Genomic DNA, 288358 nt, shown 5'->3' with positions numbered 1-288358 from the left:
AATGTAAGAGCAGGATGCCATTTGTAAAGGTTTTTTGATGTTACGAGGTTGAGAGAACTTGTACAGGCATGAAGGAGAAATAAAGAAAAGATAAGAGACATTACGATGCCATGGGTAAAGCCTTAAGTGTATAACCGAAGGATGGGTATGAAAAGTGTTACGATGTCTCGAGTAATGAAGACAGCATAGTAGCGTAAAGAAGTTTTTTAAGGTCTCTGGTGATACGTGTGTCTGTGAGCGTAAAGGGTAAAGAGAAAGTTGTAACAAAGGCTTTACACTCATACGAGGAAGGTTTGAAGCATAGGAATGAAGCTATCAGTTGAGAAGGCTTGAGATTCTATGGTGTAAGGGGTTGCATAAGAGTGTAAAAGAATTTTCAACACAGTGCCAAAGAAACCCTAACACTTTTATGCTTGGGATGTTTTGAAGCATCGCCAGATGAACATAAAGGCTTACCAAGTGTGTTTTTGGGGTTATGAAGATTGAAATATTTTGACTCAGTGTAAAAGTAGAGGACTAGAATTTGAAAAGAAAGCGGCTAAGGTGTCATGCCAATTCAGAAAAAAGGACAAATTCACCATGGCCAAGTAAAATAAAACACTACAAAGGACATCATGATTGAATTTTGTGGTTGATATTCCTTGCTGTCAGCCTATGAGGGTGGTATTAAAAGCTTGTGCATGTAGAATTTATTAAAAAAGTTGGTAGACTGTATGATTAAAACATAAATATTTGATTGAACGTTCAAAATATTACCATTCTGAAGAATTTGTGATCCTGCTCTAAAAATTTCTCCAAGTATCCATAGCATTGTAATTTTTTTGTTACTATGCAAGAGTTTAAAGTGTAATTGCAGAGAAGATGGTTGATAAGGAGGTCGAGGAGGTTCCTACAGAAGAGGTAGAGGTTGAAGACGAGGACGACGATGCTGTAGAGGTCACACCTGAAGGAAAGAGGAAGAAGGGTGCTATCAAAACTTAAAAAAAGTCAAGGGTTAGAAAACCAAATAAGCACGCAAAAGATTGGTTAAAAATTCTTCTAGGGTCATCAAACGCAATTTCGACAAATGACCACATCTTCAAATACCCTTACTTCCTAGTCAGGGATGCAAAATGACCTAGAATTGATGGTTTTAATCTATTCTTATATTTTTACCAAAATAGAACTGAAAATGTGCCAGTTTGCAACCCATGGAATAGGAATATGGCAAAGTTGATATTTCCAAAAGTGTTTTTTGATGTGGACCTGCTAAAGGTAGTGATAAATTCTTAAAATCTAGTCACCAAGACATTCCAAAGGCATAATGGGAGCTTTTTGTGTACACTAGATATAACTTCTTTCATAGAAGCTTTTGGATTAGAAGGGCAAATGGATGTGCCTATTGACATTGAAGACTTTCAAAGTAAATTTGGGAGCAATAAGACCTATTTTGTGAACAATGTCATGCTGCACCACATTCCTTATAATGTCAAAAAGGCAGGGCTGATTCCAAAGAAGGTGGGGGATATTTGCCCTTGAGCAGATTCAAGAATTATCTCAAAAATATAGTATATTGGCTACATAAAGTTGTGGGAAGTGATGGTGCAAAGGATTGTGTCTATGGTTCCTTATTCCTAATGGCATGTGACATACATGACCCCTTCCACAACAAAGAGTATGACTATGTGGCATTGATCATGGACAACATGCACAATCAAATTGTCAATGCAAAGAAGGGAGAAATTAAGGATTTCAAGTTCCACCATTATTCATTGTTGATGTACCTAATCTTATATTACAACATTGGTTACATCAGCCAGGACTTCATTGATCGGACTTCTAATGAATTTGGTGAGTTACCTATGCAACTTTGGACTTGCATTTGGGATAAGAATTTTCATTATTCAAATGCACTTGTATTCTTTAATTTTTTTAGTCTTGTTATTATGAGGAAATTGAACCATACCTTCTTTAGGGCACCAAATGTTTTGAAGACCTTGCTTAGACCTTCATTTTTAGATGAGAAAACAAAATTAGATCATAACTAGGGGGACATCTTTTTGTTTAAGGAGTGCACATTGACGAGAATATATGCATGCTAACAGCCTCCTCACATTCTATCCAAATATCTACCCCCTAGATTGGCCATTATTGAATTCTTTTGGCAGTTTTTACTGATGAATAAAGAAATTATCCCTCTTCTCTACATAAGCCCACCTTTGTTTGTAGAACATTTAAGGTAGGGGATTTTGAAATAGGAAAAAATGCATATGAGGATTTGAGTGAGTAGCTAGGCCAATACAAATTTGTTATTGGGCCTTATAGGATGAATGACCTTGAAAACTATATTAAAAATGATGTAAAGGCCATTAGGGGATACATCCTACCTCCAAGCAAGCCAATCCCTGTGGAGGATTTAATTACTAACATAGTGGAAATAGGGGAGGTTGATGCACTATTAGGAAAATATGCTGAAATAAGGAAGGTGGAGGAGGCCATGAAAAGAACAAACCTTGATTTTAAAGGTTTCTATACAGAGATTCCCTACCCTAGTAACTTGAGGAAGATGGTAGAGAATGTTGAATACATCATGTCTCAGATGCCACATGAGCCAGAGGGAGAGGAAGCCACTATAAATAGAGAATCCCCTGAGCCAGATGTATAGTTGGAGGTTGAGTTAGAGGAGGAGCAACCATCATCTTCAACATGGGTGCCAAAGGGCAATAAAAGGCATAAAATAATGCACATCCCAGAGAGGGTTGTGAGTAGAGCATTACAAGTGCTACCAGGGAATGATGAGAATTTTGCTAATATTAGGCAAAATTATTTACATCAAAGGGCGATAGAGGCAAGAAAAGCCTCTAGTGATCTCCAAATTGCAACATCAAGATTGGATGACAGGCTCATCCAATTTGAAAATTTTATAGAAGATGATGATTTCATCAAATCATCAGAATTTCAAAGTTTTCTTTAAAAAATAATATAGAATGAGCTCACATTGAGCCTCATGCCAGGAGAGGATCCTGAGAAAAATAAAGAATTAGTGTATAAAGTGGTTTCTTATGACCCGAATAGTGAAACAATGACCCTTGCAAAGGCGAGGGAGTTGGTACACAGTAGTGGTATGATTTTAATACCAAATTGGTATATTGAGAGGGCCTTTGTTCTTGATCAAATGAGAAGACAAGAAAAAGCCATCAGCTATGAGGCCAGTGGCAGTGAGGGACTGAAGAGGGGGTCAGGGTTCAATGTAGATACAAAAACCCTAGCAGTTTGGAGTGTTGCCCCTGACACAAAGAAGCCTAAGATGATGGATATACATGAAACTGCATAAGGTAATATGATTGTATGAACACTAGATAATACTACTAGAAAATAAATTTCTAGCCTGGTCAAACACTCTGCACTCATGAATGAGGCAAAAGAAGATCAAATTGAGGATAGGTTAGCTGAAATCTACAATGAGTGTCTAGATGTCAGGAAATTGTATGAAGAGGAGCTCAAGACGAGCTATGTGTAGAAAGAGAGAATAGAAGAGTTGGAGGGGAAATTTTAGAACTTATAAGTAGAAGTGGCATCCCTCAAAGAGAAACTCAAGGTTGTAATAGAGGCAGAACATACACCAAGGCAAGTGGAAGAAGAAAGGCACACTATAGAAGCAGAGGCCCAAATAGAAGAGATACCTCTAGGGGTAACAGTGCTAGTGCTTATAGTCAATGTTGAAATAGAAGCTCCTCAGTCTGACAGTGCAATGAATAAAATTGTTATGATGAATGTACTAAGCCATAGAATAAGCACTTTGAAGAGACTATCTCAAGATGCCTATAGTGCATTCATCAATCTACAATTTGCAGAAGAGGTATGCAAAGATTCAATAGGATAGCTTGATCCAATCTTCCAACAATGAGCATCATATATGTAATTCTTTGATAGATTGATACCATTGTTAGCAAAAAAGCCAGATCTCCCAAATAAATTTATTGTTGTAAAAGAGGGCATGGACAAAGTGAAAGATCTATTGCAATTTTTCATAGGGAAATTAGTAGCAATATAGAGTAAAATGAAAGTGTTGACAAGTGGTTTCCATTCTTTAATTCTTTCTATCCTTGACTCTGATAATAAAGTAAAGGATTTCAATGAATGGTCTAGTTCTTTTGACCATATTGTAGACTTGCCACAAGTGGCATCCATTTTCCAAGGTGATATTGATGAATGTGTTTTTAATGAGCTTCTTGATACCCTATTTAAGATTGAAATTGAAATGAATAGGTTTACCATAGAAGGGAAAGTGATCGCTGATGCCAGGTGGTAGAAATCTGTTGGTGAACTAGCAACAACCAAGACATGTGAATGGCCCACCAAGAGAGAAGTCATTCTATGAGAAGCAATTGCAAAAATAAAAGCTTTACCAAAAGGGAGCAGTTAGAGAAAAAGACAAAGTTAAAGATTTTATGCTCCAGCTGTCATCTACAACTTTTTTTTTTTTATTTCTTTTTGAATTAAGGAGTCCTAGATATTTTGAAAAAGGTTTTTGTACTTATTGTTCTAAAAGGACACCTGTCAATCACAATTTCCCTTTGCTTGTTGCAACTCATGTTATATAAATGAGTTTTTCAAGGCATTGTGATGGTCCAAAAAAATTTGTATGTTTTCAATTTTCAACAAAGTACAGTCGATCCAGTTATGTGTAGTTGTTTTTGAATTTACTTCCAGTCATGTACTTTTTTGATGACAAATAGAAATGATAGAATCAGTATGAATTCGTGGGTGTTTTATTGAGTTTCTATTGGTCATTGTATTAGTCAGCAAAAGGGATGATATGAAAGGGTATTTACACTAAATTTGTGTCATCGTTTTCTTTCTCCATTTCATGAGTTTATTAATTTTGAGATCATTTGAATAAGGTTCAATTGATTGAATGGAGTCCGAATGGGTTGTTTATTGGTTATATTATTGCTTTTAATTCAATGAATTATGTAAATGCTTCAGTAAATTAGTAAAATTCATGAGTTTATGAAAAGAATATTTCATAAGAATGGAAATAGGTGGTTACAATTGATAAATTCAATTACAAGTTAATTGAACAAGGTGTCCTGAGTTTATTAATTTTGAGATCATTTGAATAAGGTTCAATTGATTGAATGTAGTTCGGATGGGTTGTTTATTGGTTATATTGTTGCTTTTAATTCAATGAATTATGTAAATGCTTCAGTAAATTAGTAAAATTCATGAGTTTATGAAAAGGATATTTCATAAGAATGGAAACAGGTGGTTACAGTTGATAAATTCAATTACAAGTTAATTGAACAAGGTCTCCTGCTAATAGTTGACTCTTTACTCCCAATGGATAAGGTACTGGTCATACAAGTCAAAAATGGCTGAGAGTAAATTTTGCTTCTACATATCAAAACAAATATAAATTCAAAGTCATTTTCATTTCATTTTGTCCAAGGTTATAACACTGGTCACCACTCATTTACATTTAGTTTCTAAGTTTTAGGTAGCTGCTATTTCCAGAAATATTTGTAAACTTTAGGAGAATTATGACTAGATCTGCTTATGAGGGATGCATATAAAATTGAAAGCATTAAAAAAATTGGTAAACTGTGTATGTGCCCAAGGATAGAAGATGAGAATTAGAATGAAACTAAGATAATTTTCATACAACATTTTGCATTAGAATCATTTGTAGGTATACCCCCCTTGGTTTTGCAGAGCCTAATGAGTAGGAAACCATCCTTGGGTTTGTTGAAGTTGGGTCCAAATGGTTTACTTATGTAATTGTTGATAGGAACTAGCTAATCCTTAGGTTATATGAGTGTTATCATTTTGGTATTGAGCATTTTGTTGTTCAGTAGTTTCAGACACCAACACCTTTCACATAACATGGTTCATCATTGCCAAATCTAATACTTCCACTGTCATAGTGTACCAAGTTCTTAAATTTAGATTTGTCACCAGGCATATGGTGAGAACAACCACTATCAATAATGCATATATCATTCTTACTTATATTTGAGATAAGTGTCAGTGTCATCTTATCATTCTCATCATTTGATTCATCCTCAATAGCAATGTAAACCATTTCATGATCTTCTTCACTACTATCAGAATCTTTAGCAATGTAGGAAGATTTCTTACCTTTTTCTTTGTAGTCCTTGTAGCTTTTGAAGTCCTTCTTGCCCTTATACTTTCATTCTTCTTTTCTTCTTTTCCTTCTCTATTTGGACATGTTGCAGCAATGTGACCAACTTCTTCACAAGAAAAGAAAATCAAAGGAATTTTTCCTTTGTACTTCCCTTTGCCCTTGGGAAATTTTCTTGTAAGAAATGCTTTAATGACTTCAAGATCTTCATCAAAACCATCTTCATCTTCACTGTCAGATTGCCTTTTAGATTTTGCAGCTTTCTTCTTGAGTGATAGCTTGGCTTGAAATGTAGACTCAAGGTTGTTAGAGTTAGGAACATAATTATCATTGTTATCTAACTCAAATGTTGTCAACCTTCCCACTAGTGCATCCAATGATATATCATTCTTGGGATTGCATATCATCTCTTGAATTTATGAAACTCTAATTGCATATATAGGAAGAAGTTTTCTAAGAACCTTTCTTACCACGATTTCATCATCTATCTTTCCTCTTGAGGCTCTGATTGCACACACATTGGCTTTTATCCTTTCACTATATTTTAAAATATTCTCATCTTCTCTCATTCTCATTTGATCAAATTGACCTCTAAGACTTTATGCTTGAGCTCTCCTCACATTTTCATCTCCTCCATAGATAGCTTTCCTCTTGATCAGCATCTCATAAGCAATATCATAGTCTTTGACTTCATCAAATTTAGAATAGTTGAGAGTCAAAGCAATATCAATCATCATAATGTTATGATTCTTCGTTTCTATAATTTCTTCAACAGTCATAGTTCTAGTAGGTGCCACATGCTTGGTGTCTAGGTACTTTAGACCTAAGTCTCCAATAGTTTCCAAATGCAATCTCATGAGTTCCTTCCATGCCTTGAAGTTATCTATGTTCAGCTTAGGGATCTCCCTTCTATAAGACATCTTGATCTTTAGTTTAGGTCCTTGAAACCTTCTTTGCAAGCACCCAAATCTTTGATACCAATTGTTGGAAATATAAGAGGAGTAACTAAGAGGGGAGGGGTGAATTAGCTACCACAAAAATAAATCCTAGATCTCTTAGATGTCAATACAAATCAAAACCAAACTTTGTTGAAATTGAAATACTGTTGTAACTCGATTAGCACTTAATCACTCTACAAACACTAAGAATTACTATTACTCAACAATCACTAAAATAAATATTTTTTAAGATGTTTCATTTGATTAACCTTAATTAACTTAGTTGTAGAATCATAAAGAAAATAGCATAAACACATATGACACTAGGATTTAACGTGGAAACCCAATTTGGGAAAAACCACCAAGTGCAACCAGTTACTAATTTTTACTCTGCTAAAGTAAGACCTGTTAGGAGCCAACCATGTTAAAGGTTACAAAACACACTATTAGGTGTGACCCTATTAAAGAATTTAAATCACCCTATTAGGAGAGGACTTGTTAGAGATATTTAGACACTTCAATCTAGAAATGCCACCTTGTTAGAGGATTTGGCAAATAGTTGTTAAGCTAACTCTGTTAAGAGATTTGATACACTACTATAATTATTAGAGAGTAACAATGATACAACACAATTGTTGATGCAACTAAATTACTGATTTCAAATCTCTTTTCTGGCTTGAATAATTGATCCTCTTGATCCAATAAAACTTTGTAGCTCGTTCAACTCAGGATACTCTGATATCCTTCCAATTCGCTTCCTTGATTTATCTTTTCAATCCCGTGCCTCTCTCTTTCAATCCCACAACTTGACCTTATACTTATATCATTTACCTTGTCAAGTTAGCTTGGATATACTTTCAAATATTCAATATTCATCCCTTAAGTCAACTAGAGTTAACAAAAAAATTCATCAAACTAAATATGACAACTCAAGAAAATCCTTCGTTAGCTAACACAGCTTGGTCAACATTAACTCAGAAAGACTTTCTTCAAACTTCCTTTGTTAACTATGTGAACTTGGTTAACACTACTAACTAAAATAAATTCCCTTTATTAACCAAGTGAACTTGGTTAACACTTGTTCCTTAACAACTTCTCTTTGGTGTCTGAGTGAACTTAGCAGACACTGTCTTCCTACAAACTTCCTTTGGTGCCTGCGTGAACTTGATAGACATTGTCTCTAAACTTGATTGTCTCTAGAACTCTCGACAGATATTGGAAACTATCTTCATCACCTCAATGAGCTTGATAAACACTGACTGGTAAAGACTTGAGATTTTATGTAATATCAAAGATAATATGCAATTGAACAATTCTTTTCAACATCCACATGATGATTTCCAACCAAGGAAACATCTTTTCTTTATACCAACTCTTAATAACTAGTTGAGTCAGCCTTGAGGCTTTACAAATGTACATTGAATAATATAAAACCATCATAAGATATTACATTTAAGTTCCACATGCTACAATACAAGTTACACATAAAATATAACACAATTGACCTCTAAGTAATACCTACACATTATCCTTCACAAGTCTCCACAAAATGCAAACCAAATTCTACCATCTTGAACATAACATCTCAAACACATCTGACTAAAATCCAAGTCCACTAAACAAGATTTAACTCCATCAAAAAGATACAATACAAACAACAACATACAATTTCATGTACACTAGCCTACAACTAGCCCTCAACAAAACTTTTATAACTTATGCAAAACTCTATAACTCTGTTTGTGAACCTAGACATAGCATCTATAAAAATCCATGTACATGGTGATAACTCTATTTAATATAACTTTGCAACCATAAACCTCACTGAATAAAATTGTCTCTATAACTTTGTCTGGACTATTGAGAAAACTAATATGTTGACATCAATGACAAACCAAGTCATGCATGCAACACATAAGTACTCAATCATCTCTTAAGATATACTAATAATCTCCATTAGGCATTCATGCCAACAATCTCCCCGTTTGCATTGATGACAACATATGATGAAAAATATCAAACTTCCAAAAATACCAAAATATATTTCTTCCTCATCTACTTAATTCAACAAACAAAAAGATACTCTCCCTCATTCATGATACTCTCATAAGAATGCATATCACCTAACAACAATAACTAAATACAAAATTTGTCTTTCATATATTACTCCCCCCCATTGACATCAATGATAAATGTGACATTATACCAATTCTTAGAGTTTAATCATCTCCAATACAATAAAAAACTCTCACCAAGTGTCAAAAGACACTATTAAAATATCTCTAAGAGTTCTTGATAACTCTATCCAAAAGTGACCACTCCCCAAAGGAAGCATCACCAACACACTATCCTGATATAAGAATAAGCTTTGAGTATACTAAATTGATGTTATCTTGCATCAACTACTATAAAGAAGGTTGGGACATAACCCCAAGCATACCTCACAAGTACTCATACATGTTTGTAGCCAATGGTTTTGTGAAAATTGTGGTCGTCTATTTTTTTAAACTAACATACTCCAATCTGATCTCTTGCTCTACTACCTTCTCTCAAGAAATGATACTATATTGCATTGTACATAGTTTAAAAATGTAGCACTGGATTCTTTAACATATTATATGTGCTTGTATTATCATAGTGAATGATAATAGATTCTAAAAATTCAATATCAGTGTCTCGTAACATCTGCTTCATCCAAATAATCTAATTACAATTGTTTATTTTTTTCTACATACTCTGACTCTGTCATATATTGTGATATGCAATTTTATTTCCTACTTAGTCATAAAACCAATCTTCCTCCCAAAATGAATGCTCCACCACTGGTGTTTTTCCTATGATCAACATTTCCTTCCCAATCTTCATGTGTATATGAATATAAGGTAAAATCATGTGATTTGCCATACCATAAGCCATAATTATGTGTACACTTCAAATATCTGAAAAATCCTCTTTACTATTTCCAAATGTATCACTTTAGGATCTTCTTGGAATCTTGCCACAATTCCAACCTCATTAGATATATCTAGTTCTGTATGAATCAAATACTACAATCCTCCTATTATAGATATGTATCTTGTTTTTTCTGCACTAGAAGATTCATCCTTACTTGATAATCTAGATCCTATAACCATAGGTGTTCCAACAGATTTACAATTCTCCAAACCAAACTTTGTCAACAAGTCCTTAAGATATTTAGCTTATGATATAAAAATGTCATCCTCTTTCTAAGTTATTTTCAATTCCAAGAAATAATCCATTTCACCAATAATACTCATCTCAAATTCATTCTTCATTTTCTCTAAAAGAATTCTTGCTAGCTTGATCATTTCCTCAAGAAATAATTTCATCAACAAATACAACAATAATCAGTAAACCATCTTCACTCTTTTTCAAGTACATGTTATTGTCTGCATTATCTTGCTTAAATTCCAAATTATGTAAATGCTTATCCAATCTTACACCAAGGTCTAGATTCTTGCTTCAATCTATACAATACATTCTTCGATCTTCAAACCATTTCTTTGTCTTGTCAGGGGAAATTCATTAGGTCGTTCAATATAAACTTCTTCCTCAAGCTCACCATTATGAAAAGTTGACTTAACATCCATCTAATAAACCTCTAGATTCTTGTTAGTCACATATACAAAAAAAAAAATCTTATTTCTTCAAATCTAGCAATAGGGGCAAATGATTCCTCAAAGTTAGTTCCTTCTTGTTGTGAATAACCTTTGCATACTAACCTCCCTTTGTTTCTTACCATTTCTCCTTGCTCATTCATTTTATTTATGAATACCCACTTACTGCCAATAACATTCTTATCTTTAGGTCTAGGAACCAACTCCCGAGTCTTGTTTTTTTTAATCTGCTTAAGTTTGTTTTTCATAGCCTTAATCCAATATTCATCTTTATAAGCTTAATTTTTAGTGTTAGGTTCAAATTAAGACATTAAACATAACTCTTCACTCACCTTGTTTCTTTACATCACTCCTTTGTTTTTACAAGCTTTATTTGCAATCTTAGCTTCAAATTGAGACATCAAACATAATTCTTTACTCACCTTGTTTCTTGTCATCACTTCTTTGTTTGTGCTTTCAATGATCTAATTCATAGGGTGGTTATTTACAACATATCTATTAGGTGTTCCCTACTCAATTCTAATTTTGATCTAGGTTATTCTCTTTGTATTTCAATCTACAAATCAATGTTAGTTTCATAAAATAATTCCTACTCAATATTTTGATCGTTAGTCCTCTAATTAGTATTTTTATCAAAACTATAATCAAGTTTTCTTTCTTGAAGTATGAACTTCTCATAAATTTTCACATTAGCACTTTCAACATTAGTTTCCAATCTCTAATTAAAATATCTATATGCATTTCTATTCAATGAATATCAAAGGATCATTCCTTTATCACTTCTAGAGTCAAATTTCTCAGTATCATCATCTCTCTTATTATAACACTTACTTTCAACGATTTTATAGTAGGTGTATGTCAAAATCATAGTTCATAGGGTGTTGTACCAGTGTCTTTCCATATTCACACTTTGTTCATTGTGTATACTATGGATCTCACTAATTCTCTCCAAAATATGTGCAAAATATTATTCTCAAACATCATTGCTCTAGCTACTTCTCTAACTTATTTGTTCCTCCTTTCTAGCATCCCATTTTGTTGTGGTTTCTTAGGGGCCAAAATTTGTCTCTTAGTTCTATTATCCTTTGAAAAGATGTTAAACTCATTTGAAATGAATTCTCCTCCTCTATATGATCTCAAACATTTGATCTTCAACCCAAATTCATTCTCTACTCTAGATTCTTAAAAAACTTGAACTTCTCAAAAGCTTCTCACTTTTCTCTAAGAAATGCTACCTTCATCATCTTGTAAAATAATTAATAAAAAAAAAAGAGTACCTTTTTGTTGGTATCACTAACCATTATTGTCTATTAGTGTTGTAATCACCTAAAAATGGTCATCTAGACTATTAGCCCCCTTCTCAGCATTTTGGCTAAATTAATTTAATCATTTACCTAGGCCAAATTGCTAATAATCAATTTATTTGATTATAACCTATAGTTTAACTATGCTATCCTAAGTTCATTATTTGATTAAAAGAACATGTACCCTTTTAATTAAATAAAAGACCCCATTCTTCTAACCCACTTAAAGTGCACACATAAAGTCCTTTTTCTATTTTGCAATTAAAAGAAAAGGCTTTGTGACTTTTGTCTTATATGACAAGTCAACTTATATTCTATTGGTTGACTTGTGTGTGCACATGGATCACTCCTCTTTTTGAATTCCACCGTTGATCATCCACCATCTTCATCTTGATCTCTACCGTCCATACATCTTTAAAAGGGAGAGAGCTTTCCCCCTCAATCCAATCCATCATTTGAATGTTGTTATGCTACAGGTTTTCTAACAGGTTTCTTTGGAGCTTTGTGGAAAACTTCTCTTTCTTGTCGACATTCTCTCATCCATGGCATTCTAGCTTAGCTTAGCTTTCATCTTTACATGTAGCTTAATCTCACATAGCTTAATAATGGTATTGTAACACTCTCATCCATGCTTAGAATAGCTTCAATTTTCATATTCATTCTAGTTTAATCTTTAGTTGCATTGCATTCTTGAGGAACTCCTTGGGACATTTGCATTCTTGCATCTTGTCTTTGGAACCTCCCATTGCATGGTTTACTAGCAAGAAGCGTATCTCTAAGGCTCATCTGAGAGCCTTCTTATTCTTGAAATATACTCTCTTGCACTCCATGGATAGGGAGCTCTAAGTCGGCATCCAAGCATTCCCAACTCATGGAATCATTTGGATAGAAGGGTTTAGAGTGGGACACTTTCGAGTGTACATTTTTTGGCGCCCACCGTGGGGCTTGAATCAAGTTTCTAGCTCCATTTGCTTTTATTTTTCATCTTTAGTTTTTTACAGCAGCATATTGGATCTAATCAAATGCTTTTATAGAATTATCACTTTGATTTTAAGGCCAACCCATAAGTAGATTGGTTTGAAGGCCAAAAACTTAGTTGGTTTAACGATTTGATCATATCTTTTAAACCGCTTGGAGTTTGGTTCTGAAAAAAAAATTTCAAGTTGGTTATGTGTTCAAAATGTCTTAGTCTAATTGTTAGAGCATTTTGACGTGATTTTCGAGAGTTATGATTTTTTCTTTTTTTTTCATAAAAAGCCGTTTCTAATCGCAAATCAATGAATTTTTCAAAAAAACTTACATTTTCAGAAAGGGTTTTCAATTCTAATGGGGGTTCTTTCTTTGTGTTTTGAATTTTGAGGTCGTATTAAGGATCAAAAACTCGATTTGATAAATTTGACCTGTTTTGACAAAATTGATCTCTAAAGCACAAATGAAGAGATTTTTTAAAATTTCTTGCATTTTTGGAAAGCTCTCTGATTTTTAACAGGGGTCTTTTCTTTTCATTTTTATTTTTGGATACAAAATCATAGCAAACAAGTCCAATCTTGTTGACTAGGTCAAAATCAAAGAGTAAAAATGAGAGCATTTGTGATTAACTTGCACTTTCTTTGCATGCACTTGGTTGGAAGATAAATTGGATTTTTGAGGCAACTCACCACTTTTTATTGCATATTTTTATGTTATTTTACACTAACTTTTGGTGCTAACAAGTTGTGATTACAGGTTTCCATCCTTGTGAAAAAAAATTGAAACATTGCATAAAAAGAACACATGTCAAAGCTTCAAATGCGCAAGGGCTACTAACATTGTTTGCAGGGCTGCCCAAAGAATAAAAACTCAAAATTTCTTGCTTTTTTGTTTTCATGTGTGGCATTGACTAATTGTTCATTTTTCATAGGCACATAAAACTTGTGATTGGAGTCTTTTGGTAATAGGAGAGTATGCTCTTCACCCTTGTGGTGAATCAGAAATCTTGACTTGCCATTTGATTTCAAAAGCAAGGGGTAACTAAATCTTCTTGGCGTGTTTGGGAGAAAATGATTGGAATAAGAGAGTATGCTCTTCATCCTTGTGGTGAACCAGAAATTTTGACTTCCAAAAGTTGATCCACTTTGTGTAGTTACAATCCTTTAGAGGGCCTACTCTCGAAAAACCTAAGAGGAACGACCCAAGTGGGGATAAGCAGATTACCCAGCTCTTCCAACCCACTATAAACTCAAGGCTATCAAGGACACAAAACCTTGGTAGATGTAGTGTTTATCTTTGCCTAGTGTGATCACTTATGGGATTTCGACCATAGGGAGATCACTAGGCAAGAATGCTTAAGGTACTCTTGTGATCGTGAGATCGATTACTCATCGCAAGGTGAGGTGTCCCGTAATTGGGAGCAAGAGGAACACTATGAACGGAAGCCCTATCTAAACACCCTAAGTTAGTAACTACTTTTTTTTAGCCGCTCAACTTCTTGGTGCAAGGATTGATCCTAGTGGACTACCCGGATCACCCCAAGATTTTACACTCACCATCTGTGTTCTCTTGGTTATGCTTATGGCATTTCTATGAAAAAGCCAATATCTCTTGTGGGAAACCACTTGGTGTGAGGCAAAGGAGCATCAAGCATGGGCCAAGTTGTTGAGTAATGAACCATGTCCTTTAGGTAGATATTGCTTGATGTGTTTTCAAATGTTGTATACCAGTGAAAATCTTTAGAACATACACATGATGATAGTTATACAATTTTTTTTTAAGACCTCACATATGCTTGTATCATGCAAGGTTGCTTTGTCCCTTGCTTGATTGTTTAAAGACTACTCCATGTGTCACTATCTTGCTTGGAAAGAAATTATTTTTGAACATCAAACTTGCTATGCTATCAACTATTGTCAAACTTTGTCAACCAAGTCAAAACATCAAATGCAAACATTTTCTTGTGTTTCTTGCTAAGGGCAGTCTCATCATTTGATTTTTATTTTTTATGTCTCTAGTTCTTGAACATGCTTAAAGTAACTCTTTGGTCTTGGTACTCTTGGTCTTTCTATCTTCATGGTCTATGTCCACTTGCTAGTTATATTTTTGCTGAAATGGTTGCCTTGATTTCTTGACTACACTCTTGAGTTGGAGAGTTGTTCACTTGTCACCCCGCTTGCTCTATTTATTTGGCTATTTGGGCATCTTGCCTAGCTATTGACTTGAGTCATTCATGTCGTAAGTTTCTTGGACATATTGTTTGACAAGTCACTTTCATCTCTATCTTTACTATCTTGGCAAGTGAACACTCTACCTCCTATAGTTTCAACATCAAGTTATCTTCTAGGCTCTTTTATGCTTGGCTTTGCATCTAAAACTATGGGATCTAAACCTTACACTACCAAACTTCAACTGAATCTAGATGATCATGATATCCTCCATGTCACTAAAGAGTTTCAAGATCTATATGTGCAATACAAAGAAATAGAAGAGACAAATGATCTTTCTTACCTTCATTTATCTAAGTGCATGACAAAAATGAAGTCTAAACTTGAAAAAAGGTTAGAGGAGAAGATTGCATCATTACATGAATCTTCCTTAAGGTCTTTACATGCATGTGAGTCACCTTCTTTGAGGTCATCCTCTTCTTCTAGGTCTACATGCTCTACTTCAAGACATCAAATGTCTTCATCTTCTAGATCTAAAGACCTCTTTAGAGGACAAGCAAGTGATACCTACTTTGAGCCTATTCCAAAATTTCATGATGGACCTATCTTTGATGAAGATAATGATGAAGACATGAATGCATTCTGTTCACTTGAGAAACAACCAAAGGACTCTAGACATACTTTTGAGAGAAATTTTACTCCCTTGGGGAATTCTTATGATTACATTTTGAGAACACTTCTTGGCACCAAGCTCATCATGTTGCCTAAGTCTAGCTCCTGTGGAAATCCATTCTTGGATACCTATTGTGCCTATCATCGATCTAATGACCATGCTACTTCAGATTGCATTGAGTTAAAACATAAAATCCAAGATCTTATTGATAATGGAATTATTGATACCTCTAATGATTCATGCGATGAGGATACTTTTCATGAGCAAGATTACATTAATGAACCTATGTCTAGTAGCAGCTCTATTACATCTTCCACTTCTTCCAACACTCATGCATCTCCCAACACTTCAAATCTTTCCAGCATGCCTCCATCAAATAAAGAACCTAATGCTTTCCACATAGACTACGTGTATCCTCAAGGGCTACCTCTAAAAGAAACTCAAGCTAACCTTCACTTGGCTGCAAACCTATTCCATGCTACTAATCCTAAACATCTTCAACCTTCATGCACTACTATGCCTAATCCAAGCACTACTCCATTCACTCTTCATTCTCCCTTGTCCTTAGAAGTGGCTCCATGTCAAGAGGACTCTCAAAAAGAAAAAGCTATAAATGTCAAGAAAGATCAAGATCAAGGGCCTGTTCATCTCTTTCAAGATTTTTCCCCTCCATATCATATATCTTGTCCACCTCCTAAGTATGATGAAGATAACACTTCCATTATCTCCCTTGAGCTTACTGAAAATTATGAGAAAAATTCTCTTCATATGCTATCCAAGGCTACTTTTCAAGATCAAAGCATCGCCTCATGTTCTACTTCTCCATATCCACTTCAAAATTTTACTCAAGCTTCAAGTGCTCCTATTAAAAATGTTGCTCCTGTCAAAGCTACTCATGAGTCTATTGATGGCTTTGACCATGTTGCTCACTCTAAAGATGTTGATATCCCTTCCCACTATCCCTTTGCATCTTCTAAATCTATCCTTGGTTCTTATCCATCTAAGCTAAAGCATTAAAACCTTCCATCCATATTGGGGCCTTATGTTCCTCCATCTCCTATGATCACTCGTAGCTTATTCCCTAGCTCTCCTATAATACCTCAAGATCAACAAAGACACTCATCCTTGATGAATTATCACCCATCTATCCATCTAAACCAGTCATATCATCCTTATTCATCCACGAATCCTAAGTCCTTTGGAAGTGAGAATAAACATAAGAATCCATTGAAAAAGAAAGATCACTATGTCCCATCTAATCGACATGTGAATGCTAAGAAGGATAATGCACAAAAGAGACCGCAAAGGTCCACTACTCAAAGAGCTAAATCAAAGAAAATGTGGGTTCCTAAATCCATCATTGAAGAAATGCACTCTCAAGCACCCAAAGAACGAGAAAAATCTAAAGCTATGTGGATTCCCAAGTCTCTTTTAAAAGACTTGAATATTGAAAATACTTCAAAGTTGGCATTCAAGCTTCCAAAGGCTTCCATTCCATCTTCTTCCAAAAATCTTCCTAAAAATATTCCAAAGCCTAACACTCCACTTTTTTCCAAATCTTTTCTACCTTCTCATAGATCTAAATCTCAAGCTATTTCATCCATGATTCCTCCATCATTCCAATACCCTTCAAAGTGTGTGTCAATGTTGATCTTGTACAATATTTCAACTACCCTCATGAAATCCTCTAAAGCTTACACTAACTTTCTATACATGAACTCTTATCCTCCATATACTCTTCCTACTACCATTTCTCTTTCATCACCCTATCAACATCTTTGAGCATACCTTTCTATGGTCTTGTCTTATCATGGTTTATCTTTCCTATAAGAGCAATATCTAAATTGACAAAGCTTGAGCTCTTTCAAAAAATTCAAAAAATAAAAAGAAAAAAGAAAAATAAAAATGAAAATGTGCCTTGGTGAAAACCACTTCTTGTGGCACCTTAGTAGCAAAAGTAAAGAGAAATAAATCCATCCTATGGTGAAAACTACTTTTTGTGGAACCTTGGGTAAGTACCATGATGAAAACCTGGCAAACAAGCATCATGCGTAATTCTTCCACCATCCATCTATCCCCTCTTCTCTCTTTGATCTTGATAATGTTGAGCTATCTTTGCATATTGGCTATCTTATCCACGAGATTTTCTATTGTGCTCTCCCATTCACTCATAGCCTCTATCTTGAGCTTTATTATTATTGCTCTATCCCATTACTATCCTATCTAGTTGACCCTTTGGTCTTGATCATAATAAATCAAACATGGTTCTCATAGGCCTCTTGACATGTCTGCTCTCTTGGATTGCACGCTTTCATGCTATCTTACTCATTAGCTTGCATCGCTTATCTTATATGCTATCGCACTTGTTGGCTTCACTGCTTATCTTACATGCTATCTTGCTCATTTCTTCCATTGCTTATCCAAAACATGCTTCATATGACTATTTCACCTCTTTCCCTAGCTTGGGTACTCTTGAGGAGTCAGTCCTTGAGGATCACTTTCGCTTGCTTCACATTCCTTTCTTATGCATCTTTGCTTATCTATCTGGCTTGTTGCTCCATCATGTCCTATACCTTGCTAGACATTGGGAGAAAATGATGTGATCTTGCTTGAGAACTCGTGATATCTAAAACCTTCTAAAAATTTCAAAAAATCATATATGATGCTGAAAAAATCCAAAAAATCATATATGATGCTGAAAAATTTCTAAAAATTAGAAAATGTCCTGAAAAAAATATCTTCTTAGTGAAAACCTAGCAATAGTTACTTTGATGTATCACCAAAAAAATCAAAAATACAAAAAATTGAAAAAATTCCTAAAAAATCTTTCAAGTGGTGAAAATCTGGAAACAAGTGCTACTTGAGACCCTTGCACCTCTGTCTATCAGTCTCAATCACCTACTTTGCTACACATTTCCTAGCTTGGAATTGTTTCTTGTCCTCGTCTTGGGGGCACAACTGCTTAGCCTATTGAGGTATTCTTGTGCATTAGGGTTTCTTGGACAACTCACATAATAGTGTTTCTCAACACTTCCCCCACCTTGACATCAAGTGTTTTTCAACACTTTTCAGATAGTTTACCTGCGGTCTCCGATGTCTCAATATTTCTCACTATAAGAATCAAGTCTTGAAGAAATGGCCAAGTGACTTGTACACACGCACTTTAACACTTAAACGACTGAGCTATGTTGATCTTTATCTACTTTGTGTGTTTACTATGATGATTTCTTAGCCATGTGTTCCCTCCCTAATAGTCTTTCAAGGATGTCATTGACTAGAAGACTGGGGGCATGGGACATATTTTCTTGATTTCTACTTGTGGGTATACTTTTGTTTTTTTATAGTGTTGTAAGCATTTATGCTGGTCCTATTCAACACGTTGACTTACAAATGTATCATCCTTGACTGTTTCGCAAGACCGCACTTAGGGTTTATCCTGGCGCTTATGCCTTGATACAGGTGTAAGCTTGCTAAATTAAACTTAGGGTATCTAATCACATAGTTGTCTTGACTTACATGTCTCTGATACTTAGATTGGATTTCCACATCCCTATCTAATATCAATCATATTCATATCCTCATAGTTATACTAGTGATGGTTGTATGATCTCATGATGTCCCTAATAAATGCTCAATGATGAAATTAAGAGTCTAAATGTTATGCACTTCTTGCTGGTAAACCACTTTTCATATTAGCTTGCATTTTAGGTTCATTTTCTAGCTTAATCTTGCATTCTTGCATATGGGGAGAGCTCTCTCTTCATCTTTTTGTGGACATATCAGCTAACTCCTTTCATATATTTCTTTACTTTCTTCTTGTTCATGTCTTTTCACCTTCTTAATCTTTCACTTTATCTCTTTTCTATCTTATCATCACATTATATAAATTTTTGACCTATTAGATAATTTCAACATTGTAGATTCATTTTTGAGATCGAAATCCAAATTCGAGTTCATCTTGATGGTCAAAATTGTCTTTTAAAATTCTACTTTCTTCTACGCAGTTAGTTGACCTTTTGAGGTCTAATATCTGAATCATCACTAGGGTATCTTCATTAATTCATGTCTTCATCATTTCCATACTTCATATCTACTTCAATTCACTGTTTCATGTCTAAAATCACCTTTCTACTCATTTTGACCTAATTTTTATGCTATATCCTTCAAGGTCAACTCTAGTCAAACTGGAGCATTTTATCAATTTCTTATAGTCATTCTTGGGTTCTAATCATCTATCTGTCATCTTGGACATTGCTTTATTCTATTTTTCTCATGTCTTGCCAGTTTCTACATCCCCTTACCTCATTTCAATTTTGATCCCGAGGGGGCAGAATTACTCTATTGTTGATTGTTACAGCTATCTATTTCTTAGGAGCATTTGTTTGACCTTATCACTTGCTCTCGATCTATTCACTTTTCTAGGTGTTAAAATTCTTTTTGGATCCTAACATCATCTTCCTAATGTTCAGTACTACTGCTATCAGGCTGTGCATTTAGGACTTGCTATCTATTTCTGCATTTCATTCTTTGGAATCAGATGTCTATATCTATCACCGCCTACTTGGCTTTCTATTTTCTTTGACATAATGTGTTCCCAGATTGATCATGCATTATTCAAAGAGGGGCAAATGTAATCACCTAAAAATGGTCATCTAGACTATTAGCCCCCTTCTCAGCATTTTGGCTAAATTAATTTAATCATTTACCTAGACCAAATTGCTAATAATCAATTTATTTGATTATAACCTATAGTTTGACTATGCTATCCTAAGTTCATTATTTGATTAAAAGAACATGTCCCCTTTTAATTAAATAAAAGACCCCATTCTTCTAACCCACTTAAAGTGCACACATAAAGTCCTTTTTCTATTTTGCAATTAAAAGAAAAGGCTTTGTGACTTTTGTCTTATATGACAAGTCAACTTATATTCTATTGGTTGACTTGTGTGTGCACATGGATCACTCCTCTTTTTGAATTCCACCGTTGATCATCCACCATCTTCATCTTGATCTTTACTGTCCATACATCTTTAAAAGGGAGAGAGCTTTCCCCCTCAATCCAATCCATGATTTGAATGTTATTATGCTGCAGGTTTTCTAACAGGTTTCTTTGGAGCTTTGTGGAGAACTTCTCTTTCTTGTCGACATTCTCTCATCCATGGCATTCTAGCTTAGCTTAGCTTTCATCTTTACATGTAGCTTAGTAATGGTATTGTAACACTCTCATCCATGCTTAGAATAGCTGCACTTTTCATATTCATTCTAGTTTAATCTTTAGTTGCATTGCATTCTTGAGGAACTCCTTGGGACATTTGCATTCTTGCATCTTGTCTTTGGAACCTCTCATTGCATGGTTTACTAGCAAGAAGAGTATCTCTAAGGCTCATCTGAGAGCCTTCTTATTCTTGAAATATACTCTCTTGCACTCCATGGATAGGGAGCTCTAAGCCAACATCCAAGCATTCCCAACTCATGGAATCGTTTAGATAGAAGGGTTTAGAGTGGGACACTTTCGGGTGTACAAGTGTCAACCACTTAGTCATTTACAAGGCAGAATCAGACAGTCATCACTGTGATTGAGCTACTCTATATAGGTTGACTCATGTACATAAGTATGTACCTAGCTCTATATAAGCCGAGTAAATTTTTGGGTCACAGAGTATTTTTGTATATAAGTCGAGTTCATCACCAACCAAGCAAGTTTTGAGAATATATGTGTTGAGTTACTTAGTATGTACTAAGTACAATGAAGGTTGAGCAACAACAATGTTAAGCATCAGGAAATAGTAAAGGCTCAGCTATGCAAAGTTTACATGAAATTTAGGAATGGAATAGAATTTTAGGAAAAATGATTAATAGGCCAACTTGGAAGGAATATTTAAGTTTTGAAGAGGTTGTTATAGAACATTTAATACTATTAGAGGTTGTTACAAAACATTTATGCATTATGGATCACCGATCCCTATGTTGTGTGTTCAAGAATTATGATGAAGAGGTAAAACATGGAATCATCTAGAAAACTCTTTATAGAAATCTTTGTATAGTGATGGTCTTAACCTAGATCATATACCAGAAGAGAAGGAGATGAAAAGAGTCTATGTGTGAACATGAAGCTATTGATAGAAAAGGATTAATATCAATTTAGAAGTCATTGAAGGGTTGTGTTATCATCTAATAGACCAAGTGACCTAGTCATTGTAGTGAAGTAAAAGAGAAAGACAAGCATATTAGACCAAAGGAGAGGATCACTTAGCATGGAGAAGACTCAAAATCATCTTACACAAAAATCCTAGAGTCAGGTACTGAATCAACTTTTAACAGACTTGAATTAGGGTAAATTTCTTAACAAAGTGGTCTTAACAGATCTTTGTAAATATCTTAACATAGTCTTTACTTTTTTGTAAGTGTTAAATCCTCTAAAAAGGTGAGACCTAACAATCTCTTAAGCAGTCTCTTAAGCTTTTAGCAAAATGGACCTCTCATAGAGTAGATCATATTTTATGCTCAAACATTATAACCTTAACTAGTTAACTTTATTTCTGTAATAGTCAACATTTGTGGGTGTCATCCCCGCCCCAATTTTACCTTCACCGATAACAAATATTATGTTATGTGTTTTATTTTCATGCATGTGACTGATCAAATTTATATGTTACAACAAATTTACATTATAATTTTTGCATGCACAAGTTATTGATAGATGTGGATGAATATGTGAAAAGTGAAAAGTGTTATAGATTCTGATTCACACCCCCCTCTCAGTATCTAGTTTATCATGTTTAATCCTCCATCAATCAAGAATTGGTATCAGAGTGTTGGTCCTTTGAAAGAAGTTTAAAGGCTTCAAGATTAGATCTTGGAGATGGAGACTTTCAAATTGGCCAAGAATATTGATAATTAGGTGACTGACATTCAACTCACACTACAGAAACTTGAGAAGGCAAGACAAGATCTCAAAGAATTCCTAAAAAGGAGAAAGGAAATTGTCATCTAGATAAAGTAATTTTCCTATGAAGAAGTTGAGAATGAAGGATTGTTTGAACCAATCAATCCAAATGATAAAGCATCCATTGATCTACTTTTACAAGAACAAACTACTGAATGAAGAAGTGAGAATACTAAAAAGAGAACATGATATCTAATAAAAAGACTATGTGAATTGACCAAACAAAGAAAGAAAGTTGAAGAAGACAGGACTATGGTTGAAGAAGACAAAATGGTAATGGCTACCAAACTTGAAGAAAGGATATCAAATGTACAAAAGCTCACTAATACTCAACTGGACATGATAAACCAACTAATGTTTGCAAATCAAGAATTGAATAACAAGGGTGTGGAAATTTCATATCTCCAATTAGAAAATGGCATACTAAAGAATGAACTTAAAATGAGAAGGAATCTATAGAGAGATTTAACAAACCAAAGCAAGTAATGAAGTATTTTGAAGAACTTATGAAATCATCAATTTGTTCTAATGGGCCTAAACATTCATGCACTAAGAAAGGAGAATCATCCAGGAATGGAGAACTAAGGAATGCAAAGTCAAAGGACAAAACAAAATGCTACCACTATGGAAAACTTGGTCATACTAAAAATATTTGTCAAAGAAAACATGGTATGCAAAATTCTAAGCCTAATTTTACTGGTTACTACTTTTACTGCAAGAAATAAGTACATCAGATACATGAGTGTAGGTCAATACTGAGGAATACATACCTAAATTTGAAGGATATTGCTACAACTGTCACAAATATAGGCATAGAGCATATCAATGCAGATCATAGACAAAACCCTACTGGAAAAATCAAAGAAAGAATTGTGAACCTAAAAATGCATGTTCCAAATGTCACAAGTTTGGGCATCAAATTCCAAGACTCAAGTGCATTCGAAAAATCAAACAAACAATAAAGGCAAAGGCAAAGTGGATATTGAGGAAGTGAGGAATGAAATGAACCAGAAATGGAAAAAGAAAATAGAAGATGGAAATAGTGGAGCTGAGGTCACCCAATCCAATGGACAAGGTGATCATGTCATCTCAAACTAAGAAAGAGAGGTATGTGTGGTGTAATTCCCACCCTTAGTTTACTTTATATTATATTTTTTGAACTCTTTTAGGCCTATTTCATACATGTGTTAGTTTCAGAGATATATGGTATGATGTTATTTTGTGACTTCAAAATATCATTTATGATTACATAGTTGATTATATTTCAGATGTTTTCTAATGATTATGATTTCTTATGTGTTAATATTGCTTTAATGATTTATATTTATTAAATGTGATTGCTTTCATAATGATGTCAAATGATATGTCTTTAATGATGATTGTTTTACATTCATAGTAATGCATTGTTATATCTAAGTATTTGATGAGTTGACTCATGATTCATGATGGTACTTACCCCATATTTGCATGTGTATGGTGTGTTGTAGTGTCCCCTTCTCCGTGCTAGCTATAATAGCACCTAATTGGTTTATCTTTCCATCTAGATAGGCTAACAACATATGATTTAGGATGCCAACCAATCACAAGAGTTTTGGTTTCAGTTGAGGAGAATTTAAATGGGAAATCCTAAGGTTAAAGTCAATTATTTTATTGAGTTGAAATATAAAGTACTTTATTTTTTGAATTCACTTAATGACAAAATGACTTAAGTGACTAAAAGATGAATTAGTCATTTATCCCACATTGTTAAGATGTTTACAGTATCTCCCCACACTTCGAGGTTATAAAAGAAAGCACTTTGCATTGGGATTACCATGATGAATATATGACAACTTATTAAATATAAAATTGGTTTCTTTAATGTGACTGGACACTCTTAAGGATGAAACCCCTTGGGAGAGAAAGGATGAGTTTGATATAGCCCTGACAACTCATGAAAGATTGTATCTCAAATTTCAAGTACAGATATTGGAACTTAGAATCATAGTAAACTTGACTCTATGTAGTAAGTATCCTACATCACATAAGATGATTATTTTTAGGTTTACAAAGGCAAAAAATTTATAGTTTTTAGACAACACGTTGAACTGGAGTAAAGGAAGCATACATTCATATGCACTGGGAGTATTCAGGAGATCAGATGATTTCAAGCAAACTACAGGAGATGGTGAAGGTTTTAAAATGCAATAAGGTGGGAGACAAGTGCAAGGTAGTCATGTCAAGGATAATGGAAGATAGACAGTGGCAGAGATAACTAGCAAGGTGGTGGCGGGAGTAGCAAAGGTTGGAAATCACATTGGTGGTGGCTCTAATCATTCACACCAATGTACTCACATCAAACCATGGCAAAAATAGTAGGTTGAGGATAAATCTTCATGGAAAAAAGAGACGCTTAGGACCACTATTGTAACTATAGGAACTTCCAACCATGAGAAATCACAGGAGGTAGAAGGGAATTCAAACTCATTTGCATGATAGCCATATTCCACTTCATGACATATATAGGTTTTAGTTTCCCCTCCATTGTATACTATGGTTACTTAACCCATTCAAGTGGTTAAAACTAGATGAAACCATGGGCTTAGTATGATAAATGGTACTCACATAATTTTGAATAATGGTTTTTGCACTATGTCATAACGTGGGATTATACTCAATAACATTTTCATTATTGTGAGTTAAATCTGGATTATGCATTAATATTGCTAATAGTCAATGAAATAATAGTATAGCAACAACAATAAATTTTTATGAATTGCACACCAACTATTTGACAAAATTCCTCTCTTCAAAACTTAATTTTGCTAGTAAATACAAGAAGGGGTCCTTACAGTAGTATAAGAGCCATAGGTTCTACCATCTTGTGGGAAATTTACTACATAATAGGTTGGAATAAATAGGAAAAATGATAGTGAGGTATGAGGAAGAAACCTTATAATTTCAATCACCTCCAACTGGAATAAATAGAGTCTTTAGAGCAAATTGACATCAAGGATAGTTATTTAGTGGATGAGGAGTTAATTTTTGGAACAAGTGAATAGGTTTAATAGGCTAAACAGGTTGATCAGATTGAATATGTAGAATAGACAAACAACATTCAAATGGCTCATAATGAAACTGAACCGGATTGGGAAGTAAGGGAAACAACTGTGGGCCATCTAAGATAGATAGAACAACATTGCTAATATGCTTCAGCAACTTGCAAGCACTATGCAACAACTAGCTCTACCTCATAGGGTAGCCTCGAGTCATCAAAATGGAGGTAGTAGTGTGGTAGGACCACACTGAGCTATTAGGGCCCCCACATGAAACATAGACAGGCCCTTAATGCCACCCATTTTTAATACAAAGGAAGAGGTAGCACCACTAGTGGCACCAAACTTACTGCTAGAAAATGTTATGGTGATGTATGAGGAGTGGGAGTTTTTTCCTAACCTAGTTAAAAAAAATATGTCCTTCATTCAATATTTAAATTAGAAATGGGAGACAAAAAGATAGCAGCAGGATGGGAGACCTAGAGCACCAAACATGGACTTAAAGCATGCTATGAACAAACTATCTCTCCCTACTTTTGATGGTAGTAATAAGACATCTATGAGATCTTGGATCCACAAGCTAAACACTTACCTAACACTTAAACCTAGGTCAGAGATAGAAGCCATCAGATTTTCTATAATGCATTTAGAGGGAGCGGCATATGATTGGTGGATTCATGAGTTGGTAACCCAGGATCATTGTCTCATTAACTTGCTTTGATAGGAAGGATATAGAGATCTATTATAGGGATTTGGCATAGTTATGACAAGGTGGATCTCTTGAAAATTTCATTGACGAGTTTCATCAGATCTCGGTGATGGTTCTAGATATGTCAAAATAGCATAAGGTAATTTTTTTCACTGAGGGTTTACAGGATTGATATAGAGGTTTGGTTAAGATATTTAAACCAAACACTCTGGATGATGCTATTAAGATCACACATGATTAGAATCACCCTCTTTGATATTACAGCCTCCTAAGAAAATGTATAAGGGATCCCTTCATTCCAAAAGAATAAAAACCATCATAAGGCTACACCTCCCAAGATGGACTTTGAGACACAGAATGAACTCGGGAGGAAGAATCTATGCTTCACTTGTAGAGAGCCATGGACACCGGATCATAGATGCCTTGGTAAAGGCAAGATACATTATGTAGAGGTACTTTCAGAGGAAGAGGATGAGTAGAAGGAGGGTAGCGATGTTGATGGCAGTGATGAGGAGGAGAATGAGGATTGACCACATAGACAGAGGAAGAAGGAAGTAACCCAGGGACAACCTCCTATCATAGCATCACTTTCCAATGATTCCATGGGACACCCCTTCCATTTGAAGGGAATTGTTAGAGAACAATGTATTATATGTCTCTTGGATACAAGTGCCTCACAAAACTTCATAAGCTCACGATGGGTTACTAAGAGGAAGTTACAAATTGATGACATACTTGAGTTTGAGGTTAGAGTGGTAGGAGGTGAGATATTGAGATGTGTAGGGAAGGTGTCAGGACTTCTAATTCATTTTGATGATTTCCTTCTCAAGATAGATTTTTATGTGGGTGATTTGGATGGGTTAGATGCCATTTTGGGTAAACAGTGGTTGCAGACTATTGGCAGGTACATAGTTGATCATGATAAGATGCAACTAGAATTCTTACAAGATAGCAGATAGGTGATCCTCAAGGCTACGTCAAAGGGAGAACCCAGGTTGATTTCAGCCCACGGGATGGAGGCAATCATGAAGCATGATGGCATGGAGTGGGAAGCCCATTATTTTATTTCTTCTAAGATTACCTTAGATTTAGGACAACATATTCATGCTGACATTCAACCGATGCTTGATAAACACAAGAGGGTTTTTGAGGTGATAACTCCAAGGATTTCACCAAATAGAGGGTTTGAGCATATCATCGAGTTGGAGGAGGGCACCAAACCTATCATCATGACACCTTATCATCATCCTAGGCATTATAAGGAGGAGATAGAAAAGATGATTAAGGAACTCCTAGAAATGGGACACATTAGACCTAGCTCCAATCCCTTTGCTTCTTCAGTTGTATTGGTGAAGAAGAAGGATGGAACTCTATGCATGTGTATTGATTACCATGCTCTTAATAAGAGGACCATCAAGAAAAAGTACCCAATCCCTTGCATTGATGAGTTGTTGGATGAGTTACATGGGGCAATTTACTTCTCCAAGATAGATCTCAGATCAAGGTACCATCAGATACAAGTTCACAAGGAGGATGTGCATAAGACAACTTTCTAATGTCACTATGGTCACTATGAGTTCTTGATTATGCCACTTGGACTCACTAATGCTCTAGCTACATTTCAATCATGTATGAACCACATCTTTAGAAAGTAGTTGTGAAAGATCCTATTAGTCTTTTTTGATGACATATTGATTTTCAACAGAACTTAGGAGCACTTGCAACATCTAGATGAGGTACTCAGTATCATGAAGGAGCACTTGTTGTTTTCTAAGGAGTTCAAGTGTGAGTTTAGATTGACCAAGATTCTTTACCTTGGTCATGTGATTAGTGCAGATGGGTTGAAGGTACATCAAGAGAAGATTCATGCAATCCTAAATTAGTCACCACTAAGGAATGTATAAAACTTGAGGGGATTCATGGGTCTTTGCTCTTACTACAAGAGGTTTTCTAGAGGTTTCTCTTAGATAGCGGCTCCTCTCATTAACCTCACATGGAAAGGGGCTTTTAGATAGACAATTGAGGAAGAAGAGACCTTTGATAGGCTCAAATAGGTGATGAGCACATGTCCAATCTTGGCACTGCCTGATTTCTCTCAACTGTTTGTTCTTAAGTGTGATGCTTCAGGAAGTGGTATTGGTGTGGTTCTCATGTACGATAGGCATCTAATTGTTAATGAGAGTAGGAAGCTCAAGGATGGAAAGAGACTATGCTCCACTTATGATAAGGATATGTTGGCTATTATGCATGCTTTAGCCAAGTTCATATAGTACTTAGTGGGGGGGAAATTCACAATTAGGACGGATCACAATAGTTTGCACTACTTCTTAGAATAGAATGATCTTAATGAAATACATCAAAAGTGGGTCAGCAAGATTCAAGCCTATGATTTTGATATTGAGTATGTCAAGGTAAGAATAATGTAGTTGTTAATTCACTTTCCAAGAGACCCTCAGTAGCGGAATGTTGTGCTATTTCTGATATTTTAGCAGATTGGAAGTCTTAGTTGTTGGTTGAGTATTCTAAGAATACTCAAGCATGTTAGATTATGGATGGACAGCTTCAGGATAGTAGGTACAAAGTAATAGATGATGTGATTTTCTATAAATATCATAATTACCTCATACCAGGATCTAAACTCAAAGGTAGATTATGGAAATTCTACATGATGCACCATCAATAAGACACCCAAGGTTCTTTAAAACCTATAGATAGGTCAGGGAAATATTTTCATGGAAAGGCCTCAAGGACGATGTCCTCCAACATATCAGGGAGACTTAGACTTGTCAATAGAGCAAGTCAAAGGATGAGTTTCTAGTCGGGTTATTACACCCTCTCCCCATTCTAGCACAAAATTGGGAGAGTATTTCCATGGATTTTATTATAGGGTTGCCTAGGGTGTAGGGAAGGCATTCTATTTTTTTGGTGGTGGATAGATTGACAAAATTTTCTTACTTCTTTTCCATAGCAGCAAATTGGTTAGCCTCTCAGGTAGTTGAGTTATTCTTTCGGGAGGTTTTTTGTTTACATGGTCTTCCTCGCACCATTGTGAGTGATAGGGATAGCAAGTTCCTTTGCATTTTTTGGTAGGAACTATTCAAATTGACCAGTATAGAGTTGACACCCAGCACAAGTTAACATCCCTAGATGGATGGACAAATTGAGATGGTTAATAAATGGGTGGAGGGTTATCTCCAGATCTATGTAGCAAGACAACAAAGAGCGTGGGTTAAGTGGTTGTATCTAGGGGAGTAATATTACAACTCCTCCTACCACATGTCCATTCAAATGTCTCCATTTTGAGCTCTCTATGGTAGTGAGCCCCTGTCATTCATAGACCTAGCTTTGTAGGATAATATGGCACCACTAGTCGGGGATTGGATATAGGATCAGTAGGATATTCTCAAATCTCTTTGGGAGAACATTCTACGGGCCTAGAATCAGCAGAAGATTTACGTTGATCAATGGTGGACTCAGTGGAGTTTTGAGTTGGGTGACATGGTTTGTCTCCATCTGCAACCATACAAGCAGAGTTCCTTGAAGAAGATTGGGTCTCAAAAACTTCAGCCCAAATTTTTTGGTCCATATCGCATTACTAGGAGGGTTGGTGAGGTCACCTATGAGCTAGATTTACCTGATGATAATAGAATACATAACGTGTTCCATGTTTCATGTCTCAAAAAAATGATTGGCCAACATACAATACCCTCCATAAAGTTCAATGAGGAAGGGAAGCTTGTATTAGCTCCAATAGAGGTGATAGATGTTAGAGAAAGGAAGTTGTGTAACAAGTTCGTGAAGGAATATTTGATTCACTATAAGGATTTACCTTATGAGGATGCCACTTGGGAAAGCAAGTCAATCCTACAACATCTAACATTAAGATTGCTTGAGGGAAAGCAATCCCAAGAAGGAAGGACTGTAATGTCCCCTTCTTTGCGCTAGCTATAAAGGTGCCTAGTTGGTTTATCTTTGCATCTAGATAGGCTAATGGCATGTGATTTAGGATGTCAGCTAGTCATAAGAGTTTTGGTTTCAGTTGAGGAGAATTCAAATGAGAAATTCTAAGGTTAAAGTCACTTTATTTTATTGAGTTGAAATATAAAGTACTTTATTGTTTAAAATCACTTAATGACAAAATGACTTAAGTGACTAAAAGACAAATTAGTCTTTTATCCCACATTGCTAACATCTTTGTATCTCCCCACATTTTGAGGTTATAAAAGAAAGCAGTTTGCATTGGGATTACCATGATGAATATATGACAACTTATTAAATATAAAATCAGTTTCTTTAATGTGACTGGGAACTCTTGAGGATGACCCCTTAGGAGAGAAAAGATGAGCTGGACATAGCCCCAACAACTTGTGAGAGATCGTATCTCAAATTTCAAGTACATATATTAGAACTCAAAATCACAGTAAACTTGGCTCTATGTAGTAAGTATCCTACATTGCATAACTTAGAAGATGATTATTGCTGGGTTTGTAGAGGCCATAGATTTATAGTTTTTAGACACCGCATTGAACTAGAGTGAAGGAAGCATACATTCATATGCACTGGGAGTATTTAGGAGATCACATGATTTCAAGAAAACTATAGGAGATAGTGAAGGTTTTAAAATATAGCAAGGTGAGAGATGAGTTCAAGGAAATCACGTTGAGGATAGAGGAAAGATAGACAACGACAGAGATAATTGGCAAGGTGGTGGTAGGAGTAGTGGAGGTTGGACCTCGCACTAATGGTGGGTCTAATCATTCACACCAATGTACTCACATCAAATCACAACAGAAACAAAAGGTTGAGAATAAATCTTCACGACAGGCAGAGAATGTTGAGGACCACTATTGTAACTGTAGGAACTTCTAGCCATGAGCAATCGTAGGAGGTAGAAGGGACTCCAAACTCATTTGCACAGTAGCCATATTCCACTTCATGACATACATAGGTTTTACTTTCCCCTCCATTGTATACAATGGTTACTTAATCGATTCAAGTGGTTAAACATAGATGAAATCATGGGCTTAGTATGATAAATGGCACTCACACATAATCTTGAATAATAGTTTTTGCACTATGTCATAATGTGGGGTTGTACTCAATATCATTTTCATTGCCATGAGTTAAATTTGGATTGTGTATTTATATTGCTAATAGCCAATGAAATAATAAAACAACAACACTAATAAATTTTTATGAATTGTATACCATTTGATGAAATTTCTCTCTTCAAAACTTAATTTTTTTGGTTAATACAAGGAGGGATTCTTACATGTGTGTGTCTATTTTACTTTTTTATCTAACATGTTTGATATGGTTAAGAGAGGGAGTCACAATCACTAGCTTGTCATAATCTACACAATGTACTACTCCCTACCATTGCTTGTTTATATATATATATATACATATATATATATATATATATGTATATACATATATATATATATATGTATATATATATATATATATATATGTATATATATATACATATGTACATATGTATATATACATATGTACATATGTATATATATATATACATATGTACATATGTATATATATATACATATGTACATATGTACATATGTACATATGTATGTACATATATATATATATATGTATATATATACATATATACATATAATATATATATATGTAGTAAGTATCCTACATTGCATAACTTAGAAGATGATTATTGTTGGGTTTGTAGAGGCCATAGATTTATAGTTTTTAGACACCGCATTGAACTAGAGTGAAGGAAGCATACATTCATATGCACTGGGAGTATTTAGGAGATCACATGATTTCAAGAAAACTGTAGGAGATAGTGAAGGTTTTAAAATATAGCAAGGTGAGAGATGAGTTCAAGGCAATCACGTTGAGGATAGAAAGATAGACAACGACAGAGATAATTGGCAAGGTGGTGGTAGGAGTAGTGGAGGTTGGACCTCACACTAATGGTGGGTCTAATCATTCACACCAATGTACTCACATCAAATCACAACAGAAACAAAAGGTTGAGAATAAATCTTCACGACAGGCAGAGAATGTTGAGGACCACTATTGTAACTGTAGGAACTTCTAGCCATGAGCAATCGTAGGAGGTAGAAGGGACTCCAAACTCATTTGCACAGTAGCCATATTCCACTTCATGACATACATAGGTTTTACTTTCCCCTCCATTGTATACAATGGTTACTTAATCGATTCAAGTGGTTAAACATAGATGAAATCATGGGCTTAGTATGATAAATGGCACTCACACATAATCTTGAATAATAGTTTTTGCACTATGTCATAATGTGGGGTTGTACTCAATATCATTTTCATTGCCATGAGTTAAATTTGGATTGTGTATTTATATTGCTAATAGCCAATGAAATAATAAAACAACAAGACTAATAAATTTTTATGAATTGTATACCATTTGATGAAATTTCTCTCTTCAAAACTTAATTTTTTTGGTTAATACAAGGAGGGATTCTTACATGTGTGTGTCTATTTTACTTTTTTATCTAACATGTTTGATATGGTTAAGAGAGGGAGTCGCAATCACTAGCTTGTCATAATCTACACAATGTACTACTCCCTACCATTGCTTGTTTATATATATATATATATATATATACATATGTACATATGTACATATGTACATATGTATGTACATATATATATATATGTATATATACATATATACATATAATATATATATATATATATACATATATATGTTTATTATATATATGTGTGTATATGTATATGTACATATACATATACATACATATACATATACATATACATATGTACATATACATATACATATATATACATATATATATACATATACATATGTACATATACATATATACATATACATATACATATACATATACATGTACATATATATACATATATATGTGTATATGTATATGTATACATATATATACACATACACATATACATACATACACAAACACATACACATACACACACACATACACATACAATACATATACACATACACATACACATACAATACATATACACATATGTATTGTATGTGTATGCGTGTGTGTGTGTGTGTGTGTGTGTGTGTATGTGTATGTGTATGTATGTGTGTATATATGTATATGTATATGTATATGTATATGTGTATATATGTATATATATATATATGTATATATATACATATATGTGTATAATATATATATATTATAATATAATATATATAATATAATATATAATATTATATATATAATATATATAATATAATATATATAATATAATATATATATATATATATATAATATATAATATAATATATATAATATATATATATAATATAATATATATAATATATAATATATATAATATAATATATATATATAATATAATATATATATATATATATATAATATATTTATAATATATACATTATATATATGTGTGTGTGTGTGTGTGTGTGTGTGTGTGTGTGTGTGTGTGTGTGTGCGCGCGCGTGCACATGTACATTCTTCTCTTTTATGTAGGATGTAGGTACCAGACATCAACTTCCCTTAATTGCTAAAATGAGCATGCCTTATTGCAATAACTTAATGGTAAGAATGGGAAAATAATGATTAGGTCCAATCTTAGCCATAGTCTAAATTCTTGTCCCATGAGGAGGACTTGTAACTGACACTCTACCCCTTTTTAAACCCGTGATTTTATCTTTGCGTGTGTTGTTTGAGTTTGAGGTATGAATGGTTTTGATTATGTGGATTTGACTTTTTTTTTTCTTGGTAAACGATTTAATTATTATATTTAGACCAATCACATAATATTAGAATTATTAAATATTATTTAAATAAAAGAAAGAATTATAATATTATGATATTTAATTAATTTAAAAATTAAATTAATTAAATATTTGTTTTTTATTTAAAAGACTTGATTTAAAAAGTCTAAATATGAAAGTTGGAAAAAAGGATAAATCGAAATATTAAAAGACTAAATATTGATTTATCATGAATATTTAATCAATGATAATAAAATTAGAGTTCCACATAATTAGTAGGGTTTAATTTTTATTAATGATTAAATTAATTATATGCAATTTAATTACACATTAATTAATAAAATTAAAACAAGATTTTTGAGTGTAAATAAGATATTTAATTTAAAAGGAAGGATATTTATTTATTTTATTATAAAAATATAAATCTATTTTGTGAAAAGAAAGTAAATAAATAAAGAATATTTATTTATTTAATATTAAAAGGAAGAAAAAAAAGTAGAAATTATGTATTTATTTTCTTAAAAAATAAATAAAGTTATTTTATTTGTTTTTTAAAGATATAAAAAAACAAAGAAAAACTATTATTTTATTTTAGTTGAGTTACCTTCTTTTGTAAGTTTACTCATTTTAGAAACTTTAGTTTTATTAGTTTTATTTATGTTTCTTTACTAAAAGGCCATTCTGGTCATTTTGAGAAAAAGAAGATTTTTGGAGGACAACTGGATAATTTAGAATAGAGATTTTAGAAGACAAGTTACAGGTTATGCATTCAGATTTTGGAAGTAAAAGATTTTGTTCAAAGCTTAGGAGTGAAGTCTACAATTGGGTATTCTTCTTCTTCTTCTTCTTAAAAAATCAACTTGGTGTTTGAAAGTAGGGGTTTTCAAATCTCTTGTCACTTTTTTTTGGAAAGATTGTATTCTCTGTGTTTTCTTGATTATGAATAAATGTGTTTGCAGTTACTTGTGTGTCTGTTTGAGGGTCTGAAACATGTGATTTCTCTATTACTTTTATTTAATATATTTTATCAACAATGTAAACATGCTTCTAGACACATATTTGGATTTTATTTAACATATATGAAAATCATATATGATTGGTTTGTATACACATGATCAAATATTGACTGTCATGCTAAAACTAGGCCTATTTGAGCTTTGATTCTTTAATTAGAGACACAAGAACAATCACTAATAACTTTTGTAAAATATATAGTTATGAAAATATCTTCTTTTTGATTGTAAATAATTCTATTATGAATACCTTCCTTAATTTTCATTAAGATCCAACAGTTCAAACAAAAGTTATGCTCTTTCTTCTAAATTGGTAACCTTCAAATCTAAATAGTACTGCTAGGAAGATTCATATTTTACACCATTCAAATGAACTTTTCTTTAGGATTGGTAATAATAAAAAATGTGTGAAATTAAATTATCTTTCCATCGATATAGGTTGCAAATCTATACCAATGTGAGATTATAACATTTAAATTACCAGCTAATTTACATAGAGAAAATGCATAAAAACTTAATGTTATGAACTTTGAAAATGTGTTATCTTTATTGTTAAATATTATTGATTTAACATATAATAATTGATTCTAAATTTATTAGATAATTAACATACTGAATGAAATATTACTTAAAAAGTTTCTTAAAAGATCGAAGGACAATGGCTCTGGTTCGTGTTTGTGGGACTAGGGTCCACATGCCCTAAGCCCGTTGTTTTCTAGCTTTCTGTGCTGCGTACGGGGTCATTTTCCAACTGCTGGTGGATGGTGGTTTTTGTAGGCAATATTAGTAGGTATGCATGGTGCTGTGTTGAGTTTTAGGGGGTTGTTTGGAGGCTATTTGGGATCAGAGTTGGCTGGGGCTAGCTGTGGAGATTGGGGCTCTCTTATGTGTGGGGTGCACAGCAAGGGGCTGTGTGTAGATTAAACTTTCAGCTTCGTGTTAGGGTGTATGGCTCTAGACATGGGGAAATCAAAGATTTCTACTTCCCAGATTTTATCTGCTGATATGGAGATGATTGATCCTTCTGTTCTGTTGCGAGGAGGGGCTAAAGATTAGATTGACAATATCCCATCTACGGTGAATGCTCCATCGTCAAAGGGTTATGTCTGTATTAAGAAGTTGAATGGGTTTTTGGAGTGATCTGATGATCGACCAGTGTTCGTTATCCAACCAGAGCAGATTTTAGAGGATGTGGAGTACTGGGGCAAACATGCACTCATCTGTAAGTTTTTGAGTCTCCGACTTTCTCTTCCTGTGTTGGAATCGTGGGTGCATCGAATTTGGAACCTGAAAGGGGATATGGAAACTCTTCTAGCAGCCAACAATTACTTTATGGTTATCTTCTCAAATATGTCAGACAGGAACAAGGTGTTCGAAGGGGGTCCATACTTCTTTAACCAGGTTGGGCTTTTCATTAAACCCTGGCACATTGGGTTCAACTCTGCTGAGGAGATCTTGTCTCAGGTCCTAGTGTGGGTTCGGCTTCCATGATTGCCTCTAGAATTTTGGAGAGAGGATATTCTTCATTTGATATCTCTTCTACTTGGGAAACCGATTGGGTCGACCACACAAACCCAAGACCGTAAGATAATTTCATATGCACAAATTTGTGTAAAGGTTAATCTTAATAATTCATTGCCTGATTCTATGGAAATATGCTTGGGCCCTTCTTCATGGATTCAACAGTTGGACTATAAGACTTTACCCTTTAGATGTAGGATTTGCTAGGAGTATGGGCAATTACAATGCAAATGCCCCTAGAATAATTTTTCTCAATTGTTGACATCTAATGTGCCAACCCCTAAGGTTGACAAGGGTAAGGCCCCTATGCCAGAAGGTCCCTCTACAAACAAGGAGGGTTTTATCCCAGTGAAGTTGTGAAATAAAGGAAAGGGGCAAAAGAGAACTTGGACGGATAGACAAAGTGATGGCACTTTTAATAGGTTTAATGTTTTGGAAGTTTGGGATAGGAGGAAGGCATACCAGTTGAGATATCCCCAACTGAAGGCTCTTTTCAGGAACCACTATTGGAGGAGGTTGGGAATCTAGCCTAGGTACCTGTAGAAAAATAAGGTCAGCCAATTTGTTTAGATGGAATGGTTCAGGAGAAAAATTGTGATATTCCTAGTGGGTCGCATGCCTATGACTCCCCAAATATCATAGCTTCTAGCCTTCCTGGCAAGAAAGGGAGGCCTGATAACTCAAAAGGCTCTAAAGTTGTTGCCACTTTAGGCTACAGCAAATGCCCTTTAAAAAAGGGATCTCAGAGAAGTTTGCTAAGAGTGGAAGGAAGATAGATCAGGAGAAGGTTAAGATGATGGGAGAGACTTTGGTTGAGGTGGGGTTTATGAAGCCCATTGACTCCCATTTCTCGCAGTCCTCTAAATGATTATTCTTTCTTCGAATGTGAGGGGGTTGGACAACATCCCTAGACAAAAGGTTGTTCGTAGGTTGATTGATTCTCATTCTCCAAATATTATGTTTATCCAATAAACTAAGCTTACAGTTGATGAATTGGAAAGTTGTGGGCTAAAGTTATGGCCCCATGGTAGCTAGCAAGTTGTGGGTGCTCAAGGGAGCTCAGCTGGTCTTGCTTGTCTCTGGAAACCTAAGAAGGTGACTACCTTGTGGTGGATTTCAAGTAGGTCTTCTATCTCTTTTATGGCTTCCCACTTTGAGACAGGTGAGAGGTGCTTGTTCTCAAATATTTATGCTCCTAATGATTTGGTAGGTAAATCTATTATGTGGTCACATATTATTTTTGTTAGATCCTTGGATCCTTTCCTTCCTTGGATTTTAGCTGGTGATTTTAATGTTGTTACTAATTTAGGTGAAAAGAGGGGTGGGATTGCTCGACTTCTTCTTGTATGCTTCGAGATAATATTGGTTCTTTGAATCTCATTGATGTTAAACCTGGCTCTGGTTTATTCACCTGGAATAACAGAAGGAGTGGGACGAAGGCTATTTCTAAAAGGCTTGATAGGTTCCTGGTTTCTTGTTTTTGGCTAGATATTAGATGGTCTACCAGATCATAAATTCTTGATTGGAGAGGCTCTGACCACTAGCCTATTATGCTCTCTATCATTTCTTTCAAGATTTCTAAAAATCCTTCCTTCAAGTTTTAGCTGATGTGGTTGAGGGATCCCTCCCTGTAGGATCTTATGATAGCCTGGTGGTATAAAGGTAGGCCTCTTCATGGTACCTCCATGTACACCTTTGAGAAGAGGCTTCAACATGTGAAATTCGGGCTAAAACAGTGGAATAAACCGTGCTTTGGGAACCTCCAAGAACATTTGAGAGAGGCGCAAGCTAGGCTGGACAGTATCACTTGCCAGATTAGGGACCAAGGAATGACTCCAAATTTAATATCTAAAGAGTCCTCAGCTCTAAGGGTGGTTGAGGAATGGGAACTTCAAGAGGAAATATTTTTGAAGCAAAAGTCTCAGGTGGACTAGTTGCAGGAGGGGGATAGAAACACTGCTTTCTTCCACAACATAGTTAAGGCTTGCAGGTCTGGAAATTCTATCACTTCTCTTGTCTCTGCTTCTGGAGATCAACTCTTTTCCAAAGAGGCAATTTCTCTAGAGGCCACTAGATACTTTTCTCAACTCTTCTCTAAGGAGGAACTTGGTTCATCGGTGGAGACAAGGACTATTTTAGATTGCATTCCTCAACTTGTGTCTAATAGTATGAATAGGGATTTGCTAAGGCCTATTGTGATTGATGAACTGGAGAAGGTGGTTTTTGGTATGAAGAAAGGTAAAGCCCCAAACCCTGGTGGCTTTCCCATTGAATTTTTTCAAGAATTTTTGGAGATTATTAAATTTGATCTGCTAGAAGTAGTCTAGGAATCATATCAGAATAAACAAATGCTCAAGTCTTTGAATGCTACTTTCTTGGCTCTCATTCCCAAGATTGATGGGGCTAACAATTTGGATCAGTTCAGACCTATTGCTTTATGTAATGTCACGTACAAAATTATCACAAAACTAATTGCTGAAAGGCTCAAGCCTTTCCTTGCCACTTTGATCTTTGAGGAATAGGGAGGTTTTGTTGGTGGTAGATAGATTCTTGATGGGGTGGTTATTGTTTCAGAAGCTATTCACTCTATGGCTAATTCTAAGGAAAAGGTAATGTTTATTAAGCTAGATTTAGCTAAAGCTTATGACCAAGTTAGCTGGGAGTTCCTCGGTCGTGTACTTCTCACTTTCAAATTTGGGTGGAGTGGGTTCTCAGCTGTGTGACTTCCCCATCCTTTTCGGTTCTTATTAATGGAGAACCCATTGATTTATTCTCTGCTTCTCGGGGGCTTTGACAGGGGGAATTCTATCTCTCCATATCTCTGTATCATTATAACAGAAGGCTTAGGTAGATTTATCAAATTTCAAGCAGAGCAGGGGCTTGTCCAAGGGTGGAAATGGCACAATGATATTCCAGCGTACACGCACCTCCAATTTGTGGACGATATTTGACTGATGGGCTTGGCCACTATTAGTGAGGCAAAAAACTTCAAAATTATTTTGGATACTTATTTAAAAGCTTCTGGACAATGAATTAATGAAGGTAAATCATCTATTTATTTCTTTAATACTCCTCAGTTGATTCAACTCAGGATTGCTAGGATTCTTAGGTTTCAAGTTGGATCTCTTCCTTTGGTTTATCTTGGAGTACCATTAGCTCTAGGGAATCAACTAAAAGATTATTGGCAAGGTCTTTTAGACAAATTTTAGAGTAGGGTGAGTCACTGGACTCATAGGTGGCTCTCTTCTACTGGAAGAGTTATCCTTCTCAAGGCTATGGTTCAAGCTCTTCCCATTTATAGGTGTCTGGTGCAAACCCTTCCCAATGGAGTTATGAAAGAATTTGATGCTTTGTCATGACAATTCCTTTGGTCAGGCAATCTCCTCTCTTCCAAATGGATTTTAGTCAACTGGGACACAATCTGCTTGCCTAATTTTGCTAGGGGGGCTAGGCCTTAAATGTATGGCTCTTAGCGTCAAGGCTCTAGCGGCAAAGTTATACTAGAGGTGGTGCAAGAATCAAGATCAAGATTGGGCTAAGATTCTGACCCAAAAGTATTTCCTGGGAGTGGAGTATCAGGATATTCCTAGGCTAGCACTAGATGGAAAGGGCTCCTTTATTTGGGATACTCTTAAAAGTGGTGCTCCTCTTATCAAGGAAGGCCTTTTCTAGATATTTAATGAGGGATCGAGTGTGTTATTTTGGCAGGACTCTTGGGATGGCCATCCTCCCATTCTCTCTAGCTACCCCCACCTCCAGCCCTTGTGTTAGATTTTTGTTGCTGCTGGATGGACCATGGTAGCTCACTTCAAGACTATTAAGCAGTGTGGATCGGTAGATGTGGTGGGTTGGAAGGATCCATAGGATTGGCCCCTGGGGGGCTCCTCAGAGAGTCAGGCTGAGCTGGCTAATCTTCTCTCTTTTAGGTTATGTTGTTTCTCTAAGGACAAAGACATCCTTGCTTGGGGTCCTTGTCCTAAAGGAGAATTCAATGTGGCACAAGGCTATGCTCGGCTGGATAATCAATGTAATGAAGTTCATGAGGTTTCCTGATGGAAGAAGGTTTGGAATAAATTCTCGTGGCAAAAATGTAATTTTTTTCTATGGTTAGTTGCTCAGAAGAAGTGTCTTACTTGGGATAATCTCCAGAAAAGAGGATTTCAGGGTCTTTCTCATTGTTCCTTCTATATGTTGAATGGAGAGGATGTTTCTCATTTATTCTTCTTATGCCCTCTCTCTAGAGAAATTTGGCATAAGTGGTGCGAGGCGTGGTGTCATGGATGCATTCATGTTGAATCTCTTATTGAATTTTTGGATAGCCTTGGCAGACCCTCAGTGAAAACTTCTTTCCTCCAAGTGGCTTGGGCTGTTGGACCTACTTTTATTCTTTGGAATCTTTGGCTGGAACGTAATCGTAGGATTTTTTGTAACTCCAATTTGGGGGTCACTAAAATATGGCAGCTGATTTTAAGCAGACTTCAGGAGACTATCTATGCTAAGTGTGATATGAGTGAGCCAATGGATCTTGGTGACTTTAGTATAGCCAAGAATTTGGGATTGGTGGACAAAGGATTGGCTACCATAAGCAATAAGAGATCTCAGCTGCGCAAGAGAAAGGTTTGTAGGGTGGGGAGATGGAGACCTCCACTGGATTCAATCCTTAAAATTAACACAGATGGCTCCTCCTATGGTAACCTTGGCCAGACTGGTGTGGGGGGGATTGGGAGAGATACGGATGGCAATGTTATTTTCATGTTCTCTATTCACAAAGGAGTTCATTCCAATAACAAGATGGAGGCCTTAACTATTAAGGTGGTTATGGATCGGGCTTGCTCTCTAGGTTGGAGGAAAATGGTCTGTGAATCAGATTCTCAGATTATTGTGGAGATGATAAATAACCAGAGTGTGGATGAGTCTAATTAGAAAATTGCCTCTATTGTTAGAGAGATTCTTCACTTGAGTAGCTTTTTGGATTGGATCTCTTTTTGTCATATTCCCAGGGAATGGAATGGAGTGGCTGATGTTTTGGCAAAATGGGCATCAGAGAAAGGAGCTGGTTGGGATATTTCAAGTAGGGAGGAACTTCCTGCTGATTATGTTAGGACTTTTGAGTAGTTAGTGGAAAAGGACAGAATGTAATTGCTCTTAGGTGTGTGTTTTGGCTGTCTAGTCCTGAGGCCAGTTGTAATCTGGCATTGATTGAATAAATTTTTACCCCTTTTTCAAAAAAAAATAAAAATTAACATACTGAATTTATCTACACTTATATACCATTTATATAATCAAACAAAACCTTTGAAAACAATCTAATCCTTTAATCATTAGATGAAACCTTGTATTATTTGATGTGTTTATTTGAGGTTTTGTGGTATTTGTTTTTTGATGGGTATTTGGAAATTTTAATGTGATGTTTAATTTTGTGATGCCTTTTATGTGAACTATTTAGCTGGTCAAACTAGGATGTGCACCAGAGGCGTCTTTTAAGATTTCTTTTATGATTTTTATTTGACCAAATGTCAGGATGCACTTAATGATTTAAAATTGAGGCTTATGTTTATGAGATTTTTATTTGGTGATATATGACGACTTCAATTTTGAGAACCAACTTATTTTGTGTTTTCCTATTAAGGAACCAAATTTGATCATTATGAGTGTTGTGATATGGGACACAACTGTGGTTTATGCGAGTTTTAGGAAGGCAGTCTAGGTGCATGTCTATGGGAGTGGCTTGCAATGGGGGTCGGGGCCCAAAGTGGCTACCAAGGTAACTCATTGTAAGTTTTGTAACAAGTGATAACATAGTAATTAAAATACTTCCCTCCCCCATGCCTTTAGATAAATAAAAAAGATAAGTTAGGGATTTTTCCTCATCCATGCCTTGAGTGCTTGTATAGACTAAGGATGAGAATGAGATGATACATTGAGAGGTATGACTAGTTTCCTCACTTTCATGAAAGGGTATTCTAGTTTCACATAGAGTCACTAGGGGGCCAGGGTCCTCAGAGACTACCAGGGTAACCTTAGAGTTGGCTTATGTGATAACACTCCATAGTATATAGCTTGAGTCTCCTTCATGATTTTTTTAATATTTTCCTTTAGTGGTGTACTTGTTGGATATTAATTTTGATGGTGTATTTATTGGTTTTGTACTTATTGTTGGGTGTATTTATTGTTGGTGTTTACTTTCATTGATGGTGATTGGTGATTCTTGGCGATTGTACTTTTGACATGTTTCTTTTGACTTGAGGTGGATATCTTTTGTAGACTTTATATCATGATTTTGGTACATGATATATACTTGGTATATGCATGTCATGTTGATTTTGGATGAGTGTTCTTTCATCTTTGGTTATCTTTTCTTCTTGAGTAGTTTGTGTTACCCTTGAGGAATGTTTTATGGTTTGATTTTATGTATGTGGATCATTCATTATCTTCCCTGCACGGTGGGAGTACAAGCCTAACTAGGTAACCACATGATCAGGAGGTAGTGACTTCTTACCATTTGGGTCCCCCTTATATTTAAAGATGTTGGATGCTCATAGATGCAGTTGTACCTTTATCATTCGTATTTTTATCTTAGAGACCTGTATTTAATTGATGTATGTATGATATCATGTATCTCGTATTCTGATGTAATTGTATCTATTCTTGCATACCCTATGACATGTGCAGTGGATGTTATTCATTAGATGTATTTTATTAAATCAATTGTATTCATGCATTTTGTTATGAGATTAAGATGTTATATTTTTTTAATTTAGAAATTGTACTTAAGACTTAAACAATTAATAAAAAAATGTTAAATGTGACTCAACATGAAGGAACCCTTGAGGAATGAAATCTATATTGTAATTACATGTGTAAATGTTGTGTTCATGTATATTGCTTCCGCATTGTTACTTTGATATTGTATAAAATTTAGAAAAACAAATAGTTCAAAAAACTTTGTAACATAATAGGTTTATTTCTTTTGGGTTCTTGAGCAGGGCATCACATATGGAACTGTGTACTTAATTGATATATCATACATTAGTTCCTTACATATAAATGTGCCAAAAGTTCATATCTGCATATACAAGATAAATAAAAACAAATTTGTGAAAGGTTGCCAAGTGTAAGAAAATTGTCTATGTTTACTGAGTATTGCAAAATAGACCACTTTAGGAGAGGAATGGCAGAGACTGAGTGACATGGAAGAGACTGAGTTGTATACCTAGTTGAAAGGCATCAATATTGATTGAGATAGATGGCTTCCACTCATTTAAGTATGCAACATTAATGAAGACCCTAATTGATCAGGAAGAAGGTATATAACAAATTATGAAGACATTATTTCATACCTTGCATTCATATTTTTGAGAGCATAGAGCGATTTCATGATTTTAGCAACCAACAAAGATTTCAAGGGCAATTTAATCAAGAATCTTGAATCAGTGGAGAATCTAAATTATACTGAGTATCCAGAGAATGAATAACTTCAAACCCTATCTATGATGATGATAGCTTCATCAACCATTGGAATGAGCCAAGACGTCAGTAAAATTCAACTTGTGAAGAGTGACACTTGTCCTCCATCTAAATTTTGTGCTATTCAAGAGATTTCTATGAAAGGAGACTCAATGGGTGCATTATCTTCGATAGCAGCTAAGGTCATTATGAGCCATGATGTCAGAAGTTGTTATATGTGCAAAATTAGAGAGGTAGGAGATTATGAAATCAAGGAAACTTATGAGAAGATGTGTAATGAAGGAATTTTGAAGGATGAAATTCACATTGTTGAAAGGAAAGGGTTAACTCGTGCCCTAGAGTTCCCAAGAAATTTCAAGATCAAGTGGATTAAAGTTATTTTGAGTAGAGTTCATGACATGAAGTATTGGCTATAGAATGGACCAGTGGAGATCACAAAGAAAATGATAGAAAGGGTTACAAGATATTCAACCCTAGAAAAGAAGAAGACCATGCAATGTTTGAGCCATGAAGAAGTTGAGGCTAACACTAGAGCCAAGTGGAATGGATTTGGTCTATCTATTACAAACATTTATGATCCACTAATTGAATTATTAGTGAGAGTCATTGCTCACAAATTCTATCAGTTGAGCAAATTAAATAGCATGCCTTGTATGGTTATGGGTCAAGCTTGGAAGATTATGATGAAAGATCATGAGTATGATCTTGCCAAGCTATAGAAGTTACAACTTGTATGGAATCTATCATCAATAAGTAAAGAAAATAATTTAATGTGTAATTTCAAATCCCTAATTGTTTATATTTTCTTTTATATACAGAAGTACTTTCTTGGTATTGGTAATGTTGTATGGGAGAGAGACAAACTAGTGACAAAGTAGATAAATGAGTACATTACTCAATTGGGAGAAAACTTTGAAAATGTAATGAATGTTTAATTTGATGAATTTAAGCAAAGGATTACAAGAAGACTGAGGATTCCTAAATAATTGGTCACAAGGTACTACAATGACATATGTTTTCTTGTTGATATGGACAATAATTTTGTACATGTAATTAAGCCGAGGAAGGCTTGGTTACAAAGTTTTGATTATGAGGTAGATAGTGATACAATGAGTGCAAATATTAACGCACTAATGAAAGAGGAGATGGATGTTAAGGTTGAACCTTTTAGTAGATATGAGGAAGCAAAAGCAAAGATAACTATGAATATCAAGATAGCTCCCAAAGAGAAGAAAAGGAAGAAAATGATTGAAGGCCTAGAAGCTAAGTTGGGAACCCTAGGCAAGGGCAAGGAACCATTACAAATTACACAAGGTTTTAGTAAAGATGAAGAACAAGATAGTGGCAATGAGGAAGAAGAAGAAGAAAGTGACAAGGGAAAATCCCTAGCTATTTTCATGACACCGAGAAAGAAGGCTCAAGAAACATAGAAGAAGATAGTAGTGACACCTCCACCACCAAACAAGACAAGGACTAGGGCAGCTACTAGTGTCGAGCATTCTACAAAGTATAAGGTATTAGAGTCTAGTGAACCTAATGCCCCCAGAACTAGAAGAAGGAGATTGGTAAGAGGACCACCTATCAGGCAAATAAAGACTATTTATGAGGTATTTGAAACTTTGAGAAGATTAGTAGGATTGTCTAGTTTAGATATGTCAGATATGAAACACTAGATAATGATGATAGAAATAAAGTTGAGCCTATGGTAGAAATGATTGCAAATAAAAAACTAGCTCCTAGTGCAATAGAGAAGAAGATAACCAAAGATATTTATGATAGACTAGAGAGAAGATGGTAGTAGGCTTAAGTAGTAGAGAAACACTAGATAATGATGATAGAAATAAAGTTGAGCCTATGGTAGAAATGATTGCAAATAAAAAACTAGCTCCTAGTGCAATAGAGAAGAAGATAACCAAAGATATTTATGATAGACTAGAGAGAAGATGGTAGCAGGCTTAAGTAGTAGAGAAACACATTAATAAGAGTTATGTCTGATCTGTCACATTAATCAGAGTTATGTCTGATCTGTCACAAGACCAATGAGACATATTTTTGGAACAATATAGGAGCAGATTTGTTCCTAAATACATAATGTTTTTGATATTACAAAATAAAGAGGAAGTTGTACAACAACAAAGTGAGTTGCTATGGAAGGGTATTTTTGGGATAACTTCAAAGAAGGCAGAGACTATAAACATTGATGATGAATACAGTAGTGGAGAAAGATTAGGTGTGCCAAGTTCGCAAGACAACATGTCTCCTATACATGCCATGTAATAACCCCAATAGGTTATAATTTCTTCAAACACCAAAAATCTCTATACTTCAGTTGTTTGACATTTCGTCAAACACTTTGCAAGCAAGCTCTGATACCACTATAGTAACCCTCCTCAAATTTGCTCTCAAAGATGCTAATTGAAGGCTCAAAGAATTTTGTCAAACAATTCACATGCAAGAGACATATGACTGATATAGTATTTCAGCTCGCTTTAAATGACTTTTTTTCAATTTGCATCAATGAGAAACTTGTGCTAGAAGACTCAAAATGGACTACACAATGACCTAACATGATTGTGCTCCTAATTTTGACAATATTCAGTGCATATATTATGATCTAAGCATGAGAAAAGAACACCTACAGCCAAATGGCATTTTTGCAAACAGTTGGTATGCAAACTATCTAGCTGATAAATAATGAGATTGAATTGCTTAAATGACACCAGCAACTATTACCTTTTTTATTGCAATCAAATTTCTAATACAATGCTCGTGAAATATGGCCAAGACTTTGGCATTTACATGGATTACAAAATGACAATTCTGGTATAATGCACACTTACAGCTAAAACTTATAATACCCTAAAAAATACAATACTAACAAAGGAACCTGGTTGTAGATGGCTGTAATAATTTTCCTTCAATGCTGCCACTTCTGCTTTACTTTTTTGAACTGCTTTTTCGGCCTGCTTCTACGGTTCCACTTTTTCTGCCTGCTTTTTCGATTCCGCTTTTTTCGCTTGCTTTTTTTATTTCGCTTTTTCTACCTGCTTTTTCGGTTCCGCTTTTTCTGCTTGCTTTTTTCAATTCCACTTTTTCCGCTTGCTTTTTGATTCCACTTTTTTCGCTTGCTTTTTCAGTTTCGCTTTTTCTGCTTGCTTTTTCGATTGCTACCCTGTTGAATCTCAAGACCATATCTTTCAATGGCGTCAAGATTTTTAGCTTGAAGGGATTTCATCCTTCAAACTATTGAGACATAACCTCTAGAAAATTTTCCAATTTCTTTGATATTTCCAACCATGCTTAAAAAAAGCTCTTCCATTTCTTTTATAGTGTTCTCACAAGAGCTCCATCCTTCGTTTTCTCAATGTGGGATAAAACATAACTCCCTTTATGTAACTTATGTCTCCAATGTGTTATAAAATAAAGGGGACTCTTTTAATTTAAATATTTCCCACAAACTATAGTCTATGCATTAATAAAGTTAAATATTTAAATTTAACTTTATAAAATAGCTTTATCAATGCAAAACAAATCTTATCAATGATAAACAAGTCTTCTTGCCAATTTTAAACAATCACCATCGACATACCACTACCACTGGATGTCCACCCATGCCCAAGATGACTTACTATAAATAGTAATTATGCCCAAAGTTGCCTCAAAACCCCTCAGAAAGACCTGCAACTGAAATTATCTAGGCCAAATGGCCTCTAAGCCCCTTTAATGTCCTGGTTAGCCTACGGGACCATGGGGAAATAGGCTAACGACAACATCATGCTATGAATGCCAAAAAGGGGACATCACAGTCCGCCCTTCCCAAAATTTCTTGTCCCCAAGCAATGGCCGAACAACAACCCAATCAATCCACCTGGATCCCAAATGTAGTCATGAACTATACTGTTGTCAGTCAACATAGGCTCCTGCAACAACCTGTGAAAATTAACCAAGAGGAATCCATAAATGAATCGTGAATCACGGTGCAACTGAACTCCAAATCCACTACTACCACAGTCAGGAACCCACGAGGCACAAACTCTCGAAATATTAGACCCCAAGTAGAGTAGATCACCCAAACTGTCAACATAATAAACACCATCCACACAACCCACCGTGTTATGTGGAATGCACACTCCAACTCTGCTACAATAGTGACCACTCCCACATGAAACTGCACCAAATACAGAGAATCCACACACTATACATCTAACACAACTCTGTAGATTACCGGCCACTATCTCATAACCATAACACCCATGCACTGCTGATGGTGAATAGTCATTACATAGTAGATAGCAAAAATGAGAGCCCAATCCAAACCTGTCTGCCATCAACTCCTCAACACATGGATCAAAAGCAAATTGATGAACATATCCTTTAGTATAATGCCGGTAAAAAGAACCAATCTCAGTCAAAGACTCATCCTACAGACGTGATATGACCAACTATGACTGATCATCAGCTAAGTCAGAGGATGATATAGCCAAGAGTGCAGAATCAACAACAACATCACTAGTCTCTGTGCCTTCCAAGTCAAACATATCACAATGCTCAGCTGCAGCGCCCAACTCAGTTGAACCTGCCTCTAGTGGAAATGGACCAAATATTCCAATAGTAGTGTTGTGGACAGATATATCCTCATCTCCACTACCTCTATCAACCTCGACCATGGACATCCGCGGATCACCAGACACCATGGTCTGTGATTGTACAGAATCTGGTAAAGACTGAAGTCGCTCTAACTCCATGATCACCTTAGCCAAATGAAACTGTGACTCCTCAAAAGCCAATTATGTACTCTCAAGAATCTCAGAAGTCACCTCGAGCTGCTGAGTAAGCTCACTCACCTCATCTTCCTTGGCCAATAATGCATCATATGCTATACTCCCCCACTCCATAAGATAATCTCTGTCGACTACCAATTGCATATAATTTTGTCTCAGAATCTGGATAGCCTCCCATAAAGAGTGGATCTCTGTCAAAGAAAGATAATTTCCTCCCTGCTCATCACTAGTAGGAGAACCCCATCCATAAATGGCTAACAACTGACGAGCAGCATCGAAATGCTCGCAAGCGATAGAAATGTCTCACTCGCCAACTCTCAGCTGACTAGACACATGATTGTGCCGACTGGTCGAACTCCTATACTCTATCCCTGGTACACTGTCCAAAAGAGTAACCTTGGAATAGCTATCATCTGTAATACTCAGATCCTGGGACTCTTCTGTCAACTCTGTCATATCTAAGAGATCATCAACCCATTCCAACAAGAATTGTCGACTGGATATATGAACAATGCCCAACACAGGTGTGTAAAAACTAATTCCAGCATCAAACAAGTTGCTGGCATGGATGAGAACTACACTTGGAAAACTACTAATCAAGTGCATGATGGTGCAATAGATACTACTACCAAGGAATGATAGATATCTCTGGTCAAAACGATCCCAAGTTATTAGATAAGGATCCTAACATCTAATCCATGAACAGAACCAGCTGGCAATTCAAGTAAACTTCTCACCTGAGTAATGTGAACAATACCAACTGACTTCATGCACCTATCTACAATCTTTGAATCCGGAGTGTGAATGCTAAACATACTCATATCATCATCATGTGACCCGACTGTAAAAGAAAATTGAGTCCCTGCTATACGCGCTAACTCCCGAACTGAAATCACCTCAAGACAAAGTTCATCCACGTGTCTCTCAAAATCCTGGAGAGCCAACCGAGTACACACCAAGGAATTTTGAGTATCCTCCAGCTCATGAAAAAGCCAGTCAACCTCCTTCTCCTCCTTCACTGCATCTTCCTTGATCTGTTGTAAGTCATCACAAGAAGAACCTATTGTGACTGCTTTTTGTCTCTCCTCTATCTCATGTGAAGAAGCATCCAACTATGCTTGATACTCATTTTTTGCAAAGTCCTGAATGCTCACTTTCTCATCAAATGTACTATCCTCAAACATGATAGTATCCTCAACTGCTATATCTTCATCTAGCCCAACTGTACTGGAATCACTATCTGTGTCAATCGCACAATTCGGTGTGCCTATGATATCACCTTCTAGCTCAACCTGCAAAACGTCTGTAACCCCTTCTACCTGTGAAGATGATGCAAATAAACCATTACCTGAAGATGTGCTAATGTCTCCCTGTATTGAATCAGCATGTCTGTTAAACTCCTCATACAAATTTTTGCCTGTCATACGGAAGGTACGATCCTTAGGCCTATCAAAACGTTCAATTAGTCTTTCCTTAAACTCCACATAGGAGGTAATGTGTGCATGACCCATAGTGACCATACCATGATGCCACCACTTGTGTGCTAACCCATCCAGGTGAATTGCTGCATACTTAATAGCTTCTTCCTCAAGCATAGGGTTCATTTGAAAGTATGTGTCAAGCCTTTCAACCCAAGCTCTTGCTGTAGACTTCCTCGAGCCATCATAATATGGTAACTGAAGTTTCCCTACTTTCTTTCGTAGCTCGTAGCTCTGGTTCTTGTCATGTCCACGTGGCATATGCTTCATCCGCACATCTATATACTCCCTAAAGGTAATTGCAGCAATAAAATCTGGACCTCTGGCTTCCCAATCTCTCCTCAGCTGGTCCTATATATCAGTGATCTAGGGCTCTGGTATGGGCTGCTCTAGAGCTCTAGGGGGAAATGTGGGAATAATGGGCCTCGAACTCACTGTCCTAGTTTGCTGGGGTGCATGACCAAAATTGTTCCCAACTTGTTCACCTCCATTATGTGTCCCATCCTGATTATTACCACTCTGGTTATTACCATTCTGATTATTTCCTCCGCCCACATTAGCATTCAACCCCATTTGACGAGCCATCATCTGCATCATAAGCTCCAATCTTTGACTCTGTTCTTGTGCTCTCTGCTCTGTTGATCGTTGTCCCTGTGCTAAGGTGTCTAATAACTGTAAGAATCTTTCCATTCCTTGATCTAGACCAGCATTCATTTTGTCAAACATTTTTCTCTTTATCTGGCTATTCCAAATTCCCTATAAGACCTCCACAGGATGGCAGGACTTATAGCTTTGATACCACTGTAATAACCCCAATAGGTTATAATTTCTTCAAACACCAAAAATCTCTATACTTCAGTTGTTTGACATTTCGTCAAACACTTTGCAAGCAAGCTCTGATACCACTGTAATAACCCCAATAGGTTATAATTTCTTCAAACACCAAAATCTCTATACTTCAGTTGTTTGACATTTCGTCAAACACTTTGCAAGCAAGCTCTGATAACATTGTAGTAACCCTCCTCAAATTTGCTCTCAAAGATGTTGATTGAAGGCTCAAAGAATTTTTTCAAACAATTCACATGCAAGAGACATATGACTGATATAGTATTTTAGCTCGCTTTAAATGACTTTTTTTCAATTTACATCAATGAGAAACTTGTGCTAGAAGACTCAAAATGGACTACACAATGACCTAACATGAGTGTGCTCCTAATTTTGACAATATTCAATGCATATATTATGATCTAAGCATGAGAAAAGAACACCTACAGCCAAATGGCATTTTTGAAAATAGTTGGTATGCAAACTATCTAGCTGATAAATAATGAGATTGAATTGCTTAAATGACACCAGCAACTATTATCTTTTTGATTGCAATCAAATTTCTAATACAATGCTCATGAAATATGGCCAAGACTTTGGCATTTACATGGATTACAAAATGACAATGCTGGTATAATGCACACTTACAGTTGAAACTTATAATACCCTAAAAAATACAATACTAACAAAGGAACCTGGTTGTAGATGGTTGTAATAATTTTCCTTCAATGCTACCACTTCTGCTTTACTTTTTCGAACTGCTTTTTTGGCTTGCTTCTACAGTTCCGCTTTTTTCGCTTTCTTTTTTTCGATTTTGCTTTTTCTGCTTGCTTTTTCGATTCCACTTTTTTTGCCTGCTTTTTCGGTTTCACTTTTTTCGCTTGTTTTTCGATTTTGCTTTTTCCACTTGCTTTTTCGTTTCTGCTTTTTCTGCCTGCTTTTTCAGTTTTGCTTTTTCTGCTTGCTTTTTCGATTGCTACCCTATTGAATCTTAAGACCATATCTTTCAATGGCGTCAAGATTTTCAGCTTGAAGGGATTTCGTCCTTCAAACTATTGAGACATAACCTCCAGAAAATTCTCCAATTTCTTTGATATTTCCAACCATGCTTAAAAGAAGCTCTTCCATTTCTTTTATAGTGTTCTCACAAGAGCTCCATCCTTCGTTTTCTCAATGTGGGATAAAACATAACTCCCTTTATGTAACTTATGTCTCCAATGTGTTATAAAATAAAGGGGACTCTTTTAATTTAAATATTTTCCACAAACTATAGTCTATGCATTAATAAAGTTAAATATTTAAATTTAACTTTATAAAATAGCTTTATCAATGCAAAACAAATCTTATCAATGATAAACAAGTCTTCTTGCTGATTTTAAACAATTACCATTGACATACCACTACCATTGGATGTCCACCCATGCCCAAGATGACTTACTATAAATAATAAGTATACCCAAAGTTGCCTCAAAACCCCTCAGAAAGACCTGCAACTGAAATTATCTAGGCCAAATGGCCTCTAAGCCCCTTTAATGTCCTAGTTAGCCTACGAGACCATGGGGAAATAGGTTAATGACAACATCATGCTATGAATGCTAAAAAGGGGACATCACATGTCGACACCCTTAACACTTTAGAAGTTGAATAGTCAAGGCTCACAAACATAGAGGAAGATGGTGAAGATAGAGAAACAAATGTAAATGATAATATTATTTTATCACCTCATATTAAGGAAGATAAAGAAGCAAATAAAGCTTAACCGAGTGTGACTATTGTTGTCTTGAGCATAGATACACAAACAGGACCAAGTGATGACACCCCCTCACCAACTCCAAAAGCAATAGCAATCCTTCACTTAGCAGAAAGAGGAAAGAAATAAAAGATTTTTCATTAGATATTGATGTTAGTTTGGATGAAATCATTGAGATGCCACAATTAGATCTGGAAAATCTCACCTTGGAGCAAACTATTTTTCTACAAGAAATTTTGATGAAGAAGAAGAGACAAGAAGAGTTCATAAGAGAGCACAAGTAAAAATAGGTACTACACAATATAAAGCATATTTTTGTTGATGCTTTTGACATTCAAAATTTTGAAGAAGAAGCACCAGTCATAAACCAACTTGTAAATATAGTCAAACAAGTGAATGATGGAAATATGGAGTTAAATGAGAAGCTAATGGATTGGTTAGCAAGAAGATTTCAAACCAAGGTTGTAGACAAATTTTCCATAACTGTTATCGAGTAGAAAGTTCTACTACAAGAGAAAGCACAGATTATGATTGAATTGATTCAAAAGGTACAACATTTGTACACAATTTTGTCAGATGTTCTAAGATTTACTCACAATATTTAGGCACAAATAAATTTAATTCAAGCTAAGATGAAGAGCTCCAAAAACATTACTTTAGAGTCAATAGGATCAAACATTGATCACTACAATAATCTATTGAATAGTCAAGGCACATTGGCGAGCTTCAGGTAGCTGACAACAATATGAGATCCAAATTGATCTCTATTCAAGAGATGATGATACCTCATTTGGAGGTCATGTAGAGAGAACTAAAAATAGCCCAAGATCTTATCATAAAAGATCACAATTTATCAGTAGTTGATAGTTTAATTGATTTGGTTGCAAGACTTCACTTGTGGAATCACATTTTGGAGGTAACAAGAATCACTTGGGATCATGTATTGTCCATGATTACCATAGTTCACAAGGAATTCATTGAAACATACAAATTACTTCCACCCATTCAACCCCAGCAGCAGTGGCATATAGTGTTCAAAAACAAATGGGAATGAAACATGATATGTGTAGAAGGAAAGAGATGTAAAGCTGGGCAAAGAGAATTGAAGAGAGACAGAGTAATGTGATGTAAACAAGACGCAAAGAAAGGTAAAAGAAGAAATAAAAATGTACCCTATACATATTTGAATAAAGGTGAAATGTTTTGTTATTCATTTTTGTATTATTTTTGCATTGTTCATTAGTCATACAAATTAGGGGGAGAGCTCATCATCAGATTGTATTGTATAGATGTAAATGCGTCAAAGTGATGTAAACATGACAAAGTATTTTTTTCCACTAATGTCAAAGGGGCAAATTTTTTGTATCTCTAACCATTGTTGTCCATTAGTGTCAACCACTTAATCATTTACAAGGCAGAGTCAGACAGACATCATTGCAATCAAGTTACTCTATATAGACCGAGTCATGTACATAAGTAAGTATGTAGCTAGCTTTATAGGAGCCGAGTGAGTTTTTGGGTCACAAAGTATTTTTGTATACAAGTTGAGCTCATCACCAACCAAGAAAGTCATCAATGATCGAGGAAGTTTTGAGAATACATGTGTCGAGATACTTAGTATGTACCGAGCACAATGAAGGTCGAGCAACAACAATGTCGAGCATCAAGAAATAATAAAGGTTGAGCTACATAGAGTTTACATGAAAGTCAGGAATGGAATAGAGTTTTAGGAAAAATGATTAACAGGCCGACTTGGAAGGAATATTTAACTTTTGAAGAGGTTGTTATAGAACATTTAATATTGTCAGATGTTGTTACAAAACATTTACATGTTGTAGATCATTGATCCCTATGTTGTATGTTCAACAATCAGGATGAAGAGGCAAAACATGGAATCATCTAGAAAACTCTTTATGGAAATCTTTACTTAGAAATGATCATAACCTAGATCATATACTAGAAGAGAAGGAGATGAAAAGAGTCCATGTGCTAACATGAAGCTATTGAAAAAAAGGATTAAGATTAGTCTAGAAGTCATTGAAGGGTTCTATTATCATCTAACACACTGAGTGATCTAGTCATTGTAGTAAAGTGAAAGAGAAAGATAAATATATCATATCATAAGAGAGGATCAGTTAGCAAGGAGGAGACTCAAAATCACCTTATAGAGAAAATTAAGAGTTGGGTACTAAATTAATTTTAACAGACTTGAATTAGGGTAAATCTCTTAATAGAGTAGTCTAAATAGATCTTTGTAAATCTCCTAACAAAGTCCTTACTTTTTTGTAGGTGTTAAATCCTCTAACAAGGTGAGACCTAATGGTATCTTAAGCTTTTAATAGGGGATACCCCTCATAGGGTAGATCATATTTTATCCTCAAACATTGTAACCTTGCTTGGTTAACTTTATTATTGCAATAGTGAAGATTTGTGGGTGTCATCCCCACCCCAGTTTTACCTTCACCTTGGAGATTTTCTGGGTAACAAATATTATGTTATGTATTTTATTATCATGCATGTGATTGATATATGTTACACCATATTTACATTATAAGTTTTGCATGCACAAGTTATTGATAGATGTGGATGAATCTATGAAAAGTGTTATAGATTTTGATTCACACCTCCCTTCTCAATATCTAGTTTATCTTGTTTACTGCTCCATCAATCAACACTTTCACCATAGAATTCTCTTGTTCTTGCAAAATCTGTGTGCAAAATCTCCAACTTCATTAAAGTAGTAAACATCTTTCTTGGAAATGAACTCTTCTCATGTTTTTCCATCACATTCCTTACAAACTATGTTAGAAGGTTTCACAATATTAGGAAAATCACTAACTGCATGTGTATTACTTACCTTCACAATGCTATCAAAGTTAATGTGACAAAGTCTCTTCTGTCATAACCAACTATCATCAAGTTTTGCAACCAAATACATCATCTTAGTAGGATGTAGTTGAAAAACATTACCTCTTATCCTTGTACCTATACCAATCAATTTTCCATCTTCATCCTTGATTATAAAAGTCTTCCCTATGAATTGCAACTAAAATCCCTCATCCAAAAGTTGTCCAACACTCAAAAGATTATGAATTGACCATCAAAAAAGTAAACATCCTCAATGTTAGTTTTCCTGTCCAGTGTTATAGATCATTTTCCCTTAATCTGACAAGTTGCATTATTTCCAACTCTAACTGCTCATCCATCATAAATGTTGAACTCCAAGAAATTATTCATATCTCTTGTCATAGGATGAGAGAAACCACTATCTATAATACAATCAGAGTTCTTATTTTCACATGTGATACTAAATCTTTTTCTTAAGAATTTGTTCTTCAATAGCACTTTATAATAAATTTATCACTTTAAAATTGAATTCATCACCCTTGTCAACGTATAAGCAATCTTCTGTAAATTTTGACTTATATGAATTCCTAGGTTTTTTTCTTTTCTCTTTTAGGACAACTAGATGAAAAATTACCAAGTTATTTGCAAGTCCAAAAAGCAAAAATATTCTTACCTTTAGGTTCTCTTTTCAAAAGAAACTCAAGTCCTTCATTAATCTTCTTGTCTTCTTTCTATTTCACTATCCAATCTTTAGCATAATCTCCACTTATGCTCATACTCCTTGTAAGTTTAGCTCTGTCTTTTTGTACACTAAAAAATGATTTTTTCCTTGTCACTCCTTGATTCTACTTAACTTATTTTTGAATTCTTGTAACTTCCCAAGTAATGTTTGTCTTGTAAAATTCAGTGTCACAGAGATAATTTCTTCAATGATCTCTACTTTATGTGCATACTTAGGGGTCAAAGACTTCAATACATTCCATATCACTTCATCCTATATCATATTTCCTTCACAACTCTTGATTCTTCTGACAATATCAAATATCCTATCAAAATATACTCTAGTAGGTTCATCTTCCATCATCTTAGGATTATCCACCATATTCTTCCAATTCTATGATCTATACTTCTTTGCAAATTCTCTAACTAAATCCAAATTTTATTTGCAAGATATAAATATTTTACATTCAACATACTCTAATTCTTGAAGAGTTGACAACAATGCTTCTCTAACATACACATTATACATGAATAAATCTTTTTCCTCTTGTATACAATTTTCTAAATCTTCTCCTCAATCACATCCTTGCCTTCCCTTGTAACCAACCATTAATATGCTCCAATGAATAACAAGTGAGTCTTTATCCCATCCTTCTAGTTATCATAGTTAGCTACATCAACTTTTAGACTCTCTTTCCTAAATGTAGCCATGGATCTCCTTAAGTTGTTAAAATTTGTCTTCAAATACATAATGCTCTGAGACCAAATGTTAGAGAGCAAACTCCACCAATATAATTGAGAGGGTGGGGGGTGGGTGAATCAGTTATGCACTTTAAATATTCTTTATCAATTTTATCAAAACTAAAACATGTAACCAAAAGATGTAATAACCATATGATGACAACCATGCAAAGTGACATAAAATATGTTAACTAGGGAAACTCTTGACTAGAGGAAAAACCCTAGTGGGAATGATGCTCACAAGATGATGTAATAATATAAAAGTTCCTTGTGAAAGGTTGTGACCTTGTTAGAAGTCAAATAAATACAATCAATATATATGAGTCCCTATTAGGAGACTTTGAATCTCTATCAGAAGATTCTAACCCTATTAGGAGTTGAGAAGTCAACTAAATCCACCATCTGATTTCTTTAGACTTGTTTTCACTAAACAATTTAGGATAACCTATTCAAGAAGATAAATTGATCAAAACAACAACTTATCTTTCCAATATAGCTCCTTTGAAGTCCATAATTGATCTTCACTGTCAATCACTTCTATGACCTTCACAAATTCACATCCAAAGCTTCCATAACATTATATCACAACAAACATGACATCATATGATGATTTTCAACCAAGAGAACATCTTCCCTTTATATCATGTCTTAATAACTAGTTGAGTCAACCTTGAGGCTTTCCCAATGTATAATTGGGGACTATAGGACCATCATAAGATATTACATTTAAGTTTCATTCACTACAATACAAGTAAAATATAACACGGTTGGCCTCCAAGGAATGACCCGCATGTTATCCTTCACAAGTCTTCACAAACTACAAATGAATTCCTCCATATTGAACATAGAATCTTGAGCATGTCTCTAACCAAAATCCAAGCCTACTAAACAAGCTTCAATTCCATAAAAAGATACAACACAAACAACAACATATAGTTTCCTGTGCACTAGCCTGTAACTTGTCCTTAGCAAAAATTTTGCAACTTATGCAAAAATCCATAACTCTTTCCACAAACATAGATATAACATCTATAAACATCTATGAACATACTACTAACCCTTCTAAATCTAACTTTGCAACTATGAACCTCGCTAAACAAAATTGTCTATGCAACTCTGCTTGAATTGTCCAGAAAACTAATATATTAACATCAATAGCAAACCAAATCATGAATGCAACACATAAGTACTCAATCATCTCCCAAAACATACCAAAAATCTCCACAAGTCATTCATGACAACATAATTTTCCTTCCAATGGTTTCCATGAATCTTTCTAATAAAGATAGTCCTCCATTTGCATTTTCCATAGTTGAAAGTTCTAACATTAAACTTCTCAACCTTAAGCTTACTCTCATTTGCCATCATTACCACTCAACTGTGAGACTCCACTCAAACATGAGACTTTCCTATAAAGAATAATTAAAACAACCTCATTTTGATACCACTTGTTAGAATTAAAGAGACAAAAAAAATTACAAGCATATATAATTATTATTAGAAAATAATAAAGTACATAGAAGGGAACATAAGACATAAATATTTAATGTGGTTCACCCAATCCCTAGGCTACATACACCAAAAAATGAGCTCAATATTCTTATTATTAGGTGATTACAACTGATTACAATTTGCAATCCCTTACAACTCATATCGTTGCAATAAGCTACTATCTCATCATACATAATAAAGTCCCTAACCCTAAGCCATTTTATACAATCCTTTTTCCTCTTAAAAAATTAGGGCCAAAATATTTTGACCAATAAAAAATTAATTCCTGGCAAGGGGCGTTGCAACTTGACCCCGCCAAGGGCACTGTCCTAGGATGTTGTAAGGGGCATTACCCATTGACCCCTAGCATGGGGGCACTACCACCAAACCCCTAAAGAAAAAATAGGGGTGAACCACATTGAATAATGTGGCACAATTAATCTCTTAGTCTGATTAGGCTCCACATAAAATCAATCTCCCAATTGGACAATAGTGATCAAGTTCCCCAACAATAACACTACATTCTTTACTTTTGCATTTAATACTTAATAAACAATTGTCAAGGGACTTTTCAAATCCCTTCTTCATTGTCATTTTCTATAAATGAATGATTTGATGATGAAGGCGACCATGGAATAACCACATATTTAACTCGATAGACAAATTGGTGTGTAGCTCTTTATCATTTGACAATTTTCTATGGGGGTTTTTGAGACTTTTGATGCCAAATTTGAGTGCTATGTTTTTTTGAAAGTTTTATTATGAATGAGAATGCCTACCATATAACACGAACTAGATGTTTTAAGTGGAAATCATGGGGAAGAAGATTACTTTCATGCTTAAATCATGGTGTTTTTTATTATTATCTAAAATAAAAGTACTTATATGCTTGTTTTTTGTGTTTTAATCCTTTTGGTCATTAGGCTAATACTTTTTGATTTTATACGATTATAACTAAGATAATTAGGGCTTGACATTCTTTCTCTGATGAGTCTTTGGTTAAGGATGCCGCTAAAAGGTCTCTCCTTTCACCTTGATTTAAGCAAGATGAAAATGATGTGTATTGGATGTAAGAGATTAAATCTACTTTATCGTCTTATCTTTTAGTTGATAGTAAATAAATTATAAGGAGAGGAATTGGTATTGTATAAATTGGATGGCTTGTAAAAGGTTTCAGACCCTTGTGATTTATTCTTACCTATTAATCAATAGGTTTACTTTAGCATTGGAGAATATGTCAAAACCTATATATATCCTTTAATTAAAAAATATGATACGAGTTAGGATTAAAAGGGAAATAAAACTTAGGGAATTGCAGATACATTTTGAGATTTAAATAATTTTTTTAGTGATATAAAATTGAGTTTGCACGTGATTACATTTTAAATTCAATTAATTTCCTTTTGAACTTTTTGGTTGGTGTTATTTTTCTCTTAGAACTATCCATGCTTACCTTTGAATTGTGAAGGAGTCCACTCATTATGGAACAAGGCATATTACATATGCATAATGTGTATAGTGATAAACTATTATCACTTGGTTGAATTAATCATCGAACATCACAAGAATCAATATTTTAGGTTACAAGAAACAAATAAGAGTGATATAATGTATTACATTTAACAACTTGTGTGTTTCTCTATATTAGGACTATAATGCATCAAGTAATAGATACATGCATCCTGACTTTCTATTATGATTGATACTTCTTAATAGTCTTTATTGTAGACGTTCCCACTATCATGAACTTTTTTATGAAATGTTTTTGTTTATATAATATAATTGTGCTTAAATCGAGTTTTATGTTTAGGTTGCCTAGAACAGGTAACATTTAGAATGCTTTTAAGAAAAGTGTCTTCTAAATAAGCTTCACTTTTATCTTGTCACATTCACATAAGACAAACTCAATATTTCATTCATTTTATTAGCAAGTATATAACTACTTTGCTAATACTTATTCATGTTTTTATCATTTGAGGGCTATAAAATTCATTTCGATTTGATTGAAATTTATTTGTTATTTGTAGTTGTAGATTTTGATTGATAATTCATTTTGATGATTGTTATTTGGATTATCAACATTCTGCCCACCCTTCAAGATATTATTCAAGTATTTCTTCCTATTGACATAACCATTGCATCTTGTTAAGGTGCAATTTCTAGTTAAAATTATGTATGTAATTAGGTGCAATGTGAGGTCCAACATAAGAAACACACTAAAGTGGGCTAAAAATGATCCCAAAATAAGCACAAAAGTAAGTGCTTACATTTTAGGACTATATAATAACATATCTAGAAATCTTAATCATGGGTATTAAAGAATAATTTACCAAGAATGACACCTTTGTTTCTAGAATTTCATCCTTATAGTGATTCCTATTCTTCTAGTTTTATTTGGATTTGATCGCTATATTTGTTATTTTAAAATTCAAGATATTTATGTCTCTCAAATATTACAAGATTCTTTGGCAATTTGTATACTTGGCAAAGGAAACAACCAACAAAACTTATATGGCTTACACTTGCTTATGCACACAGATGGATCTCTCAAAGGATTTTCATCAAGAAATCATCTTGGAGGCCAATGATATAATTTGTAAGCAACATGTTGATTGTGAAGAACTAAATTTTGGATATTTAAGATGAATAGAATGTGGTCATATTTTGATTAGGTAAAAGCAGGTTTGAAGGGGACTCGAAACCCCAAACAAAAAAGAAACAAAGTTAAGAACTAGTTTTATAGGGACTAGTAACCCAAAATTTCAAAGAAAAATTTGAAAGTTGGTTTTACAAGGACCAACAACCAAGACAAGTTAGTTTTACATGGACCAACAACCAATATGATTCAACAAAAACAACAAGGGCCAAAAGACCAAAAAAATAAAGACAAAAACTTAAACCGGGTCTTTAATAGCTCCAGTGATAGAATGTGGCCATGTTATTTCTTAATGTCTAAAGAAATCATTTCATTTTGGAGAAAATCTCAACAAGCCCATGTAAATATCATAGGCCTCCATGATCATTACACTAATATTTTAAATATGTTGTAATGCCCCGCCTAGAGATCCTTGGAACAAGGATTCAATACAAGCCAAGAAATTTTTTTTTACAAGTATGAATGCATATGACCACATCATATAGGGATCACAAAGATCACAATAGAAGACTTTACCAACAATCCTAGTAACCAACGAATCTCCAAATGCCACCACCAAATAAAAATGACAAACCACAGAAGAACACAAATGATTCTAAATCTAAAACATTCCAAATTCAAAATCCAATTCCAAGGTATTCAAGAACATTGTAGAAGGTAGTCAAAACACCTCCCTAAAACTTCCAGCCAAACTGAAAAGTGCCCACTGTCCGCTCAAATAGGTTTTTCCAAAACCTAGACAATACTTTAAATCAACATAGTATGATACTTTCTAGTATCATACGACCTTTCTAATGAAGGCGTATGATATAATCAAGGTTTGGGCAACACTTCTCAAGAAGGCATGCGATACTTTACTAGCATCGTACAAAATTTCTCCAAGAGGTGTGCGATACAAAAGAGTGTCGTAAGATAGAGTTTACAAGGGCATGCAATACTTTATAGTATCACACAATTCTTCTCCTTTGGACGTGCAATACTTTAAAGTATCATCCAATGTTGATGCATCATCACCTAGAGAAAAGAAAGAATTACTCTAAGGGCCAAAACAAGGGATGAAACAAGAAAATAAACCTCCACACCGAGGAGTATTGGATCCACGTAGAATAAGGAACGAACACTCGAGTGCATAAACAACAAGATGCCATGAAACAGGAAAGAGGAACATCTATCCATCTAAACCATATAGCAGTAAAAATGACAAACTAAAAGCAACATCACAATAACTGAACAACAAAACTAAGTATGAGGTTCCTCCCAACCATAATAGCATTATAAGACCATCGTGGCTCCTAGCCATTCCCTGCACATAACATCCCAAACTACCAACTAGATCATTGATGCTATCTTATGAGGATGTCACTACTCAAACATGCTACAACATAAGAATAAGGAAATATAACATGCTAGAAGTAAAGCATAAGATAATCTTACAAATCAAACTCATCATCTAACATATGCTAAACATCATAATAAGGAAATGTGTCAATAAACTAGCATCATCTAAACATGATATACATGCATTCCAATGAAAGAATAAATCACAAGAAAGCATACTCTGGAACCCGAAGTACCAAGTAAAAATATCCAACAAGGGTTGCACTAGGACAAAAGACCATCTCTATACACTGGTCCCCATTAGTGGTAAAGGTCCCATCCACGTGGAACCTGTAGGTCCACTCCCACCATGCTAACAAAGATAATGACCCAACCACAAACACACACAAAGAAAATGTCCATGGCTAACACCCACGCCAGACAATATGATGATTGAAACCAAGATCATAGACAATGCATAAACTACAAGTACTAGTCAGACACTCAATGGGCTACTAAGTAGGGGATAACATCATGGAGAGTCACTTGGCATTGACAAGCCCAAGCTGGTATTGGCAGCTCTCCACTTCCCAATGGAAGGAGCACATCTTGAATCCTTTTTATTATCTCTAAGTTTTATTACCACCCAATATTTTATTTAGTTATCACTTGATTACAATGCTTTTGCACACCAAACCTTGGGAAATAGACATTGGGCTACAGAGATAGAAGCCCCCTCCATATGCTACCTTACCCTACCCATGCTCATCCAACAATGAGTGCCCATAGGCATGCAAATTCCTAACCCAACTCCAATGATCATAACTTTCGAAAGTACCACGGAAGATCATACCTCGCAAGTCACCCAACAAATGTATGTGTACGTACTCATGTGTGGAACACCATCATCACAAAGATTATAACACAAGGACTAGATGAAAACACAATGCAAAAAATCACTCAACTGAAAATAGACTCGAGAGGATGAATTCTACACAAATTCCAAAGACAATAAAACCATACACCATGAACTTACTCAACCGGCCTCAATCCAAGAGTATGGACTCTACATGAATCCCCAATGATGCAACAAGACCAAACATCATAAACTTACTCAACTAGCCTCAATTCAGGAGTATGGATTCTACATGAATCCTAGTATCCACAAAACAATAACAAGGGTCCAAGAGAAAACATAACACTAGGTATAAAATCACTCAATTGAACACAAAATTAGCAGTACAAATATGACACACATCCCAATGAAAACATAAAAGTGCAACAATGGTCTAACTGACATCCAAACAGATGATCCAGGTCCACAACCAAACTCATGCTAGGAAAACTCGAGAAAATAGGGCAACACACAAAACGAGGTAAAAACCCCCAAAATTGAAAAACTTCAAAATTAAAACCCATTTGGTCTTTGGGCACAAAAAAATTGAAAATCCAATAAAATTTAGGTTTGGACACTATATGCAAAAATGACCAACATAACGACACGAAACCCCAAACCCCCATCCCAAAATTAGGGAAAATGTTCATACCCGACCAATTGGGCAGAACTAGAAAGCAAAAACAAAGCGGAACACTAGTTCTCAGGCTCCTAACAAACAACTACCAAAAAAGAAGTAGAAATAAAGCATAAATAATAAAATGCGAGAGCCCTACCTCACAACCAAAAGGGAAAAACAAGAATCTGAACCATAAAATAAAAATCCCACAAAAGTAGCTGAAAATCACGGTAATCCAGGGTCTCCCCGAGTTGGATCCAACGAGACCAATCTCACGACAATCCCATGCTTATAGCTCCCACAATGAACAAAACAATATTTCCTCGTGAAGCAAATTTTGGGTTTTACTCTCAAAATTTCTAATTCAAAAGTGAGAAATGAGGAATTAAATTCCTTTTTCAATACTTATTCACTTTTCAAGTGAATAAGGCAAATAACCAGCCAACCTAGCTAAACCCTAAATCGACCCAAACAAAAATAGGTTATTCCTAGTAATAGGAATTCATCTATGGCAAAGCTGCCAAAAATTAAATTCAATAAAATTTAAAGCCCAAAAATGCCAAAATCACATAATTTCCTAAACAACCTTCACGACAATGTGAACTTCTAAATGCACAAACACCTTCACAAGTCTAACCACATAATGCGAATGATTTTAGATTTAATAATCACCGAAAGGATTAATTAAATAATTAAAAATAATGATATGTCGACCATACAAGGACAACGTTGGTAAAATATGAATGGTTGAATCACTAACTCCATTTGCCACTACCAGGGATATAAATCTTGCACACTAAACAACACAATCAAGTGTAATTGCATATAACAACATAGCTAAAGTAATAAATGCATTAAATAACCTAATTTAACCATTTATTCAATTATACTAAAATAATCTATTTACATCACTCACATTCACATATAGCATAATGAAGCAAGAATGAAGTAAATAACCATAGCATTAAATCCATCGCATAACATAATAAAAAACATGTCCAAATACTAGATAACCAGATATCATCATAAACCATACTATCATCTCAAAATGGTATCATCATGCAATATGATCAACTGAACAATATAGTAGTCTAACATCTATGATATTGAAATCAAAGCATAACATCTGACCCTCAGGTCATCTCAAATGTAAAACATAACATGAGTAAGAAGTATCTCTCGAATCAAAATATAACAAGGTAAATATCCACAACACAAAACCAATGAATCCAACATTGACAATCCATTTCTAATTATTTAAGCATTTAATAATAGTTGTTTAAACAACATGAAAAGACACTTAAAACACATAAGATAATAAAGTAAAATACATGACTAACCGTTGCTACAGGAACCTAGTACAGTGTAGCAGGGTAATAGTACACAATGCAATATCTGCACACATCTCAAGGTAATCACAGAACAACATCATTATACCACATTGATCCTAGTAACCACTGGCACAAACCTCAGTGAACCATCTAACACATCATAATCTCATAAAGCATCCATAAGCATAAACAAAGCAACTGATACAGTAACCTAAATCAGATCATCTCAAGGGTGTAGACCACTCATGGTCCCAATCATGATCCCTTCTCAAGGAGAGATCAACAAAGTTGCATCCATCGGGATGACTTATAGAAGTCAAATGGGATAGGCACTACATATGTAATTTAAAATAAGGTGGATGGTCTCCAACTCTCTTTTCTTAAGGTTCACTAGAAAGATTCTATGTGAACCAATTTCATATAAGGTATATTTAATTGCAACTACAACATTTCTAGGAGATGATAAGACAAATTTGAATGGATATGCACATGGAAGAGATTATCTTCTTAATAAATTCATGCCGGGATGAAGAATTACATGCGAAACACATTTTCAAATAACAATGGATAGAAGTGAAAAAATAAATTTCACCTCCATAAGAAAATAGAAAAAACCTAACAATTTTGAGATCATCTTAGCATTGTATAAGACAATTAGGTTTTCGAGGTAGTTTGATAGTTACTCAAGGTGATTATTAATTAGATCTTCTTAGATCAAAATGATCTATGCTATTTGAAGAATGACAATACATTCAAATCTGAGACTTGTACATACTTGAAGGATTTGTAAGCTTATTGACAACTAATAAATGATTGAATGAACTATTTTAATTATGCCCACAAGGCCAAAGCAACCTAAAGGATCACCTAAGTAGCACTCACCCTAAGAATAGGGTGTCGAGGTCTTAATTACTTTGTAGCATCTTATTTAGATCTCTTCTTTGGCAATGTATTTAGATCACAAGGTTTCTTGTTATGTCTAGTTATGCTTCTTCAAATAGGATACATAGATTGTCCACTTCTAAGATATCCATGTAGCTAGAACTGATGTCATGCTACAACTGATGTTATTGTATGTTGGACACTCCATTATAAACATCACTCTGTCTCTTCTACACTCCTATTACAAAATGTAATATCTGTCTTCTAATTCTTCCTTAAGTATTAACCATCTACATGTTTCACACCTCAAATGAAAAAAAACTAATCTTAAATTTCTATTAACTCTACTCTTCATTTAATATTTACTCCTATTTATATACTTTTTCTCATAATCTTGACCTTTAAATTCGTTAATATAATAGACTCTTTGATAAAAACTAATCTTAAATTTTGATTAATTCATTTATATTTATTCCTATTTATATACTTTTTCTCGTAATTTTGACCACTTAAATTCTTTAATATAATAAACTCTTATTAGTTCCTGCGGATGGCCAAGATACTATTGCAATTGTTGAGTGCCATAAAAACCAAGTCAATTATTTTGACTGACCAATAGAAATAAAGAATTTTTGTATGTCTCAAGTTTTTTATAAAGTTTAATTTTTTTTAATATTTATTAAAATATATAAATTCTATTTATTTATAAGCACATTGGTTATTAAGGAAAATGCTAAGGAGAAAAATAATTATTCTCATTCAAAATTGAATCAAGACCATTACTAATGCAAACATCATAATATTATTAAAAATCATGAGGAAGCATCTAGAAAGCTTGAAGCTTGAAGCAAAGATACAACAACGCATTTACATGTACTGCAACATGATCTAAGATCAATAGTCCTACCTACTTGCTCTACCAATCTCCAACAATATTGCTTATAAACCCTAGAAGAAAAAGCAATCAACAATGAGCAATCAAAAAATGGTATAATAATATCAAGTAGTGTGCTTTCAGCTATGCAATTCATGCCCAAAAATATTCCTTCCTCTCACATAGTCACCCCATGCTTATCCAAGCTTGAAAGAAAATATGTGCAGAAATAGTATGCATGCCCCTTGAAACCACAAAATATCTGTAAAAAACACCAATAATTATGCCATAAAAACACTGTAACCCTTGTTGCATTTGAGCAACACAATTTATGGCACCAATTACAACCCTTTGAAGTGTCATGAGATGGCACTATAATAGACATTTGGAATGTTATGATAAACATTTTTATAGACTACAATGTAAAGATCATTGATTGCTACATCACATTATTAATTTAACAAAAAATAAAACAAAATGAGAGATCCAAGTTTATTGGAGGCATTGTGATGCACTTCCAATGCAAAAGAGAAGCATCAAGTTGAACACATTAACCATGTTGATATAGCATAATAATCTTGAGGAAAATTGCCTCACCTCCCTTTAATATTGGCAATCACTACAAGTCTAATTTTTTTGGCGATATAAGCAAGGCCATTAAGAAGAAGGCTAATACTTATGCAGTTGGAAAATGGCTTGAAGATGTAGAGGCACTATTATCTCTTGCATACCTCAATAGATATTAGAACATCTCTATAAATAAATAAATTAAATAATGCCGAAAATGATTAAAGGATTCATTTGTTCCAGTCTCTATGACACTGGAAGAAGAAGCAAAATTTTAATTTAATTCTTAACATATTTACTAATAGGCATATATTTTAAAACCTAATAAGTTCATAGGAGATTAAATGCTTCCCCTGTTCCTTTACCCTGCAATGGAGTGCTGCCATTGCTAGTTGTCTTTGTTTTACCATTTTCTGTTGAGAAACATGTATGTCATTATTGCAGGGAGAAGTATTATCCAATGTGTGGGATATATAATACAAGGCATATGAATAGAAATTGGTTATCATACCAAACCATGTTGCATTTTCAAGAGAAGATTTGGTATCATTTCTAGGTCAAAATGGATGGACGATCATACCTCAATAGAAGTTAGATTTGTTGCTAAGATTGCTAGAGGCCCCGTCCAAGATCCATGCAAGGGCCTTTGAAGGAAATTTTCCTAGGTGTATATAGACTGATGTTGAATAATTTAATGCTAAGAATAAGCTTTGAAAACCAATGGATTTGAAGCATCTATAGAAATGTCATTCATAACATGTCCAGTACAAGAACCAATTGCAATCCACTCTCTTAGCATCTTGTACAACAATTCACCAAACAAGTAGAATTAAACCATTTTGATCGATAAGCCAGGGGATTCTGTTGCACAGGAATATGTTGAATATGGTAGCTATGATAGAGATCTTTATCTCTAGAAATATGAATGTTATTATCGTTATTGTTATGTTCAACTAAAAAAGACACTTAAGTTTTAATTTGTAATATTAAATGTAAATGACATGTGTCATTCTCATGCATTAAGGCATGAATATTCAAAAAGTCATAATTAATTATAGGAGTTATAGGAATCTCAAGAGACCTTTCGGTTATCATGTGAAGAGTCTGTCCTATTGTTATGTATTTGCGCCAAGCAAAGGATATTGTACACTTGAACTTTTATTATTAATAAAGATATATTTTGTTGTGTGGTTGGGTTTTTCCCTTCATGTTCGAAGGGTTTTGCCAGGATATTTTTGGTGTTCTCTATTTCAGTTTTTGTCTCTTTCTTATGTTTGGTTATTTTCATGGATTTTTGGGCTCTAGTTTCAACATGGTATCAGAGCTACACTTTGATAACATCAATTGAAGGAATCTATGTATTGGTTACTCTCCCTCTAGTTGTATCTCATTCTATTGCATGCATATATTGTGATAAGGATTTATTATTGATTAGAAAATTTTAGTTGTAGTTTGATTTAAATCTGTATAATTTGTTATCAATTCTATATTTTTCTTTTAGAGGCGTTTAAGATTTGTTTCAAGAGTGATTGCATGTTTCTTCTGTTGCAACTTTTGTAGATCACGGAGTTTCTGAAGTGATTATGTGTTTATGTTTAATGAGATTTGATTGATAACATATTTCATTAATTGGTTGGGTGAGAGTCGAATAGAGAACGCATTGTTAAAAAAAAAATATCTGTGGAAGAAAGCATGAGGATACAGTAGCATTGCATAGAACCCTAACTACCCATTTTTCTTAGGTTTGCAGAATGATTGTTTATGTCCTTTGCTCGTCAGAATTAAGTTTAATGCAATGTAGGTTTGGGTAGGTCTACTTTTGGAGCGTAACCAGAGATTAGGAAGGTTTGGGGTTTAGCTCTGCTTTATTCCTTTCATGCACATCTCCCTCTTTGTTAAATGAGTGTTCATAGCCTTCACCCATCATATGACAGTTGCCCTCAATGAAGCTTTGAGGTTTAGGTCAAGTATTTTCTTTAAGAGCAGCTAAAGTGCACCAGAACTCCCCTACTGAGTTTAAAATCATTCTTGGTGTGGCCTCTGTGAGTAAATATAAAGTGGGGCAGGTTTTTTCCATTCTAGTCGATGAAATGGATGCCATGCAATGAGTTTTTGAGGTCCCTAGGCTGGGTGTATTTAGGGTTGGAGAGGAGTGAAGTTCATTCTCATACAAGACAGAGTGAATGGTTCAGTATGGACTCTTGGGAGGTAGTGGTTGTAGCGGCTTTGCTCTTAGTTGTATTAAGTGGAGTAATGGCGGAGCCGATGTTTATTTCATCATGGTCCATGTATCCAACTTTGGAGATTAGAGATTGTATAATCGTCGAGAAGGTAATTTGTTCCTCGTTTTCCATTGTTCAATTTTATTCCAAAATCAACTCAAATACCTCATCTCAGGTGATCGCCAATGGAGATTACACATGGTTTTTATTTTTTTATTTTTATTAATTTAAAAAAAAAATTCCTTTCGTGTTTTAGTTGGTTCAAGAAAGCAAATATTTTTTTTTAAACACAAATATTAAGTATAACACTCCTTAGTAAGATTCAAAGGTTGAGTACAATCTATAAATGGATTTGGATGGTCACTCATCGCACTGCACCTTGGTTTTCTGGCATATTAAGTCTTTTATAAAGGTCTTTAAATATTAATGTCCATAAAATCGACACTATCCTTTCGCATTTTCCATTCCACTCATTAAACGCCATCTCTACTCAATTGAGCTATCTAGTTGTAGTTTGACGGGTCGTTCTGTAGCACCTAGTGGTATTTTTGGTTTCCCTTTTTAAACTTTGTTGATGCTAGTCTTAGATTTCAAATTCTATTTTTACTGACTACTCTTTTCAATTTGATAAGAAATATATCATCAGGTAATGGTAATATTGTGTAATACTTATCTTAGGTAAGTCTTTACTCCTATAAGGCGTGGCCTCATCTTTAATAGATTTGATAGAGTGATAGGAGTTGTCATTTGAATTATTAAATTTAGGTATGCTTATGTTATTTTTGTATTCATATCATACATAACGTTGATATACTCTCATATGCTCATTTACTTGTTGTATTCATTGTGACATGTTTGCATGAGTTTCAATCGACATTGAGTATAGAAGAGTTGTAATATTCTGTGAAAGGAAGTTCTTTCAAAAACGAGAATCTATGAAAGGGAGTTCTTTTTCTATGCATGTACTTAGAATAGGTTGCATATAAAAGAGATGAGTATTATTGTGATATCACATGCATTATTTTGATTGTAGAGGTTTTTCTTTATATTTGTTTGTGTAAATGTTGATAAAAAATAAAATAATAATTGAGTATTTATGAAATTATCTCTCTTGAAAACTGGGTTTCAGAAGGAGTTGCTCTTGATTGAGTTCTCATTAAAACTCTTGTTTTCTTTTACATACTTTTGTATAGTAGACTTTTTAAGACTTTTATTGGAAAAGAGTTTCAATCACGATTAGATTTGAAAGTTTATGACAAGATTATTTTACTTGGTTGCAGGATGCAACAAGATAAGGATTATAGCTCTAGACGAAGATGTTGAGCTTGAGAGGGAGATTTTAGCTTCAAAAGGAGGCCTCATAATTAAGAGGGAGTACTTATGGAATCCCCATCACTCTCATAGATACTTGTGATGCTTGTGGTATTTATTAAATTTGAGACTTAAATGGAATCAAGTCTTAGTTTGTTATTCTATTTCTATTCTTGTGTGAATAAATGAGATTGTAAGATCACCTATGATAACTTTTTCACTATGCGATAGTGAACATCATGTTGAGAGAGTCCATGATGTCATCACGTTGAAAGATTCTGCGATGGGAGTTGATTTCATGTTAAGAGATTCCATGACAGTTCACATTGAGAGAGTTTGTGAACAAAGGATTAGCTATGAGTCTTGCAAATTTTTCATGTTGAGTGATTCCATGAATATGATTGGTTGTTACAGGTTTTCTTGTTGAGTTATTCCATGAATATGATTGGTTGTTACAGGTTTTCATGTTGAGTGATTCCATGAATATGATTGATTGTTTCATGTTTTCATCGAATATATGGGATGAGAATTTATTATTAACATTTTGGTTGCAGTCTTGTGTGATTGTTCAGCTAAAGATCTCTCTTTGGCTAAGAGGGAATGTTGAAGATGGTAGCTACGATAGAGATCTTTATCTCTGGAAATATGAACGTTATTATTGTTATTGTTATGTTCAGCTGAAAAAGACACTTAAGTTTTAATTTGTAATATTAAATTTAAATGACACGTGTCATTCTCATGCATTGAGGCATGAATATTTGAAAAGTCATAATTAATTATAGGAGTTATAGGAATCTCAAGAGACCTTTCGGTTATCATGTGAAGAGTCTCTCCTATTGTTATATATTTGCGCCAAGCAAAGGCTATTGTACACTTGAACTTTTATTATCAATAAAGATATATTTTGTTGTGTGGCTGGGTTTTTCCCTTCATTTTCAAAGGGTTTTCCCAAGATATTTATGGTGTTCTCTATTTCAGTTTTTGTCTCTTTCTTATGTCGGGTTATTTTCATAGATTTTTGGGCTCTAGTTTCAACAGAATATAATTGTTTCCTAAAATTCCTTTCATCCACCTACAAAAAAAAGAATTTGCACCATCGAATATCCCCACATTCACAAAAATGTATGCACATTTCATACGCCTACCTAAGAGTTTATGGTACCAAATTTATGAATTGAAATAGCTTAAAATTGCAGCAAACAAAAAGGTGCTTCATCCACAGTTACAGACTCATATGTACCTACTGCAGATGAGAGGACGATCATGGTGTGATTTCCTCTCCTCTCTGTCCGTTGACAACACTCAAGTGAGTATTTTAATGGAGGTTTAAAAATTCATGTCCTATCCATTGCATTTATATATTTAGACATGAAAGGAACTAGTCAGCAAAATTAAAATTAAAGGTTCAAGTTTTGGAGTTCTTTATAATCTATATGAATCTCACTTTTTCAAAAAGAGCTTTTGTGTTGTGTAGACTATGTATCAAATATTTTTTCTTTGGTACACAGGAAAATAGTCTATCAATGTGATCATAAATTTCAAAGTTGGTCTCTATAGATTACTGATTTAAGGCCCTGTGGTGAGCACAAATTGCAACCTTGAGAAGTCTTTTTGTGAATAGACTATAAACTTGGATTTTTTCTCCTACTTCATGTGCTTTTGTCAGTGAAAGAGTTAAATAGTGTTGTGGCAATTGAATTTACAGAGGCTTGCATTCAACTGTAGTTGATTCCCATGTTTTAGGTTCGTACAGATCTACATACTTGAAGACTTGTGCACCTATACAACAAATGAATGAAGGTATTTTAATGACATCTACTTGACCAACCAGCCTATGGGACCCTTTTCATATTCTTTCAATGTCACAATCAACAAAATGTCTTAAAAAATGTGAACATTTGAGCCTCTCCATTTAACTCAGAAGCTAGGAAATTTAGTAGTAGCTGTTTGGACAAATCGTGTTAGACTGATGAGCTACAAATCTGACAAATAACACGTCAAACCACATATTGGTGGTGAAAAGGCGCTCTCCCACGTCGGCCTCCACATTGGCAAAGTCTAAAGGGGAAATACACCAACTTGGCAACTGATAGCTATAAAGGCAATATTCAATAATTTGAATAAGGTTAGGTATATTTTATAAGCATCATAACAACAACAACAATAAAAATAAACTACTAAATATAAATATTTAAGTTTCTTTAAAAAAATATTGTTGTCTTATTTTTAATATATTTTATTTTGCTTCAAATTATTTATAAAAAATTAAATTTTTTCATATAGTCTACTTTACTTTTTAAAATTTCAATAGAATTCAATTTTAATTTGTAATAATTAGTTATTTATGCATTATAAAAGTATTTTAATTCTATTTATATAATCACATCTAAAAGATCAATTAATATAAAAATATTTTTATATTTCATTTGAGTTAAAACATTAAAATAAAAATATACACATTTCTAATATATCAATCTACTAAATTCATCTTTTAACTCCCAACTAAGAAATACTTAATGGAAGTCATATGTGCTAATAAAAATATTGGGTCCATGAGTTTGACTAAAAAACCTACATAGTTGAGTTGTGATAGCAATGTCACAACTTGACTTGCTACGGAAAACATCTCCTACTTGTCAATAGAAAATAGTTAATTATAGTTTAAGTAGAAACATTTAATAAAAAAATTAAAGTTATGTATGAAATTTTTTATAGTTACAACTCTATAGAATGTAAGAACACAAACTTTATTCAATACTAATTGATTATTCTGCAAATGCAACTGTATCAAAACATCTGTAACATCCAAATGGTCCCGTGTTATAAAAGTTTGGACAAAAATTCATCACAATGTCTTAACAACTTCAAATTTTAATTCACTCTACAAAATTTAAATAAGATTATTATTAGTAATTCACTTAATCTAGTTGTCACTAAGGGTCCGTTTGGTTCGTGGAATTTAAAAAACCCGAATTTTTACAAACCTTGGTTTAGCCAAATCAAGGTTTTGCATATTTTTATTCTGATTTTTGGGATTTTATTGAAACTGTTTGTTTCGCTTGGAAGATGCGTGTGAAGTGCGTAAGCTTGGAGTTGAAGGCAAATTTTAAAAAGTAGTCCAATCTATTGTTTTTGCACTCCTTAAAAAACAAAACCAGGTTTTGATTTTCAATTCCTGCTCGCTAGTAGGAAGTTGGAAAACTTGGTTTTGAGGCAAAATTGAAAGTCTAGAATGCCAATTCCATTTTGCAAATTTTGAAACAAACACACAAATTTTCAAATTCGAGTTTTGAAAAAGCCAATTTTTGTCATCTTCCAGAAACCAAACGGACCCTAACTTCCTAACTCTGAAAAATCTAATTTTAATTGACTAGCTTAGGGATGACAAACACTCCATAAGCACATGTAAACAAGAGATGCAATGCGTCATAGTTCCTGCCTAACGCATAATGCTTGTAGAGGTGTAGATGAGTGAGAATCTAAAGCAACATTGTGAATGTATTAATTTTTTCCTAGAAATGCACTTGCGATCTGATAGGATTGCTCATATTTTGTTGTTAAATTCTCGTCCTAGAAATGCGCTTGTGATTTGATAGGATGACTCATATTTTGTTGTTAAGTTCTAGTGCTATATTATTATATCTTTGGGCATTTAAGCTCAAAAATAAGAGGCCAAAGTCCCCAATATGGCACTAAGTACTTAATATCATACTACGATCAATAAATATGCTTTAGACAAATTTGCACCTTCTACATTGACAACTTAAATGATGTGCAATGAGGAAAGATATCCATACCAATATTTGAATTATAGAACTTGAAGAAGTAATGAAGCATTTGGAGTATCACATTATATGTTTAAGCATACCATGCATGCTACTAGACAACCATAAGTAGTTAGAATAACTCCCCCAACTATGTATTATTCTCATCTTGATTATCAAATAGAACTCAGAGTATCACATTATATGTTTAAGGATACCATGCATGCTACTAGACAACCATAAGTAGTTGGAATAACTCCCCCAACTATGTATTATTCTCATCTTGATTATCAAATTGAACTCACACTATTTTTAATTATTAGCATTCGACAAAAACTAGGATAGAGATATAGATAGAGATAAATAACAATATACAACAATAACAACATAAACATATATGCAGAGGAAAAAATGATAGATAATATAGAGGAGGAAGAGGAAGAGAGATAAAATAGTAAGATAGAGTGATACCAACATAAGTTGTGTGTGAGAGAGAGAGAGAATTAAATATAATTATTTTTCTTAATAAATCAATTAGTCAAAATTGGTTATAATAAAGAATTAAAATATATTATATTTTAATTAATGAAACTAAGAATTTAATTTTTATATTAAAACTCACATTTTTATAAGAAAAAATGAAATGTATTGAAATATAAAAATAGTTTATAAGTAAAATTAATTGTTTAATTTTATACAATTAGAGAATGTTTACTATTTAATGTTTTGTATTTCCAAAATTTTCATAAAATTAAGTAATTTTTAATTATGAAATAATATCTATATAATTTAATATGTACATTTGTAAATAATAAATAGATGTAATACATATAAATTTGATGTTGATGAATAAATATGATGTAATAAATAAGAAATAAAATATAACAATTAAATTTTAATACATAGTTTATAAAAACCTAATAATAATTTATATATCTTTTAGAATTGAATTATTTCTATTTTGTAGTTATTTCTTTAGTAATTTTTTTGATATAAAATATAATTATTAATTTAATATTAAAACATATATTTAAGTTTTAAATGCATTTAAACTAAATGATAAATTGTTCAAATAAAAAATATTAATAATAATAAATAATATAATTAAAAAATTGTAACACTTATCAATTATACATAGTACAAACACTATTATAAAATATAATTAAAAAATAATATTGTTTAATTTATTTTTATAAAAGTAAAATAATAGTAATAATTTAACTACTTTTATTAAAAAAGCAAAGTTTTTAAAAAATTAGAAAATATAACATATTAAAAATTATATTAAAAAGACATATTTATTAGTTATTAAGCCGAGAGGCTTTCTACAATGGCAACAATCTTCAATGTAAACATTTTTCATTTAAAAAAAAAATTGACGTTCAGTTACTTGTCACAAAAATAAAATAGAATCTTAACAGTTACAGAGACTAAGTATAATAGTTAAATTTTTCCATTCTATGATATTTCTAAATTATTTATCCTATACAAGATACAAATTGCTTTAATGTCAAATGAATCTATTGTACTAAACACATTGCATTGAGAATGCTACTAGCTTATATATGCTCAATGAATATCTCTCGACTTATTTTATAATATAGATGTATAATTTGAACTTATGCATTACATGAAGTTTTAGGAACAAGTTATATCAAATAGTCAAAAATAAACATCAAAGCAAAATTAATAATAAATATATTTAAAATAAGAATTTTTTTTTTTTTAATAGATTGTGATAATTAATATTGATTAGACATGTTGTGTGAGGTGGAAGATAAAATGATTGAAAAAATAAAATCTTATCAATTTGTTACAAATGTGGAAATGATAAAATTATAATTAATACATTCATTAATACAAGATGAAGTTGTTAGAAAATATTTGTATTTTTTGTTGAAGAAAATTAATTTTCTCCCTCACCAAAAAAAGTATGGACCAATAGAATGGATGAAAAATGTGATTTATAAAATAATGAAAAATTAGAAAAAAAATAAACATTTGAAATTTGATATAATTTTTTAAATTCTTGAATTTGATTGGTTAGTGTTAATGTCATATTTTGATTGACATGAATGCATGAGTATTCCTGCCTTGGCGGGAACTAATAATAAAAACCCTTTAAGAAAATGAAAAAATTGAAAATGCTTGTGTTGTCCCTTTATGACATCTGATATTTTATTCCAAATTTGCAATTAAATGTACAACATGACTCACCTTTTACCCCACAAACATAATATCGATAACCATTCTCTAGTACATCCCACTTCTCGTCATGATGAAAAGGCCTATATAAGAGCACCTATTAACTGAAAAACAAAAATGTTGATGACACAACTTAGAACTAGTTCACATCAACTGCGATGTGAAACTGGTCGGCGGCAAGTTTCAAAGGAAGAGTGGGCAGACAAAACATGTTTATTTTGTAATATGGGAACAGTTGAGACAAAGCAGCACTTTGTCAAGGAGTCCCTGACTTACAATGACATCAGATCTGGTTATACAAAAATACTGCAGAACAAGGACTTCAACTATTTATTCGAGAAAGATCAAGTGAAGAGAGCAGCGGATTTGATTACCAAACTTCAAAGAATAAGAGACAAGTTAACCAAAACTTTACAACTCACTAGTTTCGCTCCTGACTCGGGAGGGTGATTGCATGGGTCCCATAGAATTCTTTAATCCCATGGACATCATTAAAATCTATCATATCATATCATATCCCTTGGGGGCGTAACCCCCGGACATTTGGTCATTAAAACGAAAAGAAAAAGAAATTAAACAGAGACAAATTTGAGCAGTGCCTGGTTAAGTTTGGTGCATAGCAGGGGAGGAGTAGAAATGGCCGCTGCGAGATTGATGAACTCTAGAGTTATACTCGGCATTCGCCTTGGGGTCGGAGCTTTTCGCCTTCCTGTTCGTGCTCCCTCTCATGCTCCATTTTGGTCGACCTCTCCTCCAAATTGGACACGCAATCCCATGACTGCAGTCTATTTGTTCCACACAAACAGCGCCAAAGGTTTCTGCGTACGTCTTAATATAACCCTCATTATCTTGGCTGACTGGATTGCATTGCAATGCCGACACTGAATGTTCTTACATTTGTGTGCAGGCGCAGGATAGTGCTAAGCATTTTAGAGGAAAGAAGAATAAGAAGGTGAACAAATGCCGAATAGGAATAGAAATATGTTGTCGTGTTTTGTAAGGGGTCAAAGATCCGACTGTACTAGCTACGAGCTCATTCAGTTACCACAGATAAAAAATGCCCATTTTATTGGAGGCTGTAGGTTCATAATAAGTTTAAGCCTTCTGCTAAACTTTAGCTAACTTTCACTGGCTACCCTATACTTCGTTCAGACTACAAGGGGTTTGGTCAAATATATTCAACTAAAATTCTATTATTTTATGATTTCTATAAATTTTACAAGTAGAGCTGCCTTGTTCAAAGTGCCCCTAATTTTTAAAGTTATCATAGTTAGATTTATCCAAGCTGCAATTCTGTCACCTTAATTGCAATAATTCATTACAGTAAAATGAAGATGAATTACCCAACTGGTTTATTACAGTAGTTAATCCTGAAGTGCCTTAGTGATTATGTTGGCGATTGGTAGCGACTGAGGGTCTTATGCGACATGCGTTGTCCTTCTAATGTATTTTGCAGGAGAAATCTAAATTTAAAAGCCCCACTGCTAGACAAATTGATGCTGAACAACATAGGTCTGAGACAAAGGTTGCTTCGTTTATGAGATCGATGCAAGAGATGATGAAGCTAGAGGAACTACCATCTACTGCTCTAGGTCTTGGGTTAGCTGGTGCAATTCCGTTCGTCCTCTTGACTCCTCCACTGTGTTCAATTTTACCAGTGAGTATACTGTGTTTTTGAGGTTTTAGTCTTTCAGGCTAGTTTTATAGCTAGTAACAATTCAATTTCAGAGAGCCTGTTATGAGTTGAACAGTTTCAAACTAATTTTTGATTTCTGAAATTCAGTCCTGCAAATGAAATATGCCTAAAATTATGAATCTTAATTCTTGAGAATCTAGAATACAATCCGTTTTATTGCAGAATGAAGCCATGGAAATCCTGATCTGATTTAAACCAGGAATGAAAACAGCCCAAGGTTGCAGATTTAGGCATCCCCAACTTTGAATACATTAATCTTCAATTAAGCTAAAATAACCTGTTTGGAAAAAAAAATGACAATGAGAGGCCACCAAGAGCATTTCATAACAACCTTTTAGGGCTGTGGATGCCAAAAAGTTATTAAATTTTGCAAAAAAGACCACTTTTTTGCTGTCTGCAAGGCCCACAATTCATGCGGTTCCAAAGTGGTTCACTAGTTTTCGGCATGGTCCGCCCGGGTTCAAACTGGGTTCCAAGAAGTTCAAACCAGCAGGGGAAAAATCGAACCTTGCACAAACCACCTAGTCTAGGGGAGAACCCTGGTAACTTAGGTTTGAGGTTTGGTTTAGCCTATCATTGGCCCTCGTAGGTTAAGTCAGATGGTTAGAGGGTCTCAATTGGTAGAATAGGAGGTCAATTCCCTTTCTCGAGGACATTAGTGTTTAGGATTGCTCTTTGTGTGGTTTGGTTTGACACACTTACTATTTATAGTAAGTGTCTCTTTTGGGAAATAGTGTCTCTTTTAGGAAAGTCAGGATTTCTATCTTTAGCAGAGCGCTTGAAAATGTAATGTTGTAGTGTTGAGATTTGATATTCTTGGCTTTAGCACTTATTTAGTGATTTACTATATATAGTAAGTCAGTTTTTGCAGAGCTGCTCCTATTGGCAGGGCACTTGTATGTCTGGCATTTTTAGTGTATATCTCGATTTATAGTTGCTTCCTTGGAGGAGGTTTTATAGCTTGTGTTCACAATTATTTTATGATTAATAGTTATACTTTATTAATAATATATTATGAAGGCCGATTATAATATAATAAAGTGCTTGGGGCCAAGTTATGTAATTAATGACATTTAATGACTTGATAAAAAATGCGCCTCATTTAATGATATAAACCAATGTCAATGCCATATATTAAAAGCAAATAGTTTTAATATAGGAAGGAAGTTTCTGCACATCAGATGGAGGCAATTTTCTGGTGTGATGACGTTACTTGGGCTGCACATTGTTTTGTCTCGATAGAACCCATAAAAGGGCAACGAACACCTCCGTAGGATGATGATCTCCAGAATATTTTGAATAATCATGATAAAGTTTATGTAGTCATTCCTCTTGGCATACCACCTCATCGAGGGTTTGAACATACTATCGAGTTGAAGCAAGAGCCAAACCGGTCATAACCACACCCTACCGCCATCCCAAGAAATTCAAAGATGAGATCGAAAAGACGATTCAAGAACTGCTGGAGAAAGGATGGATCCGTCCTAGTTCTAGCCCTTTTGCGTCATCAGTAGTATTGGTCAAAAAGGACAGGACAATGCGCATGTGTGTGGACTACCGTGCATTGAACAAAAAAAAAAAAAATAGATATCCCATTCCGAGGATAGATGAGTGGCTGGATGAATTACATGGCACAGTCTATTTTTAAAAAATAGATCTCCGATTTGGATACCATTAGAGCCGCATGAGGGAAGAAAATGTGGAAATGATGGCTTTTCGTTGTCATTACAGACATTGTGAGTTCCTGGTCATGCCATTTGGATTAACGAATGCACTTGCTACATTCAAATCATGCATGAATTGCATCTTTAACAAACAACTGCGTAAGTACTTACTGATATTTTTTGATGATATTCTTGTTTATAACAGGACATGGGAAGAGCACCTAAAGCATCTGGATGAAGTTCTAAGGATCATGAAGGATTAGTCTTTGTTTGCCAAGCGATCCAAGTGTGAATACGGTATGACAGAAATATTGTACTTGGGGTATGTTGTCAGTAAATATGGAGTTCAAGTTCATCAGAAGAAGATTCAGGCTATCCTTGATTGGTCTCCCCCAAAATCACTCATGGAATTGCGAGGATTTTTGGGACTATGCAGTTATTACTGGAGGTTCGTTAAAGGATTCTCTCAGCTCAGTGCACCCTTAATAGATCTGACAAGGAAGGGTTCTTTCCAGTGGAATGAAAAGGCGCAACTCACTTTTGATAAGCTGAAAGAGGCAATGAGCACTTGTCCCGTACTTGCATTACTTGATTTCACTTGACCGTTCATTTTGAAGTGCGACGCATTTGGAGAAGGCATTGACACGGTACTAATGCAAGTGAGAGTAGGAAGCTTACGCAAACAGAACGCTTGTATTTCATTTATGGCAGAGATGCTAGCCATCGTACATGCACTAACCAAGTTACGACAGTATCTGGTGGGTGCCAAGTTTGTTGTTCATACAGATCACAATAGTTTGTGATATTTTTTGGAGCAATGAGATTTGAATGAGAGACAACAAAAATGGGTAAGCAAGGTTTAGGCTTTTGATTTTGACATTGAATATGTGAAAGGAAAGAACAATGTGGTTGTAGATGCTTTGTCCAAAAAACTCGCCATCTGCTTACTGACCTAGATTTCAGCTGACTAGAAAGCACATTTGTTGGTAGAATATTCCAAAAACACATTTTCCTGTGAGCTAATGGATGACAACATCCAGGATGATAGGTACAAAATGGTGGATGACATCATTTACTACAAGAATTGGATATATTTAGTGCCAGAATCCAAATTGAAGCATAAAATCTTGAAGGAGGTACACGACACCCTTGGCTGGACACTTGGGCTTCCTCAAAACTTACAGACGTCTCAGGGAAAGGTTTTCATGGAGAGGTCTTAAAGGAGACATATTGTAGTATGTAAGAAAGTGCGTGGTTTGCCAGCAAAACAAATCCGAACATACTCTACCTGCCGGGTTACTACAACCTCTGCCAGTTCTAGAACAAAAGTGGGAAAGTATATTGATGGATTTCATAATGGGACTTCCCAAGGTGAACGGAAAGGATTGTATATTCGTGGTGGTAGACAGATTGACAAAGTACACACATTTCTTTGCCACCCCCTTAGATTTTTGGGCTGCACAAGTTGTCGATCTGTCTTTTAAAGAAGTTTTTTGTTTGCACAGGTTACCTTGAAACATTGTCAGTGATCGGGATGGGCGATTTATTAGCATCTTCTAGACAAATATGTTTCGGTTGGCAGGTACAGAATTGTCACCAAGCACTAGTGACCACCCTCAGACAGATGGACAAACGGAGATTGTGAACAAGTGGCTTGAAGGTTACCTTCGGAACTACGTTTCAGCACAACAATGGACGTGGGTCAAATGGATACACTTAGGGGAATATTCTTACAATGCCACGTATCACATGTCCATCGAGATGACACCATTCAAAGTTCTATACGGGTACGAACCCTTTTCCTTCATCGACATAGTTTTGGGTGACAGTCGCACACTTAGGGCGAGGGACTGGCTTTAGGAGGGACAAGACATCCTAAGATGCTTGAAGGAAAACTTACAATAGGCACAAAATCAACAAAAGATGTACGTTGACAGACATCGAATAGAGAGGAGTTTCGAAGTAGGAGACTTGGTCTATCTCAGGCTCCAGCCATACCGACAATCCTTGTTGAAGGAAAAGGGAAAATAAATTCTGAAGCCATGATTTTACGGCCCTTATCATGTAGTTTTCCGCATTGGCGAAGTCGCTTATGAGCTGGAACTTCTGGAGGGGAGCCGTATTCATAATTTTTTCATGTTTCTTGCCTGAAGAAAGTCATGGGACAAAATGTCACGGTAGCTACAGACCTTCTGCCGCTCAATGAAGAAAGAAAGCTCATATTGGAACCAACCGAGATTATTGAAGTACGCGAGAAGACCTTGCGGTAGCGAACGATGAAGGAATATTTGGTATACTGGAAACACTTGTTATTGGACGACACAACAGGGGAAGGCAAGCACATTCTATAGCATTCGACATTGCGTTTGCTTGAGGACAAGCAAAATTTGGGACGGGAGGACTGTAATATCCCCGTCATAAAATAGTTTATTATTCAAATCATTGTTAATGGGCCGATTGATTACAAGCAAAATTTGGGACGGGAGTACTGTAATATCCCCATCATAAAATAGTTTATTATTCAAATCATTGTTAATGGGCCGATTGATTTAAATTATCTCGGACCCATTTTGTTTTGTTTCCGTAGTTGTGTAGCCATCGGCTATCTTTGTACACCCTTAGAAAGTTTTCCTCGAAGGATATTTAAGCATGGCTTGTAAGTAGTTGTTAGGTATGCAATTTGGATTATTTCTTTGTACTGGGAATTCTCGTTGGGATTCTTTGTTGTTCACCATTTTGGAAGTGAAAGATCTTCCGTACTTGGCTTGTTCGGTTTCGGTGGGATTCAAGCCTCACCCTATTCCATCTGTGTACTGCTTGGCTCGGATTTGGCAAATTGGAGCATCATTTATATGTGGAATATTATTATTATTTGGCCCAAGTTTGTATCTATTTGATATTTGATTATTGGCAAGCTATTGTATTCAATATATTACATTTGTATTTCCAATGGCATTGCCGAACGTCTCTGCATCCATCCTTGCTGTAATCCCTTCACCATACATCTTCCTATCCATACTGTATGGCCACCTAATACCACCATATTGCCTGGTTGTTCCACCGTACGACCTCCTACCGTACTGCACATCATCCCACCATATAGCCTCCTACTGTACTGCCCATCAGTTCACTATTCATTGTACGCTCTCACCGTACTGCCTATCATCCACTGTGTGGACATAGTCGTACACTGCTCCCCTGAACTATACAGACGTATTCCTATTCCGTGCGGCCATTCCAATTGATACTGTACAACCTTCCCTCCTTCCTCATTGTATGACCACTTGCAATTCACCTTACACTTGTCAAATTGATCAGGATGCTATTCCGACCCCCATGTGGCTACCCAATCAAGCCGTACGACCACCAACCCTTGCCCTTTGCAACACACAAGAACATTACAACCGGATTGACAATGGATGAAAGCATTGGCAATAGCTAACTAGAGTCTCCTTAATATTAAATTATATCCTCCCAATTTAACTTTGGGCTACAAAATCATAAAGTCAGTCAGATAATCCCAAGTGTCAATAGAGAGAACGACATCTTCTATAACCCCTTCAGGTTTGAGTTGTTTGACTAGGAATTGGTAAGCCATTTGGAATACAGTAGGGGTTGGGCTAAGTCCTTCAAGAGATAACTTTGTTTTTGTCTCATTAGTTATTACAATAATAGTAGTGCCCTAATCTACAAGCGTATTAGGAATAGTAACCTTACCTATACTTATCTATATGACTGGGGAACCAGGATTTGTGTATTTTGGAATAGTTAAATTCCCCAGCATCAAGTCAACCAATTGTCTAGTAACTTGAATGGCCTTTGGATCCTTTTTTTTGATGATGTGTGCATAATTCTTAGAGTTTTTATTCATATACCGAAATGTCCTTGATAGCCTACAATAGAGTAATCTTAATTTTAACATTATGCAATTCATTTAGAAGATCAAAATCTGTTTGTGTTGTCTCTTTTTTGGCTTTGGTTTGGAAATGAAACGATCAGGAGAAGGTGGCTCTTTTTTTGGCTCATCTTTGGGTTCATCATTGACCTTTGTGATAGTAGGTCCCTAGAGAGCTTTTCCCTGATCTCAGTTGTACCACATCCAATTCTGCCACATTTATAGGGTAAGTAGGATAGTTCACCACCTCATTATTATATACGAGTTGAGAAGGCTTATTATTGGGGTTTGAATTTGGTTGAGTGGGCATAGATGTAGGTTTTAATGGCTGAGGTGGATTAGATGAGGATGATGGAATAGGGGGAAGAAATTGTTGTGCTTGTTGATAAGGACTTATTACGGGTGGTGGTGGAGAATGAATGTTGCGGAGGTGGACAGGGAGAAGGTTGTGGCGTAGGTGGCCTCCATGCCTGATGCCAGGTTTGCGTACCAAACTAATAATTTTGGGGCCATTGTGAATAAGGTTGAGGCTATTGCCAATACCCATACCATGGGGCTTGATTTGGAAAACTTTGTGTTGGTCCTATGAAATGCTCATTTGGGAAGCCTAGTGCTTGGAGTGGGTGTCTAGGAGCCATAAAGTAGATTGGTTCCTCTGTGTACTCCATAGGAGCCATCCCTTCAAGAAAAGGTCTCAATATAGAGCTTTTGCTGGCCTCTTTTAGGGATGCTACATTAGTCCTGTTGTAGGGACAATCTTCAGATCCATGCTTCTTACGACAAGTTGGATAGTAGACAGCTAGAGCTATTTCGGCCTCCTTACAGAGTATCAATTTGCTTCCCCATTTGATCTAACAAGTCAATTTTAAGATCTTCAAGCAAGTTGCCAATTTCTCTTTTTGAAATACCTGATGTATTACCTATGGTAGAGACCTTACTTGAATTTCCACAAACATAAATGTGGGACCGAGAATAATCTTGCAAATATCACAAATATCTTTGAAAGGTAATTTAGAAATATCATCCTTACTAATCAAATTTAAGGCATCCATTGTTTCATCTTGAATTCCCTTAAGGAAGAGCATCTTGATATTATAAGGGGTTAGATCAGAGCATCTTGAACGTTGTAGGCTGAATGCGAACTGCTCAAGGAAAGCTTCCATACTCCTCTTCTCGTTGGGTCATGCAAAAGATTTCATCCTGTTGTTCTGTATTTTGTCACCACAAATTGTAGGTAAGAGTATGAAACTTTTCCAACTTAGTTTTGCATTTCTTTGAGTTAGTTCGTAATTTAATTGGATAACATTGCTAAATCAATCGACCCCAATTGATATAATGAATCCTTTTACTGAAGGCTTTCCTCAAGTCTTTTTTGTTTTTTTGTTTGTTGAGCCTATGCTTGATTTTTGAAGCCTTCAACGTCCTTTTTTCTTATTTTTGAGTGTGTTTGCTAGCTTTTGGTCTTTTGGTTTTGCTCAAATCATTGCTTTCGGTTTTCCCTTTGATTCGGTATGTCTTAAGGCTTAATTGGAGTTGGCAATCAAAGGATATGACCATTTTAGTGCCCCAAAGTTGGACTCTCCAGATGCAATTGCTTAATTTAAAATATCATGTTATATTTTAATGTTGACATTCACTTTTTGAAAAATATTACGTAAATTGACTATATGTTATGTTTTTAAGTTACTTTATCACTTAATTTTATCACTTAAGTGACTATAGTGCACTTTATGTAAAACTTTTATGTTGAATTGCTTTTTAAATTTTTCACTTAAGTGACTTTATTAACTATATAGTTTGATTTAATTTGAGTTACTTCATGTTTTAATTTAAAACATCCAAGTAAATATTTCTTATTGAATGATATTTACATAGTAATTAAACTATACTGTGTAAATATTATTTTTGACCCAATCAAGTGACATTTCCTCAAAAATCAATTAAACATGTGCTTAATTGATCACTTAAGTTGTGCAAAACATGTCTTTCAACCCATTTGCATGTAAATATGCAAATGCCTCTAGATACCACGTTCTTGAACTAAAAAGGCATTTTTAAAACACTTATAAATGCATTTAAAATATGCAATGGGCCTTCTAGAGTGAGACTTGCATATTTGAGTGTTTTAAAAATATGCAATCACCCTTCAAGAGTGCATTTTGCACTAAAAGGGTTATCATAACAAGTTTATAAAATATGTCATTTCTCTTCCTAGAATGTGTTTAACATCTTGAGGGCAAATGCATGTTTTTAAAATATGTCATTGCACTCCTAGAGTGCGTTTTGCATAAAGAAGCCATTCCATATTATTTAAAATATGTATTGCTTCCTTTAGAGTGCGTTTTGCATCTATTCCATGCATTGGCAAAGATAGAACCTGTTTTTGAAGATTCAAGGGCACAAAACTTCATGTTTTCTTCCTCTGAGAACATGTTTTCCATAAAAAATGCTTAGAACTACCCATATAATATCTTGAAGTCCATGCGGAGGGCGTTTTTGCCTATTTATGCATTCCCATTCACTAGGTGTTGAAATCCATGCAAGAAACAATGCAGATTTCGAGGTTTTGAAGCCACGTTTTGGAGAAAAAAGTCCAGATTTAGGGCTTTTTGATCACTTTTTTCCTCCAATACAGGTTGTTTTGGCTTTGTGATCCTTGTGTTTGCTATTGAAGAACACATTTTTGCCTTAAGATGTCAAAAATGCTTCATTTCATGCCCTCTATGAATCACGTTTTTACAAAAACACCCAGAATTTGAGAGTTTTGCAGCACGTTTTTGTCCAATGATGGATCATTTTGGGGTTTGAATCCATATGTATGCCATCTATGAACATGTTTTTGCATTCCCATAGCAAAAACACCTTATTCTATAGCATTCAAAGTTCATGTTTTTTGCAAAAAATGTACCAACACTTGTTTTTTTTTTGCAAAAATGTCTTATGTAGTGGTGATCTTTGACCACGTTTTTGGCATTTTGATGCCAAATTCGACCATTGAATGCTCATTAATCATCCATTACTTGCAAGTGTGGAGGAAGTCAAATAGTTGTTTATAAATCCGGATTTGAGGGAGAATTGGTCTTCAAGTCTATAAATTTGCTATTTTGGCTCTTTGATCTCCAAGTAAGTGGACATTTTCAAACTTGCTTATTCATTTATGCTTATCTTGCTATTTTGTTGCATATTTTAGCTTGATGTTGCACACTTGTTCATAGATATGCCATGAAAAGTGTATTTTGCCTTTAAATATGATGAAAACTCTCATTTTCACACATTTGGATTCTCCCCGAACTCCAAACTCGAATTTGCACTTGAAAGCAACTTGCTTGTTGACATTTTGATTCTCAGATCAAAGGTATCTTTTGTTTTAAGCTTGTTTTCGTCATTTGTTTATTTGCTTTCTCGTTTTTCTTCTTTTGAAAGAATTTGCAAGTTCTTTCCCAAGAATTTAAGTGCGTTTCACTTCACTCCACCTTCACCTATTTCATGTAAATGCATCTTTTCATTCCACATCCATCATTACATGCCATAGCACTTTGCATCTTATTCTCCACATGCGATTACATGTAATCTCACTCTCCATCCACACTTACATGTAATCTCATTCTACATTCCCACTTACATGCATTTCTATCCTCCGAACCCAATCGCATGTCAGAATTACATGTAAATGCATCTTGAGAACCCGTTTTTGACTAAAAGTCACTCTTTAAAAGTCAAAAGTCATCATTTGCATGCCTTCCCATGTGCCTAACCTTCATTCCTCAAAGCATTTACACAAAAACCCATTATTGCCCACATGTAATCCATTCTTCTACGTCCGATTTTGGCCCTTTCCATCCAAATACATATGCTTTCCGGTTCATTTCCAGCCATCATATGTGTTTCATAAGTATCTAATCCATACTTTTAGAACTCATCCCTCATGGATTCGTCATTATAACTCAAATCACAAAGTTTTCATAGATCTAGTCTCATTGGAAGATGTTTTCATCTTCGTGTTGCGGCACAGTTTTCAATATATGTTAGAACTTCTTCAAAGAACAGTGACATCCTGTCAAGAAGAGGTGCTTTAATTCTCAAGAAACAATTATTCATGTGGTCTCCACTTTCCCAATGGCGGCTTTGGAACCTAAGTTTGTGTGAGATTGTGTCAAGCACTTTGGTTAAAAAAAAAAAGTAGTTACAAATGCTGATGAGAAAATTTGTTCTAATTCTACATTCGGACATCATCAACACAAGGTTTTCAAAGTGTCAGAGACACGAGTTTGTATTGATCTACAAATGAGAATTCAATATTTAAACTGTTGAAATTCCTTAGGGGGTATGGTAGGTGAAGTTGGTTGGGTTGGACTTGAGTTGCCCCTTTTTGACTTGGTTTCTGTCTATGTTCAATTGTCCGTTTTTTTTTTGTGTTTTCTAAGTTTTGAACTACCTACTAACTCTTTCTTAACAAACCTTCCTTGAGTATCTCTAGGTCTATTCATGCACCTAAATGAATTACTTCAGTGCAAACCTAAGGTACTAGCTCAAGCAAGGTCGATAATTGGTCAAGCTTTCAGTAAGGCACACTGTTCCTAATGTAACTTACTACGATTTCACGCCTTTAGTATCTTTGCTCGGCAACGACACCAAAAATTTAGGGTAAATCTATTGTTTGGTTTAACTATTATTTAGATTAAGATCTGGCCTTGCTTGATTGTCCAGTTCACTCCTATCAATTGTCAATTCGGAGCCGTAGACTGATGAAAGATATTGTGGTAGTTTGTCAAAGGGATGAAGGTAGTAAATTAAGTGGGGATGATATGCATGGAATAACAAATCAACTCTCAAACTATGTTTCTATCTACCATAGAATATATATCCAATCCAATCCTACGAATATCCAAAATAAAGCTATAAATCTACTTTCAAAGGAAATCACCCATCGAAGCAAGATCACACATAAAAATCACACATCTACAAATGAAATTACGAATCTACCTTTAAATGAAATCTTGTATTCACTCATGAATGAAATCACATATGAAATCTTATTCTTATAAAACTAGAATAGAAATTGAATCACTCACACATTAATCTAAGCACACTTCTTAAATCAAAGATAAAATCAATTAATCTCACATAGGTAAGAACATTCCAAAAGTACACTCTTACAGATTTTAATCTAATAGTTGTGAAGCAAGAGTCACACCCTTAGCATTTGTAAGAATTCATCAATTGAAATAACATAAGTGATGCAAGACAAAGTTTGTGACAGGAGGTTCGGTTTGGCAGATGACAGTGGAAAGTGGAATGCAACAGGAAGTTTGATTTTTAGTGTGATAGAAAGCAGGAAGGTAAGTGATAGATGGGAAAGTGAACGAAGATGGAATGCTAGAAGTTCAACAATATAGATAATGTTTAGACTTGGATTGAAGCTAAGTGATCTAAATTCATTCAATATCATAAGACAAGAATTACATGAATTTTGTTTCTCCCATCACAAATATTGATACTAACCTAAAATGTTTAACATCCACTGTTTCAAATCAAAATCCTTTTTCCACAATTAAGACCGAATCTAATATTGAAACAAGAACGTAATAACAATGTACTACTCATTTACACCTAAACAGAGCCACACAAACAAATAAAAACAACCTCATGAGCATTGCCAAGAGGGGGCCCTTCCTATGGTTCTTGTGGTGAGTAGAGAATTCAAACACAATTACTACAACCAAATTAATTCGCCAAATTGATGCATTTATAAACAGAGAGAAATAATTTAATAAAGTCCCGATATCTCCATATATATCATCTTGCCAATACACACATATATATATAGGTTCAAGTATTGAAACTAAGATGTTATGGCTGCTGGCCACTATACTAAACTTAGGTAAACATATGTTTTGTTTTGGCCATAGACCATAAACATTTAATTGTAAAAGAAATACAATATTTGTAGCTTAAAGTCTTGGCCGTAGGCCATCGTTTGAAAACAACATTTGTCTACTTAATAACAAAACTTTTTATGCCTTATCTTGTGATACATTGGCTTCCCATGATCCTTTAGATTTGTACCTTACTAACTGGTTTCATTATCACGCCTGCTCCTGTAGCACAACCAATCAGATTTGTGTCATTTTCTGTATAATTATGGTATTCTAAGAATTATTCTCTATCCTTAAACTTTATCAAATGTGTTCTATTTGTTCAATCTTTAATGGCATTAAGGGATTTTAGGAAAGGCTAAGAGATGGTAAAAATCAGAAATATAAAAATAAAGCACAATTTCACACCCATCAGAGACTATGAGTATGTACCCAATTTCGGTGTTGATTAACTTCTCTTCATCATTCATCCTTGAGTGCAACACAGAGGAGAGCATTGGAGCAGTGTTGATGCAAAATCATCATCTCATCGCATTCGCGAACCAAAAACTCAAGGATACTGAGAGACTATATCCGATCTACATCAAGGAGATGCTTGATATCTTGCATGTGTTGGTCAAGTTTAAGCAATGCTAGGTTGGAGGTAAGTTCGTGGTTAGGATCAACCACAATAGCCTCTAGTACTTTTTTGAGCAGAAGCATTTCAATAAGAGGCAATAGAAGTGACTGAGCAAGATTCCTACCTATGATTTTGGCATTAGGCATGTGAAGGGGAAGAAGAATGCGGTCGTTGACGTTTTATTTAAGCGATTGTCCATATGCTCCTTGTCTTAGGAGGGCTCGAAGAATACCTTCGCTTGTCACTTGATGGATAGACAAGTTCATGATGATAGGTACAAGGTGGTGGATGATGTCATCTACTTCAAGGACAAAATCTTCTTGATTGTAAAGTGAAAGGTTAAGGAGTCTTAAGGGTAGTTCATGAGTCATCATTGGCAGGACAACTTAGATACTTCAAGACATGTAGGCAGATATATGAGAGGTTCTCATGGAAGGGCCTCAAGGATGATGTGCTACGTGACGTCAAGGAGTGCATCCCATTTCAACAAAACAAGTTTGAGCATACTTTTTTGGTGGGATTAATACAACCCTCACCTATTTTGAATTAGAAGTGGGAGAGCATTTTGATGGATTTTGTTAGAAGACTTCCCGAGGTATAGGGCAAGGACTCACATTTACACGGTAGTTGAATGTTTTACCAAGTATGCTTACTTCTTCACCATTCCAACAAAGCTTAGAGCAATCTAGGTTGGGGAGTTGTTCTTTCAAGATATTTTGAGGGTACATTGGCTTCCGAGGAATGTAGTTAGTGATAGAGATATCAGATTCCTTAGTGCTTTCTAATGGAGCTTTTTAGGATGGTGGGCATTGAGCTGATTCCAAGAACCAATCATCACCTATAAATAGATAGATAGATTGAGATTATGAACAAGTGGATAGAGGGTTACTTGTAGAACTATGTGGTAGTGTAGTAGAAGGCATGGATTTGTTGGCTACATCTTGGAGAGTACTACTACAATACCACCTGTCACATATTGGTTGGGTGTCGGCTGCTTCATTTTGGATTCGGCATTAGATTGGCTTCAGGAAAGTCAAGATATCCTTTGATCCATCAAGTATAATCTAAGGTAGGCACAAAATCAATAGAAGATGTATGCAGATCAGCATTGGATTGAGTGTAGTTTCAAACTCGGATGTTAGGACTATCTTCGTTTATATTCCTGCAGGCAATATTCTTTGAAGAGGAGTGACACAAAGAGGCTTAAGTGCTTCTTGTATGTTCCTTATTAGATGATAAGGCAAATTGAAGAGGTGGTACATGAGTTGGAGCTTTGGGAGGACAACAAGGTTCATAATGTGTTTTACATCTCTTTCCTTAAGTAGGCTCTTGGTTAGCAAGTTATAGTTTTAGAGGACCTTCCACTACTTGATGAAGGCAAGTTGCATTGGAATCTTTTGATATCATAGATTTCAGAGAATAGCCTCAAGTCTTGTATGATCAAAGAGTATCTTATTAGGTCGAAGGACTTGCTGGTTGAGGATGTCATATGGGAGAGTGAGCAGATTTTGGAGTATCCTAGTTTGAAATTGCTTGTTGGCAAGCAATTCCAAGAAGGGTTTATTGTCATGTCCCCTCTTCTCTAAGTGGGAGCTATTTATAATTCTTGCCTTATAGCTCATTTGGTCCCCTACGAGCTGTGAAGTGAATGTTAAGGGGCCCTCTTTGTGGTATACTTGTGGTGCCACCCCTTTGGCGTGGACCCATTTTTACAATTCAAATTTGGGTACAAACTTGATTGGGCTGACTTGATTATTTAGAGAGGTGTTTGATCTCATATATGATTGACATTCTTGGAGCATCAACGAACATTGTTCAACTCATTTGCTCTCTTTTTTCTTTGTGATTCCAAATTGGAATTGGCTTCATAGGTTTGCAGTTTTGGAGGTGCAAGACTCTCGCTAGTCTGTCTAGCCAATTTGGTAAAGTCTCCCTTAGAGACGAAATTGTTGCAATCAAGTACAAAGATTTTGACAAGAATATATCCTTTCAATTTGTCTGCAATCTATTCTTTTAAGCGTTCGCACAACATTCATATATTTGGGGATTTCATTTCCTTGATAATAATAGTCATATTCATTAGTGATAGCAGAGTATAACAAGAACGCTATACATATATCACCATGGTGGAGATAATACATCACTAATATAGATATATCCATGACAAAGATAAAACATCAGTGATTATATATATATATATATATAAAAGAGCTAAAAATACACACATTTGCAATAGCAATGATATTATATCGCAATATCAACATTGTATACATTAGTGGTCATACAACTGAAGTATCTAGCATACCTGCATCATATATGATGACGGGCCACACCACCGGTACCAACTCACAAAAAAAAATGCAATAATATGGAGACAAGAGAGATAACAAAATGCTTCATAAAAATTCCATTAATACTTGAAATTCATTAGAATATTCTCCAAATGGAAAAACTCCAAATTCTTACAATATAAGAGAGATTGCTCGCTAAGAGCTTCTACAAGAAATTACATCCGAAGAGCTTCTACTTGAAGAGCTTGTCTTGAAGAGCTTCTATTTCTCCAACTTCCATTAGAAGAGCTTCCATTTCTTGAACTTGATTACAAATGATTATAAGCCTTGCTTAAATAGGCACTTCTAACCCAAGACATTACAAACACAAGCAATGAGGGATAAAAGGTAAATACAACTACCTTTAAATAAATATTAAATTCCCACCCAAATACAACTAAGCACCCAAATATTAAATGCATGATTTAAGGAACTTTCCACAAACTTCTAAGATGCCACCTACACACCTCGATTAATGGAATGACAACTATTTTTATTATTTTTTATTTATGCCACCCATGCACCTTGAAAATAGAGATTCCTCTTTTCTCCACTTTTCCTATTTTCTATTTTTAATTATTTTCCTTCCATTTTCGTCACTTTCTCTCTCCTCCACAAATTTTTTTTTTCCCCCTTTTTTTTTTTTTTCTCTTTTTTTTTTTTTTTTTTTTTTTTCTAATAATTTAATTTTCCCATGCAAGATGCTCCTGCATCAGTGCATCAATATATCAACAATATCATACCTTGTGGACCATACATGTGCATCATATATCTGCCAATTAAAAGTGACATACTTTTTGGCACCAATATATCAAAAATCAAACATATTAACAATAACATACTGTAATATCCCCTTTTTGGGACATTAAAAGTCAATTAAATAATTTATCTTTAAGTTGTCAAATTATATTTCATGATGACTTAATTTTATTATTTAAGAAAGTAATAGAACGTCTTTAATGAAACCTAGTGAAAATTAATAAATTCATTTTAATTCTTTGTGGGATAATAAAGAGATAGAGAAAAGAAATTCCAAGAGACAGGAAAAGGGAGAGTGAAGAGTCACTGAGATGTATTACAAAGATCATTGAGAGGCCCTTTTTAGGCATGATTGGTTTTATGTTTTGTTATTTCTCTTGGAGAATTCTGGGAATCTTTGGCTTTTAGCAGGTTTGAGGACAGGGACCCTCTATCTAGGAGGTTGTGGATGAAAACCCATTGTCTATTGGAGACACCACTCGAGTGTCTCACTTTGTGCTTTGAATTCACACTTCTGGTTATCCAATCCAACTGTAAGTTCTACGGCTACGATTGGATATTTTGTTGTTGCTTAATTGAAGATTTAATGACACTATTCATATTTCATTTCATAATCTCTATTTTAGTCTAATATTTTATATGATTTCAGTTTCATTTGTTGGATTAAAAGAAATCAGTGGCATGCAAATTGTTGTTTGAATTTCTGTGAAATATTTGGTAAAAATTTGGAACAAATATTCCTAGGGAGATATTGTACTAGTATCAAAGTAGTATATTCTTCTAGTCTATGAGGTTTCATGAGTAAGAAGAGTACATTTGGACTAAGAAGTCCTCATTTAAAGGCAAAATTGTTTCAAAAAAGTTCTTGAGAAATACCATTTTGAATATGGTAATAGTTGCATATGAAATACTGCTACGCAATCTGAGTATCTTGTTTGGTAAAGGTATATTTGCACATGTGGCATTGGGGAGCAATACTAATGATAAGTAGGAGATATTTTTGCACAAGTCAAATTGGGATATTGCTATCAGGATTCAACTGTGTAGTTTTTTGAGTCAAACTTATTCACTCATGTTTCATTAGTAGTGCTTCATACGAACCCATCTCTCATGATAATGATTGCGACACTTAGCACTCATTGCATCTAGGTGATGCTCACAGAGATGAAGCATTTGGACTTCCCAGCAGGTCACTTCATGTTTAACTACGGAGTTTCCTCCATGGTTAAACCCACTTTGTTTGCAACCCCATTTACAAAATCTTCAGCAAGTGTTGGGCCTATGAAGCATTCATTAGAAAGTCCCTTAAGCTACCCAATTGATAAGTAGGAGATATTTTTCCATAACAAGTCAAATTGTGATATTGCTATTAGGATCAATTGTGTGGTTTTTTGAATCAAGCTCATTGACTTATGTTTCATGAGTAATGGCTTAGATGAATCCATCTCTTATGATAATGAATGGAACACTTCGTACTCATTGCAGTGCAATATGGAGAGGAGAGCTGACTCCCAAATCATTGTGGTGAGTAAGTCGAACGTGGAAGACACTTGGCTAGAGTTTGTGAAGCGGTTAAGGGGAAGGAGATGTCTAAGATGGAGGATGAAGAGGTCCTGGTTGCTCTCCAGGAAGAGGAAGAGGGTATGGGGGCGGGGCGCAATAGGCAAGGGGTGGGCAAGAGGGGATGAAGAGTGTAGGGGGGGAGGGGGGAAATGAACCGCGAGGCTGAGGAGGGCATGATCAGCTAGTGGGAGGTGGGAGGTAGTGAAACTGCAGACATAGGGAATGGAGGCACGGGTAATCGTGTAGTCAACCACGCTAACACCACCAGAGGCTAGTAGGTAAAGAGCTCGGAGCGAGGGAAGCACAAGAGGCCATTCAGAATCACGAGCCCAGAAGAATCACAAAGTGGAAGGAGGTGGCGACCATAACTGAAGAGAGGCCCCTGATAATCCTTAGAGGTACACTGCAGAACCATGTTGACAGGATCAGTCTCGGAAATGCAGGTAAGGTTGTAGCCATGGTCATGAAGAGGAGTCTCTAGGTCCCATGTACACGCATCGAAGTCCCACAAGATAATGATATCATCCATAGCTGCAAACTTGGAGATGCAATCATACATGTCCATAAAGGGGTCCCTGTCGTCGGTGTTGCGAACATATGATGAAGAGATCGGTGGAAAGTAGCGGACAACCACGAAGATATCACAGTGATGACGACTCATGCGATCAATACGGATCCACAAGAATCTAGCATAGGTGTTGGATTGAACAAGTGATATAGAGCTGAAAATACCATCTCTGGCTAAACAAGCAATGCCACTAGAATTACGAACACCTTTAGAAGCGCAGACCTCATCTCTACAAATAGACAACCACTAGTAGCTGGCATATCCAGGAAGAGGATGGATGTGGCTCTTGTGAGCCTGTCATGTCCCCATATTTATAAGATTCAATGATAACTGAATTAATAATAGAATGAATTATAATATATTATAATGTAATTTATTATTATATTAATAAATATAATAAAGAAATTAATAGCATATAGTATAATATTTTTGAATCAATCATCTATAATTAATATAATAATATGATGAATAAAATAATCTATCACAAATAAATATTTTTAATATGACTATGATTTATATAATAATATAGCTATTATATATATTATAGTATAAACCATTGAAAATATCATATCAATAATACATTATATTAAAGATAGATCATATAATAATATAATCATCTTCGATAAGTTTTATCCTTTCAATATAACCGTTCATCCCATATATTCAAAGATATATATGTGGAGAATAATGGGGGAATAGGGAGGGAGAATGACTTATCTTCTATATATGAAATCTGAAGAAGATTCCAGTCAACAAAAAAGAGGAAGTGCAATACAAACACAAAGGCAGCAATTGCAAGCTATATGTGTTGAAACCTATTTTTAGGTGCAAGTAAGAGCACGATAATCATGTAGGGGAGATTATACAGAGAATCAAGTGAAATTCCAGTCAACCATAGAGAGGAACAATACTGCAGTTATGTAGGAGGATTCTAAAACATATGGAGATTTGGGGTTAATAGTTGGAGGGCAGATCGTTTGCATCTTACATCATATAAGGAAGATAATTGATAGCAATGCGCTCAAGCATCTAAGCAGTCAGCAGTGAAGTTTTTAGAAGACAAGATGGTCACCGTGAGGCACCGCAAGTAAATATGTTCTGGTAGTTATGGCCATCTAGAGAAAAGACTGAAACAAAGTGACAGGAGTGGTTTTACACACCCACTTAGTTCAGATTTGAGCATATCAAATAATAAATCCGCCACGCATCTAAGAACGTACAATACAAAGTTATAAAGGAGATCACAGGAGCAGATTAAAGGGTAGATGATAAGAACAAAAGAAAACATATAGCAGAATGGGAGATCCCTACTAACCACATAAAGCCAATAAGAGCATAAAAGCTGAGTCGAGAGAGAGACAACAACGAATAGCAAGGATATGTATATACACACACACACATCAGATTTAAGGATATAAGGATAGGATAGCAGCTCTGGAGTTTAAATACAGAGACAAATAACTGCAATTGGATATTAGAAGGAATCAACAGAAATAATTGGAGAAGTGTCTCGTGAACATATCTAGCAACACATGTAATTAGCGGCGAAGTACATAAGGGCATCCACTGGTACCTCTTGCATCCCTCACACTTACCATAGAAAAGACTATAAACTTCACCATCAAAGATATATATACACACACACACACACACACACACACACATCAGATTTAAGGACATAAGGATAGTATAGCACCAGCTCTGAAGTTTAAATACAGAGACAAATAACTGCGATTAGATATTAGAAGGAATCAACAGAAATAATTGGAGAAGTGTCTTGAGAAGATATCTAGCAACACATGCAATTAGCAGTGAAGTACATAAAGGCATCCACTGGTACCTCTTGCATCACTCACGCTTACTATAGGAAAGACTATAAACTTCACCATCAAAGATCAGAAGAAAGTTCAGCAACTTCAGAGTAAGGAAAAGACAGTATACACATTCAATCCAAGTTCACGGGAAGGAGGATATTTAGAATACATTGTATTCACATTACTATTCCCTGAGATCAAAGGAATTTAAACAGAGGGTCAAGGCTTTTTGGAGGACATTTTTACATCAAGGAAAGGAATCCTTACATCAAACTCACAAACAAAGGAAATGATAGTGTTATAATTGAAGAAATAATGCAGAGATCAAGAATTTCTAAAGATTGATTAGGTGATTGAAGTACTAAAGGACCAGGGACAGTACAGTGGTATCAGAGAATGTTCTTGCCATCCTGGAGGGTTAAAGTTGTTATACAAAATTATTCATAGAAAGAGAAAAAGGATAACTCAAGCATAAAGTGTTTGAACTTTGTACAATTACATGTGAAGAAAATAAATTGAATTCATATGCATGGCTCATATAGTCTTAATACAGATCGGAAGCTGAAATAAAGACAGTTGAGAATAAAATGTATATGAACATAGATCAGATTTCAGAGATCATTCTGAGAACATATAGTTAAACAGATAACAATCAAGTTATATGTTAGCTGCTCCATTCCTACAGCAGAAAACAACAAACCAGAAACAATTGGATTAAGAGAGAAGCCATCATTCTGAGTCAGAAAAGAAAAAACGTACACAAAAAGCAGATTGCAAATTGATGAACTCAAGTTCAAGAATTTGTAAACAGATCACTTAAAGGATTGGTATCAAGATATATTATGTACCAAACCTATCAGCTACGATATGTGATATATTACTGCAGTAGACATTTGGTGAAGACATTTTATTTCAAAGCCAGTAAGAGAAACATCCCTAGACCCAATTAAGTGACCAAGATATATCATCTATTGTGATAAGAATCCATTGATCAAGCAAGGTATAGGCAATAACAGATATAAAATCAGATCAGAAGTTGTTTACGAGTAACTAAGTAAATGACTCCTCATTTGTATAAAATTGGAATAACGATTAAAGCAAGGACATTCTCAATTTAATGTTATAGTTCCTAGTATGGAATTAAGGCAGAGAGCTAACCTCTCTGAAGGACTTCACAAGATACTCTATAATGAATATTCTTAAGGAAGTAAGGCAGGGAATTGAGTATTCTCTGAAGGAACCAGTATATACTGTTAAGGAAAAAATATATGCATATGCAAGGATGGATACACCCAAATCAGGTATCCGTAAGGCTTAGGATGAGAAAGAACTCTCTCCTAGGAAGGATGGATATATCAAGATTGGTTATCCATAAGGTCTTGATGAGAGGAAGTAATGTGAGGAGATGGTGCTTACTGGAGAGCTATTCTATTAATTAGAGCCCTCAGAAGCACTCCCCCAGGCGCTAAGCATCTGATCACAACCTCTCCTTAAGAAATGGATTAAATTGGGAATTAGGATCTTAAATTTTTTAGATTTACGAGAATTGAATCATGAATAACTCTATACATGTTTCCTTGGAGTATTAACATATGATGCTATCTATCAAGGAAGTAGACACCACCAACTCTGATAGTACGGAAATTGTAATTAGAGGACGAAATCTACCAAAGCTTTTAACATGTGTATGCTCCGTGCCTGCATTGTGTCTTCATGCATCAATGTGTATACTTCGTGCCTTCATACACTAATGTATATATATTTTGAGCATGCTTTGTGTTTTCATATATCATATTATATGCTTCTTAGTGAGTGCCAATGATGTTCTTAGTGAACATTGCCATCCTTGGCAGAGGACGTTCCTAGTGAGCATTACCACTCAAGGCAGAGGGCATTCTTATAGAATGTTGCCATTATTGGCAGAGAGCATTTCAAAAGATTCTAAATCTTAGAGGCTTATTTATAAAGGTTAAGCAACACCTATTGGAGGAGAAGAAAGTGCTACATAATACCAAGATAAGTTTTTCTTTTAAAATTATTCTTAGTATTTTAAATGACATATTGTTATTTAAAAATAAAATCTTATCGTTCTAATCTCAAAATAGAATTGTCATTTCAGGATTGGAATTATGCCAAAGGATCACATTGCTTGAGGACAAGCAATTTGAGGAAGGGCAGACTGTCATGTCCCCATATTTATAAGATTTAATGATAACTAAATTAATAATAGAATGAATTATAATAAATTATAATGTAATTTATTTTTATATTAATAAATATAATAAAGAAATTAATAACATATAGTATAATATATTTAAATCAATCATCTATTATTAATATAATAATATGATGAATATAATAAAAATAAAATATTATAATCTATCACCAATCAATATTTTTAATATAACTATGATTTATATAATAATATAGCTATTATATAAATTATAGTATAAACCATTCAAAATATCATATCAATAATACATTATATTAAAGATAGATTATATAATAATATAACCATCTTTGATCGGTTGTATCCTTTTAATATAACCGTTCATCCCATATATTCAAAGATATATATATATGGAGAATAATGGAGGAATAGGGAGGGAGAATGACTTATCTTCCATATACGAAATCAGAAGAAGGTTCCAGTCAACAAAAAAGAGGAAGTGCGATACAAACACAAAGGCAGCAATTGCAAGCTATATATATTGATACCTATTTTTTGGTGCAAGTAAGAGCACGATAATCATGTAGGGGAGATTATACAGAGAATAAAATGAAAGTCCAATCAACCATAGAGAGGAAGAACATTGCAGATACGTAGGAGGATTCTAAAACATATGGAGATTTGGGGTTAATAGTTGGAGGGCAGATCGTTGGCATCTTGCATCATATAAGGAAGATAATCGATAGCAACGCACTCAAGCATCCAAGCAGTCAGAAGTGAAGTTTTTAGAAGACAAGACAGTCATCGTCCGGCACCAAAGTAGAATATGTTATGGTAGTTATGGCCATCTAGAGAAAAGACTGAAACAAAGTGACAGGACTGGTTTTACTCATGCACTTAGTTCAGATTTAAGCATATCAAATAATAAATTCGCCACGCATCTAAGAACCTACAATACAAAGTTATAAAGGAGATCGTAGGAGCAGATTAAAGGGTAGATGATAAGAACAAAAGAAAACATATAGCAGAAAGGGAGATCCCTACTAACCACATATAGCCAATGGAGAAAATAAGAGCATCAAATCTGAGTTGAGAGTGAGAGACAACAATGAATAGAAAGGATACATACATACATACATACATAAAATTTAAGGACATAAGGATAGGATAGCACCAGCTTTGGAGAAGTTTAAATATAGAGATAAATAGCTGCAATTAGATACTAGAAGGAATCGACATAAATAATTGGAGAAGTATCTCGAGAAGATATCTAGTAACACATATAATTAGCAGCGAAGTACATAAGGGCATCCACCAGTTCCTCTTGCATCATTCATGCTTGCTATAGGAAAGACTATAAACATCACCATCAAAGATCAGAAGAAAGTTCAGAACTTCAGAGTAAGGAAAAGATAGTATACACATTCAATCCAAGTTCACAGGAAGAATGATATTCAGAATAAATTGTATTCACATTACTTGCTTTTTGTAGGACATTCCCTGAGATCAAAGGAATTTAAACAAATGGTCAAGGCTTTTTGGAGGACATTTTTACATCAAAGAAAGGAATCCTTACATCACACTCACAAACAATGGAAAGGATATTGTTATCATTGAAGAAATAATGCAGTGATCAATAATTTCTAAAGATTGATTAGGTGATTGAAATAGCAAAGGACCAGGGACAATACAGAGTCTCAGTAACAAACAAAATGTTTGCAAACACCACCGCATCCCAAACAAGACCAGGCAAGGGCTATAAAGAGCCATTCCCATTCCAATAGCCGACAAGAAGAGAGCAAGAAGAGGACTCACTCTTGCTCAACTACTGGCGGGACCGTCATTTGGCCACAAGGGCCAGTCTCGATTCCCAATCACTGGGGGGGAGTCATGAATCACTGCCCATTTACCACTGCGCCTAGCCTCCGCAACAAGGCCACTGGCTTGTTTCAACTTTGTCACCTGTGATCTCGTGAGATCCTCATCGAGGAAAATCTTAGTGGGAAGAGGAAACAACTTCCTCTTCGCTCTACGAGCCCATAGTCTATCAAATAGAGAGAGGAACCATAGGTAGAGAGTGATCGAACCCATATCTATCCAACGTAATATTAGAGATGCCAAGTTGGTCACAAAGAAAGGAGTGATTGATTGAAGTGGGGTCCATTGAGGGAGGTGGAAGGCCCCTGATCCACAAATTAAGTTTACGAGCACGCCTCACCCATTCATCATTAATCTTCCCTTGAATCAACTTCTCGACACTCAAAAGAGGTGCACCCCTAGTATTGTTACACAAGGAAGCCCAACTTTTAACTTTTTACGTAGTTTCGGTTAGCAGGGAGCAATGTTGAGCCACAATTTCAGTTTGCTTGTCCTTCATGGTGTCTAAATCTCCCAGCTTCCCGATGACCGAGACTAAGCTAGACTTGATACCCGTTGTTTCAGTGGTAGAGAAGTCACTCAAAAGAGCTTGATTGGAATCTGTCTGTAGTTTGAGTGTTGAGATTGTCTTTATGAGAGTTGCCACAACATCTTTTAGCTTTAGGTTTTCAGTTTCAAGCTTCAAAAGAAATTAATAAGTTAGGGACGGAGGTGGCTAAGAAAGCGAAGCCATAGCAGAAGTTGACATGCTAGGTGAAGCAGACAATAAACCGCAGGGCCTTTGCAAGAAATAAAAACAGGTGAAGTCGTGCTGGAAAAAGAACAGCACATAGTAATGCACAGAAAAAACTAGACCGCCACAACATCCAAAAGCAGAGTGTAAAAAAGTTATGAGCAGAAATGATTGATGCAAACAAGCAGGGAGATGGATAGAGAAATGCTTGATAGGAAAGATTTAGCCATCGTAACGCAAAGCACATCTAAAATGTCAGAGAAGAGCAAGAGGCACACACACACAACTGCAACCAACATTACACGGGAGCCCATAAATACACGTCAAATATGTATGGCATGAAGTAGTACACAAGTACGTAGTAGACATGTAAGACATGAAGCAATACACAATGGCACAAAGCATACACAAGGAATGTTCTTATGGTGTGAAGCAAACACAAGGCATACATGTGAAGAGCATGCACATAATACACATGGTGTAAGCATGCTTATATGAGTCAAGAAGTAGTTAAAGTTACATACATATAGAAATGCAATGTTGGCCTACTTGATTTTATTTTGGTCCTATGTAAGAAAAGGACTGAATAGCCAACTCTAATTAAATGATGGTTAAAGTAGGTTTGTCCCTAAGTTTGGCAGGATTATTACTTTGATATCATTTGTAATTTTCTTAAATCGGAGTTTACATGTTTTTACACAAACAACAATTCCGACAATATGCACTAAAGCAAATCTAATTAGTCTTTCACAATTTTGAGAAACAATGGATATATATATTAAGGAGATCTAGATAAACATTATGACTAGCTAACTATCTCATAATCAAATAATAAATTAGTTTCGGTAGGAAACTCGAGAGGGCACACACAAACTACCTAGCCCAACCAAACTTGAGAACACACAACATTCATTTCATGGCAACTTGCTCCTTATCCCACAGAGCAGCATGGATGCCCAACTATGACTAGTTCCATTTCTTGGGGTAATCAATTTGCTTTTCAGCCCGCAAGAGGCCGAAATGTCGAACTATGACCAATTCCATCCCTTGGGACTTAGTTTGGGCCAGCAGTAAACTATATCTCCCCGGATTTTTTCCTCCATCTTTACATTTGATTGATTATGGTGTAAATACATATATATATATATATATATATATATATATATATATATATATATATATATATATATATATATATATATATATATATATATGCAGAAATATAGTATAAAATCAGTCTTATTGTAAACAATATTTATTGATTGCATATATTCAGACTGACTGGGCTAAGTTCTTAGGAATCAATATCTATTAATGAATATGGGAGGATTGGCAGCATGAAGTATTAACAAGGCTTCCGGCAAGGCCGGGGGGCCCTACAATTCTATGGGACCGCATAGAATAGTAGGGCCTTATTCGGGAAGGTGATTCCTACCAAATACCGATATAAGGCTCAATAGCTGTACATCTGGATTTGATTCCCTTATATCAGATTCGTCCTTGGATTGAGGTTTGAATGATTAAAATAGGTGAACAGATGGAATAATTGATTGTTAGTTTGTTTTCTTTATTCCCGATTGATGTTTGATGGATGATTGAATGATTTTCTCCGGTTTGATATATTAGTGAATGATGATTTAATAAATGGGAATTCATAGGGTGAGGAGTGATGATTGATTGAGCTCTGATTTGATGTATTGGTGAGTGATGACAAGTCCCTTGAATGGTTGGATTAATTTTCCTTTATACTTTATTTGTGAAAGCGTCACCACCTTTCATTAGAATTGAGTCACCAGTTTTGATTGTTTTCTTTGAGATTAATATATTATTGCCCACTTTGATCTCCCTTGAATGTTTACAAATAAAAGCTTCTCCCTTTTATATCTTCCAACTTCACATTCACCACCCTTTTAAAGAGTTACAGCCCTTCATAACTTTTGCCTTTTGAAGTATTCACTTCCTTACTTTCTTATCTGTTAATTCCTGCTTGATTCAGCCCTTCACTTGTCTCTTCCTTCCTCCTCCTTTTAAATGAAGTTTTGAAGGAGTCACAACTTTCCATCTCATGCCTTTTGACCATTGATTAAACTAAACTAAAGTTTATCTATGTTATGTTCAATTTTTTTCTTTTATACTTATAATTTTAATTTAATTCATTATTCTTTTACATTTTAATCCAGTTGTTATTGTTTCTTATTAAATCCCATTTCATAAAGCGGGACATTGCACGTTGTAATAATTTTTTTAAATAATTAACAGCTGTCTCTATCAACAACTACTTAATTTTATAACAGTAGTTTGCTCTATGATTTTGATGTTGATTCTTTCTGCAACATTAGTATATTTGTGTAAGAACCCCAACGGTTCTACCTCAAATTCATTGTCACTGAAATGTTTTGCTTTTGCAAAAGTTTATGTTTTCTATGCTTATTCACGGTTACAGGACATAATAACCCGGCCAAAATAACCCTGGACAAAATAACCCAGCCATAATAACCCAAGGACAAAATAACCCAGGGTCATAATAACCTAAGACAAAATAACCCATGGTCAAAATAATCCATGGAGATAATATTCCTGTAACAATATAGAGAAAGGAAAATAAAATTTATAAATTACATATTTTTCCTAAATTTTTTTGTATTTTTGACAATATATGAAATAGAAATACAATGCTTGAAATTCAACTTGCAAATTACCACAATGCTCTTACAGATTCGATTCACTAATAACTTTTTTTTTAATTCTTCACCAGTAGGATATGCAAAAACGATATCATGCACGAAGAATTTATTCGAAAACAGAATATAAGAAACCTGTAATGATTTTGCTTGCATGTAAAATATCCCAGATTTGATTGCAGCCATAAGAAATTAATCACTGATGGCTTCTAGTAATCACAGACTTTGAATTAAGGCACATGACAACCAAAACATAACTCCGTATAGTCTAACACTACCCAATTCAATCACATGCAGCCTCCAAGAGCAAATCGAAGGCCTCTGTGATAAAAAGTAGGCAGAAACAATAATGCCGTCCCTCCAATTAATGCACTGGCAGCCCTTAATTCCTAACACAGCCCTTCATACAGCTGCTATCTGCATTAAATTAACACTCCCTTAACTTGCAACTGTATCTGAGATGAACACTATAAATCCTCTTCACAATTCGATCACCAAATTAAGCACATTCATTATCTTTGGATGAGATTATTGTTGGCACAATTCACTGGCAGAAATCAACCAATTTAAAGTACAAAATAGTTTGAAGAATTCCCAAGTCTTCCAGGTTCCCCAGTTACTGAAACCCTAGGCACCACTCCTCTTTAAATTCACAAATGACAAATTGCTCAAATGAATGCTTTTTACCTTGCATTGAAATCATTTGTAATTGTCAAATGCAAATCAGTTGGAAGCTTCAAGCTTACACTAATATTTTATTATATTTTCATAGTTGAAAAATTCGAATTTGGCAATAACTCGGCCAACCCAATTTTTTTGAAAATCTCGGAATTGTCAAAAACTCGGTGAAAAAATCGACAATAACTCGACACTTTTATTGAACATTTGAAAATATATAATTTCTTAAAATATTCTTACAAATAGATACATACACCAAATTTGTAAAACTTATTTGATATTTCCATCATATATATTTTTTCGGTTTTACAAATTATATATATATATATATATATATATATATATATATATATATATATATATATATATATATATATATTTGTTGACAGCCATTTTAAAAAATCTGACAAATATATTTTATTATTGCAAACTACGTACAAGTTATATATACTTTTAGTTTTTATATAGATTTAATTTTAGAAAATGCAAATTACAAATTATATAAAAGTTATATAGAATTTTATTTTTTTTACAAATCTAATTAAAAATAATCTCAAACATTAATATTTAAATCTATTATAAGTTTTAATATTTTAGAAAATTAAATATATATTATTATATTCTAATTTTTACATATGTAAAAATTTATAGAAATTTAAAAATAAATTATATGTACGTACCAAATGTATTAAATAAATTATATGCATCAAATGTAATATGTATTTACATTTGACACAAACATACAAAGTAAAAGATCATTGACATGAAAATATTTGCACAGACATAAATTTTTAAGTATAAAAATTTACCTTTGTTTGTATACTTTTATGTCTGTTTGCGTAAGTATGTTTCAACAATACGTTTGTGCTCAAAAAAATTATGCTTCTAACTTCAAATGTTCTACAAAAATTCTTTATTAAAAAAATCAAGAGTCGAGACAACGATAAAATTTTGGGCATGACCGTCAAGTTCAAATGTTGCAGTTGAATTTTCTTGGCACGGTGATCAGTTTGCATTGTGTTTTTCCCCATTTTCTGTGTATTTATTCCACCCTCTGGTTTTTCCTTCGTGTTGCAGTTGTGTTTTCATTTTCTTACATGGCGTTCACATTTTCTTACACGGCGAATTGTTGACTAAAATGAGTCACAACAAAATAATTTAATTTCTTTCTGTAAACACAGTGTTTGCCTAGTTATATTGCGCAATTTAGCAAGTTTTTGAGGTAAAAATCACTGCGAGTTTTTGGAAAAAATGGAACCGAATTTAAAAATGATAGAATCATTTGGCAGTTTCTATGGCGATATACCACAAGATTTGTGATATCTTGCAGAGATTTTAAGCTATGATATTTTCTTTTATACCCATATTGAATTAGGGAAATAATAAATAGATCCACTCCATTTATTATAATGTTCATTTAATGCACTCATTGAAGTCGATTGGCCCCTTTCTAATGAATACTTTATATTATAACCCTTTAATAATAAATTATAATAAACAATTCTTTATTAGTAATTAATACCTTAAACTTGAGCTGGTAAACTTATTCCACTTAATCAATTGATAAACTCTGCTAATACAAAGTCCAAGTGCACTGCTAAAACTAGCAACATGAGTATAATTGACCTGCTATTAATAGTAAGTACCTCAAACTAATTGAACCGATGAATGAGTCAATCAATTTGCATACCATGAGTCCGGATGCCCCTACTAGATATGGCATTGACCATAAGTTGACTTACTATAGATAGTAAGTCCCAACTGGAAGCTTCTTCAATACCACCGTGACTTCATACTGCTATCAAATTGTCTAGGTGCCTTGCTAAGGATAGAAACTCTAACTTACTGAAGATAAACACTTAAATAGTAAGTGTGCCGATCTGACTCAAATGAAGAGCAATCTTGAATATCCTTAGTGTTTGGAGTTGGAATTGTCCTCCAACTTTGCCAACTGAACCCTCAGAAGTTTTGAACAACTCCATTAACCTATGAGGGTTAGGAAATAGACTAATCCATTGAAAGATGATACTTTTGAAAAAGGGAGATTTCAATTTGTGGTGTTGCTTTTATGTGTCATAACTTCCGAACAATCCCCTAGCACAAAATATTTTTGTGAGTTTGGTTTCTATTGTTTATTTTGGGTAGTTTTAATAATTTATGCAAGGGATCTCTATTGTATTATTGCTTGTGCTTCTTTGGGGATTTCTACCCATTTTTTGCCTGATATTGGCTTCCCTTTCTAGATGCCCCTACCAGATATGGCATTGACCATAAGTTGACTTACTATAGATAGTAAGTCCCAAGTGGAAGCTCCATCAATACCACCGCGACTTCATATTGCTATCAAATTGTCTAAGTGCCTTGCTAAGGATAGAAACTCTAACTTACCGAAGATAAACACTTAAATAGTAAGTGTGTCGATCTGACTCAAATGAAGAGCAATCCTGAATATCCTTGGTGTTTGGACCTTCAACTTTGCCAGTTGGACCCTCAAAAGTTTTGAAACACTACATTAGCCTATGAGGGTCAGGTAATAGACTAATCCACTAAAAGAGGATACTTTTGAAAAAGGAACATTTTGATTTGTGGTGTTGCTTTTATGTGTCATAACTTCCGAACAATCCCCTAGCACAAGATATATTTACGAGTTTGGTTTCTATTGTTTATTTTGGGTAGTTTTAATAATTTATGCAAGGGATCTCTATTCTATTATTGCTTGTGCCTCTTTGGGGATTTCTACCCATTTTTTGCCTGATATTGGCTTTCCTTTGCCTCAAAATTAAATTTTTTAAAGTCTAACTGTGTATCAATAATGGCATTTACCATGGTTCCCTTTCTCATTCGTTATCTCAATGCTTGTTTCCCCCCTTCTTGTTGTGCTCATTGCTAAACTATCTTTGATTGTGTGATCTTTGATCATACCATTTTATAAATTATTATTGAGGTTTTTGTTCTTCTAATCCATACTAATTTTCATTACTAAAACTCTACAGCTGTTCATTAATTCCTTGGTGACTTGACTGGGTTCAGTATCATCCATTTCTTAATGCTAATTGAAGTTTACCACTTCTCTGTAGGGAAGCCCTTTGTTTCTACCATTCTACGTAAGTTAGATTTTGAATCAGCAGAAGTTTGGAGATAAAAGACATGCTTTAACAAGATGACCATATTCATGATATAGCCTATATAGTCTATTCTTAATCTATTTTGGGTAGCCATTCTAAACCTTCAAGGAGGAAAATACTGGTCTTTGGGAGAGGCTTTTTTGAGCCAGTCATCACACATAAAAATGATATAGTCAGTAAGGTTATTTGTAATATAAATTGCTCATTGAGATTTCCAGACCTTTAGAACACTTGTTTACTCTAGAACTTATGTGGCAAGGCATATATCATAAATATCAGTAAAAGCTGAAAATTTGGAAGAATAAAAAACCAAGGACCATCTTGACAACAGATATAGGAGATGTTCAGAGGTTGTTTCTCATTGGGTTTTCTATCTCTTCTTGGCAACACATATAGGTCATCAAGAGATGGCTGGATCCTAAGGAATTTATACACCATCCCTTGAGCATCTAAGATTGAATTCTTCTCTTACAGATGTTTTGGATCTAAATCCTAGATTAAATTCTCATCCAGTTCTTTTAAGATTCCTTTAGTCATTTATTTATTTGTTGCTTTGGTCACTACTTCCATAATCTTGGTTGAAGGCAAAGTGTTTTCCTCATAAGGGCTTGACAAAAGCAAGAGAAAATTGGAGTTGGGAAGGGAGGGGTAGTAAAAGATCTTATACCATTTTTCATGGATGACAAACAAAGTTTACCTACACAAACTACCAATTAGATATGATATATCATTTCAGTGCATTCCTGAATACCTAGAGGAGACATTTCTTGAAATATCTGTTGACTAATTTTGCAATGAAATACAACCAATAATCCAAGAACTTTGGATATAATTTTCTCATTTAGATTTAAATTGTGACATGAGTGCAATATCAATGATAGATGCACAACATTTTATAAAAAACACAGGAAGAAAGATACAGTCACCTGTCCACTATATTTGCCAATTGTTTCTGTCTCTAGACATAGTTCTGGATGTGATTGATGATTAATCCATGTTGGAAATTGTGGGTGTCCAAGGTTCTGCTACAATTTGTATTGAAGGGAGTCCCCTGGCCTTTTTTGGTGATCACCACCCTGAATGCAATGTCTTTGAGATGCTACCAATGGTGAAGATTGTGCTATGTTCTTCACCTTCAGATTATTGTTCAATGCCGCACTTTTGGACTGGCTTTCTGCAAATGTGATACAGTCTCAGTTAACCTGATCCCACATCTGAAGTGAGACCATTCACTAGACCGCAGATTAATTATTGATGACACTGACTTATATCCTTTGTGATAGCTTGATTGTGTGCATCTGAATCTATGCTCAATGATTACTGTGTTCCACAGTAATTCCTCATTAACAATGTGTTTGTGCCAATTACCTCTCAGCAAATGCTCCTTTGAAACCGGCCAATGTGAACTGTAGTCACACAGAAACTTGACAGTGAGTGTTTATTATCAATCATTCTCACAGTGATTGCGCTCAAGGGAAGATCATTCCTTACTGTATTATCACACCATATGATTGCCTTAGTATCCTGGCTGGTGTCAGGTGAGCCCAGTCAAATTGATATTTCTCTTGCAATGCTCATTCTTTGCTTATCATTTAATGCTCAGACAGGCTGTGTCCCAGTGGTTGCTCAACTTGTTCACACCAATCAGCTCATAACGATCGTGCCACTATAATTCCTTAATTCCAAACCATAGGACTTCGGTGACCAATTGATTGTCCTTTGGCATTTTATTTGATCTGGAGTTGCAATTACACTGTCATAGGAACCTGAATGAGTGTTGATATGACTCTTAAGTGCTTAGTTGGGTTGTCTTTGGTTGTTGGTCATTCTGGCTTTTGGAAAAAGCAGCTCAGTCAGCCTTCTTGACCTTGACAGTGGTATCCGATGATAATTTCACCCCTCGGTCTTCCTGGATCAGCATTGCCCTTAGATTTCAACCGCAAATATGGACATTCAAATTAGCCTATATTGGTGGCGTTGTTTGCCCCAATTAGATAAAATGACACTCTAGTCTATAATTTGCACTGACTGGTGATACAGAGGATTAAGAATTACTCGGTTGCAATGTCCTTGATTGTTCAACCCTTCCTGGCCAGATATCAATGCTAAACTAAATACAAATGCGTTGCTAGGAATGACTACACAAATATTTGAGGGAGATCAGGTCGAGGTAAACCCACCGAAACTCCAAAGATGCTTCTCTTGTAGAGCTACAGCAGAAACAATAATTGAGTGCCAAATCTTCGATGCATCATTGCTTCCAAATGATCTTTTATACTACCTCAATTGACAATTTCCCTCCAATTTTTTTTGAATTAAAATGGGCCCTTAGGAGGAAAATCATTCAAGTGGCCTCAATTAATATTTTATTTGTAAGTTCATTGGGCCCTGAATTAATTGCATTTAATTTCCTTTGTCAAATTTAGAGGGACAGTGCATTTCTCCCCAAATTTCTGTTCCCGCCACTATCAAAATCAACTTTATCTAGAGAGACAGTGACCTATGCATAAATCTGTTTTTGACATTAACCAATATGAATGATATGTTGATGGAAACTGTAAAGTTTCTGCAAATTCTTTGTGATCAAACTGAGATAATACCTTCTCCTATTCTTGCTGAAGATGATCTTCCTTTAATCAGACTTGTATGAAGAGATGTCAATAATATATATATTATTCTGAAATGTTTTATTTCTGCAAGGATTCGTATGGGGCAAACTTGCTTAAAGGAGCAGACTATGTTCTTTTTTGTGTCCTTTAACTACAACCAAACCCCATATAAATAAGGTAACCAAAGGGCATGTCCCTGATGCAGGAGCATCTTGGGTTTCTTTGTAATCCTGCACATTAGTTCATTTTGCCTAGTTCCAATTGGGCCGACTTTGCACACATTTAATTTTGGTATAGTTAATTATATTTGATGAGGGCCGACTTTTGGTCTCTCTATGTTCTAGAATTATTCGTAAGCCATTTTGGCAAGTATAAGTAGGGTGTTTAGGTTTAGGGTTAGGGCAGATTTTTGGGGAGAGTTCAAAAGAAAAGAGATATGTGGATTTAAAAAGCTGATTTGGAGATCTGGAAGTTGTACATTTGTAATTGGTCGTAACCCAAAAGGCCTTATAGCTGGGCATGTATGCTGAATATTTGATGAATCAATAAATATATCCTTGTTCTCTCTCCCCTTGTTGCTGTTCCTCGTGTTTGCTTCCGTTGTGTTAACTCTTGTAGGGTGGTTTGGATAGTTGGGTGTGCCTTTGGCCCTAGTTATTCATCCCTTGCCTGCATCAGTCCCTTGAAGGGACATGACCCTATCTAGGTCGGCCCTTAACTGATTTCTCATAATCGACACCAAGGAGGGATAGTAATTGTTTGTTATCCAAACTAACTATGATTAGTTTAGTTCAAACTTAAATGCCATCATCCAAGAGAGATGCCGATCATGCCTTAGACAAGGCGCAATTATTTATAGGCCTTCTATGCAAGAATAGATCTGTATGATCTTGTGCAATCAGATCAGTATTATATCGAAGTTATAGATTTAACAGAAACATGCTGAATTATAGTTCCTTTCTTGCTCTTTGTTTCACAGTTCCCTTCTATGTTATGGACATAACTCCCAAATGAATGTTCCATTGTTGGAAACATACCCAATTCCAAACTCCACCCACTCCTTTTTTTGTTTCTTATATCTTGATGTTTTATCATATTCCATTGTAGATTGTTGTATGTAATGTTTTATGATTGAATAAGAACATTTAAAATGTCTGATTAACGCATTTGAAAATTTGGATATAATATGTTATATTGTAGTCATAAAATTCTATGAGATGATAACAGTTGTTCTAATTGTGAACATACTTAGGGAGCCTTATCATCAAGGCCATTGGAGGCACAAGCAGCTTATGGTGCAGTGATCCTCTCATTTCTTGGTGGTCCTCATTGGGGCCTCGCCATGGTTCACACACACGGTGATTTTTCTTTCAATTTTTGAAGTATTTTTACGATTCTTAATATTATTTTCAAGTATATATGTTCTGGTTCATAACTGTGGTACACTAAATGATATATCAAATGCATCTACTTTTCAATTTTATTTAACACAACTCCATATTGCAGAGAGCTTTATCTCTTTGTTCTGGCAGACATGGCTATATCTTCCTGTCATTTTTCATTATATATTATTTCTTCCTAATCAATTTGGTTAGTTATAGGCAGATGCAATTAAAATTTAAATTGAAAAGTCTCCTAATCTAAAAATAAATGACGTGACATTATAAGTCTAGCCACACCAATAAACGTACCCTTTTTTAATAATATCCAAGAGTATTGTGATCTTGTTGAATGTGCAGTTCCTCTTATTGCATGAGGTGACTTCAGTAGTCACGACAGGTTGAGCACAGATCTAGAAATTAAATGCATCTGGTTTTCAATTTTATTTAATGCAACTCAATATTACAGAGAGCTTTTTCTCTTTGTTCTAGTAGATATGGCTATATCTTCCTGTCCTTTTTCTTTATATATTATTTCTCTCTAATCAACTTTGTTAGTTACAGGCAGATGCAGTTAAAATTTAAATTGAAAATTCTCTTAATCTAAAAATAAAAGACACGACATTATAAGTCTAGCGACACCATTAAATGTACCCATCTTTATAATATTCAAGAGTATTGTGCTCTTGTTGAATGTGTAGTTCCTCTTATTGCACAAGGTGATTTCACTACTCACAACAGGTTGGCACAGGATGATCTCACCAAGATATAAGTTTGCACACACTCGGTGGTAGTCAATGTAGAGTGTGGAGCTTCTGGCATTGTGAGGGCAAAGAATTTTATAACATTTGTGAGAGAGGTCTCTAGACTATTATTCTCTCAATTTATGAAGCATGGAAAAAACCTACAACTGTTGCTACATCAACTTGTGCATAACTGACAATATGGAACTAAGTTTAAAGCTAACAATGACTTAACAATTGATTATATTCAACAATAGACTAACTCTATCTATAGTGGTTGTTTCTATTAAAGTAAACATTTCCCTCGTATATGGGTAGAGGCAAAAGTCCTAGAGACACTGTCTTCAAGTGAAGCAACCAACAAAGTACCCTTGATCCAAAGGCAACATCTGATAAAAAAATTAAAAAACCCCTCTATTAGTAGATAGAGCTCTTTGGACATTTTGGCATATTTTTGCAGCCTGCTGTAAGTTTTTCATTTAGCTCATGATTGCATGCATTGTTGTCATCTGTCCCAGGTTACAAGTTGCCTATTTGTTTCTAGTTCAATTGATAATGTTGAAGGGGGTATTATTATTATTTTAAGGGAAATTAAATTGAACGTTCCTTTTATTCTTTACTCGGTGAATGCCTTGCCAAATATTATGGTGGAGTCGGGATTAAATGTATGGATTAATATAATGTCTTCTTCTTAGGAGTGAGTGTCAGAAGAAGCCCTTAGCCTATATAATTCTCATATGCTAATGGGGTTGTTTTAAAGGAGACATATAATTTGTTAAATTAAAGTTGTGTTAAATTAATATTTGCTGGGCAATCTTAGTTTAATTAATTTTTTTAAGAAAGTGAACATTCAAATATACAGTGATTTTATGCAGCCCAAAAGTAAATTAAAAATTAAGGGGTCACTTAAAAAAAAAAGTATCTTGAAAGTTCAAAAAGAGGCTAAAAAAGGTGTCTCCAAGGAAATCTGAACATTTTTTGGTCATTATTTTTGGTTCTAATTGTGAAGCTTGGATATTTTGTTCAACTCGAAGCTCTAGGAGTCAAACTTAAGAGAAATTGGTTTTATCTTTTAAAGATGCTTTTTCCCAGCCAATGCAAGTGGGTTCACATAGGATTCGTAGGTAAGCTGCATGCCTGAAAAAAAGAGGGAATTTGTGCTACATTTCAGACCTTTTCCAGATGTGGCTTATCTTTAAGAAACAACTTTAACGAGATGTATCAATTTTCTACAATCCATGAACTGATTGAAGATTGCTTCTGGATTTGGCTGTGTTATTTTTAGCATCGATGTTTAGGATCATAAATTAGACGTACGATCTGAAACAATGATGCAAAAAAAATACATAAATGAATCTGGAAGCAATCTTCAATCAACTTTGTAGAAGTTTTGCAAGCAATTACAAATTGCAAGATAACATAATTTGTGTTAGCCATTCTATATTTGTTTTTGATGCCATAATAAGGATGCCATATGTGTGAAAGCATTGGATTCAAAATAATCTGTGAAGGTGTAGTGTTTGTTTCAATCACATTGGCATTTTGTAGAAGTGACATTGCGAGTAAAAGGCCGTTAGAAGAAATTTCAGGGATTGTGGAAATTCAAAGAAGGAAATTGCTTTGATTTGTAGGAGTATTTCAAGGCCTTATTTCCAGCCCCAGCCTTGTACTTGTCTGGAGGGAATTGTGTTATGTTGAGGAAGGTATAAAGGGGGATGTGGGAATAGTAAGAAGGAAGTCACATTTTTATGAAGTCAGTGTCAAACTTATGACACGTTATGGACACATGTGAGTCATTGTCCCTTAGAAAAGAGCTCCAAATTGAAGTTTTATTGGTTTAATTTTTGCACTTTTTAGATCAGGCACATAATATTAGGTTAATTCCAAATAAAGGCCTGAGAGGTTGTGTAGCTGAGTCAATCATGAAACAAGAATTTTATTGGTAGGTGGTTGTACCCCTGTCTAGCCCATCAATTCATGATGTGCCGATAGCCCATTTTTGCCTTATTCTTGAGGGCTAACCGAGACATAATAGGGATTAGAGAGAGATTTGGCCTAGAATCCAGTTTTAGGCCAATCCAAATTTATTTAACAAAGTTCCAGATATCTCTATTTATTAATAAGTTAACAATGGGCTCAGTGAAGTTGATATTTCAGAGTTGGACCAGGAACACCTCATTGAAACCTTTCCAATGAGCTATCACACACGATTATCTGAGTCCAATTGATCAGTAATTTTAATGCCTGAAGATTAAATGATTTATTAAAGTGACTATTAAACCAAAGTACATATTATTGTTTGTATAACACTTTATTCATTTAAGTGGGAAATGATATCTTAAAAGGGGAAAATAAAGAGACAAAGAAAGGAATATGAAGAGGTGGACATGAGGGAAATGAAGAGTCACAGGATTGTGCTTTAAAAGATCAGTGAGAAGCTCATTCCCAATATACTTGGTCTATGTTTTTTATTATGTTTCTCTCTTGGAGAGTCCTCGAAAGTTTCAGCTTTAAGTAGGTTTGAGGACAGAAACCTTCAAGCTTGGAGGCAGGCGATGGAAACCCATTGTCTGTTGTGAGAGACATCACTTAGCTGTCTCACTGGTGCTACAGATTTATATCTCTGACTTTGCAATCTTGTTCTAAGTTCTGTAACTATGACTGGATTTTATTATTTCTTACTGAAGATCTAATTGCAATATTCGTTTCTGAAAATCACATTTTTGCTGGGTATTCTGTATTTTTGCTTGATAATTTGAAAATAACTGCAGCAAATATTGTTTGAAATTTCTGCGTTAAAAATCCGCATAAAATATCCTAGCAGGATATTATAGTGGTATCAAATGTGGTATTCCTGTCAGCCTGTAAAGCTTTATCAGTTTTTAGTAATCAGGGTTAAATGTATAATGTTAAAGAAGATCTCCGTTTTTAGTATTTACAAATCCAATAGTCACTTTGGAAATTATTCTTATTATCTGAGAACATACAAAAGCAAGATTTTCTGATGGGTCCTGAATTTGTTGTGGCAGTCATTCTTCAAAGGGACCACTGAATGTTGTTATAAATTTTAGCTCTCAAAAAATAATATTCCTTGTGCCTTGGTCATTTATTTGGTGCCTATCTATTACATGCTAAAGACTTTGACTTTGTCTTGATTGGTGAAAATTCATATTGGGCGATATTATTTATTAGTTTCTGCCAAGGCAGGAATACTCTTATGCATTCATGTCAATCCAAATATGACATTAACACTAACCAATCAAATCCAAGAATTTAAAAAATTATATGAGATTTCAAATGTTTATATCTTTTTCTAATTTTTCAGTATTTTATAAATCATATTTTTCATCCATTCTATTGGTCCATAGTATTTTTGGTGGGTGAGAAAATTAATTTTCTTCAACAAAAAATACAAATATTTTCTAACAACTTTATCTTGAATGTATTAATTATAACTTTATCTTTTTCACATTTGTGACAAGTTGATAAGATTTTTTTTTTAAAATCATTTTATCTTCCACCTCACACAACATTTCTAATCAATATTAATTATCACAATCTATTAAATATTTTTAATTTTTAATTTTAAATATATTTATTATTAATTTTACATTGATGTTTATTTTTGACTATTTGATATAACTTGTTCCTAAAACTTCATGTAATGCATAAGTTCAAATTATGCTTCTATATATATATATAACTAATAAATATGTCTTTTTAACATAATTTCAATATGTTATATCTTTGTATTTGAATTTCTAATTTTTTTAAAACTTTGCTTTTTTAATAAAAGTGGTTAAATTATTACTATTATTTTACTTCTATAAAAATAAATTAAATAATATTATTTTTTAATTATATTTTATAATAGTGTTTGTAATATGTATAATTGATAAGTGTTACAATTTTTAAATTATAGTATTTTTTATTTAAACAATTTATCATTTAGTTTAAATACATTTAAAACTTAAATATATATTTTAATATTAAATTAATAATTATATTTTATATCAAAAAACATACTAAAGAAATAACCACAAAATAGAAATAATTCAATTGTAAAAGATGTTTAAATTATTATTAAGTTTTTATAAACTATGTATTAAAATTAAATAGTAATATTTTAATTCTTATTTATTACATCATATTTATTCATCAACATCAAATTTATATGTATTACATCTATTTATTATTTATAAATATACATATTAAATTATATAGATATTATTTTATAATTAAAAATTACTTAATTTTATTAAAAATTTGGAAATACGAAACATTAACTAGTAAACCTTCTCTAATTGTGTAAAATTAAACAATTAGTTTTACTTATAAAATATTTTTATATTTCAATACATTTCATTTTTTCTTATAGAAATGTGAGTTTTAATATAAAAATTAAATTATTAGTTTTATTAATTAAAATATAATATATTTTAATTCTTTATTATAACCATGATTTTATTTTGACTATTTGTTTTATTAAGAAAAATAATTATATTTAATTCTGTCTCTCTCATACACAACTTATGTTGGTATCACTCTATCTTACTATTTTCTCTCTTCCTCTTCCTTCTCTATATTATCTATCTTTTTTTCCTCTGCATATATGTTTATGTTGTTATTGTTGTACACTATTATTTATCTCTATCTATATTTTTATCCTAGTTTTTGTCTAGTGCTAATGATTAAAAATAGTGTGAGTTCCATTTGATAATCAAGATGAGAATAATACATAGTTGGGGAAGTTATTCCAACTACTTATGGTTGTCTAGTAGCATGCATAGTATACTTAACCATATAATGTGATACTCCAAATGCTTCATCACTTCTTCAAGTTCTATAATTCAAATATTGGTATGGATATCTTTCCTCATTGCACATAATTTAAGTTGTCAACTTAGAAGGTGCAAATTTGTCTAAAGCATATGTATTGATCATAGTATGATATTAAGTACTTAGTGCCATATTGGGAACTTTGGCCTCTTATTCTTGGGCTTAAATGCCCAAAGATATAATAATAGAGCACGAGAATTTAACAACAAAATATGAGCCATCCTATCAGATCACAGGTGCATTTCTAGGACGAGAATTTAACAACAAAATATGAGCAATTCTATCAGATCACAAGTGCATTTCTAAGCAAAAATTAATGCATTCATAATGTTAATTTAGATTTTCACTCATTGACACCTCTACAACCATTATGCATTAGATTGCTGTCGCTAGTAATGTCTGAAGTTTATTTTCAGATGGAGGAATATAGTTTATTCAAAATATTTTTATTGACAAAATATGGCCAGTAATATGATGAAGAAAGTAGTATTTGGTTGAAATGAGCAACAACAATTTACATAATAGCCATAGACATAATAAGAAGACGAAGTTTATTTTCAAGAACCAAGACGGGCATTAAATATTCCTTGCTGCAGGTTGGAGGCAATAAGATTTTGGAGGTTTCAGTAGAACAAATGTTTTTGAATTTTTCAGTTGGCTTGATACTTCCATTTGGCACATGAAATATTGTCTACTTTGTCGGTAACACCTTGTTGGTGACCTTATTATATGAAAGACTAAAATATTTTATATTCATTTTTCCGTAATGTTTGAAAGTCCAATATTTTATTTTGCTGTAAGATGCGTATTTGAGCACGGCTAATATTTCAAGCTATATAGTTCTGTGGAAAATACTCCTGAAAAATAACTGAAGCAACACTTTAGTTTGATGATTACATGGGCGGCAATTTTATATCATGCGTACAAATATTCTGGTTGTTTCCAAATTCACAACAACTCTTCCAATTTTGACAGTCCATTCACCAGAGATAATCAGGAAAGCTCTCTCAACCAGTTGCCATTGAATCTGTTTACTTGGTGGTGATGTCGGTTCACCGTAGTGTCTTCTTATCATGTGTGAAATTCAGAAATAAGGTGATTATGGTCCATTGTGTGTTCTGCCTGCTGGACTGGTGCTGGCTCAGTCTGAACACTGTCATTTATCACCCATTGGCGGAGACACATGCTGGTCGTATCTAGCTCGAGGCTTCAATTTGGACTCTTGAATTTGCCTGGAAAGAATTCAAGGCATTAGCTGGTTTTGGAATTCAATAAGTAGTTTGGCATGAGCAGAAACAGAGGATGTGCCAGATATTGCATTAAGAATATTTGTTTTGTTTGTGGAGCAATTTTGTCTGGAGTTCTATGTATGAGTCTGAAGCAATAATCATTCCGGAAATTAGCCAGGAGCTCCTCAAAGTTTGAATCAAGTGACTAATCCTTGTGGAAAACATTATTAAGATGCTGCAACTTCATATCAGAATACAGAGTTGTGGATTCCTAGGTGCACAATCATCGTATTATTGTTGATATTGAATACATTGAAGTTGTGAAGAATTTTATTGAATGGTATTTTAAATGCTACTATCCTTTGAGTGGACAAATTCTTTTTTGAATGTGAATATCTGTAGTCATATCAGCCAAAGTAATCTGAAAACAAACAATTGTGCTCTCAAGTTGAAAAAGGGAAGGGAAAAACAGGGTAGCTTATTGTAGTGAAATCTGAAGAAACTCAACCAGTTTGAGGGGAGTTGGAGAATTATTTCTTTGTGGTGATAGATGTTCTCAGTTGTTGGAGACATAAGTTTATGTTGGGCAACTGTTCCGGTGATTTCTTCATCCATTAAGAGCATTGAGAGTAATATCCAGTTATGGGAATGATGCATGGTTTGGAAAAAGAATTCAAGGATCTTGTTAAGGTAAAACAACAGTTAGACCAAAATTCACAACCTGCTCAAAGGACAAAATTGCATGTATGATGAGTATAATACACTTCCTCCATAGGTTCAGAGAGATTTAACCTTCTCCAGTTTCACGGATCTTCATCCAAAACTACAACACAAGACTTTGATGGCAAAGAAGCAGAAGTGAGTTGGCTCGGGATCTACTTGCACAAGATATGTGCAGAAATTTATACAAAGAGGTTCTAGCTGTCATTATTCAGCCCATATGTGAATAAAAAGCTAAACCAATTTTTGAAGAAAAGCCTAATGAGGCTGTCATCGAAGCAGGAGATGGTAAAACAAATATTGAATCAATGCATGAAGGAGAGGCTAAAGAGGAGGGAAGGCAACACAAGATGTTTTACTAAGGAAGAGCAACCAATTTCTGTTGATTCTCAGCCTACACTTGATCAAGGAAAAGATGTAAGCGATGGCACAAGTCTATTAGTAGGTAGCTGAGGTAGAGGTATCCTACGAGGCTGCCCACACTAGTGCACTTGTTGAGCATGTTGACAACTCATGTGAGTATGTTATTCAATCAGTTGATGATGAAGATTCCAACTCCTTTGTTAGTGCCGATGCTTTCATTGGATTAGATTTCTCCATACACCTACTAGTTCCCCGAATTTGGAGAGTCAAATCAAAGTAACAGAGAATAAAATTATTGCAGCTGTATCATGTTTTGATGACATATGTGGAATGATTGGAAAACATCTTTGGAAGGAATAGTTGGAGGGACTTAGAGAGGAATTTTTGCAGTTGTTAGTAATCTAAGCAGGGCTGGAAACAATGAAATCAGATTATATACATCTTTCAGATCGTGATCATCTCTTTGATCTTGTGCAGATTTATTCTGAAGCACCGAGGAAGAAGGAAGAAGTGGACACACTTATCAATGTGCTCAGGAATGCTAAGGACACCATATTGCATGCCTTAGTGGCACTTTGGGTAGCTGAAAATCAGATTGTTGAGCTTAATCAAGATTTAAATTTGTCATGCTCTACCTTAGCTCAACATTCAGATGTAACAATCGTGGAGGACCAACTGGTAACCAAAGTCGATGAAGTCGGAGAAGAAGGGTCTATTAGCAGCAACAAGATAGTTGCATGTGAGCATGATGGTGATTGTAAATCAGCTGTGAACGAAAACTCACATAATGATACAAAGTACAGCTTGAGGTTAAGACTTCAACATGGAGTGAAAATCAGTTTCAGCAGGTTGAACCTCTTTCTGTAGTTTATGAAAATGTGTACTAAAAAATGAAAGCAATAGCACATGTCGTAGAGGCAAGTTGATAGGATTGGCACATTTATTGATTATCTCATACAACACTAGTCACAAAATGGAGTTTCAATGACAAGCTTACAGACCATCAGACATGCATTAAGAAGAGTTAAAGCAGATATCTTGATGTTATTTCCTGACAGATCATGTCTCTTCATGTGATGAACAAGGTGAACCAAACTATATGATGACCGATGTTTCTGAGAGTGATGACACAATATCCAGTAAGTCCAATAATCATCATCCTGATGCATAATCTATAATCTGAATACAAAATAAACCATATATCATCATAAAGCGTCATGTCACATCAATAGCATCATCATGCCGATATGATCAAACTGAAATAGCACAAAGTCTAACATCTAACAATTGTGATATTGGCAACCAAAATAAAGAACAATCATTGATGCATCTCATCATGCAGAATATAATAGCAAAGTATCTTTTGGATCAAAATAACCATAGAGCAAAATACAACCACAGGAAGCACTATAATCAAACTCCAATATCAAAATGGCATTAGCGCTGGAAGTGCTTGCAACATCAGTTTGTGGGAAGAAATTACAACTTCATCAATCTCCATGGTGGGAAGCATAAATTTTTCAACCATGGTAGAAGATGTCATGGTATGTTTCTGAGAGCGATGACACAATATCCAATAAGTCCAATAATCATCATTGTGATGCATAATCCATAATCCACATACAAAATAAATCATGTATCATCATAAATCATCATTAATAACATCATCTTGCCGATATGATCAAACTGAAACAACACAAAGTCTAGCATCTAACAGCTATGATACTGGCAACCAAAATAAAGAACAGTCAACGATGCATCTCATCATGCAAAATATAGTTACAAAGTATCTTTTAGATCAAAATAACCATGAAACAAAATGCAATTGTGGGAAGCACTACAATCAAACTCCAATATCTAAATGTCATTAGAGTTGGAAGTGCTTGCAACATCAGCTTGTTGGGAAGAAATTTCAACATCATCAATCTCCATAATGGGAAGAATAGCTTTTTCAACCATGGTAGGAGGTGTCATGGAAACTACATCGACCGCTTGATCCTCACCTGTATTACCAAACCTGTTAGTGTCAGGAGAACATGAGGACATAGATGCATTAGATGGCCAATCCTCAACAAATATGTGATTTCATCAATATGGAGATAATAATTTCCCATTCGTGCTGATTCAAATAGAGCTTGTGCATGAGTATCATCAGACTTCACAACTGTGTGCTTGGTCTCCCTTTCTGCAAGCAACTTTTGCATCACACCTTTGACCTAAGTCACAACATTCGGTGACATGAAGCATGAAGTTCAAATATTTCTAAAAAATCAATGAAATTCGCCATATTTTTCGTATGGAAAATTCAATTAGGTATATATTAAAAAAATTGTTATATTAAAAATATTATAAATGCCTTAGATGATGGTTTTCAAGTATTTTATAATAGATTTGTTACAAGATTCAAGAAGAGTTGGCAGATTAACGGATTTCCGGATGATTGATTGATTAACAGAGGAACAAATGTGTTCCTTATAAAGAATTACAAGGACGTTGTTTCTAAAAGAAACAACGTAGACTGAAGACGGAATTAGAAACAAAACTAGAGACAGGATAGGAAACATTCCTATCTGGACTGAAGAAAAAAGAGACGGGATAGGAAACATTCCTATCTAGACTGAAAGACGGACTACAAACAAGTAGTTGACTATTATAGAAAGTATAAGATATTATCTTAATACCCTCCCTTAATGGTCAACGTACGAATGTCGGAACATTCTGTGATAACTGAGACCCTCCCTGGATCTACAGAATGCTAAAACCAAGAAGCTTTGCCAGAAGAGTGCTATGACTCAAAATAAGTTGCATTTACAAAACTTCGTTTTTGTGAAAAAACGGTAAAACCCAGAATCTCACACAACCTTGCGTATTACAGACAACTTGAAATGATTTTTGAGGAGAAAATCAACAAACCCAGAATCTCACGCAACCTTGCGTATTACAGACAACTTGAAATGATTTTTGAGGAGAAAATCAACAAACCCAGAATCTCACACAACCTTGCGTATTACAGACAACTTGAAATGATTTTTGAGGAGAAAATCAACAAACCTAGAATCTCACGCAACCTTGCGTATTACAGACAACTTGAAATGATTTTTGAGGAGAAAATCAACAAACCCAGAATCTCACGCAACCTTGCGTATTACAGACAACTTGAAATGATTTTTGAGGAGAAAATCAACAAACCCAGAATCTCACGCAACCTTGCGTATTACAGACAACTTGAAATGATTTTTGAGGAGAAAATCAACAAACCCAGAATCTCACGCAACCTTGCGTATTACAGACAACTTGAAATGATTTTTGAGGAGAAAATCAACAAACCCAGAATCTCATGCAACCTTGCGTATTACAGACAACTTGAAATGATTTTTGAGGAGAAAATCAACAAACCCAGAATCTCATGCAACCTTGCGTATTACAGACAACTTGAAATGATTTTTGAGGAGAAAATCAACAAACCCAAAAAAACAGAAACAAATTCAGAAGGCGTAAAATGCAGCTTCGCCTTGATTAGGACCCGGAGAAGTCGGACGCTGCGTAACACCCAGAACAAGTTGATCGATGTTTCGATATTCGAAGATTGCGATGATGCGTTGATTCCAGGTTCCATAATTGCGACCATTGAATTTGGAATTATGCTCAAGCAGAATATTTGTCAGAGATGCCATGGCACATTTTCCAACGAAAAACTGTGAAAATCTGTGAAGGCACGTTCTTCGAGGCAAAAATACGAAAGACCCAGAAGAATCAGAGAATGACCCTGAAGAGAGCTCGAAAATCGAGGCACAAAAATCGAGGCACCCAGAAAAAACGGACGACAACCCAGTTGAGTTTTTGAAAAACCCACCAAGAATCTGCAAACAAAATGTTTTTTTTTGACCCCAAAAATTAGGGTTTCGAAAAAAAAAGGCCCTAGCTGAAAAAAGCTTGAAAAAACTTCAGATTTCTTGATAAAAAATGGCAGATTTTTCTTCAAGGATCGATGTGCATGGACGAATGGGGCTAGAGTGTGCTGAACAAACACAAGCAGACCCGAGTTCGAGAATTTCTCTAGGCTGAAAACCCTAAGCGGGTTTTAGAGAAATTCAACAGAAATAATTTTGAAAAAATTTAAACAAATAATTTCAGGAAGAAATTATAAATTTTTTCGAAAAAATTTAAGTAATAGCTCTGATACCATGTTACAAGATTCAAGAAGAGTTGGCAGATTAATGGATTTCCGGATGATTCATTCATTAACAGAGGAACAAATGTGTTCCTTATAAAGAATTACAAGGACGTTGTTTCTAAAAGAAACAACGTAGACTGAAGACGGAATTAGAAACAAAACTAGAGACAGGATAGGAAACATTCCTATCTGGACTGAAGAAAAAAGAGACGGGATAGGAAACATTCCTATCTAGACTGAAAGATGGACTACAGACAAGTAGTTGACTATTATAGAAATTATAAGATATTATCTTAATAAGATTAAAAATAAAATTTATAAAGTGCAATTTTTATTGTATTCATTTGTTAAAAATAAAATATTATTATAATTAAAGTCAATATTAGAATTATAATAGTATTTCATTTTATTTTAGTTCTATATATTTTTATTATGAATTTAATAAATATACCATCTTTTTATAAGGGTTTTAAATCTATTTAGCAATGTTAGCTATTTTGATAATTTACTAGACATATTACTTGATATATAAAAATAATTAAATTTATACAAGGTAAATTTAATTTGAAATTTTTTCCTAATTTTTACGCTTTTGAACTTCAATCAAATTTTATAGTTGCCGAAATTGAATTCGAATTCAATCCTCGTGACTTAGCCTTTGACAAGTATCTGTGCTTTTGACATATCCATTTTAAGATCTCCACTCACATCCTTACAGAAGTTATGACCACGTAATATACCGTAAGAAGCAAGAATGTCTGCAACTGAGTGAGTCATTTTGATCTTATTCGGAAAGGACACAAATGCAAATTGTGCATCCTTGATTTGCCACTCAAGATGCACTTGCAATTTGCAAAGGTCTTTGTTAAGGTACGACCCAATGATCAACCCCTTTGGTTGACACTACATATATATCAAAATCTGTAACACAGTTACCAAGCTAAAAACCATTAATGAGCAAGGAAATATAGAAAGGTTCTATCTTTCCAGAATATATGATGGAATAGTAACTTAGTTTTTGGGCAAATTCTTGGGTTCCATGGCAGTAGTTTGAGCTTGTGTAGGTTGATATTCCTTGACAAAGTCAGTAAGCCTTTCTAACTGATTTGAGTACACTTTAGGTATTCTACCTCAGACATCTGAATCTTGGTCTTCTTAGCATGGTCAATGACATCAAAAGCTTGAAATGAACTTGCTAAGGAAGAAGCAAATTTTTCAGCATTAGGCTTAGGATTATACATACTGGATTCAAATGCACTTGATGAAACAAGAGGAGTATGCATAATTGGTTATAAGCTGTGTCCTTAGGAAGGGTAGGCAGGGAGACTCCTCTTTCTGCAAGGGTGAGAGCTGTTTTCTCATCAACCTTTTCTTTAGCAACTTCATCTTTTTGATGATCCAACTGTTTTTGAGAACACGTCATAACAACATAGGTATGACTAGAACTCTCCTCAGAATTCGTGTCGTCATAGTGTATGTATGTAATGTCATCTTTGCTAGCTGCTCTATTATTTTTATTGTATTGGGCAGCAATGTCCTCTATTTGGTAATCCTCTGATAAGATACCCGTTTGATCATTTTCAAAGTATCCTGTGGCTTGGTTTCCTGCCGGGCTTCAAGTGCAAGCCTCTTTGGATGAGGGGAAAGCTTTGATTCTTATCAATGCACTGGTTTGATTCTTTCAATCACTTAAGATCCGAGTGCTCTCAGTGTAAAATTGATGGCTCTGATTTATGCAATGTATGCAATCAAATGCAAATTCCAGTTGCCTCAAATTTCTCTCATAGACGGACTGCAACCTGGTCCAAGATTATTGCAATCAAACGTATTGCTCTATCTCCAAATAGTCCACAATGAAGGATGTTGACTGGTCATGATCATGCCCACAGCAACTAAAGACAATATTCTTTACATCATCCAAATATGTATGTGGCATTCCCGATCCTTGTGTAATCACCAATATCACCAATAGCTCAAACACTACGCTGTTAGTTGGCGATGTTTCTTGCGGCGATTTATCAATCTGTGGTTGTGTGTTCATTGCTCTAACTCATCACAGTACCGTGATGGTTAGGGTGATTAAAATTGTATGATTGCAGTTGCGGCAATCAATGTTCTTCTTCATGATTGTCACCCACTTCTTCAACACAAGGGATATGATTCCAGTATTTGGGTGATCAGGTGCATAACCAGACACCAACTCTAGCTTGATGATGATTTAATATCTCTGAGTTTTCTTTCTCTTATGTCAATATTGATGTCTTTCATTAGATCAATCTGCACACACACTAGCTTGCGACAGTGGGTTGAGAAATTTGTGATCTTTAGTCACGATCTGAGATTGTGGCGACCTCTGCCAATTAATAACACCTATCTCTTTGATGGACCAGTCTGCGCCAATATGATTTGCATCCACAAAGCTCCTGCTGGTGTTGATTCTCTCAGGAATTTGATTTGTCATTCATTCAATTCAGGCAATATTACTAGAAGTGTTGCTGAATCTTTGACCTCTAGATTTCTCCATGTTAGAACTGGAATCTGCAAATTCGTCTTTTGAGAGACTCTTGTGAAAGAATCTAGGTTGAGGGGTACCCACCGAAACTCCAAGGCTATTAAGCTCAGTAAACTTCACTGAATGGTAATGAACCAAATCCAAACTCCCCTACCTCCTTGGATCCACTTGATCTCCTTTTGTACTACCTATATTGGTCATTTCCCTCCAAAACATTTAAATTTCAATTGGGCCACATATAATATTAAATAATTAATATGTCCGTGGAAGGGAACATTACAGTCCCCTTCATCTTCTTTTGTCTTGATTTCCTAATTTGTTATCATCCCTGTCTCTATAGAGAGCAAGATGTTGTGGATTGTTAGGACTTTACTATTTTGCTGCCAACATCCATGACTTATTCTGATGCCAGCAATGTAAGTCAAACCGAAGGCATTATAGTAAGTGCCTGTAAGTTTATGTATATTATTTTCTAAAAACTAATTTCTCATTTTCTTTGAATTTTATTTTCCGTCTCTAAAACTTGGTCTTATGTGAGAAAGTCCCCTTCAAAATGCACTTGCAACATCATGATAAATCAAATGCCGAACTAAATTTGTTCCTATTTCACGACCAGATAATATACAAAATTTTGATTACAAAACATGAATACTGGGTAGAGCATTCTAGTGTATCCATTTTCAAAGTTGCTTCACAGTTAGACTATCTTTTATCTATCTTGAATGGAGATTTTAATGATTTATTTTCTGGTTTTGGTTATAAATGATCAATGGATCTCGGTTAACATGGTTGGTAAACATTTGCAATTTGAAATTGTTTATCCAAGGTGATTTTTAACTTACATTATTCTAAGTTTCTCAAACTTAACATAACGACCAGATAATATACAAAATTTTGATTACAAAACATGAATACTGGGTAGAGCATTCTAGTGTATCCATTTTCAAAGCTGCATCACAGTTAGACTATCTTTTATCTATCTTGAATGGAGATTTTGATGATTTATTTTCTGGTTTTGGTTATAAATGATCAATGATCTCGGCTAACATGGTTGGTAAACATTTGTAATTTGAAATTGTTTATCCAAGATGTTTTTTTAACTTACATTATTCTAAATTTCTCAAACTTAACATAAATGGGACATTGGAGCATGCTAAGTATTTTAATAATGCTTCAAAAGGCAGAAAATATATTCTAAGAATATATTTAATTTGTTTCAGATGCTTTTTCATTAGAACCATTTACTTGCAGTATAATTTTTTTTCTTTTTTACCTAGTGTAGATGAAATTCTTTAAGCTAGAGTTTTGCATTCTATACACACATCTTTCCAAATGTAAGATCAAGATAATAAATTAGCTTGTTTCAAGCCTGGATCTTTTTTTCTTTGATACTTATCATGAGTCTGTTTGAGTTTCGTTGCATATTTAGTCCTGTTTTGGTCACGAGGGTCAACTTTATTATTAATTATGGTTCACCATTAGGTTTTGATGGATGTATCTTATAAAAAGCTAAAGCAATATAATTCACATTTTTTGTGTTGTATTTAACTGCAGCTCCTCCCCATGACAAGGTTATCAACATGAACATAAGTACTTTCAGGTATATGCAAATTCCCTCATAAAACTTTTATTGGCATCAGTAGATACATCTTGTTAAATGAACAAAATAAATGTGAAAATAAAGAATGATATGATAGCTGAGAATTACAGAAGGAACAGAACTATATGACACTTTAAACCAGTTGGGATCATAGAGAAATAAATTGTGACACCTCTACTTAATTAAAATCACAGACAACGAAGATCTGTGTAGCTTGGACCTACTTAGGATTACCAAAGAAAAGAACTGTGTTAGTTCAACCTAGTTAGACTTACAGAAACAAGTTGTTTTTTTTAACATCCTACTTCAAACTAATAACTCAGTACATTACCAAAGATTTATTTATTTATTTTGAATCAACTGTCATTGCAATTGTGTTTATCAAATACTTAAGAGGTATGGAAATTCATTCAAACAATTTCGTCGTGGATATAAATGTTCATGGCGGTTGTTGGATCTACACCTGCAAAATCTGATAAGCCTCGTCTTTGGTTGGTCTTGTTTTGTTTCTCTGTTTCGGAGGCGAGTTTCTTTTGGCGAAGGTTATTGTCTTTGTCTTCGGCCTTGCTTCATTGGTTATGTTATGTGTGTTCATTGTTGAATCTCCAAGTCCTCGTGATTATTTGTTGATCTGGTTCTCTTAGTCATGGTGGTATTGTTAAAGGAATCAGAGCGTTAAATTAGTTGGTCATTCATGAGTTTGTCATCTAGTGGTTAGGAGTTTTTTAGTTAATTTTCAGTGTTCACCTTCTTAACCTATGGAGCCAAATCTTCACATTTTGCATATCAATTGAATGTGTCAGTTACTATGGTCTGCCTTCCCTTTGTAAGCTGACTGGCTGACTGGTTTCTATACATCTGTAAACTGGCTAAACCAATAAATATCAATCCATAGAATTTCTCAATAGAACTCTTCAGCTGATGGCTGGCTGTTTCTGTGTGGGATGGTGGTGTAAAAGTTTAAGTTGATGTGAATCCTTCTAGTTGGTCCATACCATTGGGGTCTCATCATTGAAGAATGAGCTGGTGATATCAGGTAAAGTCTTTATGGCCTTGACATGACAACTTTTGATTGATACCTATAAATCTATGCATGGTGAATGATGGCCTGGAGCAGTCTATAGATATTCTGATGATCATTGATATTTGAGTAATAATGTCAATCTGGTTGTATAGTTGGCAATATTCTTTATTACCTACAGTGTCTCACTACATTCTCAAAAGTGAAGCCAAGTGTTGCTGATTTGGCATTAAAACTTAAAAGGAAATACTTTTTTGATCTTTGCTTATAGCATCCTAGCTAAGCAGACAGATGGGGTGTTCTCATTGGTTATGCATCTTCTTACCACAAGGCTTTGTGAAATATCACTCATACAAGTGTCACTTCTGATTGATTTTTATAGATCTAAAGATGGTCAAGTGGGATCCATGCAATAACTATAGTTGTTTAGCTGGTTGTTCATCTGCCTTGCCAATTCACTAGTTTGTGCCATGTGGAAGTTGTTGGGACATTGTGATAGATCCTTAGATGATGAGATGAAATTTGGAGCTTGTAGATTTAATGCTCACCTTTGATTTTTTGTAATTTGTAATATACTGATATCCATCATTGATCTCCACTGAACTTGAAATGCGTTATGTTTTGTGCGTCACTATTTGAAATTTGAACTTTCAATTTCTCACTGCCTACAAAAAGATTCTCCCTATTAATGAAGCTTTAATACGATTCTTATTTGATGCCTTAAAGTTAAATTCGAGCATCTTTTATGCCATAATGAGAGCTATAGAGCTTAGAGGTAATTAAAGTGACTAAGGAGATTGCTATGCAAGAATTTTAACTAAACTGTTTCATAACTTTTAAGTGCTTGGCACGAGTGCGACTTTGTGAGTCCATAAAACTTTCTGCAATGATCCTTCTTGGAGGTTTCATTAAATATAATTTTTTTTCAGTACTTACTGATTTTAGCTGAATTAAACTCGATCCCAATCAGCCACTGGCTCCTAGCAAAAATTTCCCTGATATTACTGTGCCACAAGCCAACTTACTGATTCAGTTAAGGGGATCATGTCACATTGGACAACTGTTGAAGGGGGAACAGTATGATAGCAGAACAAACAAAATTTCAGCAAAATGAAGACTTTACTTCCCCAAAAGACTTGGTATGACAACTAAAAAAGGTGTATGGCAGTGATAGACTTTAATCCTGGTTGTTTTGAAAATAGCTGCAGAAAATATCAGATGGTACAGCAATAGCAGAAGGGGCTCCAAATTGTACAGTGACTCGATCATAATGAGACGTGTATGGCTGTTAAAAAGACCAACTACAATAAGAGTTTTCATAAACAGATGTACTAAGATGATATTGCCTTTGGAGTCCCATAAATTTTGAAGCAAAATTGGAAGTCTGATTACCAACTGAAACAGGAATTAGTTGCAATCTTTAAGCATAATTATGATCCTTGCATAGAATCACCTCAGGTGAACAAGAGATTTTTTTTTGCCTCCAATTTAAAATAAAAACCGAGAAGAGTTCTCCTCAGGAATTTCTACACTAGAGGATTTTCATCTTTGGGCATGGAGATGAACATAAATGCTGAAGCTTTAAGAAAAGAGTTTGATAACAATGACAATAGGATCATCTATTACATGCCAAACTCTTCCTTTTATAATTACCTTTTTAATATGAGTTTCCTTTTCATACCTATCAGTATCATTCCTTCCAAAGGTGTTTAAAAAATATCGTAATAATATAGTAGATTAGGCCCACACTATTAAAATAATAATAATATTATGTAAGTCATCTTTTACCATGTTCTAAAAGTAAGGTTAATGATACAACTTCAAATATTACTATTAATTTATTTCCCTAAATATTACCCATTAGGCTATGAATATAAAATATAAGCCATGAGTCTCCTAATTATTTTAATTCTAAGAGAAAAAAAATTCCATTTCTAGAATTGTTTCATCTCAAATTACTGTAGATTTAGATGGTCATAGTTCAAGTATCTTGGCGGCCTCCTGTGCAACATATTTAGTTGGAAGATTTTTCCAACACACCAGTTATTTTGTTATGGTTATGCTCCTCTATTTCTCTCCTTGGTACCAATGATAGCGTTTAGAACCAATAGAAATTTGCCTTAGTCTAGATTAGGTAATTCTATTGAATGGGTGATATGATACACAAATGCCCCTTTTAAAACACAAAACATGAAATACATGGTTGATCCTGCCATGTTTTAGCAAATCAAGCATGAAATAAACTTCTCCAATTCTCTTCAAAATCATGTAGGGCCCATAAATTAGGGTTTGAGTTTCTTAACTCTCATTTTCCTTATAGAAGATTGCTTGTGTGATGACAATCTTATAAAAACTAGTCTTCTACCTCAAATGTCCTCTTTGATGCAATATTGATCTGCATATGATGTTTGTTGAGTTTTAGATTGTTGGTTGTGATCTTCAAGTGATCACAATATTTCTTGGCTATGTTTAACCAAACACTAGTTATGGGAACACTACTATTAGTAAACATTACTTCAATATATGTTAAACTATCTCGACACATAACCATATAGTGCAAAAAATGGAGCCATACCAATAGATATATGTAATCTCCCCTTCTTGCACCTAATCCGATAGATAGTCCATTAACCTAATTCTAAGTCCCATAGACAAAGTGGGTGTGGGTTAACGGACTCTATGTCCCAGTTGAGTAAGTGCAGTAATCTCTAGAGCTTTCTAGGAAACGTTTCCATTTTTGTTAGGGAGCTATTTTGGGTCATTATTTTTACTAAGTAAATAGCATAGGGCTTTTATTAATATCTTTGGTGAATTTGAAGGTTTTGAAGAAATATTTTATTAAAGGGATTTTCAATCTTTTATAGTGTTGCTTTTTAAGCCCCTTGGGAACGGACCCCATGTCCTAGATAGAGAACGTTGTTTTCAAAAAGGGGCCATGTATTTACTTAAGGCTTATGCTATGCCTTCGAAAACTGGGCGTAAAAGGGAAAAAGGCAAATCTTTTAAAAAGTATGCATTTTATAAGGGCAAGGAGAATGGACAACTAGAAGGGGGAAATATAAGAGATTGAAAATAAATTAAAAAGAAAATTCGAAGGGTCGCATGAGCTTTGGAAGGAAAGGGATTTTGAAATTCATGTTCCCTAATCTTCTCTTTCATTCTTTAAAAGCACATCTTTGGCTCTCATTATCTTGTCTTGGTATTTGCATCATAATAAAGTGTTGCTGGAGTGATTCCAGGGAAATGATCTGCTAGTTCGAGGACTAAAACCCTCAGCAGAGACATCAATTTTGATAATGAAAGACCCTTCAAGCTGATTGCTAATATTACTTCAAAATTTGAAGATTTTGGGTGAGTGAGTGTGGAGATGAAGATTTTTAGAGTGTTTTGAAGTGGGTTTGCAGATTTTTTAGCATGGTGTGATGGGTTTTTGTTTGCTTTAGTTGAGTGTGCTCTAGTAGTATTGAAACACCATTTTCAGGGAATCCGACCAGAATGGGGTGGGGGGCCCTATTCTTCTTAAGCTGGCCTGGGCCCCCAAAGGTTACATTTTACAGGTTTCCTGAAATTGCTGGCAGCTTAAAGGGTCTGAAGGTTGTGGGTTGTTGGGCCCCTTAACATCATCTCCAGACATTAGATGTTGCCAATGTTATTTCTAGTTAATGAAGACTGAACATGTGTGACTTGTCAAGCATTATATTAATCTTTAAAGGGTTATTATCTGATTTCAGTGATGAAGTTTTCTGGTTATTGTTTGGGAAAGATAAAATGTCTGAAGTGTTTAACACTATTACTTGTACTTTTTGATATTTCCTATTCTTCTGCAATTTATTAAGTAGAGCAGATAATCCCCACTTTAGTTATCTTACAAATCTGCATTTAGTTCTCGTAAATTTCCTATTCATAGTTCTGATTTTTGTGGAGCGGATTACCCTCACCTTTGAGATTTTCCTGTTTAGAACTTCACATTAATTGCATATATCTGAAGCTAACATTAGAATCCATCTTGCTTAGTTCTTGTATGTGCTTTTCTGTGGACAAGCATAAAATCATTAAAGTCAGGTGCCCGTTATAGTGTTATTAGAGAACAACTAGTTCTGCCATCCAGTGGGTAATGATTTTTCTCAGAGTATCAGTGATAGGGAGAAAATATATCAGGAAAGATTGAGGAAAGAAAAGGAATTGTTGGAACGGTGGTTTTCATATATTTTGTGTTCAATAAATCTATCAGAATAATCAGAACGATCTGAAAATGTGATGTCACATTATTTAAACCAGTAAAGGAACAAAATGTAAATATGGGCAAAGGAAAGAAACATACCCTGTCTTTGTATATTATCTACATTCTTGTATTTTTGCATAATAGTTTAGAATTGATGTAATGATAGATGGAGCTTGGCACTCACCAAGACATCCATCCACCGTGGAGACACTCAGCCCTTATGATATGTACAAATGAATTCCGGATGATCACTTGTATATACCATCAATGCTAGTGAGCTGCATGATTGACTGATGGCTTGATGATCAGTATTTGCAACCATAATCATGTGACCACCATCATCATATGCATCACATTTCATATGCAATGCTGTGATATCCCCAATTTGGGACATTTACAATTAAAGTAAATTTTAATTAAAAGATTGAAATTTATTTACCAAGACCTTGCAAATGGCCGCCAAACCAATAACTAGACAACCACATATTGAGTGTCAAACGCTAGAATTGAAAAGATGACATAATTGGAAGTCAAATAATATTGACATGGCCATACCGTCTACATGCAGCAAACTGCAACCATTAGATTGAATATCAAATGAGTTAAGAAAGTTACCATGAATGACATAGATGATGAACAAAATGTTTTTAGATGTATATATTGGATGCTCATGTTGACTTGAGAGTATCATGAATCAGACTGTGAAGACACGATGTCGATAATAGATGAGGAAGACTCCTGACGGATATTACCGGACAAGTCAACCATTAAGCATTGATGATTAAGGGAAGATCGACTACATATGAGTCAAATAATGATGGCATTGATAAGTAGGAGTCCAAGTAATAGATATGAACAAAGTAAGATTGGGTGTTAGTAGGGATCCCCATACAAGCTGACGGTCAGGAGATACCGACAAACATAATGTTATTAGCAAGTAATGTCGACATTATAATTATTGATTATTGCAAGGATCCATGAACAATAACAACTGGTTACATCTGTCGACAACAGTACTCTACCATTATCATTGACTTAAACAAATGGAAGTACAGTTGTGCAAGAAGTATGTATGAAGGGAATGGTAATAAATAGATGTGTTAATAGGACGTCAAGGGTTGATAAGAATTGCGTCCAAACCAAGCACATATGAAATGCGATATTAATGGAAAGAATAGTTCAACTAATGGAACCACTGACAACATCCACAATCTACGCACAATTGAGGACCAATAACATATTATTATGTTCAACGCTTATCATAAGGCACAATGATTCTTAATTTACTAACAATTTTAATAATTGATAAGGATGACATATTTAAAGTCAAAGATTAGTATAAGACAGATTTCGTTATGAAGGAAAAGCGATTTAGTGAGAATTTTTACTCCTCAAATATGACAGGATACACTCTTCCAAATTGCACAGATATAAGAAGGCTGTTTACCGTATGGGGTAAATGAATTAATGCATACAGACAATAAACAAAACATGTAACAGCAGTACTTCTTTTATTATTCGCATATGCCAAAGAGATTACATAATGCTTCCAATGATTACAATGATCTCGGATGGGGTACATATACTTCCTGCCGAACCTTCCTGAAGGGGTCCGTCAGCTACATGACAATGCTAATTTACCCATCAGCTACACCATATTTACCGACGACATCAACCCGTCAGCTACACAATATCTACCGATGATATCATCCCCCCTAAAAGAAAATTTGTCTCTTGGCGACTTTAGAACTAACAAAATAGGAGACAACAACATACAATATAGAAAGAATATATACTAGAGGAGTTTGCGATCCTGAAGATTGCTGTTGCCGGTGCAATTCATACACTTGATTTGTCCGAATGCGCAAATCTTTCTGAGTCCGCGTATGAACCTCTATGACTTCCTTCAAAAGAAGCACTGCGTCCATAGCCTGGGCCTTAGCTAATTGCAATTCCTGCTCAGCCGCTTGCTTATCCCACAAAAGTGCTGCACGCTTAGCTGCCCACGCTACTTGTTGGCTGGCCAAGTCCGCATTTAACTTTTCTCTAGTCTCCCTCTCTGCAGTCAGAGACCTCTTAGCTATGACCTTTTTTGCTGCCCTGTCCGCCTCTGCACGCCTGCGAGCATAATATACTTCTTTATACAACCCCACTATCTCATGCGCCAGCTTCTCCATCGGAGTGGTGCACGGCCCCAACTCAGGCTCGGTGGCCCAATTAGCGAACATCTCAGGTGTCTCAATTGCTGGTCATCCCCTGTCCTCAAAGCACGAGCGAAACCGCTCAGAACAAACCCCTCAAATATAAGTCCAGACCAAACACAACTCTTTCCAATGAGTCATAGCCTGTAATGCAATGGTGTGTCCTTTCTTCAATGCAACTCGCATGGCTCTGAGGTAGTCCCTACATCTGTCCTCATCTGACCCATAATCCTCCTTCGCCACATCGTCCATCGTCCATTCCCCATCACTACCTATCTCTGCCACTCCTGCGGAAACCATGTCCACATCTGGTGCTACCTCCTCCTTGGGCGCATCCTCGGACTGTGGAACTGCCACCTCCTATGGCTCCGATACGGCGGCTGGTCCTTGGGAGACCCCTCCATGCCTCGGGGACTAAATGGACGGATCGACCTCTACAGGAATGAGTTGGAACTGCTACCGCAGGAATGCGCTCGCTCTGTCCATCACCTCCATCTTCTCAGGCTGCTTTGTCTGTGTCGGCTCGATGTTCTCATCTTGCTGTGCTGGTTGCACGTCTGCCAACAAGGAGGACGAAATAGTGACCACAACATCAGAGCCAATCACATCTAATCGAACTTGAGGTTCGGGCTTTGGTGCTAGTGACTCTACCAACTTTGGGCCTAGCTCTGCTGGTGCAACAGGGTTTGGCGAACAACCCTGGGAAGGCATGCCCTCGATTGTGGCCAGAGGAGAAACAACATCTGCGGCGGCGGTCAGGAAAATATCTGTAGTGGCCATCGGTGCAACATCTGCCGTGGTCCATGGGACATCTGCCACCGCCCGTGGGACAACATCTGCCACCGTCGGTGGAGTCATAGCGACTGGTGCATGATGCTGACCAAATGGAGGAATGAGTGAAGTGGTGGTGGTCAAGTGCGCCGAAGTTGGCAATTGAGGAGGGGTGAAGAATGTGGACCCGCTACCCGTTGCATCGCTGCCAACTTCTGCAGAAGTACTCTCTTCCTCGGACTTAGCCCCATTGCTCTTTGAAGTGTCCTCCCGTCTGCTGTCCGTGTCTCCATATGCCTCCAATCCTTGGAATACCTTCTTCTACCCAACTGCTGTTCCACCTGTGTCCAAATGTCTCCAATAGAATATTGGAGGCTCTCCTAGCGCCAACTTTCCCCTCGATGGAACCTCAAAATCATCAAGTGGTATTTGATTAACGACTGTCTCCAGAAACAAGCCAATGGCATGGTGCGGTATAAAGAACGTTCGGTGTTGGAGCGTCATGAACTCCTCCATCCTGTCGGCGAGGACTGTGGCCCAATCGTAAACTGTGCCATTCATGATGTCATTCATGAATACAATCTGTGGCAAAGCTATATCCGAAGCCCAACTTGCCCCTGTTAACTTGCTTTTGATGACATCCATGATGCATCTTGAGTGGCCCTCCCGAATAAAATCTCACCGAAGCCCTTTGCATTTGGCACCCTTGACCACTGATTCCATCTCTTCTAGCGTAAGATTGCGGCCTACTAATTTTACTCAATATTCTTTTTGTTCCTGTGACAGCTTGTGGTTCTTGATTTCCACTTTCCATCCTCCTTGGCCAGGGATGTCAAAAGCCCTAGTGAAATCCTTCACTTTGAAAGAAACTGTCATGCGGTGCTTCTTGTACAAAAATGTATTGGTTCTGTTGTGCCTATTGTATGATTCTATCATGGTTTGCAAAATCGATTCAAACAATCGAATGGAGAATACTGAAAGCTGTATGGCCCAATGCACTTGTGCTCGTACCAGAATTTGTTTGATTACCTCTGTGTCCGGAGTTTCTTGCCACCATTTCTGACACTCGCTGCCATTGAGTCCCTCAAACTGAACCATAAGGTATGAGAGTTCAGCCCTTACTTTTTGCTTCTTACTGTTGGATGCTGATGGCCCTGCAACTCGAATTCTGGAGGCCAAGACTCTGACATTCTTCTCCATATTTGTCTTTAACTGGTTCTTCCACTGCTTTCTTTTCCCTGCAGATTCCATAACGGCTTCTTGCTTTACCTTTATAATGTAGGGTTTCTCCTCTTGTCGCTTTTGCCTTCCCGCGGATAATATGCCTTAATATATATTTTTTCCGTTGCTTCTTAATTTTCCCTACAGCTATCGTTTAACTCAGCTGGAAGATTACTAGTCCGCGATAGTGTTGTGCCCTTATGAACCCAACAAATGAAAACAACTATCATTTTCTTGTTAGGCCGCATGGGAGGAGCGAAGCTGTCTTTGAACTCTTGGCCTACCACTGCAACTAAAGCTGGCCCTTCCTCTTGCGCATGGATGTTCTAGTCTTAATTAGTGTGCTGCAATCACAAAAGTGCGATTTGCTTCGTCCGCGGGAGATTTAGAACATCACACAAGTCGTTGAAACTTACATCCGTGGTGACAAAGTTAACAACCGCTGGGATATAACGCCATTTGCGGGAGATATAAAGTTTACATTGCAAGCTGACATAAGGTGCACATCCGTAGAAATATCATGCCGTTCACGGAAGATGTAAAGTTTACACCGCAAGACTCCAAGGCTCAGCCACGGAAACCTTACCATGGGTAAAGGTGTCCGGGACACTTAGTGTCCGCGGAACAGGTGTTCGCAGGACACTCGCACACATACTCTTCTTCTCTCTCTCTTTTTAAAATTTTTTTTTTTTTTTCATTGTCTTTTTTTCCCTTTTTTTTTCATTATCTATTTCTCCCTCTGAGTTTTGTCATTTTTCCACGATGAGGGGGTCGGTCTGGCATGGTACATCTTTAACTTCGAACCATTGATTGCCTCTAGTATTTCTTGTCCGTCTAATGTCCACAACTTTATTGCTCTGTTGTCGTCTACTTCCCGTATTTGGTATGGCTCGACCTATTTGACTTTAAACTTTCTTGGTTTGATTTCGTTCCGTTCATCATACTTCAACACAAGCTATCCTGGTTGGAACTTGTTTATTTTTAAGTGTTTATCATGCCATGCCTTTCGCCTGTTCTGTGTCACCTCTATGGCCCATTGTGCCAATAGCCGCTTCTCGAGTTTGTTCAGATTATGCAACCTTTCTCTCAGGCTTTCCATGTCGCCTAGCGTATTCTCCAGCACGATCCTCAGACTCGGTATCATGAATTTTGCTGGTACCACTGCCTCCTGTCCGAACATCAACTGGAATGGTGTGTGTCCCGTTGTCACCTTATGCACCATGCGGTATGCCCAAAGGACAGAGGGCAGTTTTTCCTCCCAGTCTTCACCTTCGACTACATATGACTTGTAGATGATTGCTACTAGGATCTTGTTCGTAGCCTCAACCTGTCCGTTTGCTCTGGGGTAGTATGGGCTCGATAATTAATGATAGATCTTAAATTCAGTAGTGAGCAGTTGGATAACATGGTCAACGAAGTGTCCTCCCCTATCACTTGTCAACTGCAGTGGAATCCTGTACCTAGTAATAATTTGCTCATAAATAAATCTTGCTGTGCTTACTATCGAGTTATCTGGTAGTGCGTGTGCCACCCACTTGGTCAGATACTCCATCGCTACGACAATGTATCGACACCTAGTTTTGCTCACCTTCAGAGGTCTGATGAAGTCCAATCCTCATCTTTCAAAGAGTTCCTGCACATGTGAGGGGTTAAGCGGCATGAAGTCTCTCTTTAGCAACTTCCCGGCCCTTTGGCAAGTGTCACAACCGACGACCCATTCTTGTGCATCATTGTACACTGTTGGCCACCACAATCCTGCCCGTAGTATCTTCCTTGCCGTGGTGTCAGGTCCCATATGTCCTCCTGCTGGTCCCTCATGCGCTTCCTTCAATACTTTTGGTATTTCCTCCTCCAACACACATCGTTGCAGGATGTGATCCAACCCCATTTTGTACAATAATCCATTAATCAATTGAAATGTACGGCTCCTTAATACTAATTTCCGTCTTTCATTCTCTGGCATTTCCCTCGGTGGCTGTCCCATGGACAGGTACTCCCCAACAGTCGTGTACCATTTTGGCAGTACTGCAATTTGAAATAACTGTGCATCAAAATCATCATTCATGCCGCTGTTTGCTGGTTCACCTATTTTAATTCGCGACAGATGGTTTGCGCTAACATGTTTCTTCCTGGCCCGTACAATGATTTTGAAGGTGAATTCTTGTAGCAAAAGTAGCCACCGGCTGATTCTTCCTTGGATGATAGGTTTATTCACTAGGTACAGTAGAGCCTGATGGTCTACATAGAACACAAATGGTGTTGCCAGCAAGTAATGTCGGAACGTTTGCATTGCAAAGAACATTCCTAATGCCTCCCATTCTGTTGTATTGTAATTTTTCTCTGCCTTAGATAGTAGTCGACTGGCAAAATATACTGGGTGGTCTAACCCATGGCTAACTGTCTGTGCCAAAGTTGCTTCGATTGCATAGTTGGATGTGTCCACGTGAACATGAAATTCTTTGTTCCAATCTAGGTACGCCAATATAGGTGTTGTGGCCAACTGTACGTTCAACCCTTCAAATGACTCATCCTGTTCTTTGTCCCATTTGAATGGTTCCCCTTTGCATGTTAACCTGTCCAATGGGTATGATACTTTGGCAAAGTTTTTGATAAATCTTCTATAATAGCTTGTGTTCGAGGAATGACTTTACCTCCATTACATTTGTGGATGATTGCATTTCCATTATCACTCCGACTTTGTTTGGATCTGTTTTCAATCCCTCCTTACAGATTATATGCCCCAACAATCTTCCCTACAAAACCATGAATTTGCATTTCTTTGGATTTAAGGCTAGTCATGCCCTTTGACATCTTTCCATGCATTTGCCCAACGCTGCCAGATGTTTGTCTTCGGTGTTGAATATAGACCAGTCATCTAGAAATGCTTTGAAATTTTCGACGGACATTTTGTCGAATATGTGCAGTATGATTCTTTGGAATGTCGCTGGCACATTGCACAGGCCGAATGGCATTCTGTTGTATGCGTACACCCCATCTTCTACCACAAATGTCATTTTTAGCTTGTCCTCTTCTGCTATGCAAATTTGATTATATCCCGAGAACCCGTCCATAAATGAATAAATCTCATGTCCAGCTACCTCCTCCAATATACTGTTTGTGAATGGTATCGGGAAGGGGTCCTTGATTGTTATCGCATTGAGGCATCTAAAATCGACACATATCCTGATTTGGGTGGTATCCATTTTCAGGGATATGACTATGGGTGACACCCATTCATTGGTTTGAACCTTAAAAATAATACCAGCCTCCAGCATTCGGTTAATTTCTTCCATAACCCGCACTGCGTAGTTTTTATTCATCCTGTAAGGCTGCTTCCGTACAAGCACTGCACCTTCAACCAGCACAATGCGGTGAACACAGCTCCGACGGAACTCCCTTCAAATCCTTATATGTCTACGCGAATACATCTTTGTATTCCAGAAATATTTTAAATGCCATTGCTTTTAGTACTGGATTCCAGTTATCCCCCACCAGTATGTTTTTTGGTTTTGCCTCATCTCCCAAATTCATGGATTGTACCGTGGCTTCATCACATTTTATTTGTTTCCCTTCACCGAATACATGTGTTGGTGTTTCATCTAGCGGTGCGTCTCCCTCTTTTATTTCCCTGAATTCTTTTGGAAATCTGTCTCTGTTGTGTCCTTCTATCGTTAGTATGTTGTAGCTTTGGAATAGCTCATAGTCCTTCATCTACCAGTGGAAAAGGCCGTTCACCGAATCCAAATCATCGTCCGTTGACCCTCCTTCCAACCCTAGGACTCCTTCCTGATTTGGTTCCATTCGCTTCTTTCCTTCATCCTCTTCTTCAGAATCTAATGAAAGAGCTTCTTTGCCCACCATTTGCGTGTGTAAATCAATGATGAATTTTCGTCCTTTGCTTTCTAGTGATAGTGTATTCTTCTTCCAGTTATGTTTAACTTTTTCTTGTATGAGCCATCCTCGGCCCAGAATGGCATCATATCCTCTCCTTTTCAGCGGATGACGATGAAGTCGAGTAGGAATGGCTGTGTTCCAATCGTCACTGGTTTTGCCATTAGGACACTGAGAGGTTTAATGCTGTGTTGGTCTACTGTTAGCAATTGGAATGTAGGTGGCCACAACGTCGGCTGTCCCAACCTCTTCCAAGTATCCTTCGGTAACACATTGTGTCTGTCAGAACAGTTCCCAAAATTCCCATCTCGACGACTGTCGAATGTCGTCCGGATGTGAGGGCTAACGGCATTAGGTCCATTGTACTTGCTCCGCTTTCCATTTCCCTTCCATGTTCTCCTGTGGTTTGGCAATTGGAGCAATGTTTGTGACTGCCAATCGAAATTGAGGCATTGTGAGCAGCAGATCGTTTATTTTGACAGGTACCTTAGTTTGTAGTATCTACCATACGATGTTCTGTTCCGCGCAGTTCCTTGTTGAGATACCGGTGGTGTCCCTCAAGTGTGCTTTCTCCGCTTGTGTTGCTTTCTCAATTTCCGTCCGCGCTTTCTCCAGTCTCTTCTTTTCTTCCGTTGGGTCGACGTACAGTTTTGTTTGTTTCCGTGTGATTGCCAAAACCTCCTCTTCATCCATCCCGATGGTAATCAACTTGATTCTTGATTTCGGGCACTTGGCATCTTTGTGATCTCCCGGACCACACCATTGGCATAAAAACTTTGGTGTATTCATTGATGTATAGTTTTGTGCAAAATGGCTCCACAAATTGCATGCTCGGCAATGACCCATTGGTCGGCCGTTCGCATCGTACTGAGTTCGGCTGCGGCTCCCATTATTGTTGGCATTGTTGTTGGTATTGTTGTTTTCCCTCTTCTATTATTTCTGTATCCTCCTAATGTGGCACCCTCATTGCTAGTGTTTTTGCTCCCTCTAGACATAGAAGCCTCCTGTGTTAGAAGCACTTGTTGAGGTCCTCTTGTTTTCATATTGAAGGGGCATTCTTTTAAGGAGTGTCCCATAATTTGGCAAATCTCACAGAACTGACTCTTCCGACAGGATCCCTTTGTGTGACCTTCTGTCTTACATTTTGTACACCATAGCTCGTTTCCCTTTGTCTCTTTCTGCATATTCTTGAATTCCTTCATCATTTTGATCATATCCTTCTAGAGAGCTCGGACCTTCTTGCTGCCCTTTTCTTCATCACTGCTATCTTCTTCCGAAGACGCATCGTCTGAGTCGGATGAGCTACTTTTCTTCTTCTTTTTCGTTTTTTGTTCACTCTTTAAGTCCATCGCTCGATTGTATGCTTCGGTGTATGATGATGGCGGCACAATTTCATTTTCTTCCTCAATTCCAGGAGTCTTTCAATGAACCATCTCTTCTTCAACCCATTTGCCAGCTTACTTTCCATTTTATTTATTAATTCTTTGAGCTTTCTGGCATATACACGGACGGTTTCATTTTTCCCTTGCTTTGTGGTGTAGATTTCTGCTACAATTTCATTGTTGTCGTCAAACCAATCAATTGCTACACCCCTTAGGGTTGCTAGAAATTGTCGCACCCATTCATCTATGTTAGTTACGCCATTTGCCGTCTAAATTGTTTCTCATGTCTTAGAGTGCCTAATTGGATAGGCCGTTCCATCACCATCAAACTTTGGCAACTTCTCCTTTGGTCCTACCATTATTACTTGATTTTGTGTATGGGTGCTGTTCGACACTGCAACATCGGCGCTGTTTTGCACTCTGACACTGATGCTCTGCACTCCCACATCAGCGCTCTACTCTCCCACACCAGCGCTTTGCACTCCCACATCGGCACTTTTTTCGACAGTTGTCTTATTTCCAATAGCTGCGTTCTTTGGTGAAGAAGGGTCTTTGTTAAGCGAAGTTGTCCGTTCTGGAAGTGTATCGTGGACGAAGAGTTCACTCCACGCTCATGCTTCCTCGACACTCTGAGTCGTGCGAGTTAATTCCCTTCATCTAGATTCTCTTCCCTCGGTGTGTACAAGTTCAAAAATTCCTCCCTTGCTTCTTCCACCAAATCCAACCGCTGTCAAGTCTCTTCCAACAATTCCTCGGTGCTTTGGTGTCCGTCGGCAATTTGCTAGAACCTCCGTCTGCGCTTGGCCTGTTGTGCCAAAATTAAATTTTCTTGTGCGGTGCGTATTCCATCTTTTCCCTTTATCTTATTTCTATCCTTGTTAAGCTGATTTGGCATTAGTCCTCATTCCTCTGTCTTCGTTCCAGGTCCATTGGGCAACGACGCCAGATGTTTACCATATGGGGTAAATGAATTAATGCATACAGACAATAAACAGAACATGTAACAGTAGTACTCCTTTTATTATTCGCATATGCCAAAGAGATTACATAATGCTTCCAATGATTACAATGATCTCGGATGGGGTACATATACTTTTCGCCGAACCTTCTCGAAGGGGTCCATCGGCTACATGACAATGCTAATCTACCCGTTGGCTACACCATATTTACCGACGACATCAACCCGTCGGCTACACAATATCTACCGACAACAAAGGCATACAATTGTCTTCCTAGACTGTGTGTGAGAATTGATTTTATAAATTGTTCCCTTGTAGACTTTGCTTGCTGAGCATTCTGGTTGTTATAGCCTATTGCAACCTTCTATATTTGAAAGTGCAAGTATTATACAGCTGATTAGAGATGACACATTATACAGAGCATACTTATATTTGCATAACAGAGACGGCTCCAGAACAATAGGTTGCAATTCATTTCAAAGAATATCAGAGACGGCATCCTACCCATTGATCATCCTGTCATATCAGAATATAATTCATTGTCTGTCAGAGACAACGCACAGGGTATAACTACCTGCAAGTCAAGTCCTTATACGATACCTTGTTCTTCAACTACACTATTGGCTTTGCATAATAGCCATGTTCACCCAAAATGCAAAACTGCTTTGAATGGTTCCAATGTCAAAATATGCCACCTACATGTCTAATATATTGAGTTGTAACCATTTTAATTAATCTTCCCATAGAGAAATGACTTTTTTAGTTCTGGAGAACACTGAAAACTCTTCCCATCAATGTTGTAACTGTCATTGACATGCCCGACTATAACAATCCATGACACTATTACAGCAAGTATTCAGAAGGCTCATGACACTTACTGGAGCACGACATCCATATTTTCTTCCAACTGTAATGTTTCTCAGAACACCTGCAAACTTAGAGATGCCGTTATAACTTGCATGCAATAAGAAGTTCACAGAAAAACAATCAACATCAAGGCCTTTCGACACTTGAGTTTTCCCCAAGCTATAGTTTTGTGTCGAAATATTTGTATCCACAGGAATTAGACTTTCATGACATTGTGAAATATTAAATTTAAATGTTCCAATGAAATATTGACAACGGCTTTAGGAGAGAGCCAAAACTATTTTATGTTTGTGCCCTTATTCATGTAAGTGACGCTAAATCAAAGTCTGTAACCTTAATATTTCCTCACAGCAATTATACCGTCTTCACTCGTTGACAAAGTTGGGCTTTTTCGGCTCCAAGCAAAGTCTGCATGAAATTTTTATTTCACTTTCGTCACAGCTTGTTGGAAAAATATTCATAACCCATGATTTAATTAAGTGTGCCATATTTTTTTGAGGAATGCCAAATACCTCACGGCAACTATGACTAGCCCAACTATAATTCCTTCAGGTATTTTGGTTTTCAATAAAGCATCCACAAGTACATATTAATAAAGAAAACATCCAGTAGTTGTTCTGCAAACATTAAATCTCACGCTAATAATTAGAAGACCCCATATAAATTGGCATACTTAGGAAATATTGATTTCTTTCACGCAGCAATACAAGTATGGGGTCCCACGAAGCCTTTATGCATACTACTCAGAATCGAGTATTTTCAATTTAATATAAACTCTGATAAAGTTCTAGCCAAAATATTAAATATTCAAAATAGCCTTATTTTCCCTCGATATTATGAGTACAATATTCTCAGCCAACACAATGATATTCTGATAATAGAACTTTCTATAAATTTGTCTCTATAGAAAAACCTCACAGACTAGTAGGAAAACCAGCTTTGATACCACTGTGATATCATCAAGAGATATTTTCACCAGATTTTCCCAAAGAACTCCCTGAATTTTAAACAGACATTTGCATGCAGCTGATTTTCAATCTATTGAGCATAATATACTGGAAATCATACAATAAAAAATTGAATTATAGATTTCTCAAATGGACAATTGTGAATATTGCATTTAGACCTTCAGAAGAACTACAACACATGTCCAGTCATAGTTTCAAAACTTACAGCAAGATTGGATACCAGAAATATGAATTTGAAGCACAAAGTTTAAAAGCTGTGTGATATCTCCATCCAACAATGGGTTTCCACCACTGCCTCCAAGCTCAAGGGTTTCTGTCCTCAAACCTGTTGAAAGATGAAGCGTCCAAGTTCTCTAGAACAAAAATCAAAACATGAAGCAAGCATAACCCAAATGAGCTTCTCTTTGTTCTTTTTAAGAGCATCCCTGTGACCCTTCATTTTCCAACTCCCCTCTTTTTGTCTTCTTTCTCTTTTGTCCCTTTTCAAACCTCTTTTTAATATTAGACTGGCTTTTATGAAGTTGATTTTTAAATTTCTAATGTCCCCCAAAAGATATATTACACCTCTTCCTCCTTAGAGATTGCTTTTCCCCAAACAGTCACGAATCTATATACCAGTACCAGGATCTCATATTAATCTACAAGCAGCTCTATAGCACACTTTGGAACAACTTCCACAATAATTTCCTTAAAGCACACCAAATTAATTCCACAAGCATACCATCATCTTAATAGCTTCATAAATTTCCAATTCTATCAAGCATCCTAAATTAATTCCACAAGTTTCCTTTCTCAACATTCTTAAGAGGTTCTGCTCTCTTCACCTATCCATGCAAGATAAAATAAATCACCTTTTTGGTCTCTCAAATATTAAAGGCCTCATTCTATTAAAAAATATTAATTTTCTTGTCTTATTTGGGATGTCAAATAACCCCTTTTCAAAAACAACATTGCGTTACTAGGCAAAGGGGTACAAATCACTTAAGTCATAAAGTGACAATATAAGAGACCGCCAACTAAAAATCAAAATATATTCCTTTTAATATAGCTAGATTTTTCCAATGCCCAAGAATGACATATTTCACTATTGGGGCAATAGAGGCGTACATGGCTGCTAAAAATAGCACCCGATAAAAATCGTGTCCAAACAACAAACTGGCCCAATCTGATACGTAGTGAAGCTAGCTATAAATAGTAACTACTAAAAATGGCCACTACTAAAAATAGAGTCTTAGACAAGTTGTTTGAAATCACTTTAGAAGTCATTCATCTCCATTAATCCATCTGATGCAAAGCCAACACCAAATGCACTATGAGAAAATCATAAAAATGGGGACATTACAGTCTGCACTTCCCAAAGATTGCTTGTCATAAAGCAATGCCAATGCAATCCATAACCAACTGTTGTATCCATATTGAAACCAAGAATGATCCTAGGGCCCCAAGTCAAGCTAGGAAAAGTTTAGTGCCATCTAATGTAGACACTGTCCTGCAAGGTTCACAAACTAGAGACATCTTGCCAATCTCTAGCAAGTACAACAATCAAGCACTTCATAAACTCATCCATCTCAAGAAAATGCTCTTTGAAATGATCAAATTGAAAACCCATATGATTGAATTCAAAAATGTCAACATAGGCACATTCCTATCAACTATTGAGTTGCTAACCAAGGTGATCTCAAGGTTTACGGTCAAACTCGGGACGTACCACCATGCTGATGCTATACTACTCTGATCATAACTAGTAAACCAACATGCTCAAATTGCACCCACCTCTCCTAGAACCCCATTTAGAACACATCATCAAAACCAAAACTGACATCCCTAAGAGTAGTTAACTTAGATATGACCACATTTGAAAATTCACGGCCAATCACAATTGTGGGCAATAGAAAGAACACCATGCTCAACCATATATTATAAACCCAAGCATCACTCCATATGGCATCTTGAAATGAAGATCAATCACTGTTACAACTCTACAATTTGTCAAGCAAGAAATGCCTCTACTATCACCAACTGAAAACATACCATCGACACTTAATCGCCAAGCGTCAGGGGAAGGGCCTCGAATACAACAGCTAAACCATCTCACGTCAATCAACCAATCATCATCTAAAAGATTGCCAACTAACACCATGCAGTGTCCCTAACTCTCCTAAGAGTAAGTGGTGAATAATTGAACTAAGCAATGTGATGTCCCCAAAATATTAATGTAATAACTTAATTAAATTAATTGATATATTGGTCCTATAATTTAAATTAATATAATAAAAGGACATTTAATCAATTACTTTAATTAATAAATATGGGGGCCTAAATTAGTTAAAAAAAAATTGTATTTGGGGTCTGTTGGTTCTCGAAACTGCAGATTGGAAATCCAAGAGCCTGCCACTTCTCCGATAGGATTCCGCAATCAATTTTGGCCAATGAACGAGAAACACCTTGATTCCCCTGCACTTCAATCTCCGCTACACCTAGGCAGGTAGATCTTCTCCCCAAACTAGATCACTTGGTTTAGAGCTTTTCTAAAGCAAATTAAATCTTTGAAGAATTCTCCGGTTGGCAAAGTCCTTGAACTTAATTAAAACGAAACTGAATGCAGAATATTTAAAATGGTTGGATGTTTTGTATGTTTGTCAATAATGGATTCGATGCTTGTAAGAACGAAGGTATAGATTTTTTGACTTCAATAATAAAAAGACCAGTGCCTCTACTCATCAGGGCAATATAGTCAACTATAATGAAGATTTTCATGTACAACTTTATATTCTACGCATTTATACCGTTAACAATTAAATAATCAAGATGCAACAGATCAAATATATATGCAATCTTAAATTAGTCTAGATTGAATTTTAACTCCTTTGGTAGGGAGACAAACAATACACAAATACAGAAATTGAATTTTAACTCCTTTGGTAGGGAGACAAACAAGACACAAATACAGAAACAATTTGATATTTCACAATATCTGTGATGATCAAATTTAAAATACTAAATGACCATGTCCACTTATCCCACATTAAAATTGCTTATAGAATTTTCAAAAATAATTATAAGGGACAAATCCACTGTAGTTTAAATCTCCATACCATTTAGAAATAAACAAAAGACATTTTATTTTATTATTAAAATAAAATAAATGAATTTATATTACAAGTCATATTTAAGCCCTTATTCCTCCATACAAATAAATATAAAAATGCTTCTTCAGAATATGTGAATGTTGAATATCTCTTTTTACAAATAAGACATCTCTTATTTATATCCTATTTTATATGAGGATGTGACTTTTCAAAATCACAAAGTCATGCTTCATCATTAATAATATACTTTCTTTGAATGGTAACCATACCAATAATCATAATACACCAATTGGTACTAATGTTTATTTAATAGTTTTCCTTAGTATTATAAACTTGATCGATCTCCTCTTAATCATAATTTGAAATATTAAATTGAAGCCATTGTGTGGTATATGCTTGTTGATACTTTTGATTAAATACAAACCATTGACTTAATCCGTATATATCTTTATATCAGTGCCGTTTTGTATTATATTTTTAATACTGAATGAATTCAATGCCAAATTGGGGTATCATATTGTCCGTAAAATGTCCAAGATAATATGCCAAGTTCATCCACCTTTTGCCGTGTAGATTTTTCTATGTTTTTACTAATTCTGTTTTTGTCTTCTTTTAATCTCCATGTTATTTGTGTCATTTTGGATTCATTCACTTTGGATGCAAGTTGGTGGCTTTTAACATTATCATTGTTTATTAATACTCTAGGGGCTGCAATATTCATCGCTCGACTCCTTTGTCTTCTATGCCGTTCTCTTCACATATTTTCGAAAACAAGAAAGTTTATGATATGCGGTTGCATGATTGGCCTGTTCTTTTATTAGTTTGCCTTCCTGTCGGGGTTGTGTCATTTACACAACTGAGTAATTTTTTAAAACAACTTTTCATACTATATTGGTACGCTTTTCTGGTTTGTGTTTTTACTTTTTAGTTATTTCTGAACGATGAGACTATTGTTGTTAACATCCATTGTATTGTTTTTGAATGTTGATAACTCATGTATGCTGCTGAGTGTTTGACGACACATTGAGTCCTGCTATACACAAATTCTGAGAGCATTGTATATCAGTCTCCTTGAGCTCAAAAGTTGCATCCAAGACTCCATCATGTTTTGACGGAAAAGTATCAATAGAAAATCTTCCTTTTCATTAGAATTTCTTCATTCTTAAATTTGTGATCCTATAGATCAGATTATATGATCTTTATGACTGTCCCAATCATCCTTAAGACTTAGAGTTATATATGAGATCATAAAATTTGGCCTCATGAATATGTAAGTCTTTCAATTTCAAATGCCTTAGATTCGTCTGTCCATAGCAAATCACTTAGCTCAAATGGATTTTCAAAAATTTGAAAATTTGAGCTCCATCAGTGGCTCTTGTTGGGGACACATGCCCCTTGTGGGCATGATGAGACTCCAGCTATCTCTGGAGAAGCAGATTGAGCATCCATGCTTCACATGATGCACGGTGAAATTGGGTGGCCCCAAGCCCTCCCAAAATGAACACTACTGCTTTCCTTTATTGAATACCTGATTCTGATCATGTAACACTTTCAACCTGTTGACCATGATGCCATCATTTGTATGAAAAATACATTTTGCTTCCACTTCATCAATGCATTCTTTAGTATCTGAGTTATGCTTTCTCTTTGAGAAATTGTTAGGTGTACCATGACTTTTGCTGAATGGAGGATCCCTATGCACACAATCTGGCCCCTCTCCATGTATTAGATAGTGTTTCTCCTCACAAAAAGATTTTGAAAATAACTTATAGTCACAAACATCTTGCTCATCAAGAATCTGATCAGATGGGATACTTGGAAAGCTTTCAATGCTATTCTTCAACACGTTCTCCCCATTATGCCTTCGTGATTCATCTTCACATATTTGATGTATTTCTGGCTCATAGGATGAATTGAAAGATGTCTCACCTTCTGAATGCATATTACGACCTTCATCAACTTCATTAGGCCTGCTATCTTCATCATGGTGCTGATGAATTTGATTGTATAGAAATCTTCTTCAAATAATGGACTTGAGAATATAGTGAATTCAGACATATCTTTATCTGCTTCCTCTTCATACAAGGGGTTCAGGAACATAGAATATTCAAGTATGTCTCTATCTACTTCCTCATCAAACAAGTGATTTAGGAACATAGAGAATTCAGGCATATTATTATGAGAGTTTTCATCCGGATCATCAAATGTTTCACCAACAAGACTAATATCCTCATTGACATTATCTTCTGAAATTTCCTCTTGCTCATATACTGTATGCAGTTTTATTTCATCTTCACTATATGATTCTTGTGAATTATTATCTCCTTCATCTAGTATCTCTCGAGAATGCATTGATCCATCAACTTGCTCAACATGATGTTTTCAGAAAAAATTTGGGCCATTTCTTTCAATATGTTTATGATATTCCGGACCTAACAAGGCTGAAATCTCCTCTATGCTAAGAGAATCTTCTTCCTCATTTTTACATTCATTGTCATCTATAGGCGTATAAGTATCATCATGGGCTGATTCTCCTTTAGAATGTTCAAAATCTTCATCTCCATTTAAATCTGAAACCTCATTTGACTCATTTGTTACGTCAGTCTCGCATTCATTTTCCTCTGCAACTAGTTCATTATCCATAAGTTTGAGAAAGTTAAGAAACTGGTGATCATATAAGAGACCTAATTCCCACACCTGTTGAGAAGATTAGATGATGAAGGTTTGTATTCTGAAGGTATTTCTTTATAGGCATTAAACATCCTTATGAAGAATTGTATTGTAGATTCTTCTTCTTGCTTTCCAAGTTCCAAAATGCATCAAAGGGAGATACATAACTTACTTTCATAACCTTCCTCTAATATTTGAAAGAGAAGCTTCAAATCAGGGTCATTTGGTGAGATTCCCAACTCATGAATTTTTCTTATCAATTCGTTGCATGGCAGCATGATGTTTGAAGGTACCTTCTGAAAAATAGTCACCATCCTTACGAACAAATGTGTTGATGTCTCGCGTTCATATCTTTCTAGATTGAAAAAAGCATCAAGTGGGTGTATGTGTGCTTCCTCCATGGTTACATAGATCCGCTTCCTGATCATAGTACATATTCTCCATTTTAGATAATCAAATCATTTCCTTCTAAGTCTTCTCCCTCAGCAGAGCTACCAACTGAAACTTTATTGAATAGAGTTGCCACCTCTTTCAAGGAATGTGTTAATCTTCTGGGTTCTCACTTCCAACAAAGTACAACTATTGAGAGCAACTCTCCTCAATAGAGTCGTCAATGTGTTGGTTCCCAAAACTGTAGATTGGAAATCCAAGAGCCTGCCAACGAACAAGAATCACCTTGATTCCCTTGCACTTTAGGCTCCGCTACACCTAGTCAGGTAGACCTTCTCCTCAAACCTAATCACTTGGTTCAGAGCTCTTCTAAAGTGAATTTAAGCTTTGAAGAGTTCTTCGTTAGGCAAAGTCCTCGAACTCTATTAAAATAAAACTGAATGCTGAATGTTTGAAATGGTTGGATGTTTTGTATGTTTGTCAATAATGGATTTGATGCTTGTAAGAATGAAGATATAGGTTTTCTGACTTCAATAATAAAAAGACCAGTGCCTCTGTTGATAAGGGCAATAGAGTCAACTACAATGCAGATTTTCATGTAGAACTTTATAAAACTCTATGCTATGCCCTTAATATTGGTGTATATAGGGTTATGAATAGTCAACTTGTGACTATCTTAATCCTTAATTAAGTTATGTTATCATTATTATATTATTATTTAGGTAGGTAGGTCGGCCTAGGTGTTATGTAGTGGTGTCTATTCAACCTAAGCATAATTAGGTATATATAGGATGTTGTGAGTCTTATTTCAACATCATATCGTGGAGTGTGTTCTCATTAGAGATATTTGGAGGTTGCCCCCTCGAAGTGGTCTATTACTCTCAATTATTATCATGTATTTATATAATATTTCATATTATTTCTTCTATTGTGCAAGTTGTTTCATTACAAGTGGTATCAGAGCATGATCTTGGTACCATAGAGGCAAGATTTTTTCTCAACATTGGGGCGATTTTGGGAAGAGCATAACTTTCAGATTTTAGCGAAATTTTCAAAGATTTTTAAAGGGTTTTTGAAGACCATATTAAAGAAGCTATAGTCCAAAATTCAAAGGAATTGGAGCAAATTTGAGCAAATTATTGCAGAATTACTATTTCTACACAATTTATTGAGATCTTCATATCTCTCACATCCTGTTGAATTGGAGTATAACTTGTATTGGGTTTTTGAATACATATTAGAGGAGCCTAAATTTCAAAGCTTGGAGAAATTGAAGAAAAAATAAGTAAGATATTGCAAAATTAGGAAAATTCTCTCTCAAGGCAGCAAAATTGCTAAAAAATTTTTGGATTTTTTTTTCGAGTAAGGGTATCTTGGCCCTAGTAAGTTACAGTAAAAAATAAATAAATAAATGAGAGAATTTACATTTCATTTGTGTGAAATATTGGTTTCCACCATGATGAGGCCTTCAACAAGAGGCAAAAAGAATGCTACCACATCGCGGAAATCCTTTGATCAAGATTGGGAAGCAACAGAGGATAGTAATTCCAATGAGGAACTTAGTAAGTTCAAGGAAGAGGTTAAGAGGGATATGTGTGACCTATGAGGAGATATATTATATATATGAAGCATGTTAAGCACCTATATGAATGAAAAAAGGAAGGAGCTCTCAAGCAATCTAGGTGAAACCTTCAAGTTGACTAATAATGACACAAATTTTATTACTCCTACAGGATCTAGGAATTTTTTTCCAAAGGTGGATATGCGCAAATTTGATGGTAAGGATCCTCTAACATGGATAAATCAAATGGAGATTTTTTTTGAAGTACATCAAATCCCATATGGACAAAAGGTCACAATGGCTTCTTTATATCTAGAACCAGATCAATTCATTTGGTATTGTTGGCTTTGTACTCATAGGACGAAAAAGGGTCTCATTTTATCTAGTCAATTTTTACAGAAGAACTCCAAGCACAATATAGCAATAGTGTGACAAAAAACCTCTTTAGCCAACTTGCTAAGCTTCAACAATTAGGATCAGTTAAGGATTATATTAAAAAATTCCAAAATCTATTCTTAAGAGTGGATACAATTACAGAGGAGAACTTGGATGATTTATTCTTGGGTGGTCTCAAGGATCACATTCGACCTAAGTTATCGATTCTAGTTTTGGTTTTGATGCTGGTGCAGGGTTCTGATGCACGGATGTGTGATTTTTTTTAGAGATTTTGGATGCGTTTGGATGCATTTATATATATATATATATATATATATATATATATATATATATATATATATATATATATTTATTTATTTTCTTTTTAAAAAAAAATGCTATTTATTTATTTTCTTTAAAAAAAAAAAATGCTCAATAGCTGGACTAGCATGGCTACGTGGCTTTAATATGGGTTAGAATTCAGATTCCATAGCAATATGGAAAGCATCTGGACTAAGTTATTAGCTCATTTATATGTGAAGTGCTTAATGTTAGTTTTAATATACCTAAAATTTTGCCTGTGATCAAAAGTGTTAAAGCATCCTCTGTAAGTAGAATTTTTACATCTTTACTCAAGGTCCAAGAAGGAAACCATTTCCTGCAAAAGAATTGGTTTTTCATACTACAGATATTATGATTTATCTTATAAGTTTTGTAACCTCAATATGAGAATGCATAAGCCCAACTATAACTTGTTAAATATGTTGGCAACTTGTTAAATCTGAATTCTTATTGGATCAAGAGATTTTTTTTTAATGCTTATTGGATCAAGAGGGCATCCATGTAGAACCCAAGCGCATCCGTGTATCCGTGCGCACCAGCACCAGCATCTGGGGCAAACCTGAGCGCACTGGTAACTAAGCATTCAACATGAGGTACACATGTTTTGTCCCAGCTCAGTGAATGAGTCTTTTGTATTGGCACGTAGGGTAGAGGAGAAGTTCTTGATTCCTAGAAAGCAAGGGGCTAATGTGACAAGAGAAAAAGGATATTCAACACCTTCTCTTCCTCAACCTAGTAGGTTAACTCCACAACAAATTGAGGAGAAAAGAGAAAAAGGGTTGTGTTTCAATTGTGATAGCAAATAGAGTCAAGGACATAAATGTAGTGAAAAGAAATTGTTCTATATTGAAGAGGATGAGCCCATATCAAAGGAGGATAGGGAGTCAGTTGAGGAATCACATGATTCCCAACCAATCATTTCTTGTCATGCACTTTCAGGTTTCAGTTCAACACAAACTCTCTAGGTAGTGGGTTTCTTAAAGAAGCAGAAAATAATCGTGTTGATCGACTTAGGTAGTACTCATAATTTCATCAACAAAAAGTTGGTAACTCTTCCAAATTGTTTTATATATCCAACCCCAGAGTTTCAAGTTTTGATTGCAGATGGGGGCACGGTTAGTTGTTCAAGGAAGTGTCATAGCATCAAATTATCCATGGGAGATTATCAACTTGATACCCCAATGTGTGCGATATCCATGGGTGCAGCTGATATTGTTTTGGGAGTACAATGGCTTACTATATTGGGAACAATTGAGATGAACTTCCAAGAACTATTCATGCGATTTCAATGAAAAGGAAAGTTAGTGGATCTAAGGGGATTGAAGGCAAAATCCCCACAGATGGTAAGCTCTCATCAAATGCAAAAGTTTCTTAAGAAAGGTGCGGATGGATTTGTGGCCCAACTATGTTCATTAGAAGTCTCTCAATCTAATGCTCTTACTCATCCAAATTTACAAGCAATAATTGATTGTCACTCAGTGATTGTTGGAGATATACCTAAAGGAGTTCCTCCTAAGAGGGATCATGACCATGCCATACGACTAGTTCCAAGGAGCCAGCCACCAAACGTTAGGCCTTGTAGGTATCCACACATACAAAAAAGTGAGATAGAAAAAATCGTTGAGGAAATGCTAGAGGTAGGAATTATCAGGCATAGCCAAAGTGCTTACTCCTTACTTGTTGTGATGGTGTGTAAGAAGGATGAAACTTGGTGCATGTGTCTAGATTATAGAGTGCTCAACAAGTACACCGTTAAAGATAAGTTTCCAATTCCAGTCATCGATAATCTTCTAGATGAATTAAATGGAGCTATGTATTTTACCAAGTTAGATCTTAGATCGGGTTATCAACAATTTCGGATTAAGGAGGAAGATATTTGTAAGACAACATTTTGAACTCATGAGGGTCATTATGAATTTTTGGTGATGCCATTCAATCTTACCAATGCACCATATACATTCCAAAGTTTGATGAATTCCATTTTTAAGTTATAAAATTAAATACTATTAAATAATCAAAAATTTAATAATCAGGATGCGACAGTTCAAATATATATGCAATCTTAAATTAGTCTAGATTGGATTTTAACACCTCTAGTAGGGAGACAAACTGGACACAGATACAGAAACAATTTGATATTTAACAATGTCTGTGATGATCAAATTTAAAATGCTAAATGACCATGTCCACTTATCCAACATTAAAATCGCTTACAAAACTTTCAAAAATGATTATAAAGGATGAATCCATTGCAGTTTAAATCTCCATGCCATTTAGAAATAAACAAAAGACATTTTATAATATTATTAAAATCAAATAAATGAATTTATGTGACAAGCCATATTTAAGCCCTTATTCCTCCACACAAATAAATATAAAAATGCTTCTTTAGAATATGTGAATGTCGAATATCTCTTTTTACAAATTAAACATCTCTTATTTATATCCTATTTTATATTAGGACGTGACTTTTCAAAAAGACAAAGTCATGCTTCTTCATTAATAATATACTTTTTTGAATGGTAACTATACCAATAATCAGAATACACCGATTGGTACTGATGGTTATTTAATAGCTATCCTTAGTATTATAAACTTGATCGTTCTCCTCTTAATTATAATTTGAAATATTATTGAAGCCATTGTGTGGTATATGCTTGTTGATACTTTTGATTAAATATGAACCATTGACTTAATTCGTATGTCTTTATATCCGTGCCATTTTGTATTATATTTTTAGTACTGAATGTATTCGATGCCAACTTGGTGTATCATATTGTCCGTACAATGTCCAAGACAATATGCCAGGTTCATCCACCTTCTGCCGTGTAGATTTTTCTATGTTTTTACTAATTCTGTTTTTGTCTTCTTTTAATCTCCATGTTATTTGTGTCGTTTTGGATTCATTCACTTCGGATGCAAGTTGGTGGCTTTTAACATTATCATCGTTTATTAATACTCTAGGGGCTGCAATATTCATCACTTGATTGCTTTGTCTTCTATGTTGTTCTCTTCACATATTTTCGAAAACAAGAAAGTTTATGATATGCGACTGCATGATTGGCTTGTTCTTTTATCAGTTTGCCTTCTTGTCGGGGTTGTGTCATTTACACAACTGAGTAATTTTTTAAAAAAACTTTTCATACTATATTGGTACGTTTTTCTGGTTTGTGTTTCTAGTTATTTCTGAACGATGAGACTATTGGTGTTAACATCCATTGAATCATTTCTGAATGTTGATAGCTTATGTATGTTGTTGAGTGTTTGACAATACATTGAGTTTTGGTATACACAAATTCTGAGAGCATTGTATGTCAGTCTCCTTGAGCTCAAAACTTGCATCCAAGACTCCATCATATTTTGAAGGAAAAGTATCAATAGAAAATCTTCCTTTTCATTAGTATTTCTTCATTCTCAAATTTGTGATCCTATAGATCAGATTATATGATCTTTATGACTGTCCCAATCATCCTTAAGATTTAGAGTTATATATGAGATCATAAAATTTGGCCTCATGAATATGTAAGTCTTTCAATTTCAAATGCCTTAGATTCTTTTGTCCATAGCAAATTACTTAGCTCAAAAGGAGGTCCAAAAATATGAAAATTTGGGCTCCATCAAGGTCTTGATTGATATATGTATATCGAGCCGATCTTTTATTTTTGTCATCGATGTTTGTTGTCATATCGACACTTGTTGTGCACCTCAAGAGTTTCCCTTTGGTTGGGTATTAATGACCTACATGTAGGATGTTTTTGGTATACAACTTGAATTGTTTTATTGCATTGCGAATTCTAGTTGGAGTTTTGCTCTGTTTCGTCATTTTGGAAGTGAAATATCTTCCCTTTTTGGCTATCGTAGTTTTGATGGGATTCATTTTTTACCCTATTCCGCTTTGCTTTGCTTGGTTTGGGATCTAGCAATTCTAAAGTTTTTCATTGTTTGAGTCAAATATTACTTCTAGCATCATTGGTATCTAGCTTGCATTGATCTGGTTTCTATTCTCGCATGTTGATTATATATTGGGCCAAACTATATATGGAACTGAAGGTATCCATCCATTCACAATATAAACCACCAAGTGCATAGTGTCGGGTAGATATTTTGCAACTGATAGTTTTGGTTAAAATCCAGTCACAAAATAAGATGACCAGCCATAGTGTGTGAGACAGAATCTCTCCTACCTTAAAGGGAAGGCTCCCTCTTCTCACCGTTCCTTGGATCAACTCAAAGTAGGCAAGAAGTGGAGAGATCTTGTAAAAAGGTGTTACCAATATTATTTCCTCTTAACTTTCAGGAAAGAATCCACTTAAACGTGGAGCGAGTAATGGGTAGGGTGAAATCTCTAACTACACTTCTATGTAAAAGCTGAAAATGGTGATACTGATAAACCAACACTAACTCAAAGGCTAGCTGAAAGTGTACTAATTTGGCTCTAAGTCCGGTCGTAATTCTATATGAATAAGCTTTACTAATAGGTCACAAAGAATTCCAAAAGTAAAGACATCCTAATTATTTTGTGAATCAAGAAAGAGATATAAGCTACAGACAAAGCTTCTAGTCTATATATCTTTGCAATTGCTCCTAGTCAAAGCTTCCTAGTCTATATATCTTTGCAATTGCTCCTAGTCAAAGCTTCGGCTCCAATTGCTTCTTAACTTGTTTTACACTCAATTATCAAGAACACAAGATTACATGAACCAAAAATAACATATGCAAATCACAGACAAAGCTTCCAATTTGCACAAGTAACAATTGCACTCAATCAAAGTTCAGTTTAATTGCTCATTTGTATTCACTTTTCTATCAAAATAGTGCTACACAATCAAAGTTCTATGGGCACAATTTCTCCAAAGCTCTCTTGCATACAATAAAAGATGATTTCACAATAAGAGGGCACTCCTTTATATAGGCAAAGGAGTTGAGAAAAAGATGGAGGAAAAAGTGGGAGCAACTCAACCAACTTTGACATAGTCTAACTAAAAGAGAAATTATTGGGTTACATGCAGTGTAACCCAGGTGCACGCACTTGGGTCAAAACCCTGGTGCACCCAGTGTGTGTAAGCACCTGGTGCGGGTGCATCACGCACCCGAGTACCCCTACCGGGAGAATTTTCACCGCCACACCCCTGCTGCAGCAGTCAAGCACCCAGGTGGGATGCGGTGCTCGGGTGCGTGGTGGGTGCTTGGGTGCGGGATTGCTCCCAGGGTGCTTCTTGGGTGCTCGCGGGGTGCTCCAAGTTACATGGCCGAAAAAGTTAAAAAAAAAAAAAAAAAAACAGTTTTTTTTATTTTTATTTTTTAGGCATGCTAACCCTGATTGGGTGTAGGTCTCATGTAGTCTATTTGAAGGTTTAATAAGACCAATAGACCTCATTTTCATTTCACAATTTCATTTCATTGTTTTGGAGCAGCAAGGAGCTAAGTGAGCAAAAGAGCTTGGAGGAGTTTGTGAGAGCTTAGTGGGTGATTTTGCAAGGGATTGCAAGATCAAGAGGAGCAAGAGGAGCAAGAAGATTTGATTTGGCAAGTGTCTCCTTAAGTTCAAGGTAGGTTTTTGTTATTTTACAACTTTTTTTGGTTTTATAAATCAATTTATAATTTTTAAATTTAGTATTTAGTTTTACTTTCAAGTTTCAACTTAAATTTTTGAATGTTTCATTCTTGAATCTTGTTGATAGTTGATAGTTCTATGATTTTTATTATCTATATTAATTTTTTCGTTGTTCTTAAAATAGAAATATGGCAACATGGCATATGTTGAAACGTATTTAGTATTTAGCTTCCTTTTTAAATATTTTTAAATAGTAAATGCTAAAATTTAATAGTAAAGTTTTAAGTAGGCTGAAACTAGTTTGTATAACTTATTTTTACTTGGGCTGAAATGTATCATGATCCTTTTTATAATTTTATTTTCATTTTGTGAAATGCAGTTTTATAAATGGCATCTAGATCCGGTAAAGTGCAGAAGACATAGAAATTAATGAGGCAAGTGCATCTGATTATGAGCCCGAGCTCGAGGGAAGTGATCATGGGGTTGATGTAGATGGTCAATTTGAGGAAGAGCCTCCTTATGTTGCACCAAGGGTGCTTTCTATTGATTGCCCTTCAGAGATTTCGACAAAGTATGCTAGGGTTCCTTATGATCCAAAGTCCCCTCTAAAACAGTTTGATACGAAAATTACACACCCTACACCTTCAGGTGGTGGCACACGTAAATGGAAGTGTAATATATGTGGTGCAGAATGGTTTGGCAGCATTACAAGAGTTAATTGCCACCTTCTATTTTGGAGTGGCTATGGTGTGAACCCATGCATATTCTTGTCAAATCCCGAGAATGTGAAATACAAAATTGAAGTGAACAAACTATGGGGCATTCCTGATGATCGTGATGTTCCAGTGCCTAGATCTTTGTCTGCTAGGCAACAGGTACAAAATATACAACAGTTACAGGGGGCAGCGAGATAGATCTACACTATCATTTTCCTCACCTATACACAGTTCAGTAGGGGATAGCGGTAGGGGGAAATGGAAAGCAACTACAAGTCGTAGTGGTAGTAACCCCATTGCTTATTTATTTAACATGCATGCAAGCGACCGGTTAGATGATGTTGTTGGTGATTTCTTGCTAATGGCATCTCTACACATGTGGCTTGATCTCCCTATTTTGTGAGGATGATGTACATGGCAGTGAACGAAAGAGAGCCATCATATGTGCCACCAGGTGACCACAAGTTGACGACCACAGTGTTGGATAGAGCCTATGACAAGGTTGTGATCTTGATAGAGCAGATGAAAGCATGTGGGATGGATTCAGGCTACAACATTATCATGGATGGGTGGATGGACATTAGTCATCGTCCACTCATTAACATTATGGTTACATGCACTAAGGGCCCATACTTTTTGAAGACAGTTGATTGTTCAGGGCATCATAAAGATACCGGTTTTTAGTTTCATGTGTGGGAAGCCATCGAGGAGATTGGGCTACAAAATGTGGTCCAAGTTGTGACAGATGCAACAAATGTGTGCAAAGCTACAGGGAGGCTTGTTGAGGCAGCCTATAGGCATATTTGGTGGACTCCATGTTGTGTGCATGCCATGAACAATGCACTCAAAGACATGGGGAAAATAGAATGACTTAGAAAGGTGGTTAATGATGGGAGAGAGGTGCAGATGTTTATCTGCAATCACCATACATCACATGCACTTTTCAGGAGCTTCGTAAAGAAGCAATTCCTAAAACCAGTCGAGACCAGGTATGCATCATATTATATTCTCTTGGAGAGAATGATTGAGTTGCAAGAGCCATTGCAACTCATGGTTATGACACAAGAATGAAATCGATGGCCTGAGTCCAGAACAGAGTAGGGGAAGAGGGTATAGGAGACAGTGAAGAGTGATAAGTTTTGGAGTGACACAAAATACACAGTCTCCATCATTACTCCAGTGTTTCAGGTGATCAAATATGGAGATGTAGATTCACCTAGCCTTGGAGAGGTTTATGAGTGCATTGATTCCATGCTTGGGCAGATGAGGGCTACTGTGTGTGAGAGAGACCCCACTCTAGCATTCTATATGGAGCACATTGAGCCTATCGTTCACCGCAGGTGGGAGAAGTTGAACACTCCTTTGCACATGGCTGCCTATGCATTGAACCCAACGTGGTACATACCTAGGCCTGGTAGAGTCACACCACTTTGGGATGATGAGGTGAAGAATGGGTTCTTTCGATGCATTGCCAAAATGTATAATATTGAGACTACTAGTGAGATTCGCACCGAGTGGTCCGAATTTGCTAGTCTTTCAGATAATCCTTAAATCTTGATTCAGTGCTCTAAACTCTTTATAATTATAAGTTCTTTTAATAATTAATTGTTACTTTACTTATAACTTTATTTAAGTTATTTTAATATTATGTTGTAAACTTTAAAACTTGTAACTTGAAGGATACTCAGATATTGCAAAGGTGGATCTCAAAACCATGGCACAAAAAAATCCCATTTTGTGGTGGAAATGTCATGGGTCACAGAAGTCAAAGATCACCTCACTAGCCATCTGACTGCTTTCTCAGGTTTGTACTACTAATTACTAATTCCAGCCCTTTATAATCTTACTTTAAGAGTTTTACTTTACTGATTTTAATTTATGATTCATTGATTCAATAATCATTGATTTACCATTTATCATTTGTTACAAATTGTGTGAACATTTGTTTGTAACTTGTAAGTTGTAACTTTCAACTTTGTTATCTCAGGTGTCTAGCTCCTCAACTGCAGAGAGGAACTGTTCCACCTATAGCTTCATTCACTCTGTTAAGAGGAACAGACTTACCTCTAAGAGAGCGGAGAAATTGGTTGTTGTACATGATTACTTGCAGCTCAAAGATCGCAAGACACGTGAGTACAAGGAGAGTCTTGCAGCACGATGGCATGTGGAGCCAGAGAATCTAGCTTAGATTGATGAGGATGACGATGTAGTAGAAGCCAATATAGGGCTAGTTGGTGTTTCTTTAGAGGATCGGGATCTTACCCACGAGTCTGGTAGCTCCAGTGTTGAGGACTTTGGTATAGGGGATGATTAGAGAGCACTTGAGATGATTCCATTCTCATTATTTACATTTTGTCATTTTGTTGATTGTACTCACTTTGATATGGCTATGATACATTATTATTATTTCACTGTTTTATGCTATTCGGCTCATTGTCATCATGAGCATCTTTTTGATATATGATATTCATAGAATCATATTTGAACAATGAATTTTGAATCTTGCATCTTGAACTAAGTTAATTTGTTAAATGGTCATTGGTAATGATTATGAAGTTTCAAGTTTCAAGTTTGAACTTATGGTTTGTGAATCGCATTTCAATTTTCTCTATTCATTGTATTCAGCTATATTTGGTATGTTAATGTTATATAATATATTGAAGTATCATTTCATAATTAGCATTTTCAGTCATATATATTATATATATACTATGCAACCCCCTCCCCCCCTTCGCTCCCTCGCCGCCACACCCCCGTTGTGTCCCTGCTGTCCCCAAATTGAGGCCCTTTTTTCCCACACCCCAAACTTGTCCCGATGTCCCCCTGCACTGCCACACCCCTGCGCCGGGGTGACACTGCTAGAAGCCGACTTTTTGATTATATTCTTTTGGGAAGTAAAATTTGTAATGTAATGTGCATTGTAATATCATAGGGAGGTCCTATATTATTCATTGTACATTGGGAAAGTCCTCACAGGCTTACTCAATTAGTTATTAGGACTAGGTATAAAGAAAAGATGTTTTCCTTGGTTGTAAGTGTGGTTATTGTGTGAATGAATGATAATGCCAACTGTAATTGATATATAGATGTGAATTTGATGAGATTAGAGCAGAAGATGATGTTGAAGATTTATTGAGAATTTCAAAGGAACTGTATTGGCAAAGAAGTTGATGTATTAGTTAGTTCACCCTTGGATATGTTATCTTGAGAATTGTTTTGTGAAGATAGAGTTGAAGCAATTTGGATAGTTGGTTTAGTTGACTTCCTATCAGCTCCAAACAGGGTTGAAACGACCTTAACAGGGCTAGAATCTTTTGATGGTGAGTCAAAGTCTTCTAACAGAGACTCATATGTACTGATTGTATTAAATTGGCTGTTAATAAGGTCACATCCTTTCACAAGGAACATTTATATTAGTACATCATCTTGTGGGCATCATTCTCACTGGGGTTTTCCCTCTGATCAAGGGTTTCCCTAGTTAACAAATCTTATGTAACTGTGCATGTTTTTATCCTATGGTTGTTGAATATTTTGGTTATTGGAATTGGATTTAATAAGTTGAATTTGAATTTAATTAAGCATACAATTGACTCACCCCACGCCCCCTCGCCCCTCCCCCGCCCCACCCTTAGTTGTATTGGTGGACTTTATTTTCTAACAACACCCCACACAGTTTTGTCACCATACCATATGAACTGCTCCCATACCTTCATACGGACCTAACTCAAGCCACCATACAACCCCACTTGATTCCATTGCATGTCCTATTAGGAAACATGTATGGTCATTAATCCATCGTTGTTTGTACCATATGACCCACTAACAAGTGTGCTCACTCTACAAACATCCGTCCATTAGAGGGGCTATTCATAATTAATTTCACTGTACGGTTAAAGGAGTAGTCTCTAGACCTGCTTTAAGTTCAATTCAGGGTATCTGAAATAGAAGGGACATTACATTGGTATCAAAGCTAGTGATCTTTCCAACTTGTTGGGATGATTGAGAGATTTTGTGATTTGGATCAGAATATGACACCTAGAGTGATGGGCAGTGGTGGTTGAATGCACTACAAAAGATTGGCAAAGAGTTCAATAATGGTGTTGATCTTTCATTGAATATATTGGAAGCATCTTTGTCTAAGGTCTACTAGTCACCTTCAAAATTTATACAAGGGATCATTGCTCCAATTAAGACTACCTTAACTCATCACAGGTTGTTGAGACACCATGACAAGGAAATCAAGTTGGTTTTTGCAGCATGTCTAAGTGAGATCTTGATAATCTTGGCTCCTAGAGTACCGTATAATGATAACGCCATAATAGAGGTATTGCATGTGTTTGTTGACATCTTCCAGAGCCTTGATGACATTGGTGGTGATCCTTTTGGTAGGAGATCTACAATACTGGAGAATTGTGCAAATGTCAAAGTAAGTAACCTCCTCTTAGATCTTGAGTTGCAAGACTTGATCCATGATATGTTTCATCACTTCTTGATCACAATCAAGGAGTGTCATGATACTAAGGTTTCAATTGCTATGAAGAGCCTTGTGATTTCGTGCATTGAAGAGATGGCTGAAATATCTCAACCTATCATACCTATGCTATGGGTTGTTCACAATCTAGAATGTGTTCCTTCTATTGCAGCATGCAAATTAGTCAAGAGCATATTCAAGCATTGTGAAGAGCAACTGATGTCTCATTTGCACAAGTGGGAAAAAGTAGGCAAAAGCAATAAGAATGATCAATACATGAGGGGGATGAAGGCATAATCACATGATCATTCCGGTCACATGAGGATCTACTTGATTTTTCTACTACACAAACGCATTAACACCTAAGCCTATAAGACAACCAGAAAGGTGAAGAGGGCATTTGCATGGAACTTGTTGAGAGTGATCGTGTAGACATGCGCTCTGCCACTAATCCTTTTCATGGACCAAGTCTATAGTTGGTTGAGTATGGAGTACTTCCTTTTGTGCAACATGCAATGGAAATGGTCATACCCCATATCATCATAATACCTTATGGTACCTAACTTAGCAGAGTCAAACCCTCCAATTTTACCGACTATTTGGTGGGTGGGAGGAGAGAATGTCTATAGGGGGGGGGGCTACCATTTTATAGGCTAGATAGCAAGAAGCAAATGATTGATCTAACAACCTTTCTTTGTCCGCGCCCTCGGGGGCCCCAATATAACAGCTAAGTGGGTATGGGCAAAAACTTATTATAACCAGATGCAAGCCTTGGCCAACTTTCTCGATGCCGTGGACCAAAAAATAGAAATTTTGGCCCGAATTGAGTGATGAACCTCACAAGATTGGGTCTTTCAAAGCTGCGCCACCCCCATTGTCCTTAAGTAATTGGTAGGCCCATCAAAAGAATTGTTTCAAAATACCCTGGATGGATTTTAGTGATGTTCCAATTATTGCGAATGTTCCATGCCATCCTAGCATCCTAGAAGTAATGTTTTGATATCAACTTTTGTTCTCATGCCCTATCATTCTCTAGGCAACCAAATAAATAATAAATGAAATTGGTCTCGAGGTCCCATCACTTCCATGAGGGTAGGGACAGGAAGAACTTAGGTATTCCTTCTGCACAATCCCACATAGCTCTCATATCCTCCAAGTGCGAAGCTATTTGATTTAGTGGACATTGACCACTTTTCAAAAAGAATGGCAGCCACATGAGACGAACGGAATGCAAATGAGCTTGGAGGTTTCAAATCATTCTCGAGGTGTGATTGAATGGCATGATCACAGAATTTCAAGGAGTCCCGATATCTGAGGATTGACGACAATGGGAGATTAGGGAGAGGTTCCGTGATCCAAGAAATGTTTGGAGGAATTATCTACAGTAAAATCCTTCTTTGTCCATGTTTGTGGGCATTGTTGTGTCATTTGTGGCCGTGGTCGTGTCTGAGTTTGTTCGTAATTGTGTCTGTGTCTGCATCTGCTTTGTGTTTGTAGTTGTGTCTGTGTTTGTTCATGTATGTGTCTACCTCTTCTCTTCATCGGCATGCGTATCTATGCCTATATCCACGTCTGTGCCCATGCCTATTGTGTTTGTGGTCATGTCTAAGCCTGTGTTCATGTTTGCATCCATACCCATGTCAATGTTTGCCTCTGTGTTTGCACCCGTGTCGTGCTCGTATCCACATTTGCCTTCGTATACATGCCCATGTTTGCATTGTGTCCGCATCCATGCTAGTGTGCGTCTATGGCCACATTCGTGTATGCGTTCATGCCCATATTTGTTTCTGTTTCTGCATGCCTTAGCTATGTTCGCATCCGTTGCCGCGTTCAGAGGTGTGTCTTGCCCTAAGGTGTGTCATGTCCATGTTTGGAGATGTGCCTTTTGTGCTCCAGAGGTGTGTGCCCACGCTAAATGGTTTCTTTCTTATAGCGTACGACGAAGACATCACCATCATTCCCAACAATCACTAGATCTGTGCTATGAAATGACACCTCTTGTCCACACGCACAATCAATTCTTTCACGCTGTACAACTACAAACTACCATCCAACAACTTACAATTAGTTTTTTCCTTCATATGATCTGGCATTGACATTACATGACAACATTCAATACCAGAAAGAAATTAATGAGAAACTACTTGCAGTGCCAAGGTGGAATTTTAGAGTTGGTAATGTGTAGGTCATGTTAGCGACAACCTACAAGAGAGCATGGATAATGATTTGGAGTCCCATAAACAAAATCTTGGTTCTAGAACACATCGACAAAGAGTTGGCAAAGATACTGACTCTATAGATAGATGTTTGCAATTGTGTGATTTTGGTGCTTGCCCTCTAGTTGGGCATGAGTCTTGCCTGACTACATTTTCTTCATGTGAAGGACTTCCCTGTAGAAGCAACCATATCTACTTGTGCAATGTTGAGCATGATAGCATGAAGCCTTTGGATTTGAGTGTCAATGTCATTTATGTTTGGCTTTTATGGGATCCCAGTGACTACAAATATGAGCATGTAGCACAGTTGGAATTTCATAGAAATGTTTATATCAAATTGGCACATTGTAAGTTTGATGGCATTTCACTACTCTCATCTACATGGTTGGTTTGGGACCTTGGAGCTGATGGCATTAGTCTGATGATGGATTGCTTGAGGACAAGCAATCTTTGGACGGCAAGGATGTTATGATGTTCCCAAATTTTTAATGTAATAACTTAATTAAATTAACTAATTAATTGGTCCTAAAATTTAAATACTTCAATAAAAGGACCTTTAATTGATAAATATGGGGGCCCAAATTAATAAAATAAAAATATTATTATTTGGAGTCTTAATTGATCTATGTATATGTTGAACCAATCTTTTATTTTTGTCATAGGTGTTTGTTGTCATGTCGGCACTTGTGCACCTCTGGAGTTTCCCTCAAATGGGTATTAATGACCAACACATAGGATGTTTTTGGTATGAACCTTGAATTGCTTTATTGTATTGTGAATTTCAGTTGGAGATCTATTCTATTTCGCCATTTCAGAAGGGAAAGATCTTCCCCATTTGGCAATCGCAGTTTTGGTAGGACTCATCCCTCACCCTATTCTGTTCCACTTTCCTTCGTTTTAGATCTAGCAAATTTGAAGTTTTTCATTGTTCGAATGAAATATTACTTCTACCATCATTGGCAACTGGCATGCATCGATCGGGTGTAGGACTCATCCCTCACTCTATTCTGTTCCACTTTTCTTCGTTTTAGATCTAGCAAATCTAAAGTTTTTCATTGTTCGAATGAAATATTACTTCTAGCATCATTGGCAATTGGCATGAATCGATTTGGTGTCTATTCTCACATGTTAATTTTATTTTGGACTAAATCATATAAATATGTTAAAGGCGATTTCCAATCCGTGGAACTGAAGGCATCCAACCATTCATATTAGAAACCACAGACTGCATGGAACCATACCCACATGCCAATGTACAACACCTTCATTTAGTATTGCATGCCTCTCACACTAAGCCCACATGTGACCTTCAGCACAAGTGTACCACTGCACCGGTCATCATATAGAGACTCGCTCTTGCTACTACACTACTTTACGACACACTTTTTCTCTCTGTACGCCCCACATGGTTTTGCCACTAGGCTATATAGATTGCTCCCATACCACTATGTGGACCTAACTTAGGGCACCATACAACCCCACTTAATTCCACTGCATGTCCTATTAGGCGACAATGTACACTCATCAATCCATGGTGGGTCTATCGTACGCCCCACTAGCAATTATGCACACTCTACAAACATCTTTCCACAGGAGGGGCTATTCACAATTAGTTTCATCGTATGGTCAAAGGAGCAATATCCAGGCTTGCTTCAAGGTCAATTTGGGGTCCCTAAAATAGAAGAGACATTGTAAGCCGTATTTAAGATTGCATGTGCTCGATACCAAACTACTAAAAGACTAAGGTCACCATAAATAGTGTGAGAAAACTAAGACAACAGGGAGCAATCAGAAATACTATTAAGATACATAGGAGTCATGAGAGTAGGAGTAACTGTAATGTCATATCCAATGAGAAAATATCCTCTATCATCAGTCCTTAACAATCTTCTAATCATCTGCTATAATGGAAATGCATACAAACTCATTTGCATGCCAAGTACCGCAGTCCCTTGGGAGCTGATTGGAAAGTGAAAAATGGAACCAACGTTGAAATTTTGCTTACAACTCCAATCCTAAATCAACAACTTACAACTAGAAATTGCACTTGAGTCCCAAATCATGTAATCAACTCCACATTCATTCCTAAAATCAGCAAAAATTTCACCATCCAACTTGAAGAGTGGATTGTCAAAAGTCACATCAGCATCTACATCAAACAAGGGATTATCAATCAGTTCATTTCTATATTAGCCTCATGCTTCACTCAAACATTTTGCCGTTCCAAGCTTTTAATCTCAGATTTTATGGGACAATGTGCAAATTTGAACTCCCCTTGAGTGTTATGAAGCTCCTCCATTACCTGTCCGGTCTCCTTGGCCTTTCCTCTATTCTCTTGCTCTCAGAAATATTTGGCTTCATATAGCTAATCATTTGCTTCAAGGAATGCCTTTTGAGCACTTTTCAAAGAAAGCCTGATGGATCAAGCTCAATTGTGAGTTTACTTCTCTCTTCCTTAACTGCTTAGTCAGAGACAAAGTCTCATCTGCAAACTTGGTGTCAACATTCCTCTCATGCATTATGTGTAAGTAAGCTGTTTTAACTTCTTCCATAGATTTCGTCTTTGTTTGTAAATCAATAAGTGAAAAAATAAGCTCATTCTGTCCTTTTGATGCACTATAGGTTATGTTTTCAACTTGCCAATGTGTCATCAAAACTCTTGCACTTCATTTTAAGTGGACACCAAGAATTGTTTATTCCAGTCATGATCAAACAAAGGTGATGAACTGCTGGTACACTATATCAAAGATCAGAATTAGACTAACACCTATCACTGAGATCTTCAAAGCTGTCCCAAATCATTTGTCGGTCTCACCTTCAACAATGAACTCTGAATCTAAGTTAACAATGCCAGTATGTCCATGCTCAAGATCAACATCATGCTGTAGTATCCCTAACTGGATATTTGCCCAAATATCACACAAAAATCTCAAAGATTTTGACAATTAATTTCATGCAGTGCCTTTCAGATTAACCAGTAAAATTCTATAAAATAACCAGATAAAATGATATTGCAATTCACTTCCAGCAGAAATAAAATTTCACAGATAATATAAAATTGAATATCTTCAACAAAACAACTACATAATCCAATCAGAGTCACATAAATTATAGTCAGATTGGATATTAGAAATATGAACCCAAAGCACTACATGAAATGCCTACACAATGTCTCTAAGCTCAAGGGTTTACTTCCTCTCACCTGCTGAATGCTGAAGCTTTTGAAACTCTCCAAGATAGAAAGCTGAGATCCAAAATAATAAAACCAAGTATGCTGCAAATGAGCCCTTCCTCCTCTCTTAAGATCAACCTGGTGACTCTTCGCATTCCCTTCTCTATTTCTTTTTTTCCTTTTTAAAATAATGATTTTCCCTAGTAAAGATAATAAAGTGACTTTGATAATATGAACTTGAGTTATAAATTCATTTTATAATAAATCAATTAAATCTGCAGGCATAAAAGTCATTGATCAGATGGATTCGGATATGCATGTGTGATAGCTTGCCCTAAAGGTCTCAATGAGATGCTCTTAGTCCAATCCTAAAATGCCAAGAATGTCGAGCCAAATGACCTACTAAAAATAGTAAGTGTCTAGGAATCCCACTGAAATAACCTTGATCAGCCAACAACTAGAACGACCTAGGCCAAAACTTGATCTAAACACATAGAAAACTAGATTAAGCAAAGGAACAAGGAAAAACAAGCCAACACAACGAAATTTACTAGCCTAGAAAAGGGGACATGAAGTCCTCCCTTCCCAAAGATTGTTTGCCCCCAAGCAATTTGCATCTGTATGCTGAAACTAGAAGCCTAGATCCCAAATCCACCTCATCCCTGATGCTCTGCTCCCTTGTTGTGCTACATCAGTCTAAACATCTCTAACCCCAGAGTTGTGAAACAACTTAGCATGAACCAAAACACCAATCAACCGCATACTAGGATTCAAAAACATCTCATGTGTATACTCAGACGAGACAACCTACTATGCATTGCTATCTTAAAAGAAAATGCTCTCTACCCAATTGAGTATCTCTCTCCAGCTTTACTGCACACACTTCTAATATCAAGAGGCGATGAAAGCTCACTAGTATACCAACCTCCATTGAGAAAGGAATGCAACAAATCAATCCTTGCAACTCCTAGATCACTAACTAACTCCTGTAATACGTGCGCCAATGAAGATGATAACACCTATCCAATTGACACCATCACCATGCCACCATGTTGGAAATGGTGGAATAATCCAACAATACGTGCCCTAGGGGTGAGCATCTCAGTTGAGAGCAACTCAAAAAGCTAATCCATTGAACTATGCAAGGGTGTACACAATAGCAACTATCCAAATCTTGCACACATGAGGAATCCATGAAAACCAAAATAGGTCTGAGAAAATCATCGGACTCTTGTCGCTGGACCTGGATCTTATCTTCACCAAGCCAGAAATGGTGAAGCCCATTAGTGGAACCTGCCAAGCTATATTGCTAACTTTGTCAATACTTAGATCCCAAAGCAAACTGCCCTCACATTCATCGGCCATAAGGAGATACAAACCACTGAAAGAACCGACAACTCTGCAATTGCCTCCAAACTCCACAAGACCCCCACGGATGTGCTTACTATGCAAGTAATTTATCATGTAGCAATTGACATGATAATCACTCTATAATCTTGTATCTGCATGAGCTCTTTGTGATATAGAAGTAACCAACTCTCTTGGATTCGTATTGCTACAATGGAAAACTAATTGATGTGCCTGTAAGTAATCACCTAGTCACCTGAGTTGGGTACTTGCAACCTCTAGTCCCATCTTCTGAAGATGGCAGACCTTCATCCCACAATGGATTATACAATCTCTCAGCCAATCCACACATACGCCTCATCAAATTCTCCACGCGTAGATCAATAGAAAAATGTTGAGCACTCCTCACTGTATAGTCACAATAAATAACTCCAACCTTAGTCAAAGGCTCGCCACTTGGTACAATTTGTCCACTGAATCTGGATGAATCGTGCGCAATCTGATCAACTCTCATGTTAGCATCACTACCAACCTACTTAACTATCACATCTGAATGTTTGGTTGAATTAGAGAGTGCTAAATTTAATTTCTGATTAAGCTCAACAATCTGATTTTCTGCCCCATGAAACACCACTAAGGCACCCTCTAGGGCATCCTTAGTATTCAAGAGTTCACAAGTAAGGGTATCCACTTCTTCTTCCTGATTCCTTAATGCCTTGGAATAGATCTTTATGAGATTGAGAAGGTGATCACTATCTGAAAGATGTATATGATCTGATTTTACTGTTTTCATCCCTTCCTTAATAACGTACAAATGTGAAAACTCCTTTTTGAGTCCTTTTTTTCTTCTCTAATTGTTCCCTATAAAAATGCTTTTCAAACATCTCATAGATGTTACCAAAATGTGACAGAGCTGCAACAATTTCATTTTCAGTTACTTTCATTTGATTCTCCAAATAAGGTGAACTGGTGGGTATACGAGAGCATTCAGTTGTATATGATGTAGGGGAGTACATTTCGTCACACATCAATTTCATCTTTTGACCCAACAGCATATAGGAATTTGGGACAACACTATGTTCAAAAACAAATTCATCACAAAAAGAATCCATACCATATGTAGAGATCCTTAAGTTTGGATCAAAATAAGCATCAACACACAAAAGATGTGGAGTTGTCATCATTGGCTGTTTGGACAAGCTTTTTCATTGTGTTATCACTATGCCCATCAAGAGCACTAGTGTAGGCAGCTCTGCAAGAAACATATACCTCTATGCTACCTATCAATAAATCTGAGCCGTTATTAATATCTTTCACCTAATTATGAGAAGGCTGCAAATCACTGGTAGTTGGTTGCTCTTCTTTTTCATGACCACCTATAAACTGATTTTTGACTGTTGAAAACTCCAAATGCAACTCTTTGCAAGCTCCTTGTGCCAGAAGCTCATGAGCTATTTCATGGCATTGTTTCTTTGCAGCAATATTCTTGTTTTGTAGACTTGGATGAAAGCCCACGTAATTGGTGAAGGATAACTCTTTCTGAACCTGTCGAGGAAGTGTATTATACTTATCATACATGATGAGTATTTCAGTTCTTTTGTCAGCTTGTGAAGTCTAAGCTAACTGTAACTGTTTAACTTTTTGTAACTTAACAAGATCTTTCCCAACTTTTCCCATGCCATGTATTTTTATTTTTTCCTATCTTCCCTTCTACGACTTTCATCAAACAGATTGTTGATGCACTATTGCATTCCTTTGAATGATATTGTAACATCTGATTGATTATGACTGCAAATTTCTTTATAGAAACTGAATCTTGATCGTCAAAGGTCTAATTTGAAAATCTGAATTTGAGATTGTTTGAATTCAAATCCAAGCTACTGATGTGCTGGTTTAGATTTCAAAGTTTTAATCTGCAACTTCTGTTAGACATTATTCCTTCCATTGATTATGCAGTCCCAAATCTGTCTTCTCAATTTATTACACTTTTCCCTTACTTCAGTTTGCAGGCAAGTATGTCAAACAGTTGGCACATAATCAAAGAAAGAGATCCTTGTAGGTGTTATGTGTTTCTTCCCTATCTAGTTTTGCATTTTTTAAATCACATCATTTTGCAAAACCATTATATATATATAATGGTTTAGATTTCAAAGTTTTAATCTGCAACTTCTGTTAGACATTATTCCTTCCATTGATTATGCAGTCCCAAATCTGTCTTCTCAATTTATTACACTTTTCCCTTACTTCAGTTTGCAGGCAAGTATGTCAAACAGTTGGCACATAATCAAAGAAAGAGATCCTTGTAGGTGTTATGTGTTTCTTCCCTATCTAGTTTTGCATTTTTTAAATCACATCATTTTGCAAAACCATTATATATATATAATGGTTTAGATTTCAAAGTTTTAATCTGCAACTTCTGTTAGACATTATTCCTTCCATTGATTATGCAGTCCCAAATCTGTCTTCTCAATTTATTACACTTTTCCCTTACTTCAGTTTGCAGGCAAGTATGTCAAACAGTTGGCACATAATCAAAGAAAGAGATCCTTGTAGGTGTTATGTGTTTCTTCCCTATCTAGTTTTGCATTTTTTAAATCACATCATTTTGCAAAACCATTATATATATATAAGAGTTTCACGTTAAACAACCATCTGATTAACACCAAATGCTTTACATCAGTTCTGTTGCCATTAAGTATATAAAAATTGAAGACAGTGATAGTCTGCTAAACTTTAATTATGCCATCATACATTCAAATCTCTGACATTTTGTTATTATTGCCACCAAATGTGATCACTGAGAAGGGATCTAGAAGAATTTCCATATACTGCTAAGTTTTTCTGGAAATGAACAGTTATAGTTTTCCTAAAATTGTAAGCTGCTTGGAAGATCTTCACAACACACACAACACCCATCATGTCTGCCAAGCCTGTAAGACTGCCCAACGCACCTCTTGTTACTGCTACAATCCAAGTTTTATTGTTGCACCTTGAACTAATGCTAACGAGGATGCTGAAATCTTTCTGTACCTTGAATCACACACATCGAGTTTGCTGCTGAAGGAATGGTTCCAGAATCGTAACTAGCACTTAAGCCTTCCACCCCTTTTGAAAATGATGTCAAATTAATGTAGGCAAAATCTTTCTGTATTTCTAGTTTATGACACTGAAAGTTCGGCTGTAAATCTTGTTCCGTTATAACAGGTTATAAACAAACTGGTTACCACACCCGGGCCCTGGCTGACCTTGCAGTTTTTTAAATTGGAAAGGTATATATGTAAGATGCATTGTAAGATATCATTTGTATTTAAAAGTACTCTGAAGTTTTTTTGAGAAGTGCATGTGAAGGATTATCAGCAGTAGTTTAAGGAATGCAGCAAGGTCAATATAGGAGCAGAAAATTCATATCTATCACATAAGGTGATCAGTGCATAAAGGATCTTATTAAATCTTGCTTGAATCGACAATCTGTGAAGGAATGTGCTAAGAAATAAAAATTCTGCTTGTGTTCTTATCACACAAATAAATTTCTATTGTCAAAAATTACTTCTCCAATAATAGGAACTAGCACTTAAGCCTTCTGCCCCTTTTGAAAATGATGTCAAATTAATGAAGGCAAAATTTTTCTGTATTTCTAGTTTATGACACTGAAAAGTTCGGCTGTAAATCTCGTTCCCTTATAACAGGTTATAAACAAGCTGGTTACCACACCCGGGCCCAGAGATTAGAATAAATCTTGCTTGAATCGACAATCTGTGAAGGAATGTGCTAAGCAATAAAAATTCTGCCTGTGTTCTTATCACACAAATAAATTTCTATTGTCAAAATTTGCTTCTCCAATAATAGGCTTTGATTTAATTCCTTGGTACTTATGTCTCCTGGAAAATATGGCACCACATAGCAATATTAACTGGCTTAACCATTGTCTTCCCCTGTAATGTTAGAATTTACAGACTTGATTCCAGGTGACATGTAAACCCAGGACAAGAAATAAAAAGACCATTACAATGCCTAAAATTCACTTCATATGCTGGCCAATAAGAATGCTCCCTTGGCCTTGAATGGCTCTAAATGCATACAAGGTGACTTGAAAAATCATCTACTCTGCGAATTCCATTCTCAGCATCAGTTCCAATCTCTGCTCTTTCTGGTTCAAATACTAATGTTTGGCACCCATTAAAATTTCAGGCGCAACAATAGTCGTCAGCCATTTTCCTTGTGAGAAGTTTAACAAATCAGGCCAAAAATTATATCCCAAACTTTAGGAAATTCCATTATGTGAAGCGACGAAAATGAAAAATAAAATATATACATAACATAAAAAAATCTTACTCACCAAACACAGCCCTCCAAATATTCCTCTGAAATTTTTACATCTGCATAGTATCAAAGGAATATCAATTTAATTTTAGACTTTAGCCTTTGGCTTTCATTATTTTAATATTAATATGCCTGTGCAACTATAACATCTTCAATGATCACGTTAAAGGCCAAATAATAAATCAGGCCCCAACTTAATTTTTTATTTTTTATAGGTAATGGGCCAAAGCCTAGATTATTTATTATTTTATTATTATTACTTACTGACTTTAATTATTATTATGTGTTAAGCTTGAGTAGATTCGAACCTAAGATTTCTCAGATGAGAGGCTCACAAATTAGCAGTGTGTTGTAGGCTCTTGCCTATCTCAACTTAAATTTTATCACCTCCTACGCACAACAATATTGTTCTCAATGCCTCAGTTTATTTTTTTCCTCTGCTAAGCACTATTAAAATATATAATCGGCCATAATTAATTATTTCTGATAGGTTAACTCTGAGTCAAGCTATTTGCTTCGACATGAATTGACTTTGACAATATTTTCATGAAAAATAAATTGATCATCAATACTACTCAGACATCAATCAATTTCTTTGCCAACTATATTGATTCCTACGGTTTCTTGACATGCCGACTTTGAGTCTTTGCTACCAATTTCAGAGTGGTCACATTAAATAAAATCAGACCTCAAATAGAATATCAGTAATAACATTGAAATTTTCAAAGACTACAGTACCCTTGCCAATTTGTTCACAAATGCAAAATACTAAATCTACCCAACAGGATGACAGGTTCGATGCCCTGATATCGTTGTATAAACACTTTCCCCCTCATACATAGAGAGGCCAAATAATGAATTGAAATTCATGTTTATGAAAATTTAGAAAATATTTCTCCAAAACCTTTGATATAATCTCACAGGCTGGCAAGATACACTACTCTGATACCACTGTAGTATTCCTAATCGGATATATCTCACACAACAATCTCAGAAATTTTAAATGAAAAATTTCATGTAATGCCTTCCAGATTAACCAGAAAAACTCCATAAAATAGCCATATAAAATGAAGTCTCAAAATGACATTGCAATTAACTTCCAGCAGAAATAAATTTTCACCGATAATATTGCATCGAATTTCCTCAGCAAAACAACTGCATATAACAATTGTAGTCACAAAAATTACAGTTAGATTGGATATTAGAAATATAAACTTGGAGCACTATGTGAAACACCTGCAATATGTCCCAACCGGCAATACGTTTCTGTCCATTGTCCCAAGCTCGAGGGTTTCCATCCTCTCTCTTTCTGAAAGCTGAAGTTTTCAAAACTCTCCAAGAGAGAGCCAAGATCCAAAATAATAAAACCAAGTATGGTGCAAATGATCCCCTTCTCTTTTAAGACCAACTTGGCGACTCTTTGCATTCCCTTCACTATTTCTTTATTTCCTGTTTAAAATAATATTTTTCTACCTCTTAAGAAAATTGCTCATTTAATAAAGTGAGATTAATGATATGAACTTAAGTTATAAAGTCACTTTATAATAAATCAATAAATCTATAGGCATAAAAATCAGTAATCAAATGGACTCGGATGTGCATGTGTGATAGCTCACCGAAAAGGCCTTGATGAGATGCTCTTGGTCCAATCCTAAAATGCCAAGAATTCTGAACCTTTGGACTTATTAAAAATAGCAAATGTCTAGAAATCCCATTGAAACGACCTTGATTAGCCGACAACTGGAACTGCCAAGGCCAAAACTCCATCTAGTCCCAGAAAAAACTGGGTTAGCCCATGAGCCAAGGCAAAATGGGCTACAGTGCAACAAAATCCACTGGCCTAGAAAAGAGGACATGGCACATGCAATGACATATCACATTACACGAGTGGTTGCCCCTGTGAATAGATTACTTCCAAGCTCATAAGTACTTAAGTCATCATAAGCATCATTACCGGAATAAGATATAACATCATCACCTATAGCTGATTGGAGAGTATCAATATACAGTTTCTCACAATGTTTAGCTTCAACTATTCCCATGTCTTCAACAAAACTTGGCTGCAATGTCAGAGGCCTTTGGTCACATTTATCTAGGGGTCTTTGGCTGTCACATATTAAATTTTGTGATTTGCCTCCATCTATAGGAACCACCTCACCATCTACATCAGCTGATTCACTAGTTGAAACCATGCAATCTTTAAGTGAGAAAAATGGGACAGCATTATGACCAAACACAATATCACCAAGGGTTGCTAATCATGTCTAGGGTTAATGCAGTGGTGTACACGTACGGGTAGGCTAGGATGAGTTGAATGTTTTACCATTCGAGCATAGAACTCACGTCACTTTAGTCGGCTACCATATTTCATCCAGCGACTAAGATTCTTGAAGTTGAAGTTCTGACCTATGGGTTACCAGGAGGGCAGAGGGCATACGAAAATACTCGGCAGTTGTTTTTTTGCATTAGATATCCCAACGCATGGACACTCCACAGTGAAACCGACTTTTGATGTAACGTTCACTTCACGGGTCGAGCCTAAATCTAAGCTACAGCAGGTTGGACATGACTTGTAGTTGTTGTCTGCGTGTATACTGGAGCAGGTGGGGTCTTCAAATGACATTAAGCCTTGCTCGGATTTGTAAGCTCTTAAACCTCCTTGCCTTTATTTTGGATTTATCAGTGTGAGTAAGTCTGTATGTAGGTTGACAAGGCACATAGTCTCATTGTAATGAATGCTGGGTTGAGTCAATTCGAATTTAATCACAGTATTATTTCATTGGCCAAATCGGGTACCGTGTGGTAGTCATTAATTCCTCTATCAGTGATTTTGAAGATAGTAGCATGATTTCCGCAACAGAGAGTTATTGCTATAGGCCTCTGATATTTGCAGTGTGGGTAATCTAGTCTAGTACAGTGCCAATACGGGTCAGAGTTTCTTTAACTTCCTATTGTGTTGACAAAAACTTCCGCTCTGACATTACGCTCTATTTATGCTAAAGATTGACTGTAGTTGTCCTTGTGAAGTAATGAATATGGCAATGCAAGGTCTCAGACTGAATATTTGTGTTTAACTCCTTAAACTATTAATACTTACAGTCATCTATTTTGAGTTAGAGAAAATTCTGAGCAGTGGTGTTGTATTCTGAACTCACATTCATTGTTAGAAATACATGACTTTAGTGGCCCCTTTGATAAAATTACCAAATTCAAATTCTGAACTTGTGATTGGAGCTAGTGAAGTTTACTGGAATCAGAATATATTCAGATTGTCTAAGAACTGTTTGACAAAATTCCAGTGTTCTTGCAATATGAAATTTTGAGACTCATCACAGGGATATACATAAAAACATTATTAAAACTTGCATATGAACAGTTTGACAAATTCCTTCATGCATAGATAGCAGTATGTATTAAAGAAGTACAGTAAGATTACTGAAGTCGGACACGCTTGCTGCATTGGAGGCTCAAATTGGTTGCATTGAATCTGTAAGGATTGGATCCGACATTTTCTTGCTTTCAATTCAGAGTGGGATATTAGCTTTCAGATAGATGATTCCATTTATTGGGAACAACAATTTGTGTGCCAGAAAATAAATCTCATTCATGATCAAACAGTATTCTCAAATGAATAACATAAGAAGTAGCTGAAGGAGGAATTCTTTGTGGAGCCATGGTCTTTTGAGCAACACCTAGGTGAAGCAATTCTTGTTCCAGTTGTATTCTCTCACTAAGTTAGAAATTTGAAATCATTCAGGAATTTTTGATCAGTTTAGGTGAGATCGGGTCATATCTCAGTGCAGGTCATCCGCAAGTGACGGTTTAGTAGCTATTTAATATGCAACAGTACAACAGATCTTGATCAGTCTTTCAATACAAGCATAGAAAGATAGGAAGATTTGAAGACGCAAAACTCGAGAACATGGCTACAACAAACTTTCAAAAAACTAACAATTCAAGGTACTCTCATGATGGGCAAGTCAAGGATCCTGATGAATGTAAAACTCAAGTGAGAAGACTATACGATGATTATAACAAATTGCCGTCAAAGCTTCAAAAAGAATTTCCTTTCATTTATTATGTGGACTTTTAGCTAAAGCTGCAAAACAAGATGGATATGATAAGAAACAAATACTATGAATTGGCTCGAGAGCTCCTTGCAGAGGACAGTTACAGAGAATTGCATAGGGAAGATATCAATCAACCTTACAGTAGTACTAATAATGGCACAAGTATACTAACAGGTAATTGGGGGACAAAAGTATCTTATGGAGCTGTTTACACTAGTTTTGATGAGCAGGTTAATGGCCCAGGTAGTAGAGTTGACCAAACCGTCAACGTTGGCAACTCCAACATCTTATTTGGGGACATGGAAATTAACTTGGATGAATTTTATGATGATAATAGGCTGAAAATTATGTCAAGTTTTTAGGAGGAGCAAATGGACCATAATATTGGCAGGATAGCGGATCTAACACATATTGAGTTAGAGGATATGCCTGAAAATGTTGTTCCCCTAGATGATGAAAAATCAGAAAATTCTATGGAGAACAACCCATTTGTGTTTGAAGGAGATGGTCAAAAACTATTATCACTCCTTGACTTATTGGATATGCTTTTGGTCAAAGAGGACAAGATTGTCCAAGTGTTGACGAGGTTGGATGATTCTTCCAATTTGATTGAGGATCTCATGCGAAAGAGTGTGATAGAAGAGAGACATGAGAATGTATGTGGCGTCACAAGTCCTCTTTTACATACTATCTTCGGAACGTTGAAAATAATAAAATATGAGTACTTGCAACTATTAATGGATAGAGCTCTAGCAATAAAATTTGGAAGGGACAAGGAGAGTGAGGTAGATGAGCTATTTCTTCAATTGAGCTTAACACATTATTCCATCCACCAAGCTGAAAATCAAACAAGTGGGGCAGCCACTTATGAAAAAGATGACAGTGGTTCAAGGGCACAAGAAATTGTGCAAATCATTGAAGGAATTCATAGAGTGGGTAGATGTGAAGGCAAGCAATGTGATTCAATCACGTATTTCCCGTTTGAGACTTTCTATGGTGAGAAAATTTTTATGGATCAGCAAGTTGATAAGTCTGAAAATTCTGATTTTTATGACAGAAGCTGTACATTTTCACAGGAGGACATGGTTAGTGATACAACAAGTGAAGATAATTTAGAGTTTTCAGCTAATGGTGAACCATCCTTTTATAAAGACTTTGACATAAGCGAGAGTACTTATGGTGGAGTAGGAAGTTCAGATTTATCCTTAGCATGCTCTGAGGGAATCTTCAGCTTGCCTAGAGTTTTATCACCTAGCGCTTATGAGATGGCCTTGGCCTACTTGTTGATTGGTGATTTTTATTGTTGGTATATTTCCCCTATTAGTGATTTGCTTGTGTATGTTGGTAATATATTCGTTGATTCTATTTGGCCTTCCAGGGTCAACGAGTTATTTGCAGGTGAGTGGAGAGATCACACATTACCCTACATTCCACTTGAGGTGTCTACATTTTTTATTCACTAGGGTATTGAAGGCAGTGTTAGCACTCATGATGTTGGTGACTCACCCACCACTCTTTCTTTTACCCAGGATCATGTTGTTTGGGTAGTCGGGAATCCAAGTGTTATTAGTATCTTACATCTGGCGGATTATGCTGTGTTACTACACAATCACATGATTATGAGTTGTGTGCTTCAGCTTTCTGACATATCAGAATTCCAGAGATTAGGATTACTCTTTTTTCACCAGTGATATGGTGGTGGAGTCAGATTGGCCGGATCTATCATTGACATCAGAACAAATATTACTAGAGTGGCACAGTGGTACAGTGGTGCAGATATTTCAGGAACTGGTTAGTGGTATTTCAGACAACACACGAGTTCTCACTTGGGATCTAGGTGGAGCATCCCTATGTATTGCTTTTTATCGGGGAGCTTGTTGGAGAGTTGGGTTACTATCATCTTGGGGTGGATATTGGTATATTGTTGAGCTCCCATCTTCACTTGACAGTAGAGATTCACAGGGTCACTCATGGAGGGAGGCTTTCATCCTGACTAAGGGTTTTGGCACACAGGGCAGCAGCACATGGCAGTTGGTGTCCATTTATGGTGAGACTTGGGATCCTGGCATTTAGTTGTTTGGCACATTGATTCCTATTGTACTGTTTCATCATTCTGAGTTTTGGAAAATGCATGCCGGGGTATATCGACTAAGGAGTAGAACCTCATTCTCGAGGCGAGTATGGGATCCTAGCATTTGATTTCTGTAGATATGAGCGAATTGCTTGAGGGCAAGCAATCTTTGAGAAGGGAGGCTTTGTAATGTCCCCTTTTTCTGGGACATTATAATTTTGTGTTGCCAGCTCACTTCGCCTAGGTTTTGGGGCGAGAAGGTTCTTTATGGGGTTCAATTCAAGATTTGGCCTAGACATTTCCAATTTCAGACCCATCAGAGTAGTTATGGCAAGTTGTCTAGATGCTTACTATTTTTAGTAAGTAAACAGAGCTTAGTATTCGTGATATCTTAGTGTTGGTTTGGAAGTGTCTTGCCGAGAGCTTTCCAATGAGCTATTGTACATGCTTATTTGAGTTCGTTTGGTCAGTTATTTTAATGCGTGATGATTATATGGTTTACTGGATTAGTGATTTTAAAAGTTTATTTAACTTGTCACTTTATTTAAAAAGTACTATGTTCATTTAAGTGACCAAAGGACAAAATGTGCTTTATCCCACATTGCTTAAAGATGCGTGCATCACATTGGGAAAAGTGATAAAGGTACAATAGACTCTACATGGGAGGATATATGAAGATTATAATATTGAAGACAAATATTAATCTGGGAGCTAGAAATAGTTGTTGGTTATTTCTTCTAGGACGAAAACCCTAGAAGAAGCATTTGAAGGTTGGATGCAAACCTAGCCTTCTTACAGGTTTAATATACATTGCCAATCTGACTGTCATTTCTATTTATAAGATTGGATTATTGGGATTGTTGTACGTTATTGTATTGCTGTTGTATAATACAGTAGCACATTTGGGGTTATTTGTGTTAATTTCTGGTTCATATATGTACTTTTTGAATATTGGTGAAATAAAACAAGGTTTTCTGAGTTTCCTTGTATGCAAATCTATGAGTTACAAGTTGGATTAAGGTTCTGGAATTTTTATCAAATATTGGTTTATGTTCGGATTTAAATCTGCAAATATATATCATAGTTTTTGGTAAAATATCTGAAAAGGGATATTACAATTAACCACTAACCATTAGTCAAAATAGAATGGGCGCCAATTTTGAGAAAGGGACATGATTTGGAAAAGGCCAACCTAGGAAGGGGTGTGCTTGTTGAAAGGTCAAGACCCTTGGGTTATGTATAAGATAGGGGTGTGTTTGTAGATAGAAGGCACACAATTATTACACAAGTCTGCTCCTTCTAGCATTTAGCCCTAGGTGATCTACTTCCATAATTAATAACAAATTCAGAACTTACTTTTAGGATTGATTATATTTAGTCCATAATATGGTATGAATTTTATCTTTGGGGTAGCAAAAAGGAAGAATAGGACAATTATAGAATTTTATAGAAGCCTCATGTACTGCTGTCTATATTCAAAACAAAAGTCCTCACTCCCACCTTAGAGATAAAACTCCTAAAGAAGTCTTTTCTAAGGTTAAACCAAATATAAGTCATCTTAGGATATTTGGGTGCCCTGTATACATACATGTTCCAAAGGAAAATAGAACTAAGTTAGAACCCTTCGGAAGGAAAGGTATTTTTGTTAGGTATAGTGAAACCTTTAAAGCATATAGAATTTACATACCTGGTCAGAAGAACATTGAACTTAGTAGAGATGTTACCTTTGAAGAAGAGCTTGCATTTAATAGAGCCCTAAGTTTTGAAGACCCCTTTCATACACTTAGTTCTAAAGAAAATCATGATCCCGAGCTTCAAAGGGAGACCATTGAAGAAATCGAAGGTGAGATTAGAAAACTTAATCTTGAGGAAACTCAAAATCCTAAGAAAAGACCACTTTGGGCTATTAAGACTGTAGAGGAAGCACAAGACTTTGCTACACCATCTGGAACCTTCAGAGATAGCAAAAGACCCAAAAGATTCTCTAGCTATGCAGCAAACATGAGTGACTTATCTAAATCAAAACCAACAAATGTTTCAGATGCTATCAAACATACAACTTGGAATGATGCCATGACAGAAAAATACCAATCCATTATTAAGAATGATGTTTGGGAAATTGTTCCAAGGCCTGAGGGAAAATTTTGTTGTTTCTTCTAAGTTGATATTTAAGATCAAGCATGCTGCTGATAGTAGCATTGAAAAATATAAAGCCAAATTTGTAGTCAGAGGATTCTCTTAGGAGGGAATTGATTATGAAGAAACCTTTGCTCAAATTGCCAGATACACCTCTATAAGAGCAAACCTAGCTATTGCAGCATCAAAGGGATGGAAAGTACATCAGATGGATGTGAAAACAATATTTTTGAATGGAAATATTACAAAAGAGGTATATTTGGAACAACTTGAAGGATTTGAAACTCATAATCCTAAAGTCTTTGTTTGCAGACTCAAGAAAGCTCTCTATGGGCTTAAACATGCTCCAAGGGCATGGTATAAAAGGAATGATACATATCTCGCCAGTTTAGGATTCTCTAAGAATGAAGCTGATCCAAATCTCTATTATAAAGATGATATGATAATTTTGATACTATATGTTGATTTATTAATAATAGGTGATGATCATCTTATAGATCAATGCAAGAAAGATCTAATCAGAAAATTTGATATGAAAGATTTAGGACTCCTTCATTACTTCCTAGGACTAGAAGTCTAGCAAAACTCTGACAACATCATACTTAATCAAGGAAAGTATACATTAGACATCTTGAAGAGATTTGGAATGTGGAACTGCAGACCTATGTCTTCTCCAATGGAGACTAATCTACGCAAACTTAAGAAAGCAGCAAAAAAATCACCCTCCATAGATTCTGCTCTTTACAGACAGATGATTGGGTCTCTTATGTACTTGGTAAATACAAGACCTGATATTTGCTATGCTGTTAATGCCTTAAGTCAGTTTATGTGTGAGTCAAAGGAGATTAACCTGGTTGCAGTCAAACACATTATGAAATATTTACAAAGGCACTCTTAACCTTGGGCTTAAGTATAAGAAAGTTGACTTGAACTTACACAAATTCATAGACTCAGATTGGGCTGGAAGTGTTATTGATAGGAAAAACACTTCAGGATGCTGTTTTAGATTAGGCTCAACAATGATATCATGGATATGCAGAAAGCAGTCATTAGTAGCACAGAGTTCCACAGAAGTTGAATAGATTGCAGTTGCAATGGCTTCTCGAGAAGCAGTTTGGCTTAGAAAGTTACTTGTGGGATTATTTGATCAACCCATGAATCCCACTATCATTCACTATGATAATTGGAGTTCCATCAAGCTTTCTGTGAATCTAGTTTTTCATGGCAGATCCAAGCATATTGAAATTCCTTACCATTATGTAAGAGATATGGTAGAAAGGAAAACTGTCAAGTTAGAATACATTTGTACTGCAGATCAAACAACAGATATTCTTACCAAACCTCTCTCTCGAGTGAAGATAGATCACTTCAGAAAAGCACTTGGTATGGTTGAATTATAATACATTTGTATTCTTTAAATTATTAATGAAATAATTTTGTGTTAAAATTATTATTGTTAGGCTATTGACTGTTATGGGCTTCACCATTTGTATTCATTATCTAAGAGGTGATGATCTCTAAGATAATGAACACTTGTATAAAAGACATTATGAGAGATGACGATCTCTGAGATAATGTACTAAATAGTAGAGAACTACTTACAGATCTGGATAAGTTCAAGAGCACATTGTGATGTAGATATTTCTATGCCTATGAGTCACAACTTGGATAAAGGAAGAATTTAATCATTCTCTGAATTTTATCCTGTATACTAGCAGATCTTAACTTAGGATCATATTGTGATATAGGCTTGTCAGTGCCTATGAGTCACATCTTGGATAAAGGAAGAATTTAATCGCTCTCCAGATTTTATCCTGTATATTGCATTCCATGTAATACTGTTATTACAAGTATAAGTGATAAGTCATATTACAGATAGTAATATGACAAAGTATCATGTGTACAATGATACCACATGCTTAAAAGATTCAGATAGATATGTTATCTCTCATTTATATTATCATGTTAAGAGGGAGTTTTAATTCCTGATAACCTGACAATATAAATATTCTGATTTATCAGATCAGTCTGAACCAAATGCATGAATAACCTTATAATACGGACCTAGAATCATTATACTTCCTCTAGGAATAATTGGCAATTTTCTTTGGGTCTTATTAGACCTATTATTGACTAATGTGGTTAGTTAACCACTAACCATTAGTCAAATAGAATGGGTGCCAATTTTGAGGAAGGGACATGATTTGGAAAAGGCTGACCTAGGAAGGGGTGTGCTTGTTGAAAGGTCAAGACCCTTGGGTTATGTATAAGATAGGGGTGTGTTTGTAGAATGAAGGCACACAATTATTACACAAGTCTGCTCCTTCTAGCATTCAGCCCTAGGTGATCTACTTGCAGAATTAATAACAAATTCAGAACTCACTTTCAGGATCGATTATATTCAGTCCATAATATCTGAAGGTTAGTCTCAGCAAATCATAAGTACTTCATCAGCACTCTAATTATCAGAATTTAGCGGAAACTTTACATTGAAAACCATGCACAATTAGATTCTATACCTTCTTCATTGCATCCTCGTCATATGGAACTTTAGGTGCCAGAATTCTCATAATCTCACTTAAGCATAAAGTAACCATCAGTCCAGTCCCATTATCCGAATGCCTCATCAAATTATGTTGCCTTAAGGAAAGTCTTAAATAAGACAAGAACTAGTTGTATCAAATTTGAAGGTGATTGCTCCACTATGCTCAAGTATCCATCTAATCCACTCAAAGTCATGAAAACCACATCTTCTGGTTCGAGTATGGAACTTTCTACTTGCTTCTTGTAGAACTTTCACTTGCCAATGTCTCTCCTTTGACCCCTTGGATAGGCTGACTTCTTGTTTTTCTCAACAAGTTGGCAAGAGCTTTAGTTCTGATACCACTATAATAGGTACCCTTGGACTAATTTTTGTTTGTTTGTGTTGTTATAGATATGATAATGAAATTCAATTCAACAATGCAACCAACTAATAATTTAAATGATAATAATATAAACGACTCCACCACAAATTTCATGAACAAGTAGTTATCTTGCTTAACCCAACTTGGAAAGTACTTTCACATTATATAGATAGTTGAAAATATAATTGAACAACACACAAAAGTCTGTTCAAACTTCTTACAAACATAACATTAAATAATAGCAACAACTTTGGATAATATGATATGAGTCCTGAGCCTTTAGAGCCCTAGTGTATTGGCCCCCCTAAATTGATAACTTTTTCTTTAGCTGGTAGGAATTTTGTCAAAGAATTTACATGCAACCATTCACACTGAATGTTCTAGTTTATCTTTGTGACTGTAGTAATAGTTCATTGTGTTAGTTTATAATTCACGTGTGCAAGTATGATAGCTTTATTTAATGGTAAGAGATTAAAACTGAACATATGATTCGTAAACAATTTCTAAATTTACAATTCAACAATTATATCTGAACAAAACAACTTTTCAGACTTTCCAAACACAAGATTTATTTTCAGAATCTATATGCAAATGTAAAATCAGAGAAATGTTATTTTCCGAACTGGTATTCTTTGGACTTTGGAGCATACCACATTGTAATGTCCCTTGTTGGAACCTTACTTTATCTTAAGTTTCTCAATTGGGGTTTGGATTGTGATGTCCCTGAAGAGCACACGATTATACTAAGAGGGGGGGGGAGTGAATAAGTATAATAACAAAATTGTCAATTTAAAACTTTTATCCAAACAGTTAGCTTCAAATGCTGAAATGAACAATTATGCACATGAACACAATAACACAATTTTTACGTGGAAACCCAGTGTGGGAGAAAACCACAACAAATAATTGCTTTGTATATAAACTTGTTCAATTACAATGTTTTGTAGGCTCCAACCTACTAGAGGCTACAACCTGTATGTTTATGAGCACTGACTCACTGGAAGCTCCAACTCCCACACTTCGTAGGCTTCGACCTATTGGAAGCACTAACTCCCTCTGCTTGTCTTCATGAGCACCAACCCAGTGCACACACACTTCAGTTCCACCCTGATAATGTTGCTTATCTTCAACTGATGATGGATAATTCAAATGCACATATTCCCTTCTTGTCTCTATATAAAATTTATACACTCTTCTTTCATGAAGTCAGCCAATAACTCTATACTTTACTTCTCAATCTTCCCTATATTCACAAGAATATATATATTTATATATCAGATAAAATTCTGATTATACAATATCCTTCATTCTCTCTTTCACTCTACTCACTCTACTGTATATATACATATCAGATTAAAATCTGGATATGAATAAATATTTTATTCTCCCTTTATATACTGAACATCTCCTTAACTCTGACTTCATTTTTTATATATTCTGTTCTTCTTTTTATTATATCTTGTTCTTTTATACCCCTGCTCTGTTTATTCTCTTCTTTCACACATTTTCTTTTTACAATTATTTTCACCTTTGTCTTATAAAACTCACTTTTTTTTTAACTAATGTTTATGCTCTTTATATATAATATACACGACTCTTCAAAGAACCGTCATGTCTTTATTGCATCCAATGACTTTTCACTTCAAACGTATAATATGGCCATCATATTATGATTTTAATATTATTTTTATACTTGTATGTCTGTTTAATGTCTTTTCCTTACTAATCATTATCTTTCAATATTTCTATGTCATCGGCTTTGTGTAATACTTGCTGAACATATTTTCGTTTTCATAAGTGCCGCCTAAATCTTTATCATAATTCTACCGTATCTTTTAAGCTCTCGATGGCACCATTTCGTTCACATGTATACTGACGTGGCTTTGTGGTTTATCTTACAATGGTTCTAATCACAACTTACATTCGATTTTGCATACTGGTCGCTGTTCTATTGTTTTGTTCACTGCTCCAGGTCTTTTATTATTGGTATTCAAATTTAACTATCGGACTTTAGTAATTTGTCTCTATTCCACCACTCTGTAGTTGACTATTGACTGAATAAAATATGGATTCCAAACTGCAGTCAGTAGTATGTCGATATGAAATACTTTCACACATATACTGCTAGTGCCACTCTCATTTTGGCCAACGTCCTTTCTACTATGTTTGTATATTATGTCTTCCATCTTCTTTTTACTTAATCGTGCCTTTCATTTATTTGAAATCAAACTTTATCATTGTTCGAATATTGTCTATATGTTTGCTATTAAAAAATCTTGAGATGTTCATTGCTAAAGGATAACAGAGATGTATCTGCAGTAGTATTTGTTTGATACTTTCAAACTTCATGGCACCCTATCGCTGCTTAATTGTTTCCGACTTAGTTTGATATGCGTATGAAATTTAGTAGGATTTTCTATTCTGAGTCTCTGTTCTCTTCAAACATTGATGATCTTTGTCTCATGATTTGGCATTGATAATTTCAGAAACTATTAGACCTTGAGGACTTCCAGTGGCAACAGATGTGTAATATCTCAAGCTAACATGTCTTGACCATTCACTGCTTTTGAGTTCTTTTCAAATCAAAGTCGCATACCTTTTTTGTATTTCTAGAACTTGCTGGCTTCTATGTATAATTATCTTCACTTAAAACTTTCCATACCTTCATGCGTACGTGGCTTATCTTCATTGGTTATTTTCCATACTCATTTGCTGCTACATGAATGATGATAGATATATGATGAAAATCTGTTGTATGCCTTCTCTCTTTAATTCTTTGTGAAACTATTACAGCTGCACTGTACCTTTGATGTTCTATGTTTCTTGCATACTTGCACGATGGCTGTTTAGTTTAGTATATTAATATAATTAATGTCTTCAATTTACTGCAACCTTCACTCTTTTTAAAATCTTTGCCCATTAGTCTGGGTATTTGACTTGCCATAAACTCCAGCTTTGATTTGTTTAATGGTCTGGATATTTGATCTGTCATAAACTTCCAAACATTGCCTGCTTGTTATTCTATCACTACTTTGTTAATGTCACTGCTTGTGTTTTATATATGTATCTCTTGATTGGTTGTCTTTATAGGCTTCATCTCTAATGGCTTTATGATATATTTCTCTTTATATTGCTGGACTCTAAATTTGAAATCTTTATATATGCAACTGTTTTGTTGTATCCTTCTTACATCAGCTGATTCATTAGTCACTCCTCTGAATATGGCAAACGGCAATACTTATGGTTTCCACAACTAATCAATTCCTTATATTTGACTTTAATGACTTCTTATTCATACCTTTGACATTGATGATGGGTAGTATACTAACACTCTTGTCCATGCTTGTGAAAACCTTTTGACATCAATGACAATATCCTCAATGATCTCCCAAATGCCTTTGACATCAATGGCAATACTTCCATCAGTCCCATGATAGGATGTGATTTATCTTATTAGGTTTATAAGTTATCTATACAAATTATTATCATCCATTCTTACCTTATTACTATTCCAACAGACATAGAAGGAGAAGGTATTATCTAAGTTGCCTAGATACCAACTTGCAATGGATTCCCTCAAAGTTTACAGATCCAAGCCCTTAGCCTTTCTTGGGACTTTTCCCGCAAGGCACTCATGGTCGTTGATCCCTATCCTATCTTGGGACAAAGATCCATTATTTGGATTTATACAAGCCCCTCCTTGGTAACACTTTGATCTTCCCTTAGCCGAATAGTTATAGGACGAGCATGTGTGTGTGTGTGTTTGTATCATATAACTGATATTATTCTTATTAATAGATATTTATGTTATATATGTCAGATCCTTAATATAATTATTCACTGCTATTTCATGGCTGCTTGCCAGCAATATAAATTATTTCCTTTTGATGAATCTTTATCTCTCCATTGTGTAGAGTAACAGATTTTTATGTTCTGCAATTATGAGTCCATATCCAGTGGCTTGATGATCAATAGGAGCAATTCCAATTGGATTGATAAAAGAATTAAATGACTTGATGATTCGAATGAGAGGACTTGACCTCCCTTTCATAGTTCCTACGCTGAACTGACGCTTTCCAAAACATGCTTCCTTGTCTCTTCATATGCAGCCATTCCCTTATTTACACCATTTTTTCAATACAAGCCAACCAGTTTACTTAACCTTAACCGATGCCTTTAGCAGTCATTCTTATTATTTTATCATAATTGATTTATAACTTGGCTACTATAATTACAGTTTAGAGATTTTGTAATTGTCCAATATATATGTTTCATATTTGTTATCATAGATTTGCCTTCTCGATGTTGGATATTAGCAATAGTCGATATCGCTTTAGTATTTATGATGATTGATAACCTTCAATTTTCTGAAATAATCCTTCTCCCAGTGAGATGGTAATTGATGCTGGTCCAGGCCCTTCTGTCATCTTTCCTCCATAATTGATCAGCCTTTCCATCAAAATATACTTGTAGACAATATGTGGAAGATGCAAGCCCGACAAACATTACATATTTTAATTTGTTTGCTTCCACATTTTTAATTATGTGTGGACAACTGTAACTAATTTTCTTTGTTTAAGAAAATCAATTTGAAGTCGGTAAAAACTAAATTCATTGACAAGGCGACTTAGCCCGATGAATAAAATGCCATGTATATTGTTAAGAATATTAACCAGATAACCTACAGGTCTGATAGTATAGACCGTACTTCCTCTTCTTATTATAATATATCTCTAAACTGGCATTATATTATATATAACTCTTCCTATAGGAGCCAGCGACTTCTCATGAAGCAACAGCATGATGCTTAACTAAACTAACACATAGTTAGTTAGGTGTTATTAAATTTTCCTTCCCAGATCGCCGACTTAGAGGGAGTTTAGTTAGTGCTAGTTTAGAAAGGGTTATGTCCCTTTGAGGGACATACCCTGTAGGAAGGATATATAGGGAGGTTATAGATGCAGATTAAGGACACACATCTACAACAAAGTCTGCTCCTCTAAGCATCTATATCCTGCGAATTATATCAGAGATACTCCCTCACAATCAAAGGTCAAATATTCATTATTGGATCTGCATCAAAATAGGCATTAACTTCATCAATATTCAGAATTCTTAGAAGACCATGCCCAGCATTTAAAGACTAGATTAAAAGTCTCATTCAAAGATAAGGAATTAGTAGAAACTTTACATGGTATCAAAGCCAAGTTGTCGAACCTAGGCTCTGCAAAATTCAATTATCAGACTCTATATATATCTAGCAACTATCTTCTATCTTCAATGGCATACACAATCAGACCCGAGGACAGGTTTGATGGGAAAGAGCACTTTGAAGCCTGGAAATTCAAAATCATGATGATTCTTGAAGAGAATGATGTAAAACAATTCATTGATGGAGCATCCAAACAACCCCCAGTTGAACCTCACAAATCTATTTGGAGTAGAGGAAATAGAAAAACTATTCAAATCATCTTGGATGGAGTAAAAAATGATATTGTACCTATGCTTACAAAACATCAAACTGCCTTTGATATGATGAATGCATTACGAAATGCCTATAAAGTAACAATGCAACTAGGGTTATTGCACTAAAAAGGCAACTGAATCACATTCAGATAAAGAAAGGAGAATTGATAAATTCTTACTTCCTAAGGGTTGTTGGCATTAGAGATGAACTATCAAGCATAGGAACCATCATCAGTGATATAGAATTAACACTTACGGCTATAGATGGATTCCCAGATTCATGGGAGACATTTGCAAAAGGAATAAGTGCTAGAGATAAGCTTCCGGACTTCAACAGACTCAAGAATGATTGTCTTCAAGAGGAATCCAAAAAACCAAAGAAAGGAGGGAAATCAAAAGTAGAAGATGAAGAACTTCACGTTCTTAATACAAACTCCTATAAGGGCAAGAAAAAGCATTTCAAGAAGAAAAAAGGAAATCAAAAGAATGGAAAACCCAAGAAAGATCTATCTAAAATGAAGTGTTTTAAATGTGAAAAATTTGGACACTATAAATCTAATTGTCCTGAAAATTCCAAACAACAAGCAAATTGTACAAATGTCATTAGAGAAGAAGATACTTATGATCCTAAGAACCATGTTTTGTATTCCTCTCTATCAAATGAAATTTCAAATAAAGTATGGGTAATTGATAGTGGATCTTCTAGACATATAACGGGATACAAAGAAACTCTAGATTCTCTATCAAAGAAGGTTAACAATGAAGTTACCATTGGTGATAACTCAACAGACTCCGTTTAAGGAATTGGAAATTGTACTTTGAAACTAAAATCAAGAAATACTCTTCTTCTTAAAGGTGTACTCTATGTACTAGGAATTAAAAGAAACCTAATCTCAATTATAGCACTTGAAGATGATGGGCACAATGTTGCATTCGTGGATGGCAAAGTATTAACTTGGGCTAAGAACTCCTCTATTAAGAAAGCAAAATTAATTGGTCAAAAAAAAGGATATTTGTATGAATTGAATACAAAACCTAGTTGTTCTATTCAAGCCCTAGTTCACGAAGCTGCAGATACAAATGAAATATGGTACAAAAGATTAGGGCATCTAAATTTCAAAACTTTATCAACTATGGAGAAGATGTTTATTGGATTACCTAAACTAAATAAAGACCACCCAAGTATTTGCAAAGGGTGTGCTCTGTGTAAGAACACTAGAAGTCCCCTTCATGATAGTACTAGGAAAACAAATAATGTACTAAAATTAATTCATTTAGATTTATGTGGACCCATGTCTGTTCCTTCTCTTGGAGGATTCTGGTATTATATCTTGTTCATAGATGACTTCTCTAGGAAAACATGGATTTATTTTTTTAAAATGCAAGGAATCAGAAGAAATCCTACAAAGGTTTAAAGAATTCAAAACATTAACTGAAAACTTTTCAGGGCATAAAATTAAAACCCTCAGAACTGATAACGGAGGAGAATATACCTTAGATTTGTTTAAAAGGTTTTGTAAAAATTCAGGGATTAAGAGGGAGTACATTGTTTCTTATAATCCAGAGCAAAATGGGGTAGCGGAAAGAAAGAATAGGACAATTATAAAAACTGCTAGAGCTATGATTTTTGATCAAAATCTAAAATATTATCTTTGGGCAGAAGCCTCTTGTACTGCTGTATATATTCAAAACAAAAGTCCTCACTCCTATCTTAAAGAGAAAACCCCTAAAAAAGTTTTTACTAAAGTAAAACCCAATATAAGTCATCTTATAATTTTTGGGTGTCCTGTATATATCCATGTTCCAAAAGAACAGAGAACCAAGTTAGAACTCTATGGGAGGAAAGGTATTTTTTTAGGGTATAGTGAAACATCTAAGGCATATAGGATTTTCATACTTGGACAGAAAAATATTGAAATTAGCAGAGATGCAATCTTTGAAAAAGATCTTGCATTCAAAAGAGCCATAAGTTCTGATGAACCTTCTCCTTTATCTAGTTTTGAAAGAAATAGTGAATTTGGGTCCCAAAGGGAGAACTTAGAAGAAATTGAAGATGAAATTCAAAATATGAACCTTGAAGAAAATTCAAAGAAAAGACCACTTTGGGCCTTTAAATAGTTGAAGTAGCTCAAGACTTTGCTGCACCTTCCGGAATAGTCAGAGAAAGCAAAAGACCTAAAAAATTCTTTGGTTATACAACAAACATGAGTGATTTATCCAAAACAGAGCCAACCAATCCTTCTGATGCTACTAAACATACAGCTTGGAAGGAAGCTATGACAGAAGAATACCAATCTATTATGAAAAATGATTTTTGGAAAATTGTTTCAAGACCTAAAGGAAAATCTGTTGTTTCTTCCAAATGGATATTTAAAATAAAGCATGTTGCTGATGGTAGTATTGAGAAGTATAAAGCCAGATTTGTAGCTAGAGGATTTTCTTAGAAAGAAGGGATTGATTATGAAGAAACCTTTGCTCCTGTTGCCAGATATACCTCTGTAAGAGCAGTGTTAGCAATTGCCACATCAAAGGGATGGAAGGTGCATCAGATGGATGTAAAAACAACATTCCTAAATGGAAAGATTTTAGAAGAAGTATATCTGGAGCAACTGGAAGGATTTGAAACTCATGCTTCTAATGCGTTTGTTTGCAGGCTCAAGAAAGCTCTCTATGGGCTTAAACAGGCTCCCAAGGCTTGGTATGCTAGAGAATTTGAAATGAAAGATTTGGGACTCTTTCATTACTTCCTAGGACTGGAAGTACGACAAAGTTCTAACAGTATCATACTTAATCAACGAAAGTATACATCAGACATTTTGAAGAGATTTGGAATGTGGAATTCCAAACCTATGTCTTCTCCAATGGAAACTAATCTACATAAACTTAAGGAAGCAACAACAAAATCACCTTCCATAGATTCTACTCTCTACAGACAAATGATTGGGTCCCTTATTTACTTAGTAAATAGAAGGCCGGATATTTGTTATGCAGTTAATGCCTTAAGTTAGTTTATGTGTGAACCGAAGGAGATTCACCTAGTTGTGGTTAAACACATAATGAGATACCTACAAGGCACTTTTAATTTTGGACTCAAATATGAGAAAGTTGCTTTAGACTTGCATGGATTCATCGACTTAGATTGGGGTGGAAGTGTTAAAGATAGAAAAAATACTTCAAGATGTTGTTTCAGTTAAGGATCAGCTATGATATCTTGGATATGCAGAAAGCAGTCTTCGGTAGCTTAGAGCTCCACAGAAGCCGAATACAAAGTAGCAACGATGGCCTCTCGAGAAGCAGTCTGGCTTAGGAAGTTACTTGTGGGATTATTTGGGCAAGCCATGAATCCTACGATTATTCATTGTAATAATCAGAGTTCCATCAAGCTCTCAGTGAATCTAGTTTTCCATGACAGGTCCAAGCATATTGAAATTCGTTACCATTATGTAAGAGACATGGTAGACATGAATTCTGTAAAATTGGAATACATTTGTACTGCAGATCAAACAACAGACATACTCACCAAATCTCTATCTAGAGTGAAGATAGAACATTTCAGGAGGAGACTTGTTATGGTTGAGTTGTAATCCATTTGTACTCTTTTGATTATTAATAATATAATTTTATTTTGTCAAGCTATTGATTGTTATGGGCTCCACCATGTGTATTCATTATTTAAAGAGGTGACGATCTCTGAAATAGTGAACACTTGTATAAAAGGCATTATGAGAGATGACGATCTCTTAGATAATGTACTAAACAGTAGATTTCACTGTAAGATCTAGATGAGTTTTAGATCATATTGTGATGTTGACATTGCTATGTTCATGGGTCACAAATTGGATAAAGGAAGAATCTTAGTATTCTCCAAGTTTATCCTGTATTCTAGTAGATCTTAAAACTCAAGATCTTGTTGTGATATAGAAATACCAGTTTCTATGAAATCACAACTTGGATAAATGAAGAGATTACTCTTCAGATTTATCCTGTATAATATCACTAGTAGCAGGATTTGTCATATCACAGGGTTAGTAATATGACTTTGTATCATGTGTTCTATGATAACACATACTAAAAAGAAACAAACATATATAGAGTATTAATTCTTGCTTATTCATCTGTATTGGTGTTGCTAGATATAATATCTCTCTGTAGGATTATCAGGTTAAGAGGGAGTGTTAAGAATATTAACCAGATAACCTACAGGTTTGATAGTATAGACTGTACTTCCTTTTCTTATTATAATATATCTCTAAACTGGCATTATATTATATATAACTCTTCCTATAGGAGCTGGCGACTTCTCATGAAGCAACAGTATGATGCTTAACTAAACTAAAACATAGTTAGTTAGGTGTTATTAAATTTCTCTTTCCAGATTGCCGACTTAGAGGGAGTTTAGCTAGTGCTAGTTTAGGAAGGGTTATGTCCCTTTGAGGGACATACCCTTTAGGAAGGATATATAGGGAGGTTATAGATGCAAATTAAGGATACATAGCTACAACAAAGTCTGTTCCTCTAGGCATCTATATCCTATGAATTATATCAGAGATACTCCCTCACAATCAAAGGTTGAATATTCATTATTGGATCTGCATCAAAATAGGCATTAACTTCATCAGAATTCTTAGAAGACCATTCAGCATTTAAAGACTGGATTAAAAGTCTCATTCAGAGATAAGGAATTAGCAGATACTTTACACATATAGACTTCAATGGCTAATATACAATCACTTCTGTTTATATTATAACTTTGAATGTTTATTGTTTTCGAATTCCATTCATATTATTATTCCTTTATGGGTCGACTAGAGATTCCTGTAGAGTCTCCAATAAATTTTTGGGCCATTATATATTATATTATAATTAGTTCTTATTTATTTATTCATCTTAATCTATTATTTTTTATTAGATTCTATTTCAGAACGGGGGCATCACAAATATCGAGTATTAATTACAGCAATGATATACCGAGTTGATATCGGATGAGTACAGATTGTAAAATGGTCGATGGCAGGCCTAGAACTGCACTAATAATCCTACATCTAACCCAGCAAGCTGTTTAGTATGGAACAACTCCCTTTTTTGTCTTCACCACAATGCAGCAATCTTTTCCTCGTCTTCCAATCCAATGTGATTCCCTTGGGTGGGCTGATATGCAATCAAATGATGCAATGCAATGGTGTTTTTTCTGACTGGTGAATTATTGCCAAACATACACAAACTATACACTATGAGCCAGGTACATATTCACTGTGGAAAACCCTCCCTTCGACTGGTACGGCTCAAATTGTTCTGCAACTATTCCTTACAGTAGTTGGAACTCTTCTAGATAGGGACAATGAATTAAGATACTCAAAACAATCTCCGATTTTACCTTGAATTTCAGCAGATAACCTCCTGGCTGTATCTTTCATCCGTGAGGATGTTGTATTTCCTGAAATTGACGTCCTGAAGAAACCAGCAAAAGCTCTACAATCACCAAACATCAAATCTCCAGCATATAAAATAGTTATTTCTTCCAAGCATACTAAAAGAGAATACTTCATTCCTTTTTATACATTTCTCATGAGTTCGTTCTCTTGTTTTGGCAATGTGGGATAAAAAAAGATTACATTATTTTTTCCTCCTATTTTCTTGCGGCTTCTATTTTCCTGCGAGTGGTTTTTCCTTAAATAAGAGGAACCATTTAATTCATGGGGAACTATTTATTTAATTTAAGAGGAACCGTTTACCTTATATCACTAATGTGTTACAAAATGAAGGGGAACTATTTAGTTTGAATATTTTTCACAAACTATAGATTACATATTAATAAAGTTTAATAATTAAATTTAACTTTATGAAAGACTTTATTAATGCAGCAGCATAATAAATTATATAAATGATAAATAAATGATCTTGTCGATATTGAGCAATTTACCACTGACATACCACTGCACTTGAAGTCCAAATATAGCCATAATGTTTTACTATAAATAGTAAATGTACTCATAACTGCCTCAAAACCCCTCCGAATGACCTGCAACTGAAATTGCAGAGGCCAAACAGCCTTTAAGTCCCTTTTATGTCCTGGTTGGCCTATGGGAACGTGGAGAAATAGGCTGACAACAAACTCATACAACTTGTGCTAGAAAGGGGACATGACACCTAGACACTAAGCCTACATGTATTGATGTCAACCATGGCCCAGCTCCAACACCTCTATTTGTTTTGGCAATCACCAAACATTCCAATGTTCCCTGCATTAGCAGCAGTGGGGCACTCCAACAGTGTCTATGTAACAGCAGGTTCAACTATAGGTGGCCAACATAAAATAGACGGCTTCAGCTATGTCTATAGCAATGATATGAATTAGTCATTAGCTGTGATTTGAATCAGTCCCTAGCTTCTCTCAGGACTTATCAATGCCATACCAAGAAGTCACTAAACTTTCTCAATAATACCACAAAGTATCATGCACAGCATTGAACCTGGAGCTTAGTCTGTATATGGCTGCAAATTGTATATGAATCTGCAAATACAATCTATATATGGCTGCGGACTGTTCATGGGTTTGGAAATAGATTCCAACCCTATTCTTTTAACCGCTATTCATACCTCCTTATGTTCTGAACGAGCATTTTCAGATCATTCAGTAAACCCTCCTCAATTTCATACCTCCTTATGTTCTGAATGAGCGTTTCCAGATCATTCAGTAAACCCTCCTCAATCTCAAATGATATTTCTTAGTCTCAGCAAACAAACTTACCTTCAGACTATGTGATGGGGGCTTTCCAAGATATCCCTAATCACTGGGGTTTCTCTCAAGCCCTTCCATTAGGCCTTCTTCTAGACCACTTCTCTAGTCCCTAGGGGTCCTCTAGACTTCCCTATCCTTTAGGAGATCTTTACTATCTCCTCTCCACAAGAAAGCTCTCCACCAATTCAAAGGTCTTAACTCTAGCTAATCAGAGCACAATGCATTCGAAGGCTCCAAACTGCAACTTGGCTATGGTTGTTAGAATGTGTCAACACTTCATTCTTGCAAGGTTCTAGCTATTACAACCTTTAGCTTAAATTTGATCTCTGCAATCCCTATAAAATAGGCCTGGTAGACCTAATAGCAATTAGGCCTCCAAAACTAGGGTTTTTCCTTTAGTTTGAAAACTCCCATAACAACACCCCAAACAAATCATCATTCCTGATATCCTTTTGGCCATTCTTACAAATTTTCTTGGTCTAGGGTTCCCAATCCATACACCCTGAAACCCTAACTGGCTCATATTGCAAAAGAAAATAGCAACTTAGTGGATTTGTCTATGGATTTCATGAGTTTGACCACACACCATCAACTCCTAGCACCCCTCTAGAGCACATCCCAACACCATTTTCATGCTCTCCAATCCATACATGCTCGCAATCACTTACTGTGTTGCTTCTTGCACATTGCCAAGACCCTGCTGTCTCGCCTAGGACACGAAACTAAAAATAGCTATCCAACTCTTTTGGCCCTCGAATTTCATATTTACACCGTACATTGATTGCCCTCCCATGTCTTAACAGGCTGTGATGATCCCATGGTGGGATTTTATGGGAGGAGCAAGTTTTCCATGTTCAGTCAGAACCTGAGCAGTAAACTGGTTCTTCCCAAAAGATTTATAAAACTAATGAAAATGAAAACTTCAACTATTAAGCTATTGTACGGAATGAGTAAACACACCAATCTAACTAATAAACATGTACAGATACCAAGATCAATCCATTGAGCACAAGTTGCTCGTGTTGCAAATGAACTGTGACAGGAAAAGTGCAAACAAAACCAATAACTTGCTATTGAAAACTTTTCAAAACACCAACCAACCCCTGTAACAGGTCATGGATGGTCTTATATACACTTCCTCCTCATGATCCAACAGTTTTGGCAGTTCCATAACCACCCATGCTTGAAAATGCAAATTGTGCAAGAAATGTTGTCTTGACAACGTTGCAAAGTTGCCATTGACAATTTTGACAACTTTTTGCAATTGTCAATTTGACTTGTCTAGTTGTCTTTCTAACTTTGCCTCATGCCTATACTAGACCTATGGACGACATTCCACCTTCTTCGAAACATTCTTTCTTCAATTTGGGTGCTAAGACCAAGTTGACGCCCTAATTGCACTTAGAGCAACTTTTCGCAATTGTGAACAATTGTGCATTCTAGGTTGACAAAGTGCAACTTATCACCTTGCTGGATCTTCCTATCACCTACTCACACTCTTAGGACCTTAAGTGTCCCATTATTCACTTGTGGCTTGGCTAGGGCCACTACAAGCTAGGAGACCTAGGGTTTATCAATGCCTTACCTAGGTGCTCCTGCACCACTATGTATTGCAACAATGTAGAGATTGTTTGCAAATAGAGATTTCCTTCTCGAAGACCTTGAAGATGCACTCTCCAAACAATTTCAGAAGTTTACAATTCTATCAAGCGTACAAATGAAGTTTTCTTTTATAACATTTTCAAGAGGTTTCACTCTCTTCAGCAATCTATGCAGGATAGAGAAAATATTAAAGGCCTAAAAAAACTATCATTTTTCTCCTCTTACTTTGGATGTCAAATGACCATTTTTTAAAAACAACTTTGTGTTAATAGGCCAAGGGGTACAAATCCCTTAAGTCATAAAGTGACTATAAGAGACTTTGGTAACAAAAAATAAAAAATATATTTCTTTTAACACAATTAAACTTCACTCAACATTCAAAATGGCATATTTAACTGCTGGGGAAATAGAGGCCAGCCCAATTGTTAAAAGTAGACACTTATTAAAAATAGCAACTGCTAAAAATAGTGTGTCCAAACACCAAACTGGCCCAATCTGAAATACACTGAAACTTACTATAAATGGTAAGTGCTAAAAATGGCCACCGTTAAAACTATAATATCTTAGACAAGTTGTCTGAAATTACTCTAGAAAGCTTCATTCATCTCCATTAATCCATCTGAACTCATTGGTGTCTCAGAAACCCCCCAAAAGCCAACACCAACTGCACTTCGACTGAACCATGATAACGGGAACACTACATAATAATTCTTCAAATCTGTCTGAGCACCTTAGGGACATAAAAAATGTCTTTTGTTTGTATTCGCAATCTGATCTCTTTGTGAAAAATATGCATTTTTGTTTTGTAGAGTTGCAAGTTTCTGAGTGGGAGAGTTATATGTAGCAACATGTTTTGTTTTTGGGGAAAACTGACATTTTACTACGAGCTACATGCCTATGTATGGTAACTCTCCTTAGACTATACAATTTTAATTTTTCCTTCAACAAAGCATGTGCTGCAATATAGGGGATTGCTTTTGAGTTTGTACAAAATGATCTTGATATGTCATCGGCCACTTTGTATACTCGCATGCTTTGAAGATTTTATTAGGTGTGTGCCACTATGTTGAGACAAATCATTCATTTTTGATTTGTGCTTTATGCTTTTCCTCCAGCAGAGGAATGCCATTATACATGCAGGCATTTTTTCGTCTTCCAGAAACTCATAAACCTTCATTGGAGTGCACACCCTTTAACTAGGCAATATGTTTCACTTTTTTGACTATACATCTCTTCATATAGGCGTGTGCCCTGACACTAGGCAACAAAACTTGATTTTGAAACTTACATGTTGCAGTAAAATACATAGATGTGTACTTTTGCTTTGGTCTGGGAGTTTTCAAATTTGAATTTTATAGATCTCTTTGTAGTTGTTGGTGTATCTCATTGCAATTAAAAAATCCTTCTCAAAATTTAACTTGTATTCCTCTTTGGTTAGGTGCATGCAACTTTGTTTTGGCTTTTGCCAAAAAATGCACTCCATTTTGAAGTGGGGATTTCTTTTCAAGCATTTTTCTACTATTTCTCCCTGGCCCAATCTCCAATCTTCCCCTAGCTAGTTGTGTCGGAAAGAGACTGGCCCTGCAAAGACACTGATTAGAGATAGAAAAATAACATCGATGATCATGACAAGGGTTCAATATGGCTTACAAAAAGAGGAATTTAAGAATTTGAATTAAAAGATGACTCAATAAAAAAATTTGATATGGATGAAACAGTTGGTAGTTTGCATGTATGTATCACTATATACTTGTTGGAATCATTTGAAAAAAAATGAGATGTGAACCTGGTTTATTATTCTCAATTTTTACATTTCTGGCTTATTTGCAAAATGGAAATTTGCCTAGGCAATTTCATAGGTTATGTTCACACCAAAAACGCTGAATGTTCTTACTTTGAGGTGACAGAAAATCAAATGTTTTTTGTCCTCATTAGAAAGTTTATTTTTTATTCCTTAAGATTACAATGAGCCAAAGAATATTTGGATCTGAGGGTTAGTCATATAATTTTGTGTATGGGTACAAGAGTTGGTAATGTGCATTTGAGAGTACACTTGTTGGAAATTCCTAGAATCTAGAAATGTGAACCTAGAGTATTAGTCTCAATATGTTCATTTATGGCTTATTTGCAAAATGAAAACATCAAGGCATTTTCATAGCTTATGTTCTCATGAAATATAGTGAAAGTTCTTATCTGGAATGGAGAGATAATGATCAGACATCTCTCTCTTCTTAGAAAAGTTTTAAGTTTTGATCTTTAAGCTATGACCAGTCAAGAATATTTGAAAATGAGGATTTCTTGGGGTTCTAGAATTTTCATTTGTCATATGTTTTTGATTTGGTAGTTCAATTGATGTTTTTATAAGTTCTAGATGATAGTTGTCTCACTATCAAATTACTCTGACTTCAGTATATTTTGTTACTGGTTTAAAAAATCATTTTATCAAAGTTTATTTTGACTTTGGATATTTATTGTGTAATTTTTCATCAGGTTTATCTGGAGCATTGTGCCATCTTTATTGGCATGGCCGGCTTTATTGCTATCAGATATCCCAAAAATGTGTCTTCTGATTTTTTCATTTGCTCTGGTATGATCACCATGGCTCTACTTATTGAATAATTTATTTGTTTATTTAGACAATGAGCACTGTGCTGTCTTTTTTGGCTTGGCCTGCTTTAGTGCTATCAGATATCCCAAAAATGTGTCTTCTCATTTTTTCATTTGCTCTGGTATGATCACCATTGCTCTATAATTGAATAATTTATTTGTTTATTTGAAAATAATGGTCTTTGCATTTGTCAGCTAATTAAAAAGGACACTATTAGAACCAAAAAGGGAGACAGAATAGATCACATACTCTCGGCAGCTCAATCCAGCTTAGAAGTCCTATCCCTGAAACTGCATTATTGTGAAAACTAAACCTGGCTCTTATGACAAGAAGACTTTATGAAAGCTATGAGAATAACATGGAATAAGCTCTAGTATCTGAATTTAAAGTTAAAGTTTTCCTGTCATTTCTGGTCCACACTGAATGCAATCTAATTTACAGATGGTAGGGCTGTCTGGTGGGAATCTTCCACCCATGTTGATATACAGGCTTCATAGTCATACATAAGAACAGATGGACAGAGCTCTATATGCCGGGACCACTGATGGAAATGATGAGTCCTGTTGGAGGATGTTAACCAGCTGGCCAAGATGTCCCTTTCTTAGACCCACTTTCTATTCCAAGATTGAGAATAGTTCTTGCTGTGCTTGATCTTCAGACCAGCTATTTTGAAGAGGGACTCTGCTGATGATGTAAAGAGCGTTTCCACAACAAGCAAGAAGAGCTGGAGGGCACCAGTTCCACAGATACCTTTGTTTAATATTTAATCTGCACAACAAATTGTATAATGACTACAAACGTGTTGGTAAAGCTTAAAAAGCTAAAACAGGTGACTGATTAAATATTCCATCATTGTGTACTTTTGGAATTTCAAGTAAATTTTCCACATAGAAGCTGTGAGGAAAGTATAGAAGGTGAGGACCAATAATGTATATTGCGAAGACTAATTTCCATGAGAATACCATGGATTCTGGCTGCAAACATTTGTAGCCTACAATCCCTCTTGGGTTGCAGGGGTGATTTTCAAATAGTATCAATTTATCCATGCCAAAGCACATACCTAGTAGGAGAATTTCCAGATTTTGCTAATCTCGCTGTTGGCATTGATACCCATATGCATCCAGGCATAAACATTGGGTGGAGTATATTTATTGAAGTTTTTTTAACATTCCAGACCCAGTTTTTTTTCAGAAATCTTGCTACAAAATCAGTCCAATTATATGATTAAGGAGATTGCAGATCAAGGATTTTGAAACTTCAAACATAATTCCACCCTGAGATGGCAACGTGAGTTAATTTTAGGCTCCAAATATGTGATTCAAGTTTTACACTTTGGACAGAATATGTCTGCAATTAAGATGAAAACCTAAGGCAATGCCCTAAGAGAAGCCGACAACTAGGAATCTACCTTGTGAACATGTCTCCAGTGAATAAAATGATTGTTGAATGGGAGATCATGATTTATCTCATTGTTCTGACATTTTTTGAACGGTTTACATGCTTTCCAAATTACTTTGGTTGAGGCCAGTTCGAGAAGTATTCTGGTGACAGAAGTTTCCAGTCTTGTTTACAATCGAGCAATCCATTGCTTATCTTGGCTTAGAGTATCACATTGCAAGCTCATGTGATGCATCTGTAGACAATTTCTAACACCATGGTCACCTGTATTGTTGAAAAAGGAAAAATGTTAATGATATCATGAGTGTGTGCCTCAAAGGTGAGCTACAAGTGGGGGTGGGTTGGGACGGGGTGGGGGGGGGGGGGGGGGGTAGTCTAAGTCTACCATTCCTGTTATTTGTTTGAAAATATCAATCATTATGAGTTGAACCATTTTGTTGAATCTATTCTTAGGGTGGTCACATTTGTCACCGTTCTTTATAAAACTAAATTAACAAAACTTGGAATCATCGGTTAGATGGAATGTTTCCTAATTTTACTATTGGTAATCATATCATCTTGAAACTCGATTGCCCACTGCTCATAAATCACAAAAGATTTGATCAAGAAGGTAGGTCTCAATGTAAGGGCATTTATGAAGCAAGTGAAGAGAGATCTCAAAATGATCCAAAGAAATATCAATTCTTCCAGTAAGGTGAATTGTGCAATTAATTTCCTCGTCTACTCATAATTGACCTCCTTTGCATTTGATAATTAAGCAAAAAGGATATGATTGTCACCAACCGATTTGAAGTGAGGAGAATATTACATTCATTGTGCAGCAATTATTGATGAAACAATAGCATGATGATTGAACCATTTTGCTACTACAACCAATGTTATGACAAAGAGTTGCATTGCGATATATTTGTGGGCAAGTCCTATATTGTTGCATGCTTTCATGAAGGTAGCAATATTTTTACTAGGATGTTACTGTTGGAAGTCTATTGGGAAAGTAAGATACTAGGGGAGGCCGGGGGGGGGGGTGGGCGGGGGGGGTGCGGGTGGCGGTGAAGGGGGCGTGAATCAAGATTTATAAAACTTTTACCCTTTGAAACAATTAACAATATCATAAATCACATAAACATTTATTTTAATGATGTATCAAATCTAACAACTAATCACATCGATAGATGATCAACGCATAACACAGATTTTGGTTACCTAGAAACCCTCCAAGGTGAAGGTAAAATTGGGGTGGGGATGATAGCCACAAATCATCACTACTACAGCAATAAAGTTTGCCTATTAGGGCTACAATTTTGATCAATTCTGATGATGTACCCTTTGAGGGGTTTGTCGTGTTAAGAGCTTACAAGACTTATTCTGTCTACCTTGATTAAAAGATTTAAACTTACAACTAAGTAAGCACTCTGTTAGGAGATTTACAAAGGTCTATTAGGACCACTTTGTGAAGAGATTTACCCTGAAACACTTGCTAGAATGTATTAGTACCTGATCCTTTGATTTGCACTTCAAATGTTAATTACGAATCTCCTCTTTCCAATCTTTGATTTCATCTCCAATTTGATATATATGTATTCTTCCTATCGCTGCTCTGCTCGGTGGCTCTATCTGATTCACCTTCAAACTTTGCTTGTAGCTTCCAAACTTAGCTTCTCTCTCACATACATAAAATTAGGGTTTAGATCCTTCTTTTATAACCAACTGTAGAAGTTTCTAGATCAAAATCAACAACCTAGATCTCTCCCTTTTGCCAGTTAATCATTCCATTTTTCTGATTGGTTAATCACCTTGCGTGGGGATCAATGATCCATAACAAAACACATATCTCCTTAAATTACTTCTCGATCATTAAAACGTGCAATCAAGTCGACTAAAAATGGTTTACCACAGTGTTTGTGCAATTCCAAACAAATATATTAAAACCGACTTGCTCTGCACATGAATACTCTAACGCTCGGTTAAAACTAATCTTCGTGTTGTCCCTCAGCTTCTATATGCTCAACACATATTGTATGACTCGACATGCACTGACTCTGTATAGCTTACTTATATTGACTTATGTCTCACTCAACATGTATAGGAGTACTCGACAACCATAGACTTGCTCGACTTTAAGTGAAATATGAACAAGTCCAATATACATAGCTCGGCCTTAGTAGTATGGCTCGGTCGTAGTGATGACTGACCAACTTTTCCTTAGGAATGACTAAGTGTTTGACACTAATAGACAATACATCTTAGGGGTTAACAATCTCCCCCTTTGACATTAGTGGCAAAAACACTTTGTCATGATTCTACACTACATCCAAAACTGAAAATAGTACTCCCCTTTAGACCATGACTTGGTCTTAAAAAAGACTTCAATATATACAACATATATACATGCCTTCTAACATACTCTAACTTCAAAATGAGTATTCATTACAAAAATTTCAAAAAATATACCTTAGATCATATCCATGTCATTTGCATTTCCATGTTCATTTTTCTGTTCATTGTTCATTTCCCCTTTGTTTTTGTCACTCATGGCTGCTGGGGTGATGGGGTCAAACCATATTTGTCCAAAACTTGTTTGTAAATCTACATAACCTATGCTAATACATGATCCCAACTTGTTCTAATGGATTCCAAAACTTGAATTTTGATCTCTAGTTGAGCAACTAGATCAACCAAACTATGAGCTATAGAGAGATGAGGATCTTTCTGCAATAACATCTTTGCTGATGTCAATTCTTTCTACATGACCTCCAAATGAGGTGTCAACATTGACTGTATAGAGATAAGGTTAGCCATTATCTCTACCTTCGGCAAAAATAAATCTATCAAAATGAAATGAACTTGTACTTGCATCCTTGTTCAAAGAATGTCATGTTGACTTTAAATCCACTCGTTGCCTATCTATAAGCTCTTGATTGGCCTTTGTAAATAACTCAACATCACCATAACTATTTGTACAAAGAAAGAATATTCTTTACAACTTCCTTTATATTATTTACAAGTTTAGAAAGTTTGACCTATCTTATTTCAATTTCAGCTAACACTTTATCCAAGACTTTTTTCTCAAACTTCTCCTCAGACCATTTCAATAATTTTTCATTTGCATCAATGTCAACATCATTTACCTTTTCCACAATATGAACTAATTGAGCAATAATAGTGGCTTTCTCATCAGCATCTTTGATACCATAAGCATCAACAAAGATATCTTTTATCTCTTGCAGTACTTGTTTCTGTTGATGCTCCCTTCGCAATTCTTCTTGCCTAGTCTTTCTGGCCAATAGGTATTGCAAAATTTGCATTTTCTCACAGGTTAAGTGATCAGTGTCATACTTTAGAATCATTATAACTTCATCAAGTGTCATTGGCTTACCAAGAGACCATGTCGTCTTCTTCTGCATCTTCTTCTTTTTAGACTCAAGGGTGTTGTTGCTCGATAATGCTAATTGTAGTGAGTGTGATGAGACATCCACACTTTGTCTCTTTGGTTCTTGTGCACCACTAGCATCAATACTTATGGAAGTTGACTCCTGAGTTTTAGTCACCTGTTGTTCAGGTGTAACACTTTTTTGAGCTTCAGTTTGTATAGGGGGTTCTACACTCAGTCCTTTCTCTTATTTTTCATTCTTCGACTTCTGACCTTGTTCCTCGGTCCTTGCAATACTGGATGACATTGTCTCCTTTGTTCCCTTGGCAAGGGGTCTTGAGACTTGCGGTCTTATTTCACCTGTAGTCTTATTATTTACTCGAGCGTTCATCTCATCACTTTGACCCTCTGTAGTCTAATCTGTCTTAGTGGGCTCACCATCTTTTTTCTCTTCAACTACCAGCACACTTTGTTTCTCGACATCTATCGCAAGTGTCTTTTGTTGCAACTGTGCATTGTAATCAACAATAACTATGGGTGTTTCTGTGATGGTCACAATTACCTGTTGATCCGTATCTCTCTCTCCAATCCTTGGATATTCCTTGATTTGCACAATAACTAGATTGGAGGTATGCATTAGAGTGTCTTTAATGGATTTAGGAGCTTGAACCTCTTTTCCTTGCTCGACAGACACTATCTTTTCTGGCTCTTTGACGTCTAAAGTCTCATTGGGCAAAGTAGTCTCAGGGGTTTCATCCTCAATGACGACTGTCTATTGTTTCTTATCTTGAGCCATTTTCTCCACAATTTCCACTAATCTTCCAACATCATTGCACATATCTTCAATGTTGTCCAACTCTACTCTTTCATCTTCCTTTCCCTCTTCTACAGTTGTTGGCATTCACCCAAAAGCTTTCTTCCAAACAATTTTGCTCTCCTGTACGACATCTTCAATTTTGTTCCTCAAAATTTTATATGCCCTTGTTTTAGGCACAATTTTTTTTGCAAAATCTCTCAAGGCTATAGACATATGAGTTTTGCCTAAATCAGACATAGTTTGGGCCAATGTAGTTTCCGTTATTTGTCTTTCAGTGGATAATGCCCATTTCCACTTTGCATCCATTTTATTATATAATTCTTTAGGCAATTCCTTACCTAGTTCTATTGGTGTATATTTAAAATTCACCATCACGTGCAAAACTTCTTGTTCAACTTTCTCTTTATCAGCTCTATAAGTACCATGCTTTACACGTTTAAAACATGTTAACCCTACTGAACTTCTAATATTCTCATATACCTTTTCAATATCCTGAGAAGCTTGCCTTGGCACTATCTGAAACTGACTCAAGTCATTAGATTATGTTCTCTCGGCTTCATCATCCTCCTCTTCATCAAGCTTAACCACAAGTTTTCTCCTCGGTTCTTCTTCTGACCTTGCTTGGTCTCCTTGGCCTCTAATGTTCTCTTCATGCCCTTTGTTGGCTTGGGTATCTTCACTATCCCTTTCTTTGGCTCGGTAGCTACAGGGCTTGCTGCCTTGGATCCTTGTTTGGTTATCTTCTTTGTGTTGAAATGGGTGGGGTAACCACTTCTTTCAGGCTCTTCTTTACTTTAGGATCAACAGCCACAATCTTCTTTGCCTTGGTTGCCTTGGGCTTGGCAACAACAAGCTCTTTACCTTTAGATTCATCTTCTTCATCATTATCATCATCATCACTGCCATGATCTTCACCTTTACCTTGAGTGATTTGCATAGGTATAGACGGTATCAACCATGAAGCATATGTGACCATAATATTGATCAACCATCGACTTAGGTATTCCTAACCTGTTCTTCATTTTGCTTTTGAACTCTTCAAAATTCCCTTCCAAAATTGTTTCAAAATTTTCACCTAATTGATCAATATATTCATTGGTATGCTCGGTCATGGGTCTATCCTTGTCCCACACTACATCTCCAATTGTAGGAAAGGAATTTTGTACATAAAAGAATATGCATAATATAAGTCAGCCAAACTTACATGATGAATTATTTGCTTTCTTGATAGCTCCAAGATTTTCTGCTAGCCGAATCAATTGTAGCTCAGCCAAGTTGTAGCTTTGGTCCTTCTTGTCCAGTTTGTATCCCATGTCTATCGCTACACAAGGTACGTTGTGACTAATAGAACTTATGTGCAATCACTCGGACTGCAAACTCAATGATTGGATCAATGAGTGTGTAAATATACATCCCTCTGCCATTCTGCTTCGCCTTAGTGAGGTCTTCCAATATATTCCTTGCCTGGCAATGAACGACCTTCACTCGATCAAGGTAAGGTAACTAGTTACTTGATGTATGATCGATTTCAAGATCTTAACTAGCTCATTCTCCAACCGCAACTTCATATTGTGCAACATGCTCAAAACAATCTTGATCCATTCCACCTTGAATGCCTTGGGAAAAGCTAGGGCACGAGTTAACCCTTTCTCAGTCACAACTTTGTTTTCCTCCTTCAACCCTCCATTCTCACATAGCTTATCGTATGCATTCTTTAGTTTGAAATCACCAATTTCTCCAATCTTGCACATGTACCTTACATCATGCACTATAATAACACGAGGTGGAATTGACAACAACGCTTCGGTTGAGTATCCAATCATCACAGCCTCTGTGTATGCCTTGAATTTTGGAGGAGGGCACGCATCATTATGTACAATTTGAGCATTGTTGTCTTTCAATGCCTTCCTCTTCCCATTTCCAAACATAGATGATGCCATTGCAAACTAGGGTTTTGAACTTCAAGCAATTTCACAAATCAACTCAGTTCAAAGAAATTTTGTACACTCACAGTTTCACCAATGACATGCACTAGAATCCTTCTACAATTCGCACAAATCGCTTCTACAATTGCCTCGATATCACTTTGCAAGTTCTTAATCGTTGGGACTTGGGTGAATGTGGGAATGAACTCAAAATCGACTAAATACCTTCAAACGGTCAAAATACCCTTTCATTTAATGCTTCGTACTTTTAGTAGGTAAACACAAAGTGTATGACAATTGTCTTGGCTCGAATAAGACAACTCGACATTTATACTTTCATTCACTAGCTCGGTCATGACACCAACTCGGTCGCAATTGCATTCGTATGGTCAATACAAGAGCTTAGTTTACACTCTAACTCGATCACTACAAGCATTGTTATTGACGCTCGACATCAACTATGCTTCAACTCGGTATATGTGCTCTTTGTTTGGTTTACACTTCAGATCATCCTAATGCATCTCATCTTATGCAGATATGGACTTCACTACATCTCGTGTTAGGAAGTGATGTATGATAAATCATTTGAGATACAGAGCCTCACATACCGTCTTTGCTTAACTCAAGGTAGTGTGATCACCTGATCCATTAGATTGGATGATCTCAACTTCACTATTTCCACTAGTTGCTTGCTTCTTCCTTCTTCATCCTAGTTTGATTCACCTGGTTCTTTGTCTGCTCAACCATCTTTTCACCTTTGTTTTGTTCATTGGAAGGTGTTGGTGCTTGAGTCCTGCAATTCCTGCTCACATGTCCAATCTTGTGACAACTATAACAAACCAAACTTTCATTCATCCAACTCTTGCATTTACTTCTGAAATGTGTCCTGATACAATTTACTGCAACATGACCATAATCATCACACAACTAACAATTGTACCATGTGGTGTAATCCCAAATGATTTTGTTGCCTAGCTTAGGTGAATTTCCTTGATTCATAGGTTTCTAGTTAGGTTTTGCTTTAGATATGCATTCTTGAGCTCTATGTCCATACTTCTGACAGTTGTAACAATATCCTTCAAATCTAGGTGTCACTAGTGTATTACTAGCCTTTGATCTACGCTCATATGCTTGATGTCCTTTCTTTTTGCCTGTAAAGCAATTACCAGTAAATTTGGGCTTAGAATTTTGCTTACTAGTCTTGCTTCTGCAAACATTTGTTGTATGACTTGGTTTTCCACAATGATAACATGAAGGGTTGTTGTTCTTTGGCTTTGCATTCCTCTATTCTTCGCTCTTTGATGATTCTCCTTCCTTGATAGGTGATAGGTGCTTGACATAGCCTATTCCAGATGTGTCATGGGGTCTTCTGTATGATCTCATCAGCTCTTAATAGTATCTCATAGCTTCTTTGGGTTTATTTAACCTTTCAATGAATTCTTTTTAAGATCTCAACTCATTCCTTAAGGGCCCATTTGTTTAGTGGCATTGGACTGGAATTGGGATAGTGGTAACTAGATTTTGTCAAATTCGTCGTTTGTGTCTAAAATGATAAAGTGGAATTAGAATTTCATAATTATAATTTTGCCCCAAAATGAGGTTACCAGTCTTCCATCCAGATAGGTGGAATTGGGAATTGACTTCCAGTTTTACATTTTGAGGATTAGAAAGAAATTAGAATGCATCATTTTTTAGATCCAATGACTTTTAACGTAATTATTTTTGTGCTCATTTTGACTGAATATTTCTTGTTACGCTGAATGAAACTGATACTATTGCCTAAGAATGATCCACAGACTTCCCAGATCAATGGTTTGTAGCTTCTTAGAATGATGCAAGACGATGGAGTTGATTTCCATCATTGGTTTCCATTTTTGCATCAATGTTCATGTCATTAATGTTGCTCTCCCACATTCCACATTTTATCTCTAAATTTTTTTTAATCTTTGACAAAGAAACTGTGTCGGATTTGAAAACTCCATTGAAGCTAAAATAAATACGAAATTCGCAATAGGAAGAGTTTTAAAAATATAGTGTTGGAAGATCAAAAGGGTGTGGTACAAGACAAATCAAGAGTTTGTGGCCAAAAATTGAAATCTCTCCGGGGAAACTTAAAATGAAGCAACGATAGATCAAAATATTTTAGGGGAAAATGAAGTGGCAACAAGCACGGTGGTCATTGATACAACTCCATTTTTGGCGCAACAACCTCGATTTTTTCCGAGCAAGTCAAAATTTTATATCTCCAATAGGCTTCTTGCCACCATAGTAGCGGGAGGGGGATTTGTGTTGATGGATGAGGACGTGGAGGTGAAGGTGAGGGTGAAAATGAAGGAAGGGTTTCATAGGCGTGGTCAGCCATAACAAAAATTCCTTCTATAAATCCACAAAACATGTCAAGAAGACATAACATCCTCTCACAGGTGCTTTCTTCCTAATCAGAATGTAGTTCAATCAAAATAGAGATTGCTCATGTCTCAAACTAAAAATTCTAATTCTAGTTCTAATTTTAAAAACCAAACAGAGCAGATGTATTTTCCCACTCATCTTCCAGGTGAAACAAACAAGACCAACTAGTTTCTCGAAATTTGATCTTGAAAAATGAAACCTGATTTTGAAAAATTCTGGATATGAATCAAAACCCAGTTTTGCTAATTCCATGAAACAAACGAGCCCTAAATGACCATTCTCAGCTTTCAGATTTGCAATCTCCACATCTTTCCTATTAAGTTCTTGATTTACAGTTAGTAGTTGATTGAGCATATCAAATTGCTTGTGTCTGAGTTTTTGCACATTAGATGTCCTTTCATTGAATCTTGGCTCCATTTGTCTTTTATCTTCATCAACCATTGTCTTTTCTTCCTCAACCTTCTTTTTCAGTTCAGTCACTTCACACAGTCTTATTGCTTGGATCTCGTGCTCTCTCTTTGGATCTCGTGCTCTCTCTTTAGTCCTCTTATCTCTTCATTCAGTGAGTTGTTCCTCCCTAATAGATATGTTATTGTTGCATCACTTTCATTGGAATTTTCATCAAGTAGTCCTTCAGTGTCTTCTTCTTGATATTGTGTATCATTTTGCAAGATTGCCATCTCCTTCCTTCTCTTTAAGAAATTCTTTAATTCCTCTCTTGCTGCTTCAAGTTGTTGCAATGTAAGTTGTATATCAAGCTTTTGATTTTCAATGATATTTCCCAACTTATAAGCCCCCATCTTCAAGATCTTGACTCTCAAGGGATTAGACTTCTGCTAAGAGAATTAGGCTCTGATACCAATTGTTGGAACTTTATTAGGAAAGTAAGATACTAAGGGGGGGGGGGTGTGTGTGTGTGAATCAAGATCTATAAGACTTTTTCCCTTTCAAACAATTGTCAAATCTAATATCTTTTACCTTAAACCCTTATCTCAACAATATCACAAATCACATAAACATTTGCTGTAATGTTGTATAAGATGTAACAACTAATCACATCAATAAATGATCAACCCATAACGCAAATTTTGGCTACCTAGAAACCCTTCAAGGTGAAGGTAAAATTGGGGGAGGTGGAATGAAACCCACAAATCTTCACTACTACAACAATAAAGTCCACTTGTTAGGGCTACAATTTTGATCACTTATGATGATCTACCCTGTGAAGAGCTTACAGGACTTATTCTGTTAGGTAAACACTTACTAGAATATATCAGTATTTGATCCATCGGTTTGCACTTCAAATGTTGATTACGGATCCCCTCTTTCCAATCTCTAATCTAGTCTCCAATTTGATAAATATGTATTTTGCACTTCACTGCTCTGCTCAGTCACTCTATCTGATTCACCTTCAAACTTTCTTGAGGCTTCCAAACTTAGCTTCTCTCGCACATACATAAAATTAGGGCTTGGATCCTTCTTTTATAACTAACTGGAGAAGTTTCTAGATCAAAATCAATGATCCAGATCTCTCCTTTTTGCTGCTTAGTCCTACCATTTTTATGATTGGTTAATCACGTTGCATAGGGATTAATGATCCATAATAAAACATGTAATCATCTCCTTAAATTACTCAATCATTAAAACATGCAGTCAAGTTGGCTAAAAATGGTTTACTGCAGTGTTTGTGCAATTCCAAACAAATATGTTAAAATTGACTTGTTTGACACATGAATACTTTGATGCTTGGTCAAAACTAATCTTCATGTTGTCCCTCGGCTTCTATATGCTCGACACATATTGTATGACTCGGCATGAGCTGACTCTGTATAGCTTGACTTATACTTCTATTTTACTCAACATGTACAGGAGTACGCATCAACCACAGACTTGCTTGGCAATAACAATTGCTCGACTTTAACTGAAATATGAACAAGTCCAATATATATAGCTTAGCCTTAGTAGGATGGCTTGGTCACATTGATGACCTACCAACTCTGCCTTAGGAATGACCAAGTGTTTGACACTAATAGACAACACACCTTAGGGATCAATGATGACATGTTGTCAACATGGAATTTTGCGAAATTCTTCATTGAGCCTTTAGGGAAGTGATGGAAACTTGCAAGTACCCAAGACCCACTATTAGCTCCACATGGCAATACAATTAAAGGTGGGTCATTGTGGTTATGTACAATTTCTATTATTCAAGAGTTAATTTATTTGAGTCACCAAGAAGAAAAAGCAACATAATTTTCAAAGATAAAATTTAGATCTATATACAGATAGTCCATATTGTCTCTCAAAAGGTGGTTGAGAATGTGGAGGTTTCCCAAATAAAAAATGTTACTAACTCCTCACACCCTCTCCCTCGTGTTGCCCCTTCCCCACCATGTTCGATCTTTGTTACTAGGTTGGGTAAAATTAAGTGTTGACAATACATCTAAAGAAAATCTTGGAAAAGACACCATGAGTGGAATTATAAAAATTGGGAGGAAAGCTTAGTTTTTGCTTATGTTCGAGAGTTTGATATCAAACGTAACAAGGTCGAGTTCGCCATTAAGTTTGGAGAATTAAGTTGGCAATATCCTTAGGGGTCAATTGCTTTTAGATGCAAGATAGTTCTAAACTTATCCTTGACCTTATACTTCGAAAATGATATTTGAATTTAAGATTTGGTGCCAATAATAGTAATGCTATAAAATTGTTCGAAAGGTTTTGTGTACTTAACATTACACATGCTCACATGGAGAAGAATACAACTATTAGATTTTTCTTCTTGGGGCATATCTTTGTCTAGGAGGCTTTGGAGACTTGCAATTTTTTGCATATAAACTGTGATATTGCTATCAAGATTTAGCTGTGTGATTTTGAGTCAAACACATTGACCCATGTTTCATGAGTAGTGATTCAACATGAATCCATCTCTCATGAGAATAAATGGAACACTTAGCACTCATTGGATCTAGGTGAATGCTCACAGGGGTGAAGCACTAGGACTTCCCGAGAGGTCACCCATCCCAGTACTACTCCAGCCCATGCGCACTTAACTATGGAGTTTCCTCCATGGTTAGACCCAAAGCTTGCAACCCCATTTGCAAAACCTTCACTAAGTGTAGTTAAGTGCACTCAGGCTGGAGTAGTATTGGGATGGGTGACCTCCCAGGAAGTTCCTATGCTTCACCCTTGTGAGCATCAGGCTGGAGTAACACTTGGTGAAGGTTTTGCAAATGGGGTTGCAAGCTATGGGTTTAACCATGGAGAAAACTCCGTAGTTAAGCTCGATTAGGTTGGAGTAGTATTGGGATGGGTGACCTCCCAAGAAGTCCTGGTGCTTCACCCTTGTGAGCATCACCTAGATCCAATGAGTGCTAAGTGTTCCATTTATTCCCATGAGAGAAGGATTCATGTTGAATCACTACTCATGAAACATGGGTCAATGAGTTTGATTGAAAATCACAGAGTCAAATCGTGATAGCAATATCACAATTTGACTTGCTGTGGAAATTATCTCCTATGCATATAAATTGTTTAAATAAAAATAATATCAAAACTATGAAAGTGGAGATCTTACTTTGTGAACTAGGAAAATGGGCTTGCCTTGGGTGTTTTCCACAAATAAATTGTTTAAATAAAAACAATATTAAAACCACCAAAGTGGAGATCTTACGTTGGGAACTAGGAAAATGGGCTTGTCTTGGGTGTTTTCCTAGTCTTATGGTCACCCCTCATTAATATGATGAAGTCCCTTATTGCTCTCGTACACCTCATTGTGGTATTGCACTAGTATTTGTGCAACTATTATTGTCGAACTAGAGCGATTGCTACAACTTGTGTATCTTATCAAAGTTTGAAGCATTGATTCCAATAAGGGGTTTTGCATTATCATTTGCATTTTGTGTTGGTTCAATGATCACAATGGTTTTGGTTGGTCTTTTGATTCTTGTTTGGGTATATTGGAGGTTCTAAGTAATAGTGTTTCCGTTTGTTCATTTTCATCAGTTTTATTATGGGTGGAAATTGGGTTCATGTGAAGCTTGCATCTTGTGAAATTCTCAAAAGTTATGGGGAAATCTATAATATTGTTTCACACGTCCAAGTGAACTTGATTTTTGCATGAAATTGAATGAGTTTTAGAAAACATAATGATTTGAACCTTAAGAGGGTCCATTTAAAGGATTCTAATTGAAGAGAGTTAGATCAAATTGCTTCTAGTCTCAAATTATCTATAATGAAGTTTTCTCTACACCTATCAAAGTGCTGACATAATACTACTTTTGTTTTATATACTAGAGGATCAAATGAATTCATTTAGAAGTAAACTTTATGAGTATGTAGCCCTTATTAGAAGCTTGCCAATAGTATAATTTTGAATGTAAATAATTTGATTATTGTATATATTTCTTAAATTTCTTGTAAAGGTATGTTTTTCAGAAAACATTAGGAGCCTTTGTTCCACACATGGAAAAATAGAAAATATAGATTTTCTTTAAATATATTAGTTATTGATATCCTCGTTTCAACAACAAAAAGTTAATCTAAATTCATACCGATAAAACTGTGAAACAACATACACCTCTATCCAAATAATAATTGCTATGACTTGAATAATTATTTTCAAAGTATATTCAACATAAGTTTATAACCGATTCTTAGACCCAAGCTTTATATTAAGGAGTGATTCCCTTCAAATGGAGGCATTGTTTTAAGCTCAGATGTGTTGTGGCTTAGTGGAATTTAGAGAAAATTAAAAAGCCCGCTTGATGGTGGAAAGGTGCCTTTATTCATCATTATTCTATTTTGAAGATCTTCTCCCAAGTGGTTGCACAGGATTACTATGCTTCTTCTGCCCCAAATGCCCAGTCTTGAGACGTTAGTGGCACTTATGCTTGTGTGCCTTTTTCTATTGCTATTGGTTCTTCTTTGGTTGTTGGTCACTGCCCCTTGTCTTATTGTTTTTATTGTCAGTGCAGGTTAATAGACCCTTTGTGATTTGGCCTCTTTGCCTTTCTGTTGTTAGTGTGGGTTAACAAACCCTTTGTGCTTTGGCCTCGTTGCCTTAGAATGTGTTGGCCGACAAAGTGATCCCTTTAGCTGTTTTTGGGCACATTTCTCGGGGTCTTGTTGGACCTACTTTAGAGGCTCGTCTTCCCTCTTTGGGGCTAGGGAGCTCTATAGGCAGGATGAGGTTGCAAACGTGGAAGATGGATGGATTACGGTAAAAGGAAAGAAAAACTCTTTGCGGGTTAATCTTTGTAGGTTGTGTTTGTTTGTAGGCTAGGCTTATTCCCCTCTTGTCATGTCCTCGCTTGTTGGTTGTGTTATGATTTTTCATATTTGATTTTTTCTTTTTCATGCAACATTCATCTTTTTTAGTGGGAGTTTGTTGGTTTCTCCCTCTTTTTGGTTTTGTTTTATCTTGGTCTAGTCATGTCCCATGTAGTGAGTAGTATCGAATATCTTTCATTCCGGGTTTTCGCAACTTTCCAAAACTTGTTTTGTACAAGGTTTTGGGTCCCTTCAAAACATGTTTCATTTCTGCAGAAAACATGATGCATGACATAAACATCACATTTTTAAAATGTTGTTTTCTATAAGAAACTAGTTATTAAAAGTTTCATAAAAAGATTCACAATATATTTCTAAATTTTTGAAAATTGCTCACTATATCTTGCAAATCACAAGTTTGCATTATCTTAAAATTCTTAAAAGTTTAGATGTTATATGTGTTTGAAAGTGAAAATCTAGTGAAAAATGTTGATTTCATTTTTGCCCAATTTGGCCAAAATGTGGGACTCATTACAATGGGCTAATTCAAGATGAGTTGTGGTAGATATTTGTCAGTGGTTGAATAGTTTGTATTTTTTAGAACCTTAAGGGACGTGATGATGCCTTGTTAGTTCAATTTGCAAAATCATGGAATAATGGGCATGTTAGCATTAGTAAAATAACAATGATGTCATCGAGGGCAATTGTAAGATTTAGAAAATTGAAAATTCCATAGACAAAAGTGCAATGAATACTTTCCAAGGGAAACACTTTGGAGGTGATGAAGTTTCAAAATTATTATAGGGGAGTTGGCCTGCCAATTTGCAATTTACCAAGTAAATCATGTTAAAGGGTAGGTATGGTTGCCCTTTTTACAATCATTTTCTTTTTTTTAATAATCTAAGGCATGACTCTTGTGAGCTTCTTGCACTTTCTACAAAATTCTCTTCAGTAGTTTTTCATTGAAGTTGTCCTAGATAAGGCTAAGGATTTCCATCAACCAAGGCCTAACTTTCATTTTTATTCATTCCACACATGCAACTTACCTAGGCCTATTGTGAGTATCACTAGCTATCTGACTATAATGGAGGCTTTTTCTCTGTCCAAACTAAGCCTCAAAGTGTAATGTGTTCTACATGTAGAAAAGCTCTAGCTTGCTCCCTCGTAGTTGTATGCAAGATTGTTATTTGGCATATTTGGTCAATCCTTAAATTAGAAAACAAACCCTTGTATCAAGACAATTCTAGACTTGGTTGCTTCTTTTTACTCCCTTCATTGCACTAGCAATGTTAAGCCCCTATCTCCCATTACTTGTTCCTCATAGACATACCATTGCAATGAGATCTTTTCCGTGACTTCCTACTTTTAGAAAGATTCCTTAGTTATCACTTTCATTTTGAAGCCCTAGTCCTAAAAAACTATGCGTGTTAACCAATAGATGAGTAAAAATGGTTGCCTTGGAGAATAATTCTCCTCTCTTGGCTACTAACAGGTTCAATTTTGAAGTCTAGTATGCAGGGTTGTACATTTCCTTAATGTTGCTCTAGTTTCCTGATGAAACTTGATCTTTTTTTAGGGGTTGCCCAAAGAACAAAAGACATTTCTCATTCCCTCTATTTGGATTGTGGAAAATCTCCCTCCAGCCCTCCATTTGACTATTTAGGTAGGGATGTTTGACAAGGTGTGATGTGCCTCTTGCAATCCCCTAAATAAATGCAAGCTGATCTTTAAACCTCTCAAGGCATTTTAAGAGACATAATTGCTAAGTTGGAGACTAACACGAACAATATTGTTAGTAAATAACTTAATGAGTAACTTAATGATCAACATGATTTATACCAAATCAAGAAATAGTATCAATTTATGCTTCCTCCTAGAAGTCACAAGTGTAGTCATTTTTTGTTAATCTTACAAGGTAATGGAATATATGGGTACTACCCTTTATTGAAGATGATGAAACTTATGATGGATGAAACTGGAGGCTATCATAAGTGTCAAGGATCTGAATAATACACAATGTGACAACTAATTTCTCTCTTTGTATTTTGTGTTGTTTCACTTTATTGCATTTATTGTTTTTGTATTTGTGGATTCTATATCTTACTTAACCCTATTTTGTTGGCCTGAAGGCCTTTTTTGTTGAGTGTGGACTTTATTAACCCTTGTTTACTAAATCAAAACTCAAACTAAACAAATATGTTTAGAACATAATTTCAAATTCAGCTACAATTGAAATTCCATCTACTCAAATCACTTAAGTTACAATAAACAACATTTAGGATTGCTTTAAATAAACATATGCTCAAGTTACAAAACAACTTGAAATAAGATTGGAAAGACCCACATTTTGATACCAACTCTTGAAAAATAATAATATGAACATGAGTGACCAAGGAGTTTGAAGCAGTTTTCAACTCAAAATGTGATGAATCTTTGACTTTTTCGAGGAACTTTGAAACCCATGCCCTTTGATACATCTTGATTTGTTGGAATTAGGTCTTTGTTTTGTTTACAAATCAATGAAAATAATTTGATCAAGCAACTATATTCTTGAGTATGAATGTCATTAGAGGCATCACTTTGCAATGAGAAAAAATAAGGACCTTTACAAACTAAAATATCAAATAAATTTGATTGAATTTTCCATGGTAACAACCATATGTTTGAAAGATGAACTCTTTCTTTCCTAGTATTTTAGGATGTTGCTTTTGTTCAATCAACTTGCTAGAGAAGAAAGATAACCACTTGGGAAGAGATACCCAATTCAAGGTTGTTTAATATAAAGGGGAATGGAGCATGTTTATATTTTTACCATATTATTGTTCCATTAGAACTTTTAAAATATGTTGCAAACTACATATACCAATAGAAATGTAAAGCTCTTCTTTTTTTGAAAGAAACAAGTTTTGATTTGCTTTGCTGGTTTGAACAATAAATTCTATATATATGTGTGTGTGTGTGTGTGTGTTTGGAAACCTTTTTACTTGCTTAAGCTTTTACCTTTACTTTGAAATTGCATGGGTAGAGTTGAACACAACTTAAGCCTTGACTTTGGCCATGGCACAAATTTCATGTGGTTGAGCCACCAATAGACATTCAACGCTTTTGGCTTTATCCATCAAAATATGTTTTCAAGCCTATTTTCACACTATTTTTTGGCTTTATCAATTAAAATATGCTTTCAAGTCTATTTTAACACTAATTTTAAGTATTGACATAGAGTTGCTAAGTTCTTGCTATTTTTTTCTTATGTTTTGGACATTCGTTATGGTTTTGCCTATGTGGAAGTGCATTTCATTTATTTGCAATTTACAAGTAAAGGTCATTAACCTAATTACCAACTTTTTTCATCTAGCACATGCTTTTTTTTGTGGTTTTGGGTTAACAATTGAGCACCCATGTCCAATTATAATCTTCTGTACCTAGGTGGAGTTTAAATAGGCTATTTCCAAGTTTTCAACTTTTAACATTTTCGTCAAGATAGAGATATGTTATGGTTTGGCCACTAAGGTAGTGTGTCTAATTCATGATATTGATTTTGGCACTTTTGGCACATTTAATTTGCATGTTTACCATGTTCCCGTGATATTAGGCAAAAATTGTAGGTTCAACCATTTGCATGTGTGTTGAGATTTGATTTCTTTCACCGATTTTTAGGGTGCAGTTCACTTGACTATTCTCCATTCTTTAAAGCCTTGGATAGAGATGTTTTCGAGCTAAATCAACCAAAATATTTGCATCCTGATTTATGCCTTGATTTTATTCCTAGCTATTAGGTACTACCTTTTTGTCACATTTTCATGCTTCAACAAAGTTTAATGAGACATTTGTCATTTTTCTTGTCTCTAGAAAAGAAAAACTACAGATCCATCTTATGCATGTTCTTGGGCCTCTTTAGCACATTTTGATGTTGAGGTGGAATATTATATAAAAGCCAAAAAGAAGAAGTTCGAGAGGATTTTGCCAAGCACTTAATTTTGAAATAGAACCTTTGCAATGGTTTATCCAAATAAGAAGTTTTATATCTTTGTAATTGAGTACTAGGTGGAGATTTGGATGGAGAATGCCCTTTCATGTCGCCAGTTCTTCCTCATAGCCTTTACCATTTCATGTCTCTTCAGTAATAAAAAAAAAAATCACGGAGTTTCCAAGATGGGGATAGGGGTACATCTCCAACATATATGTCTAACACTCCTCCACCTCCACCACTTTTCTCTACCAACTCAGGGACATTTTTCCTCAATTTCAAACCAATAAGAGATGTTTCCTATAGAGGGGACACCAAGAAGTCTTTGAGACATCCAAAAGTCCCCTCAACGTCAAATGTTCTTCAAAGGGTTTCCTTTTGAAAAGGTCATTTAAAAAAACAATAATAATAACTTAAATAATCTATATCAATATAACTTTAGTTTTTTATTATGGGAAAAACATATTTTGAAGGGACTTGAAACCTTGTATAGTAAGAGTGGGGATGGGAACCACACATAAAGCCAAATGTTGCCACAGAAAAAGAGCTAATGTCTAGCAACCCTAACTAAACCAATAAAAAGTGCAAAGAGTAGCTATACCTGATGCAGAGCCAAGGAGGTAACAACAAAACTTCAATGATAAATTCACAAGGTTGAATGATTGCACAAGGTTCACTAGGCTTCTTAAAGACACTTAATGGCTTCAAATGCACAAATATGGAATAGCCCTTCAACTATCTATTTCAACCCCACAAAGTGTTTTAACAAATTCAAAATTACATGTTTAAACAGGTTTTACAATCCCAAAACCCACGTTCATACACAAACCAAGTTACCCTCCTTGACTAGGTTATTCTCTTCATTAGGACAGAAGACCCTGTTTTCTTGATTTTTCTCTCAAACTTTACAAAACACCAAGCAAATAAATAGGCTTTTCAGATACCCTTTTTGGAGTTCTATAACATATCCAAAAATCAGATATCACTCCTTTGGAAAGATTGTATGGAACAGGGCAGTTTATCTCAAAATTAGGCCTAATTAGGCCACTTCTACAAAGTAAGTACCCTTTAGACTTAACTCCAGACTTCCAAACTTTCTATAGTATGGTATTTTGATGCCAAACTAAGGATTCCATAGTCCTTTTACCAAGTTGACCTTTCTAAGCACGCTTGCCAACGAACCCTCTCATTAAATGATGCAAAACAAGGGTTTTACGGTTCTCCCACTTCCAATCACTTCTAGAATCCGTTCAAAGATGGAACACCATATTTAGGACATGCCCTAACTCATCCAAACATAAAAACATACCCTTATTAAGGCAAATGTTCTACTGCTGTACTTGTAGCAGCATTTTCCTCTTCTTTTGCCAATGTTAGTCACGGTGATCACCCCTTAAATGTTTCTACCTGCGCTTAAATTAGTTAGCAGCATTTGAAATATGTTACAAGGGATCCATTCCATAGGAAACAGCAAAAATACCTTAGGAATGGATCAAAACATCATGAAACCCTCTCAAAACAGTTAATTTCTCAAACTGTTACAGCACTGTTTGGAAAAATAACAAAACAAAGAGACTTTTAATGCTCCAAGATCCCTTCAAGCACTGATAAAATGACTGTATAAAGGTACTAATTCACCCCACAAGAGTTGAATGCTGAAGGCAATGAAAATACAATGAAATCATTCAAAGAAATAGTGCAAATAACAAGAAAACTGTATTTTATTTACTCCCAATCTGTGTTTTCCGTACAGTGCTCCTCTTGTCTTCTTATTGTCCAGATCCTAGGCCTCTCTAGGCTTTTATAAACTCTGATTATAACTTATTCCATTCGGTTGGAATGATTACAACTAATAAAACATTAAAATGATCCCAAAAAGCACTAAAAACTTAACTAGCTGTTAGGCTTATTTTCAAATTTGAAACTTTTAATGAAAATACTCCAACTGACCCCTAACTAATACTAACACCTTTCTATGGACCTTATGACTTATTTGAACCTATTAACAAGCCTCTCTAGACCCCTAAGGCATTATTAGCTCATTTACATTGCATTTTAGATCTAAGGTCTCTATTAGGACCTTTAGGACATTTACTCATTACATTGCATTTTTCATTACAAAAGGCCATAATAGGCTTCAAAATATTCCAATTTATTGGCTTTGTTGTCAAGATCTCCTCCTTAGTCCTTGGTGTCTTCATTGAATCACCTGCCCCCCTAGTTGCTCCTACACCAATACCCTAAGCCAAAAGGAGATAAGATAAATCTATTAATGTCCAACAAAAGACCACCAAGGGTCTAAGGGACTGAGAGCATACAATCAAAGAAGCAGTGGGCAACAAGACACCAAATGGTGTTTGGGAAAGAGCAAGTGAGAAACAAAGCAACAAAGGAGCCAACAAGGAGGCAAGAGCTAGGGATCCTTCCTCCATTGAAAGGAACAAGATGATTTTGGGCAAGAAGGAACTATGGTCCGTCATTGCGAGTTGCAAGAGTGGTGCCGCTAAAGAGTAAGAGTAAACCTGGTACATGGTAGCACTGATCTGGAGTGGCCAGCCATAGGGGTACTAGAGGTCCGCTTCACCCCTCGCATCAGAGACAAGGGGGAGAAGAAGGTGGTGATGAGGAGTTGATCTGAGGCCTTCTGGGGGGTCAAGCATTGTAAAGTGTGGTCCTGAAACTGCATCGCCTCCCTAAGATAGAGCGTCGAACACCTCTAATCTGTGTACACAAAGAAAGTCGTGAGGGAACTACACTCTCTGAATAGACAATAGAATCTCCCTTTGATCTCGTAGTAGGATGGGCTATGGAAGATGAAATGGGTCTCAGTCTCAGCCTTAGATTAAGAGCACAAGCGACAGATCCGATCCTCTTTGCCCATATGATGATTAGTCTAGATTCGTAACTGGTGGGGGCCAACTCTGAAAGATCCAAGAGAGATGCGTAAGGCATGACACCAACGCCGCAACAAGTAGCTAGGTCGTGTAATAATCCCATCAGTGATAACCAAGAAGTGCTCAACGTAAAAGGCCATCTTAGGACGTAACCCCCCAACTGGGTTACTTTAGGTCATGGTGATATACAGTCTGTAAATGTTTGTCCTGACATGTCCATTTAGCACTTATTATGACAGGAGGAGATGAGCAAGAACATCCAGTGAAAACTTGAAGGGAGGGAGGTGGTCAATATTAATCCCTATTGAGCTCAACAAAGAGGTCACCTGAGTGTACCAACATTGAACTCCAGTTCATTGCTGTGAGTTGTGGGACTAATGCCATTGAAGAGTAAGATAAGATAAGATAAGATAATATTATTAATGTCCAACAAAAGACCACAATGAGGGTCTATGGGACTGGGAGCTTACACCAAGAAAATAGTAGACAAACGAAGCACCAAACAGTGTCCACAAAAGAACAAGTACAACAAAAGAAGAAGAAGCATGAGACATCACGAAAAAGATTAGGTATCCGTCCTCGCAGGGAAAAAGTCCAACAGCAACTGATCAGTGCGGCTACCAGAGGCCCTGTGATGAAGCTATGTGCTACGAGAGGAGTGTCGCTTGCTAAGAGGTCCCCTGTAGGGTCTCACAGATGTGGAATGGCCTGTATTAGGGAAATTGTAGGGACGCTTCACACCCCAAACCAGAGTTAAGGACAAGAAGAAGGTCGTAAAAAGCTGTGTCTGGGCCTGACTCTTAGGAAATGAAAGTTGCAAAGTATGATCGCGAAGCTACAAGGACTCACAGAGATAGAGCGCAATGCAACACTGATTGGTGTACCTGAAAAATTCGAGAGGGATCTGCAATCTCTAAACAGACAGTGAAATCTCCCTCTTATCTCGTAGTATATGGGGCTTCTGAAAAGAAAATGAGTCTCAGATTTTGCCTCAGCTAAGGTACAAAGTGTGCACAATCGATCCTCTCTAGCAATATGGTGATCAACTTGGATCTGAAGTCTATCCGAGCCTACCCTGAAGGAGCCGAGGCAGATACACTGAGTGTGTGTCCAGTATTTGTGTAAGTACTCAAGGCAAACAATAATCCCATCCCGAATATTTAAGAAGTGCTCAATGTAGAAAGCCATCCTCAGACGTAGTCCCCCTGGAGGATCCACCCAGGTTCATATGATATATTCCCTGTAGATGTCAAGTCTGACATGCCCGTTCAACTCCTGTCGAGAGGAGAGCATATGAGCAGGAGCATCTAATGACAATTGGTATGGAGGGAGATGGTTGAAGTCGATCCCAACTGAACTTAGCAGTATAGTAGCCTGAGCATACCAATAGTAGGCTCTAGTAGTTGGATCGGAGTTTGCAATAGCAACTGAGGAGTAGTAGGCTAAGTAAGGGTATCTGTGTTGGCTTTCAACTGAGTCTGCAAAACCACGAAGAGGGTGGAGAAACCAAATAAGGTCACAAATGGCTGCAAGCCTGAATGGGTGAGCACCAAACTCAGCCAAAATAATACTATGGGGGGTAGATCTATGACATTTGATAATCCGACAGAGGAGCAGAGTTTGGGTACACTCAATCAAGGCCCAATCCAAGTCTAAAAGGGAAGGACCCCAAACCACCGCACCATAGAGCATTGTGGGTCTTACTAAGGAATCTAGGAGGGATAACTTAAATGATGTGTCTTGAAAGTGGTGTATGAAGCACTGTCTCTCGAGCATGGCAAGGGAACCCAACCCTTTACTGATTCGAGGCTGAATGGCTGATCTCAAGCTGAAACAAGATTCGAAAAACTTAATTCCAAGGTGTAATCTCAACTTCCCAACCCTGGAAGTGAAAATGGAGATGTGAGATCTTCAAACCGTTGAAGACCATAACACGAGTCTTTTCAAGGTTCATGACCAGCTGTCTCATATCACAAAAAGATGCAAGTTTATCCAAAATCCTCTGAAGACCCTCAAGAGAAGAGGAAAGAAGAACCACATCATCAACAAAGAGAAGGATGGAGATCAATAACTGGTGTAGATGACAACCATCACTTGGAAGCAAGGAGTCGTTGAGAAAAGCCTCAAGCTAATCAATGTGGATCCCAAACAAGGTGGGTGAGAGAGGGCAGCTCTACTTCACCCCTGGATAGGGTTGGAGAGGCCTTCTGTAGTCCTGAGTCTACCAATTACTATCCCATATAACCTCATGATAGTTGTCAATAAGATCTCAGAGATACTAATATCTCCTAGTCTTTGAAGAAGGGCCCCTTTGGGGATGGAATCAAAAGCCTTACGAAAATTCACAAAACAACAGTAGACTTTCTTCAAGTGGTGTCGAGCCTACTCAATAATAGCCCGTAGTGTAAAGATATGATCCACGCTCTGGTAGTCTACCTTGAATCCTGCTTGACCCTTAGCCTTGCAATTCCTCTTGTCGAGCTCACTGGATAAACTAGTATTCAATGCTATAGCATAAAGTTTGGCAAATGTATGCCCAATCATGATGGTCCTATAGTTTCTAGGATCGAAGGTCAGCCCAGACTTATGGATCGGGTGAATGACGTGTCTCGACCAAGAGTTTGGAAAACAAAACAAACCACTCTATTAAAGAGTGTAGAGAGATAAGGGCCCAAGATCATGGTGCCAAGCTTGAAGAGCTCAGCCTAAAAACCCTCCTCGTCAGCTGCCTTGCTACATCTCATAAGTCTGATGGCCTCATGAATGTTGGAGGTGGAGAATAAGTGACAATGGGGGAGTGGGTTGGGAAGGGGAGTGAGCTGACCTAGGATATCATACAACATGGAGACATGAGAGGCAAGGAGGCGAAGGTTACGGGTGGACTGGGGTTGGCTACACTAGGGGAACATGATGCGCCAAAACAACTTATGATACTGAATAAGCGTAATTTTAAGGATAAACCTGGTATGGAGTCTTTCTAATCTGGAGTGGCCAACCATGGGGGTACTAGAGGCATTGGAGGTTTTCTTTAGCCCTCGTGTCAGAGACAAGGGGGAGAAGAAACATGGTGCCCAGATTATCCAACTGGGTTTTTTGACAATGGGAACCCACAACCTACCACCCAGAAGGAAAAACTAAGATTTGCCTTTACCTCCCTTCTTTATAGATCAAAGATTTGTATCAAAATGAAGTGGGGACTTTTTAGAATGTTTTTTCGGTAAGAGGAATCCAACCATCCTCTGCCATTGTGGCCTTGACTTGCCACACCTAAGAATCCAAAACAAAGGATCTAGAATGACACCTAGGTTGGACCAGCACAAGTCACCCTTGCTGGAGAAACCACGTTAGATACAATGACATCGGGTGCAACATTAATACTTTGGATAGAGCCAGCAACTAGAGTACCATCAAAAGACTGTTGAGCGGACTAACCAGCAACTCAAGTACCACCAACATTATGTTGATCAGAACCATCCCTCACAGATCCTTAAATTTTGCACTGAGTAGAACCAATGGCCACTGCATCCTCGTCCTAACTAGAACCAACAGGAGAAGCATCTTCCAACACAACCACATAAGAAGGAACCTCATCCCCTTCATGTCCTTGATTAAAACCCATAGCGTTTGTGGGATTGTCCTCCTCAAGAAAGGATTTTTGACCACCATGTAGTGTTGCGACAAAGCACCCTTCCACCATGAAGAGGGTTTCTTAGCTTTGATTCTTTCAATCTTGCACTTTGTTGCAACATGTCTAGTATTAAAGCATTTTTTGCATCTAAAAGGAAGACCTTCATAATCTAAAGTCGGAATCCAAGATCCCTTTGGAGTACACAATTAAATCTCATTCAAAAGGCCTTTAGAAGAACCTATATCAACAAGAATTTGTGCATAGGTAGAATGAAAAATATAGAAGAATCTGAATCTGCTATTAGGAAATCACCTAAGGCCTCTCCAATTTGCCCAAGAACAAAATCCAACCAAATTCAAATGGTGGGCTAAATTCTTGATGTTAGGATTTAACCATTAGAAGGAAGTGATTTTCCCAAGTAAATAAATGATCACAAAGAATGACCCTCCTATCCTCCGGGTTGTCGAATCTAGCAATGAAAAAACCTTTTGCCAAAGGAAAGATTTGAACACAATCTATAATAGTGGAGACCTAGAAGAGTGGGCCAATAGCCCCTAAATTGATAGGCAACAACGTCCTCAAAGAGAGCCTCAGATCTTTACTCAGAATCTAACACAGTGTCTTCATCCAGGTTTAATAGTATTGAATGTCAGATGGGAAATGGTTGAGAATCTTCCGATTTTGTGGCAGTTCCCAACCCCCCACCATTACACAAAGATTGGGCATAATAAGGCCCTTTCTTGACACCCAAACTACCATCTCTGGTACTCATTAGAGGAGAGAACAAGAGACCAGATCCCGAATCCCCCACTCCTAGGCCCACAGAGAGGCCACGCGTAGGCATTGCCACATCCCTAGCCACAACAATCAAAGCCAAGGGAATGGCCACCTTAGGGTTCTTACCAAAGCAAACAACATTAACCCTTACAAAAGAACCCACTATAGCCTATTGACAAGGCACACTGTCAGAGCCTGTAGAACAACAATCATCCATAGGAATCATCAAAGGTGTGAACGCTTGCATATGAGCCCTAGAACCATTTAAATTTGGATGAGTAGGAGACGTGGCAGTGCACGCGACAACACACACATGAGACATAATTAGTTATGCTTAGGCAAATTGAGTGCCTCAATATAACCCTAAGTTGTTTTGAAAGATAATAAAATATTAAAAGAGACTTCAAAAGTTCAAAGAATCGAAGGTAATGTTGTATTATTAATTTATTATTATTTTTTTAGGATTTTCATTGTTCAAGTTTCATGTTTCAATTTTCACTGCAATGAGTTTCACTCTGATCAAATGCAGATAATGGTTTGAAAACACACTTGTTTATAAATGAGTATCTCATTGTTGTTTGTCACTAGATAATGTCTCTAGAGTGGTTTCTCTATATCTATCCTCATTACAAAACACTCACAGCTCAATGCACCTAAATGAGCTAAAATATTTTGTAGTAAAAGAAAAGAATCTTACATATATAATTCATCTTATACTATTATTAAAATTTTTAACTTATATTAATGCATGTTTGAATCTTTAACATCTCAAATGTGGAGATCTACATTTGGAAAGCAAGCCCAAAAAAAAATCATTTGCAATGTCTACATTTGATATTCATATTTTCTAGTTTAGCATTTGTCATTTGATACTACTAGGTATTGTGTTATAAATCAGTATCCTTTTAAAGCTATTTATAATTTTGGAAGTGTTAATAGTAATATTATATTATTAGCATTATGTGACCACTACTTCCAGCCCCACCCCCCGTCACTGTGCCCATGTCCCCTAAACATTCCCAAACTAGGCCCCAAGTACCCTTGTCCTTGGAACACGATTCCCTGTCCACCCAAGGAAACATCCTTGAACCCCATGGTGTGTTGTCTCTTTTTTAATTGTTGTAGACATCATCAATGAAGATCCTTATCAATTATTATTTACCACAACCATCCTACAAGGTATGGTAGTTAAAAACAAGTGTATCAAAATGTGGATTTGTAACAAGACAAGGGAAATATTGCAGCTGATCTTGAGCAACATGCAAAAGATGATTGATGGTGAGTGAAATGAGTCGTGGAAAAATCAAAGTTTGTAGGCACACCAGGAAGCACCAACTTGGTGATGCTTGAGTAGCCTCTAGTGATTTTCATCTTGTGTTTTATTTCCTCATTCCTTTCTCAAATGGTAATATCTTTTGTGTCCTCCTTTGGATGCCGACTCTATAGGATCAATGAATGGAAAAATATACTTTAAACTTCAATTTCTTTTAGGAATCAAATATGATATCTCAGGAGAGCAAAAAGAAGACCATTGTTGCTTGCTCTTCCATGGAGTGAAAATATTGTGCCATAGGTGGAGTTGTCTATGAGGCAATATGGTTATGTCACATTTTGACATGTATGGGTGTTTTTGAGACAAATGATATGAGTTTGTTTTGTGACAATCAAAGTGTGTTGAAGCTTGTACATAACATTATTTAACTTAGCGGACTAAGCATGTGGAGGTTTTGTGTCTCTTTATTTGTGAGCATATTCTTCAACATAATATCCAGATGCAATTTTGTTCAACTCAAGAATTGTGTTGGCGTATTCACCATATCTCTTGCAACTATGAAGTTTGAATCTTTTTGAACTTTCTTGATTTGTTCGTTTGCGCATATGATGTAATAAGGGGATTGTTTGCATGCTATTTAATATGTCATGATTAATTTAATTGGTTTATGTGGTTGGTGATAGTTGGCTAGTTGCTTCTGTCAACCCAAATTCTCTTTGTTATTTATTGTAGTTGTTCTTAATAAATTCAATCTTCACTTGATTGCTACTTGTATTTATCATTTCCCCCAGTATGATTATTTTACCACACATCATAAAATTAAGCTATTAGTAGTCCTATAGTTGTTCCTATTTCCATTAGGCTATCAATATATGAAATTTCTTGTAAGATATTATGATCACTAAAAATGTATTTTGTGCAGGATAGTATCTGGATGATCCATATGAGATTTGTTTTCGAGATTGTGATCACTTTTAATTCATTTTATAAAATCTATTGTATACTTAGATTTTGTATGATCCATATGGAATTTGTTTAATAGATTGTGCTTACCCAAATTCATTTTTGCACAAGTTAATGACAATTTAAAATACCTTGTAGCATTTCTTCAAATTAATCAATTTTTGGAGAGTTCTACATCTTGATTGCAATTTATTAAGCTAGAGATAAAATCTATATTTGTTGTACAACTTCATGGTTTATTCTTGACTAACACTAAATACTTCTACAACTGAAGGTGCTTGGAGTTGATGCTTGGTGCTCGGTGCAAGGGATTTTACCTCCTTGGTAACATTTTCAGCCAAATCTCTTGCACTTAGTTAACAATAAATAATTTCTCTTGATTTAATTATTAACATATTTTAAATGTTTGTCTTCAGGTTCTTACCATTGAGAGCAGTTTTGACACTTGTTGTTATTCTTTGTTTACTCTCATCGACTCTTCAAGCATTTATTAAAATAAAGCAAGAGTCGGTAACCGAGAATAGACAACAATAGATTGTGATTTACAATATTTTATCTTAGTATGATGATTACATCACCTTTGAATTTTAATTTTGTCTCTAGAGTCAATAGTTTGGGATATTTATAAAGTTGATTAAATGATACCTTTATTTCATTTTTTTCCATGTAATGATTATTAAAGGGATGGCAAATAAAATCATGAAGCACTTGTGAAGGTGTAATGCCTCACTAGAGAACCCAAGAGAAATCAACATACACTACACATGATACAAATGATACCATAAAGTATACATAATGAAACAACATACACTACACAAGTTGAAGGGTATGTGATAATAACCAAGTACAAATTACAATACAATATCCTAAAATTATTACATTTGATACATTAATACATGGTAGAATACACAACATCTAAAAGATAAGAGCAAATCTCTGAAAATGATGAATAAGGAAATATAACTGCTACAAGGACCATCTAGCAAAGGTACATGTGAGAATATGAAAATGTACTAGAATTGTTACCACTTGGTCGTGTGGAACCAAATGTCCATTCCCACCATGCTAAGGAGATAACATCGAAGCCCACATAGATATCAACTACTAATATTGATCATTGGATAGAACCCAAGAAAGGGATCTTGAAAGCTCTTTATTGTAAGCGGTGCTATACATACTGCAAAGGTAATACATACCAATCCAAAGCAACCACACATGTAGGAATATGCTCCATAGAGGGAACTATCATCACATGATTCAACTTGAGTTACCTTGGTAGTCTCTTTGGACTTTAGACTCTATGTTGTATTGGCAACCTCTTGTACAAACAAGGGTATTAACTATGCAAGACCTCAATCAAACATCTACTTCCATGCTAGTCTTTACTAGTCCTCATGGCATGGGAAAGGTGTTGACTTGGTGGTTAGCACCTCCTTCGGGGTTCGTGACATGGCTTAATCGCCTCTTGTGGATTTGGGTAAGTCTAGTGTTTGTGACGTTCGTTGATAGCTCAAGCTTTTGGTGCAATGACAAATATACCAACAATTGGTATTAGAGTCTTGGGACATGGGTTCAAATCTCGGGAGGTCTCCTTCATTTCGTTGGTGCGGAACCCTCGGTGCTAAGGGGGAGATTGTTGACTTGGTGGTCAGCACCTCCTTCGGGGTTTGCAACATGACTTAATTGCCTCTGGTGGATCTGGGTAAGTCTAGTGTTTGTGACGTTTGTTGATAGCTCGAGCTTTTGGCGCAACGACAAACATACCAACAAAAGGAACACAAACACCTAATTAATTCATTTTAGAACCTCATATGGTGTATTATGTTATCACTTATTAAGTAACATACAATGAATTACATTGGCAACCACTTAGGGTCTTAACACTTATTGCAAGACAATTCCTCTTTATATACCTTGATACCTACCTTAAGATCATAATCTAACAAATTCATACTTTTATCAATTGTTTAAACCCACATTAGATCTATTTATTAGTCATTTAACCCAATGCATCCAAATTTAACTTGTGAAGCAATAAGAAATGAAACTCATAAAACCATCCATAAATTGCAACAGAAGAACACCAAAATTTTATCATAGAAACCTTTGGTCAAAGGGAAAACCCACAGTTAGTATCCACAAATATTTGCACTCTTCTGAAGTATGCTCGGTTAAAGGCTTGCCCTATTAGGAGCTTATAGTAATGCTAGATTAAGAGAAGGCTTTGTTAGAAGTCACTCGATTAAGGGATTTGTCTCTAGTCCTATTAGGAGCTTTACCTTGTTAGGAGTAAGCTTGTGAAAGGATATATAACTCAAACAAATGAGCCACCCAGTTAAGGGATGTAACTTGAAACCTTGTAGGATCCTACTCAACTTGATTTTGATCAAGTGAAAGCGGGATTTGAGGCTACCCTAGAACCCAATACAAACTAGATTTTTAAAATAGGAAGTTGAAACCCACACTGTCAGATACACATTATGTCAGAAGGAGAGGATTTCTTTAAGTGTTTTCCATTGACAGTGATCCTTACTTCCTCAACCTTGGCAACCTCAACTTGTCAAGCCAACAAGTCTACATAACCATTAGAACCAACAGTGGTGGGGACAACAAGCTCTGCAAGGGCATGAACAGTTGAAGAACCAACACAAACAGAAGAAACAATGCCTCCAACAGTGATAGGAATAAGGAGCACCCTTGGGGACAAGAGTAGTAGTTGAGACAACAACAATAGTCGAATCAATAGGGTCACTACTAGCAATGACAACAACCATGCCTTATGTTCCAATATTTAAAGGGACACACACATTCAAAGAAGAACTTTTAATGGTATCAAGTGGAGATGCACCATCCAAGTCCAACTTTAGTTAATTGGAATGATCTGTCCCATTTGAATGAGAGCCTTTAAGAATCGAATAACAATGTGAAGAGGCACCTGGTGCAGGAGCACCTAGGGATTGCCTAGGCAATCTAAGGTTTCATGTTTTTGTTGTGTGGGTGTGAGCCTTAGGGTATTTTGGATGTGTTGGATATAAGGTCATGTTGACGATAGTAGGATTACAATAGAGATTTTGTTCATAGGATCTTAGAGCCTTTCACTAGGTGCAATTAGGGGCTAGCAAGTCGTAAATCCCTCTGATTGGCCCAAGGCTTGATGATAATGTCATCATGAGGTCAATAGGGTCTATGAAGAGTTAGGGTGAGGTTTTTACGTTAGTTAAGGTTTGTGGTTAAGTTTGGGAAGAGAGGAAGGTCAAAAGTTGCTAAAAGATGCAAAAGTTCATTGTGCAAATTTGCAACTTTTGGCAAGAAAGTTGTAAATCATTGGAGAGGAGTCCTAAGGGGTAAATAACCACCCAACCACCCTATATAAGGTGTAACAAAACCTATGAGTAGGATTGGATGCTCATTGTATGGATTGAATGTTTTTTGAAATGTTTTTTGGAAGCAATTTGTGAGCAATTTCTTTGTTTTGGATGATTGAGGGTAGTTAGAAGTTCAAGATTGATGTTGTAACTTGTGCATCCTTTGAGTGATATGTTCTCTTAATTCTGTGTGTTGGTAGATAGAGGTTTTAATCAGTTTGTGTACCTTTTGTAAAATTAGTTTGTTTTTACATTGTCGCTAGTTTTGTCCAGGCAGTGGTTAAAGATGGAGCTCTAACTCACTTTCCCACTGTTTAATTTGTACGGCCTCTTGGGAATAGTGAGTAGACTCCATTTACATAATATGTACAAAAGCCAAGGCCCTCAAATGCAAATAAAGTATTTTTAAGGTCTTGCCCTAGGCAAGCCTATGGTGAGTCCGGCTAGGGAAGACCATATAGAAACCAACATTACTTGCAAAGGAGCGCAACTAGAGTCAAAATTCCTTTTGGACATGGAAGAAGGAAGTCTTACCATCATCCCATGAAGTGGAGAGGTTCATACCAATCCTAGAACAAGCCCAAAACAATCTTGATTGTTGAAGCAACCCGTAAAACCTAAAAAGCCTAACTTTCACCTAATTTGGGTTAGAGTAATGGATGGAAGGGTATGACCCCACAACCCCAAAAATATTTAACGAGATGACTAATGAACCAAGAAACCTAGAAAAGCTTGCAGGGTTCCTTTGGAAGGCATAGGAGAAAAACCCTATTTTCTCACTATAGGAGACCTAATTGGGGTTACTAGCCTTTTAGGCCTATTTGTGAAGAAATGAAGAAATTAGATGGGAAGATGAAATAGATGGAACTTCTAGCACACCTAATTGGTTGAGTTGAAGTGATTGACAATAGCTCCATACCTCCTCTACAAGACCTAGTTCAAGATTTGGAGGTTGAGAGCCTCTATGTTGCTTTAAGAGCTAGGGTGAATGAAGTGTGAAAGTGTCAAGTTTTGACTTGATAGAGTAATCTTTCTTGGTAGTTGGGTTGGCTAGAGAGACCAGGGGATCCCTAGGCAGTTAAGGTCCTATAGGTGACAAGTGGTGTAGAAGAGACACCCTAAGAGTCTTGTAAGAAGACAAAGAGCATGAATTAGTGAGTGATTCATCCAACCTCCCTATCAGAGTGGTATTAGAGCCTCAAAAGATTAGGCTTATGGATAGATGTTTCAAATAGAAGAATCAGTAGGTGAAACTACAATGGTGAACAATGCAAAATTGGCCAAGAAGATGACTAAGCAAGAGGAAGAAAACAAATCTCTCAAAGAGAGCTTAGCCTGACTAGAGGATAAGTTGGATTAGGTGGAAGAAATGACTAATGAAGTCAAGGAGAAGATTGATAGGAAATAGCCAGAAGTTGTTGTAGAGGACAAAGTTCCTACACCAGATCATGTTCTCATAGAATAAGTCTATGAGTGGGAAGGCATTTGAGGGCATTCCATTGTTTAGTGGAAAGAGGCAGATCTAGTCATGGACTGGATAGAATGGATGGAAACCCATTTTGAGTGTGATGACATCATAGAGGCACACAAATTTGGGGTGGAAAAATCAAGATTGAGAGGCTCTACTTTGACATGGTCGAAATTTATCCAGACAGAGAGGGAAAAAGAAGGTAAGAAACCAATGTCATCATGGCAAGGGATGGTTCTTAAGGTGAGCGACGCATATATGCCAAAGGGTTATGAAATTCAGTTACAAAAAGAGGCAGAATCTGAGGCAAATGGATCTTGATGTAAGTTCCTATATTGAGGAGTTTCAAAAGCTTTATATGAGATCAAATGTGGCCGATGATGAAAACCAAGTAGCTAGATACTCTAGTGTCCTAAAGTGGAACATTCAAGAAGAGATGACTCTTCTCAATCATAAAATAGTGCATTAGTGCTATCAATTGGCTATTAAAATTGAAGAAAAGAATAAAAGAAAGCATGACTATTGCTCCAAAGGAATGGGTAGAGGGACAAATCAGAGAGGTCATAGAGGTGGTTACCAAGGCAGAGGGACTGAATCAAGGAACCAAGGGGAGTCCAAAGCTATAGAGCATGGAATTGAAACCACTCCAAGACGAGGCCATGGAAGAGGTAAAGGATCTCAAGGAGGTTATAACAAAGGAAGGAGTTTAGACAGGAGTATTTCTTACTTTGCTAGCACGAAGTGCTATAGTTGTGGATAGTTGGGTCATCCTACTTATAGGTGTTTTGAGAAGGCATCCTCTTCTAACAGTGAGAAAGGGATTGGATATGCTCAAGAAAACACATCAAGTTTCAAGTCAACTGAGATCAACCATATTGAATAAAAAATGGGGGAGAACCTAATGTTTAGGAGGGTTTTGGTTAGACAACTTGTGAAGGAGGAACCAAAGCAAAGGGAAGCCTTATTTAGAATAAGGTGCAAAATACTTGGCAAAGTTTGCAAGGTTATTATAGATTTAGGGTCCACAAATAACATAATCTCTAAAGAGGTAGTGAAAAAGCTCAAACTTGAAAAGATACCCCACACCAATCCATACAAGGTGACATGGTTGGACAAAGGGAAAAGTGTCCTTGTGAATGAACAGAGTTGTCATCTACGGTGGGAGGGAGAATACCATTTCTTTTAAGAAAGATGGTAAGACATTCAAAATACAGTCACTGATGGAGGATGAAGAACCACAATCAAAGACCCTAGTGTCTTGTTGAGTAGTGGCAAGGAGTTTTCCAACATCCTACAACAAGGTGGTGAAGGATATACTATCATGGTACAACCTAAGGAAGAAGAGAAGACTATGCCAACACCTACATCAGAGGAGGTGCAAAATTTGCTTGGTAAGTTCAACGACATAATTAGTGATAGGACACCTACAACACTACCTCCTAAAAGGGATGTTAGTCATCAAATTGACTTTATTCCAGGAGCCTCATTACCTAACAAGGCAGCCTACAAGCTCATTTCAAAGCATAACCAAGAAGTGGCTAAACAAGTGTAGGAGTTGCTAGAATAGGGATTGATCAAGAAGAGCATTAGTCCTTGTGCAGTCCCAGCGGTATTGGCATCCAAGAAAGGTGGTAAGTGGAGACTTTGTACTAATTATACGGCTATCAATAGGATCACAATGAAATATAGGTTTCCTATACCTAGGATTGAGGGTTTGATGGATTGTATAAGAGGATCTAGTTATTTCACTAAGTTGGATTTAAAAAGGGGCTACTATCATATTAGGATTCAAGAGGGAGATGAATGGAAAACAACATTCAAGACCATTGAAGGGTTGTATGAGTGGAGAGTTACACCATTTGGGCTTACAAATTCCTGTAGCGCATTCATGAGTTTAATGAATGAAGTGCTTAAGGACTACATTGGTAGGTTTGTGGTTGTGTATCTAGATGACATACTCATCTTTATAAAAACCAAAGAGGAACATATGAAACACTTGGAGATTGTGCTCAAAAGATTGTAGGAAGAGAAGTTGTCTATCAACTTGGAAAAGTCTGAATTCCTCAAGCAAGAACTGGTATACTTGGGGTTTTTTGTATCACAAGGTTTAGTGAAGATGAACCCAAGCAAGGTGGAGGCTATCTTGAATTGACCAACACCAACCACAAGGACAGAAGTAGGGAGTTTTTATGGATAAGCCCAATTTTATAGAAAGTTTATTAGAAATTTTAGTGGTATTTGTGCGCCAATGTTGGACATCATCATAGTTGGATTGAAAACCAAATTTGAATGGACTCTTGAGGCAGGAAGAGCCTTTAAAAGGTTGAAACAAGAAGTAGCTACCCAATCTGTCCTAGTTTTGACAAATTGTTCACATTGGAATGTGATGCAAGTGGGATTGCAGTAGGGGGAGTATTTAGTCAAGAAGGCAGACCCATAGATTTCTTCAGTGAGAAGCTTAATGAGGCCAAGAAGAAGTACTTTTCTTATGACTTGAAGTTATATGCTCTAGTGCAGTCATTAAGGAAGTGGAGGCATTACCTCCTACCTAAGGAATTGTGGTGTTCACTGATAAACAAGCACTTAGCTACATTAATACTTAGGAGAAGTTTAGCAATAGGCACTTAAAGTGGATGGAATACCTACAAGATTTCACATTCACTATCAAGCACAAGAAGGAACAACTGAACAAGGTGGTAGATGCACTAAGTAGAAGGATACTGACAGTACAACAGGTCCAATTTTAGAGCATTGGCATGGAAATTTTCAAGGACCTCTACAAGGATGATGAAAATTTCTTTGAAGCATATGAGGTATGTGTTGATTTTCAAAATCATTTTCATAGTTAGTTCTCTAAACATACCCTACAAAGTGGGTTGCTGTTGAAGGGGAATCAATTATGTGTTCCTCAAGGTTCAATGAGAGAGAAGCACAATGGTAGCCTTAGTGGTCATTTTGGTGTAAATAAAACATTGGAATTGGTTCAGAGATTCTACTATTGGCCCAAGTTGCCAAGAGATGTTAGAAAGTATGTAGAGCAATGTGTGGTGTGTGTGAAAAATGGAGTCAATAATGGGTGCTTGTACCAACCCCTACCTATTCCTAACAAGCCATGGGAGTGTATTAGCATGGACTTTGTGATAGGTCTTCCTTAGACTAAAACAGGGTTGAACAGTATCTATGTGGTGGTAGATAGGTTTAGCAAGATGAGTTGTTTTATCCCTTGTAAAACCACAAATGATGCTAGCTATATTGCTCATTTATTTTTCAAAGAGATTGTAAGAATCCATGGATTACCCCTAAGCATAATCTCTAATAGAGATGTGAAATTCACGAGTCACTTTTGGAAGACTCTATGGAGTGAGTTGGGGACTAATCTATCATTTGGTTCAGCTTACCATCCTCAAATTGAGGTGGTCAATAGAGTGTTAGGTAATCTTCTAAGATGCCTCACCAAGGAGTATGGACAGACATGGGATTTGATCATCCATCAAGCTAAATATGCCTACAATGATAGCGTGAATAGGAGAACATGGAGAATTTCTTTTGAGATTGTGTATGGTATGCACCCAAGAGGAGTATGAGAGCACAACGATCTAGGACCTATGGAGTACAGAAGTGGCCATGCGGAAAATTTCTCTAGGACCATGAAAGGGATACAAGAGCAAGTGAAGAAGACCATAACAGAGGCTACTCATAAATTAAAGACTAAGGTAGACTTGTCAAGGAAAGAGATGCAATTTGTAGTGGGAGACTATGTCATGGTCCACTTAAACAAAGCTAGACTACAAAAAGGAGTGCCAACAAAGTTGTAGATGAAGAGAGTGGGTCCATGTAAGGTATTAGCCAAATATGGACAAAATGCCTACAAGGTAGAGCTTCCTACAAATTTGAACATTTCACTAGTATTCAATGTGGTTGGTTTGGTCAAATAAAAGGGGCCATTGTCATAAGTAGGTCAGAATATAAGGGAGATATTGGAAGATGTCAGTACTGCGGCCCTACCTCCCAAGATGCAACAACAACCTAAAAGGATCTTGGAATCCAGGGTAAAGAAGTCTACTAGGTTCAAGACTTACAAGGAACACCTAATCCAATGGAAAGGACTACCAGAAGCTGAAGCTACATGGGTAGAGGAAGCAAGTTTCAAAAAGCTTGGCATTGATATGTCTATGATTTGTCCTCATGTTCCTTGAAAGTTGTGCAGATGGGGAGAATGGTGCAGGAGCACCTAGGGATTGCCTAGGCAATATAAGGTTTCATGTTTTCATTTTGTGGATGTGAGCCGTAGTGCATTTTGGATGTGTTGTATATAAGGTCATGTTGACCATAGTAGGAGTGCAATGAAGATTTTGTTCATAGGATCTTAGAGCCTTTCACTAGGTGCAATTGGGGGCTAGCAAGTTGTAAAGCCCTCTGATTGGCCCAAGACATGATAATGATGTCATCATGAGGTCAATAGGGTCTAGGAAGATTTAGGGTGAGGTGTTTACCTTAGTCAAGGTTTGTGGTTAAGTTTGGGAAGAGAGTAAGGTCATTTGACCAAATTGGGGAAAAGTTGCTAAAAGATGCAAAAGTTGCATTGTGCAACTTTGCAACTTTTAAAAGTTGTTTGTGCAACTTTTGGCAAGAAAGTTGCAAATCATTGGAGAGGAGTCCTAAGGGGTAAATGACCACCCAACCACCCTATATAAGGCGTGAAAAGACCTATGAGCAAGGTTGGATGTTCATTATACGGATTGAATGTTTTTGCAATCAACATTTGGAAGCAATTTGTGTTTGTTTTGGATTAGAGAGGGTAGTTAGAAGTCCAAGATTGATGTTGTAACATTTGCATCCTTTGAATGACATGCCCTCTTAATTCTATGTAACATGTGCATCCTTTGAATGATATGCCCTCTTAATTCTATTCGATCAGTTTGTTTATCTTTTGTAAAATTAGTTTGTTTTTACACTATCATTGGTTTTGTCCAGGCAGTGGTTAAAGATGGAGCTTTAACTCACTTTCCGATCATTCAATCTGTATGACCTCTTGGGAATAGTGAGTAGACTCCATGTACATAATATGTACAGAAGCTAGGACCCTTATATGCAAAGAAAGTATTTTTAAGGTTTTGCCCTAGGTGACCTTGGCTAGGGAAGACCATATAGAAACCAACATTACTTGCAGAGGAGCAAAGCTAGAGTCCAAATTCCTTTTGGACATGGAAGGAGGAAGTCTAACCATCATCCCATGAAGTGGAGAGGTTCATACCAATCCTAGAACAAGCCCAAAACAATCTTGATTGTTGAAGCAACCTGTGAAGCCTAAAAAGCCTAATTTTCACCTAATTTGGGTTAGGGTAATGGATGGAAGGGTATGACCCCAAGACCCAAAAATTATTTACGAGGATGACTAATGAACCAAGAAACTTAGAAAATATTGTAGCATTTCTTTGGAAGGCATAGGAGAAAAATCCTAATTTCTCACTATAGGAGACCTAATTGGGGCTACTAGCCTTTTAGGCCTATTTGTGAAGAAATCATATAGGAAGATGAAATTGATGGGACTTCTAATAGACGTAATTGGCTGAGTTGAAGTGATTGACAATACCTCCATACCTTTGCAAGACCTAGTTCAAGATTTTGAGGTTGAGAGCCTTTATGTTGCTTTAAGGGCTAGGGTGAATGAAGTGTGAAAGCGTCAAGTTTTGACTTGATAGAGCAATCTTTCTTAGTAGTTGGGTTGGCTAGAGCAACCAGGGGATCCTTAGGAAGTTAAGGTCCTATAGGTGACGAGTGTTGTGGAAGAGACAACCTAAGAGTCTTGTAAGAAGACCAAGAGCATGAATCAGTTAGTGTTCATTCAACCTCCCTATCAACACCCTTTCACCATGAGGGAAAAAATCCGGTTTAAACTTATTTGCTCCCTATTTAGTTGGAACATGCTCGATCTTGAAACATTTTCTGCATCTGAAAGGGATTCCCTCATAGTCCATAGGCTAGATCTAAGAACCCTTTGAAGACTTGAGCTTAATCTTTGCAAGTAGTCCCTTAAAAGCATCAATGTCAGCTAACATGAAAGAAAAGGTAGAGTGGAGAATACCAGAGGACTCTGCATCTATCATAAGAAAATCTCCTAGAGAGCATCACCCACTTCTTCAAGGAGTGGATCCACCCAAAGATAAGAGGGAGGTAGGGAAGCCTAACCTAGATAGGCATCTTGTAGAAGGATTCTGATGAATGGTTGAAATCCTCATGCCAGGGCTTCATCATCAAAGGGAAGTGATTCTTCTAGGTAAAATAATGCTTATACAAAGTAGTCTATCTATCCAAAACATTTTCAAATGTAACGATAAAAATACCCCTAGCTATAGGAAAGATCTGAACCGAATCCATAAAGATAGGCTCCCAATGTTTGGTAATCCACTAATGAAGCCCAGGGAGAGAGGGCCAAAACCCCCTAAATTTGCAGATGATTGCACGAGATGACAAGTCAGAGGCCACCTGATAAATATTTGCCTCAATCTCCTCTTCCGGCATAATAGCAATAGAATGACAAATTGGGAATGGAACAGCCTATGCTATACCACTTCCAGCCGCAACTCTCTCTGCATAAGAACTTTCATTGGGACTAGAAAGGAATCCAACAACCTCTTTACCTGATGCGGGCAAAGTGGCAGACAAAGCCTTAGGAGAAGGCGTCGTGCCAACTCCACTACCATTCGAACCACCAGTCATAGGGGATCTACTCGAAACCCTAGCCACACCATGCAAATCATAAGTAGTAGGCAAAGAACTCTGCCCACCAAATCTGTAGAAGCACAAGGCTCAGGTATTGTTAGGGCGACTACTGCCTTAACCAAAACGTTTTATATTTCAATTTCACCTCTGGCTTGCCAAAACCTTCATTCATCTTTTTCCACTCTGTGTCGGCTTCCAATTTCAATTGCACATCGTTATGACCAAGAACACTCGAACCTTTTCAATTTTTCTAACATACTTCCATGACTCCAAGAAATTTGATCACCACAATCGATGCAAGCTCATCTCACGATTACATATCATTGAAACATGTCACCATGACACCCGAATCATAAAAATATTCATCGGTACCAAATAAATTCTCACCCTGTTGGGATCTAACATCAACCATTCTAAAGACTTTACCAGCTCAACACAAAATGGTCTTCAATCCATTGAAACTATGGCATGTGGTGCACCAATCATCACGTGATTGCAACAACAATCAAATAGCTGAGTTTAGACAATGTAGATTGAACCATTAGATCCGAATCCACATAGTTTAATAAACCAATCAAATCATTCATCATCTGCCATAGATTGTTCTTATAGTTCCATTTTCATCCTTCAATTGATCGTAACACTGTCCAGACTTGTTTCTAGCCTATGTGATCCAATACACAACAACTAGAGACATCTTTGAGTCTCCTATTTGAGTTGTACACTCCAATTCTATCTCCAACACTGTAGCAATTATCAGTTTGCCTAGGAAATTATCGACCATCACAAAACCAAATTGACATCAAAGACAACACAAGGATTGATCTCTTGAGCACAAAACATGCACCATAACATCTCTTCAACATAATCAACATCAATTATGCAAACAATAAAAGCATTATAATCAAATTTAGTTCCATAAAAGACACTTGGAACACATACTTGTCCTCTAACCATAACATCATAAATGCACTCTAAAAGTTTTCACATAATCATGAGCTTAAATAAATAAGGTTGGAAAAGTATAGTCAAGACCATATTAACCATCACAATGCATCTAAAAAAATACACATACATCAATAAAAAACATATCTTGAGCCTTGGGTTTACATTTTCTAAGAGTTGACATAAACCTTCAAGTATCGATAATGATTCAACAAGGTTCAAGCAATAGTTCATCATTCCTAATTTCAATCTTTTGAAAGATATCATAATTTCCTTAATTGATATCCAATTTAGTTTGCAACCATTTTGATCATATGTATCCAAGCATGTAGTTCATATGTAAACACAATGTTTTAATCAATATGTTATACACCATTAATATACATAAATTCACGTCTAAATAAAAATCATCTAATTAATTAGCATTACTAATAGTTAATAATAATTAATAAGCATTAATATTAAACATTACCAATTAATAATATTCATTATTAAATATTAATATTAATAATATTCATTATTAAATATTAATATTAATAAGATTAATTATTAAATACAATAAAATTTAATTTAATATTTTTAAAACATAATAGATTAGTTTAATAAATAATTAATATTATATACATAAAAAAATTGCTTGTTTTTTAAAAACATAATCCCATGTGGGATGTAAGTCGTGGCTCAAGAGACTCCCTGCGAGTCCCTACAACATTGGCATGGGTAGCTCGCGACAAGCCCCAACAATTTTCTCATTGGGTTGTCATGGGTAGCTTACAATACTTGCTACCTTGTCATTTGATCACTATGACAAGAAGAGTCGTGTCCCCCATTATCCAATATAATTTTAATTTTAATAAAGCTTTTAAAAACTTTTTTTGTGTAATTGAATTTTTCCAGCAAGATCACACGTGTATAATGTAACTCTTTTCCCGAATCCTATTTTTTCCCAATCAATTACCTAGAAGGGCATTTTTCTAAAAACTTAAAGAATCAAGTATATTAGATTTCCACAATCCATATCAAGTGATAATTTTCTCTTTTGAGATCGATGGTGTGATAGTTTTTAACATCAACGTTTTTGATCATACTACATGATCCTTCATTAGGATGCAAATGAGAGAAAAGTAATTGAAAGTATAGACTACAGACTTAGCAATGAATAAAAAGGAGCAAGGGGCAGAGAGGGAACATAAAAACTGAAGTTGACAAGACCAACAATATGAGATATATAAAAAGAATAAAATAGCCACCTCAAAAAATTACAAAGAAACACTATAAAAAATAGAAAAAGAAAATAATAAATAATAAATTATATATATATATATATATGTATACATATATATACATATACGTATACATACATATCTATATATATATATATGTATACATATACATATACATATATATATATGTATACATATACATATACATATATATACGTATACATACATATCTATATACATATATATGTATGTATATATATGTATATATATAGGAACAAAAGATAGAAAATAAAATAAAGGAAACAATGAGACAATAAAAGAAATAAATAATAAAAGATTTAAGGAGGAATTAATATATATACTAATAATAGTTCGTAAATCAATTTCTAATATATACACACAAACACAAATATATATTAAAACAAAAGTAGAATAATAAAAGAAAGAAAAAGGCAAAGACAAAATAAAAGAAAGAAATAAGATAAAATTTTCAAGGATGAATTATTATATAAACTAAGATAAACTAAGAATAGTCCCATAAATCAATTCCTTCTACTAAATATGGACTTATGTAAGTATAATATATAAAAGACATGGGAAAATAAAAGAAAGAACAAAAACCATATATATATATATAAGTTCAAATAATATATAATACAAACAAAAAATAAAGAGAAATGCAAGAAAGAAATAATATATTTATAGAATATCAGCCATATATTAATTCAAGAACATACAACTAAAAAATACTACCCAACTCCAAACACCTAAAATATAGGAAATCAAAGAAATAAGAAAACCCCAAAAGAGAAAACAAAATAAATTTATTAGGAGTTAATATATGACTTAGTAATAATTTATATATTAATTCCTTTTAATAAATTCAAACAAAGAATACCTCACAATATAAAGAAAAGCCTAACAAACAAAAGTAAGACTAAAAGGCAAAGGGAAAACAACTTGCTATGAAAATAAAAATATACCAAGAAATGAGTCAAATAAAACTAAGTTATTGACAACCACTAGAAAAGCAAACAAGAAAAAACTAATAACTAACCAACACAAGCAAATCACAAACATAAACACCAAACCAAGCACTAAGGAAAAATTGTAGGGCCCACTTGCCGTTGCACCAAAAACCATGACTGTTAGTGAACATGGAACACCACATAATTAACCACCTGTGGGCAGGGGAGCGCGTCGCATCACCCAACAATCCCCCCCTCGACGCGCATACCAGGTGCTTACTGGAACACCACATAATTAACCACCTGTGGGCAGGGGAGCGCGTCGCATCACCCAACAAAAATAACAAACAAGAAAATGAAAATGAACATGGCAAGAACACGCAAAAGGGCATAAGGAGATACAACACCAAAAACAAATAGAGCTTGTAAAACCAAAACTACCACACTGCCACATACAAAATGGAGAAAACTAACCAAAGACCTAAAGACAACGTGGAAGGAGGAGAAAAAGGAGAAGGAAATGACATGACCTAGCCATGGGAGAGAGAGGGAGAGAGTGATCTGATTAGGTCTAGGACTATTACAGAGGAATGCTTTGCATAATTACATAAAGTTAATTCAAAGCATTGATTAATGAATTAACATAGCTTAAATGCTTAAATGAATAAATTATAGTAAGGTAATGATTGAAAGAAAGATAGTAGAGAGACAGAAGACAAAAGACAATTGATAATTGGAGTTCATTTGTGGGTTAGACTACATCTCCGGGTCCTGCTCCAATAGGGGGATTGATTCGATAAGCTCCAAAATCAAGTACAAGTGTTTACAATATTTTCCCTTCAAGCACAATGGCAACATAATTCTCCAATGTCTTGAAATAATCAACAAGTCTTCAAGTTCATAATCTCTTTCTCATCACCTAGATGGTTTTTCAAAGCCTACTACCCCCATTTTATAAATAAAATTAGCCATAATTAGGCTTTAACCATCCAACAAACAAATAATCTCCCTTGGGAAAATAATCCCTAAAAATATCCCCTTTGCCATTTTACAAATATAGCCTTATATCATTTTTAAGGGTTATCTTAACAAATAAACCTTATTTAATTAAGGTTGGCGACTAAATCAACTTCAAAGATAACTAACCCCATATGTGTCTTTGAATTTTCCAATGGTGTGGTGGCCGGCCTTAATTTTAGGAGATGGTCAGTTAGGATTTTAACTCCCACCAACCTCCACTTGCTCTTGGCAGTTTCTTTACTAAATTTAAATAGATTTCCCTCCTTAAATTAGTAAAGCCACTTGTGTGGCCTAGCAATTATGGAGTAAGGTTAAGATATGGAGGTTCAACAAATTTTGTCCACCCGATTCCCAATGTGCCACATCACCATGCTGACTGTAATGATGATGTCATCAAATCCATATTTTTATTTGAACTTTAAAGTATCATAACTTCTACATCGGGTCTCTATTTTTGACAAGATGAACACTGTTGAAAAGCTCTCAATGGGTTCTTCAATTTGAAATCCATTGTTGACCACTTTTGAGATTATTACTTTTCACCTTTTACGGCCTCTATTCCTAATTTGACCAAACTTTGACTAGCCATAACATGGTCACCTAGATTGATTTTGCCGGTTCAAGTTGCGTTGGAGTCATAATTTTGAACACTTTATAATGATGTTGATTCTTGGAGCATTGAGGACATTTCAATTTCCACTGATTTTTATCCCTCAGATCAAGCCTCCCCACTGAAGAGCTTTTAGACCTTCAAAAGTTTGATTACTCAGAAAGTGGATGAGGGTATAGTTCCCTCACTTTACCAATATCTATCCATCTTGCCTTGCTTGGATGCATCCCCTTCAATCCCACTCAGACATATTCAATTGGTCCTCTTCGTGAAGTTCTAACATTCTTGTCAAGGATAACATCTTTTGACAATTCTGACATGTACTCTGGTGAAAGACCATCAACGAATGAACTTGAACATCTGTGTCTTCATCCAAGATCGCTAGAGGCTCATACAACTTCATGTTGAATCTAAGACTAGTTTTGACTATTTTGTGTCAACACACCTACGATGTTTACTAAGTTCATGCCAAGCTAGTAACACATGCTAAGTAAAATATGTATAGATGCCAAGTAAACAGTTGATACCGAGTAAGTTCAAGTGTCGAGCCAGATAGAACTACAAGTGCTGAGTAACATAATTATCAAGTGCCGAGCATCAGAGCTAACAAGTGCCAAGTAACACAGATTGGACATAGTTGTTTGTAATCACACAAACACCTATGTAAACAATTTTTGAGCCGACATAGACGAATCTCAAAGGATATTAAAGATAAGAACAAATCTTTTGCATTACCTATGCAATCAGCATGCAACCAATAAGAAAAATGGAGAAGACATGCAAACAATAAGAAAAGTGCATGAGTTAAGTGGGAAATGAAGAATGAATATGGATCCTAGATTCATACCTAATCCTAATTCTTCGAAATCTTTAAAAGAAGGATGAAACACCATTGTATGTGTGAATGAGAGTAGTGTATGGGTGAACTATAGCAAAATTCAAAGGTAAGTGTGAAAAGACGTAGAAGAATAGAGCAACATTGCAACATTCAGTTGATCAAGAACAAAGTACCAGAACTTCAAAGGGTGACATATTAGATCAAGCAAGGATCAGGTCGGTCATAGCAGAACAAGGATCTAGAATCAGTAATTGGAGATTGCAAAGCTATCAGATCAAAGACTTTCTAATACTCTCTAGCAATTGTATTAGATAATGGAAATCCTATGGACTTATGTTGGCCTAGCAGCCATTTTTTGATCCTTTAACAAGGTGGCATTCAAAGTGAATGTACTAAAGTCCTCTAACTAGGCCTACTTTTAGTAGGGTAGTGAAATCCTTTAAATAGGTCACTTTTAATAGGGTGTAAAGTTTTTAACAGGACAAGCCTTTCACAGGGTAGAGCATTGGAAGTGGTCAAACATTGTTACATTGAACAGTTACACATTGTTGTAGTGATATTTTGTAGGTATCATCCCCACCCCAATTTTACCTTCTCATTTTGGAGGGTTTCTGGGTTACCAAATTTGTGTGTTGTCTATTTTCATGCATGTCTTTACTTTCAAATTCATTAGATAGATTGGATGCATGTGAATGGTTTCAGTTATGAGAATTTAAAAATTAGTTACTTCTGATTCACCGCCCACCCTCGCCCCCTCCTCAGAAGTAAATCTTCCCGCTTGTTAATTCCAACAATTGGTATCAGAGCTAAGTTTTGACAAGAAGGAGCCTTACAACTTGGAGAAAAGATCTAGAAATGGAAGTCTACAAACTTGGGAAGATCATAGAGAATTAGGCAATTGACATACAACTTGCTTTACATGCTTTGGAAGAAGCTAGAGGAGAACTGAGAAAATCCTTGAAAAGAAGAAAAGAGATTGCCATATCTGAGAATGACACACAGTACAAGGAGATTGACACCTCAAATCTATTTTCAAATGGAGATTCTAAAGAGTTTGATGCAACAATAGCAAACTTGATGGAGAAGAATAGAGCTCAAGTAGAAGAAATCAGAATACTCAATCTTGAACAAGAATCACAAGCCATGATGCTTTGTGAAGTAACTAAACAGAAGAAAATAGCCATTGAAGACAAGGCTATGCTAGAAGAAGAAAAGAGAAACCTTGCCAATCGACTGGAAGAAAAGTCAATTGATCTTGCAAGAATCTCCAACATGTAGCTAGACACCTTAAGCCAAATGATGAATGCACATCATGAGCTAAATATGAAAGACATTGAGATCTCTACACTAAAAATGCAAAATGAACAACTGCAAAATGACCTGAAAAGAGAGAAGAAGATTGCAAAAAGCTTCAACAAACCCAATGAGGTCATCAAGTACTTTGAGTATCTACTGAAATCACCAAGGGCTAGCAATGATACTTCAGGACTTGGTTACACTAGCACTGAACAAGGAGAGTCCTCCTAGATTGCAGAAGAACGGAGTAACAAAGGTAAGAACACTAAACCTACTTGTCATTTTTGTGGTAAAAAGGGATATACGTCTAATGTATGTAGGAGCAAAAATGCCCATCAACATGATAAGCCTAAGAATGCAAGTTATTGTCATAAGTGCAAAAAACAAGGACATCAAGCACATGAATGCAGGACTAGCACTATCAGAAACCAAAATTTGAAGGTCACTACTACAATTGCAATAAGTATGGACATAGAGCTTTTGAGTGCAGATCAAAGCCTATGTGGACATCAAACTAGGCAACAAGGGAAGGTAACCATGGTCATCACTACAATTGGGACTATAACACCAGGTATAGCTGTCATTACTATCAGGAATATGGACACATTTCTGAAAATTGCATAAGGACACATTTTAGAGGAAACTACAGTCGATGATTGAGCCAAACTACATGTTTCAGTTGCTTGAAGACTGGTCATATCAACAGGAATTGCCCAACAAAGTCAAAGGCACCCAACTCAAAGAATGACAAAGGAAAAGAGAAGGTAGATGTTGAACACATTAGAGGAGAAATGAATAAGACATGGAAGAAGAAAGATGAGGGATCATCAAATGAAGGGATCACTTCACCTAATAGGTCAAGTGATCACACTTCATCAAACTATGCAGTTAGAAGGCATGAGGGACTAATTTACTAAGCTTTATCATACATCAGTTCCTAAATAAGATAGTATTGAAAAGAAGAGATCAACATGTTTAAAGATGCAAAGTTGAAATTCAAGTTTTCACTAGTGTTGCCGAGCTGTCCTTAGATGCCAAGTGAATGTTAGTATATGTTGAGTTGCTAGTAGGAGCCGAGTGATTGGTCACAGTCGATTTGGAAATGGAAGTTGAGTGAAGAGGAAATCTAGTTGGAGTTGAGTGATGAAAAGTCAATGGAAGCCGAGTTATGCTGAAATCTTTAAGGAGCCGAGTGTACAACTGTATATGCACTAAGCATTTAATGCTATGTTTTGAAGAGTATAAGGTCATTTTTTTGATCATTTCTCATCATTCGAATGTAGAAAAAGACCGAGAAGAGCACATAAATGATTGACAAACAACAATTGAAGCTTTTGCACAGATTTCGACAAAGATCAAGCACTGTTTTCATTGATCTAAGGTATTCCTCAAGTGCCGAGTTGTGCAGTTATAAAGTTTAATTTCTTTTGAAACCCTAGATTTGCAATATGGCTTCTAGTTCTAAAAACCCTAAGGAAAAGGAAGGTTTCAAGGTTCAGTTAGTTAGCAATGAGGTTAAACAACTAGATTTTAGGGCAATTCCAAAAGTTGCATATAAGAACGACCTTGCCGGTGCATTATCCATTATGCCGCCCAAAGTTGTGATGGTGCAAGATGTTAGGAAATGTTACAATTGCAAGGTAGGAGCAGTAGGAGACATGGAGATTCATCAAGCATATGATAAACTTTGTGAAAATGGAATTCTAAAGGAAGAATTTCAAATAGTTGAAAGAAAGGGCTTAACCCGTGCCCTAGTTTTCCCCACAGTTTTCAAAACTGAATGGATAAGAATTGTCCTAAGAAAAATACATAATGGTTATTTATGGTTAGAAGGAGGAACTATCAAGATAACAGAGATAATTGTACATAGGGTTATAAGTTTTCCAACCTTAGATCGGTACAAGACCTTGGGTAGTGATTCTAAGGAAGCTATTGAAAAGAACACCGGAGAAAAATGGAACAAAAGGGGCATGACTATTGATACAATCACAGATCCCCTTCTGGACTTTGCAGTAAGAGTTATATCTCACAAGTTCTATCAATCAAGCAGATTGAATAGTGTTCCATGCATTAGTGTGGATGTGGCCTGCAAAATTGTCAAGAAGGATCATACATATGATCTAGCAGAATTGTTATTACAACATGTCATGGAGAATCTGGAAGCAATAAGAAGATCAAAATATGCTCAGTGTAAGTTTGGATCAATTCTGATCTGTATATTTATCTATGTTCTGGAAGAATTCCCCTCTTTTGGCAAAGTAAATTGGAAATTAGATAAGTCAACTACTACTCACATCAATGAGTACATTGAGCAAATGGGAGACAACTTTGAAACTCTAATGACCAGTTACTTTGAGGATTTCAAGAAATCCATGAAGCAAAGACTAAGGATACCAATTTCCCTGGTGGAACAACACATCAATGATATTTGTTTCTTAGTTGATATTGATCATACTTATATCCAAGCAACAATTCTAAGGACTAGATGGATAAGACCATTAGGATATGAGTTAAACATTGATGAAGCATCAGTAGCAATCACAACATTGCTTGCAAAAGAAATTGATAAGAGTGCCCAACATTTTGGAACATATGATGTGGTGAGATCCAAAGTGGATATGGAGTTGAAGATTGTCTCCACTTTGAAGAAGAAAGACAAGCTTGACAAGAAGCTAAAAGCAAAATTTGGGGAAGGCGCTGCAAAAGAAGCAGAGGAAGAAGGTGTTGATGTCGAGGAAGAAGAGGATGATGAAGAAGAGGAACATCAACCTCTTGCATTGACACAAGGCTTAGGTGAGGATGAAGAAGAGGAAGAAGAAGCCGAGGAAGCACCAACTCAAGCCGTGCCCAAGAAAAGAAAGGTCAAAGCTTAGCCTACAGCCCAGCCTAAAGCAAAGAAGGTTGCAAAGCCAAACCAACCCAAGCCAACTATACTAGTAACAAGAACCACCACAAGAGCCTCAACTCAAAGGGCCAAGGAGCAAGACAAAGAGAAGAAGAAGGCTACTGAGCTGACTGGTCCTATGCAAAAGAAGCCAAAGAGAAGATATGTTGCACAACTAGAGTCAGATGATGAGGAAAGGACATAATTTGAAGATATCAGCCAATTTAGAGTGGTAAGCCATGCTCCTAAGTCAAATATTGATAAAATTTGTGATAATGTTAGGAAGAATGTAGATGTTTATGAATTGAAAAATATTGATTTTAATAAATTGAGTAGAGAAGATCAGAATAAAGTTGAAGAATTAGTATATGCCATGGTGGCATAATTCAAGAACACTCCTCTTGAATTAGACAATACAATGCCCAAGGAGTTATATGAAATTGTTGAAAATAAGTTGCATTATTGTTTAAAAATGGAAAAGAAAATAAGAGAATCCACATTGGCACAAGTAATGCCAGAATTGACTAAAGGTCAAATAACTAAAGAAAATAAGAAACATGGGAGTAAGTTTGCATCAAAATATAGAGCCTTTAGCATCTTGCAAAATAAAATTGAAGAAGTTGTCAATAAATCAACAATAATGTGGAAGTTGATATATGGCTTGACTATTGTCAAGGATGGAGAAGAAGACCCCTTTGAGGGACAGAACACTGAAAATGATGAAGATGCAAATAAGGACGAGGCCATTAAGAAAAATAAGGAAGATAAAATAGTGGAGGAGGAAACAAAAAAAGAAGATGAAATGGCAACAGTTGAAGAACAACAAATAGATCAGAGTGTGGAAGACACAAAATTGCCACCTCCTAGCCCTCCACATGTCATCTCTACACCTGCAGATACCATAACTATGCAGGATGTTCCTGAGAAATCTTGTCAAAACATCAATCCATTGACTACAGATGATCTCACAAAGATTCTTTACCAATCCACTCAACAAGAAAAGTTATGTACTAATCCAGTATTGGTAAGTGTGGATGAGTTGCAGAAAATAGTAGTTGAGTCATCTAGAGATAAGGTGAATCCACAAGAACCACCTTTTTTCATCTCTATAGCTATTAATGTTCAACTTCTAGTGCCTACATCACCAGCTCCATCAGCCAAAGTTGACACATCTGGAACAGTTGAGCAAAGGCCGACTGTAGAAGAAGATAAAGACACATCAACAAGGCAAAAATGATAGATCATTACATCTACTCTTATAGTAAAAAAAAGGTACACCTCAAATAATTATAACTGATTTAGGGAGATCAGATGAAGACAAGGACACTCCAAAGGAGAAGGAGCAGGCCACCATACAGACCTTAGTAAATCTACCAACTACTGGCACTGCTACAAAAGTCCTTCAGTAGCTGAGCACTGATGCAATGCCATTGCAAATTTCTACATTAGGCTCAAGCTCTACTAAGGTTGCAAGGGTACTTCACTATGGAGACCCTACATTAGATGAAGAAATAGAGATACCCAAATTTGATTATGTAACCATGAGCCTTGAACAAATAAACATCGTGCAACATGCATTAGAGAGGAAGAACAATCAAGAAATACTCAAGAAGGAGTTCAAACAAAGGCAAGCATTACCTGAAATTAAGGACATCTTTTTGGATGCTTTCAACTTGTAGACACCTGATGGAACCAAGCCTATATTGGAACAACTAACAAATATTGTAGAAAAGGTGATTAATGAAGACCAAGAAACCAATGTGAAACTCATGGAATGGTTTGAGAAGAAATTTCAAGGAAAAGTTAATGAGAAAATATCAAGTGAAATAACACTTTCACAAGTTGAATTAGCAAAGAAGATTGATAAAGTAAAGAAAGTACTTGAGAATGTATTCTTATTGTACAAAAAGTTGTGTGATTTCTCATACTTCACACAGGAAACAAGCCAAAGGATATTGAGCTTGGAGCGAAATCTAAAGATTTCTAGCACATAGCTACCAAAAGATCTAGCTTAGAGTGAGAAGCATTTTTCCCAAATGCTTCACACACAGAAAGAGTTAGTTGTGTTGACAGAGAAAGAGGCCAATATCAAGGCCAAATTGATGCAAATTCATTCTTCCATAACCCCACATCTGGAAGTACTCCATAAAGAACAAGCCTATGCAGAGAATGTTCTAAAGAAAGATCCTAATCTTTCTACTTTGGATAGACTTCTCATCTTGCAACAGAGACAACTATCCAACATAAATCATTGGAAATTGCTTTGGATAATTGGGATGCTTCTCTCAAGATGATTATGGAGGTCAATAAAACATTCTTGGCAAATATGGTCTTAATCCTTAGAACCCTTTGACATAAGTGTCAAAAAAGGGGGAGATATAGTTAAGGGGGAGAAATAATTAAGAGGGAGATATCATGTTTTGGGGGAGTTGTAAATAAGAATGGAAGGTAACACAAATATTGAATACAAGGTACACAGATACAGAAACAAAGGCAAGGAGTATTAAATACATCAGCATGAGACACATACGACACAAGAATTTTGGTTACAGAAATAGAAATGACACAATAGCTCAGGGGGAGTTACAATTATATATATATATATATATATATATATATATATATATATATATATATATATATATACAGTTTTTGCATAATTTTGAGAAGTTTCGTATATATACCAAACTGTATGCATATTTTACTTGAAGAGATTAGACTTTGATATATTGCTAAGTGTTTTTGACACTCATGTCAAAGGGGGAGATTGTTGAATCTAAGAGTGGTTTTGACTATTTCATGACTATTTCATGTCAACACACTTAAGATGTTTACTAAGTTCATGCCAAGCTAGTAACACATGCTAAGTAAAATATGTATAGATGTCGAGTAAACAATAGATGCCAAGTAAATAGTAGATGCCAAAGTAAATAGTTGATGCCGAGTAAATAGTTGATGCTGAGTAAACAATTGATGCCGAGTAAGTTCAAGTGCTGAGCTAGATAGAACTACAACAAGTGCTGAGTAACAAAATTATCAAGTGCCGAGCATCAGAGGTAACAAGTGCTGAGTAACACAGATTGGACATAGTTGTTTGTAATCGCACAAACACCTATGTAAACCATTTTTGAGCCAACATAGATGAATATCAAAGGATATTAAAGATAACAATGAATCTTTTACATTACCTATGCAATCAACATGGAACCAATAAGAAAAATTGAGAAGGCATGCAACTAATAAGAAAAGTGCATGAGTTAAGTGGGAAATGAAGAATGAATATGGATCGTAGATTCATACCTAACCCTAAGTCTTCAAAATCTTTAAAAGAAGGACAAAACCCCATTGTATGCATGAATGAGAGTAGTGTATAGGTGAACTATAGTGAAATTCAGAGGGAAGTGTGAAAAGTCTTAGAAGAACAGAGCAACATTGCAACATTCAGTTGATCAAGAATAGAGTATCAAAACTTCAAAGAGTGACATCACAAATCAAGCAAGGATCAGGTCAGTCAGAGCAGAACAAGGATCTGGAATCAACAATTGGAGATTGCAAAGCTATCAAGTCAAAGACTTTCTAATGCTCTCTAGCAACTGTATTAAATAATGAAAATCCTATGGACTTAGGTTGGCCTAGCAGCCATTTGTAAATCCTTTGACATGGTGGCATTCCAAGTGAATGTACTAAAGTCCTCTAACCAGGCCTACTTTTAGCAGGGTAGTGAAATCCTTTAACCAAGTCACTTTTAATAGAGTGTAAAGTCTTTAACAGGACAGGCCTTTTACAGGGCAGACCATTCGAAGTGGTCAAATATTATAATCTTGAACAGTTACACATTGCTGTAGTGATAATTTGTGGGTATCATCCCCACCCCAGTTTTACCTTCTCATTTTGGAGGGTTTCTGGGTTACCAAATTTGTGTGTTGTCTATTTTCATGCATGTCTTTACTTTCAAGTTCATTAGATAGATTGGATGCATGCGAATGGTTTTAGTTACAAGAATTTAAAAAGGTTAAAATTAGTTACTTCTAATTCAACCCCCCACCCTTAGAAGTAAATCTTCCCACTTGTTAATTCCAACACTTTAGATTCTCAACATTGACAACCAAGGAAATTTTCATGTATGGCGGAAGATTAAGGCAGAAGACATTGGTACCAATCTTTTCTAAGATCTCAAAAGGACCATACCGAATAGGCTTGGGCTTCCTTCCTTCACCTTACATTCTTTCCTTGCTGATATGTAACCAAACCCTATCACCAACTTGGAAATGGTGATTGATGTGATGCTCATCATGGCGAGCCTTGTATTTTGGTTGGCTCTGTTCCAACTATGCTTCTACTGCTTGATGGATTGCTTGGACCTTTTGGTTTAACTTTAAAGCCTTTTATGTATCATGGCGTCCATCTACAACATCATCCTTCCCAAAAGTAAAATCCATTGGTGTCATGGGCAAGTAACCAAAGAAAGTCTCAAAAGGAGACCTTTTTGTAGAAGAGTATGTCAAGCATGCTACACATAATGAAGACTTTCATCCCACAACTTAGGATGCTTACTACAGTAACCTCTAAGTAGATGAACAATTGTCTTGTTGACTACCTCTATCTATCCATTGGGGTTTGCAGATGGAAGGTTGTACTCTTCTTTAGCTTGGTGTCCATAAGTCCCCACAAAGATGACCAAAATTCCCCCAAGAAATGAGAATCTCAATTTGATACAATAGAAGTAGGTAACCCAAACTGAACCCATACAAACTAAAAGCACAAATGAGTTGTCGCTTTAGCAGTGACTTGCTTTTTACAAGGCATTAAAATACACATTTTTTTGAACTGATCAACTACTACATACAAATAATCATAACCCTTCCTAGACATAGGTAAACCCCCCATAAAATCCATAGATACACTTTCCCATGGATGAGATGGTATAGTTAAAGGTGTGTACAAACCCAATTTCCTATTACTTGGTTTGATAGTTGCACACATTGCACATCCTTTGATATACCTAGTGATAGTTTCTTACATAGGAGGCCAGTAACAATATTTTTGCAATTGAACCAATGTCTTACTTACCTCGAAATGTCCTACATTCAAAGAGGTATGTGCTTCCCAGATTACATGTGCCTGTTCATATCTAGGAATGCATAGTCTTCCCAAGTGGTACAACAAATTATCCTACACATAGTAATCTTTCTCTTCTACATGTTTGCACTGGATTAAAGCTACAAAGATATTCTTAAAGTTCTCATTATTAGCATATTGTTCTTGAAAACTTTCATGAACTCTAGAACTATTTTGAAGGATTATCAAAACATTCTTAATAAGAGGCCTAGAGAGCATGTCTGCTACTTTGTTATGGACACCCTTCTTATACTTAATTACCAAATGAAATTCTTATAGAAAACCCATCCACCTAAAGTGCCTACTTTTTTGCAACTTAGATTATGAGTGCAAATATTTCAGTGGTTGGTGATCAGTGTGTACTATAGTTTCTTTCCCCATTAAGTAGTGTTTTCATTTCCTAACACTCTGAGCTAAAACATAAAGTTCCTTATCATAAGTGGGATAGTTACTTACTGCTCTTGAAAAAGTTTCTGAGTGGTAGCAGACTAGTTTAACTCCTTGCATTAATACAACTCTCATGGCAAACCCACTCACATCTGTCTTGATTATGAATGGTTGATGTAAATCAGGTATAGCTAGAACCGGTGCAATGCTCTACTTTTCCTTCAAATTATTGAAAGCCTTCTGTTGTGGATCTCCCCACTGAAAATTTTCCTTCATACTGGTTAATGCATGCAATGGTGATGCAATGTAAGAGAAGTTTGCAATGAACTTCCTCCAATATTGGACTGTGCTTAAGAAGCTCCTGACTTCTATAACTGTACTTGGCTTAGGAAACTTTACAATACATTCGACCTTTGCAGGGTCCACTTTCAATTGACCACCCCCTACGACATAGCCTAAGTACACTAATGATGTCTTAGCAAATTCTCATTTAGACATCTTTACATAAAGTTTTTATTTTCTCAATAGATCCAAGACTCTTTTTACATGAGTTACATGATTATCCCAAAACCTACTGATTGCAAGAATATCATCTAAATAGACTATGATAAAATCATCAACAAAGGGACAAAAGACATCATTCATGACTCTCATAAATGTAGCTGGTGCATTACAAAGCCCAAAGGGCATGACCAACCACTCAAATAGTCCTTGTTTTTGTCTTAAAAGTAGTTTTCCAAATATCGTTATTTGCAATTCGAATTTGATGATATCCACTACGCAAGTCTAACTTAGTGAAATAAATTACATGTTTCAATTGATCAAGTAAATCATCTATTCTAGGAAGAGGATGCCTGTTCTTTACCATTATCTTGTTCAGAGCCCTATAGTCGATGCACATTCTCCAAGTCCCATCTTTCTTTGGAACCAACACAATAGGAGAACCACAGGGAGAAGTACTTGGACAAATAACTCCTTTCTCAACCAGCTCTTGTACCTTCTTTTTAATTTCTTCATTTTGTGAAACTGATAAATGATACATGCCAATATTAGGAAGTGGCACATCCTATTGTAATTGAATTTCATGTTGAATCTCTCTCTTAGGATGCAATCCTTTCAGTTCTTGAAACAATTCATCATAAGTGGAAACAATCTTTGACCATTTTAGACTTATGTTTAGGATCACAACCCTTGAATGCCTCAAATATTTCATCTTCTTTGGATTTTACAAGAATTAATACAAAGTTCTTACTAGAATTGACTAACTTTTTCATTTTACCAACATTAACTAGTGCAAGATTATTCTTTATCTTATGTGCTCGTATAGTCTATTCAACCTTATCTTTGAAAAGATGATATTTATTCTTCCCCTATAAAAGGTAGCTTGTTCATCATATAGGTATGGACTCCCAACCACAAGACCACAAATATCTAAAGGGACTACATCAAATTCTACCTCATCTACAAAGTTTGCAATGATAAAAAATTTCAATTTACATTGCTTAGTTACTTGTAACTGTGCATCATTGCAAACCCATCCAAGAGGATATGGTTTTTGATGAGGTGTTGTAGTCAAGTTAAGCTTTTTAACAACTTCTTCAGATATCAAATTAACTTGAGAACTTGTATCAAACAAAGTATTAGCCTTAGTATGTTTGAAGTCAAGTTAAGCTTTTTAACAACTTCTTCAGATATCAAATTAACTTGAGAACCTGTATCAAACAAAGTATTAGCCTTAGTATGTTTGAAAACAACCCGACTATGAAATAATTCATTCCTTTGCTTATCATTCTTAGGAGAATATTCTTTACTTGTAATTGCACTTATATTTGAAGAACTCATAGCTAGAGAAAGAGATATAACTTTTCCTTTACCTTGGATTCTAGTAGCAACAATCTTTATCTCATCTTTAGAGTCAGATCCAAGATCTTGTTGAATTACAACAATAGTCTTTTGTTTGCCTTTGTTTCCACCATATCACTTTGGCTTTTTCTCTGGGTCCAGGTTCTAGCAGTTAAAATCATCATGCCCTTCTTTCTTGTAATGTGAGCATGTGGGTTTTCCCCCCTCTTTCTTTATTGTAGCTATCTTTTTTCCCTTCCCTTTGTCTTTAGATTTACTTTCAAACTTAGATGGCTTCTTTTGAACCCTATCAATGAAAGTATTCTTACCCCTTCACTCCAAGTGTGTTTCTCGTACACTTACTTCATCCAAGTTACATGGATTCAAAACCAAAATAGAATGTCTAAGGTAAGAATGAAGGTCACCTATGTACTTGAGTAGAGTATCCTAGGTGTATAATGGAACACTTAAAGAAATAGCCATTTAAAAAAATTCATGGGTGTACTCATGGAAAGATTGACCCTTCCCTTGCCTAAAATGTTGCCAATTCATCATTAACTATTGCATATGGCCTAGGGGGTAGAATTGCTTCTTTAAAGCACTAACAAATTCTGACCAAGACAATTTGAACTTACCATGCTGTGACGTTTCATCCTGAGTCCTACTTTCCCACCAGGTTAGAGCTATACCACCTAACCAAAGAGTGGTTAGCTGAATTCTATCAACATCATCTACAAGGTTTTAAACTCTACAGTAGACTTCTACTTACTGAATCCAGGCATCTAATTTCTTGACATTTAACTCCTCACAATACTTTGGAGAGTCAAACTTTACATCCAACTTGATTCAAGGCTTATGTCCACCCTTAAAAATGTTAGAAGAATCAAAATGGGTAAAAGAAGGAGAAGAGTGGAAAGAAGGAGAAGAGGGAGAAGAAGGAGAAGAGGGAGGTGTGTTTGGAGGATCACGATTGCCTCCTTTCTTTTTCCCTTTGTCCTTTCGAGTTGCACATTTTCACATATTCTTCTCTTTCTTGTACCAAAACTTCTACCATTGTCTACAAATTCTGAAGAGTCTTCTAGATACTCTTATCTTTAGAAACTTTTCCATGACCTTCATCTCCCATTTGTGATGATGGTTTAGTCCTTCATTTTCTGATCTCAGGATTGTATTCCTCAAGCTTTCCTTCACCTTTCTCGATCTTAGATCTTGTTAGTATTCAAATCTACAATACTAGTCACTCAAGAGCTCTAATACCAAACTTGATTTGATTATTATCTAGTACTATTACAGAGGAATGCTTTACATAATTATATAAAGTTAAATTCAAAGCATTAATTAATGAATTAACATAACTTAAATGTTTAAATGAACAAAACATAGTAAGGTAATGGCTGGAAGAAAGATAGTAGAGAGATAGAAGATAAAACACAATTGATAACAGAGTTCATGTATAGGTCAGACTACATCTTCGGGTCCTACTCCAATAGGGGGACCAATCCGATAAGCTCCAAAATCAATTACAAGTGTTTACAAGATTTTCCCTTCAAGCACAATGACACCATTATTCTCCAATGTGCAGGAATTATCAACAAGTCTTCAAGTTCATAATCTCCTTCTCATCACTTGGATGGTTTTTCAAAGCCTACTACCCCCATTTTATACTTAAAATTAGCCATAATTAGGCTTTAACCATCCAACAATCCCCTTTACCATTTTACAAATATGACCTTATTTCATTTTTCGGGGCTATCTTAACAAATAAACCTTCTTTAACTAAGGTTGGTAGCTAAATCAACTTCAAAGATAACTAACCCCATATATGTCTTTGAATCTGCCAATGGTGTGGTGGTTGGCCTTAATTTTAGGAGATGGTTGGTTAGGATTTCAACTCCCACCGACCTCCATTTGCTCTTGGCAATTTGTAAATACTAAATTTAAATAGATTTCCCTCCTTAAATTAGTGAAGCCACTTGTGTGGCATAGCAGTTAAGGAGGAAGGTTAAGATATGGAGGTTGGTAGTTTGAATCTCCTCAACAAATTTTTTCCACTTGATTCCCAATGTGCCACATCACCATGCTGACTATAATAGTGATGTAATCATGATGTCATCAAATCCATATTTTTATCTGAACTTGAAAGTGTCGTAACTTCTATAAAGCTCTCAACAAGTTCTTCAATTTGAAATCCATTGTTGATCACTTTTGAGATGATTAATTTTTCACCTTTTTACGACCTCTATTCCCAGTTTGACCAAAATTTGACTGGCCATAACTTGGTCATTTGGACCCTGATTTTTCCCATTCAAGTTGTGTTGGAGTCATAATTTTGAACACTTTGTTAGATGTTGATTCTTGGAGCATTGGGGACATTTAAATATCCACTAATTTTTATTCCCCTAGATGAGAGAGAGAGAGTCTTGGGGGAACTCAGGGATAGAATAGGGTGAGGGCCAAGAAAGATAAAAGGGAAAGTGAGAAGAGCGGCAAGAAGAAGGGTCCACATGAGGTGGGCATTGCAAGATAGATAAAAAAGGTTTCTAAGAATTACTAAGGGACCAATCATCATCTCTATTAAGGTTAGAGGGGTTATAGTTGATTTTGATTGCCTCCCTAAACTTATTTTTGAAAAAGTTGTGTTCCTTGAACACAACTTGTGTGTTCTCCAAGTAGATGTGGTTCTTGGTTGTAGAGGAAAGCTTAACAAGGGCATACTTAAGAATGTGTTCATGCTTGATATCTATTGCATGCTCTTTGATGCCCATATTGAATGAGTGATCAATTTCACCTATGTAAGGTGTGCCTAAAAAACACAAAAAATTATAGACCCTCGACTCTAAGAAGATATCCTTTGTGTCTTTGAGAGGGTGAATGAAATGCCTTAAGGTGACTAATGTCTTGAAGGTAACTTGAACACCTTTTTTGCTCAAATTCTTAGAGATCTTATGGGAGATGCCCTCCGGCACATAGGGAAGGGATATGACTAGGCTAGCATCCGAAATAGAGGGAGAGGATTTGGAGAAAAAAAGAAAGATGGATCTAGCCTAGTGGGAGGCTCTCAAAATTTTCCTATCAGTGTAGCCATTATACTTAAAAACATGTTGAAGATGAGTGAGCTCAAAGTCTAAGTTATCTTCGTCACAAATCTGATAAGCCCTTAGAGTGAGGATTTTAAGGACACTCATTTATTGGCTAGAGTTGTGGTGAGAGGATGGATGAAGATAAAGGTCTTTATGCATGGACTTGCAAAAAATTGACAACCAAGAGAACCGTCAGATTTATGTGGATCAAGTTATCAAGGAATGAAAAGAATTTATCTAATTCAATCTCTTTGGTGAAGGAGATGCAAGAAGCAATACTATTAAAGTGAGCATGAAACTCTTCCAACCTATTGAGACCATGAGGTCAACAAACATTGGTGTCATCCATGTAGCATTTCCACCACTTTGGCTTAAGAGGGAAAGATCGCAACACGAATTCCTCAAAGTGATTCATGTACAAATTTGCAATAATGGGGGAGAGGGGTGAACCCATGGCCATACCATCAACTTTCCCATAAACAAAACCTTGGAAAGAAAAGAAGGTGGAACACAAGCACATTTCTACAAGAGAGGGAATCTCCTCATTGAATTTTCACTTGACAATCTTGATGGAGTCATGGATGGGAACCTTGGTAAAGAGGGAGACAACATTGAAGCTAACCAAAATATCAATATTGTCACACTTAATGTCCTTTATGAATCAGACAAAATGGCTAGAACTCATAACATCAGAGTCAGTCTTACCCATCAAAGGGGATAAAATATTAGTGAGGAAGGAAGCCAACTTATAAATAGGGGAACCAATGGTATCCATAATGGGTCTCAAAGGATTGTTAGCCTTGTGAATTTTTAGAACCCCATAAATGTGAGGGGTAATCTCTTTGGTAGGAAATAAGAACTTCTTGGTGATATCATTGAAAGAAGATGTGGTAATAGTCAACTTGACCTTTTTAGTGATCTTAGCACAAGGGTTATGAGTAATAACCCTATAGCTATGGGCATCTGAAATAAGATCCAACATCTTAGAAATGTAGTCAAACATGCTCAAAATAAGAGTATCATTTGCCTTATCCACTTTGGAGATGATGAGATCATGACTACAGATAAGGTGAGAACACCAAGATGGTGTACAAAAAGGGGGTATAAGTGGACACCTTTTTTTTGAAAGTAGGTAAACTTGAACTTGGATGAGACATTTGAGGGTCATCCACTAAAAATGGCAACATGTGTAAAACATATAAATTGTAGTACTCTAAATCTACTTTTTAAACTAATAGAGTTTTTACAAAATGGATAAGATTAGGGGGGTCAAACTTTGCACACATGAAAAATAGTTCCTAGTTTTTAAAGAAAACATAACATAGTTATTTTCGTGTGCAACACAAAAGACATAGTTATATCTAGTATTTTTCATATCCCTTTGGTGGGACGATAGCTAAGTGTCATATCTAGAAGTTGTGTATTTTTTTTGTAATTTTATGATAAGTATTTCTTTTTTTTATAAATTATTGAATAGACGACATCCTAAAATTTTGGTACATGTTCATGTGCTAAGCATAACTTGCATCAAAATAATTGAAAATGGAAACTTTAAAAAAAAAAGTGCATATAATCAAGTGTAGAATAGTAATATGCAATTTAGTTTGAATTTGGTTAAGTATATCAAAAGTTATTAAAAAAATGGTAAAGATATGTCTGTGAGGAATGTTAAGGCATTGGTAAAAGTAATTAAAGTTTACAATATTAATGTTGTCCAAAAAAAATAAAATTATATGGTTAGAAAGGTAAGAAGATGTGTAAGCTTATGTCGGTAATTTTAGAGATACACACTTCACCATTACTGTACCTAATGAAGAAAAAGATGATAATTCATCTTAGAAGATGAAAAACGTCTAAAGGAAAAAAAATGGAGGGAAAAGTGTCTCCCAAGTCTTTGGGTCATTTTCCTAGGCTATCACTAAGCCATAACCTGATCTAGTTTTTTGGATTCAAATAACCTGATCAGGTTATGAAAATAAAAAATACATTCAAAACCGCATAAGGTTTTGTAAAACTTGATCGAGTTTTGTATTACTACTACACAAGGGTGGATTGAGGGAGGGAGTGACAAAGAGAGAGAGACTAGGTTATGTATTATACTACACAAGTGTCTATCATATCCCCTAATCCTTCTCTCTCTCTCTCTCACACACACACACACACACACATTTTCTTTTTATCCTATCCCCTAATTGGTCTCTCTCTCTCTCTCTCTCTCTCTATCTCTCTCTCTCTCTCATTATCTCTTTATCCTATCCCCCTACCTCTTTCTCCTATCCCCTTTTCTCTCTCACTCTTAGATCATATCCCCTAATCTCTCTCTCTCTCTCTCTCTCTGCCTCCCCCTCTCTCTCTCCCTCCTATCCCCCTCTCTTTTTCTCCTATCCCCTTCTCTCTCTCACTCTTTCTATCATGTACTCTAATCCTTCTCTCCATCTCATCCTCTCTCTCTCTCTCTCTCACACACACACACACACACACACACACACACACACACACACACATTCTCTCTTTATCCTATCCCCTCCCTCTCTTTCTCCTATCCCCTTCTCTCTCTCTCTCTCTCATTCTCTCCATCTCTATGACTCTTTCTATCATATCTCTTAATCTCTCTCTCCAGCACATCCTCTTCTCTCTCTCACCCCCACTCCCTCTCCCTCTCTCTTATTCCCTCTCCCTCTTCATATCCCCTTCTCTCTCTCTTTATCCTATCCCCACCCCCCCTCTCTCTCTCTCTCATTTTATCCATCACTCCTTCCCTCCTTCAATCTATGTTTGTGTAGTATTAATACATAACTTGATCAAATTATTGAAAACTATAAATAAAATAGTGGGTTATTGAAAACTATAAATAAAATAGTATGTCAATAGTTATTATGTTATTTTAGTGCGGTCCACCAGATTCTATTTTTGTTTCACATGTATTTCTATACTAGGTATCTAAGTGTAAGGTTTTTTGTGCTTGAAAATGCTAAATTTTATATTTTTCATGTGCCAACATCTTATTTTATGTTAGTATCTTGTGATTTAGCATAAAATAATCATGCAAATTTGTTTAGCTTTGTATTTTATTGTGTATTTTATTCATGTTATTGTTTGTAGGATAGTTTACATCTACAATCATGTGAAAGAACAAGAGAGGACCGATTGAAAAATGAGAGGCAACAAAAGCAAAAACAAGGGAGCGTATGAGGAGATTACATGAAGGTACATCATCAAATGTCTCTAATATAAGAGTTGAAAATATAACTATTGATATTGATGTCACAAACACACCTAATTTGACAAATGGAAATGTTCAACATACCTGGATTGAAATGATTATGACAAATACACTTACGTCACTTGATGCCCCTAATGCAACATCTCAAGTTGAAATGATGAATGCACATAATGTAAGTAATGAAAATGTAGAGCATGTGCATACATCATCATCTCCTAGAATAATTCACAGAAAACCAAAGTTTCTAATTGACATTTATGAAAATATTTTGAAGCCAATGCATGATAAAATATTAGAAAGAAATTGTAGAAGAATTGTTCAAATATTTTGGAATAACTATTTTGAAAATTTAAATCAAAGTGGAAGATGCCAACTTCTTGTTGAAATGGTTAAAAATCTGAAATTTAGAGAGACAATGAGAATTTTGGGGTTAAACATCTAAAAATAGTAGTGAAAGAGGCATTGTTAGAAATCTTTTTGATGTATGCCAATCCATTGGTTCAAAAACATGTGCCAAAGATGCTAATACAAGTAGATGAGTTCTCACATCAACCATAATGGGAAATGAAATGGCTAAAACTTGTATGGTAAGAAAAACAAGTAAATTATTAAGCATAAGTAGAACAATGTTAATCAAAGCCTTAGTGAGGCGAGAGAAAATTGAGAATTCTAATGAGACTTCTTTTTGGTCATTCCCAGGTAGACTCCCATGTAAGGATAAAGTTATTGTTGATGCACTAAGAACATTAATAGAAAACTTTTGGAGTAACAACACAAGGGATTCACCAAACCAAAAAGATGTTGTCAAAAGACGAGTTGGAAAAACAAACCATGAGCCACATGCAAAACATTTTTTGGATATGGCTCAAACACAATTTTATGAAATGTTTCTTCAAAGATTTCCTCAAATTAAAATCAGCCAAATATTTTTTGAGATAACAAAACCATTCTATGTTAAAATAAATCACACACACACAACATGTTGTTGTAGGGTTCATGTTGAGTTTTTGATGCACTATGATGTTTATCATTATATATGTTGTACTTTGCATACTAATGTAATTTTGCAGGAATGTGGTCTACAGTTACCTTCTAAGTCACCAAGAGAATATATTGCAAGTGCACTATGTAAATGAGATGATGGGTGCATTTATTATAAGACCATGTGTTTGAAAGGTTTTTACCCTCAATGTGCACACTAGTAAATTTTGACCCAATTTTCGATAAAATTTGGTCAAAATTTTGACTCATGTTGGTCGAAGTTGTGACCAAGTAGTGCATTGAAATTTTTGTCATTTGACCAAACCTCCAATTGGTTAAAATTTTGACCAAATCTTTGGTAAAAAAGAGTGCATTTTAGATGAGCCTAATTGGTCAAAATTTTGACCAAATCTTGTTGGAAGACTTTCAAGAATTGGTCAAAATTTTGACTAATTTTGGTCTATCCCATGACCACAATGCCAAAGTCATGACCAAAGAGTTGGTTGAAATTTCAACCAATTATAGGTGGAAAATCTCCAGCATTGGTCAAAAATTTGACCAATTCTGGTTTATCCCATGACTAGGATGTCATGTCATGACCAAAGGGTTGGTCAAAATTTTGACCAATTCTTGCTGGAAAACCTCCAAGCATTGGTCAAAATATTGACCAATTCTAGTCTATCCCACAACCAGGATGCCATGGTCATGACCAAAGAGTTGGTCAGTATATATCGACTAATTTTTGGTGGAAAACCTTCAAGAGTTGGTCAAAATTTTGACCAATCTAATTTTTTAAAAAAAGAATACACTGGGTTGCAGTGGATATTGATTACCATCATAATATGTATGAGTTGCATCAATGAGTGAATCCAAAAGAAGTTATTGTTTGATGGTGATTCTCTGTAGGGTAGGAACCCAACCTGCAGAGGTAGGAGCTACCACGATAGCCACATCCAACAATGGATTAAAAGTCTGGTCAGACAGAGCAGACCTATTGGCACCATTAGCAACCATAGACAAATTCTTAAGATTAGAGTTTGAATCCACAAACCATTATGGGTGTCAATTTTGATCTTCTCAAGGAGGCCCTTCAAAGAATTAACCACCATGAGGATGTGAGCATAAGTGGTATGAAAATTATTAGATGATTTAGAATTGCACCATTTGGAAGTCATCAATGACATCTCCCATAGCTTCCAAAATTGAATCCAACCAACATGTGAAGGGGAAGATTTGGGAGCTTGACCCAAAGAGGCATATGAGAAAAAGATTCAAATGTAGGGTAAATCTAGATAGATTCATAAATCAACAGGTTTCATTCATTAATGTTAATATTAGAATGTATTAGAGAACAAAAACCCCAGACCACCAAGAAAGTCTTTTCTTTGATTTCCTCAATTCTGCAGGACAACACACAACAATATGTCCAGTCCTAGATCAGACCCTACAATGAAAAGGAATTCCTTCATAATCTAGAGTCTAAATTTCTTCATGCTCCCAATATGACCCATGTTCACCCCCCTCATTGGGTTTATCCTCATGTTTAGGTTCATATTTTTATTGGCTTGCACTATGAGGATGAGTTTCCATCTCATCCTCACTGATTATGGAAGGAACAAAATGGTAACCCCACCACACCAAACATAGCTAAGAAGTCGAAGAAACAAAGAACAACCTCATAATAGAGGGGTAACCTATAGAGGTAGTAATGGTAGTAGGAGGGTGTCAAAGTTATTGTCTCTAGTGATGTCTCATACTAGTGGGGGGAGTGGAATTAGATCTATACAAGTTGGATCTTTAGGGTATCACTGATATAGGCACATAAGGTGAGTCCAAATGCCTACAAACTTACTCTTGTAGCTTGCACAAAGTAATTAGTAAAAGCACTACTCATGAAAGATGGGTCAAGTCCTGGTGCTTCACCTCTATGATCATCACCTAGATCCAACAACTACTAAGTGTTTCATTTATCCTCGTGAGAGTTGGGTTCATGTGAGCCACTACTCATGAAACATGAGTCAATAAGTTTGACTAAAAAAACTATAAAGTTGAATCCTAATAGTAATATCAAAATAAATAAATAATTTATAAATAATACTAATGCAATAAATCAATCAATATATAATATTCTTACAAAACTTACTCTTGCAGGCTAGTAGCTTTCACAAAGTCAATTAGTAAAAGCATTGATCATCAAAGATGGGTCATGTCTAGGTGCTTTAGCTTTGTGAGCATCACCTAGATCCAATAAGTGCAAGTGTTCCATTTATTCTCATGAGAGATGGTTTTGTGCGAACCACTACTCGTGAAACATGGGTCAATTGAGTTCAACTCAAAAACCACATAGTTTAATCTTGATAGCAATATCACAATAAATTAATAATTTATAAATAATAGAAATGTAATAATAATAAAAGAGAATATATATATATATATATATCTATTCTTCACATAATATTATCTGAAACATTGATAAATAAATGCATACAAAAGTAAGTATATAATAGACCAATGAATTATCTTTATGACTTACCTTTACAGGAGTCCTTAAGGCCCTACCCATTACAAAACTTCTAGTGCACCCACTCAAATATCTACAAGAAAATTGAATTTTATCCTAATTAGCTTAGCTATCATATGGAACCAAATACAGAGATGTGAATGTAATGGAAATAGGTGCATGATGTGAACAAACTCCATGCAAAGAGAGTGAATTGAAGTGAGGAAATGAGAAAGAGAAAGAGAAAGAGAAAGAGGAAGGCACCTTCATTACTGAGTGACTGAAATATGTTTTTTAGGCTTTGCCTCCCTCTTCCTCTCCAAGTTGGAGTAGTTGTTGGGAAAACAATTCAATGTTTTGAGATGGTGAGTATAAGTTGTAGAGGGGCTTGTCAAATCAATCTTTTAGAAACATAGGCATCCTTGTGTCTTATGTACCAAATTTTATTATTCTCAAGTTTCATTTGAGACAACACCCATGCTATCCACTATTGTGTCTTTCATTCTCTAACTAGAAAATATGGGAAGATGAACTGATCATAGTTTGGATTACAATCACTAAAAGTTGGTTCGTCAAATTAATCTTTTAGAAACATAGGCATCCTTGTGTCTTATGTACCAGATTTTATTACTGTCAAGTTGCATTTGAGACAACACCTATGCTGTTCACTGTTATGCATTTCATTCTCTTATGCGAGTACATTCATTCTTGCACCAAATACAGTTGAAAATGTAGATTGGATAGAGTCTCTAAATACATATTAGCCAATAAAATAGGAAATCTTCAATAGTAGAAATGAACTTTTGTTACCTAAAGCAAGCTATTCATAATACAAAGACTAGACTTTTGGATGGATGGGTGTGCACCATAAAAATTCTTCTAGCTTTCGGGCTTCACTATTGTTTGCCAGTAATTCTCATGGGACAAAACCCAAAATAACCATCTAAAGACTTCAGTGAATATTCTCTACACTAGCACATTGAAACATCAGCTAAAATTTTTAAATGATACAAATATTTGACCTTGATACATATTGACATTGTAATAAGACAATAAAATTTTGGCTTTGTAAATATTGAACAAACAACCAACTCTATCATCTTGGATCGAACAATTCAACTGCATGAAGATTATCTATAGAGTTTACAATCCATTTTGAGTTTCTATGAGGGACAAGCTCTACTTCTTGGTTACACACAACTTTCACCTTTTTCCACTCTTCCCATCTCTCTACTAATCGATCCCCTTCCAACATGCATACCACTTCAGACATCTTTGGTTTATCCATTGGCGAACCTTGTGTGCAAAGTAGTACAACTTGATTAAGTTGCTCTACCTCTGCCTCAACATAATTTTGGAGGTCAGAATCAACCAACATATCAAGTCTTTTCTCTATTAGCAAGCCTTTGACATGTCCAATAATCAACATAATATTAGTGATGGATTTAATACACCAAGGACGTAATCACTAAATTTATGTATCTTAGATAACAAATCCATTAACATGTGTAGTTTATAAAAAGCTCAACTTTCCTTCCAATTCACATTATGAATTAGAAATGTAAAAATTTCAACAATTTTAGACTACTTCGATAAAAATTTCACATGAATATCTTGGAATAGATATAAATAGATTGTAGTAACACATGCATTGACAATGCAAATCTTAGATTTGATTTGATAAAATCTTCTGTTAGCACAAACCATAGATAGTGCTTTCCCAAAAAATAAATGAGCATGTTGTGCACAATCATTCAAATGAAAACATAAATAGAAATGCAACCAACACATAGTATACAATCATTAAAGTGCTTACCGCAATCAAGCTATAAGATGTCCTAGAAAATAAATGGGCATTGTGTGCACATTATTCAAAATAGAAATTGAGAAGTCACCCCATAAATGAAATGCAACTATCAGAATGTTACATTTAAAAAATGTTATTCTTTCCATGCTTCAAATGACAGATGTCATTGTCAAAAATATTTATATTACAGTAATTAGAGTTCCTAAATACCAGTCTATGAAATATCATGGCAATAGATGGCATAAATAAAGTTAAGTACTTGATGGAAGCAAGTTAGGGAGTGGAAAAATATCAAATAGAGAAAAACTTCCAAGAAACATAAAAAAGTAACCTACTTGAAAGTAAAATTGCTTTTAGAAAGACAGGGTTTTACCCAGATTTTGAGAGGTTGCAATTACAAGCCAATCAGCAAGTGGAATAAAAAGTAACCTATTTAAAAAGTACTATTTTTTCTAGGAGGACAAGGTTTTATTCAGATTTTGGGAGGTTGCAATAGTTGCTACAAATGATATCTATTCAAATTTAATTTTTAAAATGTTTTCTTAAGGAGAACTGTTGGATGTGAACTTTCGTATATAGTTTGATCAGCATAAGCACTATAATTTATATACCGATTGCTTCTTGATAAGGTTCTATCAATTAATTAGTTATTTAATAGAATTCAAATGTTGATTGTCCCTGTGTTGTCATAACCTTTCCACATTCCATTATGTACTTACAAGAATGCTTCAAGAAGAAACTACATATATTTTTTTTCAAAGTTTTAGATTGCACTTACCAAACGATCATCAAAAAGAGGAAAAGTAAACAAAATTATAATATTGACTGTCCTTGTGTTTCTATGCTTCTACACTATAATAGTTTGTTTCCACTTTTAACAGATTCATTCTAACAATTTTTAAATGATGGTTCTTTCTTAAGACTCAAAGATTTAATAGCTACTCTAGAGGTCCGGATTGTGTTGAGGTTTTTTATAGGGTGTAATATTTTTTGGGAATTTGCAATATTGTAATCTTTTGTTTTATTTAGAAGTAAGTTAATTGTCAAAGAAATGTTTTTTTCATCAGTAGGGATAAAGAGAGATGTTTAGGCCATGCAAAAGTACTTGTTTTGATAATATACAAAATTAATTTAGTACAACAACAAACTTGAAGAGAATAAGGATTGCAAAGAGTACACCTTAACATGGAACATTATATTACAAAATCCAAATTTTAGATTTTTATTCTATAGCACATGGAGCAAATGAATCTTCTCCAATGATTGCACACAAAATGCCACAAGACAGAAAAAAGATACTACTTGAATAACAACACAAAAGTTGAAGAAATCAAATATCGGGACCATGACAATACTTTATAAGCATGCATTGTGTTCTACAATTCATGATTTAAGTGTCCATTAAATTTCAATGCAAGGAGCTTGAGAGCTAAGATCTGCCATGATTGTCATGATTGAACACTTGAGACAATTCAACTTAATCAAATTTGTGAAAATTGGAGTTATGCTTAAGCAATTTATGGTACTAAACTTTAAGTCTTGAACAACAAGTCTAAAAGCACTAACAGATCGACTATCACATATTTGTTCAAATAAATTGTCTTCACATACATGTATTCAAAATTAAAATAAAGTTTTGAATGTCATCATGTTTAGTTTGAATAAAGATAAGGGAATAAACAAAACGTCTGTTTTGAACATGAAAAAAATGATTTTTTTCGTCAATGCTATTGCACTAGACCTACAACATACTGATCATTAAATAGGTTAATTTTCTCAATGGAATTTCCAACTTGCAGTCCCTTAATGTATTTTATCTACATGATAACAATACTTTTGTATATGGGTGAAAATACTGCAAAAAAATTTAAAATATGCAAGATGGAATCAATACAAGAATTTTTAAAGCATGATTGATCAAACATACATTTTGCACATGCAAGGATATGCAATGAGTACCGATCCATCAAATTATATAAATTTACTTCCAAACAAATGCTAGAAGTTTTGAAATCTATGCAATACAACATAAAGGACCAAAATTTGATACTTACATGCATCTTACCTTTTTGTGAAATTCCAAAATCAATATTTCCTAGTCATTACAACATTTTGCCTCTTCATCATAACTCTCATGCATCTCTTTCAACCACTCTTCATATTCCTTATCCAATTGATTATTTGATAGTCACTTACCATCTCTCTCTATATCAACATGCACTGAAAGCAAACCACATCAAACATAATAATGTTCATCTTAACAAAGTGTTTGTTGCAAAACTCTAAAATCACAAAAATGAAACACCTTCTAATGTAATAAACAAGTAAAAAGATCAGAGAAATAAATTTAACTACTTATAGTAAGCTACCTACTTGGAGAGCTACCATTAGGCATGTTGCCAAGGTTTCTTAATGCAATAGTAAATTGGTTCTTGTGGACAAGGTTAGTCTGCAAAAGGAACATACCAACAATCGTTGAGATACGATAAAGTTATGTGTCGAAAAGTTGTTATCAATAGAAAAAAAAAGTAGTAACCAAAGTAATGTTTGTGAGGTCTTATGATTTCTTAAAAGAGCTTGCAATCCAGCTCAAGCAGGCCATGCATTGTATTTTAAGTGCAAGGAGATATCCATTATAAATTAATTTTAATTACAAACCTAGCTAAATTGGGACATTCTGAATCAATATGTGCAAAGTTTTGGAATCTGAACCCATCAATTCCATTATGCCTATGCCTTAAAATATGGTAGGAGATATTGACAAGCATTAAGTTTTATAAACTTAAAAAAAGAGAGAGAAAATTCTAAATTAACATTATTTTGGGGTTTCTAAATTAAAATACAAGAATTCTCTCTAATTATGTGAGTCATTATTATATTGCAAAGATTGGCATGAATAATTTTGGATTCAAAAGATGATACAAACCTTGCATCTGTCAAATGACTACATTTTAGTTATACATTTTATAATACAAATGCCAATTAAAAGGTGCATTAACATCTTTTTATTTTAACAAGTTCCTGTGTTATAACAATAGGTTATATAAGTTGTTCACTTTTGTTAGGCTTAAACAAAATTATGGCACTAGCTTTAGTTAAGCTTCCTACTGCTGCCTGATGTCAATTTTTGCTTCTCACATGCAAACACTATCATAATAGGTTAAAAAGGGATCCTAAGTCATTCTTGAGGCAAAAAGATAATAAGGATCAACCTCATCCAACACCCTCCCCAAAGAGTCTCTCAGTTTCAATGAAGATAACTATGGAAGGAGTTCTATTTCCTTGTTCATTTGTTATGATTTCAACTCTATCAAAATGAAAACACCTACACAGTTGTAGGTGGTGCCTAGAGAAATGCCAATAGCTTTGTCTCTTTCCATACCTCTGCTTTGCAAAAATAATTCACAGGTAGTAATGTACTCATGACATGATCAACACTTGCTACTTTATAGTCACAACCATTAGTACTATATTGAACTTCCACAACCATTGAAACATGTTGTGCTACTCGATCATTTCCACTAATACCACATAAACAATAATCAATTCAATATGTACCTACTAAAGAAATCGATGAGCTAACTTGATTTCATTAGAGAGACTAAATTGTGATTTTGACAAGTAAAATATTCTAAGAACAAAAAAGCGATTGAGGAACTGAATTTACTGCTCCTACAGATGGAGCTAACTACAATATCAGAACGTACTCAGAGCAACTAACTGTAATATTAGCAAGTATTCAGAGTACTAACATGTACATTTATTAACCCAATAACCCTTTGTTGATCATAGAGGATCCTCTTACCCTGTTTAATGTCAACCAATAGTTTTCTTCACTGGCTTCCTTTTTATCACTTTGATTGGAGTTTATTGTTTGGCCAAAAATAAATGTATATAAAGTAAAAATAAATTGATAGGAAGAAATAAAATAAATAAATAAATTTCATTTTCGTGTACACTAATGAACATAGAAATCATGATTATTTACAATTCTTTAATAATTCACATTCTTCCTCACAAGTTTGTTCTTTTATCTTAGTTGAGAATTTCTCAGGCCTTGCTAGTTGCACCAACTATGAAATCTCAAGTCATTGGTGATTCTATACCATGCACTTGTATCATGAAGAAAAATGCTCATGACATTGTGAGGTAAGTAACACTGATTCCAAAATCACTAATGAAAGAAAAGTATGTCTGAAGAAAGCAAGGATCTGCTAAAACCATGTGAGATGAAATAAAAGGTTGGACAAGCCTCATGGTGTTGGATGAGGTTGTGGCCTATCCAAGATAATAAGGATCTTTTATGAAAATAGGTTTAAAAGGGATCCTAAGTCAAACCCTTGGAGACCTAGCCTAGAAAAGTTCATTGTTTCCAATGTGTTTATTGACGTTGATACTATTTAAGTTATAGCTAGCAATTACAAATTTGAAACAATGATTATGAGAAGAATAGATAGGAGTTATTTATCAGTCATCAATCAATCCTATATGTAGGAATTCTTTGGGTTAAATACCCAAGCCTTGAAAAAAGTGGATAGGGAGTAGTTCCTACTAGACTATGAAATAAAGGTGAAAAGTATAGGTTTTAGGGAAACAACTTATTTTATGAGGAGAGAAAATAATAATATGTTAGTTAGGCTTAACAAAAAAGGCCCACATCTAACCAATAAATTCATGTATTTTTAATTGAAAGACCTACTATGGATGAGCACATGTATGTAGAGAGTATTATAGGGAAAATATGACACTCAACTTAATATACTTCTCAATGAGGACCCAATAATCTAACTTGTGTTTTAAGTTTGACATTGTTGCTGAAATTGCAAGGATTTTGTATAAGAGGATGATGCATTGGAACAAAAATACAAGTTTGAAGAATTACGCTTTGTTATATCAGTTATTATTATTTCAAAATAGTGTTATATTCCATCACTCAATGAGATTAACCATGCCAGAGGGAAGTGGAGAAAGGTTACCAATTCAACTCTGATGTAGAACTTGAGACAAACATAATAAAGGTCATAATTATGGTATGTTCCATGAGTCTTTGTATGTCATAATTATAGTAAAGATACTCTAGAATCCTTGTATGCATGTAATGGTAGAAAGGTGAAAGAAAAGGATCTTAGATTGATCCTAAGTTGCTAAGCCAAGAATCACCATCAAGGTCATAGAAGTGATCTAGTAAGCACCTAGAAAGAACTAGGAAGTAAGGAAGCAAGCCTTGTTGTTACATCAATGATGCACAATTTTGATAATGGAGAACATGGCTTATTTTGGTCAGACTATTAGAGAGGATACACAACAATAGAAAAAAAGGAAACTTTGAAATCTCTAAGAACTTTTTTGAAGAAAGGTGGGGAAAACATGTCAAAAATCACATTGAGGAAGTGGATGGGGGCATTATGAAATTATGGAGATGGAAGTCTCTAGACAACATCAATATCCCAGATAGAGAAAAAGAGTTGATTAGAATCTTAAGATCTTAAAAATGTCGCATTTTATCTAAGGTAGGATAAACTGGTTTTGGATGGCTTGAAAGACTAGAAACGAGAATACTAAGGAGGGCTATAATTACCTAATTAGAAAATAGCTAAGACCAAACAAAAGCATCTAATTGTGACTGTATTGGGATAAAAAATGCTTACCTAATGCAGGATTGTTCTCATGGCTAGCACTTCAAAATAAAATCCTTATAGCTAATACATTAAGAGAAAAAGGATATGTAGGTCCAAGAAGGTGCCCTTTTTGTGAAGAGGATGAAGAAAATGTGGACCACATATTATTAACCTACAAATACTCTCACCAAGGTTGGAGCTAGTTACATAACAAACTTGGATGGAACTCAGCAATATCAAGGTCAATCCTAAGCACGTTTCAAGCTTGGCCTATTCAAAATAAGGACTATTTGTATGGTGGCTTGTGGACTACAACACCATCTATTTTCATATGGGAGTTATGCTAGGAGAGAAATAGACACATTTTTTAAAATAAAAGGATAGGATAGGAACAACTTACGAACAAGATGGAGGTTTCCATTATCAAGATTGTGAATAATAGAATATTGAATATGAAAAAAGTGGTAGAAAAGATGACTTACTGGGATGAGAAGATGAGAGGTAAATGGATTGGGTTTAAGATTCCTTGGTATGTTAGTTTGAGCTTCACTTGGTTTCGAGAATACTTTAATATTGTCTACTTAACAAGGCCAACCACAAGAAGGTGGAAGCTCATCTAGCCTCACCCCCCTCCCCCTAAAATCAATCTAAATTACCCATTATTATCTAATTACATACTTTATTCATTCATTCATCTATTTATGAACTATAACATTCAATCAATACAATCACATAACATTCATTAAAATGATATAAAATTCATTAATAGACAATACTAATCAAGACTTCATTAACACATAACAATATTCATTAACATAAAATAAAAATCAATATTAATACATAAAATTCATAGATAATTACTTAAAACAAATTTCTTTCATTATCCAACAAGGTTGATCAAAGAGCATTTTTAAAAAATCATTTTTTTTTTTTTTCTTTTCTTAGCTCTGTTAAGAAAAAGGCTAATAGGAGCATCAATATCTTCCTCATTCTCATCCTCTTGTGGCACATGTAATGTCAAATTATGATGCCTCCTCCTGTTTCAAGGAGCAGGAGGCTACTGCACTAAAGGGGGCTTTGTTGCAAGAACAAGTAAATGGGTTAAATTGGCATATTCTCTTTTTAAAAAAAACTATTACAAGTATTTAATTAGGTATTACAAAATAACATGCATTTTTCTTACCTGACAATGTCACATCATGTACATTAACATTTTCATCTGCCGCCATGTTAACATTAACACTTGGAACATGCTCCACTCCTTCACCATGATGTTCAACATGCTCTAAAATATTTAAAAAAAGGTTACACGTCAAATTGCAATTGAAGATGTTAGATTGTATTTATAATTGCATAATTAATTTCCAATAGAAAATTAATACCTTCACCACTATAATGCACATCATGGCCTTCATCATGATTAGGTTATCTGATAGGATATGAAGGCTATAGTGAAATGTTATACACATTATTATGTAGTCAATTTATGTTCAAAACTAACACCAAAAAAGAAATTTCTCAACTATTCAATTTGATTTACTTTTCATCTGACCAATTTACCCGTGTCTCATTTAGTGCACTAGATTCTTAGGTATGACTTTCAGATTCTTGGCGTAGGTGTGCAACAACTTTATAGCCTTCCTTCAAGGAAATTTTTTTATCTTCATCTGTGAGCTCTACATTGAATTCTATGCCTTATATTTTTTGCTCAATATCATTAATTTTGCATGTATGGTTTCATTAAACAAAATTGTTTGCAACATTATATTCAAAAATTATATGAAATTCCATTGCTTCTACTTACAAGTTGAGACTGAAGATTCATATAGCCACTAAAGCCAAGTTTGTGTTGGGGGGACCAACCTTTTATAGTATTGCTTTTAAAGCCACTAGTGTGTCTTGCAGTCTATGAACAGTTTGAAACATGTTAGATTATATATTTACAAAGATCACTAATTAGTGCATGATTACATTCTACTTAATACTATCATGACATACCTTATTTTACCCTATTCTAGTTCATTTCCTTTAATATCACATAGTCTTTTCTCCTTTGTATCTTATATTATTTCATTCCACTCCATTGGTAAAATCATATGAGGATGATCGTACTTTGGGTTCTCCTTTAGACTCCTTCTATATTGGTCCCTCATAGTCTTTGTATGTCTTGATTCTCTTTTGAGAAGTAGGGAAGTGTCAAAAATGTTTTCTTTCCAAAAAGGTCCTCAAAAGATATAATGAGCTGATTTTTTAATTCAGGACCTTGTTCATTCCACCTTTTAAAATAAAATAAAATTGTTAGATCAATAACTTTAATATAATATAATAAATGGAAGAAAAGAAAAATATTGTAGCAATGATATGAAACTACGTACCTTTTATGTATGGTGGGTCCAAATAGCCTCAATGTCATATCAAAAAGATGATCAAAGAAAATATTATTTCCTACAAATTTTTATGAGATTATCAATCCAAAATGAGTTATGTATAAGTAAGACAAAATTACACTTTAAATAATAATAATTTTAAAGCATCTGGAAGCGTTCGTAATTTTAATGGAAACATAGTTTTCTTGTTCAGCAACAATTTCCCTACAAATGAACTAGTACTAGTCATACAGACTGCTCCAAGAAATGGATCAGCTTCAGTAGTACTGGTCTCTATTGCTCTATGAACTGAAGGTCTATCTATTAGTGCGCAAAATAGGTACATGAGTATAAAATCCACCCAACAAAAAAAATAATGCATGATTGGCACATTACAAAATATAGCAAAACAAGGTTTTACCAATTGTAGTGGGCATAGACGAGGATTTTTACATGCTCCTTGTTGCTGACAATGCACTCGGCAATATCAGACCACTAAGCAAAGGAGGCATCCACACTTCATCATGAGCTGAAGAATACAACATTGTTAGCAAAGAAATTTGAAATGGATAAAGATCAAACTGGATACTAGTTAGAAGTATCCAAAAATAAAAGTTAAGTGTTATAATGTTGATGAAAATAAACAATCACTAGTACAATTGACCCCATTTTTTGACCAATAGTGGTCAAAATTTTGACTTAGGTTGGTCAAAATTTGAACCAACTAATTGGTTGAAGTTTTTCTCATCAAAATTTTGACCAACTTATTGGTTGGTCAAAATTTTGACCAATCCGTTGGTCAAAAACTTTCTAGAGCCCTGGTGCAAATTCTACCAGGAATTGGTCAAAATTTTGACCAATACTTAGTAGGAAACTGCCAAGCATTAGTCAACATTTTGACCAATGCTTGGTTGAAAACTTCTAGGAATTGGTCAAAAGTTTGACCAATGCTTGGTCGAAAACTTCTAGGCACTAGTTGAAATTTTGACCAATGTTTGGTAGGAATCTACTAGACATTGGTCAAAATTTCAACCAATGTTTGGTAGAAAACTGCCAGGCATTGGTCAAAATTTTGACCAATGCTTGGTAGGAAACTACCAGACATTGGTCAACTTTTTTTTGAGGCATTCTATACAACAATTCACATGCCTTGCCTATGGTTTGACATTTTGCATGCATCTTGCACTCTCTCATTTGGCTGATGATGGATTACAGAGAGTGATCTGAAATGATGATGCTAAAAAACACACACAATCAAATCCAAAACAAACTTGCATTAGAAATGGATTGTGAAAATCTAATATTGTTAATTTTGCATGCATGTCTACCGGGACAATAACAACTTAAACATATATAAATCTATCATATATATGTTTAAGTTGTGATTGTCCCGGTAGACATGCATGCAAAATTAACAATATTAGATTTCTACAATCAATTTCTAATGCAAGTTCATTTTGGATTTGATTGTGTGCATCATCATTTCAAATCACTCTCTATAATCCATCATCAACCAGATGAGAGAGTACAGGATGCATGCAAAATATCAAACCATAGGTAAGGCATGGGAACTGTTTTATAGAATGCCTCAAAGATGCTAAGAATATTGAAATACTTACAAGGGTGTGAGACATTTCATATTTTTTGATCGAACAATATGGTTTAAGCACTCCTCACTGATTAACTTGCACCACAGATCGATAATCTTCATCTTTGTTGTGGGCTCCTATCCCCTATGTGAGTGCTAATGTAGACGTTGAAGCAGAAAAAATAAGTGAAAGTGTGTTGAATAAGGTTTCTAATCTCAACGTGGTCAACATTGTTTATTTAAGGGCTATGGACTAGGCAATTCTTCAATGTCCGACAATTAGGGGTAGTATTGCATCCTCTTTAACTGTTATATGTATAACCCTAGGAGGAAATAGGTTGTTGGTTGCTTCTTCTGGCCTAAAAGGATATGGCTACAATAAAGACTAAGCTCAATCAAATATTCCCAAGTTCACAATAGCTTCTACAATTTCAATTGATTAGCATATGAATGTAGAAAATAACTGTTTACCAAATGTATGTACTAGTGGAGTCAATCTCAAGCACTAGAAGAAAACTATATATATAATATGTTCCATTCAGACACATGACAAAAAACAAAGATTTTGAGTTCATTTGAATATCATTAGTTCAGTGCAGTAAGCTCAGCAAAATGATTTAATCAAGCCAAACTGAAACCCTTAGATAGGTTGTCATTTGTCTTGTGTCACAACAAGTTTAGACCAAAAAAGATATGACATTCCATCATTCCCTTGAATCTTTGGAGACAAATATGCAAATAGAAGCAAGCTTAATAGATACCTTCATGAATCTTAATTGCTTAACAATGCGACAGTGTTAAAGCTCTATTATTTGCTTCCATATTTCTCTTTCTTGGTTGAAAATATTTTTACTTAAAGTGCATATATGTTTAAAAAGAATTAATCAGTAACTAATGCAAAAAAAATGTAAATGTATCCACTATGGGTCCCTCCTTGTTTGAAATTATTTGTCATCATAAAAACTAAACATAATAGGAATAACAATAAACACACAAATCCTTGTTGTTTTTCTATTTCATATCAATTATAGATAGAAAAGCCACTAGTGTATTCCCTGTGTTTTAACCAAGCACAAAGGAAAAGCCATCATCCATACGAAATACATAAGATTGTTTACAAATGCTAAAACCTATAATATAATTCAATTGGAATTATAACTACTTACTCAGTCATTAACATTGGAGAAATTTAAAAAATTCCTTAAATGCTCCATGAAAATGAAATCTTCTAGAGAATGGTGATGTAGAAGGTAACCAAGTACACAAAAATAAGGTTGATCACCCATATCAACTAGAATTTAGTCTAAAATAACTTCATCTTCACTTAGATTTATTATTAATAGAGTGTAAGCCATTTTCTTTCAAATAATTAAAACTTCCCTCTAGTTATGTTACCAATTTCATAATTTAAGACAAGTTTCAATATCAAATTAGTTTTCAAAATATCAACACATTTTTAATGAGAAAGTATTTAAGCACTGACTTAACTTTTGTCCTTCACTAGAACTATTGTCTTTGCCTTTTTATCAGCAGTAATTTTAGGTTTTGTAGATGACTCCAACAAAGTCCTCTTCTTGCTAGCAGTCTCAACCTTTCATCAAGAAGGTCTTAAATGACCTATAAGCTAGAATAAAAAAATAGAATAATACCTTCTAATCCATCATCATACCATGGGTGTCGTTTGGTTCACATCCTTGTCACTTTCATCTTCAGAAATTCTTCTGAATCGCTGTCACTTCTTCTTGCAAAACAATTAGATATTGGGTCACTTATGAAAACCTTGTATAGTCCAAAAAAATATAATCTCCACAAGATATTAATGTGAAAACAATATAAAATGAGGAAAAATATTAAATAAAAATGAACCAACAAAAAAAAAAAGAGAATCAACCAAATGACAACTAAACAAATTTACATGTACATAGTATATTCCAACCAAAAAACAATGAATAGCTAAAAGACTAAAAGTCATCAAAACACATTCAATACAATTACTTTCTAGGTAATAAGACTACATAAATATATTGAAGTGAAAATTTGGGTCGAACTTACTTGAACACCACACCACCCCTTTGCAATATCATCCTGAACATTTTTTGACTCATTGATTCATCCCCACAAGACCCTTCTATTATTATGACTATTACAAAATGTTCATGATGCATACAATTTTCCATAATCATATCTCAGTCCATATTTGTTGTCAGCACTTGTATTGTCTGGAACATACCTATCAATGTCTATGAAGTAAGTCCCAATTGTATAATACTCAAATCTTGTTTCATTGAGGGATGCCTTCAAGACATGTTTGATCTTAGGCTCAGTGACAAAAGTGTCAGGACCATGTTTTCCCAATGGAGAAACAAGATAAAAATTAGGGATCTTTGGTGTTGCAATTCTTCTCCTGCCAATGTATATTTATACAAACCCCATCTTGAAGATCCTTGGATAGTCAGATGAAATTGTTGAATTAACAGGAACACTTTCAATTTGGCTCATTCATCAACATTTTGCATATGTTTTCTACTTTCCAACCCAAAGATTTTTGTAGTCCCAATTGAAGAACATGGTCATTGCCTAGATCTTTGCATCCACTTTGGTGATCCACGTTTTTCCTAGTTGGCTGTTGATTTTTAGACTTGAAATGAGGTTGATTGGTTCTACCATTACAATGAATTTGGCATGGTGGATTCCCACAATTGGCCTCATTCTTTATGCCACATGTGGTGTTAGCTCACTGACATGGACAAGTCTGTCTAAAGATACATTCTTTGACTTGTGGCCTTTTTTTAAAGCTTTCTGCTGCATCTAGTGTCATGCTTTGGTAAGTTCCCTATTCTGAAGATACAAGAGTTGTACAATTTATGAATTATTTAGTTGTATTTTTGGGCTGAGATTGTGTGCAAATTTTTTACTTTAAATGTTTTAGATCATATTCTATGATAGAAAATTTTGACCATCCACATTTCAGATCATACTCCAAGAGAAGATTTCATGCCTTTCCACACATAATCAAATTTTGATGCCTTTCCAGACATAATCATGAGACTGAAGAGATGTTGCAATAAGGTTAAAGAAATGTGGAATATCAACTCGAGTCCAAGCTCGTAAGAAAACTATATCACTCATATGGATTTTATCCTCAAAAGTGCACCTCACACTACCTTCCTTCCCTTGTCCAATCTTTATAGCTTGCAAGCAACATGAGATCATATTCGTGTCATGTCAAAAAAAAAATGTATATGTTACAGGAGAACTCTATTGCATTTATAATTGTTTTTATAATACCTTCTTCACTTGACCATGTATTCCAGTAACTGTTTTGATAGAAGCACCATCAAACCTAGCCATTTCTAGAGCTAATGTGAACATGTCTTTGATAAAGGCTATTTTTTTGTCGATTTTGTATGGGTGCCCCACAAGTTTGAGCTTCTTAACAATCTAAACTGAATGGTTAAACTCTTATACAACACCAGTGCCAGTGATCCGAAAGGATTCTTGTGTTAATACTCAAATTAGTCAAATGAACCTGACACTTTGAAAGAAACTAAGATGTGCTAGATAAAACTATAAGCTACTATGAACACTGACAAACCTGATTGTTCGACAAATTTTGGAAAGCAACCATCCCAATATTAGTAGGTGCAAGAGGGCCCCATAATGTTGCAATGCAATGCATGGGTTCTGGTGTGTATTTAAGCATTTTGTGGTGCCCATTTCCATCCTCAAGTGAGTAAACAAGCAATGTTTGATAGTGCCTCCAACCAATAGAAACTACAATGGGGTCTCAATTCTTCAATACTTTCCTATGCCATCCATGCTTCTTCAATCAAACCTATATATACATAAGGAAATCCTCAAGTTGAAGAAAAATATCATTCTCAGAAAGATTGGTTCTAGTGATAGATAACAGATAAAAAACCTACATGTATTCCACACTTTCTTTGCCTCTACCAATCCCTCCAACTAGGACTGGATGTCGTGGGTTAAAATACTTGACCATCTCAAAAGGCATAGCATGCACCTCCAACCTCAAGTATGAGCCAGTTTGAAATCCTTCCATTTCAACACATGTAACCTCATCAATCTCATTAAGCTCAGCTAAATTCCTCTGCTTGCGAAGCTCAATCTCTTCCTTAATTTGAAAAAGGGAGACATTTTGTAAATTAAAGTACTCAAGATTTTGTAATGCTATCACCATGCTGAAATCCCCATTTGTATTATAGATAGATAATGCTACAACCAAAATATTTCCACAAAAACATCTGGTCATCTATAGGCAGTCATATTACAACCCTAAACCAATTAGAAGCCATTCACCTTATCTAAGAAATCACTCTGTCCAACTTGACTTGTATGATATTTTGTTTTCGTTACATCCTCCTCTTCTTTGTTCAAAGACTTGGATCCATTGTATGTGATTCAGTAGTCAAGGATAAATGCAAATTAAAAAATCCCGCTTCAGTAATGATTGAACTAAATACACTAAAACAACATGAAGGAACTCCATGAATTTTCATAAGCTAGAGAATCAAAAAAGAAATTTTTAACGAAATTTTTAAGGTCACTGCCAAAAAATAAATGCATGCTAAGTATTTGTATGAATCATGAATTGGATATTATTTTAATGAAAAGGAAATTGAGTTTTTTTTTTTCAAAATCTTCCATCACTATTGCAAGTTTTAATGTATGCTGAAAGAACAAAAGACTACTATCATCCTAG

The 288358-nt window shown here is 35.5% G+C and overlaps 2 protein-coding genes across 2 annotated transcripts; both read left to right on the top strand.

The window, feature by feature from the left end:
• Nucleotides 1-78083: 78083 nt before the first annotated feature.
• Nucleotides 78084-234440, top strand: LOC149529640 (uncharacterized). The gene is made up of 8 exons (XM_089810591.1): nt 78084-78377; nt 78463-78507; nt 79012-79212; nt 113466-113571; nt 129727-129772; nt 204979-205075; nt 234060-234109; nt 234202-234440. The coding sequence occupies exons 1-8, from the start codon at nt 78192-78194 to the stop codon at nt 234317-234319; spliced, it is 849 nt and encodes a 282-aa protein (XP_089666717.1). The 5' UTR covers nt 78084-78191; the 3' UTR covers nt 234320-234440.
• LOC149529641 (uncharacterized) lies at nt 120797-123396 on the top strand. Its single transcript, XM_089810669.1, has 2 exons — nt 120797-121638; nt 121964-123396. Exons 1-2 carry the CDS (start codon nt 121624-121626, stop codon nt 122351-122353), a joined length of 405 nt encoding a protein of 134 aa, XP_089666795.1. The 5' UTR covers nt 120797-121623; the 3' UTR covers nt 122354-123396.
• Nucleotides 234441-288358: the final 53918 nt, after the last annotated feature.

The sequence above is a fragment of the Cupressus sempervirens genome, chromosome 11 (assembly GCF_028749045.1).
Source record: "Cupressus sempervirens isolate cs-2001-9-10 chromosome 11, ASM2874904v1, whole genome shotgun sequence".
NCBI lineage: Eukaryota > Viridiplantae > Streptophyta > Pinopsida > Cupressales > Cupressaceae > Cupressus > Cupressus sempervirens.
Note: the sequence above shows the minus strand (reverse complement) of the source record. Positions and strands in the feature narration are given on the sequence as shown.

Excerpts from the sequence above, each read along its gene's own strand:
- LOC149529640 (XM_089810591.1), top strand. The coding sequence starts at position 78,192 with ATGGCCGCTGCGAGATTGATGAACTCTAGAGTTATACTCGGCATTCGC. Across the intron at positions 113,572-129,726 it reads CGCCATGGTTCACACACACG|CTCCTCCCCATGACAAGGTT; the intron begins GTGATTTTTCTT and ends ATTTAACTGCAG. Across the intron at positions 205,076-234,059 it reads TGATTTTTTCATTTGCTCTG|GTGCTTGGAGTTGATGCTTG; the intron begins GTATGATCACCA and ends CTACAACTGAAG.